This window comes from Microchirus variegatus, assembly GCF_963457635.1.
Source record: "Microchirus variegatus genome assembly, chromosome: 22".
Classification (NCBI taxonomy): domain Eukaryota; kingdom Metazoa; phylum Chordata; class Actinopteri; order Pleuronectiformes; family Soleidae; genus Microchirus; species Microchirus variegatus.
This window is the reverse complement of record NC_139823.1, coordinates 11,343,224-11,602,744: the sequence shown is the minus strand read 5'-3', so window position 1 is coordinate 11,602,744 and position 259,521 is coordinate 11,343,224. Positions and strand designations below refer to the sequence as shown.

Genomic DNA, 259,521 nt, shown 5'->3' with positions numbered 1-259,521 from the left:
AGTCACTTGTTTATGTGCAGGTTTCCCCCAATCACATTTCTGGGCAGGTGCATGGCTGCCCTCCACAAATTACGTCCAGGATAATTTCATATTGATTAATGCAGATGCGTTCCTCTTGGCTCTCATACCCTACCTGCAGTCTATTTGGTATAAATTACCGAAGCCATTTTGTTGCACAAAGCCAGCCCTCTCCAATAAGGTGCTGGCTCATGTGTCGACTGGGGCTCTCAAACTACCCCTCTGCCTGCAGGAACCACTAAAGCTTTTAATTGCCTTCTGTGCAAATGGTCCTTATGCACTTGATAAAGTATCTGGAAAGTCAGGCACGGGTTGCTACAGGCTTAGGGGAGTCTGTGCACTTGCAGTATGTGCAAATGAGACAGAAAATGTGAGAAATATAGCGAGAGAGAGAAAGATAAAGAGGAAGCGATAGCAGAATATAGATACAATCCTTATACTTGTATCATTCTCTTTTTTTTTCTCGACGAGAGCTGGTCGGCGAATCGTTGCCATAATATTACAGCCTTTATGAGCGTGGTGCTAAAAAAGTTAACCTTTATGAGCACAATCACTGCTCAGCAAAATACTTGAATAGCCCCGGCTAGTGGCCCACAGGATTATTTCCTTCTGTGTACATTTGCTACAGTAGAGTGGCTGATAACCCTGGGTAAAGCGATAAACAATCAAAGTGCAGCTTCAGTGGAAATGATTGCATTCTGTACCCTGCCCCAGAGATGGGGGCCATTATTAACGTGGGTCCTGTCCTGACAAAGCTATTTTCTGGAAGGTAATTGCAGATTCAGATCTCTGAGAGAGCCTGACTGAGAGTAAATGCCACCTCTTTAATTATGGTCTCCTCCACATCTCCTCTATTGAGCCGAGCAGATGTCTATCGCTCCATGGGATCCTGGGGAAAATGACTCTAATGGGAAATGACCAGTGTCTGGGAAGCAGACTCAGATTAGAAGTGACGTCTCTAATTGATGGCTAAAGAAATCCCTGGCCGGATGACTGGGAAAAGTCACTTTGGAGCAAATGTAATTGGAGTGATTGGAGTTGTAACAAGAATGTGTCGATAATCTCCCCTGATTTAAGTTTGTGCTAATGTACGCGGCAACAAACAGCATATTGTAGAAAGTCATTCTGACGCCTCCTTATGTTTCAAACAATGTGGGATCTAAGCGACACAAAAATAGAACGGTACGTTGTTTTCATTTTTCTATGCCAGGGGCTTAGGATTGAGGCAATTTAAAACTACAGTGGAAATTACACAAAACCTTACATGTCTTGGAAAATATTCCCAGATCTATTATTCACTATGACAGTCACTGAAATGTCTTATTCGTATTAAAACAGGGAGGTTGTGATTGCATGCAATCTTTTAAGAACTCATTTATCTGTGGATAAAGTCCTCATATGTGGCTTTAGCTTTCGTGCAAATGTACTTAGTCAACCTCAGAAGAGCAAAGCCCATTAAAGGCAGGGTAGTTGTTTGATTCCAGTAGCATTTTTTTTATATCCTTTTGACATTCCACTAGCAATAACCTCTAACAAGAAAAAGAAAAAGATCTGTCATCTGTTGAAGCTGTAAAAAAACAGCGCGCGTCCCATCATTGTATTTGCCCTGCAATCAGTCAATCTTTTACTGCACCTACACACTGTGCTCCTCTTCTCCCAGACTCTCACTTGCACGGCATCGTGCAGACGTGTGTTTTGAAGGCCTGGCTTTGGAGGGAGGTGTGAAGGAAAGAGCTCAGACTATTTTTGTTTTAAATTTCAAAATCAAGACCGTGTGTGCAATGACTCCGCCTTTACTGACTTCAGAGATAAATATAACTAGGTGCTCACTAGGGATATTAATCTTTGGGTGGCTCACGGTTCGTTTCGATTCTGATTCTTAGGGTCACGATTCGATTCAAAATCGATTCTCGATTCAACCGATTCGATTCATACGATTCTCGATTCACAAATTGATACAATGCATAGTGTGTTACTGCAAATTATGGCATCAAGACAATACAGTTTGTATAAGATAATGTGATAATGTGATCACACAGAGGCAAACTTTAAAAACAAAAGTTAACATTCATTAATTCAAAACAAAGAAAAACTTACTTACTGTAAAAAAAAAATAACTTTACACAAATGACACAAACTGGTGTTTTGTGTGGTTTTTCAAAATAGAAACGTAATTTTTTTTTTTTCTTTCAAAAAATCGATTTTTGAAGTTTATGAATCGATTCAGAATCGTGGATGATTATAATTGTGATTCTTATGTGAACCGATTTTTTCCCCCACCCCTAGTGCTTACTAACACGCATATAAGTAACATACAAGCCCTTTATTAGTAAATATTAAGCACATATTAACACGTTATGTAGGAAAAAATCTTAATTTATGTCGTAATAAAGGTAGAATAAGGTTATGTAGAATTAATATACATCACTACTTACTATACTAGTACTTATATGCATGTTAGTAAGCACCTAGTTAATGGTGAATATGTGTTCCCTACTCTAAAGTGTTACCTAAGACGGTTTGCCAGCTGTTGTTTAGTAGATGTTCACCTCTTGTATCCATCACTGCTCCCTGTCAGCGGTAACAAATTCGCTGCTCTCTTTTCCAACCGTCCGGTCGTTGGTTGACATTCCGGTGGCGGGACGGGATCACGGAGGTTCTCCAACTGGTGTGAAATGCTGAAATGACAAAGTAATAACAACATCTGTCTTGTGTCTCGCCGTATTGACGTAAAAATTACAGGTACCAAATTGTTTGTGTTGTGGAGTGTGTCTCGGAGATACCTCAAGTTTATGGCTCTTGAGGACTCCAGAAGTGTGTCAGGTTTCTCAGGATTCCAGGGGGTTGCTGGTTATCACAAAGAAGTAATGCATACTGGAATGGCAGGTGGTGTTGCAATATCTTACAGGCTTAGGGGGTAACCTTTGATGATTTCTTTGCTGTATTCACACAAAACAAAAGAAAAACTAATACTATTTTGAGACACTGGTGTATTTTAAGGTGCAAAAATCCAAAAAGGCTCAGAAACCACAACCCTAAACAACAGTAATCCCATCGTCTCTTTGCACACTTTAAGGATTACAAAGCACCGTGCAGGATTCTTGGAAGTCTGTGCAAAGTTGTGTGACTGTAATCAATAAAAACCCGCTCCTCAATCAAAAACCTTTTTTTTTCCCCCTCCTCCCAAACCTCAAACATGTGAGCTCTCCTTCTCACATATAGATTTTCGAAAATTATTCTCAATTCCACCTGCTCTCAAAGGTCAACATTCACATCTTATTCGACGAGTATTTACTGACCTTGTCACCTACTTTGTATTGTGTGCGGACACGTGAATTAAGATTCAAGGGCCCCGGTAATGGAAAAGTGTTTTAATTTCCCCCTGACATTAAGATGTTGTGCCTCATAGGCATTCGGTGGCACATTACTCGGCGCCCGCTCTCTGGCTCTGCCGTTGCCCCCCATGTTCCACTTAAACACTTCAATCACGGCGAAAGATCAAAGGAGCTGTTAAACTAATCAAGTGGAGACACAAGAGATGTAACTCCCCCTGTATTCAGTGTTTTTTCCTATTAGCACTCTCCCTCTCACACGCCTGCTCCTATAACCCTATTAACCAACACGGTGAATGTAAGGAGGAGGTTTGCCGGCACCTTATATATATATATATATATATATATGTGTGTGTATATATATATATATATATATATATACACATATATATATATATATGGTGCAAACAATGATCCTAAACAAACGCTTCTGCATGCTCTATGGGTTGTGTTATTGAGCAAAAAAGGGAGAATCATCTGGGGGTGTTCTACCTCTGCAGTCACCCTCCACTCTATAGACCAAGGCTATTCAACTTAAGGCCCGGGGGCCAGAACCAGCCCCTTCAAGCAATTTTGGACCAGCCCGCGGCCCATTAACCCCTAAATAATGAATGTATTATTAAAAAAAGCCTATTTCTGGCACTTTACAACACTTTGCGTCCCTTTTTGGCAAATACTAGTACATATGCTGGTATGTATGTACCAGAATATTTTGCACTAAGAGCCAAGTATAGCAATTGTACCTGCATATTATTGGTACTGTTATTTATATTTCTGCAAAAAAAATAGCCTATTGTGGCCATTGCACCTTAATGTTGTTTATATTGTTACCTGTAATTTTGGAAGAGCCAATTGTGACTGTTATACCCAAATGTGGGTGGTACTGTAACCTTTTTGCACTATATGCAAATTGTATTGTACTTGAATGTTGGTGGTTTTTTGTTACTTACCTTTTTTTGCACAAAACTAGTAGCCATTTCAATAAATAAGTGCTAAATAATTTATAACATTTTGTATCCGTTTACTGCACATGCAACACAAAATAGTAGTACAGGCCCTGCTGTAGACACGTAACATCGTACCTGTACAATATTGCACAGGATGAACCTTCCTTCAACCTTTAAATGAAACAATTATAGTCAAAGGCAATTATGTGAACAATAAAATCAATCTCATTTCTACCCTGCAGACAGCATGCTTATTAAAAAGTTCATTTACAAAATAGCCAAACATGACCAGAGACAAACTGAATCTGAAACGGCACTCATAATAGAAGACGTCTGAAGGTTGAAGGACAGTTTACAGCGGTCCTTAAGAGTCAAACTCCAGCTTAACCCTTTAAGGTACTAATCAACCATTTGGTCGACCACACTTTAAGTCACTGTATCTGTGCATCAAGCTGAACTCACTAACACTTAATGTAACCTGTTCTAAATGTTGTACTTTATGAATTATGCAAACCAGGTTTATTATGAACAGACGTCTCAACCGTTTGGTTGAGGCCTGTATCTGAAATACTGTAGGGTCTAATAAAAAAAAAATAAAAAATAAATATTGATTGTTGTTTTTGTTTTATAGCATAAAATAAAATCATAAAAAATGCAAATAAATAATTTTCCCTTTGCTTTTTCCTTGGTGCGTACCTTAAAGGGTTAATAACACACTGGTACAGATGCTGTGCCACTTTTCACTCGCTCTGATAAGGCCGCCACACTGGATAATAACTTGTTATCAAGCACCTGAAAAAGAGGCTTGTCTTTTCTTTTTTTTAAAGCAGGGTGAGGAGGTGAGTGTCTTTTGATTTTCTCTCTCAGGAAAACAATCTCATAGATCTAATACATCACATTTGCAGTGAATAAACCCCCCAAAAAACAACAACTTTGGAGTTTTTCAGAGTGTAGACGGTCGCTAAGAACAATAGAAATGTCTCTATTTCTAATGCAAAGTAGATTTGAATTCAATACCTCTCATACATCCCTGAGTGTTTAATAAGATTTGCCTTGTATCATATCATTTCTGTTGTAGGTCATTGCTGTTACTGATACTCCGATATTGCGCCAGTGAAGGAACTCATTTTTTTAGTTTAATGCAGAAATGTAATGTACTGGAAAACGAGGTTAATTTGACAGGTCTTTATGTTTCATTCGCTAATTAAGTGTTTCATTTGGGAGCCTATAAACAAAGCAAATAATAAATAAAATAAACATCTGCAGCAGAAATGAAGCAATTAATGGTGAAAGACAAAAACCCATTAGTTTAATGGAGAAATAAATAAAAACAGAATATTGCCTGGGGTGTTTACGCCATTGTCCGTTTGTCTGCTTTTGCTGATGATAAACGCATCTGCGTTAATAATTTTCTTAACTGTGTTATCATAATTGCATTATGTGTTCTATTATTGACTGGGATTAATTCCTTCATGAATTACCTTCATACCTTCCAACAACAGACATTAAATAACGCACGCGTTGCCGGTTGTCGTGGAGAGTTTTTCCGAGACGTCGTCTTTGTCCTAAAAAGGCCCTAAAAGAACGACTGCAATTACAAAAGTAATAGAAGAGAAAGAAGTTTCAATCTGATTATAGACGAGAGGAAAGTAGCTCCTGACAAGGCACATAAACTCTTTCAAGCTCTGCTTTGAGTCTCCTTCTGCCAGTCCTTTCACAAGGAAGTTAATGATGCTGGCAAGAAGATGAATCACCTCAGACAGCACACAGAGCAGCTCTGACAGGTGAGCACTGGCGAGTCTGACACCTGCAAGTAGCAGAAGAAAGACTAATAGTCATGTCAGCTGCTACCTGTAGGAGTTGAGCTATGTCTGTCTGCGTTGAAAGAAACTGTCGCTCTTATCGTAGGTGAAAAGCAGCCAGTGGTACATGGCTGGCTGGATTCAGACAAAGCACAAAGTCATATAGGCCAATGACAAGAAATGCTGGGTGACTTTTATAGCAGATTTCAAAAAGTGGTTTAGCGAAAAAAACGCTTGTGTAAAATCCATAAGACATTTCAATGTGTTTTCAGTCAATTAGCTCGGGAAGAAATAAACTGTGCCTATGTATTTAATGTCATATTGGTGCTGTTTTTAAAGATTTAAATGGGAAGGTGAAGAGAAGTTTAACAGAGAGCATGCCAGAGAGTATATTTTATTGTTTGAAATATATATATATATGTATATATGTGTGTATACATATACATATATATACATATATTTACATATACATATATATATACATATATTTACATATATATGTATATATGCATATATATACATATATATACACACATATATATATATGCTTATATATATATATATACACACATATATATACATGTATATATGCATATATACATATATATGTATATGCATATATACATATATACACACATATATATGCATATATATACACACACAAATATATATACATATATATGTATATATGCATACATATTATTTCATCAATTTCTAGTGACGATTCAGAAAAATAAGAATAGCAGAAATTCTTCTGATATCAAATCCTATATTTCATATATTTTGATTCAAATTCAACGGAAGACATCCGTATTGAAGAGGTTATCATAGTCATATTCTCAAAAATACTGATTCATACAGTTTTAAAAACACCAGGAAATCAGTAACGTGTGTTGTTTGTGCCACAGTAGTCCCACAGTGGGAGCTGTGCAGTGACGAAGGCTAAAACAGAGGATGTGACAACTGCGATAAAACAACTCGGGGTGAGGTGGGAAAAATACTGAATCATAAATCCTTTGCAATGTGTTGCTCTTACAAAGTCAACACTCTTGCTTTAAAGTCACGGCCCGACTGTCGTTGACATTTGTCAGGATATGCCTATACACTATTTCACAAGGCAGAAGAAGAAGAAGAAGAAGAATTCACACATTGATGATTTCCCTTTACATTACAGAAACAAAGTGACGGAGAACATCAGTGTGTGATGAGAAAAGAAACACGTTGTATATCAAACGGATATTTTATAGCCACAGGTTCCTGAATTACATTAGAAATGCCCCGTTATTTTACTATAAAGCATGCAAGTATAAATAGAGTTGACACACAATCACAAAATAGTAATAAATGATACAGCATTTGCTGTAACAGATTTGTCACAGTCTCTTTATTGTCACAGAGACTGTATATAAAACACATGAAGTGCTGATAAAAGTGTTTTACACTGATAGGTTAAAGGTTGTTTTTGTACATCTTTGAACACGTGCTTGTCTTTTTAGTATATGCTGCAACATCCTGTCACCTTATACAGTATTCAACATACAGCGGTATATATTTAACACACAGAGAACAAAGATACCAAAGGAGTCAGGAAGATGCCAAATTTTTATTTTATTTTATTTTATTTAGCTGTGCAGAACTTTGAAATGGGATGCAAAACAATATATTTTAATACTAAAGTGCACTAATATACAGGGGAAACAATTGAGCACATAAATCTATATATAATATAATATAATAGATACATCTATAAATATCTTCTATTAAGGCAGTGAAATATTTTTTCTTTCCGTTTTCAAAATTTAACAAAATCTCCTGCACGATCTCCTGCTAAATTGAGTAGCTCCTTGGGCGAAGCATAACCTTTTCAATATCAACAAAAGCGATGGAACTCATAGATTTTAACGGTATTTAGCTCCTGGTTCCACATAAAAGTGTAGGAATGGACGGATGAGTCATTGTTAATGCATTCATTCATGGCTCAGAGTGATGTCCTTGACCAGTTAAAAACCAAATCACTGCAAAAAAGTACATTTAAAATGATGTTTGAAATCAGGTCACTTTTGTGCGGCTCAGCAGCTCAAGTGGTCGAGCTTCCTCGTTTGATCCCCAGCTCCTCGGGAGAGTCTGTCAAAATGACTGAAGCTCTGGACTTCAGTTTGTGAGTGGATCAATGAAAAGTCCTACATCTTAAAACACTGTTTGAAGGACTGGAAACATGCTATATAAAAATGTCATTACAGCCGAAGCTCTAATTGTTCCCCTAACCGCTCACTCGCTCCCCCATTAACAGGTAACATCTGTCAGTGACGCCTTGTTCACACTGCAACTTGAGTTATATTATGGGATTATACTGTGATACAGTAAGTACAGGAAGTGGTGCCACATGAATATTAAACACTCAAATCACCTGGGGGCCAATGAGCATCTCCTCTGGTCAAGAAGGGGCCGGTCTAGAGGAAAAAAGTGGGAAAACATATAAAATTATGCATATTTCACAATAAAACATATTTTTGATGCAGAGAAATCAAATGATGACGAGCAATAATAACAACAAATATATATACTAATATACATATATATACACACACACACACATATATACACACACTTTGAATGTGTTTTATAATATAAATGACAAGGAATAATTACAACAAATGAATATATATGTATATATTTACACACATATATACACACATATATACACACATACATACACATATACATACACACACACACACACACACACACATACATGTATACATACATACATACATATACATATACATTCACACACACACATATATGTATGTATATACATATATATATATATTGCTAGCAAATATATTTATATAGTTATATTCTACATACATACATTTATACATACATACATATACATATATATATACATATAAACATACTTACATATACATACATATATACATATATGTATATATATGTATATATGTATGTATGCATGTATCGCCATGGTAACATTTCTGCTTTTCTGTGACCCACCTGCTGATACAACTATGGGCAAGGCAGCATCATCAAAGTGCATTTTATAATACAAATAATAATAATAATTATTATTATTATTGTAATATATTTTGTTAGAGTCAAACATTATTAACATTAGAACATATCATCAGGGCTAAAATCACAGCCACTTGTTAATGAGAATACCCGGCGTGTATCGTCTTTTTTTTTTTTCTTTTTTTTTTAAGGATCCATTATCAAAAGCGGTAAAACAAACGTGACAGCATCGAGAGACGTCCTTTCTCCCCAGCTTCTCATAAAGTCCCCACAGGGATGGTGTGATGAACGATTCAAGGCTAGCCGTGGCCCAGGGATGCTCCACTGAACCACTGCTTTGATCTATCATCCGGCCTTCCCATATTAATGATGAGGTCACGGCGTTGAGGGTCACGGCGTTGCTGATAAAAGCGCGAAGCTCCGCCATTTGTTATGAGCCCAACTTGACTGCTCGTAACTCTTGTGATGAAAGGCAACGTGATTTCACACACCCCCACGCGCTGTCACACCCGAGACATGACCGTCTTCCTCATAATATAATGTCATTTTGAGGATCACAGCGAATGAGCCTTATCGCACTCAGCGTAGGAACTAAATGAACTGGTTGTCATCACTCACAGGGCAATGATTACGGTCATCTGGGGACAGTTTGCTCCTCCGACCCTGCTGATGTGACACATGTACTTTGTGTATGTACTGTTAAAAAGTGGAGTCGAAATAAGCTGCTGTAGCTCGGAGACAAGAGAGTCTGACAGCAGCAGCTTTAAATCTGTATTAAAGACACAGTATGTGATTTCTGCAGCTTGGGGTCTCTGAGACAAAACAATAACAATGACATCATGAAACAGCGTGGGATCATGGGAATTGTTGTCTTGAGAGCTTCAGTGGCAGAATATTCTGTAGTCATGATTCATACACTGGCTAACTACGATATAAATATTTCCTTCTTCACTCAATTTATAGCAGAGACAATATAATGGATGACGTCATTAAAGGTGACCAAAATAAAAGTGTTACGGTGTTAAGGATTTTAAAGTGCTGAATGTTACATATTATATCTTTAATATGTGCAGATATTGTCTTAACATTTAAAGCTTTTTATAGTACACCTTGTAATGTTTAAATACAAGTGGGAGTTTATAGTGGGAGCAGTATATATATATAAAACAATAATAATACAACACAACGCAACACAATCCTTTATTTATCCCCGTTGTGCAATTATTGCATACAAAATTAAAAGTGCCACAGTTTTATGGTACAGTGAGTTGAGTAAGCAAATTTCGATGGGAATAAAAAAAGACTTAAAGCAACGGTTTATTCTTCAGGCAGGTGATGCAAAGTGTTGCCTAGAGATGGAAGCAGATTAAATAGTAAGACAGCATTATTGTAACAGCACATTTGAATGATATCAAAGCACCGGGTTATACTGAGCGAGTGATATCTGGTTAGTAATTTACATTAATTTAATGTACATTAACGAGTAATTGTCCTGGAATTCTTCATTGATCCAAAGATAAAGGTTGTCATGTGCTATTGAAATTGTGAATTGACTTGATCTCCCTTGTAATGATACATTTATGGAATTTCCCTTGTTTACACCTTTGAATCTGTAAATATAGTCTTTGATATTGAATTTTTTCACAATAAAATACACCAAAAAAAATAACAACTGTAGATATTTCAAAGCAAATATTGGTCATGAGCGTGCGTGTGTGTGTGTGTGTGTGTGTGTGTGTGTGTGTGTGTGTGTGTGTGTGTGTGTGTGTGTGTGTGTGTGTGTGTGTGTGTGTGTGTGTGTGACAGGCAGCTGTGTACCTTGAGTGCCTGCAGGTGGAGGCTCCCTGTGGTCGGCTGTCAATCACTGCTATGACTGTGTGTGTGTGTGTATGTGTGTGTGTGTGTGTGTGTGTGTGTGTGTGTGTGTTCGTGTGTTGACATAAGGCCTCATCCCCATGAAGTCAGCTCTCGTGTGCAGCTACAGCAGCTGAAATGAGAAAAGCAGCTTTGATTTTTGACATATTCAGTTTCCTGTACAAAAGAGGAAAAGGAAGATACATTAGGTGTCCATATTATGATCTGTTGTAATGTGGAACTGTATTTGAATTATAAAAAGGAGGTTATTAGGGAAACAAGAACATCTCTGTGTACATGAACAAAAACATGTTGCTGAACTCACTTTCGAGAGGACGCCGTTAAGTTACGCGATGACTCATCGTTGTTGCGTTGACTTCTAAGCTTCCTGCCCTTTGTTGATCGCACAGTAGGTCAAGTCATGTTTGAACGCTGGTGCCACTTTATTTCGCAATGGAAGGACACGAGGCAACGTCCGCTTCTAATGACTTCGCTGCGAATGTCACCCTGGACAATGAATTAAGCCGTGACACAGCGACCATGACACAAACAGCTATGTTTACAATCAAGAGAAGGGGAAGCTTTGGCTAAACTCATGATCAAACACTCTTGGAAGGTATTACTGTCTTCCGTGGTGGTGCTGATAGTTGTCAAAGTCCACTATCATCTTCACCTACACTACCGTTCAAAAGTATGGGCTCACTTAGAAATGTCCTTATTTTTGAAAGAAAAGCACTTTTTTTTCAATGAATATAACATGAAATTAATCAGAAATACACTCTGTACATTGTTAATGTGGTAAACGACTATTTTTTTTAATGGAATATGTACATAGGTGTATAGAGGCCCATTGCCAGTGTTCTAATGGTACATTGTGTTTGCTAATCATGTTAAAAGGCTATTGGATGATTAGAAAACCCTTGAAAACCTTTGTGCGATGATGTTAGTTAGAACAGTTTCGCTGGTTCTTTGACGATTTTCTATTCATTTTGCTACTCTTTTGATGAATAAAACCGTGACTTTTAATGGGAAACTTTTGAACAGTAGTGTATGTTTATGCATAGGTCGTAAATGCAGAAATCAGGTCTTGTGTTATCTCTTTTTTATGCCCTTGCCAGTATCTGAATCCATTTGTACCCGTCCTTTGTATTGATATTAAAGTTATTTTACAGTGCAGTAACTGGTAATAGTAATACCATCTTATTTCTGTAGTAATAGCTCAGTAATAATTATGGTGTGTTGGTCATAAAGGAGAATTAATTTTACCAATTCTGATTCCCATGGTTGTACCTGAATATTACCTGAATATTATGATATTAAATTGTCACATTATCGCTTTTACATTAGAAATAAGATGGTATGATAATTAATATATTACATGGTTAATATGATACTATCCTCTGGAAGTTGTTTCTTCATCTTCATAGCCTGTCCATCACCTCTCGCCCATAAACTGCAGCCTATTCTCCTCACCCTCAGGGATGTATCTGTATTCCGTGAATAAATCTCCAAAAAAAACACCAGTGCAATCACTATTTCAGAGTGGAGCTGCATTCCACTCACCATTTTGAGTCTAGTAGCCGTGGTTCCACTTCATTTGAGCCGACATCCAGCCTGAGAGTGATCTGAGGCAGCCAGAGGAGTCTTCCCAGCCATCCTGTGGGCGTCTGGATGTCCCGGGCTCCTCTGTATTCATTAGCAGGCTCGTCACAGCGGCGCGATGGAGCGTATCCTCTAAGCGGCCTGCAGGGACTGTCAGCAGAGTGACGGAGACAGATCGCAGGTGGACCGGCGTGGAGACCTACCATAGATTAACTCGTCTGCCAGCAGGGGGACTGGCGCGGTATCATTTGTTTTCAGCGCAACAGATAATTTTTCTAATTAACCTTTAAGTGCATATGCTCTATGTTGTGGAAAAACACACTTCCAAAACATCTGACTGACTTTTCTTTTATTCCTTTACAAAATGAGAAATGTCTTCTCAAGTTAAAAAAAAAAAAAAAAAAATGTTCCTTTAATTATCCTTTCTGTGTCAGCCACTGTAGGTCAGTGTGCATGAACTCACTGTATGTGCCCACTGCAAAATGTCATCTCGGCTTTTCCCTGCAAAAATAAATAATGTCGTATTGATTGTGGCGTATTGAGGAACCTCGATGTCATAAATCTAAAATGTCTGTGTTGTGCAAGCGTTGTAACATCCAACACCGTGCCAGTGTTTCTATCACCGACAGCACCAATCACAGCAGCTTCACACGTGTGATGGACACAGGTGCTGCAGAGCCTATACAGGCCCAACTACTGAGCCAACTACTGCTGGTGACCATCAGTTAGTTAGTCATGGACATTTGGGGATGTGGTGTATCAGCAGTGAAACATCTAAAGCTATCTATATAAGATCACAGTGTGCATTATTCATCTGTTTAATGACACAAAAACGAAGAAGATTCTTTAGCTGTATGAACCATCATACACCATGTGCAAATACAGACCCAGAGCCATCATTGCATTGAATAGTGCCAAAAACTAGATACTGATGACTACATAAAAGTGTGCATGTGTGTATGTATATATATATATATATACAGTTTATTTTTTTTAATCTTATTTCATTTATACTGTACTTGTTGTCTCTTGTATCTTTTTGAACTGATGTGAGGGTTTCTATACTCTTAGAAATAAGGGTTCCAAAAGGGTCCTTCTACAAGGGCTGAGGTTCTACCTGGAACCATTTGCTTCTGGGTTTTTCAAGGGTTCTTGGTAACACCCTTTCCTGAATAAAGGGTTTTAAAAGTGTTCTTGGTGGAACCTTTATAAAAAGTTTCTACCTGGAGCCACAAAGGGTTCTCCTATGAGGACAAGCCAAAGAACCTTATATGGTTCTACTTGGCATTTTTATTTCTAAGAGTGTACCTCAGTTCTGTTGTACTTTGCAACGACAATTAAATATATACTATTCTATTCTAAAGGGAAAATATTGCATTTCTTTCTTTATTTTCCTCACATTGGTTTTTGTACCACGTAAAAAAACAAGATAAAACAACTACAGAGCATTAGATAAACAGATTTTTAACAGACTCAGGCAAGTTGTTTCCCCTCTGTGCCATGTTAAACTAACAAAAGGAGCATTTTCTTGCAACTTATAATAAAACCAACAACTAATAAAATGCAACCATCTACAAAAATCATGTTAGACAATTCAGAATAAGCTGAAAACCAGGGATTGTTAAACCAGGAAGGCTAGTTTGTAGAAAGAGAGAACAGTGACATCACCTTCGGCTTAGTAGAAGAAGAATTATGTTGTTTAAACAAACAAGAGAGACAGGCCTCATTTAAGGCACGCTGAGAAAGTTGAGAAACGCGGTTCGACTTATCTCTCAAACTAAACCTAAAGTGGACTCGGGGCATTCAGAATCCAGCGTCACATTTACCACCAAATGTGGACCCCAGGGGCAAATAAATCCAATGTGGCTATCCCGAGAAGATTTCCCCAAGCCCAGAGAGGTTCATGCTTTAGATTAAAAAAAAAAAATTGTGTAATTCCATAGCCATCTGGCTCCAGCAAAAGAATTTAAGAGCTGCGAGGATGCCAGCCTGATGCCACTTCTTGGAATGGGCTATTGCTTTCCAAATAGCTCCAGGCTGTGTCCCCTTCCACGTATTTGTGCAACAACAACATCAGCTTGTTGTCCCGTCTGCCCTCGCTTCAGCCCAAAGTTTAAAAAAAGTAATCTTTTCTCAGCACATGGCTGGTTTTTTGATAAGGAATCTAAACTAGGCCAAGGACTCAGAGTGAAGTCATTGAGCAGTAATTAAAGCACCCGGCGATACTTACAGTTCAAACTGTCTCTTTGAGATAGAAATCCATTCAAGGATTTGGAGGAGGCCATTGTTTCACTTTCCTCATGAGAAAAATCATTTTCTCGCTTCTTTTTTTTTTTTTTTTTTTTTAATTTCTCTGGAAAGCTGAGCATGTAATTAAGTGAACTGTGTTATTATCAAGCCACAGAAGGAGCTGGAGAAAAGCTGCCTGGTCACCTTTAATGTGCTGTGTAGAGTCATTTAAACCATTGGTGGCGTTATGCTGCTTTGGGACAATGATCCTTACAAATGTTAAATTACATTTAGTGGTAATAACAATGCATTGTTGCAAGGATGTGATAAAAAATATATAATCTTGACATGATTAAAATACTTTAATCCTTGTGTCATGTGCTTATTATGTAACGTTAAGCACGGAATTCACGTTTTCTGCTTTGGTTATTTTCTCCATTGGTCCGTAAAATCTCAGAAAATGTTAAAAAAAAAATGTTGATCTGTGTTTGTCAAACCTGGAAATGATGTTCTTGAATGTCTCGTTTTGTCCACAAACCAAAATGATTCACTTCTAATGATTTCTTTGTTATGTGGAGCAAAGAAACAAAGAAAACATTCACATTTAAGAAGCTAAAACAGTCAGAAATCTTGTTTTAATCATGAAAAAACCTTCAAAAGTGATCAAAACAGTTGACGATTAATTCAGTAATCGATTAATTGTTTCAGCTCTAGTGATTTTAACCGCTGCCAAGTCAGAAAAAGGAGTAAAATAAACAGCCGTGGATTACACGAGGTGAACTAATATCCTCACCAATGGGACCACCATTGCCTTGTGACATTCATAATCCCTCTCTGTAAGACGATGATATTTGGCAGCCACTTCCATCTACTGTAACATCGCGCCTGTGGTCTCTTTGTTTCTTGAGAGAGAGCCTCTGGCAGAGCATTTGAAGTTTTTAATCTGCCGCTCCACAGACTAAGGTCACCTTTCACAACCTCCTTCACTCGCTCTCTCTTTTTATTTGCTCTTGCTTAGTTATGGCAACCCTGCTATTTCACACACTATTAAAGGGAAATGCTGCTAATACAAGCAGCGCGGTCCTTGGCTTGTGGAATGGAAAATGATGGTATTTTCTGAATCCTGTCCTCTCTCTCACAAAAAAAAAAAAAAGACCCAAGGCGTCTTGTGCAGGGTTTATGACCCTAAGATTAGTCACTTTTGGAGCTAGGATGTAGTGCCGTGGGCTATTTCTGCCAGAAACTGATTTTCATATTGATGTGCGATGTTGAGCCCTCTCCAGTCCACATATTGGCTCATGCATCACCTGGACTCTGTAGCTGTCAAGCCTCAGTGATAGCAAGTGAAGCAGACAATCCCTCTGTTAATAAATAAACAAGTGGGACACGGCTAGTACATGTTATCGCGTTACGGCTCGAGGCGTCGAGGGCTATTTCATTACCATTAACACCGCACGACGTCTCCTGATTTCCTTTGACAAAAAACGTAATTATGGCATTTTATGTGTGACCTGCATGTGATCAACAATGCTAATGAGTGATTTCATACAGCACGATACAACACTAACACATACTGAGCTGTCATTATTTTGCCAGTCACTATTGTATTTCGCTCCCCAGGGTGCATTTGTTTTTTGATCAGAAAATGCATAATCTGCAGCTTTGATGCCGTATTTGTAATTTCATAATTGCTTTTCACAACTTTGTGCAGTAAGTTTAAAAAAGAAACAACAACAAAAAAATATATAGTATAGTATAGTACTATAGTATACTTCATACTGGTCTTTTTTTTTACTATTCTCATGTACAAAAAAAAGAGCAGTTGGGGGAATTACATGGAGCAGAGCTTTGCATGTATTACAGAAGAGTGAGAGATTATCCAAGGCCAGATGTGTCCCTCCAAGGAAAAAAAAAAACACACGCCGTCCGCAAAGAGGCAGCCACATCCTGCTGCTGCTAAGCGTCAAAGCAGCAGGGCGTCGGCTGTCTGGAGCATCACCGGCTGCTGTCTCTGAACACGCCAGATTTCAAGGTTTAGCTCAAGCGTTCGCCTTTTAACTTGGCTCAAACTTCATCCGTCATACTTTAGACAAACATTTTTTTTACCAGAGTTGACTGATTGACAGTAATGCTGCATTAGCCTCTATTTGCTCAGAGGGTAAATGTCACGCCTGTTTATGCGTTTCTGCGAGAAAGGGGAGGGGGAAAAAAAGAAGTGTGGAGTTGATATTTTTCCAACCCGCGAACAGACCTGTGAAGCTATTTCCCAGCAACGAGGAATATATTACACAGAAATATGAGGCACGGTGACAAAAGTGCTCTCCTCAAGAACAAAACGGATATATCACTCTTTATTCCTAATGTCAACACGGCGACTTTTTTCCCCGGCTTAATTGTCAGGAGAAAACGTTCTGCGAGGAAACATCCCAAGGCAACGACACCTTGTAGTTCATGAGCTATGACTCCAGAGCAAAGAAACCAGTATACTCCTCTCGCTACAGATTGCGTTTTATTGAACCGGGGCTTGTCAGCATCTTTTTGGTGAGCTGGTAAAATATAATTGTGTCATCCTTTATAAAGCAGTGTTGAAATGACAGCACCCACAGAAGCTTCATTACTCTGCTTTTTATTGGGGTGTGAAGAGGGGACGTTCTCTCCCAGCGATGAATAATGTCTCTCTTGCGTGGAGTCAAGGTAAAAGACATCCACAGCGGTGGCGTGCGCTCCGCTGGACGTAACATGGATCATTTAAAATGAGATCAATTCGGCTGAAAAATTACAGCTCGTTGCCGTAATGGTTTTTATCTGACGTCCATCAATACCCGTATTGGCTTTCTGGTGGAATCGAAGCTCGCGAGAACTGAGGGGGGAAGATAAAATGCTGCACACGCACAAATATCGGTGACAAATGTAACAAGGTGTGGAGTGACATCTGTTAATCCATCATGATATTCTTTTACAGCGTGCCGTTTCAGATCCCTCAAACCTTAAAATGTTATTTTAAAAGGGGTGGGAATCTTTTACCACGTCACGATTCGATTACGATTTTTGGGGCTACGATTCGATTCAAAATCGTCTGGTTTGCGAGATTAACTTTAAAGGTGCATTACGTAATAAATCTAAAGCAACTGGCCGTAAAATCCTCCTAATATGTCACAGACTCAGGAATAATGTTCATATAACAAACTGAACTCACCAACAACAACAGAACAGACAAAATATTTGCATTAAAAAAAATATTTTGCAGACTGCAAATCATGTTTATGTTTTGAAATCATGTTTTGCCATGTGGCGCCACCTACCGCCATCTACCAATCATTGCAGTCAGTAGAGGCTCAGCTGCCGAGCAACCGCGGGTTGCCAGTTATGTCAGAAAATGAAACCTAAGACCTCTGTATTTTGAATTTGAATGTAGTAACCGTTTTTGGCCACATTCTTACATATGGCGCCTTTAAAGTGTCTTAATGTATTAAGTTCTAAAACGTTATCCATGCTGAGGTGGAATTGTTGTAACTGTTGCATAAAAGCAATGTCACATTATCGCATAAGTAACAAAAATAAAAGTGCCCCGTTGTAAATGAGAATCGCGATTCTTATGTATATTATTGGCACACCCCTACGTTATAATATCAGACACATGCATTAGATTATATTTTATTCTACTAATAGCGCAGGGTTTTAATCGAGAAAACGAACGCGTGCAGAACAAAAGAATGTTCTATCCACTCTGATTCTGCATAATGAGTTCGAAATGAAAGGAAACACCTCACACTGCACCTTTAAAGTCACTGAGCTACAGCCTCAGCATGACTCCTCGCTCCTAAATGAGATTTGCAGACACTCCTTCCGACACTGTGATGTTTCCGTGTAAAACAACTGTGTGTGTGTGTGTGTGTGTGTGTGTGTGTGTGTGTGTGTGTGTGTGTGTGTGTGTGTGTGTGTGTGTGTGTGTGTGTGTGTGTGTGTGTTCTGTTCTCACAAGGATTGTAAACATCCTTTTTTATGGAAAAACAGAACCATTTGTTAATTAAGCTGAAAATTTTTTTATTAGACTGGGAGAACCGCTACTGAGGAAAGAAAAAAGAAAAAAACACAATGTGAGGATGATCCAGGTCAGGAGTTATTAAAGTAGAGGGGTCGCTCTGGGGAGCGTGACTTTAAATAGAGCTCCAAAAAAACCTGGCAAATTCATTTCCTTTGCACAATCAAGCCCACGCCCATGGGGAGGGAGGATCTTTAAGAGACAATGAATTGATACGAGCCAGTAACTTGCATTTAATAAAACCATATAGGACATAGGAAGCTGATTAATGCGCTGAAGTAAAAGCCACAAAGCCACGGCCGATCCACGCGGACATGTGAGGTTGTTCTCAAGACAGGGATTAAGTACAAATATCCCACTGTCACGATCAGTTAGAGAGCGAGTCTCTGCATGTGTTCACAAAAGAGTAATCCTCACTAAAACAGGAGCAATAAAGTAAATAAATAATAATAAAAAACAAGATTATCAATCGCATGGTTCAACAGATTTATGTTCTTAAAAGTCTACTGGTAATGATGAAGGTTTTGTGTGTGTTTTAAAAAAAATATATATTTTGCATCAACACCTATAAACATCAACTTTATTTGCCGTCGAATGTGACGGTAGTTAAGTTATTGTAGAGTGAACAATTCTTCAAGGCAGACTGAGTCACATCAGTGCATGTAATAATGGGAAATGTCAATGTTCCCTTATACGGCATAAGCTATTTCTTTTTTATTTGTGCGTGTGTGTGTGTGTGTGTGCGTGTGTGTGTGTGTGCATGTTAAAACCCTTGAACACTGGAAGAACCTGGTTGTTGAGTGAGGGTTAACTAACGTCACTGTGAGTGTAATTAAGGAGGATTTCACCCTCAGGAATTCTGCTGGTTGACAAAGAGGAAACAAAAAAAACTGAGCTAAGTGACTTATTTTCATAAAATAAGGAAATATGGGCTTGAAAGAGCAGGGCTTAGAGTTAAAAGTTGTTTCTCAAAAAAAAAAAAAAATAGTTATCGCCGTTTGTCAGGCACATATACAACGTTCTCGTCTTATAAGTCTTATTTTCTTCCACTTCAACTTTTTCACAGTTGCTGCTGCACAGAAATGATACATCATTTATGAATTCACTAAATGTGAATATGTGTCATTGATTAAGATTTTGTAAGCAATAAAGGAGGTCAGTTCATGGCTGTTTTTTTGGGAAATAAATATGGTATCATATGAGACAACTTTGATAATTGGAATATAGAGGCTCTAACTAGATTACTATCACTAGATTAATGAGACAGACAAAGGTATCGATTACCAGATTAATCATCAACTATTTGATGACACAAACATGTGTAAGTTATCTATGTCTTTTCAACTGAATTAGGACCATTTTGCACCACTGAAAAAATGACATCCATGTTTCTCAATCAGGTCAGGTTTTTATGCTAATTTGATTTGAAAAATCTGATCTTCTGACTAAATTTATTACATTTAGCCCAAAGCTTTATCCTGGTCAACAAGTTGAATACCAACATAATTATGGTAAGAACGCTTTATGAAACTTTTGACTAGATTCCTGTTAAGAACAGTGGTGTATTCATGTAGCAGAATACGTCAGGCTTATTTTTGCAAGATCTTCTAGTCGAAGCCATTTAATTCACTTTTAAAGTATAAAAAAATCAATTAGTCATAAGTTGTCACATGCACAATCTTCAAAATTTGCTTATTGCAAGGAATTTAAAAGAATTTTGCATCATATGACGTGACAATACCTGTACAAATTTTGTTCAGAAAGTTGACCTGATTGAGCAAAACCAATGTGATTTTTGGATTCAGCACATCAAAATGATCCTAAATCAGCTTAAAAAAAATCTTAAACAATACATTTGCTGCTGACCAGGGTAATCCATTAATCGGTTGGAAGCTTTTTTCATGATTAAAACAAGATTTCTGATTGTTTTAGCTTTTTAAATGCAAATATTGTTTTCATTTCTTTGCTCCACATAACAAAGAAATCATTAAAAGTGAATAATTTTGCTTTGTGGATCAACGTTTTTTAACATTTTAAGAACAAATCAATTCATCGAGAGAATAATCGGCAGATTGATCGATTACGAAAATAATCGTAAGTTGCAGCTCTAGACTTAGAGCAAAGTCGCAGATTACAATTTGTGTTTCATCTCACATCATTTGACTGAGAAAAAAAGACCAGAAATCTGAAACTGGAGTGTCCGCTCTCTGTCTTGAGTTGAATTGATGTTAGACACAAATTATAAAACAGAAAACTAATTCCCAATCATCAATCAAATGGGCAACATTCATCCCGGACAATAGAGGACAGCTGCTATATAACAGCAGCCCTGCTAAACAGGACTAATCCTCCTGGATGAAATATATATCTACTCTGCTGAGGCCGACCGTTTACAGCACTGTGGTATCACAGCTATATTTCAAGGCCCCGCTGCTGCAGCCTCTGCCCATTAAAGAGTGTGTGATGTATTTTAGGGGCCAGTTTATGTCCTGCTCTCCACTCATAGAGGTCTAAACACTGACGGGGAAGCCTGACGGAAGACACCTTTGTCCTGACACTGGCTCAAGCTGTAGCAAAGGTGGCAGACAAATGCCAATTTCCAGAAAATGAGTGGATTTAGTAACCCAGATTAGGCGTAATTCCTCCTTGCTCTCCTAAATCCATCCATGCTGGTAATTTGAAAACATTTATTTAAAGACAGATGTTATTTTGCCTTTCGTATATATGAGGTGCAAAATGAGTGTTAACAAATGTAAAGAGGTGTTAGTGTTTTACTGCTATGTATAATACAGATATTAAACCTGACAGATATTTAATCTGCATTCATTCAGAGCATTAAAAGGCACTAAATATAGACATGCTGCTAGGATATTTGCCATCTGCTGCCCTAAAAAAAATGAAAAATCATTTAGAAATAAATAAAAAACGAAGAAAAATAATAATAATATTGACACTCATTGGCTGTTTCCTCATTCCATTAAAGATGAATGAAAGTTATCTAATGAAATCACCTGGAGGATTCTCACAAGTAATTCACATTTTTTTTCCATGAAAAAGCTTCAATATCTGAACTGCATCTTTTTTTCTTTTTTTTTTATATCCCATATACAATATGATGCTGATACCATTCATAAGGTCATGTAAATGTATATCAGACATATGCAGAGAGATGCATACACGGCTTCTCAGCTAACAAGAAGAAAGCCACTGGTGATAAGAAAAAGAAAAGAAAACCTCTAAGAGCGGGAACAATACGCAGCACGTCTACGTGTAATCAATCACCCGGAAAAACCCAGCGATCTGTTAGGATTCTATCACGTTTATCTCGCCGAGAACTTCTTCTTTGATAAACCACCAACTGGCATGTGATGTAAATAGTTCTTGATGAGCATTAGCCGCAAACGGCGTCTTGAGGTTGATTATCTCAGTGACTAATGCTCTGTCACCGTGTGGCTATGGGAGGGTCCCAGCGAGGACCCCGTGGTAATGGAGCCCGAGCAGGTGCTGAAAGTCTACTGACACCAGGGGAGGAGGTAGAGGGGGGGGGAGTGTGTGGGGGGGGGGCACTGACAGGAATTTCTGATGAATTTCAATTACTGACCTATTAAAGCTAATGAGCTAAATGAGCAGCCAGAATACATTTGCCTGATAGCTGGAGACAACACCTTGGTGGATTGAAATGAGTTTGTGTGTGCAGCCACAGCAGGAAACACCGTGTGTGTTACCGTGTGTGTAAATCCTGCAGCGTGTGAGTACACAACACAAAGTACAGCAGTCAAATGACTTCACATGAGTTATTGCCAAAGCAATGGACATGCTGGCTTTTTTTGGTTATGTTTAATAAAACTTCATGTTCTCACTTGTAACTTATTAAGGTGAGGTGGGTGTGCCCTCTGCTGGACATACAGGAGCAGAGCACAGATGGAGGCGATCCTGAATACTTGGATCTGTAGTGCCATCTGCTGGCTTAACGGTGAACAGCATCATAGGGAAGGGTTTGCAAATGACAATTTCTGGAGGTTTCAATAAGGAATTCAGATACTTATTCTTATGAGAGACCTCACATCATAAACTTAGACCACAATCTCAGGCAAATTGTGTAGAAACACAAGTTTGTCACTGAGCAGAGGTGGAAAGTGTACTCAGATATTCTACTCAAGAAAAAGTACCACTATTTTAGAAATATTTTTACTTCATCCTTTAAGGTACTACTCAGCCATATGGTCGACACTTAACACTTAATGTCACTTGTTCTGAACGTTGTACGCAAACCAGGTTTATTATGAACAGACGTCTCAACCGTTTGGTAGAGGCCTGTATCTGAAATACTGTAGGGTCTAATTAAAGAAAAGAAAATAATATATATATATATAGATATATATATTGTCGTTGTTATCATAAGTAATTAAAATAAAATCATAAAAATGCAAATAAATAATTTAAATAATTTAAAAATCATGTTTTGGCATATGGCGCCACCTACCACCATCTACCAATCATTGCAGTCAGTAGTGTCTCAGCTGCCGAGCAAACACAGGTTGCCAGTTGAGCTACAATTGCGGAGAAAACGAAACCTAAAGGACCTCGGTATTTTGAATTTGAGTGTCGTAACCCTTTGTGGCCACATTCTTACATATGGCGCCTTTAAGGACCCAAGCAGAAGAGCACTAATCACTTCCGCGTAATGATAACGTATGGATACGGAATGGAAACAACAGATTTTGTGGATTTGGTTAAGTATGACACACAGAAGACAGAAGAGAAGACAAAAAACACACAAAGATGAATGAGAAAAATAGCGAGAGAGAACATAGCGAGAGAAATGTATATTTATTTCCTGGAGAGATTTTGTGCACTTTGTTTCCAGGCAATTATTACATTTTCTTCTTATGATGACAATAAAGTAGTTATGGAATGGGTTATTCAGGTCATCTTGCATGCTTTTATTGGTCAGTAAATATTATTAAAATTCAAATTAATTTTGATTAACTTTGGCTGAAGAAACTGAAAACTGTAGGGGAAAAATCCTTCATTCCATGTCAGGGTGAAGTGATTCCACTCAGGCATGAACCAGTATGCAGCTCAGATCGCTGTTAAAGACCACTCTGCCATCTTTCTCCGCGCTGCACTTGTTCCTGAGAAGGTCTAAGATGCCAGCTCTGATCTCTTGTGTGAAGGACTGGTAGAAATCATCTGTGGCCGTCATGAAATTGCTGCTCGGATCAAAGCACTCGGTGATGTCAAAGGTGTTGTGAAGGATGTGCTCGTCGTACTTGAGACCGTGGCTCTTCAGACACGCAGTCACGTTATGTTTTGAAATCATGTTTTGGCATGTGGCGCCACCTACCGCCATCTACCAATCATTGCCGTCAGTAGAGTCTCAGATGCCGAGGAACCACAGACCTCTGTATTTTGAATTTGAATGTAGTAACTGTTTTTGGCCACATTCTTACATATGGCACCTTTAATAAATATGGTCAAATTAAGTGAAAATTCATTGTAGGGCTTTAACAGGTTGCGTTCACAAGTTATTTTACCACATGTTGCAGTAATCTGACAAACAACATAATTAAAGTGAATGAATATCCAGTTCTTTTTACCTTTTTCAATGATAATCATGAGTCTGCCATTGGTTTTCAGAACGCTGTGGTAGAACTTGATCGTTTCAACCATGTTTTCCACATAGCAGATCATCTGGTAAGGGGAGAAAAGGGATGGGGAACATTTATTTAAACATTTCAGACGGACCAATTCATACCAGCAAGTGCATTTATCGGGCTTTCACACCCATCATGACTGATTTCTGGTTCCTGAACTTGAAAAATTGGCGATAAACACAAATACTTGGGAGTTTGGTCTTTGGTTTAAAGTCTTTAAACCTTCTTGTGGTACCAAGAATATGGGAATGTCTGTTGTTATAATGGATCTACAGTATCTTCTGGAATTCCTAATGAGTATACGTGCAGATTTTATTTTATTACAATAACTGCCATGCCACTGTTTGACACGCTGCTTTTATACACATGCTGTTTTATGTTTCCTCAGTAATATAAAGCACAATACCTTTATTGTTTTCCTTGAAAAAGATTCTGCTTCTCTGTATTGTATATAACAGAGAGTCAAGTGAACGGCCTCATCATTTTCAGGGATTATTACAGGACAACACAAAGACGAAGTACAAGTACCTGTATCATGTGAATGAAGTCAAATCTCTTCACGTCAGCCTTGGCTTTCATCTGCTTTTCATAGTCCCCACTGTGCATGACATGCCAAGCGAATGGGATCTTCTGAAGATTTGCAGTCTTTGCTACCAGAGCTAAAATTGGAACATGAAATACATTTACGTTGGTTGAGTTGTAGGGAAAACAATAGTGTTTTACTTAGAGCCCAAATCAGATTTTTAAGCATATCCAGATTGTATATAGCAGCGGAAAAAAAACAAAAACACATGACATCACACAATTTTCCAAAGACGATTCAGGCCACAATCGGAGATGGTTTTGAATTAGATTCTGATCCATTTCAAATCTGAACGTCCCGGTCGCTCAGATAGGATTTCAAAGTGTCTTCGTAGGTATCCGTCACGTAGAGTCTCCATCGCCGCATCGGAAGTGATACGCGTTCAATTTAGTCTCTACACAGAACAGATCACTTGGTCAGAAAAGTAAGATTGTGATCGCAAATGCTTACAAATCCGATCCCATTCACGCAACAAGCCTGGTGGTCATATTGGCAAGTGTGGAGTGAAGTGACAAGGCCACATCAGCACATCTAGTGCGATCATATTTGTTCCTATCTACTTATATGTATGCATTTATATTGTGTTATGGAAATTTTTTTAACTAATTTGATAAAAACTGCACATTATATATTTTTTGATAAACTGAATATTACACTTTAAAAACTCTCATACCACAACCATACATCTAGTGAAAAGATTTCAGCAGAGGGTAAAAATCCCCTTTAGCATGTTTCAGCTTTCTTTTGTTGGTCTCTGAAACATTTTTTGCCAACTGGGTTTGAGCAATTCACCACGTTCTCTGTGACCTGCCAACTTCTCTCTCGAGCCCCCCCCCCCCCCCACCCCACCATCCCCAGTGTGAGGTTCTTTCACAGACCTTTTTGCTGCATTCAGCTGCACTCATTGTTCCCTTGAGTCTGTTTTCCTGTCGCTGTTGCTGAGAGGCCGAATGCTGCTGCCACTATGAACAGTCCTTGAGTTTTTGCAAAAGGATCTCAAACTGGCAAACTCCGATCCGGCGACTTCGAGGAGCTTTATTCTAGCCACTCTACACAAAGAAGTTATCGCAGTTATTTGTCATTTTAATCAGTTTTCTACCGTGCTCTACAGTTTTAAGTTTGGTTTTGTTTAATGGAAATAGAAATATGCTTTGTTTACTGGAAAGTGTGATGAGTGCAACGTAAAAAACAACACCAACCAGCAAACAATCAGCAGACCCAGTGCAGGACTGAGTCTCTACAATGACAATACTAAGCACACGAGTGAAGGCAAAAAAGCCACTTCAAAAGCCATCCAATAACGGACCACATGCTGAAGTCCGATTTGAAAAATTAGAAATGATGATGAGATTTTTGTGTCACTTTTTGTCACAAAATTGCAAAATTGCAGCCATGGCTTGGTGAGAAGAAGAGACGAGAGCACAGGACAAATGTGAAAGTGAGTAAGTGAAGACACAGGGCATAAAATACGAGGTAGTGGGTTATTGTGCACAGGTTTAACAGATCAGGGCAGAGCAGACGATTACAGAAACAGGGAAAGCCAACAAAGACAGGACGTAAACACGCAAGAAACACTCGGGGTTAAGTCCACACTGTAAAACAGGAATATGTTACTACAACAAATAAATGATGTTTTTGTTGCATTGTCGATGATACCTTTGAAGTTGTCTGTGAGCTGGGAGCTGCCGTCCACAATGTCAGCAGTGATGGGAACAGCAGGGAACACAGACTGCAGCAGAGAGAGCATCTGGACATCCACCTCCCCTGGAACGAACAGGAAAGCCTTCAAGTCTGAGATATTTTATCATTTCAAACGTTCAGCTTTTCTTCCTATTTATGCAGTAATAGTTCCCAGAATAGATGTGAATTCATGCCCCAGTACCACCTTGGCAAACTGCGCACAGTCAACCAGTGTCCTGATACATTCAAAGCAATAAAGTAAGCACGGACATCTATCTATAAAGAAAGTTGTGTCTGTGTGTCTGTGACGGGCATATCTCGCTGACCGTTAGTCAGATCGCCCTAAGATTTTGGATATGGGTGGAGCATGGCCTGACGGTGTGCATCCTTGATTTTCACGGATTTATCATGCTGCACTTTGGCTGGGCCCAACAACAGTTACCTTGACGAAGTGTAGTAAAGTGTAGTAAAAGCAAGAATCAGCAGCTCTGCCACTTTTTCACGGTGCAGATATGCAGCGCTGCCCCCTCCCACATTTTGCAGTTGCGTAACAGTTGGAAGATGAACTTTGCCAAGTGTAGCTGCTGCTGCTCTTTCTTTCCAGCTCTGACTGAATGACGTCATATATAAATAAGTTATAAAATATCAAAATAAACTTAAAATATTTCATATTTGAACAATAAGCCTACATTATATTATAAAACCAATTTTACCATCACACTAATGCCATAGAAACCTTTTCATGCAACTAAATATTATCTTCTTTTTTTTTTTACCCCTTGTGACATATCAAACTGCAAAGTCAGAGCCATTTCTTTTGCTAATTAAAGTATTCTCTTTGGTCAGGCAGAAGGTGACCCTGAAGTCATTACACTTCTTAATAAAGACACGAAGTCTAAAAAGCACTCCGGGCCGTCTGTGAATTTTCAAACGCCTCGTCTTTGCCCTTGAATATCAAAAGGTGAATTGCTACAAATTTCAATTTCGCCACGAAAAAAAACAACAAAGATCAAATTACGAGAGCGGTGTGAGACTCTGCTTCAATCTGGGGAAGAGGAATTTTACTTTAAGGTGACGGAGGGACACATCCAACGTAAGAGGACCCTTAAAGGACCCTGAAGTACACACTGCTGTGCCTTTAGATGTCCCCAAAGAGTGATGCGTCGAGAAATAACGTGATTTCTTACATTGCCATGGATACATGCTCTTGTCATTGGCTTTACTGAACTTCAAGAAGATGGTCTTATCTAATATCTAATGGCTGTCAGGAGAGGAGGAAGTGGAGAACAACATGAGAATGTTAAGTGTGCAAGAAGAGCAGGATTTAGCAGTTTACTGTCACTTTTCGAACAGCCTTTAACTGTAGGGTGCGAATGGCTCTCAGCTTTAGAACAGCCTTCAAATAACAATTCAATCGCCTGCTAAAGCTGGAGATAATCACACGTCATTATAGTAATTATCATTAATGAACTTAGGGACTCGACGTGCATCTTAATTTGGCCGTGAGCGATGCTCTGACTGCTCAATCTCTACCTTTTACATAAACAACCCTGCATTTTACAGTTCATTTACTAAATCTGTCCTCAAGATGGCGCCAACACTTCAGGAATAAATGTCCACGGCGACACCAAACACCTGCTGTGCAGTATTTAGAGTATAAACATACATGTGAGACATGAAAATACATTAGGTTTTTGGACTATAGTGAGTTTTAATTGTGTACAATTATCCATTATATCCATAAAATAGAGGATACAATTTTGAATAATCACTCAACTACCTCAATAATATAAATTTTTTGACTCTTATGGATCAATCACTATCGCTCCGAGGTTGTTGTTAAAAATAACTTTGCCGTCGGACTCCACGCTACAGTCCGGGTGTCGAAGCAGCTCCAGGACTCCGGCCCTCAGCTCAGGTGAAGCCGTCTTACTGAAGTCCAGCACCTCGGTGAGAAAATCCAGCAGCAGCTCTCCCTTCTCATCGCCTTCAGTGAAACACTCGCTGATGTCCATCTGAGACGGCAGCTCGTAGCTCTGGTATCTCACGCCCGCCGAGTCCAGGAAGCTCTTGATGTCGCCGGTGGTAACGCACTGACTGATTTCTGTGTTACAGAGCTGGTGCCTGTAGGTCCGCCACAGCTTTCCCCAACCGCTCTCTCCTGAAAACATGACCAATAAAACTGTGTGAGTGGAAAATTGACTTTAAATAGAGATCATTTTGTTTAAAAGAGGCTTGATGGGAAATAGGAAGTAAAAAAAAAAGTAACATCTGTGATGTATTTACAGGCCAGAATTCAGTGTCAGTGTATAGAAGGACTGCATTTCCAATAATACTTTGCAGCCGTAGAGCATTATATGCTGCGCTTAAAGGTGCCATATGTAAGACTGTGGCCAAAAACAGTTCAAAATACAGAGGTCTTTTAGGTTTCGTTTTCTGACATAACTGGCAACCCGTGGTTGCTCGGCAGCTGAGACTCTACTCACTGCAATGATTGGTAGACGGTGGTAGGTGGCGCCACATGAAGCCAAAACAAGATTTCAAAACATAAACATGATTTGCAGTCTGCAAAATATTTTTTTTAATGCAAATATTTTTGGCTGTACTGCTGTTGTTGGTGAGTTCAGTTTGTTATATGAACATTATTCCTGAGTCTCTGTGACATATTAGGAGGATTTTATGGCAAGTTGCTTTAGATTTATTACAAAATGCACCTTTAAGTGTTGTCATTTTTGTTTCTCAGACGTTAGCAGAGAAACTATCGTCCGTTCCCACACAGTTAAACCTCGCCTTTCCCTCAGTTAACCATTACTTCCTGTCTCGTTACTTCCTGTCTCATCATTTTTGGACAGAGTTGGATTAAAGTTGTCATCGTGCCATTAGAATGTGCAAGAATTGCTCATTTCCAATTATTGAAAATTGGTTTGCACCAGGCATTGGAGTCTGCACATTCTCCTCGTTCCTGTGTGTGTGTGTGTGCGCGTGGATTTTACTCCGGGTTCTCCGGCTTCCTGCCACAGTCCCAAAAACATGCAATCTGGGGATTAGGTAAATTGGACACTTTAAATTGGACCATAGGTGTGAGTGTGAGTGGGTGATTGCTTGTCATGTCAGCTGAGATTTGGCACAGCAGCCCCCGCTAGAGCGTCATGTGGAGGATAAAGGGGTAGAAGATGGATGGATGGTTGAACCATAAGTAAATTAAAGGGATCATCACAGTCAATAGTTTTTATTCTCTGTGCCAAATGTTATAGTTGACACATTTCAGTTTTGACCAACGTGGTCCAGCATGTAACGTATCACAGGCCACCATAGTTTCCTTGCATGTTGGAAACTAAGGGGTGAGCGTAGGCTTGTCAATTTGTCAAAAATCTGCAGTCTCACCATTAGAAAATTCTCTTTCAGTAGTTTTTTTTTTTTACTGCGATGCATACTATGAACTGCGTTTACTGGATAAGCCTTTGGGTCGTTCATCTCCTAAAATCTAACTTCCAGATTCATCCACTCACCAGACACTAAGATGATAAGAAGCTTCCCGTTCTTGTCAAGCAGACTCTGGAAGAAGCTGATGGTAGCTCCAGGATCCTTCACATAGTACAGCATCTGTTGATTTCACCACAGATAATGAGCCGGCGACGAGATTCACACAGTAACGTCGTTATAATGCCATGCTAGACAGATGTTTTAATGGGAGTAATTGCTCTGGAGAACCAGCAAATTAATAATATGACCCAGATGTGTCAAAAAAAAGAAAAGAAAATACAGAACCACTGCAATCGGGAGACACTGACCTGTATCATGTGGATGAAGTCGGCTCTCTTTGTCGACTTTTTCACTTTCCAGTGCTCCTCGAACTCAGTGGCAGTCATCTTGTTCCAGGTAAATTTAACGTAATCTAATTCTGGTTTCTGTGAGACTGTAACTGCAAGAAAGGCTGTAGCTGTGAGTGTTTCATACAAACAAACAAACAACAGCATTCAAATGTTTATTTCATGTTGTTTTGAAGTTAAATGAAACATAACGATCATTATGTAGAACTAAGTGAACGGCAGCGCTGAAATAAAGAAGAAGAAAACGAGATCTGAAGTATTCGTTTCGGGCCACAATTATCGCCAGTGACACATTCTGTCGGAGAGAAATTGCTTCATTTGCACCTCAGTCAACAAACCAGACAAGTGAATTGAGTTGCATCACACCTCATTAAAAGGCAGAGGACACCATGTGGCTGCAATACAAGAGAATATGTTATATTGTCTTTTATTAAACTTACTAATTTAAATAGAGATAAAATATGAACAGTGACAGTAATAACTGTGAATCTCTTCAAAAGCTGATTTTTCTTCATCTGTGTGTATATGACTGTGGATCTGCTGCAGATCAACTGCAGGCTTTCAAAGCCAGAGAGACTTTTAGAAAGGATGAATATTTGCTGTCAAAACTCCTCCTCCCTATGCACAAATAAGAGCATTACTTATGCATTAGCGCGAGAGCCGTGGGCTGCTTTTAAATAAACAAATAAAGCACACAGAAAGGTGGCTACCAAATTAAAAACTGACAGTTTTTTTTTTGCGGTGAGCTTTGTGAATATACATTTGTGGTTTGTGTGCAGCTGATAAAGGCCACACCTCTGTAGTTGTGCAGCTGCTGGCTGCTCGGCTCCACCACTTCGTTATCCACAGTCACTGCCGGGTGCTTCAGCCGCAGCACGGAGAGCATCTGAAGGTCAATGGTGCCTGCAAAAACACCACAACAAACAAGTATTGTGCACATTTTAGCCCGACATCCTACGGAGTCCCCAAAGTGACATGAGAAAAAAAAAAAAAAAAGATGAAAAAAAAATATATATATTGAAATCTCGAGTTTCAAAGTCGAGATCTTGAGTTTCCAAAAAATATGAAAAAAAAAATAATGTATTTTTTTTTTTTCTTGGAAAGTCGAGATCTCGGGTTTCCCCCCCCCCCCCCCCCCCCAAAAAAAAATTTAATTTTTTTTTTTCATAATTTTTTGGAAACTCGAGATCTCGACTTTGAAACTCAAGATTACAAAAAATCCAGCCAAAAATTAATAAAAAAAAAAAAGTCAATAGTAAATAGCACTTGGGCAGACTTGCAAATTTAATTACACTGCGATACCAAGGGAGCAAGTTATCACTCAGATATTAGCATTAATATCCTTAGCCATAGGCCTCACTGACAAGTTGCAAAAGTACCAAAGAGTCAATTTTGCGCCAAGAAGCTGATGTGGCCAGATGTTAACTCTTTCTGATTAGAATGAACGATGCCTTACAGGGGAGTTTGTAGTAATTCAAATAGATTTTACAGTCCATTAGAGAATCTGTAACATCATTCCATTATGACCCAGACGTGACAGCTCAGGTAAATTAAATTGGCTTTGACACACGGGAGGAGTAAAAAGCAACTCCGCGGGGCAAGAAGCGAGTTTAAATTAACCTGGCTGTATCATGAGCGCTGGAAACAACGGCGCAGTAAAACTTCAGACTGGTGAGGTCGCTTCGTCTGCTGCCGAGGTTAAAGATTAATGTCGCGGCCGGACAGATGCATGCAAACCCTTGACAGTGATAATAAGGGCAAAGGTTTTTGTTTTTTTTTACTGCTGCGGGCCATAAATGACAGTAGTGCTGCTGCTATAGAAGCAGTTACAGCAGGCGGATTCAACAACACGGCCTCCTCCACCTCACCTTAGCTGTCGAGCGCAGAGGACGACGCAGCTATTTACTGTGTCACATAAGCTGAGCAGTGAAAGCGTCCTCTTACCGGCTCCACTTCCTACTCCGATGACATTTAGATGGGACTTTCCGTCTCCGATACTGAAGAGAGAGCACAGAAGGAAGAAGAAGAAAAAAAGGATCACTTTAAGTTGGACAGAAGAGTCAAGTCATGAATTTCACATCTTGCAAATATGGGTCACGTTTTTTTTTTTTTAAAGGGAGGGCTTGTAACTGTCAGTTCTGCCTGACACTCGGGTTTGTGAGATGTCCCGATCTGCCGTCTGAAGCGTTTCCCAAATATCGACACTTTGATTGTTGCCACAGCATGTTCTGTCACGTACTGTGTGATTTTTTATAGCACTTTTACACGTTTTTTTTTTTTTTTTAATTCAGTGCGTCGTATCTCTGTAGACTTCTCTCCGTGCTTTGAAGACAGTCACCCAGAACAAAGGGTTTGGTTTGGTTCTCTCTGCAGCATGACGTAATGATGATAAAAAAGTCACTTACAGCCATTTACAGTCAAGGAGTCACAGCAGATGCTGTAAAATTGGGTTTAGTGCTAGAATTACTAAAACCACTGACTGTCGTCTGCAGTAATTGGATTAATATATTATCATTACTGTTATATACATTATATACACTCTCATGTCCACATTTTCAGGATCCTAGTTCCTACCCATTTTAAAAATGCCATACTTTTCCAGACTCAAATTTCCAAGACTTCTCTGAGGATTTTATTAAACATGTAAATACCAGTTTTTTTTTGCTTATTATGTAAATAAATGTTTTGTTTTTTTTAAATCCTTCACTCGTTCTTCATGAAGCCAGCCCTCCGAATACCACCGACAACAGGTGGCTGACTCGACGACACGTATGGAAAATAATAAATAAATGAGAATCGCAGTCAGTAACCATGGTAACTCGACATCATTCTACAGCCAGCTTGATTAGTTTCATATCATCTACACGTAGGTTATGTTGCGTTTGTAACTTGTTTTGATTTGTATTTATTAATATATTAAATTTTAGAGAGTGAGATAATTTTGACATACTTTTTTTTCCCTTTTTCCAGACTTTTCCAGACCTGGAAATGACCCAAATTAAATTCCATACTTTTCCATGCTGCGATTGAAACCTAATGTTACCAATGGCGATGGTAATATGAGCGCTGAATGTAAAGTAAGTTTTGTTTGACATTAAAATCAATGATTTTGTCCTGAGCTGCACCGCAAAGCAGTGAGTCCAAGCATGAAGAGACCTTTTTTTGTTGAAAACTAAGATGATTTTCCTCAACTCAACCTGTAAAAGACCACCAATAGTCAGGCATTCAGTCATGTATTCTATGGCCTCATGGACACAAAGTGACTCTTATATAGTAGAGAAGACTCAAATAAATGTTTTTGGTCCTTTTCTAGGCTTAGGCTTTACGTCTGTGAAATGGCTCAGTTGTTATTTTAAAATCTTAATTTTTTCAAAATGCATAATGTATAACGATCCAAGAGTTGAAATCCATGAAACTGAGTAGATCTTTTCACGTTCTGCAAGAACTTTCTCCTTTTTGGGAATGTTTTTGGACTTTGTTTGGACATGTTTTATAATCTGGCATCATCTGGTGTTCATGTTGAACTGTAGTGTTTTTAAATAAAATATTTTGTTTTTCTTCATTTTAAATTGTTAAACCAGTATTTTAACATGCAGTTAGTTGTATTTACTGCATGCGGTAAGTAACCGCCAGATATTTACAAATGATTCTGGATACATGAGCATTTATTTTCTGGACTGTTTTAAGATTAAAATAAGGAAAAAGGACATGTTGAGGCTTAGGTTTTAAAGGGTTAAGAGGTAAACTGCTGAAATTAAAATTGCTTTCATAAACATAACATAAACAACAGGCAAATCTAAGCATCTAAGTTGAATTGTGGGTTCTCTGGGTAAAATAAAACATACTTTTACAAAGTATTTCAGTTGGACAATCGTCAGAATTATCATCGGTTAGACAAACATTTGGATGGAATAACCATTTAAATCTTTATTTAGTTAGACAAAGCAGTATTTGAGGGGAATAAGCTGTACAATTGTGAACCTGAGGCCAAAAAAACTAAAAAAAATATTAAAGTTTGATAGTTGCCAGCTGAAGGCGAATGACATAAGAACTTTAACACATTCATACAAAGTTCATGTTGAAGAGTTCATTCAGTTTCTTGGCTTGAAGCTTTCTTGTTAATCAATAACAGTCTGAAGCTCCAGTTTGACCCTGACCACATTAATGAGGACAGTAAACAGTGTTCAAGACTTCTGCTAATCTCTTACTGATATCACAACAAGTATGCAATTATTTACACAATCAAAGGCGACAAGTAGAAAATGTGATAAAGACGACTTCAATTTGTCTTTCTATCTATTACTGTGACGCAGGAATTGAATACATAGAAAATATGAATTTGAAGCAATAAACTCTGACTATTTATAATGCTCCTGCAGCAGTTTCTGATTATGTCTCCATATTACTGGCTGCTATATTGGAAATATGAAGCCATTTAACTAATATGACACCAGCAAACAACTAAAGAATATTTTCCAGTCTTAATTCATCCAGATAAGAAACGCTGTGCGTCTTATATACAAAGGCATAATGATATCTATTTTATTAGGGAGTTCATTTTTCTTCAATCACAGACATTCAACTCAACAATTACATTTCTATGCCATCATTTCTCACTTCTCTTCAATATAGGACTTCCTGTTGCACTCGGATTATGTCCGAGGCCTTTGTCAACAGTGCGTTTGTACATGAATTCCCTCATTACCTGGCCATTATCTCTGGCAGCCGACTGCGGATGAAGTCCTGCATGCATTCGTGCTCAGACGAGCGCTCCAGAAAGAGCTGGAAGGATTTCTGGTACCTGTCATCGTCTTGAGCCAGACTGATCAGAGGAGACGCCATGGCACGCAAAAATCTGGCAAAAAAAGAGAGAATATATTGGTTATAACCACAGCTTATGTCGCAGGTGAGAGTTCTTCATTGTGTCGCTCAACAGCTAAATAATGTCAAATTATATGCACGACACAAACTAGAGCTCCAGAATATTGCGATGTCAACATGTGCAAATTGCAAAAAAGTATAAATATTCCCATGCACGCTGTTCCCCATGCTAGAATAGTTTATTTGAGAATTTTCTAGCACAATTTATGCTATTTAAATCCTCTTCACTGCAACTCCCTCACACCAAAACTCCTTACTTAGACAGAAACTGTCGTTATATTTACATTTATTAAAATAAATTCCTCACCACAGCTCATTTAAATCAGGCCTGAAAACATTACTTTTTATCATTTATCTTACCTTAGTTATTAATTAATTATTGTCTTTTAAATGATGATTAATCACACTTTTATCTCTCTATGATTTAAATGTAATTTCAATGTCTATCTTATATAAACGTGCCTTGCCTGTTGGGGGATGCCATCAGTGCCTGCAAAGGTTACTCACCCTAACCGTCTAAGTCCATTTATTTAGCAGTGAACCAAAACTGGAAAGACGTTAGCGTTTGTTTATTTGTCGCAAATCTTAATCGTAGCATTTAACATCATCTTACTGTGCTCTTCATCAGTGGCGTGCAGATGTACGCTCTGCAGCGGCTGCAAAGTAATAAAAGAAAATGCTACTTCTTTCTCTACTTTCTCGTGGTGCAGTGGCCTATAAGAGATGCCCTTGCAACTTCATTTCCTCGGGGGTGTCCTTCCAATCAAAAAGGGTGCTGTTGTGAAGTTCTCTTCAGCTGCCTTTGGCCCCGGTCGCACTTTGGACACGGCCGCCTTAAGCGAACTGGTGGCACCCGCATAAACACCAGGAGGTGGCCATTTCATTTTTGCTTTGCCCCTGCCCTTTCAAATATCTGTGCACACCACTGCTCTTCATGTGCATTGTGCAGCACGTGTTTATAGCCATATGCATGAGTGTTTAATATTCGCACAAGTGCACAGTATTAACATGAAGCACACATGACAGACACTTATATGCAAAATCAGACACGTGATCCTTACGATTGAACATAATAAATGAATAAAACACGCATATATTTCCTCTATTTTCTCTTTATATTATTAGTATAATTGCAGATTATGACGCAGGTCGTCTCTCCTACAGCAAAGCGAACTCTACGCGCTCTGTTTACATTCTGTGAATTACACCCGTCAGAGAAATATCAACAAAACCTCATTTAACTCCACAACATGACCCTAAATAACCCTCCCACTGTCGAGCCCCCCCTGATCCGCTGCAGCTGGCGCAAATCCTGCAAAAAAAAAAAAAGCGTCACTGCTGCTGCTGCTGCTGCTGCTGCGTCACTGTTTACATCAACAGACTCAGTATTTAACGCTGCATACGGTTATTCTAACACGCGACAGAGAGGAGAGAAAATAGAGAGAGAGAGAAGACGAAGCGACCGTTTTTCCACTTACATGTCAGGCAGCAGAGACTGGACTCGGATATGAGAGGAAAAAGCAGGCTGATGTATAAAACCCTCCCACTGCTGCAGGCACAGTCACACAGTCACACAGTCACAGCCTCCCTTTGTGAGGAAGTTCAAAGACAAATCTCTCCAGAGAAAACCTCTCAATCCAGGAACCAAACCAAGTGTCCTGCATGACCCGACACAACCTGCAGGGCTTGAAAAACAAGTTTGACAAACATCAGCATTAACCCTTAAAGGTACACACCAAGAAAAAAGCAAAGGAAAAATTCTTTTATTTAGCATTTCATTTTTTATAAACTTATGATAACAATCAATATTCTTTTTTTCTCTTTTTTTAAATTAGACCCTACAGTATTTCAGATACAGGCCTCTACCAAACGGTTGAGACGTCTGTTCATAATAAACCTGGTTTGCATCATTCATAAAGTACAACATTCAGAACAAGTGACATTAAGTGTGAGTGAATTTTCAATGAGTATTTGGTGATTTAAAGTGTGGTCGACCAAATGGTTGAGTAGTACCTTAAAGGGATAATAAAATACACTTTTAATACAATAAAAGTGTATTTTGTATAGACAAACACAGCATACATTATCTCAGGACACGTTTCATAGAAAGGATGACTGAGACCCTGAGGGGGGGAAACAAGAGAGTAGATTTGAACACTTTTTGTTGCAGGTTCATGGTAGAGCGCTTGACACAAACTACGATTTTATGTAGCAATGCATTCAATTTCTCATTCATTATTTGATGTCAAAGGCAAAGGAGCAGTGTTGTAACGCAAGCTGAACAAAATGTGCAAGCTTTTAAGAAAAAAAAACTGGATGAACAGTGTCAGTGGTGTGGATCCTCACATTTAGAACCAGAAAAGCACTCGGAGAGTGCAGACCTCCGCCAAGGCAGCTCAGAACCTCCCACATTTTTCGTGATTTTCGCTGTCTCACTTAATCCGACGCAGCTTTAAGCACATTTTTTACTCTTTAATCCAATACAAGTTAGATAATTCAAACAGTGCTATAGTCAAACTAGAAAAGCACTCAGAGAGCACAGACCTCCGCCAAGGCAGCACAGCACCCCACAAAATAGCAATAAAAATAGTGATAGTTATGTACGGATCACGCCCAAAATGTAATCACTTGTTCCTGGTCCCATTGCGGACATTTCCTGAAAATCCAAATCCGTCCGCCACTTTTCGAGTTATGTTGCTAACAGACAAACAAACTCAAGCGACTAAATATTAATTTCTTACTCGAATAAACTTCCTCACACACCTGTGCAAATTCACATGCAAGGTCAGGGAGAGTGTGGTTACACATGACATTACATTGATCACATGACTAATGTTATCCCCGATTGGGGAAAGTGATGCTTTTGCAACTATCCCTTTGTCAAGAAAACATGCATTTTAATAATACTATGACAATAATGATGACCAAACTACTACTAATAATAATAATAATAAAAGCATTGGAACTGGATGTGGGTCCTGCAGCCCTGGAGTCACACATACCTACCAGAGATTAATGAAAAAAGTATACAATTTACAATAAAAACCACATCATAATCATTTGTTGTATTTTTTGGTACTTCTCACACGTTTTTAACATTAAAGATTCATTATTGTCATACATTAAATAACTGCACACAAACCAAATGCAACTTCAAGAATAAAAAATATAGAAACAAATCAGACACGATATCTAAAGGGATTCATTTCGTAATTTTCTCAGCGAGTGGAGACCTGTGCCTTTTTTTTTTCTTTTTTTTTTTTAAATCGGAGAGACTTTAGCTATAATGGGTAGATAAGGTCAGCAGACGTGAGGCGAGGTGTGCAGCGGGACCTTTTGTAATTTCCCTCTTTAAAAACCCTACGCATAAAAGACGGACTGTAAAGTATTACACGGTAGTTTATATTTTCACATTGAAGAAGAAAATAAAAGTTAGAAAATGAGGGGAAATGCCACATATTCTACTGCGTCTGTGACATCAGACATCATTAGACAGACACTAACTGGGCCAAGAACTCAAATTAGACTGTAATTAGGTCACACCCATGTGCAAAGATAATCCAACCGCGACTCCTTTGGATTTCAGTCTGATAAAGTATTCTGATCTGATATGAATAAGTGGCCTACGGTTATTATTTAGTCAAAAGACAATGTTCATTTTCTTGATCTCAAGGAATCATAGAGGGAATATTTATGACCCAGACTGATTGTAGTTTGGGACTTTGGTCTTTTCTTAATCATCAAATTTCACACTATTTGTCAAATTTCCGTAGAACAAGTAAATCAGCATCTTAATTTGTGTGGTGCACTTGCCCTTGGCCTCTAAAACTGGCATCATTTCCCCCGCTTTGAGGGAAACTCTTTCTCCGTTGCTGACTGACTTGTTTTCAACATGAAACCAGCAGCTGGTTTCAAAGGCGGCTGCCAAAATATGAAGCAAACGCTGCCAACTTGACCTTATTCCAGCAAATCTGTCTCTCTTTCTCGCTCTCATTGACTCAAGAGTTCAAGGCAGGCAGGAACTTCCAAGTCCTTTTATTGATTTCATGAGCTTGCACTGTGTCTCATCTATACCCTCTCTCTCTCTCTCTCTCTCTGTGAGCCACCTCCACATTCTCACATACTGGGCTTTGGGATTCTTCTTCGTAGAAGTCGAAAAATAGAACAAGATGGAAAAAGTCAACGTGAGAAAGAGAATATTATGACTAACCTTCACATCTTCTCGTTTTTTGACAATATCATGGTCAGGAAGCCAGAGAGCCTGGAGGAAACCCACACAGACATGATGGAGAACATGCAAACAGTAATCAAACCCCAGCACCTTCTTCCTGTGAGGCAACAGTGCTTCCCCCACTACTAACCGCTACTCCACCGTGCCTGCTGCATTTAACCCATCCTCTTTTTACACACCAGTGAGTGTGAACACATACACAGTAGGAAGCAAATGGAGGTTGGGTTTCCTTGCTGAAGGGCTCCACAGCCCTCGACCTGTCCCGGGATTCGAACCAGTGACCATCCAGTCATGAGCTGCCATGTAAATGCCTGTGTAGAAGACGCTCCAGGAACCACTAAGGGATCAGAGAAGTTATTACAATTCTAAAGCAAGGTCAAAGGATTATCAAAGACATACACTGCCGTTCTAAAGTTTGGGGTCACTTAGAAATGTCCACAGGTGGAAAAAGTACTAAAATATTGTACTCAAGTAAAAGTACCAATACTAAAGTACCAGTACCAGTACATAGGTGTATAGAGGCCCATTTCCACTGTTCTAATGGTACACTGTGTTTGCTAATGGCGTTAGAAGGCTATTGGATCATTAGAAAACCATTATGTTAGCACAGCTGAAAACAGTTTTACTGGTTCTTTTACAAGGATAAAAATCACTTTTTCTAATCTTGTCAATGTCTTGACTGTATTTACTATTCATTTTGCACCCGTTTTGATGAATAAAAGTGTGACTTTTAATGGAAAACACACAAAAAATTGTATAGGTGAGCCCAAACTTTTGAACGGTAGGGTACATATGTTGGTAAAATGCTGTCAAACATCTTTTTCTTAGTGTCTACATTAAAACAAAGGCAACTGTTTGATATCTTATTCACCACAGCAGCTTTAAACCCCCCCGGTGTAATTAACTATGGAGCAGTGAGGTGAGGTCGAGAGGTCACCAGTGCTCCAACAACATGCAAACAGTGGTGACCTCTATTGAGCGGCTTCTTTCACCGTCCTCTCTGTTGCCACGTCTCCCTTAGATGTTTCTGCCGGCTGAGGTCTACAAGTCAAGAAAAACATTTCATCAAAAAAATTTAAAAACAGTGAGGAATATGTCGGTAAGATACATCTGCACGTTCATTTACCAAATATTTCGAGTGCCAGGCGATGAAATCTGTAAGAACGTTTCCGCTCTGATGGGACGCAAACAAGCACATCGATAATAATGAGTAACAGATGATAATAAACGCTCATTACTTCAAAAGGTTAAGCATCGTTCCAACAAAATATTCATTAACGTCTCACTCGGCTCTGACAACAGCCGTTTACTGGAAGGATCCATCTCGCTCTCGGAACACATGCGTCCCGATTAAAAAAAACGAGGCGCCGGGCCATTTGTGTCACGAGAGCATTTGAAAATGAGCCGAATCGAACGCGACAAGACGAGCGCGCAGCATCCACCGCGAGATCAGACGGCCGCGACACAAGCGTTTTGAATTCAAGCTTCTCTTAAACAAAAGTGACAGTCTTAAATAAATGAAATTAGATGAGAACAAAAGATTTAAGCACCGTTTCCGCTCACAACCTGTGAGCATCCTCGGAATGATCGGACTGGGAATCTGCCCGGGGGGGCAAGATGAATCTTATCAGACGCTCATCTGTTCCAGGCTCTGCCTCAGACCGTGTATCAGTAATTACAATTTATCAGGATTCGAGAGTCAGGAAACCGATGGAAATCACAGCGTCTCTCGCCAAGTCTGAACTATGAAGGTGCACAGAAGGAGAATATGCAGCGTTTTTATTCTCACATTGTTTCACAATTTATTTGCATTTTTGTCCAGGTCGATAGTAACACAAACAGCATGGTACTGTAAACAATGAATGAACATACTTTTGGATTTTCACGGGACAAAACCCAGATAACGGCATTTTTTTTTTTTTAGCTTGATGACGTCAATACGATCAAACAACTTCTTCTTAGTTCGTCGTGTTCGCTAAAAATTTAAACACGTCCAACTTCGGTTTTGTCCCTTTTGTTGGCCAAATATTAGACACTATCTTTAAAAAAAAAAAAAAAAAAAAAAAAAGGTTTTGGCAACTTGTAAAACCAAAAAAATCTCTGCAAGGCCACTTGGAGCACTGTGTGTCAAAAATGGATCAAGCATGCCTACATACAATCAGCTGTTGACGTACAGTTGTCGCACCAATGTAACAACCGTCATTTTGCACAACCATTGAGATTATAGAGTTTTCTGGTAAAATACATTCAGAAGGAGGTCGGATAACACGAGACCAAATCTTCAGTTTGTGGAGGCAGAAAGAAACGGAGCGGAAAAAAAAAACTCTGGTCCGAGCCAAGAGCACCAAGTATCAGGAACGTCGATTCTCCACCGACGCTCATTTTAACGTTTACATTCAGTCACTGACAACGGCGTTTACTGTGTTTGATTCCCTTATTTATGGTCCAAATGTTGAAATCTTGAGCCAGTTTGGAAATAATTTATCTTTTAAGTGTTGTGCTGTGCAATAGGTTAACGCGCGTGACGTCATGGAGTCCAGGCACCGTTTACAAGTTAGCTTTGTTAGCTCCTTTAGCGCCGTTAGCACGCCTACAGTCGAACTGGAGCGGTCTGTTTATTAAAGGAAAAGAGCAGCGCTACAAATAACCAGCGTACCTGTGGCTCTGTTTTTAAAGTTTAGCGTTACTTTAAAGACTCATTTTAACAAACCGGAGTCACGTAAACACGACGTTGCACGCTTCTTTTTTTCCTGTCAGCCGTCATTGAAACACAACAACAACAACAGTCTCCCTCTCTCGGACGCCATTGCTCACTGTAGCAAGAAGCACAACAACCTTGCGTAGCGACCCCTACTGATTGGGCGGGAAATTGTGAATATTTCCTTCATTTCTTTGCTCCACATAAATAAATTACTCAAACTGAATCACATCGTCAATTACCAGACATTTTACGGACCAAACTTTGAATCGAGAGAATAATGGACGGATTACTCGATTACGTTCTAATTGATTTCGATCATCAATGCACTTCTTTAAACCTGTGATGAGGGTGAAAAGCTGAGGTGGGATAATTATTATTATTATTTCTTTTTATTATCATGCTGAAAGTTGATCATTTGCATTCAAGGTGGCGTCAGCGACGACGTTGCTCTCTGATAACTCGAGATGGCATTTGTCACCAGAGCAGCAGTTTCTTTATCGTTCCTTAATTTAGTCCTTGGTGGCTGAATGTCTTACGAGCATCGGGGAGGAGAATTTACTGCATCGCTGCATCGTTTCACTCAAGGCAAGCCTGTTTTTTTTTTGGTCTCCACGTATACATAACATATGGCATCATCAAGAAAAACACAATCTGACGGCGACAACTTGCATTACAATTCAAACACTAGAAAAGTCATTTGAAAAGAAAAAAAAAAGGGAATCAGCACTAACATAGTGCATAAGGAATGTTGATTATTCTCAGAAATTAAAAAAAAAGACTTGCTTGTTTACCCAAAAGGCTTGACTTTTTTTTTCTTTACAAATCCAGCACTAATGATACGAAGTCAAATGTCAGTGTTCCATTATTGTGTTCATGTCTTGTGTTTTGTCTCCATCGTGACACAAACACGAGGCGCGGCCCCTCTGGACCGCCGACAGTGTAAGTCTTCATCTTCTGTGCTTCAATGTTGTATTCACTTTGCAAGCAATTAATAAAAGAAACTAGAAGTCTTTTTTATTTATTTCACATTTTCACTTTGGTTCCTCCATCGTAGAGCGTCGGCTGCAGTCAAACATGTGTCTGGTGCTGCTGTATATCAGCCCCTTCAACAGCGAATCATGACAGCTTGTCCATCTGCTCCCATGTCTGCATTTGCAGTTGATACAACAACAAAGACTTTACACACCCAGCTCAACCAGGCCAGTGATTGTGTGTGTGTGTGTGTGTGTGCTTGTGTGTGCTTGTGTGTGTGTGTGTGTGTGTGTGTGTGTGTGGGGGGGGGAATGTGTGTGATGGATGTGCTAACGACGTGAACACAGTCAGGAGTCTGGTCCACGGCTGAGCGTGTCCATGTGAGGTATAGATGCTTGGTTACATGTCCATGTCCCCGTCATAGGCCAAGGTTAAGGGCTTCTGTGGCGGAGCGGACGTCTTAGTGGTTTTGGACGGTTTACTGAAAACACGGAGGAAACAACACAACAAAGAATAGACAGAGTATATGCAGGAAGTTAATTTCAAGATCTTTTTAAGACTTTTTCCAAGACCTTCTCAAAATATTTTAAGACCTGGTCGCACACTTCAAGCTGTAATCAGTTTTAGTTTGCAATTAAATCTATAGAGCACAACCATAGAGTGTATTTTGTGCGATTTCGGATATTATTTCGTGCCAGGAGGAGGATGCACAACATCACATGTACACGCATGCCTGAGCATCGCTGTTTTTAACAAATGCGGGGAAGAAAATAAATACATTCACGTATACTTTTTGGGGTCAAACTCTATGGACCACATTTAATACCTCGTGTAATTGCGATGAAGACTTTTTAATACTTTTTAACGGCCTTCATTTACCCAAAATTGATTTATCATCGGACATCCTGCTAGAAGAAGAAAAAGAAGAAGAAAGCGCTGACAGGGTATCAAGTTAGAAACAATATGATGTCTTTAAGGCGTATTCTATTTAATGGTAGAAGAAGCTGGAAAAAAAAACCAGAGAAACCATCCTGTTTTTCGTCCATTTTTCATTTTCATTTGCATTATTTGAAGAGGAAAGTGACACAAACACGTAGTGAATGTTAAGACCTTCACAGTCACCAGATGTCAACCTAACTTAAAAAATATAGGAGACTTAAGACCAACATGACAACACACACTCTAGAGGGAATAGTTTTGGAAGAACGGTGTCCAGTCCTCTAGTTATGTTCAGAGATTTGTACAATCAGTGCCAAAGAAGACTGATATCACCCTAAAGAAGGTCCAACACATGCTTTTTTACTTCGATATAATCAACCATGTGTACTTTATAACTCTTCTCGATCCTTCTTTTTCAAGGAGAGCTGATGATCGGAATTTCGCTTCTCACTGTTCAGGTTATTCTGAGCAGCGTGTGGCGCCTAAAAGCGAGCTTTTGTTCTCTAAAACTGTACAAAGGGAGAATGTGTTAAGACAGTGATGTAGTACATACCAAACCAGGAATGATAACGTAATGATGAAGAGTATAAGGATGAATCCAACTGCAGTCACGGCGTAAACCCACAGCTTTACTCTTCCATCTGTGGAAGCAAAAAACACATATATATATCTTATATATAGACATTATAAGAAGACAAGGCTGCCATGTGTGGTTTCTACTTGAGATTAAAAGGAGGTTTTTTCTCTCTATGTGATCCTAGAACAACAAAGACGAGGTTCAAAGGCAGGAACGCTGTTGTGGACACTGATTGAGCTGTAAAAATTATTTCCATTTCACTACCTGGGCCAACAGGTCTTAAGGTCCACTCAGTGAAGAGGTCCTGGGCCGGAGACGGCCCCGGTTTTAATCTTCCAGAGTTGGTTTTCACATCAGCTTTCTTGTTGTTGTCCACCCCCGGGGTTCTGGTGCAATAGTCCAAGAAACCGTGCGTGGTCATCACTTCAGTGTAACCCTTCTCACACCCACACACTCCGCTCTGCAAGAAGAAGAAGACCATCATTTATAAATCGACACAAGGCAACTGTAATTGTTCCTTTTTTTTTATTTTTCCTGTTGCTGCCAAAACGGTGCTGACAAAACAGTCTGTGTGTGTAGTCATGTACGGGGGGATTCACTCTGGAGTCATCCCAACCCTGACATTAAACTGTGGTCTTCAGGGTTGGATTACGACAACACACGGCCAAATTTGGAGATTGATAAGAGTGATCTTTTCAACATTATGGGATGTACATGAAAGCACCGGTGCTGCCCTGTTTTGTGTTTTAAGTGCAATTACATGAAGGGTGCACTGAGGGGCAGTAAAACTTCAAGGTGGACTATAATTCCTCATTTTCACTTCATTTCTTCACCCCTGAATCCCCCTCCCCCTCCCCTCCAGCACAATGATCTTACCGGCGTGCAGTGTGAGAAGGGTTTAGTGCACGGAGGATGGCAGTGTCTGACCGTGGTTGGCCTTTTCTGTGGGAAACAACCCCCTGGAGGGAAAAACAACAGGTTTTAATTTCTGTTCCTTTGCCCATTGATCACTAAATTAATGTACTGCCACACCTGATTAATGGCCCCAGCTGCCTATCAGGGTCCCTGATCAATCTGTGAACATTTTAATTCCAACATGGAAAATTGCATGTCAAAATATCAAAGAGTAATGCCTTGGGCTCTTGCCTCCTCTGCAGAGGGAGGTTATTCCTTCTGGGCTCATATTTGTCAGAAACACTTCCTTACAGCGATAAGATCACATTCTCGCACTATTTACAGCACATCAAGCTCGCCTAAAGCTTTTCCGTTCGCAACAACACTATTACCTTTGTTCGCTTTCTCTACGCCTGCTTTACTTCCCACAAATACAAATGCATGATTATATTTATATGGATTGAAAGCCTCCAAGCTCAGAGTGTGGTTTATTGATTACTTATGTTAAGAGGGGAGAGGAGAAATCGATGGCGACTGCTCGAAGAATGGGCGGCTCAAATAAGGTGTTAATTTCCACTCGAACGCTACACTCAAATGACTCTTTGTTGATGAGTGTCTGTGCTTATTTTCACGCCCATGTACATGTAAATACATTCACGCTGTGTCACACTGAAGTCCTTGTGAGTCAACATTTAGGAGGGTTTATTGGCAGAAATTGAATATATCAACAATAAGTTTGTACGTTAAAATGAGAAAACAGATTGTTTTTCAGCCTAAAAATAACCCTTTTATTTATGTGTCATGTTTCTGCAGCAGTTTGAACCGACATGCGTTTTTGCATATGGAAGAAGAAGAAGCTTACAACCTAAATGAGGAAAAGAAACCAACAAAGAAGACAGAGGAAACGAGAATACTGAGTTGTGAAAGATTACATCCTTTCTGGTTTACAAAGGCCACCATACTTTTCTGGCGCACTTAAAAAAAGGGAGGGTTTACTCCACTGGACATAAGATCACTAATAGAATCACTTATTCTTACACTGGTCCATTAAAGGGGGAACAGTAACTAGGTTATTCTTCATATTATTGTAAAACAGACTAACAAGAGCAAATACGCTCGCAATTGTGTTTGTATGTTCTTCGCAAATATTTTCAATTATCTCTCGAATAAAAAAAAAGAGGAAAATCCATTCTAATTTTGTTGTTATGCCGCCTGCTACAAGCATCTATCTCTGCAAGAAAAGAAAAAAAAAAACAACCATGTAACAGCTTTTTCAGACGGATGAAAGGAGATTCACTTACTGTTGTGGAGACATTCACAACGTCGGTTTTGAACAATCAGATAATCTGATATTGAAGCACATTATTCACGAGATCCAGACTGAATAGAAAAACGAGACTGTGCAGTTTTTTTTTTTTTTTGCTTTTCACACTGATTCAGCTCAGTACTGGAGAACAAAGGAAGAACTGGGACACTTTCAGCTGCAGTCTGCACTAAGCCAGATTTATATATATATAAATATATATATATGGACAGATAAATATTCATATTTATATACTCATCTGTCTGTGTGTGTTCCCACCAATGTGGCAGCATGACCCAACTTTAAGAGGCCAGAAGACGCCGCTGCAACTCACCTGTGACATTGACGCCATCCGAGCGCTGACACCACACGACTCGCTCGTTGTTGCTCCATCCTCCTGTCCGCCACTGGTAACTGTGGCATTTTCCCTCTGTGGCAAACGGCAGACAGAGAGAGAGAGAGAGAGACAGAGAGGCGATGCTCATTAGCAGTTTGTGTAGGGCATCCAAGCTCCGCCATCATTCTCCCATGGACATTAACCACCGCTTCTTCTGCTGCCCTGCTACTTCATCTTGTAGGAAAAAAAGACGTATTATGTGTGTAGTGAAAGGAAAAGAGCACCTTCCCAACTCAAGCAGTGTGCTATATGACAAAGGCATCTCTGGAGGAAATGAGGCAGGAGTAATTGGACAGCTCTTATATTTCATTTTTTTTTTAAAAGAAGGGCTCTTATTTTCCTGGGGGGGGGAAACCTCAGGAGATGACTGGTGAAATACACAATTTACTTAAAAATCACACACATAATATACATGGGTGTGCTGCAGTCACAATAACGCCAAGTACCTGACACTGACTGCTTGACAAGCAAGTGATAAAATCATCTAATTAATGGGGGGGAAAGAGACGAGGAGTTGGTTCTGTGTGAGGGTTTTCTAGTTCAGCAGTCGAAAAAGTTCAACAATGGAGAAACTTCGAAACACATGACACACAAGAAAAAACAGTATATCTGTGGAATAGAGTCACTGATAAATATCCCCCTTTGTAGTGGCAAGGGAAACTGTGCAAAGCCTTTACAATTATCTGCTTGTCATGGCTATATCTTCACAGAGGAAACCAAAGAAAAGCAAGCAAGAGCAAGACAGACACTATATAACAGAACCGGGCCCGGAGCTAAGGTCAAATTGTTAGAAGCACCACAAATAGCAGCACACACCAACATAAAAGCCTGCAGTAAATCTGCAACACAATGACCTCAAACAAGGGAAATCCACTTTTTTTGAAGTGAGCCAGTTGAGGCCAAGCAGAGAATAAGCCAATAGAGATGCTTTGGTGTGACATTTAAAAAAAGAAAAAAAAAGAAGGATGTCCTGATAAAACCTCTGAGCTGAAACAAATAAAGTTTCCACCGAATTCCGAGGGTTCGCGAACTTTATCCACGAGTACAGTGACTTAACGCACACGCACAGCTAACACCTTCTGCTGGAGCTTTGCTAAGTTATGTATAATTGTAAAAAAAACAAAAGAGTCACTGTGTGCCGCTCCAGCACTGAGGGACACGACAACAAAGCTCTGCTAAACACAGAGAGCTGTGTGGAGTGGACAGGCTTATCCCTTCTGTTACCAATTTGGCATGATGCGTATACTTCTCATTACTGTAACTCTGAGACAGTTTGTGATATCTGCAAAAAAACCTCAACCCTCATGTGGAGGATAAAGCAGTAGAAGATGGATCGATGGATACTAGAAAGCAGATATAGATTGTGCCTATATACTTACACTGCAGAATGACCATCCAATCTAGAATCTTAATCGATTACTAAATGAATCTTCAACTATTTTGATAATCGATTTGAAGCTTTTTTCATGATTTAAACACAATTTCTGATGGTTTTAGCTTCTTAAATGTGAATATTTTCTTCGTTTCTTTGCTCCACATAACAAAGAAATCAGTAAAACTGAATCATTTTCAGTTCGTGGACAAAACAAGACATTCGAGAACATCGTCATTTCCAGGTTTGACAAACACTGATCAACTTTTTTTTTCACATATTCTGACATTTTATGGACCAAGCGATTAATCGAGAACGAAAATATTCAGTAGTTGCAGCTCTAATCCAATCACAGACAAGATTCACCAGCGCGTCATACGCTTCTCAGTACCCTATTCCTAAATAACAGTTGAATAACTGCCAGATATTGAAAGTAAAAAGTAAGAACTCACTCATTGAACATTTTTTGATAATTCTGCAGCCATAAAATCAAAATACATCCATAAAACCAGGGGGCCTGATTATTATGACAGTCATTAGAGAGTTAATCAGCATTGTGTGAACTCATTTGACAATGATTCGACTCTAGTTTATATTCACACTGCAGTTTTAAGCACATTTTGTTTGCACATCTGAAATTACATTTAAAGAATATATAATAATAAATAATAAAAAACGAGGTCAGTCCAAATACTTCAAACACTTGCCCTGCGAACGAACTGTATTACTTCTTTGCTGGTTAATAATCTGATCTTTCAATGACAAAATGTTTCATTTGTCATTTCAAAAGCACTATTCCTACTGGAATTTAGTTGCAGTGATCACTCTTAAATCAGTAACAACAAAAAAAATAACCTGCATCACTTACTGAACAGATAGCCATTTAGAAAGCACTTGAAATACCTCCCTACAGACAGGCTGCCCTTCAGCAGAACGCAGAAGAGGCCTTCAGTCCATAATGTCTACTATGAGCTCTGACAGTGGGTGTTTTGTAACGATGCAAACCTGACTTCTGCTGTTTGAAGGCAACAGTACTATTTTCTATTCCATCCAACAGAGACTTTTGTTCTAATATTTCCAATTCCTGCATATTTACCTGGATGCTTTCTGCTGAGTTGTTGATTAATGCGTGCAGTCTGAATTCAATAAACCTAATCATAAAAAGCTCAACACATGCAGTTTGACTGATGCTCATGAAGAAAACAAAGCTCACCTGGAGGCTCTCACCTTCCAGACACTTGATATTCACTTAATGGAAAGCTATTCTCCAATTTTTTATATCCATTCATAGAGAGAATAAAGGTCAGCATATCACACCTACTGTGGTTCTTTTCATTGCCTGCAGTGCTCATAAAACCTGCATTCTTTAAAAACCCTCCCTTTCTTCTTGTGGTCGGCTTAAGGGCAGTTTAAACAAGCTGTTAACACAACACAGAGATATATTATCACTGATAGCAAACAAAGAGTTTATTAATACATCCAGCAGTAATGGAGCAAATGAGTTAGCATTCATTTGGTGTCATGTTTCTGGCCACATGATGAATGTTAGTCCATTAGTCACTCTCCTCTTGGCTGTGTCTTTGGACTCCGCTACTTCCTGTGGGAAATATCTGGCTTTTTAGCTGCTCAACGCTCCACTCTGTCCTCTAGATAGGGACTAACTTTTGTCTTACCGCTTTTTATCTCTCTGCTGGAAACAACTGCAGATTTTGCAGGTTGTAAAACCAAAAGAATGAGTTGAATTGTGAGATGAAGACCTGCGGGAAGCTGAGGAACCTCAAAATGCGTGGTACTTAAAGGAGACATATTATACCCTATTTCTACAAGTGAATCTAGTTCTCCCTGGTGTCCTAATGAACATGTCCGTGACATGCTTTGGTCAAAATACCTTAAGGATGAAGCACCACAGCAGTTCAATCACCCTGTCAAAACAGCCCTGTTCAGAACGCTCTGTTTTGAGTGCCTGTCTTTAAATGCAAATGAGACACAGGAAACTACGTCAGCATCACTGAGGCTCTGGCAGCTAACAGCAGTTAGCATTTGGAAAAGCCATCATTTGCCGACTCTAGCCGGCACATTGCCGTCATATATAAAATGTATGCACTGGACAAGTAAATCCTCTGATGCTGGAAGTTTGTGTAGAACTCTGTGCTGCACTGTGCAGCCAAGAATAGAACACTTTAAAGACTTCCACTCTTACGGATACTATTGCCCTCACCTGCACGCTCACGTTTTTAGGGACAAAGCAGAGCTCCATGAGACAACAATTCCAGGATGTCTCATTGTGAAGTCACAATGAGTGCAGAAGTCAACATTACATGCTTTATCACCTGAGGCAGACCAGAAATCATGAGTGAGTCATCTTTTTTCACACTTTGCCTACTAATTGAGCCTCCAGAGTCCCAAATATAAAAATTAAAATGATAAAAAAAAAGAAGCATAATATGACCCCTTTAATACCCAGAGTGGCGTCATTACCTTTGCAGGGCTGTGTCTCAAAGACTTGATGCGGGCAGCTGCCCTGATTCTCCACGATCTGTATGATCACAGCTCTGGAGCGAGCTTGGCGACCCGTGGTCTCAAAGCTCCGACCCTCCAGGCAGGTCAGCTGGCAGGAGCTCCATGTGGACCACTCGGTCAAATGGCAGTCTCCTAAAAAAAACAAACAAACAAAAAACAAAACATAATAGTGAGACATCCATTTTAGATACTCGGCCATGGTTTATATTCAGCTTGCCAACAATGTTTCAGGGATCATTTTGATCATTTTATTGGCTCCCCCCCTTGGCTTCTGCAACATTTACAAGAGATCAAAAACAACTACAGCACACATCTGTGGCTGATAATGTACCAAAAGCAAAAAGAAAATTACTCAGGCAGCCCAGTGGGGATTCAGGAGTAATAGGCCAAACAGAGTTATAAATTATACAATACAAGTTGTAGCACAGAGCCCAACTGTAACATCAACACACAATACTGAAAAATGTCAGGGGAGAACTAAATTCATTAAGTATTGGAAATGTTTTCAGTGGACAGAGGCTGGCTCATGGACTCTGTCAGTGTGCAAATAACACGTAAACACTTGAAGGTCAAACATTAATATCCATTATATATAATCCTTGACAGGGTCATATTGTAGTGATAATATCACCTGCTGCCACAGCTCCTCAGCCAGAACAACCTTCTGATTCTCAGCCCTGAACGTCAATTAGTGGCTGTCTGTGGACTCCGCACATCTCATTATATTTCATCTCCGTACGGATCCACTCCATCAGCTTCCCCTCATGCTGCTACAGCTGCGGTAGCATGCTGCGGCGAAAGCGGCAAGTACACCTCGCGAAGCGGCGCGCGTACACACAACATCACATACGTGTCAACAACCCTTCCCCCGGTCCTTGCACTCCGCCAACACACACACACACACACGCACGCACACAGATGCTGTGGCCATCAAACAGGCCTGAGCCTGAGCCAAGGCTCACAGCAATGTGAGTGATGAATCAAGGCGAGGATCAGAGGCGTGAGAGAGACAGATGAGCAAAAGCAAGCACTGCAAGACGGTGCCTCCTCATAGTGAGCAACATGAACAGGCAACCCAAAGGAGATCTTACCAGTTTGATTAGTAAAATTCTGATATATTCGACAACGTCTTACTTGGATTGTACATAATGAGAATAAAGCCTCATAATATATTTCTTTGAAGTGGCGTTAGAAGCTTAAAAAAACAAATAGGATAGGATGTCAGTCAAATATGATCTGGTGGGTTCTTGCTGCCATGGTGATGATAATGATGTATATACTTTCATTATGCACGAATGCAATTAAAATAAAAAGCCTTTATTCTCTATAGTACGCCCCCTATATAAGTAGAAAAATTAATTAATAGCAGTGATGTAGCCGTGCATTAATAAAGTGTCTCAAATATGGGAGTGAAGTCTGAATTTGACAACCAAACTATCCACTGTCAAAAGTAAAACACCTCAAATAGTTACAGTATAACTTTGTTTTACTTTTCACTGCACAGCCATCTCCACTACTAAGATTCACAACAGTGCACCGGCAGTGCCAATCTGAGCCGGTATTTTTTCTTTCTTTTTTTCCCCTCGCTCCTCTTCTTCCTTCGCCAAGTTACAGCTGTGGGTAGAACTCTGCCAAAAACCGGTACTCTTTTATCATTATCCATCTCAGAAAACAGGGTGCATGTGGTTTTTATGTGTGCTACAAATTGGAAACAGTGAATGCAGGTACACACAGCAAAACAAGTTGATCAAGAATCGCTCCTGATTCACTTCGCCAGCCATGTCTGCAGCTGTGCAGCATCCGCACACGGGCACCTGCTTTTCCTTTTCACGCGGGGTTGTCCTTGTAATTTGTGTAGAAATTGGAATTTCAAGAATTTCCCAGTCTTGCAGCAAGAAGACCCGGGTTTTCTGCGACCCAGTTTGAATACGGGCTTTTCTGCATGGATTTTTACATGTTCTCCCCGTGTGTGTGTGGGTGTTCTCTGCATACTCCATTTCCTCCCACACTGCAAAAAACATGCAGAGGATAATTGGACTCTCTAAACTGACCGTAGGAGTAAGACTGAGCCCAATGTCAGCTGGGATTGGTGCCAGCTCCCCCCTGTGACCCTCATGTGGAGGACAAAGTGGTAGATAATGAATGAATGAACGAATGAATGAATGAATCCATCTAACAATCTGAATGACTTTTTGAAGCAATTGAGCAATATTTCAAATATATTATACTGATGTTATCATGAGGAATGTTGTTACAGACTGCTAAATAATTGGTGGTTTTTGCATGTTTACTAATCTAATCTTTAGTCTATAACACAATTTGTGTTTTTTCTTTGTTATCGGTGAGGTAAATAAACCTCTTCAGAAAAAATACAGAAATACAGATTTGGGTGGCACAGTGGGCAAACTTCCGTTTTCCAAGGTGACGGACTAAATTTCCGTTTAGATTTCAGTCCAAGAGCTTGGAGTAAATGTGATTTGTTTTTTTGTGTGGGCTGCTAAATGCCGACATAATGCTGTGGTGAACTGTGACGAGGTCCATGGCTCCAGGCTCCAGAGGGATAACTCATATGCAGCAGTGTTTTTTTTTATTGCTACTGAATACCTTCAGTTTATCATTGCAATGCAAACTGAGAAATAATAAAAAATAATTGTATTTTATTTTGTTATATTGGTTTCTTTTAAAAAAACATGTATTGGTTTTGGGAATAAGAAAAGTGTATCAAAAACGTGATCATAGGTGTTTTTGGTAACACTTTAGGGAACACATATTCACCGTTAAGTAGTGTTTTTTACCTAGAAATACTTACTGCTAGTGCTGTGAAATATAGCGAGTTTTCACATAAACATGCTTGTTTCCTATAAAGAATTTCTCTGCCGTTTCAGTTAATTATGAGGCTGTGATCACCAGATTGACTGCTGTCAGCCATTGTTCCAGAGGGGATTATTTTCCCAGGTTCATTATTCCTTGATATGTAATGTGCAAAAATTACAACCATAAAATGGGTTGGCAAGTCAACTGCAAAATCCTTTACTTACGGACATTCGAAAGCTTTTTGAAAACTGCACTTATCCAACTGGTCTTTTTTGTTGTTGTTACTGGATATATCACAATAGATAAAAGGGTCATGTGTTAATTTAACAAGTTTAGTTTATTAATGTCAACCAACTGGGAGAAAGGACAACGAAGCAGACGACTGCAAATGTGTTCCCGGATTAGTCATATAATATAAGGGAGCAAAGCCAGAAAACATATTGGTGTGATTAATTGAAATGGAATGGTTAATTCTGTGGTCGTGCAGCTCTTTCCATCAAAACAGCAAAGCGGTTTATTAAAGTGTATATTTCAGTGCCACATTACCTGGACAGGGAACAAAGCAGTGCTGCTCCATCTCCTGTTGAATGTGCTGCCTCTGTTTGTCTCCGCAGAGCTCGTCGTCGACTTGCTGAGGAGGAGATTCAGGCCAGTCGCCCCAGTGGACGACACATGACAGGTTCCTTCTCCGCAAGCCCTCGCCGCACTCGGCACCCTGCGCGCACACACACACACACAACACAGATATATGACCATGTTAAGATTCAACTACACGTGTCCCTTACTACACCCTGACAAGAGAAGAAGCTTTTATTCAACAACACAGGGGAGAGGACACCAGGATAGAGAATGCTGCACAGATGTAAACAATGCAATGCTTTTCCAATGTTTTATAAAGAAAGAAATGCACTTTATTGTAAATGTACATAAGGGATACACATAATGGCAGATATCATTATCATTTTAGATATTTTTATACTTGTCAAAAGCACCATATGATATGTTGAGCATAGTTCTGGGTAACGCATGTTAGCACACGACTACCCGGAAAAAGACGCTCGTGATGTCATGTTTACGTGACTCCCGATTGTTAAAATGAGTCTCTAAAGTAACGCTAATCATTAAAAACAAAGGCACGCATACGCAGTACACAGGTACGCTGGTTAATTGTAGCGCTCCTCTTTTTTGGGTTTAATAAACAGACTGCTAACAGTTCGACTGTAGGCGCGCTAACGGCACTAAAGGAGCTAACGCAGCTAACAGGTTAATAGTGCGTGGACTCCAGTGCCGCGGCACGTAAACATGGCGTCACACGCGTCTTTTTCCGGTCAGTCTTCATGGAAACGTACGCTGACGTTGATGCCGTTAACCGCCGTTAATGCGTTAGCGTATCCAGCATTAGCTGACGACAAGTTATACATAAGAATTATTATTTATAAGAATAATTAAGGGTGAACAATTCAATACCAATGCTTTAAAAAAGCATGATATAACAAGGAGGTAGAAGACTGGTCGTATACCTCTACAGTGCAGTGGGACCAGTCGCTCAGCAGCCACATATAGCAAGGCCTGACGGGACACGGTCTGGTCTGGGTGAGCTGGTTGGGACAGGGCCGACCCTCGTCATGAGCCTCCTGCAGGATTCTGCGCGTGCGTACACTAAAAGCTATAGAACATCAAGGCCAAGACACATGTTAATGAACAACAAAGCAAAGGGGACTCGATCTGTAGTTACTATTGAACCATAAGGACACCATATAGCAGGAGAGACTGAAGGCCAATAACACTGTTGCACACATACAAGCAAAAGACACATAAAGGCATCATTGTGGAAATAAAAGACACCGCAATATATCTGTTAATAAAACATGAGGCTGAGATGAATAATAATCATTTATAAAAAGGAAGGAAAAGAAAACATTTTCTTCACGTCAAAGGGAAAATTACCACATCAGCTATAATACATCTGTGTCACAATACCACTCCATGCTCAAATCTAACCGTTTGCTTCCGACGTGCTGCGTTCAAGTGAGCCATTAATAATGTGTGACAGGAAATGTTTGGTTAATGGCAACAGTATTAAAAAAAAAAAAAGGCTATATTGAGGTGGGTATGAAGAACAGCTTAGCAACTGGTTATTTCAGCAAATGGAAGTTTATAGTGGAAAAGTGCCATATGATACACTTGGTCTGCAAATATATATTTCAGGGTTAGGCATTTAGTTGAGATAGTGTGCCTATGTGATCACGTGACCGTAGCCGCTAATAGGGAGAAAACGCAGAGACGCCGATAGCGCCTTGTTCGAAAGCTGCACAATTCATCTTAGAGTAGAGCATCTGAATGTTTATCAAACGCATGCTTTTTAATTGAATGCTTGGTAACACTTTATAATAAGTACACACTATTAGCATTAGTTAAGCATTAATAAATACAGAATTCATCATATATAACACATGAATACTCATTGGGGTACTTATTATAAAGTGTTCCTGAATGCTTAAGTTTAAAGAATATAAGAGTTGTTTTCCTTAAACATTGTGTCTATTAATATCATCTGTAAGAACCAAAAATGAATGAGTTACAACTCATTACACTTAAAGACAATAACCTACCTCACAGCTATAGAAGGACATGCATTTGTGTGCGTTTGTTCTTGTGTATGTATTTAAGTGTGACGCCAAGGGAGACGCTGAACTCGTTGGACACTAGACGGGCACAACAACCAGGATGTTCAGTTCTTCCATTTCAAATTTTTTTTTTTTTTTTTTTATAAATTAAAAAAAGAGAAAAGAATCATCATCAATGCTGCTTTGGCGTCGAGACAAAACAAGATATCTACATTGTCTGCGACAGAGACAACGCAAATCCCTCATGACAGAAGTGTAGACAATGTGCGAGAACGAGCCGCGGAGGCAGAGCCACACTGACAGTGACATCGGCTGCGAGAGACACCGAGAGCGTATTGAGTTGAAATCCCTCTGGGTGAAAGCCAGTGTAAGTGCGAGCTTCCTTGAAAGAGGGGTTAACTGCAAAGACGGAGGCAGCCAACAACAAATTAAAATTGATGAACTTAAGACGGTAGTGCCGAGTCTCTCTAATTAACAAAAATAACCAGCTCTCTCCCTGGGGGTTTGGCACTGGGATGCTGGAGAAACAATGAATTCAAACAGGTTCACTCCACTAAACTTTTGTATATTGCATGAGGTTAAACCCTGAACTTTCTCAACGTGACGCTGGGTTTATTTCGACAGCTTGAAGTCATGCAGAGGAAGAGTATGTTTCAATTAGAAACAATGAATCATTAATGACATCTGCAAAGGTGAGCTGTATGGAAATGAGCTTGAAATGAAATTGCCTCTTATTAAGACTGAATATCATAAAGCAGAGTTTTAATTAAAACAGAAGCAGTTTCTTATAGAACGCTTATTTAGAAAAAGGACATCAACATCTGTTTACCTATGTAAAATGCTCTGGCGTACACAAAAAACCCGAAATATTTTAATACATTTAAATGTATTCATGCACACATTTTGGTGAGCGGACGAGATAATGAGGTGAGGCACACGTGCTTGGGTTTGACTGTTCGTCAGAGAGGCCAAAGTTGGCTTTGTTTGCTCGTAATGTTTACCTTGGCTACCGCAGGTGTGCGAGCATTCTGCCCACGGCGACCAATCAGAAAGTATACAGTTGACAGGACAGTGGACCACACACTGCTCTGAGAGACTCCACTTGTTGATCAGACCGAACTGCAGCGGAGAAGAGCAGAGCGAGAGCTGTGAGGAGGGCGAGCTAATTATTTTTTTTTCCCCACTAACAAGAAAGACAGAAAAGAGCACCCTCATTTCCATGTCTCAAATGAGCAGCAGTTCACGTCAGGACAATGGAAATGATGCAGTAATTAAAAAAAATAAAAATAAAATAACAACAAACGTGAAAGGTGCTCTCGAATGTTAGGAGAGAATTGTACGTTATATTCAGGCAAACATTACACAGAATAATAAAAACAGTGGTTGACAGCATCACAGCCTTCATCCCGATAAAGTCTCGCCTCGCTCTGAACAGGAAGTTACAGAACAAGAGTGATATCCGCTGTGGGACACAACAGTGGAAAAAAAAGGTGCGAATACTTTTTCTCTTACTGGATTTAGTTGTGTTTGCCTTGGTAGCCGACTGCTTCATGATGCACGACGGTGTTTAGATTTAACCTTTTAACAAGTCGAGGAACTTTCGGTAATGAATGAGTCAACGGGAACAGACGGGGAAGTAGAAGACTAAAGCTTCAACTAAAATAATTTACATCTTATCGTACAACGTTCTATTGTCCCTGCTTGTAAACATATGGCATGAGAAATATAAAACTATTATTACTCCAGTTAAAAACCATTTCATATTATTTTCTTACACCATGCATGTATTTACACTACTGTTCAAAAGTTTGGGGTCATTTAGATGTCCTTGTTTTTTAAGGAAAATAATTTTTTTTCCAATGAATATGACATTAAATGAATCAGAAATACACTCTATACATTGTTAATGTGGTAAACGACTATACTAGCTGCAAACGTCTGGTTTTTCATGGAATATGTACATAGGTGTATAGAGGCCCATCAAGCAACCATCTCTCCAGTGTTCTAATGGTACATTGTGTTTGTTAATGGCGTTAGAAGGCTATTGGATGATTTGAAAACCCTTGAAAACCCTTGTGCAGTGACGTTAGCACAGCTGAAAACAGTTTTGCTGGTTCTTTTCTAATCTTGTCAATGTCTTGACTTTATTTTCTATTCATTTTGCAACTCTTTGTATGAATAAAAGTGTGAGTTTTAATGGAATACGCACAAAAATTGTATAGGTGACCCCAAACTTTTGAACCGGTAGTGTAACAACTCCACCATGGTGGAAAACAAATATGACAATATGTACAAACTATATCAGGCTATGATGATTTTTAAACTGCAGAATCCCATTATGAATGAGGTCTTACTTCTCACTGATTACCTGCTCACACTTCTGCAGCTCCACGATCTTTCCGTCGCTGCGGACGCAGTCCAAGAGACGCGACCGCGAGCCCTGTCCACATATGGTGTTTTCGCTCAGCTGGCACGTACTCCATTCTGTGCACACACACACATCCAGCAACGTTATGGACATTAACAGCAAAAACCCAACCATTATGAGGAGTTTCTACTTCTTTGTTAAGCTTGAAACACACAAATCTCACGTGCGTTTATTTAAAAATGCTCCCACCTGAGACTTGGTACTGGTAGGTGAAGCAGGTACTGTTGAGGACGCAGGGCTCCGACTGGACCAGCTCTGGACAGGCAGAGATATCTGAAGCTGGGAGGCGAAGTGCTTCTCTACTCCTGTTCCTTACTGTCCCTTGGTCACATGGCTGTACAACAACAAAAACAATAAATTTTAAGTCCAAGAACTGAGGAGACTTTAAATCTCACTATTCACATAAAATTAATGACAAAATACATCCGTCATATTAGAGAAGATAGGATTTTAATATAACAAATCTGAGTCATTACGTTCGAAAATAGAGTTGAAAATGCTTTCTTTAATCCACAAACAGCAAATCACCTCTCAGACAAATTGCCTTCTGTTAGTGTCTGAAAAATAACCCACAATTGCACAGCATTACCGCGTCAATTCTATTTGTCTATGTAAGGAGAGCAAACGCACGCTTTCAGTATGAATTCTCAAGGACAAACAACACAAAAACATTCTCCAAAGCAGCCGAAAGTAAAGGACCGCTTTGTAAAGTGGATGATACTATGAAGGCAAAATGAAAAGGTAAACAAAACAACTCTCCCTGATAATGCGTGGCAGAAATTAGGAGGGACTTTTTTCTATTAGTGCAGAAACAAATGAGCAAAATAAACCGTTAATGGATATCAGTTGCAGCTCTTTGTTATTGTTCAACACGATTCATTATTGGCTCCTGACAAAACAGATTTAATAATTAAAAAAAATATATCAAACGATTCCACAAAAGGCAGAGTCCTTCTCTTCACTTTATTAGTGCATTATCCAACCACACGGCGTAGAGCACCTCGGCGACAACTTAGACTCGGCACAAAGCAGCACCAGGCACAATACAAATGTCATTGTTACTTTGTTATTTTCCCATCAAGAGGCCGTGTTGTTCGAATCGTTAATACACCTGCGCCCATCTGAGTGTGCGCTGCTTGTAAAATGAGGTGTGATTAGGTGTGTTGTTGGCACATTGCTCTCTTGAGATGGTGGAAAGCAATTGCACGTTTGACCGAAAATAACCCGCGGTGAAGTCAATTGTGTTTATTTTAGCGCCACGTTATCGAGACGGGGATTTGTTTCTGCAAAGGTGGCTGCAAAACATGCATATTTGTCTTTTTTTTTTTTTTTTTTTTTTTTTTAGGGAAGACACCTGGAATTACTGTACTATTATAATGCCACAGCTATAGGCCAATAACGATGAGTGTGACATATTTGGGAACATGAAACGCAATAGGAAATCGCGATTTTGCTCAAGCAAAGCCACAGGGTGCGGAAACTGTGAACAAACGAGCAAGAGATGTGTGAATATGACGAAACTCGAAGCTTAGCCGCACGAACTGTGCGCTGCCTCTCTGCTCTTGTTCAAAAATGCCGAAACACGTGAAGTCACAGTTAGGATTCTGTTTCACATTCTTGTTCACACTTTGATGGTCACACAAAGTTGGATAGAAGAGACTTTGTTCTTTCTATAATTGGAACAATGATGCAATCCTAATCTAAGTTTCGGTGAAAACAAGTGAACAATTTAAAACTCCAGGAATCCAACACAAAAGCCTCCATATCACCTTTAAAACCCCGGTAACCCTTGCTCCCTCCAGGCTCACACTGACCTCCTGTGCCTCTCACCCCCTCATCTGCCCGAAGCATTGAACTCTGGGAGTTACGTGGTTCTCTCTGCTCCCAAACTCTGGAATAAACTCTCCTGAAAAGCTGAGAAAACCTGCCTCACAACTCACCCTTTGATGTGCTTTTAACTAACAACTGTGCTGTTAATATCACTGTTTTTCATTTTGTACGGCAATCTATTTAAGTTAATTATTATTATATTATTTTGTAGCAGAAAGGCATAAATACAGCAGAATACTACCTTGATATTTAATACCACTGTAGTAAAGTATAGAGTAGAATAGAATAGAGCAGTGTAGTTTAGTGTAGATAGTATAGTATAGAATAGAATAGTACAGAACAGAATAGTATAGAATAGAATAGAGTGTACTGTAGAATGGAGTAGAGTAGTGTAGTATAGAACAGAATAGAGTAGTGTAGAATGGAGTAGTGTAGTATAGTATAGTATAGCATATATTATATTATAGTAGAATAGAGTAGTGTAGAATGGCGTAGAGTAGTATAGTATAGTATAGAACAGAATAGTGTAGTATAATATATAATAGAATATAGTAGTGTAGAATGGCGTAGTGTAGTATAGTATAGCATAGTATAGAATAGAAAACAATAGAATAGAGTTCAGTAGAGTAGTATAGAATAGTAAGGAGTAATGTAGTATAGAATAGTATAGCATAGCATAGTATTGTATAGTATAGAATACAATAGAATAGGATCAAGTAGTGTAATATAGTATAGCATAGTATAAAATAGAATATAGTAGAATTGAGTAGTATAGTGTAGAATGGAGTAGTGTCGTATAGCATAGTATAAAATAGTGTAGAATGGAGTAGTGTAGTATTGCATAGTATAGACTAGAATACAATAGAGTAGTGTAGTATAGTATAGTATAGTGTAGAATAGTATAGACTAGAATACAATAGAATAGAGTACAGCAGTGTAGTGTAGAATGGAGTAGAGCAGTATAGTATATAATAGTATGGAGTAGAGTAATGTAGTGTAGAATGGAGTTGAGTAGTGTAGTATAGTATGGTATACTATGGAATAGAATAGAGCAGTGTAGAGCAGAGAGGAAAAATAAAGACATTTTTAAATCACTTATGTAAACTTAAGTTGATGCTGTATGTAAAAAAGCATCAGTGTGTATTTTTGACACCACTTTTATGACAATGTTTTATACCAGATAGTTGAATCTCTACCTTCTCTTTTATCTGTTGGTACAGGTCACTTTCTTTTACACAGACACATAAATGAAATGAAATTGCAAGGACTTCAATAGCTTCTATCGTGGAACTATTAAGTCTCATCATAACCATTTTTAAGAAAATCACCATATCAAAGATCCAGGTTGTACTAGATAAATAAGCATCGTCTGTGTTTCTTCCAACATAATGTGTTTGTCCCTTCCAGTGCTACTTGGCAATCTCATCCAATTTAGTCACTTATATATTTCAAATATAAGTGAAGCTACTGATAACGATGCTCGCAAATGTTTAATTGGACAAAATTGTGTGCATGAAAATGACGGAGCAGGTCTTAATCTTAGCAGATAGAATGCAACATCCACCCACAGATGGCCACCTGGGAGTAAAACAGTACACAGTCTCATTTCAGTGAACCTCAAAAGAGTCAAAAACAGTGAGTGTAAAACAGTATTGCTGTGTAACTGTAAACATGAGCATGATGTAGAGCAAATACTGCCATTTATGTGCTCAGGTGTGATAACCACTCAAGGCTTTTTCCTTGATACTGTGATTCATGGCTATTGCACTGAGTCCTGAGGCTAAATACAATCTCCTCTTACTGCATTGTTATTGGAAAAGTTGGCTTTAACATAACTTAAACAACGGAACATCATTGCTGAGCTCACTGTTGTGGGACAACATCACACTGTTATCATCCAGGATGCCGCACTGCATCACTATTACACATTTTAGACAACTAACAACTTCTGGTTCTAATCAAATAACACTGCATAAGAGGCTCATTCTATCCAAGTCCTGGAATTGGCTGCAGGGCTGGAACAACATAGTTTACATTTAACACCTCTATTTCTTCTTAAAGTGTGTTGAGATTAGTTTTTTTTTCCTTCCGTATCTGTAGGAATTAATGCATACTTCTCAAGGTTTCTACGTGTGATTGGTATCTCACGGTCAGCCAGAAGTTAGGGCATTTGAGGGTGAGATACTTTTGTTGTTGAGTTGTGTGGTCTGGGCGGATAATGGAGTGGGATTTCCAACTGTGTGAAAACTGTTCACAACCCTCGATTCTCCTAATTATATTGTAGTTTTTTTAGTTAGTAGTTTATCATTGTGGTGGCTGCAGGATCAGATTAATGCATGACTAAAATTAAAATGCAGCAATGTATGCATTGTCAGTTTGTTAGTTATTATTCAAATATATGCAATAGGTAAATGTTAATGCAGGTCATAGTGATTATTATAGTTATTCCACACTAACTTTTTCTCTTAAATTATGATTAGTGGTAATAGATGTGTATGTGTATATATATATATATATATATGTACACATATACACATACGTACATATATACACACATACATATGTACTTATATATGTACACATATACGTACATATATACATATACGTACATATATACATATATGTACGTATATACATATATAAGTATACATGTACATATTCACGCATATATGTGTATATGTACATATGTACATATCTCTCTCTGTATATAAAGATATATATGTATATACAAATGCAAATACCACTATCTTCACTGAGCCAAGGATACATTTAATTGTAACATCACTTACGGCCACTACAGTGTTATAGGATCCCAAGTTTGGAGTTTCAGACGTTATTATATCACCACATGTATTAAATGGCTGATATGCGCTGACGGCGAGAGCGCTGCCAAAGCTGAATGAGTGAATAAAAACAAAAATGTGTCGATGAAGACTAATTAAAAAAATCCATCTATCACTTTGAACAAGTGGTTCTGCGACTCGGCTGTTGAAGTGTCAGATGAAGTGCGCTGCTTGGCAGGAAACCTATATATCTGTGCATGACCACTCGACCAGTCGGCCTGTGGCTGCAATCACTGGGGAGCATATTGTTCTAGCCTGAGGGTTAATATTCATACACTCCATTACTCCACCCCCCTGCAGTGCAATATATGATTTTAAACCACACAGTATTATAGAGCAACATGAAGGATGAACTCTATAGGGCTAGCTTTTAAAGTAAATCTCAACACTTAATTGAGCATTCAAACTCAAATGTGTTATCCATGTAGAACTACATCAACAAATGTAACATTGCGACATGACAAAAAGAGACATGACAAGGGCTATTTTGTATGAATTATAAGCCTCGAGAAAGACAGAAGATAAAGCCTCTGATGGATATACGTCATTATTGATGACTTAAGTACTCTTGACTAAAAGCTTTTCAAATAATGCATATTTAAAATGTTAGCTTTTGCAATTTGACATCAAACCCTGGTGGGTTTGTTACTGAGGACCTTGGAAAGTAGACCATAACTAATTTCGGAGGACTGGTTCTTAAAGGCCACATTATACTTCTACGACTGCGTAATGCGTTATCCAACTGCATAACCACCGACACCCCTCGAGCCCTCATACTTCTCCGTCATGGTGCCGGATACACACTGCAATTTCCAGCCCTATCAGTAGGGGTCACTACGCAAGGTTGTTGTGCTTGCAGCTACAGTGAGCAATGATGTCCGAGAGAGAAAGACTGTTGTTGTTGTTGCAGCTGACTAACATTGGAACACAGATACTTTTAATACAAAAATGGAGACGTGAAAGACTGACGTCTCCGGATGTACAGAGACTGATGGCAGGACAATTTAACAGTCTTATTGGACTGATGAGGGACATGGATACTTCAGGTACTTCCAAATGTTGGCTGGCAAATTTTATGAACTTCTACACCTTGTGCTACCTCATATTAATCATCAGGGCACCCCGCATCTCCGTTGATGCCGCCCAGAGACTGGGTGAGGACCAAACGTAGAGGGGTCTTCATAACAGAAGATAAATTGGGCTTAAGACCCCTTGCATCATCAGTGATTTTAGTTTTCATTAATCCCCTCAAACGTTTGTTTTTTATTCACAATTTCACACACAAAGTTAGCCACAAATAAACCTACGCCTACCTTAAACAAAAGCAACAACACATCTTTATTTTTCTCCACAGTCTATCAACTAACCAAGAAAACAGTCACTTAGTTTTTTTTCGCTTCTTACCAGGGAGCAGTTGCTCCAGGGTCCCCACGGAGTCACAACACAGTCACTGGGACAGGCCAGAAAGCAGACTTGGGCTCTGTGTGGCATTTCCTCCTGATCACACAGACCTTCCTCCACAGAGATGGCCTCCCCGCTCACTCCCTTCTTCACACACCTATAGCAAAACAGCCAGACACCACAGATGAGTCGAGTTTCTGGGCCACGGCAAACTGGGTCATTTTAGAATGTTCAAAAACAGTACAGTGTTCCTTACTTTCCGGGCATAAAAACAGGTTGCACCTTTTTCTTGTGTCAGATTGGGGTTTGAGTCATTTTTATACTGTCTTGGTGTACTTTCTGTCCTATCTGGTGTAATTCGTTAAAAAAGTTACACCCAAAAAACCCATTAACTTATACATTGCACATTTAACACTACATAAGTCATACATAAATTAATTCAGCTAATTTTGATACTGTAACATTCCCATGATATTTCCTGTTCTAGACTTTTGTCAAATACTAGAACATAGAGAACATCTGTATTTTTGCTCACAGAGAGAGTAGCTGAAGGTCGACTTCTGCCTTTTTCGGTAAGTTTGTGTCAAAGACAGAAGTCACAAAATAACATATTTGAACATACTTGATGGAGGCAGCAGTAGATTTACCACTTGATGTAAAATTGCAGAATTTCTCTATGGACTTGGAATTGTTTTTTGACTGAATAGGAAATCTAACAAAAAACATTCTTAAGATGGCTTAGACTGAAGCAGGAGCCTTTTGTAAATGCCTAAAATCTGTTGCCCCTGTTGGCAGCCATGCCACGAATCCAGGTGCATACAACCGCACCTTTAAAAAAAAAAAAATGAAACCATCCCTTTAACTGTTTGATTTACCCTGTTACTGTGAGTGTTGTCAGTACGAGTGCCAGCTACAGGCTCATTGCCAGTCTGCCCCTCTCATGGAGTGTCACAGTGCCAGCCGAGTTGTGTGCCAAGCAAGACTCCCCTTCACTGACCTGATCTTGCGGCTTTGGACTCCCTCCCCGCAGGCTGGCAGATCATCCAAAGTGTTGATGGTACAAATGGACCAGGGCTCAGTCCTCCACTCAAACTGGCTGCATTTAGTGTGGCATGGCACGGCCTGGTGTACCTGCATGCATGCAAACACACACTCATTAATTCACACACAAAAGCTGTTTGTAAGCTGCAGGGACATAAATATTCAGTTACACACACAAATCTATACACACATAGGTTTGCGCAGCTGCCCTTTTAATGGACATTGACTTCCATTCATCTGGACAGTCGAAACAGCGTTATCTCAAACCAGTTCATGACTAACCCTAAACTTAACAAAATCACAATTCAAATCTTAGTCCTAAACTTAACCAGTTCCTCTGAAATGGGGTTCTGCCTCATGAGGACCAGGTTTTGGTCTCCATGAGGACTACAGGTCATCGTTTATACCAGAAAAGATCCTAAAGGAGGTAACAAATACAAGTACACACATTCTAAGTGAAGACACTTATAGATATAATAATAATCTAAACACACAATTTAATGCCTGATCCCTGTCCTTAAACTAACCCAAAACCTCAATTCTAACTCTAACAAAAAACAAGCTCAAAAAACGATTCGAAGTTGTGAGGACCAGACTAATGTTCTCACAAAGTTTGAATAATAATAATAATAATAATAATAATAAAAAGTATTACCACAGTTTACCACACACACAGATGAGAGTAGTTGGTGCATACCCATGCATTGAGAATATTAGGGACACATCATTCCCCTTTCATTTTACAGTAATGAGGTTTCTCTGGGTTGAAACCGCTGTTCCTCAGGGGCTTTTATTTGGAAAATTTAAGAAGCAAAGAGGAAAAACTATACTTTTTTTGCTCTGATCTACACAGCCTATTTTTATACATCTCTAAACACTGTTCTATAAGAAACCACTCTAATTACTTGTCTTTTGTATGGCCACGCATCACAGTTCTCAGGCCACGTGCATACGAGTATACCTGCACGTCTCAGGTGACCCTAATGACTCTCTTTCACATCCTGATTAAGACGAATCCAACAACCTGAAACCAGGTCAGAGGGGTGAACGATCAGCATTGTTCAAATTAACAACTCTCTAGACAGGTTCTTCTATCTGTTTTTTTTTTGGTTCCATTTTAATAACCAGTTAGTCAGAAGTGAAGAAAGAACGTTCAGTTGCCTACAGCTAACTACAGATGATGACTATGACCTGGACGACAGAGAAACCTTCACAGAGATATATCCCATTAAAGCAAGAAGCATTTTAGTATTGGAATGGTGTCCAAAAGTTTGACAAAGGCTAGAAAACAACCTTCAAGACAGAAAGTTGAGGTCAATCTGAAGAAAATGAGAAGGGAATTTAGTACAGAGTGTATAGTAGAGTTTCGCATGATGTGGTGAGAACAATAATTGGGTTGAGAAAAGGAATAATGACGATGGCAATAGGCCCTTCAGCCTCGGATGAAATCAAGCCTACACACTTCAGCCGGTAGCTATGGCATGTCTGTATAACCAAGGAAGCAACCGGTGCAAAGCTTGTGTAAACACATGTTTACTCTCAATCTATGTAACAGTCTGCCTACCACACTAAAAGGTATACTCTAGAGGACAATTTGTGGAAACAGCAATGACAAGCTGTAATGGTTGCCTGTAAGTGTGTGTTTATGAGTGTGTGTGTGTGTGTGTGTGTGTGTGTGTGTGTGTGTGTGTGTGCAGAGAGGGAACGTGTGTTGTGTATTTCCTCCCCCACGGACCACACAGATGCCTATTAGACACCCTCATCATCTCCCATCTGTCCCTGCAGATGCCCCTACTGGGTAAACTGGCAACTGCTCTGCTGCCACTTTCTCCGACACCACAAACTTACCAGCTCATTTTTATCACCATAAAAAGTCACTCTCCAAAATATGTCCCCGTATGTATTGAGCACTTAACGTTTGTTCGGCGAGAGATTATGAGAACATAACACCTACTGTGTGGGCTACAGAGATGACAGAAAATGTGTCTGGCAGGTTTGAAGGCTGGTGTAAAAAAGACGGAGCGGAATAATACGAGTCACACACATTTTTCCTATGAGTTCTCATTACAGACGGAAACAGGGATATTTGATCTTAGTGAGAATCAACTGTGCTACAGATCAGTTCATTCGTTCGCTAAATGATAGATGAGCATTCTCCCATTTTTTTGTTCACTTCTGAAATTTCTTTAAAAATGCACTTTACCAACTATTGGAAATTAAGTGGGGTCCTCACATTTGAGAATATGGGTGAATTCCAATTCCTTGCTTAGCCCTCAATCTTAACCCTCAATCTCAAAAATGCACGCTCCAGCCAGTGCAAGTGCTGTCCCGATTGTCAGAAAAATTAAGTTGAGGGTCAAGTTTAAGGGCTGTATCGCCCTCAATATTGAGATTTTCCAAGACCACCCTTGGGAGCAAGGGCTACCCAGAATGCATTGCGTGTTTTCACATAAAGATGGAGCCGAAAGCAGCGAAACGAGTATGCTACAAATTTAGTATTTTCTTTGTTAATAGAGAAACAAAAAGGATGAAAACCATTGTATTATCTTAGTTTAGGCCCATATTATGGATTACTCACGTCATTGTTGCGTAACATTTATTTTTATTTTATGATGTTTTGTCAATAGCCGGCCGGTGCGGACAAGCGATCGTTTGCTATCGTTTACTTTTCAATAAGCCGTGGTGTGTGGTAACTGTCAGCTGAATATGTCTGTGGTTGTGGTATTTGTATGAGTATCATCGTATAACTAACTGACAATCTAATAACTTGACTGACAAACGGATCGGAATAAATAATCGTGACGTAAATGTGTTCTTCTTCTTCTTCTTTTTTGGAGTTGACAGACTGGACGCTTTTGTGTTATTCTGCCCCCCACAGTCTGAAGACGTATCTACATTTAAGGGGTGTCCCATTTCTAAGTGACAAAATAACCTGCAACACTCGGTTTTGAGGGCCAGTTAAGATTAAGGGTTGAGCTTGAGGGTTAAGATAGGAATTGGAATCAAGTCTGACTAACTTAATTCCCTTCACCTACGAAGCAGATGGAACAGTATCCCAAATGCTGCACATGAATTATTTCCACTTACTCAGAACTCTCTCTCTCTCTCTCCAATCAAGCTACTGCTCTTTTTCTCTCGACCAAAAGGGTCAAAGGAATATGTGACTCTAACAGATCTGGCATGCAATTTCTCTTCATTAGCGAAAGCAGAGTACATGTACAGAATGAACAGCACTGACCTGAGCCTGCGTGGATGTCCGTATTAGCAGTGCATGACAAGCCAGAAGTTGGGCAGGGAAGAGAAGAACAATGATATGATCATTAGTTTGGATTTTGCCTGCAGGCACAGGAATGTATAGATTCTGATCTTTAATAATTGACGGATTTAAATACAATACCACATTCTGGCTGGAGCCTCGTTAATGAGGATAAAGCAGAATTAAGTACTTCATCATTCATAGTTGTAAAATGCTGAAGTTGGATGCAACAGCTGTGCAACGTCCAACCCCGCAGCGAAAGGTAACTCGCAGGAACTAATTTGTCTGGAGATGGCGAGAGGGACGTCACCATGGATGAGCATATGCTCAGAGACGCTCGACTGTGTGTGCTCTGTGTCTGAACATGGCAACTAAAAGTAATTGTTATTGCGGTTTATGCTGTCCCGAGTCTTCACAACAAAACATTTCTTTTTAGCCTAAGCATTATGCAGCAACAAATGGTCAACACAAGAATATGTGTCCATGTATCCTGTTCTAATCTCCATCGTTTCTCATTAGTTCACGACACTGCAAATCAGCGTGGGATTAAAAGCTTTGGCTAGGAGCGAACTCATCTTCATTTCTGGTTACAAGGCAATAGTTAATGATCATAAAAGTCTGAGATTAATGGGAGGAAATGTGTGCGAGTTAAAGTTGCCTAATGCGTGACACGGAAAGCAAATGGAGCTGCCGTTTAATATATTTCATCCACTCCGAGTAATAATAGTCGTGGCTTTCATCCAAAAAAACATGATGAGGCTTAATGCACACGCATAAATACTTTATGTGCCGATGCGACGACGCATGTGCATTCACATAAAGACAAAGCAGACAGATGGACACGTGCACGCAAGCACGCATTCTTGCACAGCATTGTTTGTGTGGACACTGACATAATCCTTATAGCACCTTACCCTAACCTTAACCCTAAGCCCAGCCTAAACCTGGTATTTGGTAGTAATGGAAAACAAAGATAGTTAGAGGAAATGTAGTGGAGTAAAAGTAAAGTACATGTACGTGAATTTTGTACCTAAAGGTGCATTATGTAATAAATCTAAATCCTCATAATATGTCACAGAGACTCAGGAATAATGTTCATATAACAAACTGAACTCACCAACAACAACAACAGTACAGCCAAAATCTTTGCATTAAAAAAAAATCTGCAAATCATGTTTAAGTTTTGAAATCATGTTCTGGCATGTGGCGCCACCTACCGCCGTCTACCAATCATTGCAGTCAGTAGAGTCTCAGGTGTTGAGCAACCACGGGGTTGCCAGTTATGTCTGAGCTACAATGGCGGAGAAAATAATAAGAGCGTCGTAACCGTTTTGGCCACATTCTTACATATGGCTCCTTTAGGTACAGCAACAAATAGAGGTGAAACTAAATTAATGACATTTTATGGACCAAACGATTAATCGATAATGAAAATAATCGTTAGTTGCAGCTTTAGTAACAAAGTATTTGTACATCGTTACATAACAACACTGCATACACACACACGCAGCTTTACTGTCAACAAGAGTTAGACACAGTGGAATCGATTCCCATGTGATCATGACTTCCAAAACACACTAAAAACTGTGCAGACATACTGTATAATGCATCTTTACGACTGCCTTACACACATTGAAGTAAGACAACTGTATGCGCCTGAGGGGAAAAGGCATACAATACTGATAGAAAATGTCCCCGTCTGAAAACTGAAATCTATGCTGCTGTAAAGTATTCGATTGAGGAGAAGATAAGAGGGAAAACGCTGCCCCGAAGCCTGAAACGTTTAGCAGAAAAATGTCTGCTGACTGTGAAAACAAGCAGGAACCACAGGAAACCAGCCTTTAATCTAAAAAAAAATAAATAAAAAATAAAATAAGATATATAAATCAGAACAACATAAAAGGGACAAATCATTTGCAATTTCCAAGTAACTCTGAGTCAGCACTATAGAAACTCTGATCTACTCTTGAGCCCAACTGCCACAGTGACCCGCTCACTTTCCAATGATTTACACCGAGAGCACAGCATAGATTATTCCTGAGGGGAGCAAGACTGTCGGTAGAAACAATTAGAGCAAAGCACTCGTGAAATATGTTGTCATGTAGATGTGGATGCAACCAAAACACATAAATTAGACGCACAATAAAACAACAGGGAGTTTCACTCCTACCGCAAATTTACAACCACATATCCAATCATATCACGCATCTCGACCATAACGTTATAGCAGCTTTGCGATCGTTCCTTTTAGTGTTTGTAAATGTTTCACTTGGCTGGAAACACATTGTGTGTTCTCCATCCTATAGTCTCCGTCTCTCTATTTCAGCCCGACCGGTTATTACACAATCAACACCTCGCCCATGTCACACATGCACAGACCCCCAGATTCACCACCGATCTTGCAGATAACAAGCCGCATTATTTCCATTCGACGTTTTCCGCTGTATTTCCTGTTTGATTAGGAAATAAATTCACGTTTCTATTTGAACCAGAGCTGCGTTTCCCTCCTGTGTCGGCCTTGAGCTGGGTCGTGACAAGCCCGACTAAAACCACATCAACCTCGTATTTTGTGTTATATTTATTATTGTGGTTTTTTTTGGTGTTATACTGATGTACTGTTGATATAAATTCATTTTCTCTGTGTGCTGACCACTTAAATCTTGATTTATATTTATTATTCATGACTGATGTTATGCAGAGTTTTAAAATGTGCCCCACACTGATAGTTTTGGGGGGAATTTTATACAATTATTGAAGTCATCCACACTTATTTCTGTGATCCGAGCCATTGAGCTAGTTTACATTTTATAATATCGTCCTCTTCTCTCTCCGTCTACTCTAAGAAGATTGATATTCAACATCTTTGGACCAACTGCTGTGTTCTCTCTATGGCAGGGAAATGGCGCAGCGCTCCATAATTGCACAAATTATTCGGCCATCAGGTTCCATTCCAAATTCATTAAAAAAATAAATCTTCTTTTCTCATTTACTTTATAATCTATGAGGTCACATATCGCGTAACATATACATGTCATAGCTCAAATGAGTACTGTGTCGGTAGGATCAGTTTTTAATTCAATGTAAGATGAGAATAAACACATGCACCGTTTTCTTTCAGCTTAATTAGATTTGTATTCTATCCACATTTTATTATGGTCGGTTTAACGAGAAATCAGCTGTTGAATAATAATTGTTCCGTTTTAGAAGGAGGAGCTGTTCATTCCTCAATACACGACTGTTACATCTCAAAGTGAACTTACAACTGTAAATTAATGAATACTTTATTTGAGTAATGTTGAGCAAACACTCAGAAATCGATGATTGGATTCCAGGTTAGTGGGTCACAAGCTCACGGGCAACTCTGCGACAACCTTGAGTACAAAAACAGCCACGTTTTTTTTCAAATGATAAACGTGTATATAATATTCACCCAGCCATTCAGTACAAAATTTGTGTTTCTAATTAGCAGACAGAAGCTATGATTAACCTTTGTATCCTGAAGTAAACGCTGGGAACCATCTGGGTGGTCAGAGGCTCCAAATTGAAGCCTTTCTGGGTGACGGCACTTTCCACTTCCACTACAATATGCATGGTTTAAAAATGCAGAGAACCACCTCACATTTTGGGGCTGGGCCTGCAGGGGAAAAAAACATATGCCCAAGCACTGCTGTATGATAATTATACCTGATTGACCCAAGGTACTTTCATCAACAGTTGGCTCCTAAAGCCTTTTGTTTTAATGAAGCAGAAAGACCAGTTTGGCACCTGGGTGCAGTGAGGTAAAAGTCTTCTCTTCCTCCATCTCATCTCTTTCTGGTAGTCAGCCATTCTTTAGATTCTGTGACCATTCACCACCCAAAGCCACAGTTGCCCTAAATGAACAGCATAATTATCAGAAATAACCATTTTATGTTTCTGTAATGGAAACTCTTTAACCCCCAAATTATATTTTTAATGCAAAAAAATAATTATTATTCTTATCTATGAATTTCCAAATTAAATGTTTGACAAAAAACTATTTAAAAAAAGAAAAAAGTAAAGGACGTTATTATAACATCTTAATTAAGAGGTCAAATTATAGTTATTTAATTAGTTTTAGTGGTCGACTAAATTATACACTTCTCAGAGAAGCCCAGTGAGTTGGCTCACTGGGGAGGAAAAAGGTGAATTCTGTTTCGGAATATAGAATTAGAATTTGTTCTTTTTATTGCACACACACACACCAATCAGTGATAGTAAAATTTGACCTGCATTAAACCCTTTCTTTTTACACATTAGTAGGGAACATGCACAACTCAAGTTCTCAACTCAACTTCTGCACCCAGGGAGTAATAGTGGATTGGGTGGCGCCTCATCTTTGACCCATCCTGGTATTTGAACTGCTTACAACCGGCCATTGCCATTCTCTTTGTATTATAAGAGAAAAATAGGGTCGTTAAAATGTTATTCCCAATATTTTCCAGATTATACTCTTATGACAAAAGCCATCTCCTGCATTTTTATTTTGCTGTCAAAAAGAATGAATCGCTCTTAATTGACGGATGAAACTCGGCGACGTTTTAAAACACATTAGGCAGAGAAAGAGAGCAACACAGGTGAAACAGCGTTTGAACACAACTTGACCTGCGCGCTGTAAAAATCGAATTGCTCTCGAATAAGGCAATAAGCAAAGCAGCTCGTATCGCCGAACAGCAGCTGTGCCGCATACAATTAGCAGCAGATAATGATAATGCTTAGTGAGGTGGAGAACAGCACCAGATGTTGAAAGACAAGCTGTGAATGAAACTTGACAAAAAAAAGAAAGTTAAACGTAAAAACACCTGGACGCTATGGCTGTCTTAGCATCATCATTGTGGTCCACTGAGGGAGCCTCGGAATGCGAGGGAGGAAGGTGCGTCGCTTCTTTCACATACTCCAGCAGGAGCACATAAAAGTTTGGTCATCATTGCTGTGGGGAGACAGAAAAAGGCACCCTAGGACAAAACTAAGCTCCCTCATTAGTTTGTCTAGCATACTTTTTTTTTTTTTGTCCAAATGCCACTGCCCCAGTGGACCACATCGCAGGAGATAGTTAACGCTGCTTCAGAGCTAAGCAAGACATTTTCAGGATCCTTGAATTCTGCCTTAAGCCTTGTTTAAACTCATGGCGTGGACCTAGCAGCAGCCACAGAGAAATACACGTCAATATGCTTCAAAACTAGGTGACGCATAAAGAAACTGTCAGGATAAACTGAAAGGTAACCAGATGACAACTGCTCATGCATATATATATGTAAACACCTTTTTTTTGGGTAACCTAATCACACATTTGAGTTTCATTTCCATACCTCAAACAGCTGCATTAAAGCAGTAAAAGAGACGTGTGATAGATCGGTGTCTCACACGGTGTTTGATACAGCTCACATGTGACTTCTTTCCTGTGTTGCTTTGTTACCACGCTAACAAAATATCCTCTCCAAGACTCCAGAACCACCAGACTCTGTGGTTCATAGAGCTGCTTATTAAGATAAATGGCATTGCCAGTTTTCCCTCAGATGCATCCATTCTTAGAACATTTCAGGAGGTGCAAAATGCTGCCCTGCAACAACTTCTGGAGCCCTTATGCCCAATGTGAGATAAAGTAATTTCTGGTGCACAAATCCTTGTGTCGGATGTGCTGCATTGAGTGTAAAACAAGCAAGATACAGTGCAGAAAACCGAGGCTACCTAGTTCTCGAGGAAAACACTAAGCTATTTATGCACATTTGTGCTTAAACTACATGCATCTGCTTTGAGAACGGTGCAGCTGAATGTTGTGTAGTCATGCAATGCATCACACAAGCCGGAATAAAAAGGTTCTGTGTTTAGAGATCTACAAGGTGGGGGTCTATTCCTCAACAATAATACTGTATTATCTTTATCGAACTTAAGTAATACAAAATAAATCCATTTAACACAGCGCCTAATGCTACAAGACATCAGCGCAGCAGATGATTTATTAATTATAAAGCGTAGCATTACTCAAATTTCAAGATCAATACTCTGAGCTTGGGGCAGACAACATTCCTTTGATATCAACAAGAGCGGATAAAGAGCAAATAAGAGCGCTCACCACACAGGCTTAATTATTGATACGAGAACAGGAACGCACACACACACACAACTTGGTGCTTGTCAATGTATCTGCATTTTAATACAGAGCTGAATGTTTGCAAAAAAAAGTATATGTCATGTGTGCAGCAGATAAGGTTTGCCATTAAGCACAACATCTGTGCCATTTATGACTTGGAAATGCAAAGTGTTCAGAAGTAAATGCTTCATTTCCAGTGAATTAGTACAGCATCACTTCTGTGTCACTCATGTGTCTTTAGCACATACCTAAAGAATATCCTAAAAAACTTATTTGAGTAAAAGAAAAAAAAAGAAAAGAAAATGACAAAAAAAAAAAAGCAAAGAAAATGACCATATGTGCTGCAATGTTAGAGGAACTGGCACCTGATCTACAGCAACATTCCATGGATTCATGTGCAATGTGTTTTGTGTGATCCTGCAGATAAACACCAAACAACCTGACAAACACAGAACAACCTGCAGCTACTTAAACGATACACAGATCGCAGTGAGAGGCCGCGTCGAGGAACAGATGGCTGCATTCTCGACGAAAACAGCCTTTATTCTAATACTGAAATGTATTCTGTAGATTTAGGCGTATGGCCTTTCGCGACATTCACACAAAAGAAACTCGCAGCCTCGAGGCTGAAGAGCTTATTCCGCAAACAAGTTCCATGGACTTAACAACAACCTCAAGGCTCAACATCGCATAGAGTACTGAGTCAGTATATGCAGAATGACGCGATTCTACTGTAATGAGAGATTTGATGAAATGCCCAGTACAAATCGTGAAAGTTACAAGTCATTGCATTACTATTAGAGAGATAATTCTGGTCTCATGCAGTGATGCCAGATTAGGTGCTTTTCCGCAAGTTTTCCACAAGTTTTTGTAGTCCTCATACAGGTAATTTGTGATGTATATGATGACATTTATTAGGCCTACATGGCGTAAAAGTGCACCTTTTTACGTGCAGCTGGCATTATTACTAATCTGGGACTGGCGCTAGGATGCCAGAGGTTCATTTCACAATTTGTGTAGCCTATCATTGATTTACTAACTGCATGCTCTTGTTGGTGGCAATTTCCAAAAACCTATTTATCTATCATTTATGTGTGGTTATTTGATGCTCTGGATATGTTGTTTTCTATTGCATGTGTTGTGATTTTACGGGTTTACACAAATGTCTGGCAACTTCGTGGTTTGGGCGGGTCCTAAGATGTAATTCGGCTGGAAATCAATCAATCCGATCTGGCAACACTGGCCGCATGTTCATCCTGATAATCCGAGATTAATCTAATTATAATGGTTCATACCTCTTGCTCTGAGGTTTGAACGAAACACGTAGCAAACAAGAACAATCTCAGTAAAGACAAGTGAGGCAATAAAAACAGCTCAGTGTTAATGGCCGTAATGTGGTGAATATACAATATTTAACAATGTGGACATTTCCTCACACTCCGCTCACACCTCCTCCTCCCCCACACACACAAGAGTGTTGGAGATGGACAGGACGGATGTTTCTCAGTAGGACAGGGCTTGTGAGGATGGAGTGGATGCCCCAGGCTTTCACATAATGGAAAATAACTATCTGACTGGCACAGAAGCTAGCAGACAATTGTGTTGCCTTTATGGAAATAATTCATATACTCTTCTATATCTCAGCACTTTGGCAGCAAAAAAAAAAGAAAACGTGGGCGAAAATGATGAAATTCAAATGTCTCCTGTAATTATAGATCAAATTTGTGTGCTCTCCTTGGAACGGTGCTTTGACATGTGTGAGCGTCTCTGGACATCTCGGTGTCCAGAACGTGGACACTGTCAAGTACACGGTATAATTAGCCATATGGATATATGTGGGTATTTATTCAGTGATTTTTAAAGCTCTATGTACACACATTTCAGCGGGATTGTAAAATAAAGCTGTAGTTTTTTACAGCTTACAAAGTCTTATCAGCAGAAGAAAAGGTTAACTTAAATATTCTCACATCGAAGCAGAGCGGCATCATCTAAATGTGTCCCTATCATAACAATTTATTCATATAAGGCAGTGCATTCTGAGAGTTAAGATAACACATTTGAGGGAGACCACCAGTTTAGTTTAAATATGTTATATTCATGGAAATAGGATAAGTTTGATATTCCACAAAATGATAGATCTTGATTTAAGAGTTTGAAAAAAAGCAGGTTTTTATTTATTCTTTCTTCTTTTTTGCCTGTGTAAATAAAAACCCTTTAAGACTATTTTAGAACCTCAAACTCTATCTTCAGGAGTTAGTGGAGACTATAGACTGAGAGCTGAGACCGATAAACTGTTACATGCAGAATTGCTCTGCTTACATTTCGAGGATTAAGCCTAATTCTGTACATGACTGAAAAAAATAGCTTCACAATGGTTTATCATGGAAACATGGAGATAAAGAAAGAGCATCTGGCACTGCAGTGTGTCTAAACCCTAAGCTGCCGTATAAATTATTTCCAAGCTTTTTTTTTTTTTACTTTTTTACAAAGCATCACATCACTCTCAATACAAACAAAAATGACGGGAAACAAGTCTGTGAGTTGGAAAATAAATCCACCATGTTAGATTGTCAGTGGGGTGTAAATTATTAATCATTATTACAACTTAGCCTTGATCACGTTTTACCTCGATGAAAGTTTTGAAAGTGCTCCTCAACACATGTTAAAGCAGACCTAGACCGGAAGTACCAATTATTTTAAGTGTGTATCTGCGACATTACCTAGTTTATGGAGCCCTGGAGGTTCAAAACAAACAGTTCAGCCACTGCTGAGAACGCTGTGTTTTATTGTAATCTCGGGCTCAGCGAGATCTCTGAAAAAACCCGGTCCGGTTACGTAAACAGCATTTCTCCCGAACAGCGGATCCTCCAGGTCCGGGCACTAGTCCGGGCACATCCGGTTGCGTACATTGAACCGCAGAAGAAGAAGAACCGTTGTGGAGGTGTTTCACGAGCGACAGTGTCTTCTGACTCTGGGTCCGACTCCGGGTCAAAGTCATAAAAGGGACTGTGGCGGGGAGTCGTGTCAAAGCTATTTTTAAACACTGTCAAAAACAATGTTTTGATAATGAGTAGCTAGCAGTGCATCCACCGTTCCAGAAGGGGGAGCTGCGCTTCTGAGAGCTGGTGTGCTAATTACCTCACTTCCGGGTATTGGCCAATCATAAGAGAGTTGGGAAGGCTCTACGCTGGCTGGCCAATCACAACACAGTCTGTCTTCTGGGTGTGAGATTTCAGTCTGAAATATCGTGGCTGAGGAGAGTTTCAGTAAGGAGAGATTTCCATCAACTCATTTACAGCAACTAGGAGGTTTTTGACCATAAAAACAAGTTAATGTATGTAAGTAGACCTCCATCACTCACATATATGTGCGACAGGACCACGCTATGGGAGCTTTAAGTTTACTTTACAGTTCATTTCCTGTTCCACTCAACAACGTGGTCTGGTTTTTCCGTAGCCTGCCTCTCTCTCTCTCTCCGTCTCCGTCTCATGCTCACTCAACCATGTGAGGAGAGGATGAGTTGTGGTGCACTGTACATTTAATCTCTGTCAAGCCAGTCACTTCTGGTCGCAGCTTGAGGGCAAACATCTGCCGGTGGAAGTGAGGCCAGACTTTGGCTACAGAGAGTAGTTCAAAGTGGGTGATAAGAGAGCCAGCGTTTGTTGGACAGATGGCTCAGCCTTTAAGATACAGCGAGTCCTATAGTACATACCTAGAAGACACATCATGGATTACTGAGAAGAAAAAATGCAAATATGACAGCAGAGCAGAGCAAGATACACCGCCTTAAGACAAAAGCTGCTTTTACAGACCATGTCGATGAGTAACCTGACCTGCTATTGAAATACAGAAGAGGTCGTAGCATCTTTTACGCCCACAGATGTACTTCACTTTGAACGGCCAATACGATAATATTAATAATACACCTTATAGTCCACCCTCAGGATGAAGCCACAAAGGCAGAGAGAGCTCCAGTTTCACTGGCGAGGGATATTAGAGAGCATTACAACAGGGGCCATATAGAGCTTGTTAGTGGGCAGTTAACCATCTGTACACAAATGTCCACTCAAGCGCGGTGGACTACCTTTCACACAATCTCACCTCATCTCCATACTGACCTCTACTAACCAAAGTGTCCTTTCAAACCCATTCAAGCATACCCGACAGCATTCATAAAAAAAAGAGTCTCTTGAAATGATGACCCCACATCCAGGGGTAGAGGTAAATATATTCCAAAAGCAAACTCAAGACGAGGAAAAAGAATCATTAAGATGCATAAAACGTCTGCATGCATCTTACTAATAAGACAATTCTGTATGTCTGTGAGAGCACAGTGCAGAATGGACACGATTAACATTCAGCAAACTAATTCTCATTTCAGAAAGCGGCAAAACCGACTACATGTACTGAGCGGTAAACAGAATATAGATTGCGCTATTCTGCATTCTTGACTCGAGAACAACGGAGATAAATGATGAGCTAGGACATGAGTGCTGTATTTGCTCCTTTGTCTCGCTATAAAAATTGAAATATATTATTCTACTGTTTATAAACTGTATACAGGAAGTATTTCACTTTAAAACAAACTGATAAAGACTCTGAAAACAATTACCTTCCATTATTTGTTTCCCTCTTGAGCTGTAGAGGTGGTTGTTTATTTTTAAAAAAGCCACCGGTGTGGGCCTTACCTGGTTTTTCAGATCCAGCTTGGGGCATGGACGTCCACCATTAAAAGCTTTCTCTCTGAGCCACTTGGACCTGATTTTGAGCCCACTGTTACAGGACGCACTGCAGGCCGACCACGGTGACCAGTCGCTGAGCTTACAGTCTAGCGGGCAGGGAATGTGGCAAATCTCCACCACGTAGCCTGAAATTGGACATTGGACAGACAAGAAGGAGAGGTCTGATTTAAGACTCCATCAGCGCCTGCAGTTTGACTCGCATTAATAACGTCAGACAGACACGCCACTGGCCAACACTTCACCAGACCGCCGTCTCACTCACTGTGACACAGAGAGCTAATGATCTGACTAATGACCGTCTCGCTCCTACATGGTGCCAACATGGCTCGGTGAAAGAGTTTTCACACTGTATAATGCCTTTTGTTTCTTTGCCGTCTTGGATAACTTCATTATCACCGTATTTATCCAATTTCCTTTCTCAGTAGACGGAACTATAAAGACAATTAAGACGGTGGCAGCACATAACCACCAGCTGAAGAATTATCCTGCAACTGCTCCTCCATCAGTATGATGATGTACCAGTAAACATTGGTTAAGTTTCTTTAGCCTGAACAATAAAGCTGTTGCAAATTTGCTATATAAAAGGCATCTGTCTATTTGTTTAAGTGTTGTTCCTACATGTCACAATGCGATAAAAGAAGATGACAGTTTAGGCGACCAAAATTCAGCTTGGTCAACTGCATTTTTTTCTTTTTTTAATTCTGATTTTTTTTTTATGGTGAATTTCATTAGGAGGAAAGTACCAAGTGCTAATGGGGGTGTTTTACCTGTATTTCACAGGTAACAGCGTGTCTTCAGAGAACACCCCCCTTGTTTTCCACTATTTTAGTTTAGTCCAGCCCAGTGGTTTGTTGTCGCCGTGGCTAATGAGAGACAGACAGATTAGCCGCACACCGTAAAGCTCCCCCGATTAGTCGATTTTTAGTCGAAATTTCAGGGCCAAGAGTTTCTTTGGTTGATTACAGACCTAATTTTCTGTATGGGGTGGTTAAAGTTGGTCATGTGCTGATAACTGTCACAACGCTACCACTTAGGATCGGTTATCATACCAAAATATCATATATGGACATGTACATTTATGTATATGTCCGACCACTGTCAATCCCCCTTGATTTCTTAAAGCAAACCACATTTAAAAGAATCCATTTCACTATAAAATTGCCAAAGCATTAGCACATACATGTTTGGGGCAGAAAAGAAAGATGTCTGCAAATTCTACCTGAGTCTGTGCAGAGCGTAGGGTCGACCAGGTGTCCCTGCTGGCTAATGCAAGCCACGGCTCTGTAGCGCAGACCTTGGCCACACTCCTTTACCTCCCGCTGGCTCATCCAGCCTTGCATGAAGCCGGAGACAGACGGATCAGGGAGGACACAAGCAGACCAGTTGCCGTAGGGCTGGGACAAAAACTCATCACAAGGACAAGCCTCTGTTTCCTCCAGCGGATACAACCCCTCGTTCAAGCAATGCTCCCTCTTTTTGCTGCGACCTGAGACAGAAGAGGGACAAAGCATAAAGTTATTACGCATTCAGTGTGTGAAACTTTCCCCTCCCCCATGTTGCAGTGGACGCTGAGCTGCTGAATGCCAATACACTTTTATTGTTATGACGATAAGGAGCTCCAATCAAATATAAATAAAAGAGGACATTACACCGACTCATTTTGCGAATTTATTCATGATTATTCACATCCCGCAAGCGCCACGAGGTGAGAAAAGTTCATTAGCAGCTCTAAACTGCTTATAGCTTATTAGTGTCACATAATCCACATGCAACATCCTGGATTGTATTTGTTTGTTTAAGCATTGATTTCTCCACGTGAAACACGCATCAGCATCCCGAAATCACCATCTCGCTGTGGAAATGTTCCTCAAATGCTCACAAACACGACATCCAATAAAAAAACAGGATTTTTTTTCAGGATTCTTGGCTGGTAAGAACACTGTTGCAATTGCTTGCATAAATTATAGAAACGGTCTTGACCGTCAACAACTCGCGGCACTGCTCTGGTTTATAAACTAAAGGCTTGTTATTTCATCATTCATCCCCTCACATTCGAAGCCCCCCCGGTAACATACAGTGTAGAAATGAGGAAACGACTACAGCCCACAGTAAAAAATACTGTATCATACAATCACATGTTGATGAAACCTAATTGTACATTAATGAAGACATCAAATATGAGAGCAGAAGCACAAATGACACATCATCTCACTTCTAAGGCACGTGCGTCACATATAGTTGTTCCAAGACAATGAGGGAATAATAATGACTAAAAAAAATAACGTTAAAATAGCTTTACTTTATTTCTATGGTGACAAATAAACAGCCAATCAGTCAAAACTGCTCCATGAGCAGTGGCAATGAAACTATTTTCCTTGTGTAAAATGCACTCGAGAGGGAATGATTATGGCCAAATGTTATAGTAATATTAAAGTTTATATATTTATTGATTTTGGTGCACACTTAATGCCTGTGCTGTTCCCGCAAATCTAAGTAACTGAAGGTTACAACTGCCTTTTTGTTCTTCTACGCAACGTAGAGACATTTAATTATGTGTGTATCTCGTTATTATGCAACTCAATTTAATGTTTGTGTCCACATGCACTGTTTTTATGCGTACATTAATATACCGTGCAGCTCCCAATGAGGCGACAGAGAAACAAAGTTCTGTTTTATTTTGTCCCGGACTCCTCACCAGCAGACAGTGGCTGGAGTTTATTATTACCGATCAATGTGGAATAGACTGTCTTTGATTCAAGGGGCTGACAATCGTGGAGAAACGGGCAAACAACGTAAAGCTGTGTCGACTAACCTACCATTTGTCGCAGATGTTCATTTCAGGTCTTGTTTTGTTAATTTGTTTTTTTTTTCTTCGTACATCCAATTTCCTTCAGTCTACTTCATCTCATTTTATGTTACTTAATTCAATATATTTCCCAGGAAGCTTTTTGGGAAGCCATCGTCTCTGTGCTGCAACATATTATTTGGTTTAGACGACCTTAAAAATCACAACAGACACGTGAATTAAAGCAGATGTTGGCACTAAAAGGCTTATGAAAAATTTAAACATGATTCATATATGGAGTTCATTTATGTTTCATGTTTTTACCCTGTCAAATCTAGCTCCACATCTTCTGTCTAATGTGTTATTTCAAGCTATGAATTTATGTAAGCTCAATATATGTCACAATATGTATGAAATAATTAGTCGCACTACCGTGCTATATATTTGATAAATACTAATATTGTAGCATGAGCAGGAACACAACGTCGTGGCTCAAAGGCAGACACTATCACTTTTAATGAGTAACAGATGCAACCTGTCAAGCTGTCCATTTACTCTCTCTCTCTCGTGATTGACCGTCTTATTCATGAGACATGAGACAGATACGCTGGTCTGGTGTCAGCAGCTATAAACGCCCTGCTGTAATTGACGCAATAGCGTTACAGTCCATTATTTTGTGTCTTTTATTAGAGCGTCGTGCAGAAATCTAACTGACTGTAGATGAATATTTCATCACAATATAGTGATATTTTCTTGACACGATGGAAATGCCATTGAAACAGCATGAACACCTCGACTCGTCAGATTCATTAGGATCAAACAACGGGCGAGAGAGAAAATAGAGCATGAAGTATAATAACTTTGATGAACTCGATTATCATTAAAGTCAACGTCAACATTTCAACCTGCCGTGTGTTATTATTACAGCTATTTACAGTATTCACAGTTCGGTAATTAAAATCTACAGCTGGCAACAATGAAATGAAGTAAAGTGCTACAACAGCTAATCTTCTGAGTCTATACAGAACTCTGGCTGCAACCAAGGATTGTTTTCATTATCAATTATTGTCTCGATTAAACAGACAGTTCACTCAAAAAAATGTTGCTCCAGAATCCTAAAAATATCTCACTTAATGCACAAACCAGATAGTCATTCTATTGCCACAGAGGAGAGAAACCAGAACACGGTCAGGAACTGTGTGTGCGTGGGTTTTCTCGGTTTCCTCCCAAACATGCAGAGGTCAACTGGACACTCGAAATTCCCCGGTAGGGGTGAATGTGAGAGCGAGTGGTTGTTTATTCTCTATATTATGTTGGCAGTGCGATAGATTGGCGACCTCTGCAACCTGCTTCAAGATGAGGAACATGGACCGGTTTGTGAAGCTATATTTTGATTTGGGCTTTTCAAATAAAGGAAATACTTCATCTTTTGGCACTCAGCAACACATTATTGTCAGCGTTTCAAAACAGGACTTTGAAAAGATTGAGTCTGTTTTGAAGAAAGAATCTCACGGGCTTGGAGGAAATCATTTCTTTTGTGGAGGATGAAATTAGTTTATTCTTGTTCTCATTATTACTTTTTTAATATTATGATTTTATTCTCATAATATTGCAACTTTTTTCTCGTAATATTCTGATTTTTTTTAGTATTACGACTTTATTCTCATAATATCAAAACTTTTTTTCTTGTAATATTCAGATTTTTTAAACATTACAACTTCATTCTCATAATATTCCAACTTTTTTCTCTTAAAATTCTGACTTTCTTAATATTACAACTTTATTCTCAAAATATTACAACTTTATTCTCATAATTAGGGGCCTCGCACACAAATGTGGCGAGGAACCTTTTGAAATTGCTCATATATTATAACTTATATGCTTATATTACAACTTTTTTCTCGTAATATTCTGACTTTTTTAATATTACGACTTTATTCTCATAATATTACGACTTTATTCTGGAAATTTTAAATATTTTTTTCTATTCAGTTTGGCCCTAATACTCAGTCGCAGTAAATTAAAAAATCTTGTTTTGTCAATTCCTTGACCTGAGCAAGATGGAGAGCGATTCAAGCACACTCCTCTCACACACGCACTCCTCACACACACACAGGAAGCCTGGTGAGTGCATTCCTATACTCATGCACCCGTATTTGTTTCATGGATCCTGGGTGTCCTCATCCTCCTGTGTGCCAAGTGACAGCCCATCTGTTTCTGAAGTGGTGTCTGATTGCAAACATTTCTCACGAGTGTGAACTCACTGCTGTCACACTGCAATCCACAGACAATCTGTTCAATCTACACAACTGCTGGTGGTTGATTGAAGAGTGTGAAAGCAACATCACTAAACGCTGACAACTACATTACTTGCAATAGCACAACATTGGCACTCGGATACATGGAGGAATCTACATTTGGCTCTGTAATATGTGACCTGTTTTTCACACTAAAGTGTATTGGGTTTGTTGTGCTGATGCTCCATTAGCAGCCATGACACTGCACTATTCTTTGTCCCTTTAAAGCCCAGTGGTCTTTTTTTCTATCTGCATCTACACTGAGGTGCGTGGTCATAAGAGCACTGTTTGTGCAGATGATAGTGCTTACTTTTCAAGGGCTTAAAAACAACAAAAAAATAGATGCTGAGTTTGGAGAGAAGCTGTGTGAAGTGGTACACTTCACCCTGACCTCTACAGTTCCTGTTTTAAAACAATACAAAGTCAAGTTACAAACGTATAACTTGCGAGATGACAAGGCCATGGATGGATTTCCTTGAAAAAGATGCCAATAGCTGGAGAATTTTAACTCTCCAGAGAAATGTGAACATGAACCTTATTTTTTCCACTTGTCTAGATGATTGGCCACAGTCTGGAGTTCAGTCAATTTTACCGTAAAGAGGCGAGGAAACGACTGAGTGGGCGCGAAAATTGAACTCTATACGGCCAAATGAAAACGTTTTCAAGGCCAAATGAAAAACTTTTTCAAGGCCAACTGAAAAAGTGTCCAAACAATGACAAAGTTACATATTGTATTATCACAAACACATGGTACACAACAAGACTTTCATGTGTGCCAATGTGGTTGACGGGACAATTTGAAATACAATTAGACTCAATATCGATGCACACATTTTCTTATTTTGCAAGCTACGATATCTATATCTCACAATACACAGAAATCAATAAAACATTTTGGAATCATGTCATAAAAGAGCAAGTCTCGATTCTATTGCAGTCCAACTCTCCTATCGTATATTGCCTGATGTTAAATCCATGTACTGTGAAATGGGAGTATAATAAATCCTAAAGTATACTACTACCCACTCTCAGCTGGCTTTTTTCCCCTCCATCTTACTTTGAAGTTTGAGTGGATTTTTTGGAATGGATTTAAATCATTCATTATAAAATCAATGAATGAAGCATTGATGACATTAACCACAGAATTACATGATTACAATGGACTTCACAATTAAATATAAAAACATGGAATACAACTAAATTTGATTCTTGATTTCCCACCACTATCCTCGGGCTGGGTCGGGCCCTTGATCAAGCATTCGTGTTTTTTCTCCCTTGTCGTGTTCGTGTGGTATGTTATAGCACGTCGTATTGTGTGAAGGTGTAAAAACCTGCGGCCGTGAACGCATCATTTGAAAACCAGGAAGCGTATCATCATTAGCGACATATGAGATCATGGAAGCGGATCTCAGCGGCTCTGTTGTTGTTGTTGTAAATTAGACTGTGGCAGCAGGTACAACAAGCTCCCGCTGTGGGGAGGATGTGGACATACGTGTACATTTATGGCTCACGTATTAAAAAATTGTCAGGTTTAAATTGGGCTCTTAATTACAGTTAATGTGTTGGGCCGGTCCGGGCTCGGACACAACGTGCACAGGCTCGGGTCGGGCTTGATTTTTTTGGGTCTGATCAGACTTCAACCCATTCATGCAACAAGCCTCTGGCGGCCTCTGTTGGTCATGTTGGCAAGTGCAAGAGTGAAGTTGTGAATTAAGCTGCAGATAAGCTGACCATTAGAACTGCACTGTTTCTATAAACCAGGTTGAAATGACACACATGAGCTCGTTAAAAAAGCCTAATCCCCCTAATCCCTTTGTGAATAGCTCAGTAATAGCATTTAGTCATGTACCAAAAATATTTTTCCACAGTTAAGCTCTTACACACAAACACTGCCCTCTGAACTGTGACAGACGTCATCGACAGCACTCAGTGTGTAGATACTCATTCGACAAAAGTATTGATGCTATTCTTGCCAATAAACAAGAGAGTCAAATGTTTATCCTGCCACTTATTGAACATTTTTCTGCAGCCCAAGTCAGGTTTTTGGGGGGATGGATACGCACATGCTTGTTCGAGCACTGATAGCTGCAAGGGTATATTAGTGTATATTATATCTGTTTACTTCTTTATTTCACTCTTGGACAGCTTTTTCTAGCTGGATGCTGAAATATGTAAGCCACTGCTTCTCCTACACCAAAGTCCATAGCAACAAAAATGTCACTTAGGCAAATCCAACAAAAGATTTTTACAGTTTCCAGTTGGATAAAGCACATAACACATAATATTCTCAGTATTAACTGTTATCTGCATAATTACAGCAGAAGAATTAAAGCAGAAGACTGGCATCCTCAGCAGTGGTTCTCAAACTTTTTTTTTTTATACCAAGTACCACCTGAGAAAACATTGAGCTCTCCAAGTAAGACCATCATCGCCAGCGTTAAAATACCGTGGTGTAAATGGGTCGAGCAAAGTCAGCTATAGACTGATTTATTCCCAATAACGTTATTTGCTCTATCATCATCGTCCTCTTCCTCACATATAACTTCACAACAACATTTTCCTCCAAGTACCACCAGAGAACGCTCACGTACCCTCACTCGGGAGAACCATGGAGTTCGAGGTTATACTGTAGATTATATTTGAAAGTGTTTTTAAAGATGCAAACCACGTGCCAAGGACCACAATGACAGACAGTGAATGTCACTGGAGCTTGAACAAACTCGTATATACAGTTCACTTCACTGTAGAGGGGGAGCTCAGCTTTAGCACGAGTGATACAACAAAGCATCATGGGAAAAGCAACGTTCAACCTCTTACCGCTCCGTTACCAGGTTGTACCAATAAATATTGTGAACCTCATAAACAGTGCAGGGTGAAGAAGGGGTCAAATCTGGATCTGTTAGGAGAATAACTGGCAGTGTGTTTTTTATTATTGCTTATGGTCAGCTTGGAACATAGAGCATATAGCGACATATAAAGAAGGCTACAGTTTTTGTAGGGCACTGCAATATCATCAGAATCACTGGGTCACCTAATCTGCATATGTTTAGACTGTGGGAATTCCCTCCCATGTTGCCATAAGACTGAAAGTCACTTTTACTGTATGTTCTTGCTCATACATTAGACGCAGCAGCAGAACCAGAGAGAATAAATGTAAATTCAGGAGGTGAAGTCTGAGTATTACAGTTCAAATCCAATGATTTTGGTGAGTCGAGTGACTCATTCTGTGTGTGTGTAGTGGAGAGGAGAGGAGGAAGAGTGCCGAGGTGTGGCTGCTCATATTACACCTCTTACTCTTTTCATGCCCTCAATTTGCACACATCGTCATAATGGGGAGTAAGTGCATGATTGGGAGGCAGGTTGTTAAATTATGCCAACAGAAAAATTACATATCCAGGACTCGGCAAACATCTTTCATTGTGTAAACTAGGCAAATTATAGTCCCCGCGTTGTGTACGCTCACAGTCGCGGCACCTATTTCTGTGTATTTGCAACAGGGCTAATGTGGTGAGCAAACATTTACACTACTTAGCAGTGTGATCGTTTTTTTCCCTCTCCACATATAGAAAATCTTAGAGACATAGTCTACTATCAAACACTGTCCTGTGTAGCAACTCTTCGGGTCTTCAAGTGACTTAGATGTGTAATATTTCTCATGGATTATCTAAGCTGAGGCCTTGGTAAACTGCCAACTTGTTTAACCCCATGCTATTCGGATTAAAAATACCTAGGTGGGTCGGCATAAAAGAGTCAAAAATACTGACTTATCACGACCATTGGAACACAGTGAACACGTGCACAAATTGTTCATCCACCGCTGAGCAACGGCTGATTTCAAGATCTCAGATTCTAAAAGCATTATAGAAGGAGACAGGGTATGTTTACTACGACCCCTCTAGCATGAGTTCAAATATTCATGAAGACAGATAGCATCCAGCCTGGTCTGCAACCACAGCATGTAATTCAGATTTTGCCATCTGCGTTGAAATAACAGATTACACACATCCACAGAGCTCATTTAGACATAATATAACACTACGGGGACACTGCACAAGTTACAGTATCAGGGCTGGGGGGGGGGGGGAAGCTGGATTTTCTTTTAAGCTCAGGGACTTTTCAGCACATTAAGATGTAACGGCAACAATCCTGAGGATCCAATCAATGAGAGGATGTCAGGAGAGCTAATGGCGCTTTTCCACTAGCTCCGGGCTACACGGCACTGAGCGACACGACACGAAACGGCACGGTTTAGTTGTGTTTCCACTACAGAGAACGTACCTTCTCAACGTGGGCGTGGTTATCACAACACGGCTGCAACCCGGCTGCGCGAAACTGCTATGACGTCTTATACGCGAGACACACACGCACATAAACAATGACGGACGTGGACTCGTTCTGTTGCTCGGTCTGTGGCATTTGTTCACACACAGAAGAGAAGATCGCCAGAAAAAGCTACAGGCGGCAAGAAGAAATATTGTGGAGGAGTACAGAGAAGTTTGGGAAGTCATACATCATGAAACTGAAGATGAGATGTTACGAGACGACGAGTGAGGGTAAGCTAAATATAGTTGCTATCGCTAACTAGCTCATATACAGTACTGTGCAGAAACGATGTTGTTTTTTTGAGTATGTAATACTCACGCATGTCTTGAACCAGAAACATTAATTAAGGTTCCACTCGAGTATTAACAGAGTTGTGTTATTGTTCAAGTGTAAGGGTAGATCACACTAAATACTGGACACCTGTAGAGGATGTTTTTTTTAAAACAACAAAAAACTGCATACATATATTCTGATTGTGTTCCAGTAAAGTGAAATAGAAATAATGATTCCTCTATTGTCATTATAGCAACAATCTAATGGTGGCCTCAGACTTCTACATAGTACTGTACAATTGTACAGCGTAGTAATGACCGAAAGCAATCTCTATTTTTGGTATTCTGGTATTAATGTAAGCATGCTGCCTGTGTGTTTCAGATGGTTCTGTCACTCCTGAAAAGGAATGACTGTGGTGTCCAGCTGGTGAAATCCATGGTGGTGACCTGCTGTGCTCTGCATAACCTGTGTGAAAATCATGGTGAGACCTATGACACTGAATGAGATGCACACACAGCAGCTACAGTGGTTGAACCTGTGGTGGCAGTGGCACAGGGTGTAGAGGAGGGCAGAGATGTAGGTGAGGGCCTGATGTGTCACTTGTTGTGAATTTGTAAAATGCTTTATTATTGTACTGTTTTTCACTGAATTACAAATAAAAGTTTGTACTTTCTGCAGAGATGTCTCCTTTTGTCTGTATACGTTTTGTTTGTAAAGGCTGCCACAATTAAAAGAAAAGAAATACGCATGACGTAATCACATAAGTCACATTGTTGTTTATTCAAACAAAAAAACACAGCAAACCAAAGTTAAATTGCACAGCAAATCAAATAAACTGTACATAGGTGGTGGAGTCCTAGGACAGGAGGGAGGAAATAGGTCACATGCTCCTGCCACCTATTGCCTGGACAAGCTGCCCAATCACTCAAAGGAATGCGTGGTTGAACGCAGCACTCCCGTGGTGTGGCGGTTACGTTGTGTCCGGTTCCACTTCTGCTACTGAACATCTTCCACCTGAAGCTCTGCGAGGACAGCTGTGTGCTTCTTTTTCTCTTCCCTACATAACACTATAGAGAAGAGAAAAGGGGTTATTAATCAAACCATTAAGGAAATACACAAATGCTGTAAATCATGTTTATTATTTCTTACCAGTTGCACAGATCTGTGGTCTGTGGCGAAGTTGGTGCCCCCGATAACGAAGCAGCTGATGGCTCTGCTGGGGTGGATGAACACTCCTCACATATGGAATGGGATTCTTGAACAAAAGAAGTGTATACATACGCTGTAATTACACGCATAACAATATATATATATTCAGCCACAGACTGAAACACCCTAAATGAAGGAGCTTTATCATTATTATTATCCTTTATTCCTCCCTGCAGCTGTTAGCTCTCAGTAGACAACATATAACCAGGCTCCTCATCCCATGTGCAATATACTGTCTTTTTGCAAAAGTGTAATATAGACATATAATATCCGATGCTCATTCTCTGTCTATAATGTAAATATAGAACCCATACTGTATATTCTGGTCTAGTCTGTTTTAACACGCAAAGACAAAACGTTACACGGTAGTAAGTCTAATTCATGACTTGTACAAATCTGGTTTCTTTTACAGGTTTACGTAATGTTTTGTTGTAGGTTGAGCACCTAATAGCGACATTGCTAACTAGCTAGCCAACTACGTTGTCTCGTGTAAACAGACGGACAGAGATTACCGACACACATGATGTTACTTTTATAATGTCTTGTTTAAGCGAGTTTATTCTCAGCAGTAGTTAAACGTTGCTCTTAGGCTGAAAATAAAAAACTTACCGTTGGCGTGTGCAGAGTTATTGGAGTTGCTGTGTACGCCGTGAGCGGACATCGACTCCCGGCAAGACCTGCTCGTTACGGGCGGCTCCGTCCAGCTCTCTGTATTTTGTCGTCTCCGACTAAACACAGGACAGTCTGGACCTCGTCGTTGGACCATGGAGTGTTCTTATGCAGAGTCGCCATGTCCAAGTATTTGCGCGCTACTATTTTTTGAAAAATGGTGAAATAGACTCCTGCATCCTGTATTTTATGTCGCGCTCATGACGCACCCAGTGACGACACTTCTGGCCAATCAGTTACCGGCAGTTTTGACCAATCAGCGCATAGTACCTGCGCATAGTACCGGCACCACTGAATGGAACCTCACCACCGCAGGTACTAAAAATAGTGCCGAGTTCCAGGTACTACGCTAGTGGAAACACTCGCTAAACCGTGTCGTGTAGTGTAGTGCCGTTTAAAGTCGGGCCGGTGGAAAAGCGCCATAAGAGGACAGTCCAGAGGTGTACCCACTGCCTTCGAGTGATGTTTTTTATTATTATTATTATTATTATTATTAGGATTTTCAGGTCCATACAGACAGTATAGTGATATCTTACTTCACATTTAGCCAACTGCAGATATACAATTGTAGTGCACGGTCAAGTATCGACTCTATAAGCAGTGTAAAATCGCCCATTGGGTATTCACCCATCCAGTAAAATACACAAATAAATGTTTTTAAATATAGTAAAATAAGATCAAGAACTTAATAAACAAAACTGTCGGTCTAAACCTCAATGATGTGTAGAGCTCACTACCGAGGTAATATAAAGGACACAAAAATCCACTTTTCGACAAATGATGGCATTGGTGTGACATAGGTTATCCATCTTTCCCATCTTTTCAAAAAAGGTTCCCTGTTCTCAAAGCAAAGGTAATCCTTTCCATCTTAAAAATCTCATAGATTACGTCAATCCATTCCTCTACAGTAGGTTTTCCTGGTTTTTTGTAGCGTTTCCTGCTAGAAGCACTTAGGATCCGAAATAAGTGTTTGACACCCAAATATAAAGTCTCAGTGATGCACAGGAGCAGAATATGTGGAAATGGTTTGCTTTCGAGGCACCGACACGGTCTCCAGCATGCAGAAGAGCCTCGAGTGATGTTGTTTATATGAATAAAAGGTAGAGCCTTTACCTGTGAGCGAGCGCCTGCGACTCGCGGAAGCGCCACATCCTGTACAGCCGGAGAACTTGGACCATGTCGTTAGGGTGCAGTCATCCTTGCAAGACACCCGACATTCTCTAAACTGAGGGGGCAAGGGGCCAGCCCATCGCAGGCACTCTGTCATATTGGCTAACTCTCCGCCGCTCTCCTCGACACAGCTGAGTCCTGCAAACATAGAGGGAGATATGAATGTCACTCCACTTATACGAACCAAGCACCCGTGAAAAATCACACTGCACTGCAAGTTGACATTCTGTTGTTATTGTTGTCAAACATGTATTTTTAATGGCCTTTTCTCAGCACATTGCAATTCTATAATGCTGATGTAAGTATGAGGTCACTCTCGTATTCGGTTTAATGTCGGAGTGAAAGGCCTCAGAAATGCTTCTGCAGTCCAGTCATGTCATAAGTCATCGGTACAAAAGAAAAGCCCCGCTTTCATGTTATGATCTATTGAAATGCTAATTCAACCTTCAAACACAACACCTTTATCAAGCTTCTCAAGATAACTGTGATTTATTGAATGAAACAAGACATTCATAATAAAACAGATCAACATCAATGTGAATCGGGTCTGACAGAATGATGTATACACTGTGTAATCAACGAACAGGTATACGAGTAAAGGCATCGCAGCCCAGTGCCGACTGCCATGCATGACGATGTGTGCGAGAGTAATGGATGATGGGTTAACTGCTTTAATGTAGCACTCAATTACCCCCAGACTGACTTTCAGTGGAGCCGGGCTACTTTTGATAACTTTGCATATAGAAAAATATTCCTGTTCAAATTCTTTTTGCAATTTGTAATATCTCTGTAAGCGAAATGGAATCTGTCACAGGCAGGAGGAAGGCAGCGGCTCTTTGTCATGAAGGAAATACATCATTTTATTCGAGAGGAAAAGTTAAGAAAATTGTGGTGTCACTTGCATGTTGAGGTGTAAGGCAGTAGACACGCTGCAAATACTGAATATTCATAGTTACGTTAGGTTTTTTGGGGTCAAATTAAGACCAGAATCTTTGCTTCTGATTGAAGATTACTACATGAAAAAACTTCTTAAAGTAAATATAATAAAATGACCAAGTGGTGCAGCCAAGTATACACAGACACCAAAGTGGGCCGCAAACTTTGGTGTTTTGTGCCGTTGTGCCACCCCCACTGGTCCAACCAATTATAGAAGTCTGCAGCAGTGATGCATTAAAACATAAACAGCTGAAAGTTGAGAGGAATTTGAGGTCAGACACATCATGGTGTAGATTCTTTTCTTTTCTCCAGGACAGGGGAGCAAAACAGCCAAGATTAGCCAACGCTCTCCTTCTCCCTTTCCTTCATACAATTTGTTGGTGGATATTTAGGCCCCATCCCATTTCTTCCCCTTAAAATTTCCACTTGGTTTGGAGTGCCCTCAATGGTAAATTCCCCTCGTTGAAGGAAGTGGCTTCCCTAAGGAATTGGGACACCACTATATGCAAATTAGCACAACGAACGCGCTAACCTACGTTACATGAAATGTACATAACATCTTTATGGTCCTTTATTGTCACCTTGTCAGGTCCTCACATTATGTGGCAACTAATTTTTCCCCCCAATATCACCTTTAACCCTTTAAGGTACTACTCAACCATTTGGTCAACCACACTTTAAGTCACTAGATCTCATTGAATAATGCATCAAGCTGAACTCACCAACACTTAATGTGATTTGTTCTGAATGTTGTTATTAAATTATGCAAACCAGGTTTATTATGAACAGACGTCTCAACCGTTTGGTAGAGGCCTGTATCTGAAATACTGTAGGGTCTAATTTAATATATATTAATTGTCCTTATTGTTATCATAAGTAAATAAAATAAAATAATAAAATAATAAAACATGCAAAGAAATAATGTTTCCTTTGCTTTTTTCGTGGTGCGTACCTTAAAGGGTTAAACTTCATATATTGCATGCTATCATGGGATTATTAACACACACACCAGCAGTGCAAATAAAAGCTACTTCACAAAATCTGTCAAGAAAAACCTTGTGTAAGCACATAATACTAGTGTCAAAGTGACTTTCATTAGTATGCAAATGTATGCAGCAGGGTGCTCCAAAATCTAATAATTTACTCAGAGGGAACCTGTGGTGGGAAAAGACAATTTCTATTGTTACCATTCTCAAGATACAATTTTACATAACAACATTAATCACTTCTCGTATTTCATGCATCAGAGTAACAAGCTGAAAAGGAAAGAAATGGGACTATCATTTTGGCAGGATGTTAAAATTAACCAAAATGTGGCTCACATGAAACCACATTAATTAATAAAAATTAAAAGAAAAAGGTAGGAAACAAATAGCTTTTCGTATTTGATATTTAAGTCTGCACTGTACTTGGCTTGGCATGTCTGCAGGAATAATTCATCAGGAAGTGCTGCTTTTGCCCCGGCTTACACAGGAAGCAACTTTAATGAGGATCCACAGAAACAGTTATGAATACAGACTGACTGAAGCAAAGAAGTCAAATAAAAAGGGGAGGAGGGGAGGAAAAAAAAGCAGACAAATAGCAAAAATGTGGGGACACCGTTTCCCTGAGACATCGTCAGTTCAGTACCACACTCTTCACAGACAGAAACACAAACAGGACAACATGTTCCAACACATTGCTCTGCCCTGTTCGCACACGTTGGGATTTAAGGAACGCAACGTTACAGTGGGAGGAACTCGTCCTCCTTTCGCTCAACACCTCAACATCTTTGAGGATTCACCGATCAACAAACACGTCTCTAATCCATTTTATTGATTTCTATTTGACTTTGAAATTTTGACCCTGTGAAAGAAAAAAAAAACGGTTGCTGGGAACGCGTGGGAGTTTCATTTACATACAAGGCCTCCGCAAAGGCTTTTTTATTCATGCGACTTTATGTAACGTGTGCAGTCGAATCACAGTGAAATAAAAGCGTTAAGGTTAAACACTGACATCTGAAGGTGACTCTTAATTCTCCTTCATCATTAAGAGATACAGGATTTGTCCAATTAGTACAACAGTGGGAATAATCATACAGTGAACCTCTGTCTTGGCATTTCCAGTAGTTTTGTCCATTTACAATGAGTCGTATACTCTGTTTATTTTTACCTTCTTCACAAGTGACAACCCCATTCTGTCACTGCGTGTGAGCTCAGCACAGCAAGTCCTGCCATTCTGATTTTATAACTAAAAACCATCATGTTTTTAACAATAATTATTCCAGCCTCTGGTTGCTAAAGTTTATTTGTGTGGCCCTTCACATCGTCAAACTTTTTTATCACGCAATCTCACTGTCGTCTGTCAAAGATAATCTTTAATTGAAGAGCAACTTCCCCTCCGAGGAGCCGCCACCTTAACGTGGCGGAGGGGTTTGTGTGTCCCAATGATTCTAGGAGCTCAGTTGTCGAGGGCTATATGGCCCGAGTAGGGTCACACAAGGAAAACAGATCCTAGGTGAGGGACCTGACAGAGCGGTTCAAAGACCTCCAATGAAGAATAACATAAATGGACCACATTCTCAATCCCCTGGAAGGGGGTCACCGGGCCCCCCCTCTGGAGCCAGGCCTGGGGGAGGGGCACGATGGCGAGCGTCTGGTGGTCGGGCCTGCACCCATGGGGCACAGCCCGAAGAGGCAACATGGGTCCCCCTTCCCATGGGCTCACCACCTGTGAAAGGGGCCACGGAGGTCGGGTGCATTGTGAGTTGGGTGGTAGCCGAAAGCGAGGACCTTGGCGGTCCGATCCCCGGTTGCAGAAGCGTGGAACGTCACCTCTCTGACAGGTAAGGAGCCTGAGCTGGGTTTGCGAGGTTGAGAGGTTCCAACTAGATATAGTAGGGCTCACCTCGACACACAGCTTGCGCTCTGGAACCAGTCATCGAGAGAAGCCAGATGAGGTGGCTCGGGCACCTGGTTAGGATGCCTCCTAGACGCCTCCCCTAGTGAGGTGTTCCGGGCACGTCCCACAGGGAGGAGACCCAGGAAGACCCAGGACTCGCTGGAGAGACTCTGTCTCTCGGTTGGCCTGGGAACACCTCGGGATTCCCCCGAAAGAGCTGGATGAAGTGGCCGGGGAGAAGGAAGTCTGGGCTTGTCTGCTCTAGCTGCTACCCCCGCGACCCGACCTCGGATAAGCGGTAGAAGATGGATGGATGGATGGATGGAAAAGAGCAACTTAGAAAGGTGAACATCTTCGAGGCCCAGCTGAAAGGACAAGTTCTGAAGAGGCCCGACACTCTCTCCACTTTTTTTTTTTTGAAAATCTTGAAAAGTCTTAAGGGCATACACTAGACCGGATAAAATGACATTCTTTAAATATCATTATCTTTTATCAATCCAGCCCACAGCATTTCATATCTACCATTACCCATTACACTAGGGTTTTTTTATCGATATAAATCCTCCTCCCATCATGTATAATATTCCTGTTAAGTCTAACATATTACTGGTTTAATATTCTTCTGTGAATATGACGCCCAACGAAGAGTAATGTGGATTGCCTTTATCGTAACCATTAAGGCACATTTCATTTCTCCAGCGGCAAAAGATCATCAACATGACTCATTATCCAGTGGAATATCTTCTCGGTACAGTTCCAGTCCGATTCAGGGAGCGATATCACACGCCAAGATGGCTATCACTCGTGACAAGTGGGCTAAATAAAGACGTGTGGTGTGAAATCCATTAGCTCAAGTTATCAGCAACAGCTTCGTTTCCGCTATAACTTGGTCCATTTAGTGAAAATATCTCCCCATGCAGATGTGCAGTGTTGCATGTTTTTGTTCTCGCTCTTGAACAATTATGAATCGATGCAATGACAACAAAAAAATTGCCATCTGTATCTACTTTCCTCTGCTTGCATGCGTTGATGCCACCGAGTTGTCTCCGAGTTAAAAACACGTTAATTAAAGGACTTACTGAAGGACTAGCAGAGCGGTAAATATTGTTTAAATGGATTCATATCTTTCTATCATAATTAATTGGTAAACCTTGAGGAGAAACATCGCTCTCCACTGCAGCATCTCTTACTCATTTCAAGAGGACAACGCCGCATGGTCTCGAGTCACAGGTGCCCGTCTGGCCAGGAATTTCTTTTCAATTTAAAACGGAGTGGTAAATATTGTCCGACTCGCTCTCATTCTCTGTTTCAGTCAGCGCAGCTCTGTCTCAGCCAATATATTTATTTATTGTTGTCAATTGTTTTTTTATGAAGCTTAGATAGAAGAAAATACCAGTAGGATGCACAGCATTACTGCAAGATTTTACGGATCATTGCACCGTGTTTTCAGTTAATGGTGATGTATGGTTAATAGTTTTAAAATTGTTTTTGGATAATCATTTTAGAAATGAATATTTTCTCTATGATTTGTAATCAAATCAAAATTCATCTCTCGTAGCCACCCACACCCTATCCTTCAGAGGGTTAGGGTCAAATGGGTTGGGGGTAGATTTGTAGATGTTAGGTAGGTTACACCCTGGATAGACGAGTCTATCACAGGAGACCTGGCGTTAACGTCCATCTTCAGTAATCCAATCACATGTGGACAGCACACATTAGAGCCAACTTTATCAGGTGACCTCTGATCGACACCTGGTGGTTACAATCTTATTTCATATTACAGCAGCGTGAGTGGGGCTCTGGTTCACTCAGCTCCTTCCTACTCTCCTTGCCACTTCTGTACAGTCTGTCTTATTAAAAACTTCATTTTCCTTTTCATGATTAGACATGACATAAATATGTAAAGCCAGATCTGATCACAGGGGGTCACTCATCCAAAAAGGCCAGTTGTGAACAGTCGTATTTGGCATTATCCGCAAGTGATAATATGTCTGCCTGTTAAAGGAATACTTCACATATTTTGATTTAGCTTTGTATTACTAGAAAAGGGGTAGTATTTTTGAAAAAGAAATTACACTTGGTCGACACTTGGGGACGTAACCTCATTCCCATAATGTAAACAGTGTCCGCCATCTTTGTTACGCCAACAGGACCAAGTGTCACTGGTGGCCACGTAACAAAACAAAATTAATGAAGATATTTCTCAACTCATGGGAAACTTGGGAAGCACAATTTCACAAAAATACAACCCCTATACAAGTGATGCAAATCAGTGAAGTATTCACTTAATACCAGGTCTGAGTGGGGCCATAGAAAAACAATGATTGATGCTCACATTCACAAGTGAAGGCAATTTATTTTCCAACAAATCTAACCTGCATGAACCTTCAAGCAATTAGATGGCAGTACGGACCACTGCGTGACCACCCCTCTTCACAGAACCTCTCATTTAATTTCACTTATTAATGAGGCGCTGGCATGCAAGGTCAACGCATGTATATATATATATATATAATCCTTAGCATTCGTTCAACATGCAGCTTTTTGGAAATAAACATTACTCTGAGGAAAGGCATAACAGCTTTGTAAACCACAAACTCATTTGCGAGCTAGTTTGAGAACCTTGGCGATCATTTTAACCGTATGCTACAAGCCCGAGCATTGGGATCAGAATGCAGTCGACTAGTTGTGATCCCTTGTGCCGTTTGTACTATTCAGTAAGAGCTATTTCAACATTTCATCATCACAAGGTGTCTACCCATTTCCTGGAGTTACACATTTCGACTGAAACTCACAATTTTTAAAAGGAAAAGGAAACAAATATACAGCTTGCCTCAAGGGACATTAGGAACGCTTCTAAAGAGGACGTGAGCTTTAATATGCTGCTGTGTTATCATGCTGTCGCTCACGCTGAAAACAAGAAAATACTGGCATTCAGTGATATTTGAACGCAACAAAGTCAGTGCAAACAGGTAAACGGGCGAAGAAGATTCGTGCCAACTGGCAGAGACAAAAGTGAACCGACAATGTTACAATAACTTAGCTTATTTCAACTTCTAAAATCCGCCTCAAGTGTGACACATCGTTGCTGCTTATTACCACAGCAAAGGTCAGCAGCAGCAGGATGAGAAACACTTCCAGTGGCTGTTTGTGGCCACAGGACAGAAACACATAATTACATCCCCCCATAGTGCAGCGCAGAACTGCAGGACTGTGTCACCCACCGCGGTGTTGAGCGTTGACAGTTTATATAGGGCTGATAAAATATGGATTTTAATATACAGTTTCGTACTGACTGATGAACGTCTGACTTCATGAGGCAGCAGAAAAATCGATGGAATTGAATAGCGGTATAGAAACATTTGAAGTAGAAACCAGCCGACACATCCTTCCCACAGAGGGTAACTACGGCCCCCTGGAAACATAATGCAATATTGAACACTGGTGACAGTAAGTGGACTTTATGTTAAAGTGATAACAAAAAGACAGAAGAATGACTCTACAAGTGACTTAGAGAAAGACTATTATTCTGTTCTTATGTGTGCCCAATATATATATATATACATATAGACTGCATTAAACTTTGGGCTCTGCATGAGGGCTTTAGCATTGAAGAGCAGTGTCATTAAATTAAAATAATTGAGAAACCTATGCTATAACCTTTTGTCATTATTTCTTGATGTGCCCTTATTCAATGTTTCAGTGCTCTTTATATGGCCCTGTCCCAATTATTGTGTCCTAATTATACCCCAATTTGACATTTATGTGTCCTTTTCATTGAATTGGTGCAGCTGTGTGCTGAGCGAAACAAAACCCGGTAAAGTCAGGAGTTCAAAATTCTATATTTAAAAAAAAAAAAAAAAAAAAAAAAAAAAGTGTTCCTCTCCCAACTCCGGACTCATTCTTCAATTTGTGAAATGTCACAGGTATTTAACTTCATCATTTTCTAATCATATTCAAATAGAAACCTCTAAAAGGTCAGCGAGGGTTACTCTTAACCTGGGAACAATACAAACATTTCTCACCGAAAAAGCCACAGAAACTCAAGTGAGAAATGTCAGATATAAATATTCATCCGACTAAAATGTGAGCTAAAGTTCCTTGAAAGTTCTCAAGGCGCCTCAGTAAGCCACGATAAACGTCACATAGATGGCATCAGCAAATGGAACAGCTAGTTTCTGGGATTTATTGAGACATTTGCTCCCCTCTAAACGGGTCTGAAATTATCCAATTAACACTCTGGCTTTTTTTAATGATCTGAGCCAATGGCCTTTTTGTTTGGAGGAGGGAGAATGTGCTTGAAACTTCCTGTAGTTCTGTAATGTGGGACAGTACATGGGACAATTTTCACAGTTTAAAAACAGTTTCACACCCTCGCAGAGGTCAGGAAACATGCCACGCACAGTGGTTCCACTTGCTGTTTTATGGACAACTGACAAAACATTTAAAAATGTCCCACCATTTAATCGTCATGCAAGTCAAGGACTGTCACACTGGACAATAGATCTGCTGCAGTTAATAAGTACAAGAAATCACTGAAAGTGCCCTAAATTAACAGTATTGTAATCATTGGTAATTATTATCAATAATAACACAACAAAACATAAAAAAGTGTACTAAGCTCATTCGCTAAAACTGTAGTTTTAATTGTAAAATCTAATTGTTATTGCAAATGTACTGTTTTTCAAAAAGAAAAAAAAATAGTCAAGCAAATTATTACTTCTTGATTAAGATGTCAAAGTATAGTTATTTACTAGCATTCCTGAAGAGAAACATGTGTTTTAGTGGTTGAATGTTACGATTGATTCATTTCTGACTTCTCAGGTGGAAAAGGCGAATTCCGGTTGTTTTTTGCCAAATAAATAATAACATTTTGAAAAAAATATGTAGGCATATACAGTGCCAATATATTTGTACATATTTGTAAACATACTGTATATGTTCATTTTATCAAGAGAAAAACTTCCTTCTCTGGTCATTAATACCGTCGAAGTCAAATCTGAATATATTGTGGACATGTTTGTTGTGAGTATTTTCAGTCTTCATTTTGTAGACCGTAAATCTCACTACTCTTTCAGTGTCTGACTTCACAACCCTGGAATTCATTCAACCAAAAACTAAGTTTTTGGAAAGGTACTGATTGAAGAAAATGTATGCAGCTAATTTTAATGATTTAAATGGAAACGAAAATTCCAACCTACAAGACGACAACAGAACAGGAAAACTCATCTCATTACACAAAGTGCCTCCTGTTGTTTGTTAAAGGGACAGTTCTGCAGGGACCGTTAACTCTCATTACACACAGAAAAGCAACATGGTTGGAAAAGCGATGCATGGATTTGTGGGCGATGACAGCAAACCCTCTGGACATGTGGACAAAACACGTTAATTCAAGGATAACACACTTGCCTCTTGTTTCGAGACCCAACCCGCAGCCTTCTCCTGGTCCACTTAATCCACGTCGAACTGAGTCTGGAACCAGAGTGCAACTGTGCCACTTATGTGTCCTCCACCTGCATGGAAACACAAACGCACAAAGACTTGAAGAAGGCAGTCAGTGCATTAAGAAATAAATACATAACATACAGTTTCACTTATTTTTCTTTTCACACTTAGTGATCTGGAAATGTACTAGGAATAACGTTATTAAAACGTGACACAAACACTTCCATGGTGTGATTTACCCTTAGGCTGATTTTACACCATCTAATGTTTTTTTTTCCCACATTGATTAAGAAAAAATAAAGTAATTATATTAATTATAGCAAGTGATTTAGCTTAATTATGTCTGATCTGTTTCGAAGACTATTTTTGAACATAACTTGTTGAAAAACTTAAATGAAATAAAGGGAACACTTTAGATTAGGGAACACCTTCACCATTGACTAGGTGCTTCCTAACATACATAAGTTGCATATTAGCCCTTTATTAGTAAATATTTAGCGCGTATTAACACTTTATGTTGGAAAAATCTTAATTAATCTAATCTTATTTCATGTCTTAATAGAGTTAGAATAAGCTGTTAATACGTGCTTAATGATTACTAACAAAGGACTAGTATGTAACTTTTATATGTTAGGAAGCACCTAGCAAATGGTGAATATGTGTTCCATAATCTAAAGTGTTACCTTCAGTCAAAGCTCCACTCTCAAACATCATGTCTAAATCTGTGACAAAACTTTATCGACTAACAACATGTAAACACATAAGATAAAACGGGTAAAGAAATAAATGATGGACTAAGCTGTAAGATTAATGTTGTAAAACTATATTAACACTATAATTCAAACCCCTTAATCTAATTAAATGTATGCAACGTTTATATAGTGCATCGCATTTTCTAATTTTAAATGTACTCCTCTTCCTCTTTAAATCAACTTGCTAACCTATAAAAAAAACACAGTTATATTTACTATTAAATGTCTACACTGATAAATGGTAATTACTTGGCTCGGTAAGAGAAATGAATGGCGCTATTACCTATACGCCGGGCAGATTGGAAGTGATTCACACTCTCTCTCTTCGTGCAGCGTGTCAGGACACTCTTGACCTCCATTTGCAGACCTCTGAATGATGGTCCTGTATCGAGACTGTGTGGCAGCGGTTGTATTTTCTGTCGAAACACGAAACACAAGCTTTACAAAAGGCTGCTCCTGAAGTTAAATAAACGACTTCTAGAAGGAAAGAGGAAATAAAATGATATTCAGGCACCACTCGGTATCTGTATAATGCCTAGGACACCGAATAAATGGATATTCAATAACACCAGCGTGGTATAATACGTAGAAGAGCTGGCTTTAACAAGTAGTGTCACTGTGGATCTGATCCTGACTCGTGCCCTTGTGGCTGTGATGTCCTCCAACTTCACCGCAGTGAAGCGTCGGACACACCACAGCGTAATTGCTTCACTCGGCTCAAGATCCAAGGCTCATTGCACAACACTAATTACTAAACATTGAGAATGGTGCAATTAAGAAAGTGATTACATCATCAGTAGACCCAGCAGACTACAGAATATTTACAGAGACTCCGGCTCCAGCCTTTAAATAACAATTACAGACTTTGATGTCCGTGATATTTAGTGTACACATACTGGAACCTATTAAATATCCATTTCCCTCTTGATGTGTCAGCTTAATGTAATGGACACTTGACACCATCACTTTAGCTTTAATTGAATACACTAGAGTAATGAGGGGACAACAGATTTGTATTTGTGTGCGACGATCATTGACTCAATATAATAAGAAATAAGCATAAGAAAACGCTCAGTTTCCCAAAACACAAACTGGGATTGTAGACATTTTTGTCTCGAGTTTAAAACATTTGAAAAATGTTTAAGAGAATGACAACTTGCATGTAATATTAAGATTGTGCAGGATGGAACAGATAATCACTTTCATATTTTATTACAAAATGACCTATTAATTTGATTAGATAGAGTAATTGTTTCATATTTAACTTTTTAACACCTAAGCCTCAAAATGCCCTGTGAGTCAAGAGCTTTTGCCCATTTTTCGAGAATAACTGTCAATATCTGGCAGTTATTTACAAAATACTGCATGTTGAAATGGTGTATTAACTATTTAAAATGAAGAAAAAACACCAAAGTTGTACACAAACTAAATTTGAACACTATAATACATTTAAAATAACATTTGTTTGACTTTTTGTCTCAATGTCCAAAAACAGGCCGAAAAATGGAAACGATGTACAGGCGGTTTTTTTTCAACTCTCTCCTCTCTGGTGCAACTTCTCAGGTTACAGAAACTGCTGGAATTCTTCCGATAGCACAAACCGCTGCGTAATTGCGGTGATGCAAAGTGTGCTTGTGCAAATGTGTCAGTGTTAAAGGGTTAATACTGTGTACAGGTATGTACAGTATATACACTGCAAGCCTCTGTCCAATTAAAGCAGCTAAAGTTGGTTGAAGGACGCATAATAAACACATAACAAGTGATATACTGTATATCTTCTAGGTTTTTGATTCATTCCACTGCTTCACTTTATCAGTTTTCCTTTGTAGAGAACTTAATCAGGGAGCTGCGTGTACATGTCAGATGTCAAAAGTGTTTGTGCAGCTATTACAAGTTAACAGATGTATACGTGTACCTTGCATACAGGTTGACGGGCAGGCTGTCCATTCACTGAAGGGCGTCACAATGCAGTCTTTCTTGCAGGGAAGCAAACAGGGTCGAACGGTTTCTGGTCGAGATGAATCTGGACACCTAAACAAAGAGGAGGAAAACCGTGGTGTCTCTGACTCTCTTCATCTGCCACAAAGTTAATAATAAACATTCTAACTGTGCTTGGTAACAAGCACAGCGCAGAGAAACAACTGCCCTGTCCTTGACATCACATATCTCCCCACAGAAGATGTGATTGATTACGTGTCCTCCCGTCTGTGCGGTCAAGAAAAGACAAATTTAAAAATTCATAGTCCTCTCACACGTTCAGTTGCTTTCAGGGGAGCACATTGCTTTATGAAAATATACAATTCACCCACTATTCTCACACACTTAGTGGTTTTGTTTCAGGTTTCATATGAAATCGGTTTTAAAAATCAAAATTGTGAAAACCCTGTTATCTTAAACATGCACTCGATCAATACTTTTTATATCAGCAATAGATCAAATAAGAAGTGAGTCTCTCATAGTGAGAAAACCGCAGAGATCATCATCTGACTATGGAGCTCGAGACAAACCCATGAGGTGTGTGTACTTATTTTCATGCACTTCAGTCTTCTTTCATTTTGCACTGTGTTCCGCCAGAGAAACCGATTAATCAATCCACAGCATGGCCACTAATTAAACCCCAAAATGGTGGGAATATGCAAACTGCAACCAGTTTATCAATTTATTTTTTTTGGTGATTTTTGGTGTTTTCAGCTCAGGTTGGGGTTGCAGTGAGATCAGACTCTAGGTCCATATATGGCGACAATTACAGCTGTTCTGCTTTTCCTCCATCATCAGTCACGATCTGAAATGCATCGCTCTGTATGCAGCGCTGGAATACCACTGGTGTGTGAGCTGATAGGCTTGATCAGTAATGTGTGAACTTAACTGACAATAGGACACAGAGAGAGAAAGAGAGAGAGAGAGAGAGAGAGGGAGGGAGAGAGAGAGATTCCAATATCTTGACTGAGTGACATAATTTGCCCGACAACCAAATCCAGGACTCACAAGAGTCCCAGCTCTCCCGTCTACCAACTGCAAACAACCAGCTTGCACAGGAATGAGATCAAAGTATGTCAAAGTATAAGGAAGTAGGATACATAAAATCCATCCTTCTCGAGACGTTTTCCCTCCCCTTCTCTCTCTATGCAATGCTATACACCAGAGGACATGACAGTGAAAAGCAGCAGCTGGGGAAATGTTGTGCACTGAGAATGAGGAGACCAGACATGGTTCTCTAATACGGGCAAGTTTTAAGTGGAAAGAGAGGAAAACTTGAATATGCTCTGCCGTAGTGACTAGCGAACCAAGACTAGCAAAACTCTGCTCAGATCTGCTCACGTCACGTACGCGTTTACGTCACATACATGCGCCAGTACAGGGAAATAAACAAACATGTCGGAATATTTCCATGCGTCAGACCTTCAAGCTGGTCTGGCAGCTCTAATAAACTTACAAGAGTCTTTCCACGACATGTACAGGATATGTTTTGTTGTTTTCGTTGCGCAGATAAGAGACGAAGGAAGAGTCTACAGACAAGGCGGTGTTGTGTGAAAGTGTATCACAGCACCACCTAGCCGTCTGGCATGCATACCCAATCGACGAGCATATTTCTTCCCGAAAAACGCTCATCTAAACGCGGAATAAAGTGAAGACATTCTGTTCAGACCGTCATCATGTAAATGTAGCCTAAGTCTCAGACCTGGCACGCTGCTCGCCACAATCCTGCCTTAAACTGTTCAGATGTCAGACATCGTCTCAGGTCTCCTCAGATCTGAGCCGTCTTCAATAAGATCTTTCAACTTAACTCATCACTGACTCAATGAAAAACCTCTGTAACAGATGGATGAATGGAAATCCCCCCCTTTAAAATCATTGTTTTCTGGAAAACTCAGCAAAAAAACAGACCCACTAACCTCTGATTGAGCCCCTGCTCACTGTGGAGATTAGTGAAAAGCATGCGGCTTTAGATGTTTGCTGACTGACTGTTCTCTTCAATAGGAATGATTTATATTGGGGACATTGCTGTATTCCACTTAAGACTCAAGATACAAACTCTGAATTATCACGCCTTTTATTCCTTTTCAGTGTATGAACGATGCTCCTGCGGTCGCACGGTGCATACGCGTCGTCTGTGCATTCATCTTAAATACGAGACGCGAGAAGTTCCGCGACTCCGCTGGTTCAGTGCGGACATAATCGAATCCGGATGATGTCTTACACAGCTTTTGCACCGCAGACCCACTTGTGACTGACAGTCAGAAACAACGATGATGAAAAGCAACATGCGGGGCTGTGTGTGTTATGCGCTAAAGTGATTGAATTCACAGCACGCTGTGCAGGTGAGATCTGTTTGTGGAGCAGAAATGACAGTTTTCATTAAATCCTCCGTGGTGGAAGATAGAACGGGCACACACAAAAAAAAACACTCTCTCCATAATCCACTTTATGGCCCTGTCAATATTATATTGAGCTAAAGAAGGGCAAACTTTGTGAATTATTTATAAATGTATCTACCTGTGGTAGGCTATAACATCATTACGATGACAGCACAAAAGCCCTAAGCAGTGTTTAATATTGTATTGCTGGAAAAGGAGTAGATAATAGAGGCACATGAGCAAAATGAATCTCTGATACACACACACAAACAAAATCCTAAACAGGCAGAAAGCAACAAAAAAATAAGTGCTCTGGGGATAGAATTTTACAGTGCATCAAGTCATTTTGGGTCATTTGTCACTAAGTAAACATAATATAGTAGATATCTTTAAGAAGGACACTTTTAAAACAATGGATTGTGTTGTTAGTGATTTTTCTGTAAGTCACATATGATCCTTTCTCAACTCCACCCACAGATTTCTCTTAGTCTTAGTCCTGAGCCATAATTTACCATTCATTCGTCTAGGGCGTTGTTCTTTGATACGCAAAACTAAGGAAAAACAGTCGTGTCAGACGGAAACAGGAGAAGAAAATACAACTGTCAAAAACATAATTTGAGTCGACAGTTTAGTTAAGGCATTTGAAACTTTGAGACAAATATCAGAATCCAAAATTGACAAACTATTTACCACATTTACTTCATTTTATGGGGAAAGTGCAAAGAGGACAGACTTTTCAGAGTGAAAACTCATATGAATTATGCCGATACACCTGGGGAGATCTTGGTTAGGCGTAATGCAACCGGTATGTGTTATTAAGAGCTGAGCAACGACGAACAACCATCCACTCACGGTCAAGTTAGATTGTCCAATTTACCTAATCCTCATCTTGGGTGTTTTTAAACTGTGGGAGGAAGCCGGAGATCCCTGAGAAAACCCACGCAGAAAGGCTCGAACTCGGGTCTCAAAAAAAGGCAAGAGTGCTAACCACCACATGGCCGGAGCCATGCAAATATTAGAGCTGGGCACGTTAACGACGTCATTATGTCATGTTTACGTGCCGCGGGCACAGGAGTCCAGGCACCGTTTACCAATTAGCTAGCTGCGTTAGCTCCTTTAGCGCCTACAGTCAAACTGGAGTGGTTTGTTTATTAACGATCGGGAGTCACGTAAACATGACGTCATGCACAACTTTTTCCGGTCAGTCGTCATGTTGACGTGGACGCCGCTAACGTGGCCAGTACAAGAAAATATCAATCCAAATTCAACATTTATAGTTTTAAATGAACTTCGAGCCCCGGTTGGAACAAGGGCCTTTCTGCAAGGAGTTCTCCCTGTGTGTGGGGGGGTTTTCTCTGGGTTCTCTGGCTTCCTCCCATGCAGATTTGGGGATTAGATGAATTGGTCACTCTATGTCAGCTGAGATAGGCACAGCACCACCCACTACCCTCAAAATAATGGATGGATGGATGGATGGATAGTTTTAAATGCACTGTTTTACCTTTTACTTATGACAGGTCCAACATTCGTCTTCATACAGGTGACCTTCCGGATCTGGACGCCCACAGCACAGGTAGGGCTCCCATCCCAGAGGCCGGTTCCATTGAGATCCATGGAGGTATCTTCAATGCATGGACCCCAGGCTGAGGCGTCCCAGTAGAACACCACGCAAGGGTGGTCATTACAGACTCTCCACTCCTCCAAGGCCGACGCTGGTGGACAATCCTTTCCGTCTGATGTGCAAGAAAATACAACAGAGTCAAAGACTGCAGGAGTAAGCAAAAACATTATGTGAGAAGTAGTCATCCTCGTGTGAGGAACAGGTTTAAGTAACAGTACATCAAGCACATTCATTAAAGCTAAAAGTAACATTTGTCAAATAAAGTAATATTATTTAAAAAAAAAAGAATGTGTGATTTGCAGAAAAACTCACAAGCTGCTGTAAATCACTCCGAGTCAAAAAGCTAACATTCATCATTGACTGCTGGCAGCATAAGAAATCCTTTTTTTCCCCCTCCTTCAGCTTAGCTGAGCAGACACTTTACAAGTTTACAGGTAGAATTTGAACAACAAATGTAAAGTCACAGTCAGGTCACTGCGACACAATCCACGGGACAATTCAAACTGCTGTCTCTAACCACACACAATAACAACCCTGTCCAGTCTTTGTTCCCTGTGCTCTGGTTGTCTTATACTTGGTCACAGTCACAAAGCTCTATACTGTATTTGCAGTATAAATAACACATCAGCACATGTGTTTTCTTTAATATAATTATTCATATTTGCATGGGTGTTTGTTTTCTTTTATTTGTCATCTTCTCCTCTACTTCACAGTCACACGATGCCATTTCTACATCAGTTTCTGCACGTATTGTACATTATTTGTGTGTTGTGCAAACTTGCACATGCATACATGTCCGTGTGTGCTTTGAGTGGCACGCATACATCAATATATTAATGTGTGCTGAGAATTCTCTGGTCTGTGCAAGGAATGTAAAGAGAAGTAAATCAAAGAGGACTGTCAGTGTCATCTGCCCTGAAGTGAGAGTCCATAGTGAGGAACCCGGGAGTTTGTCACCATGACACAATTAAAGAAACACCTGCGCTTTCTGGTCTGTTTGGCATCCCCAACCCTTTTTTTTTTTAATACACAAACAAGCACATATAAGGACGCACAATCACAGTCACACACACACAAACAGACACATACAGTAGCAGCATCTCTGCCAGCACTGTGCGGAACCCATGGCTTAAGCTGTGAGAATCTTTCATGAGCCGTCAGTGCAGATATGCATGTGGTTACAGGGATTAACGGGGTAGTCGTTGGCTGTCCAGGCTCTGCGGTCCGACTTGTGAAAAGACAAACGTTAGATCTCAATAATCAATGGTCAACAAGAATTTCAAATTAAAAGATTAAACCAGAATAAAGCTGTGGTGATTTTTCTTTAGTTGCTTTTTTTTTTTTTAAGTTTCTTAGTTTTGATCGCCATTGACGTTATTTACACAAAATAATGTGTTTGCAAACATCATAGTGCAATTCTTTCCCTTCTTTATAGCACTACAGGAAAATAAAAACAAACACCGGAGACAGTTTTGTTGTCGTTCTTTTTCCTGTGGTGCTTGTATTAATATAGCTCTTTACTTTAATCACCTCTGCGGTCTGACTTATGGAATCACTTGGCAGAGAAAAACTGGCCAGACAGAGAGAGCTCTCAATAATCAATGGTCATCGCAAAATTTATTTGAGAAAAATTTTAATAAAGCTGCAGTGAAATATTTAATTGTTTTTTGTTATCTGCAATGTCATGGTGCATTTTGTTTGCCAGCACAGCAGCAGATTCTGTAAACATATGGAAAAAAAAAAGAGCATTCTGCCAATTCAGGATTAGTCTGCGAAAACATTGCCAGACTAAACAGAAATAACAGAAAAGTGTAAATTAATGCAGCAGAACTGAAGATATTGCTTTAGTCATTCTTTTCCTTGTCAAAACCTGGCGCTTTCGTTACTATATAGCTATATTTGCTTTTCATCCTCTTTTGCGCCTACATTTTTGTAGTTGCACAATATTTTAGAACGTTACAATATTAATCTCATCTGGAAAAAAAAGTCACATTTCTTCGGCAGGACATATAAATAAAAGAAAGAAAACACAAAAGGTGTGATAACTTGAAATAAAAATTGTTATGTGAAGTTCAGCTGAAAAACAATCATCAAAAAAAAGAGAACAATTCCTTTGCTTCAGAGTAAAAAAAAAAGCCTAAAAACGTATATGGAATACTGCGGTTACCTTTCCCTGGGATCGCCAACACGGTGCGAGTGCGGCTCTGTCGGCCCTCTGAGCTCTTGGTGGCGCAGCTGTGAGAGCAGGAGGACCAGGAGGACCAGGAGCTGACCACACAGTCTGCTGCGCAGGCCACCTCACAGGCCACTTCGGTGGGGGGTGGGTCACCTGCACAGTGGGCGACGGACACCTCTTCTCCTGAGGAAGACGAAGTTATACGATAAGAAAAAACTGAAAAGGCAGAGCGACAAAATGCAGAGCAGTTCAAACGTATCTCTGGGATCAGGAATCGAGCTCCGAAGACCTATTGCATTTCATGAAACACATATTGGGGACAGGATTAAAATCCAGTAAAGCATTACTATCTCACATGTAAGATGGTGAGATTACAGGATTACAAGACAGCATTCATCCAAATGATAAAATACAGATATATCTGCAGTTTTCTACTCCCAGGGTAACTGTAGTATTTATATAGTGCAACAAGTGTTTTCCTTGCACACACCGCATCCGAATGTGGAGCTGATTGGTTGTGATTGCTGTGGACCTCTGTGTTGACTCTGTTAATGCTCATTATTGACAAGTTTTAATGTAATCAGGGTAATTAATATTCAAGTTTGTAAACACGTGGTTATATAGGAGGCATTTAGCCTGCCTGTGTAGTAATTATAATTATGATTGTTACTATGATAAGGTTTATGGTTGTTTATTATTATTATTATTATTATTATAAATTACGATCTTTGAATTCATGTTGTATATAAGAGGCATAATGAGGCAAAATGCCAATCATTTTTGATCCTTGCAGAAAACAATTTCCTTCTCAGTGAAAGATTCACATTAGACAAACCCGTGACAAGAGGACTCTGGTTATGAAATTCAATCAAACACAAAAAGAATTTCATTGTATTTATCAGGGAAAAAAAAGAGAAAGAAGTAAGGCCTTCACATTGGTATTCAGGGCTCGTTTGAGAACTATCCCTCAGCCTTCAACGAGAAGCCGTGCCATTAAATATTTATCAAAGATTTCGGTTAACTCTTAAACTTCGTGATGTGAACGGCACAGAGAAGACAGATCGTGACGTGACGACAACTCTTATGTCGTGCGATAACGCAGTAAAGATATGGGATAAATAATCGAAGAAAAGTGATAATAAGCGAGTTATGTCTTCAGTCTAAAGATGAAGCAGAAAAAAGAAAACACATTTCTGGTCGTTTTTGTTGATCCATGCCCAAAGGTAGCAGAGTGGCACAAAGGTCCCTGTAAAAGAGGGAGATCAATTTCAGAAGCAGACATCCCATCCAGATGTCAAAACAATGCCAGGAGCCACCAAAGCATTTGTTTCTTTCCCAGATACACACACTCACACACAACACTATCATTATCTTAGCTGAACTCTGCCACTACATCACAGAATATGGTTTAACAATAACAACCCCAGGGCGGATTTGTCATCAATTTATCTTTTTTACTTCTCCGAGCTAATACCCTTGATACAGAGGAGGGCGGAGAGCAAACAGAGGTATCATCTCCTCCAATAGATGTGAAACACTCCCTTGGGTCGTTTGAAAATCTTTTGCCCTTAAAGTGAATGCATCAGAGATTTCCAGCCATCAAAGTAACAGTGTGTAAAAACGGAGACGTTAATCTGCTTGAAGTAATGGTAAAGTCCCACCGGAGAGAGTATGAGATGCAGCAGAACTTTCATTCGGAGGAGATGCAAATGGACTAAGATGGATGTTAATAAGCAAAGAAATGGATCTGCATAAAATTTAAAAGGGTATCCGACACCGGCACAGACATGCATACACTTTACCATCTATGGTTTTGTGCTCATGTATTTGAGACATGTTGTACTTGGAATGAGACAATCGATGATCGGACACTGCAACAGTGCATTTAAACCATTTGAAGCTCAGTTTCAATTGTTCTTCACGGGACAACACAGACTAGGTTATTTTCACTGCGGTGAGTTGGACAAATGCGGCACAAACATCACTTCCATGGAAGCTCGGCTTCTCTGGGGGTCAGTGGAGAAGTGGGCGGACTCTGGGCTTCTGCATGAGTTTTGATTGACAGCTTTAGTGAAACCAAGTACCTGGTAGGTGTGTGTAATCTGTTGAACTTGTTTCTGGACATGCGACACCTACTGCCCATCTGTCCTGGTGAAGTTAGGCTATAGAAATAAGATTTAACTGAATTATTTACTCCTCAATATAGCCCATTTTCATTGGTACACATACACTGTAAATAAAAACACTATTATAGCATTAAGCATTAATAGCATAAGATTTACATAATTATGGCGTTTCATTGTTTTACTTTTGCAGAATATATGTACATTTATGTATTAATAAGCCTGAATTGAGCTTCCCAGAATCCACCAATGAGCTGCAAGATAATGTTTTAAAACTGCAAATGCATTTATGGAAACCCAAATAACTAACCCAAATGATTAGTTATTTTTACAGGAATGGCAGGTGAAAACCAGAAACTAAACCATACACTACTTTATTCATATTCAGACTTTTTGTGCATTTGTTTATTACGGTATTATAAGCCACTGTGTTAAAAATGTGCAGGCTGAAAGTGGTAAATGTCTGTTGTCTTTAAATTAAAGGGCAAGTAAAGATGCCAATATTAACATCACACACATATAATTTCAATATTTTGGACTAAATTGTGAAGATTTTAACCTGGATCAGCACATAACATTACTAGATACCCATATACACTAGCCTCCACCTAACAAAAAGTGGTTTAGGTGTTTAGTTACACTTGTAATGTGTTACATATAAAAACAAAGAGAATAAGTGATTATTATAGGTTATATATAAGACTTCTCTTTCACCTACCAGAGACATTTTCTGACATTCTCTTGCTGCCTTGTGATAAGGTTATTAGCTGAATATATGACCAAGGCTATTTTGACACAAATACAATTACAACATGAGGTTTTACATCAAACAACAACAAAGTTAGACAGATCCAGGCTCTGTGACGCTGGAGGCACATTTAGAAAAAGAAAGAAAGAAAGAAAGAAAGAAAAAAAAGAAAGAGCTCAGTTGTAAGTCAAAACACTGACTTATCCCTTCATAAACAGAGCACAATCTTATTATTTCCCCTTTCTGTTGGAAAATCAAATCACACAGGACTAATGAATATGTTTGCAAACAACACTAACAACTAATCCACAAAGTTTTGCTTGGAAAGGCAGCCTAAAGAGAAAATGTATGATGACATGAATCCAAAGTCGTATCCTGTGTGTGTGTGTGTGTGTGAATTCATGTGTGAGACTACATGTTGAAGGGAGACTCTGCAAATAGATGGCTGCCCTAGGGGTCCTGTTGCATTATTAATATAGGGCTCTGTAGTTGGGGCTCTTACTCAGATATAATATCACTGCCTCCTGCATGCAATTTCAACATGATTTCTATTCTGCTCGCCCACATACCAATTAATCTTCTTCACTGGTATTATTCAGGTACATTTACAGGAACAGAAAAATGAAGCCCTGGCCTTTAAAATTAATAGTTTTCACTCACTCTTCATTGGCAGCTTTTAAGATAAAGTTATAGGGGGGAAAGCAACAAGGCAAATTGTACAAAATCACTGTGAAAACTTAAGTGGGCCTGGTCTCTAAAAACCACCATGGGTCACCAACTGATGTTTCTGCTGCATTTGTGTGAATGTAATAATATAGTTTAAGGTTGGTTTTCTGAGTTCACCATTAACAGAATAGTGTGGCCAGTCAGTAATAGTTATATACGTTTATAAGTGGTCATATCTGTCATAACAGCCATCAGCTCTGCACTTGGTATATGTGAGCCCGTGTTTCTCTATGGTTGGCAGCTAGTTTATAAAAAGATGCTGACTGCTCTGGTCACTGTGCAGTGAATGGGAGCTGCGTGAGCTGTCAAAAATAATTTTACAAAGCCTGAGGCAAACAGCCAGTGGACTAATACCTGAAGCTAACACAGCACTTTATATTGTGGCGTAGTTACCGCATGTGTCTGTTCGGCTGTCTTTGAGCCGCATAACTCAAGGTGTAAATTCGGTGACGGTAAAGGATGCAAAATTGGGGATATAAGTAGATGAGTGTCTTCTTTACTTTAGAGCAATATCGTGTGTTGCCGTTCTGAGGAATGTGCCGTATTTGCTTTTTGTTTAAAATACGGCAGCTCAAGGTTTACCTCCATCTAGACATACAAGCAGAGAAATAAAGAATAACTATGATTTGCTGTTATTTATATATAAAAAAGATAAGTAAGAAATGTGCAATTTTGATGTAAAACCAGGGAATTTTAGCAAAATAAACCTCTATCCCTCATGGTATTGAGCATGCATATATAAACTTTAATTGAGGGTCTTAACAGTCCTTAAATCCCATCATGCCAAAGGTGTCAGCTAATCAACGCTTCCAATTTTAAACATACAGCGAACAATGTATTTAACTTACAACAAAGAATTAAAGGGCTACGCCTGTTTTCAGCAGATGGGAAAAAAATGGATGGATGAAGACCAAGTAAAAAATACACTAATCCATCTTTTCTCGTGTTACATCCCTCTGCATCATCCTATTGGATGAGCCCCAGAACTTAGATGCTGGTAAAATGTTAAATGCTCTAAATGCTATTTGATTTCATCCATACCTTAGTGACTTGAAGAATGACTGTGTTTGCTTGTGAAATGAAAGGTGGTTTCCGCATAGGTGATAAAAAGCTGTTTCCTGACTGCTTCAGTAGCCACAGATTCCCTATCAGATGTAATATGGTGGAAAACATACACTCGACTGAATTTTTGCATGAAACCTTGGGCAAATGAATTCAAAAGATTTACCATCAACTTTGGGGTGGGCATCTGGGTTGAGGTCTGATGCTGTAAATGCTGTAAGAATGAACTGTGACTGTGGGTTGATGGTGAGAGCAGCTTTTTATTGAAAAAGAATGAAATTAGTCTTGAAATTAGGAGACTGCCGAAATAGAACGCAAACAAGAGACACTGATTGATTGACTGAGTGAGCTCCTCCAAATTAAGTCTTTGTACCAGGCCAGTGATGATGATGATGAGCTGGAACATGAGCAGAGCACGGAACATTTCCACTTCTCGTGTTATCCAGAAATCACCTTAAACTCTAGCTCGAGACGAGCTCCATAATTACAAAAATTAATAAACACAAACAAATATGTGCATTCGCACATATCGCAGAAAAACAAGAATTTAATCCATGTAAAAAATGTCTTGCATAGATTAAATTTGTCTTATTCTCCACAGACGGTCTAAACATGCCTTCCACAATAGCTCAGACTCCGATTGCTATTTCTGCAGAACTGTGCTTCTGTAAAATAGTCGTGGGACGTCCTCAAAGACAACGCACCACAGGAAGCTAAAGATGATGCACAGAAACACATTAACAATCCACACAGGAAAAGACGTTTCTCACTTTCTTATTACACTTCATCTCACGCTCTCTGGTGTTTCACGAGACTGAAGTTGTTGCTATACTACTATATATACACACACCCAATGTAAAGTTGATATTCGGTTCAAGGTTAAAATCTAATAACGCAGAATAAATTGTGAAACAACTAATTTATTGGTCAGATATGCAAACTGTAGGTAATGTTCATAGGCCAGATATATGTCGTGAAACTGTGAGGCGCCAATGTTTCCCCCTAGCTAGCATCATTAGCCAAGAGCGGTGCAAAACTGCCAACTTCCTGTCGTTTCTCGCACATGGGTGTTTCCCTCATCCTTATCACACTGCCTGTGAGTGAGAAACGGTGGCAAACGGGTGGTTTTGAGGCACTTTGGGGGTGACGATACTTATAAAGCTAAATGTGCTAGAGAGCCCGGCAGGTCCCAGGTCATCCTCCTCTGCAGGCAGTCTGAGGATCCAGGCGTTAATACTATGCTTTCAGTAAAAGGTTCGGATAGAGTTCACGCCAGTTATTAACCGCGCCAGAGTTCACTTGCAAGCGGTCCGAGACCACCTCTTCCAAGTGGACCAGAGTTCAGTTGTAACGGACCACCTTCACACTAAACGAAAACCGGAGCTCACGCATTGTGTGTGTGATTGTGTGTGATCTGTACTGTACTATTGCTGCACAACAAATTGCCTCATTGGGGGACAAATAAAGTACCTTGACTTGACTTCAGCACGAGACACAAGCATTTCACACGCTCACACATGACATTTCTCACGCTGAAAAGTGATAAAATGCACCACACATAAATCAGTCCATCTAATCTATCTAGGAGCGGATGATTTCTCTGCGTAGCCCATTCATACAGAGGTCTTGAATGACCAACCTGCCAATCAGCCAATCAGAAAATAGTATTTCTTGTTGCCGGGTAAAGTCTGAAAATAGGTTTCCGCTGCAAGCACGAATGCTGTGAATGCGTGCGCAGGTTTCAGACGGGATGGAAGTGAAACAGCATGGTCAGGTAATCACTTAAACTATAGTAAAACAATTTATTGGATTTAGTGGAATTTGTCTTTTATTAGATTATTATTTGGACTATATTATATTATTATTATTAGATTATATTTAGAATTTTTTTTAGATTAACATATTATCTTCAAATACTAACCAACATCCCAAGAAAAAAAAGATAGCGCCTGACCACACCTTATTATGGATGCAGTGATGAGCGCAAGTGCATTTGATACCTACATGACGTGAGTACCATGACTTGTTTATCCATACATCACACATTCATTTTTAAAGCAATTGCAGGAAAAAAAATAAACAGATGGTACATTTTAAATAAGCAGTCAATATAGAATGGTAGCAATATTAAATCCTCCACACCACGATGCCAAGAATATTTTTTTTAAAAGTCTGTCAAAGTCGAATTTCATCCGAATTATTCATGAAAAATAAAATGCATCACGTCCCTGGAAGTATTTTTTTGACATCCACTGATAGGACTCCCCTCATATAAAAATACAAGCTGATAAGTCGTCAGTGCAAATAGCTAATTATGAGCCAAATGTACGTTGTATTAACAAGTGACCTCCCACAGCTACGGTAGTTACGAGAAGAGTAAATGATACTCTAATGGAATAATGGATTTTATTGAACAGAGTGTGCTTTACAGGGAGGTTTAATGTGTGTCAATGTCTAACAGACATTGCTGAATGTATGAAAATAGTATGGATGTGTTTTTATTTTAGCTATTTTGAAATCATCTCAACCATAGACTGCCACATGTATTCACAAATATAATTAGACTGGAACTACAAGTAGCAGTTAAAATAATTGAGGCTGCAGAGCCATCAATTCTGCGGTCCAAACACAAAATACCATCGATTGCCTTCCTTGAGATGCATGAACTATCAGGTGTAATGTGATCCATTCTGCTCAGCATTATCATTATGTTGATAGGAACATAAGTGTTAACAGACCATGCATTATTCATGAGGGACCATCACCCAAGTATATGTGCACAGAAAACAATGGCCTGATTAAAAGTCAAAATAAATGCTTCATGCCAGTCATTAATTGGTAATTTCCATAGATTAAAAAGCTAATTTCAATCCTTTTTTTTTTAACCTGTGTTTTATTATCCTGTCAAAATGGATCACATGTAAGTTTATCAGAAGGCAGAGGAGGGTCCACATATATGAGCCAATAGGGGAGAAGAACACGGAATTATTTGCAGCCGACGATGATGTGAATACTGACAAGTTGTTTGCCGTTGCTTTCTTAATTGCCTTATTTGATTTCCCATTCAAGCATGTTGTGTTGCAAGAGGATGCAAGCTGTCATAAAGAGTGCTGTGTTTTCACAGAGTAGTCTGGAGTAGCAAAGATATGCTGCTAAATAAAAGTCTGACTGATGTTGGTATGAGTCGCCAATCTTCCAGCTACTATTGTGCATTTGGAAAGGAGTTAAAAGCATTGTTCGGTAATTATCTCCTTGGGGGAACACTGCTAAAATAAATAACTCAAATAAGTTTGAAAATTATCAAATCTATGACTAATAAGACTCCAATAAATTGCCACATTTTGTATATAAATATATGTGTATTCGACATCCAAAAAAAAAACCAATACAGTATGTTTCTTGTTTTAATCCTTAGATAAGACCCATAGGAGACATCAGTTGACATTGTTACCATAATGAACTGGTGGTTAAGGATGAAATGGTTTGATTAGGATTATGAAAAAAACAATACTTTATCTTTAAGGAAAATAATGAGCAGTTTCACACACAACTGGGTTGAATTTCCTGTGTTTTGCAAAACTTTCCATCCACTTAACACATTAACTGTCAAAGTAAAAAGTAATACGTTTGGAAATAACATTTTGTGAAACATGCTTCTGGTTATGTCAAATGTCAGGCTTTATTTTAAGGTCCCATATTATGCAAAATCAACTTTTTAATTATTTTAGCACCTGGGACTCTGGAGGTCCTATCAGTCACCAAAGTGTGAAAAAAGATGACTATCATGTTTTTGTGGTCCTACTCAGTCTAAGTACAGGAGATAAAACACGCGATGTTGACTTCTGCGTTCCTTGGGACGTCACAAGACGTCTGTCCGTAAAACACACGTGAGTGCTGACGAGGGCAACGGTATCCGAAAACCAAAAGTCAGCGAAAAGTTCTATGCTTGGTTCCACAGTGCAGCACAGAGTTCTACACAAACTTCCAGCCTCAGAGGATTTAATCGTCTAGTGGATACATGTTATATATGACGGCAATGTGCCTGCTAGAGCCTGCAAATGATCACTTTTCCAAATGCCAACGGCAGTTAGCTCCCAGTAGCCTCTGTGGCTGATGTCATTTCCTGTCCCTTAAGTTTCGTTTTACTACTAAACAGAGCGTTCTGAACAGGGCTGTTTTGGCAGGGGAATTGAACTGCTGTGGTGCTTCATTTTAAGGATAGGATATAGGATATAATATGGGACCTTTAACACAAATGTTAAGGAGAAATGTCAAAATATCACCCAGGCTTTTGACTGAAGTAACAAACTGAATGACCAAACAAACCTGAGTTAAGTGAATGACAGACACTGTTCCTATAAAATGCTGATCCATGACAGTACCTTCAGAGCTGACACAGGTCGCATTCTGGGCTGCAGCTCCAGGACCACAGGGCTGTTGACTGGGAATGCAGCTTCCCTCTTGCTGGACCTGCCACAGGTAGCAGGAGGGATCCTCGCATGGGATGGACTCGACCAGATGAGGACAGGGTTCTGCAAAAGTGCCGGACACCCACAGCAAGTCTCTCCTCCTCTGTCTGAAACCTGACAACAAACAAGTGAGGAGAGAAGAAGTCATATTCATATACCTGCACAAAACAATGAACAAATTATATAATGCAGCACTATGATGCATTTAAAAAAAAAATGGAATCCAGGGTTGAGTGTATATTCAATTCCCTATAGATATCCTGCTACAATACACTTAGACCTTAAATGAACATTATCTCTGTGATGAATTATTCAAGTCTCTCATTAACTGCACTACAGCGAGCCACAGCACTTCCCAGTAACATTTCTAAAAGTATATGGAAAGATTTACAATTATCATTTGCTTTTTGAGCTGGTGTTGGAAACAGGCAAGTCTTAATCAAGCTGGCGTTGTTATTCATCCAATAAAAGATCGAGTGTGTAATAGTTGGGATAATTTATTGGCAGAAATTACATATTTAACAATTTGAACATTGCTTGGTTGTTGTAGCCTTAGAATAAAACCTTTTAAATGTACTGTAGGTTAACGTTTGGCGTATCGAAGCGGAAACTTACTACGCAAATTAAGAACAGTCTCGCCCACATAAACCTGATGCATAAATTAATGAAGAAGAAACGGAGTGAGGGAGTGAGAAGAGATGAGAAGGAGAATTTAATCCTTTCTGCTGTGCGAAGGCCACTGCAGTTCCCCGTTGCGCTTGAGAAAGGGAGAGAGGAAAGTGTAGGAGTCTTGCATTTGTTGCACTCTGCGGTCTTACTATTACATGTCATTAATTCTATACACTAAACCTTTACCTTATTTTTCACAATTTGAAACTACGGCAACACAGGTAACATCAGTGGAAATAAAAGGTGGGAGAGTTTTGTGTGCTATAGAAAGCTAAAGGAATCAATCACAGCTGTTGTGATAAGGAGTTGTGTTTCTATTCATGTCAGGCTAAAATATAGGTAACAGCAAAAAAAATAAAAAATTTATAAATAAAATAAATCTTTGCTGAAACTTCCCCACCAATTGAGAGAGTTAGGAATAAATGCGAAACTGTAATGTGGAGTGTTGAACGTTGAGTGTTTAAGAATCCAATCCAATCTTATTTGGAAAGCACTTTAAAACAACCACAGCGGACCAAAAAGTGCTGCACGGAATAATAAATAAAACACAAAATAAATAAACAAGGCATAAAAGCTCAGACGTAAAATACATCTAAAAGACAACAAAATAAATGAAAAGACATAAAACATGGATAACGGACATACAATAAACCACAATAAAGCCAAAGGTAAAATAACGTCACCGACTTAAATAGTGTCAAAGGTGAATTAAATGAGAGGAGTTTTAAGAAGATATTTGAGAAGAGGCCTGTCTCATGTGCAGAGTCATATCATTCTGCTGTGTAGGGGCCACAACAACAAACGCACAGTCTCCTCTGAGCTTGAGTTTAGTTTTTGGCTGATCAGCTGATCTGAGTGAGAGGTTAGGTGTGCGAGGGTGGCGCCTTTATGTTGTCAAGACACCTAAGAAATGGTCGGATGGAATAAGCTTTTTTTTTCTTTAAAGAGGCACATAAAGCTGACAATCAAGTGGGAGAAGAGGGCCTAGAACAGAGCCCTGAGGAACCCCACACAGGAAAATAGCAAAGGAGGCTACAGAGTCACCAAGGTTACCACAGAAAGTTCAGTCTATCAAGTAGGACCTGAAGCACTCTAGTGCTACACCCTTAATGCCCACCCACTGCTCTAAGTGAGAGATAAAGATCTCATGGTCCGCTGTGTCAAAAGCAGCAGTTAGATCTAAAAGCACATGAATTACACAGTCACCAGAGTCAGAGGCCAAAAAGATATCATCGAAAAACTCTTGAGAGAGCTGATTCTGTGCTGTGCAGAGGTTTAAAACCGGATTGGAAAACCTTGAGAATAGTGTGCTATTCCAGAAAGGGCAAAAATTCTTCTACTTCTAGAGGATTTTAGAAAAATAAGACAGTTTGGAGACAGGTCTATAATTAGCAAAAACCATAGTGAGCTCGAGAGAGATCTGTATATTTAAATCAGAGGCTGTATGACTGCATGTTCAAAAAGAATATTTGCATATTCTTTTGAACTGAGAAAGTACCAGTGTAATGACTGTCTTTTACTGTGTTGCAGTATAGGTTATTTCCAGCCTTAATAAGTAATAGGTACCTCTGAATCCAGTGACTCTTTCAAAGTTAATCAGCCTTATAAGTGTTCGGATTGTACAGTTTCACCTGCAGGAGTTGCAGAGGGCAGGTGAAACATGTTCTGCAGCCACAGTGGGGATTAAGTTCTAATTCATGACAAGTGAAAATCAGTTATTCGAGCCGAAAGTGAAAATCTGTCAAACAGCCAAGAATTATGTCGGTCACAGATGAGGAGCTCAAAAAGACCTACGTCTAAAAAAAAAAAAAAAAAAGAGGGGGGGGGGGGGTAACTGTCAGAGAAAACAATTATGTGAGTGGAATAATAGCAAGAGAAGCCACGGCTCGCTACAGTAAGTCAGCCAGCTGACTGGGAAAATTGAGCTGCCTGCAGATGTCCGACCAAATAAAGACCTGGGAAGCAGCCAAACATTATTGTATTATCAAATGTGCTGTGGGGAGATGAGGAAATTGCAGCACCCCCCCCCCCCCCATCTAATCCAAGCCCCACAGGAATCAGGGGGAATCCCTGTAATAATAAGGTGCAGCAGCTATTTGTGTGATTTTATTACACAAATTTGCAAGTTTGCTTTTTCTGAATTTGTGTGCCATCATTACTATAGTTTGTTTGAATCACTCGTTTACTTAAACCCACACAAAATAAATATGAAAAAACCTTATTTAATTTCCCTGTTTAAGTGATGAACACATTGCTTTTCCATGCAAGCATATTGACTTATTTGTTATGTTATTTTTAATAGAATAAATGAACAATGGCAGTGAGATAACATTTTGACATAAACGTACGACCAAAAATCTTGCACGTAAGCACACCATGATTTGATTTATATTGTCCACTCTGAAACATTCAAAGTTGCATTTTCTTATACAATATTTATTCACGGTGTCGTACTTGAACTACTACTTTGTGAAATACAATCTTTATCAACTGCTGAGTTCTTCCAATTTCCTGACAACACACAAAAAGGTTGTGGTAGAATAAAAAATGCTTTGTAGGCTCAAGTGCTTCACCCACTAAATCCTATAACACTCTCGAAGTAGCAGCTTTTCTTTCGGAGCCGTATTCATTTCACCGCTGCACTGAAAACTTGGCAGAAAGGTCCCACATTCTTTCCTGAGCAGAGGTGGAACTGTCTAACCCCAGGACGCCAACTGGGCAAATTATATCCCCCCCCGACCATCTACTGAAGAAAGGCACCAGTTCAGGAGCCAGATACGAGCGCTGCTGCTCAAATGTGCACTGGAAGAGCAAAGACACTGTGGATCGATCGCAGTACTGCCCAGAGCACTTAGTGCTACTCGCACTCAGACCACAAAAATAACACAATTCGGTCCGGGCATGCCCCCATAGATATTAATACTTGAAAGTTTTCTTGGTCACAGTGGGTTTATACCAAGGAAATAAGGACTATCCAGTGATTTTCATCACAATTTTGTTCATAAAAATCCAATAGTCCAGCAGGGTGGCTTCTGGTGGAACCATAACAAAAACTGTATTTTTTTTTTCTCCTTCATAGCTGCAAAATGTGATCGTCTAAGATAACGCGGAAAAAAAAATGTAAAGCTCCCTCCGCTGCTATTTAAAATTGTAATTTTCCAGAGAGCAAAGCTCGCCTCTACCTGAGAAAGTGGGCTCCCGCGGGCCTTTCGATTAGGAGCGGATCAGTTTACGCCGCTGTTGTAAAACATGAAGTTTAAGTGCATGTTCGATAGGACCGAGAAATTCTCTGCAGCACGAGCAGCATGGCTGGATGACTTGGATCATAAGACTACTCTACTACTCAATAACAGTTCATTGCTTTCCAAGCAACAGAGCTCAAAGAGAGTGATTTTTTTTTTACGGTTTCATGCTCCTTTTTTCTTCTTTTTTTTGCTTCAGGCTCTAGGTCTTTATGAATGCCATCAAACGACAGTACGCCACAAGAGAGCCCTCTGCCAAACAGCAGATGCTCTGTTTTGCACTCCTTGAAATATATTAATGACACTGTCTGTGAGAGGGGGGCTGGCTCATCCCACAGAGATCCTGCGTTGAAGATTGCGGGCACTGACCTGAACAATGGACCCTAAAGTCGTTCCCCGGGTGCCGCTTTCATGCACATTTTACTCATGGCTGTGGGGATGAGGTCACGTTGCCCTTTTAGCACAGCACAAACACACCAAAGAGCCACAGCGCTGCCGCCGTCAACGCCCGACAGAAACGCCTTACACACTCCACTCCACATAGAACGTCTAACCTTTCTCAAGCAGTCAGAAAAGACACCGCGCTCACCTGTGCAAAAAAAAAAAAGACAAGAACATTCACACAGCACAAGTGTGCTGAATACTCGAGCACAACACACACACACCGACGCTCAGACAGGAGGTATATTTTCTGCTGATACTCCCATCACCCTCCCGGGGACTAAGAGCTGAACTACAGGTGTGCTCTCTTTCTGTCTTTCATCTGCTCTGGTTTGTATATGTACTGCCTTATTCCTTCCTCACAGCAAGCCACTTATCAACAAAGAATTTACCATTCAAACATACACTGCCTCTCTCTCCCTCTCTCCTGCGTTCTCGTTCTGACACCATCAGCCACAAATACGTCTCTCACTTTCAGGTTCAGTGATGGGAAAAAAACCACAAAAGCTTAGATTTTCAAAACATGGTGCAGTGCAAAAATTGAAAAATATGTACATGTGCAACAGCTTTCAGGTTCGTGTGACTGAATTAAAGATACTCAGCCGTTCGGAAAACAGTTTCTGAGAACAATTGAACCGTTTATCATCAATAAAAAAGGCCCATTTATTATTTTATCCTTGGTACCCTTAGAGAAAGGATCTTTCTCTCTTACGGAAAACAGCGCGAGCAATCTCAACCACTGTTGAGGCAATATTTACTTCATATTACTTTTTTTTGTTTTACCCTCTGTACCAGTGGTTCTCTACTTTTTGGCACGGCGAACCTCCAAACGCAGCCTGTGCTTGAAACACAGACTTTCATCTGTTTTTCCATAATGCAAGAGTAATGAGCGGGTCTCTGAAACACCTGCTACTCTTTAACATGAATGGATCTACCTGTTCTCTCAGAGGGGGGGTTTACAGTAACAGGGCTATTGTCTGCTGCTGTACGTCTATGTCCTCTTTATTTGCAGCAGTAACAATAAAGAGTGAAGCATCTCACACATGAGGGCTTACATTGTGCCACCTTAAGTGAACATAGCAGCACTTTGTTTTAAATCGCAGCCGCACTTCTGTGCCCACCTCACCCATAACCTCTTTTTTTTCCTTAACTGCAAAACTATTTTAATCAAGTTGCAGAGTTGACTTTCTCTTTTTCCCTGCATCGGTGAATGCTGTTGACTCAGTGGACAGGTGCAATGAAGCCGAGATGATTCTTAACTTTTTGATTTATTTGTTGTCAACTTCTGACTGTTATGTGAAGTTGTAAATCAGGAGAAACACGGCACATTCTGTGTGCTTCCCCCCCCCTTTCCTTGCTGTGCCGCCGAACAGCTGTTTAAGTGGAAGAAACAGGTTGTGAATTGACGATCGGTTTTGTGTCTGGTTCTGGCACGCCGCCTTGTATTTCCCATTTGAAATCAATTTGTATTTACGTTATGTACACGTGGAAAAGACACAGTGACCATGTAGTAATAATAACAATAATAACAGCAAAAGTCATATTCAGTCAGATATTTCCACTGTATGGTGAGCATGGTGCTCTGCTACTGTACTGGCATATTTTGTTTCAGCTGATGGAGCCCCTGTCAGGAGCGCATTCACCTTGAGACACGTGTTTGGATTCATGTTGGTCTTGAGGTTGAATATTTTTTTGGGGAAAAGCCATCGCTTTCTCTGAACTGCCATAACAAACTGGCTGCAAAAATTTATTTTGGTAGTTTCTCCAAGCACTAAAATACAGTTTAAAGGAAAAAAAACTATACAAAATCTTATTTGTATCGTCTTATTTTGAAATTCTACAACCCCAACAGGGGTCATGACCCAAGGTTGAGACAGACGGAAACAACTTATTTAGTCTCCCTCTTCATTTTTTGTATTTATCTTTGTGGATGTATATCTTTTCCCATCTATAGTGACAGTTCCAGTTTCAAGCCATCAGCATTCTTTGCACACTCTGAATCCACTAAGATCGAACAATACACACAGGACTAGCCAGAATGAAAACACTGGATGGACCCTTATGATGCCCTCGCAGTGCATTTGTTTCCAAGGCAAACACATACCTTTCTTCCCTTGCGGTTCTTTGCAGTTGTCATGTAAGCAGTCACTCCAGGGCGACCACTGGGTGAGCAGACAACGGTTCCTGCAGGGGACAGAGCAGCGTTGGACACCCGAGGGGGGCTCTTCACCAGCACACAGCCTGGCATTCACAGGTCTGGATACTGAACAGACGAGAAGAACACAGGCAAGAATAAAACATAGATTCCAGGTCAGTTGTTAACATCATGGTTAGGCTATTGTTCCTATGACGACGTGTGTGCAAACGCTCACATTTTTCTCCCTTATGGAGACAAATTTGGTTCCCTTAACGTAAATCATTTAACTTGATATTATTTCACATAAAGGGTAAGGGTTAGAAATTAAGTTCTTAACCCATGTTGATGTTCATTATTCATTTATTTCTGTATTTGAGTGGAGACATTGCACGTTAATGAAGAGTAAAGACTATGAAGAAACTGCCATTGGGCTAAAATGAAGAAAAGTAGCTCAAACATTAATAAAGGCTTCAGCTGCAAATTTTGTAGGCTGCATGTGCAGTAAAGCAGAGTAGATATAGCAGAGCGTTTTGTGGAGTCAAAAATAAAGGAGGAAATAGAAAGTACATCTCATGCCTGGCACGGGAGAATATTAAACCAAGGGAAGCCTGCGAGCTAAAGGAGTAAACAGCAGCTGAAAAGGGAAATATTAAGGCAAGTCACGGTCTAACCAATTCACTGCTAAGCATGGTTGGCATCATTTGTAGATCACAGACAGCTCCGCCACCTGTAATGTGCTCCGACATTAGTCTCTCACACAGAATAAGAGGGTATCTTTTTTATTCTGGGACAACATGGGAATTTATTCAATCTAATAATCCATTTCGATGCGCCTCCGCACATCACTGAAACGCAAATTTCCATTTAAATAAGAGCCCCGAGAGAAATTCCCTAAATGTCCATCGTGCATTTTTGTCTTCTTAGCAAAAGTAATTTACATGGTGTTTGATGTCCTTTGTAAGAATGAGATGTTTGCTTAAGCGCGCTGATAAAGTGCTCGGTACAGATGTTTCTTATTTGTTCCCTCAATTGTGATTTCACAAGTTTATCAATTGCATTACTCAAGAACACATCAAATCGGAACAGATTGTTTTGCACATTAGCATTACAAATAGCCCTTCATAATACACACACACACGCACAAGTCACATCTGTTTACATTAGCAAAAGCTGTGCGAGTCACGCCAAGGAAAGAATTACAGCTGACATATTGATCCCTGTCCTTCATGCTGGTTCAACGAACCGTCGTCATTGGTATTCTACCAACACGGTCACTGTTGGACACAACACATATCTACCTTTAAAAAAAAAATGTATTATGTAAATTGTTATGTTTATTAGGCAGGGAAAGGTGTCATTTGCAAAAGATCTTGAAAGCCATTAACAACCACCCACTGTGTCCAATTAGAAAGATTAATGAAATACTTGATATGCACATGCTCCCCGTTTTTTTCCTCTGTTGTGTATGGTGATTTTATAAACTCCAAGATTAATTGAATTGAAATTTGGTAAGTAAGTGAGTCAACTTTATTTATATAGCACCTTCCACAGACTAAAAAAAGATCCCTCAATACGTAAATTAAATAAAAGAATAGGAACATGAAATACCAAAGACAGAACTAATACTAGAATACATAAAACCCTGATTCTGTGTAAAAAGCATGGTCTTCAACTGCTTTTTTAAACGATTGTAAAACGATACTAATTTTTTAAGTAATGCTTTGTGGAGTTGATGTTTTTACCAAACGCAATTAAGTTTTGCTATGCATTACAACCTAAATTATGGGCCGTTAACACAGCTTACTCAGAGTTTAGAGCATATATCAGTGGTGCTAATCCCCCACACAGAGAGTGAGTGCAAACATTAGTGATTTAACTAAGTTCACGCTTTTTCTCCTTTATTCTATAGTGCTAAATAAGGTCTCTTCTTCCCATTTAGAATAATCTTTCCCTACACAGGAAGTGGTGGAAATCAAACACTATCTAAGATGTAATGAGAATGATACCCGTTTGGTCAAAATATCAGTCATATTCCCTTTAAAGTTGCATTATATTAAACATAGGAAATAAAAAAAAGAAAAGAAAATAGCACCAGTGCAGTTTGAAGCTGCAAACAAGCCATTTGTGTAATAATGGGATCACAACCAACTCCGATGATTTGGGTCAGGGAAATCCCCCTAAGTACATTACATCAAAACAATTAATTCCCCCAACAAATCTATGATAATCAGTGTATTAGTCTGCATACAAAGGCTGAATAATTACAGTTTACATGAAACTGAAACTAACGAGTATAACAAGTAAAATGGAATTAATATGTTTGTTGTGCGTGTGTTTTTGAATGCGCATGTATATCCACATAGAGTTTAAACCTCAGTAACTCTTAAACTAATTATCTACAATGACAACATCTGTTATGGAGTTGTTGACCACATTTTATCACAAAGTGTTACATAAACTGCATGTTATCAAGTGTTTGTCTCCCTCACTTCTTCTCACACTGTTGCTGTTCGTGTCTCTCACTTTCTTTCCATGTGCATGTGTCTACACAATCAGTTTCTCCCTGCTGCCAATTCACCTGCAGACGGCACTAGTGGTCATATTATCTCAAGCTCAGAAAGCTGTTTTACTTGTTTCCAGAAAGTACCCAGAATCAGCAGATTTCACACATGCTTCCGAAAATAATAATACAATCCTAGATGTTACTGTGCCCACCCCCACATTAAAGTGATTTCACTAGTTAGATTACAAAGGACGATTGAGATGCAAAACATGAAAGTAAATTGTCCTAAACCCTAACTGTAATTACTTTGTGTGCATTTTTAGATGATGAATGAACACAAGTGTGTCTCAGCCGACATCTTGAAATTGATTTATTCGATTTCTAAGCTTTCCATCAATGTCTAGCTTAAAATATTTGAATAAGATGTGGCCATTTGAATGTAGGCACTCTTCAAACTGCTTTAGGCACGTTTGCATTTTAAAACAACAATACTGAGCTAGCTAATAGCACATAACTAATGTAGCCACACGATGTTCTGAAGCACACAGTGGATTATTAAATATAAAGATAGCGTCTAGCATGAATAAACATTGTTTAATCCCTCTATGTGGCTTCGAATGAACAATAACATAACGTAGATTAACGACGTTAATGAAAACTCACCCCGTAAGAAGATTGAAGGTTAAAAAGAGGTTAGGTCAAAGTAAACTCCAAATGATAACACGTTAGCATAAAGTCCGCTAGCTTAAATGCTATAGCATAAAGTCCGCTAGCATAGCCCGAAGTGAGATCTGCGTTGGCAAGACCACAGGCCTCTATCTTCGTTAAGAAGTACAGCCAAATGTGTGTGCTGTAACTGCCACGATTTGGTTCTGCAGTGCATTTTTTCATGTCTTTCCATCTTCATTCAACCATGAACACATACAGCTTATCGATGAACAGTCACGTGAGGAGCTGCTGCATATTAAGTAGCCATGTGCTTCCTCTGTGGAGCAGCTGATTGGCCGATGAGACAACTCTAATTCAAATACAAAGTTTATGGTTTTAAGACCCTCACTACTGTGATTTGAAGCATGTAGTGGCTTCTTCGAAACTTGCATAATTTTGAAAATAAATAAAAATAATAACGAAAAACCCCTCATCTTAATATTGATCGGTTTGGGCCAACTTGTTGCTACTTTTTCTGTGGCGGGTCACATTATGTACAAGCTGAAACGATTTATTTTTTTTACAGTGAAAAAATACTGTTAATATTCAGGCACATTAATACATTAATGCATTAAACACACAAAAGCACTGACAACAAGGAACTGGGGATCCATTCAACCCTGTGATTATAATGGACAAACTGTTCTGTCTGCAGAGTCACAACTGAAAAAAAATAACAAATAATGGTTTTATTCTGTGTCTAAGAACAATCCCAGTTTTTTGGGGGGTTTTTTGTTCCACTTTTCAAACAGGGCAGAACAAACCCATTCACAATTCCCTGACACACGTCAAGGGTGCGGAGGTGGCTGTGCTCATTTTGACTAATTTGGATCTCAATGTCGTATAGATTTTTGGTCCTGCAAATGTTTAAAGCACAAAAGAAGAAACTCTTTCATTCGGAAGATCAAAGATTAAAACTAAAGTCAATGCAAAGATGCAATCTTCAGTCGGGCCCGGGCCCTTGTGAATCCTGCAGAGACAGGAAATCTGCTGTAAGTGCAGATTAAGGGAGTCAGACCGGGTAAAGAGGGAGCAGTCTTGCCAGAAAGAGAATGAGGAAGTTGGACTTTTGGAAAGAGACGCGTGTCTTGATTCAAGCTGTTGGTCACACTGATGGTTGGTTGGTTGGTTGCTGCTGGTTAGTTTCAGCATTAGCCCCAGGCGATAGTCACTGGTTGTGTCCTTGCCTTAATTGTGCGGGTAAACGCAAGGATTTAGTGACAAGAGAAGTGACATGGCTGAATTGCTTTACATTTGGTATTTAATGCACCTTTGCACAGCACTCTGTCTATGAAGACCGGGAATGTCCATCTAAAGCTGTTGGTGAAGCAAAGAGGATTTGGGAAGGCTCTATATCACTCCATCTCAAAAGCAGGGCTTTCTTTTATTAAGATAAGTCACCTCAGAGACTCTCTACACCTTTAAAAGTGCTATTTTTCTACGTCCATGTTGGTCTGTATACATGTGTATTTATCCTTTATTGACGGTAATCCAGCAGTAATCAACTTGACACTTTAACAGGTTTGCAGTCTATTAATTAATCCCTGTAGGGAAATTCCTTCTCTGTATTTAATCCATCCTAGAATTAGGAGCAGTAGTTCAGACACTGAGCAGCACTCAGGGAGCAATGGGAGTGGGTAACCCAGCCCTTTGACATGGTAGGGACTCCAACCGGCAGCCCTCCGGTTACAAGGCAACTTCCCTTTTCGCCCGAGCCATGGGCTGACCCCACTATTATCTTTGTATGAGTGGTGGGTCCCTGCTTCAGTGTACTGACGCGGTTTGAATGAGAAACTGATGTCGTAAACACTACGTTTCAGCGACAGTGATTTTACACAGAACAAACAGGGCTTTGCTGCTAACTTTCCCCTTAATAATTTATACCCCGCAGCATATATCAAAACACACTACTGAATTAATTTGGAATGTATTGCTTCTCCAGATCCCTGCATTAAGAAAGATTAACACGTTTTTTTTTGGCGGGGGGGGTTTTCTTCCCTTACCCTCTTTCCTGTGATGCGGTGCTGACTCATCAGGGACTTGAACACAGTAGGTCTTCCTCGTTTGGATTCCCTCTCCACACAGAATACTGATGTTAGCCAGCCGTCGGTCCTGCTGACTGAGTAAGGGGAGGATACGGCATTCATCCCAGTCGGTGGTCCTCCACACAAACCTGACAAAGGCGCAGAGACATGATTACACTGTTGACAACATGTCAGATTATGGATCTTAAAATTTAAACAAGCAAATACAGAGTGCTTAAATGCTTAAGTGCTTAGGATTCTGTTTTCAGAGAGAAATACAAATGAACTTAATAACATCAGCAAAGAACCTCTCTCTCTGTATGTTACAATGAAAATGACGTGATTATTTTCATTTCAAGACGTCTCACAGCTTTGGAACATGCCGTGGTGCAGAACGCAGTAATACTGGAGGAGTTTACCAGAACAACAGCCAGTAGTAATCTATCAAATGCTTAATTTCCTTAATGAGCTTTCCCTAATCATGTAAATCCTCCACCCTCCGGCACTCCACGTAGATTTAGAAAATTAAACAAAATCTGCGACGAGGGAACAAAAAAAAAAAAATCTCACTTGACTGCTTTCTTTTCAATAAGTCAAAGTCTATATTAATCCAAGTGACACTAAAACAATGCTGCTCTGTCAAATAGCGTTTGTCATCCACATCATGTCCACTGGGTCAGGAAGTCTCCACAATTATAGGAGGTGTCACAAGATAATTGCAGTTCTGCCATAAATATGCACAAAGTAATTTAATTGTGGAATCATGAATGTTTGCAGCCTCCAGGCATTCCATCATAATTATTCAGGTGAAAAGGCTCAGAGACACAAAATTAAAAATCATTATTTGGTTTTAAGAGTTTGTCATTTTCTGCATCAGGAGATTGGACATAAACGGTTAGGGAAAAAGAAATTGTATTTTGAGGATTAATGGTTAAAAGAACTAAACTTAGAATCATTATTATTGAGAACTACCTGGGGCAATTTGGAAGTAAATCTCCTATGATGTTGCAGGCTTCTTTTTCCTCAAGGGCAGGACATCGCTTTCCCTCCTCGCCAACAGGAACCTGCGTCATGATTCGTGACCGCAGACGGTATCCAGGAGACAGGTCAGTGGACCGGCAGGTTTTAGAGCACGGGCTCCACGAGGACCAAGCAGACACATGACAGTCTCTGGGCATCACACACGCCTGGTGGGTCAGCGGAGGGTTGTCCTTGATACAGAGACTGCAGATTGAGATGAGGGAAAATAAAAACACAACAATGCTTTAGATTTTTTAAAGGCGCTATATGTAAGAATATGGCAAAAACGGTTACTAAATGTCTTTTAGGTTTTGTTTTCTCCTCCATTGTAGCTCAGACGTAACTGGCAACCCGTGGTTGATTGATAGCTGAGACTCTTCTGACTGCAATGAGTTGTAGACGGCGGTAGGTGGCGCCACATGCCAGAACATGATTTCCAAACATAAACATGATTTGCAGTCTGCAAAAGATTTTTTTTTTAATGCGAATATTTTGTCTGTGCTGTTGTTGTTGGTGAGTTCAGTATGCAAATCATGTTTATGTTTTGAAATCATGTTTTGGCATGTGGCGCCACCTACTGCCGTCTACCAATCATTGCAGTCAGTAGAGTCCCAGCTGCAGAGCAACCACGGGTTGCCAGTTACGTCAGAAAACGAAACCTAAGAGACCTCTGTATTTTGAATTTGAGTGTAGTAACCGTTTTTGGCCACATTCTTACATTTGGCGCCCTTCAGCGTTTAGAACAGGATCTGCTCGGACAAAATGCTCAACAGATATCTTGATCCCCTGAAGAACAATTGACCTTTTAGACCATTACACCCCCCCAGACAGTGAAAGGTCTCAGACATAAATTCAACCTTTCACAAAATTGATATATACTGAAGAGCTGATGTACTGTACTCACTACAAAAATGAATCAAGTGCATTTGTCATGTAATTAGCGGATCCTTTGTTTAATTGGGATAATGTCGTTGGCTGGATTATTAAGAGTTCAACTTTGTAATTAGGATGTAATTAGAAAAGCAGAATAAGTCAGGTGGGAAATCCATATTTAAAAAGCTTAAATCCTGCTTTATAGTAAATACCATGGTGATCAGGCATTCTACAATGAACGGCCTCTCACACACTTGCCACAAAGCCTGTGAACCTGTCTGAAAGAGGATAATAACATGCAAATATCAAAGGCATAACAAGATACGGCGTCTTAAGCTCCTTCAGCTCGAGCAGCGTGAGACGACCAGAAGTCATCGTATGAAAAACCGTCATGACACTTAATTCAACGGCGTGCGCGAGTTCAAATCTGTGGCAATGCTTTGCGTCGATCTCGCTGAACTCAATCCCAATGAAAAGCTCGCGAAAGAATGAGAAAGATTTGTCAAACAATGAAAACGCATCACCCCGCAAACGCGGAAGTGAAAGGCTGTTTCTTATACGGCGCCCGATTCATTGTAACAGTCAGCTAATGGTGTCACTTTACACCAAACAGATGGTGTATAGTGGCATTTGGTCAATATAATATACATGCAACGATTTTCTCTCTGCTTGAACAGAAAGCACAGGATGAGATGTTGTTTATGAGCGTGTGTGTGCGCACACGTGTGAAAAAAAAAATCCATTCTTATCAAATTGAAATACCAGAGTTAGCTCAAACACAGACAGCAGGGGAGCAACACTTGACATTTAACACAGTAGTCGCTCACCATCCCTGCCAGTGTTCTCGTGAAACACGAGCCCTCACATAATTTAGTTATAATTGAATAAATAACCTCCATCGATGGGAAAAACCATTTTAGTTCAGTGGATTACAACCTCCGTATAAAGACAACAACATCCCGCTGAGACCACGAGCGCGGATGACCGCTGATCATTTTCCCGCTCGTTAAAAAAATACGAGATTGGATGAAACGCAAAAACAATTAACTCTGCCGGGGCTGTTTCACTAACACAGACACCCACACACCCACATTCAGCTGCAAACCCTGTTCCCTGCACCCCCTGCTACACCAGCGGATAAAGAGATTAATGTAAGATGAATCCATTTATCTGTACAGTGCTGTTCCCGAGTCAAACTTGCATAGCAACTCATCTCATTCATTATAATCTTGGACTTATCGTGGACCTTTAGCAATGCCCTACTTTTACACTTATTCTTTTGATTCCCATAATTTCATAAGATCTTTGTGTAAAAGACGCTTTTGCATTGCGTGTGAAAGGCTTACCTCAGCATCGCATTTTTGCCATCGCTCCTTGTGCAGCGGACTTGTCTCGTCCGGTATCCCACCTCTAGTTCCCAGGACATGTGGTATTTGTGATGTGAATGAGCATGGTGGTGGTGGTGATGGTTGTGATGGTGAGAGGTCAGTGTGTGCTGTGAGACAGTGTTGTTCTCCGTGTTGCTGGCGCTAAAGTCCACCGTGGTCCTCCCGCTTAACAGGGCGTCCTTGCGATGGGGTAGTCGGCACTCGCTCCAGGCTCCTACTCTAAGCGTGTACTGGTGCTCGCCCTCCCCGGCATGGCAGCTGACGGGGCCGGAGCAAGTCCTGATCTCAGTCAGGTTGGGGCAGTTTGCGCCGCCATACATCGGCGTGGCCAGGACGTGCCGAGTCCTGTGTTGCAGGCCGGAGCCGCAGGTTTTGCTGCAGCTCGACCACGGGGTGAAGTGTGACACCACACAGTCCTGGGGACAAGGGATGAGGCAAGCCTGTTCCACCAGTGGCTTTTGAGAAAAGAATTCACATATCCTCAAGGTGACCGCGGTGCGGTTGGACGTGCGCACGCAGTGGACTTGGCGCCTCTGGATGCCGTGCTGTGCCGTGATGCACTCGGCTGTCCTCAGCTTCAACTCGTTGGAAAAGAACGGGACAAGGACACAGCTGCCCCAGTCGGACACCTCCCACTCGAAGAGGTCCTGGTGCCAGTCGCAGACCTTAAAGCAAGGTCGCTGGCTCGCCGGCTTTTCCGCGCGCTGGCAGTGGGAATGGTGGGTCGTCCAGCCCTCCGTGTGGACGCACCACATCGTCCTCGTTTGAACCCCGCCAGACCCGCATACCTCCCCAGTACACTGGCTCCACTGACCTGCAAAAAAAACAAAAGGGTATTTTCATCACAATCACAAGTTTTAACCACAAAAAAAAAAAGACTCAAATTGTATTTTGCTGGTACCTTGCAATCAGCCAACATTCAGGCCATTAATAAAACCTTCATGATTGCTTTATTCATGAACTACAAAAGAAAAGAATGAAGAATAAATAAGTTATTTGGCACAGATGACTAAATTCACTTGTGCTCCTGAGCCCAACTGATAAATATCTTATGTTATGTCTTCGGCATGGTCAGCAGATAGGTCTGCTCTCAAAGTCTCTAACTCTGGCTTTTTTTGCTTCATTTTTGCTTTGGATTTTAATTTAAAAAAACGATTAACTTAAAGCCAGTGAAAGGACACTGTCTGCTTAGAGGAAACACTGCACATGGAAGGATTTTTATAGATTTCTTGAAACAAAGACTAATGATTTTCATTAAACATAATGTAGACCAACCGCATAGATAAAATGCATTTTGCTGTGGTCACACTTCTTATGGATTTGAATGAGTTATCTTAATGTGCAGCTAATTATGTTGACTGAAATAATGTATGAATACAATCAGGACTACTGTCTGTAAAGGTACATTGCCACCAGCCTTGTTTAGACCAGATGAACCTAACCATTTATGAGCATTTATGCCACGAGTGGCAGTTTGTTTGGGTCAGTGCGAATTATTCCAGTATCTCAAATGTGTACCAAGGAACTGGACTCTGGTCCATTTTGAAAGAAGTGGTGAACTTTACAGGTATAACCTCTGTGTGCAGGAACTGAAAACGACACCAACTCTTCCTCCACCGCACATTTAGTGAAGCATCATCATCACCCTGGATCTTCCATCAGGTGTAAGAACACCCTAAAGGTGTAAAGTATGATCATGCTGCCCTTAATGAGTCATTCATGATTTACAAGGCACAAACAAGCAACACAATTTTCTTTGTTTGTATTTGAAATGATTTAAAGTGCTCACAATATCACATATTGGGAAGTTGAAATGGCAAACGTATGCTTCATTACTGGTCATATCTCCCAAGGTGTAAATGAGTTAACAGTCAAGGTGATAGGTTAAAGTGTTGATTATCTTTTCTGTATAATTTCTGCTCCAGACTGTGGAGGGGAACTATAAAAAAAAACTTGCTTAATGCTTAATGTTACACAACTCCAAGTAAGAGCAAGCAGCCGAGTTAAGCTGCATTTACAATTGGTGCAAAATTCTCTTTTCACTCCCCATGAAAATACTGAGTCCAATCAATTTCACAGAGTTAAGTCCTGAAAGAAAAAGCAACATACATTTTTAGCAATTCACCTATTATACAAGAGTGAAGACGTGGCTCATACATTTTGCAGAATGAAACAGAATCCCACTTGACAACAACAAAGCATGTAAAGGCAAAAGCAGAACAGCAATCTGTAATTTTCCAGTTCTCCAAAAAAAAAATGGTAGAGGTACAGTCCGTGGTCACAAAGGCAACAGAACGGCTTATAATATCCCCCCAATTGTGGAAAAAAACATGTTTCTGCTTCAAAATGTGCCTTTATAACAGACAGCCTCCATGAATGCACGCTGACCACAGCCGCTTTTAGAATAGAAGTCCAAACTAGCCACACTCTGGCACTCAGAAAGGCAACTTTTGACATTTACAGAAATTTGGGTTCAAAATGTAGCCACGCTGAAAAGAAAATCTTTCACAGTACAAAACGTTTATATAGAGCTCCAGACGTCATGTGACTCACTTTGCGAGAATTTTGCATTTAATGGAACGCTCTCCAGACTGAGCTGAACATGTCTGACCTGATTTCACTTGGAGCCTTTTATTCTATCTTATTATGATTTAAAAAAAACAAAAAAAACATTAAACAGTGTCTGTGTTCTTAAATCATCACGGTGACCTCGACTCTTTCACTCTGTACCATTTTACCATGACAACAGGTCATCCTTGGAAAAAAGATTTTGATCTAAATGGATTTTTTTTTATCTGGTTTAATAAAGGTTAAATTAAATGAAATAAAATAAAAAGTGCCATGTTGCCTGGCAAAGCTGAAGTTGGCATCCGGATTCACAGCTCCCCAGTTGGCAGTTTAGGGTGAAAACCTACAGTATAGAAAACATGACTTACAACACTCTTCTTCTTTCAGCTTCTCCCTTTAGGGGTCGCCACAGCGGATCATTCTGCCTCCATCTCACCCTCTTCTTCTCCTTCACAACATCCATGAACCTTCTCTGTGCTCTTGCTCTGTTCCCTCCTGCCTGGCAGCTCCACCTTCAACACCCTTTGTCCAATAAATTCACGATCGATCACTAACTTTGTCAAATATAGGTTTTATTGATGTCATCGTGCGTCTCAAAAACACAGTTAGGGCTTTACATACACTCAACAAACTGTGGCATATTGACATGTGACAAAAGTCCACATTTTGGTGTGCCCTTTTATTGACCAGACCATAAGGAGTGTCTGTGTACTGGTCACGCACATTGACCACCACTCTTGCTCATGCTCCATGACTCTCGTGAGTTGAAATACTCAATCTGAGATTGTCATTATCATCGAGAACGTACCGTAAGTTATGTTTTCCCTTAAGTTTCCCCTTAACTGCCGACTGGTAAGCTGCAAATCAGGACGCAAACCTCCGAGTCGTGATTAGCGGCGGTACCCGTTATGAGGCGATCGCTCTACAAGAGGCATCCGTTGCCTGTGGGTTCTAATTCCTCCGTCTTCTGCGCTCGCTGTGAGTGTGTTTCATAAAGCAGTGATCCTCAGGATCTTTGGTTATCCAGTAAAATGCTTTCTCATTAGCCTGTCCTGACATAATTGCCAGGTATATATGCTGCCAACAGAGGCGCAGCTTGTGAACAGGCAAGGCAGGCAACTGCTTGGGGCCCCGAGCTGATAGGGGGCGCCCAACACTCGGAGCCTGAGGGCTGTTTTTACAGAAATGTGCAGTGACCAGCCGCATCCCTGTCCCCCTTAAAAAACAATGGGCGATTTGGACAATGACATCTCAGTAGGAAACCTCCCTAAAGAGGCCCCACCTCACTTTAACCTGTGTGAAGTTCTGCAAGTTGGAAAATGGTTTAGATGGTTTAGAAAGGGTTAGATACAGTGTAATGCATATCTTTTTTTTCAGTCATTTACAGTATTTTATTGTTCTATTATGTATATTGTTTTATAATGTGGGTTCTTTACAGTATAATGTATTTTTTTAAGAAGTTTATATAGTTTTTTAAAAGCTATTTACAGTATTTTATTGTTCTTTACATTAATTTTTTCACATACTTTTAAATTACAAGGTTTTTCCATGTTATTTCATTCATTTAAAAAAAAACTTTTTTGAACTGATACATTTTTTGTTGTTGTCAGATTATTTATAACATAATGGTGATGAACACTGGTTGGAAGGGCCCCCTGGGAATTTTTGCTGAGGGCCCCTACAGACTCTAGAATCGCCTCTTTATATACATCTATGGACATGAAGAGAGTAACTGCCTGTCACAATGGTGTTACCTTGGTTGCTTGACAACCCCCTGCTGCACCACTACTTTAATTGCTTTTTTCTAATTTTTGTCGCTTTGTTTATCAATTAACTTTGTAATTCAGAAAAAAAAATAGAAAAGGTTCACGTTGATGGAGTTGTTCAACTTTTCAACTAATTGACAAAATAAGCTGACATAAATCTAAAATAGAAAGAAAAAAAAAGGTAATCACTCGGCTGATGTCACGTTTGCTTATCATCCAGATACTTTGCCACATGCTATGAAAAGCATAATTTGATTTATTTCTTCTAATTGGAAGTAAATTGATGCAATAATGAGATCCCACTGGTTCATAAATTGCTTTCCAATGTCGAAAAAAAAAAAAAAAGTAATTTTTGTGCCAGAGAAGTCACTTGTTAACACTTTGCTCCCTGGCTGATTGTCATCACAACAATGCTGCTTTGAAGCAGTCGCTCTCCGCTTAAAGGGACATATTTCAAACTGCTGAATTCTTTCATAGTTCACCAGAGCACATAATTGAGTTTATTAGTCTTAGCTTTGCTGTGGTAATGGAGACTTCCAGGGTATAACTAAAATCATTATCATTCATTAATGAGATGTTCTTGTATCATGCACCGACTGTTCTGACGCAATGCAGCACGCTGCAAATGTTGACACTGATGACAAAGCTCAAAGGTAAAGAATTTGCATAATTTATTACTTTCAATTACAGAAGTGGTCTTGTTTGTTTTTTGGTTTTTTTTGCATTGTAAAGAAATGATTTGTCCACTAGGTCGGAACAGAAAGGAAACTGATCTCAAAGTACTGTGTTCATTTATCATCCCAGTGTCTTTTTTTTTTTGTTCACAATGCAGCTGAGGCAGTCGCAGAGCGGTCACCACAAGAATCAGGACTTTTTTTTTTTTTTACCGGTGAGTGGGTGCCTCGTTGAGAAAAAGAAATGATGGAGAAAGCAAGGGTGAAAGAGAAAGATATGACTGTGTTGTGGTGTTGTGTGCAGCCACAACACATCTGTTCACCTCTCCAGGTTTGAACATTCTGCAAACTGAGGAGTTACTGAGGCGGCCAGGCGATAAACTACCCTCTGACTCACTTTACATGAATAACACAGTGAGTTAAGAAAAAAAATAAAAAAAAGAAAAAAAATAACTTTTGCAAGCATCTGAGAGGCTCACAGAAATAAAGTTAAAATCCAGAAAAACCCAAAAAAAATTCTTCAACCCGCTGTGTATCAAGCAGGAGTGACTCAGCAGAGAAGGAGCCGAGCAGCAGAGTCAGTTCAGCGTAGACATCAGTCAAAGTCTGAGTTCATTTAGCAAGGGAGCTGTGTGAAACTTTCCATTCTGCTTTCATCAGAAATCATAATAAGTACGCGAAGCGCGCGAGTGAATACAAGTGGAACTTTGCAGAGAGAACAATTTGCATTTGTTTACTCTTTTACGATCCAGTTACGATTCCAGTTTTTCACATTCTGCATATTGGATAAGGAAGTTTATGTCAAGACTTGCTATTGTTACTTATCAATGTTTGGATTCTGTTGATTCTTGTATGCACATAGACACTGCATTTGTTGTTTGTTTGTTGTTTGTTGTAGCTGTGGACTATAATAAGAAATATGTCAAACGCATAATTAACAAATCATTGCAGTAAATTGAGGCTAAATTAAGTCAATTCATTTCTATCTCTCAACACATGAAGCAAAGGTTTATTTTCCATTCCATGGTTCCAAGTGTAACCTATTATGTTACAGGCAGAGGTGTAGTGTGGTCTACTGGAGTGGGTATACTATCAGCATGGGTTGCCAGACCAGCAGCACAATAACCTACAAAAAGTGTATGCACATGATTAATTTTGTTATTATATTTAGTGGTTTTAATGAAAACAACAGTCATCTTCATCTACATCATACTCTTTATCTGCAAAAACAAATTACATGAGTATATTTTCTGTCAAATAACAGTTGATACGTAAGAATGAAATAAAAGTGCTAAGTAGAACCATATAAGGTTCTTTGGCTTGTCCTCATTGGAGAACCCTTTTTGGTTCATTAGTGTTACCAAGAACCCTTTTAAAACCCTTTATTTAGGAAAGGGGTTTTAAAGGGTTCTCTGGATCAAAATGGTTCATACTGGAACCATTAGTGTAACCAAGAACCCTTAAAAAACCCTTTCTTCTGGAAAGGGTTTTTCAGAAGCAAATGGTTCCAGGTAGAACCTCAGCCCTTGTCGAAGGACCCTTTTGGAACCCTTATTTTTAAGAGTGTACTTAAATTCTGGCCTTTCTTTAGTGGGTATACGCCGTATACCTGCGTATCACGTCGACTACACCACTGGTTACAGGTGTGTATGTAAAATGTTCCCGGAATTAACATTAAAGACAGTTTTAACTTGACTGACGACACCACAGAATGATTTAGGATAGATTCGGGGCCCTACAGGTGGGTTTGTCGGTTTTAAGCCAAACACATGGGCTTTATTTCCTACTCTCTGTTCCGTTTTGGTCTTTTTCATTTTTGAATTATGCAGCGTTATTTGGAGGTCAAATCATTGGTGCCTGAAGTGAGCTCACATTAGCCTTCCCTAAACAAAAGGCCATCTGTAAATGAAGGCTCGTTGTTCTGTATGAGGGTCCTTGAAAGTGGCTGCATTAAAAATAAGGCCAAAGAAAAAAAGCACAAAGCAATTTGACAAAAGGTGGAACCAGCACCAGAAAGAGCGTGCGTTGAACAGCAAATGTGAAAATTGACATTCTCAGGGTAGCATGGGTCACTGATTCTTATATTTCCATTCATTAGTTTTTTATTTTTGAAAGCCTATTTTTGTATTTAGCTGAACTATTAAGGCTGCACGTCACTTTGAACTCCAGTTGAAAATGATGTGAAGTGTCAGGCTATTTGTTTACAACTTTCAGCTGATGCACTTTGAACAAGAGGCACATCACGTTCCTGTCAGAAGGAGAGAGGAGGCAGTGGCAGGTCGTCAACATCACGATGCCGTGACATCTGCAGATGGTAAACGATGTTCCGAAAGTGTAGTTATACTGCATGGCGATACGGCTCAAAGAGACCTCCTCAATGTATTCAAAGGTGAAAAGACCAAACAAATCTTATATGGGTTACACAACCTAAAACAGACATGAAAGCCCTTCACAAAAAGAAGATATTAGCAATTCACATTTGAGCTGAAAGACTTCCAGTGCCAACGCAGCACATGTCCTTCCTGCTCTCTCAGCCAAGTGTGCTGCACTCGCAGTCACTGATGGTACTCTTTCATGCAGCCACACTTTCAATGGTGGTGTTTTCCAACTGTGCCAGAATATGTGTGTGTGATTTATGGAGGTGTGATTGGGAGTGATTCTGCTGCCAGGGGAGCCAGCTAACACAAGCACTAGTTCATCTCCTAAGCTCTGAATAATCACTCTCTCGATCTGTCAGCATTAGCATCTGTCAGGGCCTCAGGAGGAACCAGTCGCCCACAGCTCCTTCATTCCTGTCGCACTTAGTCACCTTGCTTACACCTCCAGGGTACTGCAAAGCCTGTGGGGCCAAAACTATATTTACTATTCCATTTGCATCCCGTTACAAAAAAAAACACACACAGAAAGGGCAAAAGGGCTGAGCAAATTACACCACAATGTGGGGGAAAAAGAACCGAAATTAAACCCAGCCGGCGTTGCATGACTAAACACGCGTTCTCTTGTTCAGCACTGCTCAGCTAAATCTTTAAGTTGGACAAATGATGGCAAAGCTGCACAGCAACAACAATAACACAACAAAAGCAATCTCTACTATGCCCCCAAAACCAGAGCGACAGAGACAAAGCAGGAAGCAAACAACAGAGCAGTCAACTGTCTCCGAACCAGCAGCAAGCAACGCTCTGTCCAAAAAGAAGAAAAACAAAAGAAAAAATACTACTACCACCTCATCTTTCTCTTAGTTTAATTTTGGTTAATTCAGAGTCAATTTAGTTGTTTGTTTTTTTCCCAACGTCATGTGATTGTTTCGTATAAATTAATAAAATGCTATAAAATGCTGTTTCCTGTCATAATTCTTACTTCAATGTATTAATTTTTTATTTCTTTTTTTAAAAAAAGGGGACCTGAATATTTAATTTGGTAACACTTTAGATGAGGGGACACATATTCACCATTAAAGGCGCCATATGTAAGAATGTGGCCAAAAACGGTGACTACACTCAAATTCAAAATGCTGAGGTCTTTTAGGTTTCGTTTTGTCCGCCATTGTAGCTCAGACGTAACTGGCAACCCTGTGGTTGCTCGGCAGCTGAGGATCTACTGACTGCAATGATTGGCAGACGGCGGGTAGGTGGCGCCCATATGCCAAAACATGATTTTAAAACATAAACATGATTTGTGGTCCGCAAAATATTTTTTTATGCAAATATTTTGGCTGTACTGTTATACTGTTATATGAACATTATTCCTGAGCCTCTTTGACATAATTAGGAGGATTTTATGACCAGTTGCTTTAGATTTATTACATAATGCACCTTTAACAAGGTGCTTACTAACATATACAAGTAGCACACTAGCCCTTTATTAGTAATCATGAAGCACATATTAACACCTTATTCTACAAAATCTTATTCTACCTCTATTACGACATGAATTGAGATTTTTCCTACATAAGGTGTTAATACGTGCTTAATATTTACTGATAAAGTATGTTACTTATATGCTATATGTTAGTAAGCGCCTAGTTAATGGTGAATGTGTTCCCTAATCTGAAGTGTTACCCCTAATTCTAACAACAAGCTGTCAGTGGAAGACAGCAACAGCCCCACATTTTTAGTCTCATGTTTAACAACATGAGATTCCCTTGGTTTTACAGTGACACAAAAAGGAGTTAATTATGTTTTTCACTCCGTTTCAGCTTCTTTCTTTATTTTATGCCTGATAAGCATCTATACCGAGTTTACCCGCTCTCAATTTTCAACTTCCCTCCCTGATTCAGTCTGACTGTTTGGATACATACATCCTTTGTTAAACACTTTGTAATTAAATGATACCTATGCCACCGAGCCTCATTATGCACAAGAGCTGTCCCCCATGCCACGTTTCCATCAACAGTAATTTATGAGCAGCACGATGCATCCTCAATTACAACATTCATATATGCAGAAAATCAGATTATCATCAGGCAAGTCAATCCTCCTCGGGAAGACCAGAATCAGCACATTTCGACCGGCTTAACAGGTTTCAAAGAAAATTGTGAAATACGAGATCAAGAATTAAAAACTCCTCACGGGGGAATATCGATGAGCAAAAAGAAAAAGTGACAACATAGCCCTCAGGACCTGCAGGTAAATGTGAGGTTTGTTTATAATGATAAAAAAACGAGCAGCAAAATGGGAGAGGTCCGATCTCCTTATATGAATACAAATCATGCATTTCCATAAATTTTCAATAAAGGACTGCATTACAGCATTTGTGTTTTGGCTTAGGATACTTAGTTCAGCTTATATTATAGTGAGGCAAAGCCTCCAATGGAGCTTCAATTTCCACACTAATGAATTACTTATCATGGGGCTGCAAAACTATACACATGGCCCCAAAGGGCTTTGGTTACAATTAAGCATTCAGCCCTCCAGCGTCAGTGCCAGACCTACTTGAATGCTTAATCACAAACCGAGTGGCCAGCAGTATAAACAAGACAGGACCAACACTGCTGAGTGTAACACGGTAGTGATCCACATTCGAGCCAATCAGTATAAGCGCTGTAACGTCATGTACACCACTCTTTCTTAAGCAAGAGGAAATTATGTGGGACATACAGTCACACAAATAACTGACGAATATATAGTCTCTCGTCTCTATTTCCACTGGGTGTGTGTCGTTTCAGTTGTTGTTGTTGTTTTTTTTTCTAGAACAAGTTATTTCTGCACACAAACCAATTAGTGATTGTGAAGTCAACCCTGCCTTGTCACACACCAGTAGAGAACACACACAAGGGGGTTGCGCGCCTTGCCTTAGAGGTCTTGACCCATCCTGGGATTTTGAACCACACTCTTATAGTGTCTTAATAAAAGTGCTAAGAAGAACCAAATAAGATTCTTCGGCTTGTCCTCATAGGAGAACCCTTTTTGGCTCGAGGTAGAACCTTTTTTATAAAGGTTCCACCTGAAACCCTTTTGGAGGGTTCCACCAAGAGCCCTTTTAAAACCCTTTATTCAAGAAAGGGGTTTTAAAGGGTTCTCTGGATCAAAATGGTTTCGTACTGGAACCATTAGTGTTACCAAGAAACCTTGAAAAACCCTTTCAAGCAAATGGTTCCAGGTAGAACCTCAGCCCTTGTAGAAGGACCCGTTTGGAACCCTTTTTTTTATGAGTGTAGTGGGTGCCTTGCTTTGGAGGCACCCAAGGTCTTGACCCATCCTGGGATTTTGAACCACACTCTTAGAAATAAAAGTGCTAAGTAGAACCATATAAGGTTCTTTAGCTTGTCCTCATAGGAGAACCCTTTTTGGCCCCAGGTAGAACCTTTTTATAAAGGTTCCACCAAGAACCCTTTTAAAACCCTTTATTCAGGAAATAGGTTTTAAAGGGCTCTCTGGATCAAAATGGTTCTTTCTAGAACCATTATTGTTACTAAGAAACCTCGAAAAACCCTATCTTCGCTTTGTAGAAGAACACTTTTGGAACCCTTATTTCTAAGAGTGTAGTGACCCATCTGGTTACAAGCTCAATATCTTTCCCCTTGGGCTGCCATGAGAAAGAAGTCTTATCACACAGATGCAGCAGCCACAAGCTCAGATCAATACGACTGTAAATCATCAAAACGATCATTTTAAGACCTTCAGCCACTTATTCATATACGGTCATTTTAGCAGTTATCACACAGTTTCAGGGAGAAGGGCCCAATATGTACTCAGTAATTACAGTGTTTTCTATTTGTCTTTGTTTTGTTGACATTGACATTGCAACATTTACTGGGAAAGTGTCAGTTACAGGTAATTATTTAGTATCATACCATTATCAGCTTGTAAATAATAATGTACAGCATTTAACATGCTTTATTATTCTGTCTTTGTTTTCCGACACCCAAAGTAAAGTGGCACCAGATAAAGTGCCGTTATGGATCTCGTGTCAAACTAATAAGTCACCGGTCATCATTGTTACCAGTATCTAAGAGACTTTTATAACGACTTGATTGTCTTTGAAATGAGAATAAATCCAGTCCATTCACACACAAAAAAGCCCGTCTTCAGATTGGAGATCAGTTTGTACTCTCTCAATCCAACTTAATTTATGTATAAAGCACATTTTAAAAACAACAAAGTTGACCAAAGTGCTGTGCAGTAAAAAAAAATGCAAAGCATTAAAAAAAAACAAAAAACATGAAACATGAACAGAGCACATCTCACATTTAAATTGTAAAACTAAACACTAGACAAGACACACTCGGCAGCAACTCCCACTGTGTCAAAGGCCAAGGAGAATAAATGCTTATTTAAAAAAAAGAAAAAAAGATTTTAAGACTTTAAGATTTATTCAACTGCTGCTGCGTTCACTTGAACTTCACATTACAATCTTTAGATAGCAGATATTGGTACTGATTGATCAGTTTTCTGTGGGGTTGGACAGTTATGGCAACAAAAAAAAAACTTAGTCAATATAGATAATTATCACAATCTTGTATATATATTACAAGAGTACTCTGCAATTCAGATATAATTTGATCAGTAATAACACACTTTGTTACTCAACCCTATCTCTGACCAAGGTGCTGAAGTCAACTGAACATAAGATTTAAGGGGATTCTACCACAACTTTACAAATCAGTTCTTCTCAGGGGGGCCCCCTTCTCTGTTCAAGGCCCCCCAGGCGATCGCTTGCTTTCCCTCCTACCCTGTTGCAAAGCACTTGACTGAAGTATCATGAGTACTTTCAGGTGCTTTCAGAGCTGCATTAAACTCCGGAGATGCTCCTGCCAGCTTCAGAGTATAATCTCTGGTTAATGTCTGTGAGAACACAGCAGGAGGATATTCTGGAGGATCCACAGTGAAGGTGTGAACGGGCGAGTGTGAGGCACCAACCCCCCCCTCGTCTGGAAGACTGTGAAGGTGTTGACCCCCAGACAATCTCCCACTGTGCTTGTTGTACGCAGACCTTGGAATATTCCAACACATTATACCTTGGTTCCTTGTCCGTATCTGTAAGATTGAACCTCGGTCCTATCCTGGTCCTTAACCCTAGCTTCATATCCTGAGTTTTCTCTTACCGTGCTGCCTGTAGGTTTACATTGGAGCCCATTTAAAAAGCCTTTCATTCAGACACGGATTGGTACCTTGTGCGTCTGTCAGGCGACACTGAGGGACGTGACAGATTGGCGGGTGTGCAACGCTCTCGGGATGAGAGCGGCTTGGAAACGGCATCTGACTGCTGATGAGGTATTGATGGAGCCTGAGTTTGCATTTTTTGTTGTTTTTTTTACCAGCTGCTCCATCATGACTGATGAGTGTGTGTCATTAAGGCGATATTGTGGCTATGAGTATTTTGGCAAGTGGCTGTCTGTTTGGTTTTTGTCACATCCATAGCAGAGGCGTAGTTACGATGGAAATGAAAGCAGTGTTTAAAGGACATTACATGTGTGCTTATGGTTTGGACTGTTGACCTGGTGTTGATGGTGCGATCACATTGGTCTCTAGTTTTTTTGTTTTTTTCCCCCACTTCCTTCACATTTGTCACATTTGTCTTTGTGCTTCTGCTCTGTATATCTAACCTGCCCCTGCCCACAGCACAGGGCTGTCAGAGAGTTTCAAATGGATGCTGCTGAAAACACAGGGCCCTTTTTCTGTCAAGGCAGAGAAAAAAACAACAACAAACAAACAAGCAAAGCTCAAAGCTCAATGCTTGGTGGATAAATAATTTAAAAACAGCTGACATGAACATCATTTTCGACAACATTTCTTGTGCTCCCATGTCCTCATGATAAACATTCTGGCCTCAGAGTTTTAGCAAAAAAAAAAAAAAAAGGAAAGAAAGAAACAGAAAGAAATAGAGAGGCTTGTTTTTCCTGTTGCTTCTATACGTTGTGACATTGCTTTGAAATTACCAGTCAATATTTGAGAACATGGTGACATTTTTTATAAACTCTACTTTTCAAACAAGTTGTATAATTGCACTGGAAACCTATTTCAAAAAAGGTCAAAATATGCCTATCAATATTCACATACACACGCACACACACACTCTGTTACCAAACTCTGATGTAAATCAATTAACTCGTCATAACTCACAGATATAATAATGAACAGAGATGCTGTTTTTAGTGATGTGAAATTATTGTGTCCGCTAAATTCAGCAGGAAACTTCTTCTCTAAACTCAGATTCTGTGACAATCACACTGTGACAGGACATCATCCACTTGTCTGATATTTGAACCACATATAAATGCATATATTGCATTTCCTTTGCACCTTTTGCACATTAAGTATAAATATCTCATTATTTTAGTTCATTTCAAGACATAAGGAAGACGGTGGGTGCCCAGCCTGAGGTGTGGCTCTACCGCCGCGATGATCAGAATCTTTTTTTTGGTGTAATTGCTTGTCTCATGTGGTCTACTCAAGTCCCTGTACCAGCCTGTGTAGAGGTGACAAGTAATTGGATAGGATGTCATTCATTCCTCTGTCTCACTATCTACCACTGACCTGGGATTTCTCTCTCCGTAAGCACAGGAGCAGAACTAATGGCCATATCTACAGGCAGCAACCTGAGGAAAGACCCCAGTGTTTTGATAATGCAGGTGACCAGGGCCATGGCAGGACAGAGATAAAGTGACAATTGTGTCTCTGGCAATGCAGCGCAGTCTGTATTTGATATACTATCTGGAAGAGAACAAAACAAAAAAAAAACACACGTATATACAGTACAGACCAAAAGTTTGGACACACCTTTCCATTTACTTGAATGAGGAAGTGTGTCCAAACTTTTGGTCTGTACTGTATGTGTATTGTTAAATTCAACGGTGTGGGAATTGGGACAGTTACGATGTTTTTTTTTTGTCTAGTATAGTATGACGTTTTTGTAAAAATTTGGACGACATAGCATAGTGTGACATTTTTGTTAAATTATGGACCAAATTTTTTTTTTTTTTTAATTGTCAAATTTTGGATGACATAGTATAGTATGATGTTTTTGTCAAATGTTGGACCAAAACATTAAAAAAAAAAAAAAAAAAAAAGTAACATTTTGGACAACAGAGTATAGTATGACGTTTTTGTCAAATTTTTACAAAAAAATTTTTTAAAATATAAAATTATTGTTTGTGATTATTGCCATTCAAGGGGGTGTTTGGGTTCTTTTGTTTGTTAGAGTTAGAGAGCTATAGAGAGTTTTCTCAGATCAAGCAGTGAGTTCCTGAAGTGTTGTTCTATTTCAAGTGTGAGGTGAAACCACTTTGAATCAGGGCAGGCAGGTTTGAGCTATTGCAACACAAACAGCAAGCTGCAACCAATTAATGCTAACCCTAATCCTAACCCTAACCCAAACTAACTTTACCAATAACAGTATGAAACCTCCATGATACTTTTGCAAAAATTTAATTATATTAGCGCCACAGAACCTGTGACTCAGTGGCGGACAGAGAAACTTGAGACTTTATCACTGGACACATCACCACTATACAATGAAGTAGTGGAACAATAAAACACAACAGACATGCTTTGATAGGCCTATTCATCACAGCCTTGACAGGCCATAAAATCAAGCACTGAGTAATAGTGTGTTGGCAGTGTGAAATGAAATAACAACATCAGACATTTAACAGATGCTTCAGAAAATGCTCCTTTATGTGTTGTCATATAGTCCCATAGTTAAGGCATCTCTATTCGATATGAATATTCATCCAGATGTTGCTACATCCGGGAAAGAGCGTCAACAGCATCCTTAATTGCAACTTTAAAATCAGGTCACTAGGACAAGATTGCAAAAAAAATGAGGCCCCCCCCGCCCCATTCAAGAAGGTGCTCTACTACTCATGTGAACAGCTCATGTGGTATTTTTAGAAGTGAAGACACAAGGGCAAACAAACAGAGAAGCTCTTACACTCATCGTCTGCCGCTTTATTCTCCACGTGAGGGTCATGGAGGGAGCTGGAGCCAATCCCAGCTGACAAAGAGCGACAAAAGGTGGGGTTACACCCCCCGGACAGGTCGCCAGTCCATCGCAGGGTAAAACACAAAGAGACGAAACAAGCCATTCACTCTCACATTCACATTGATTTAGAAGTGTCCAATTAACCTCTGCGTGTTTTTTGGACTATGGGAGGAAACGCACGCAAACTCCACAGAGAGAAGACCTTGGTCTAACCGGTATTCAGACTGGTCACCTTCTCGCTGTGAAGCAACAGCGCCAGCCACTATTCTTTGCCGTGTCCCCCAGAGTGAACACATGAAGGAATAAATAAATACACTTGTGCTCGACTGCAGACTTCCACAAACTGAATAGCTCACTCCTCACTCTTCAAGGGAAACAAAAACCCTTTCTTAGTATCAGAATGATGAATAGAAACTAAATAATAAACACAAAACTGAATAATAATACACTCTTATAAATAAAAGTGCTAAGTAGAACCATATAAGGTTCTTCGGCTTGTCCTCATATGAGAACCCTTTTTGTAAAGGTTCCACCTGGAACCCTTAGTGTTACCAAGAACACTTTTTTAATCAGGAAAGGGCTTTTAAAGGGTTCTCTAGTTCAAAATGGTTCCTACTGAAACCATTAGTGTTACCAAGAACCAGGAAAGGGTTTTTCCAGAAGCAAATGGTTTCCAGGTAGAACCTCAGCCCTTGTAGAAGAACTTACACACAAGCTGTTGCTTCTCACGGTTTCCTCTTATGAAACATTTAAAGTTAAAGGAGGTATGATTTATGCTTTGGGCTCCACTGTCAAAAGTCATACTAATAAAGATGAATGTCTGGGAAATAACGAACAATTTGAACATTAAGGCATTTGCACCCACATAGACTAACTGCCAAGGGCAACTGTCTATTTGTTCAACATCTTACCAAAGCAACACTCCTGGTATTGACATATTTGTGCAATTAAAAAAAAAAAGCCTTCAGTTGAATAGTTTCTGCAATTAACTCCCCCAAAAAAGGTTTGGTATAAAACATTTCTTCCACCGTAATAATTCCTCAGAGCAGAAATGAGAATGAAAAGTATAATTAAGTAATACATCAGTGTTGGTCCTTTCAGTGAGAAGAAACGGCCGATTTCGCTGTCAGCGAGAGCACAGAACGATTGACAAACAAGAAGCTGCTTTTGTTCAACTGGGTTTCACGTCCCAGATTAATTTAATATTACAGTCTTAAATCAAAGCAATTTGATTTTTTACCTACAATCAGCCACAAAATGATAATTCTGTGTGTCACGAGTCACACGAGGGTGTTGCTGGTGGAAGTGATTACCCCAGGTTAGGAAGCCTGTAGAGTAGAACCTGCAGAAGCTAAATAGTTCATCTGCCCTCCATCAGTCATCTCTGCTCTCGTTGTCCCACAATTATTAATCAGATGGATGGCGCCTCATTTTCTGGTCATCAGAGGAAGGTCAAATAAATAATGTCTTAGCGTATGATTTAGTATTCACCTACGACGGAACCTTCTTTTTGTTTGAAAGCACGTCAACGAAATAATGTAGTAAGCTTTCAAAGGTGAAATTGAAAAATTGCTCAATACACTCTGTCAGGCTGCCACAAAAAAAAATCCCTTCAGACCAAAACACACAACACCGTCTCTGACCCTTCTTTATCAGGGATCAAAACAAAGCTGTCAGCCACTGTGCAGCCAAAGGTAGCCGTTATCGCTAAGTCCATTAGAGATGTGCAGAAAGCTCTAATCCCATTCCTCTGGAAGACTTATGGGAAAGGACAGAAAGCTATATAGTTTGAGTTTTCTGATAGAGTTGGCCATGTACCTTTCCTTCATTTCCTTCAGATAAAACGAAGGGCACAGCAGCCGCGGCATGCAAATAAGCCAATGCGTCGTAAAAAAAAAAAGAAAAGAAAAGAAAGAGCGACGAGAGAACTCTTTGAATGACAACTTTGATGTTAGTTTTCTTGTGTGTGGTCGCAAACACAGGATCTGTCACTTTGTTTGTAAAAAATCAGACCTTTTTTAACCCTATAACACTATCACTCAAATTCAAAACCATCACTAATGCCTGGTGATTTTTACCTGAGATAACAAATACACCCAATAAAAAGTACTTGTCATCAAAATATATCAAAACATGACAATACATGACAAGTTTGAGTCGTGTTCTTCTTCTGTCTAACAAAATGAAAGAAAAGCACCATGAGGGGACCATATAAAAATGATCCAAAATTACTGGAAAATAAGGAATTTGGGAACAAAAAAAAAAGAAGATGTAAATCAAATAAATGAAAACCACCCGGCAATGGTGTTCTAGGGTTGAAAAAAAAATCACACATTTAACCTTACTTCTGTCTCTGAATGAAATGAGTTTTAGACTCTGAATGGACCTTTTTTAATCCCTATTCTAAACAGACCTCCCAATGTGGTTTGTTCACATACAAGAACAGCAGATTTACTGTACAAGTGTGGATTAACATATGTGATCGTGACTGAATGTTGTGGTCAATAAAAATATTTTTTTTTACAGATGCATAAAGGTTAAGGCCGAATCCCAAATTCCACCCCTATGTGGCCCTGCGATGGACTGGCGAACTGTCCAGGGTGTACCTCGCCTACCGCCCCCTGGGTCAGCTGAGATAGGCACAGCACCCCCCCGCGTCCCTCTGGTGGAGGATAAAGCAGTAGATAATGGATGGGTGGATGGATGTGAGGGCTCGGCCTGTCTCGTTTCTCATTTGGGTAAATGGCTAGGGCCAAGCCGTAGGGCTACGTAGCCCTTGAAATGAAGCTTCCAAAAACCGTATTCCAAAAGGAGGGTTTTGAGGAATTTCCCTGCATCCCCCCGCGTCACCTGTCAGCGAAGTTTGAAAGCCGGCCGGTAAATCTTTTTGGAAGCGATGGCTCAAGCAAAGGACTTGCACAAATGTATATAGGTTTTAAGTGAAATTAGTGCGCAGTGAATTTGTTACTATTACGACTCCTTGGTTGATTATACGGGCGCACTGCTTTGATATCGCTTGCCGACTCGATTGTTGTAGGAGTCCGCAAGCGTCAAGTGAGGATGACGTGACGGTAAAGGAGGGGTGTCTCATTTCTTAGGGGAACGTTCTTACCCCTAGCACCCTCAACTCTGTATTGAGGGAATTGGGATTCAGCCTAAATGAAGGAGGAAAACAAAATGTTGTTCATTTGTATTAACAGAAGAAAATATACATAAATAACTGAGTTAATTTTCAAAAGAAAACATTTTTTGCCAGTGGATCATATGAGCCTCTGAATCATAACAGAATCAAAGTGTGAAGTACGTCAAGATTGCCACCCCTTGTTTAGAGTAAACTGTGTGAATTGTGTGAATTGTGTGAGTTGTGTGAGTTGTGTGAGTTTAGACGCAGGGGTGTCAAACTCATTAAAAGTCAGGGGCCACATACTGATCTGGAGTGGGCCGGACGAGTTAAATAACAGCATAATAACCCTATAAACAACAACAACTCCAAGGTTTTCCCTCTTGGTTTCAGATTTAATGAATCTTTTCACAAGGAGACCTGAAAATGTTATGCTTAAGTTTACCATGTATCTGGAACTAAAAATTCTAGTATTTCACATAATATGTGAAATACTAGAATTTTTAGTAATATTATGATTAGAACAGCAGAGGAGATATTATGACCTCCAGCACTGGAGCTGTGGCTGCTCCAGGTTAACACTCTTACTTCTACAGACAGGGGATGAAGTGACAGACACTCAGGTGATGTGGAAGAGCCTGAGCGTTTATTCCTCTCAACAGGCTTGGAACACAACACATATTTACCCCACTTCACAGAGACTAATGCTAACTCTTCTCTTTCTTCACACACACAGCGCTGCTCGCTTACTCAACAGCAGTTTGCACAAATTCATCTTGTGCCAAGATGTCGACATTGACAAGTTATTTCCACATTGACTAGTTTATTAAAAGAAGCATATCACAAAACTGAACTTTTAATTCAAACTATCAGTAGTAGATATAGCACATCCATATTTTTGCATATTCTCTGAATACACATGCGCGTGCATTGACCCGTCTGTATCTAGAGTGCAAGATTTCAAGATGTTCCTTGTTTTATCTGAACTGTAGCCACTGTTCCAGTCCAACGCGGTGCTTAATAATGATCCTAATCGAGTTAAACAACACTGAAACAGCAGGTAATGATTGTGATCTTCATTTCCGAGTAAGCAAAAACAAGGACAGGCAGTTTGGAGCGGATGAACATGGCCACACACGAGGGAGAAACCACGGTATATGTCGCAGCCCCACACTAAAGTGGCAAAAAACGATGCTGATTCTACCTGTAAACCAACTCAATATAATACCCCTGGCATATTTAATAGGTATAATAGATAAAATGATTTCCTCAGCACAGCTAGTGAGGTGTTAATTGCTCGCCACGTGTAGATTTGGATCCACAGTGTTGCTGAACTCTTCGACGACATTGTTACACGGTGTATTTTCTGCGTCCCCATTTTCCGACACGGTGTTAATTGTGTGATATGAAACATCCCAACACTCAGCTGAGGTAACACAGTGCACTGTTTGACTTATCCAATCTCAGCTCTCTGATTCAACATCTGGCTCAGGTCGTAGTACCAACAGCAGCAACCATTCACTTATCATCTACCCCACTGAAACAGCACATGTAAAAAAAAAAAAAAAAAAAAAAAAGTGTTGCCAAGACAGTTTCTGAGTACAGTACGTTGAAAACACAACGGAAAATACAGCACAACAGATGCACCGAGAGGGAAAATATGAAACCTTTTGTTCTTAACAATAATAAAAAAAATGAAGAGGCGGCACAAGCGTGCACTCAGTGCTGTTCCTCGCATCTGTATATTCATAGTTCCATCCGTCCATCTTCTACCACTTTATCCTCCACATGAGGGGGAGATGTGCCAATCTCAGCTGACATAGGGCGATAGGCGGAGTATACCGTGGACAGTTTGCCAGTCTTCACTCTCATATTCACACCTAATATTGTGGATACAGTTTAAAATATATATAAAAAATATACTTTAAAGGTGCCATATGCAAGAATGTGGCCAAAAACAGGTTACTACATTCAAATTCAAAATACTGAGGACTTTTAGGTTTCGTTTTCTGACATAACTGGCAACCCTCGGTTTCTCGGCAGCTGAGACTCTACTGACTGCAATGATTGGTAGATGGCGGTAGGTGGCGCCACATGCCAAAACATAATTTGCAGTCTGCAAAATTGTACTGTTGTACTGTTGTTGTTGGTGAGTTCAGTTTGTTATATGAACATTATTCCTGAGTCTCTGTGAAATATTAGCAGGATTTTATGGCCAGTTGCTTTGGATTTATTACATAATGCACCTTTAATCATTACTTGTGAATAAAATTCTAAATGTACATTATATGGACATTCAAATCTAAGAATTATAGATACCCCTTGACCAGTTTTGCTACACGCCACAAGGATTCACAGGAGTTTGGATCATGAAAAATCTTAAGTCAAATATCCCCTCCTGCAGCAGCTCTTCCCCAGAGAGTTTCTCTGTAAAGAACATGACATGTCGTTTTTTTTGTTTGTTCGTTTTTTTCAGATTTTTTTTTCCATTATACAGCTTCTCCATTTCCCACAAGAAATACTTGAAAAGTACAGTACAAGTATAATTATTCACCAGTTTCTGCAAACACAGCAAAGCAAAGAGACGACGCTCCTCAACCAAAGCCTGAAAAAAAAGAGTTTTACAAGCGCACACAACTCACAAGTGGAAAACGTCAAATCTTTAGAAAGAATAGACAGTAAAAGCTGTGTGTGCATGCACAGTATACAACAGACACATACATTAGTTTGGCTGCTTAATGGCATCAGATAGTTTTCACGGTCATCAAAGTGAAAAGGCATCGTCGCGTTAAGGGGATGAGCTGCCATGTTTCACACAGGACGACAAACAGAGGCCATTATAATACCTCTACAGTGGAGGTATAATAAAAGACCAAAGACCACTCTGCAGATCCTAATTAAAAGTTCACCTCTTCTTTCCTCATGATTAAGTGCCGGGCGTGTGGGCCGGGAAAATGATTTATGGCACATTTAGCTTCTATTAATTTTGCGCTTTTAGTGTATTTGACATCCTGCGAAACTTGAACTCCAACCACATTTTCCCCGTATCCCGCTTTTGCGACACCCAAATATGTTTGGGTCGTTTTTCTTCGCGAGGGATGGATGGAAGGGAAAACTGTTTCGGGAGGATGTTGAGCTGCTGCCTTCTTTTGCATATGATGATAAACGAAACACGTCTCCAGAGAGAGTACGAGGTGGATTGATATTTGTGTTGTGTGTTGCAGGGACGGGAGAGAACAGCTCCAAACCCTGGAAGTACCCTGAGAAACTGAAGCATTGTTTTGTTTTTTTCAAGGTGAGTGGAGTGAGGGAATGACTTCAGCATGGCATTTCTCTCCTTAGCATCAATGGTCAACTGATTACTAAAATGCCAATAGTTATGCGTTTGATAGCGTATTTTTAATTGTGACTACTGAGCAGAACTGTCTACTGACTTCTCTGAGCGTCTGCTAAACAGAAACGTAATTATAGCCGCGCTTTGATGTGGAACATGATGCATTGTTTCACTGTGTTTCTATTTTTATTCCAGTTCTCATTGTACCTAAAATTCCATTTTAAATATCGTAACTGGGTAGAGTTAAGTGTGTGTATATGTGTGTATTTATATGTATATATATATATATATATATGTATGTATATATACACAAACACACATATAAATATATATATATATACACATACATATACATATATACACATACATACATATATATAAACACACACACATATATATATATACACATACATATACATATATACATATATATACACACACATATACATATATATACACAAATATACATATACACACATATACATATATATATACACACACCTATACATATATATACACACATATACATATATATATATACACACATATACATATATATATACATACATATATATACATATATATATTCACACATATATATATATATACATACATATATATACATATATATATTCACACATATATATATATATATATATATACATACACACATATATATATATATATATATATATACATACACACATATATACATACACACATATATACATAACTACACACATATATACACACACACATATATATATATATATACACACATATATACATACACACACACTGGGTTTAAGCTCATTTAAAGCTGAAAAGAAATATGTTGGTTATTATTAATTTCGACTCAATAAAAAGCAAATATTGCGTCCACATATTTCTTTCTCATCACGATAAATAAGTAGTGGAGATGAAAAGCAGTGTCACACATCTCTCGTGTTAGTTATATTTCTATAACAGCTGTTGCTGATCAAGGAGATCATGACCTTCCAAGAATTTTCAGTTTAAGTATAGGCGCAATAGAAGAGTCTTCCTACGAGTGATTAAAAACGCACAACACTAGCCAAATAAATACTGATTTATACTATAAATATAGTGCATCTGTCTGTTTGTGATGTGTTGCATCTTTTAGATTTTTCAGACTTTGTCACCAGTCACTCGCTAAAGCCTCATGCTGCCAAATCAGCCAGTCTGAACGCACGATCCTTGATCAAGGAAAGGCCCCAAGCACTCCCACAGCAAAACCCACCAGCAGCCTTTTCCCCCCTCCATCACTACCGGTTTATCATTACACCAGTGTTCACTCTCCTCTTATTGAAATGCAAGTTTGCAAGCACCTCATTTATATCCCTGAACTGTAACCCCAACACATCGCGCCCCATGAGATTCACGCGAGAAGTTTAAAAACTAAATTCAGAGCGTTAAAACTTCAGCTTTATGAAATTCAATCACATAATAATAACTGCATCCAGGGTTTTGAAGGTTGTAGAGCAGTATTCCTGAGGTAAAGTCACTTTGCTGAGATGAATGACTATAAAACCATTTGTACTTACCCCCCCTGAAGACATTGAGAGTCTTCTAAAGATCTGCAAAGTGGTATAATTTCAACATAATTGCAAGTTCTGGAGTATTTTAGAACAAATCATATACTTTTACATAAACTCTCAAATGAAGAGACTCTGAAATGACTATAATGCAGTTACAAATGCTTATGCTTCGAGTGATTCCACATTATGTGTCAGTCTGTCAGAGTATGCTTGCACTCACCAAGGCCAGCTTCTAAACGTTACACTGACTGGATATGCAATGCTTTCAAAAGTGATGCAACGAGGTCCTGACAAAGAGTCTGGATGTGATAAGTTAGAGAATTGCTGTAAACAAACCCAAAGTGGGAGTTGTGAGCAAGCAGGCGTTAATATACAGTACATACAACAACATTAAAACCAATATCTGACAAACACGGCTGCAAAGGTCGTTCGTAGTCAACGTCTCAAAGATGTTGAATGAAGAGAAAAACACGTCTGTTTGATTTCTGTTCTGAATTATCTTTCAAGGACCTTGTGTAATTCTATGCTTCCATATTAATTAAAAGCCATTTACATTCATCCCCTCCATTTTGGCTGTAAAGTTGTTCCTTTCTAACATTGGTATGCACTATAAGAGACAGAGAATAACTACTGTTATATAGCCCATAGCTCTTTTTCCACCACAGGAACTTTTTTTCCTTTATCTGGGATTTTGAGAAACTTTGGTGCGTTTCCACCAAAATTACCCAGGGAAAAACTTTCCCTCGACCCCAAACTTTCCCCGAAAGAAGTACCTACTCAGACTTTTCAGATTACCAGGAACTCAAGAGGGAAGGGGCTGAAGAACACTGATTGGTGGAACACATTTTGCAGCCGTTTCGGTGTTGCTAAATTAGCGACTTTTGAAGGATCCAGACCCCTCTGGCGACTAGCGGGACTAGCGACAAATCTAGAAAGTCTTTCTGGTGCTATTCGACCATAAACGTTCCTCAAAAGAAGTACCTACTCGTGATTTTTCAGATTAACAGAAACTCTAAGAGGGGTGGGGCTGTGTGCTGAAGAACGCTGATTGGTGGAACACATTTTGCAGCCTTTTCGGTGTCACTAAATTAGCGACTTTTGAAGGATTCAGACCTCTCTGGCGACTAGCGGGACTTTTGACAAATCTAGCAAGTCTTTCTGGTGCTATTTGACCCCAAACTTTCTCCAGAAAGAAGTATTTACTCACGACTTTCCAGATTAGCAGAAACTCTAAGAGGGGCAGGGCTGTGTGCTGAAGAGCGCTGATTGGTGGAACACATTTTGCAGCCGTTTCGGTGTTGCTAAATTAGCAACTTTTGAAGGATTCAGACCCCTCTGGCGACTAGCGGGACTAGCGACAAATCTAGAAAGTCTTTCTGGTGCTATTCGACCATAAAAGTTCCTCAAAAGAAGTACCTACTCGCGATTTTTCAGATTACCAGGAACTCTAAGAGGAACTGGGCTGTGTGCTGAAGAACGCTGTTAGGTGGAACACATTTTGCAGCAGTTTCGGCGTTGCTAAATTAGCGACCCCTCTGGCGACTAGCGGGACTAGCGTCAAATAGCAAGTCTTTCTGGTTCTAGACCCTTAATAGAGACTTGACAACATGCATCATCATTCTAAAGGTCTTTGCACACCAGACGGGATGAAAGTGCGAATAATCTGGATGCAAATGACGCACACCCTTCCATGCACATGAATGCATTATGAGGTTGGGGGGCAAGAATTGCATCATGGTCTGTCTGCAACAAGAGCAGGTTTCACACACCCTCAGCTGCCGCTCTCAGCGCGAACGTCAGTGGAAACTATTTTTGAAGCTTGATTTCCACACACACCGTCCCACTGAAGCTCCATTGCAACCCTTCCTTCACAACACGTCGGTTTATAGTTTGTTTTTCTTGTTTATTAAACTGAAATGGGATTTGGGAAATGTTAAATGTTTTGGCTGCAAGTCATGAACAACACTGAGGAAGAACACAAGCCACAAAGATTACCAGGAATTATTTTCCCCCAGGTAAATAAGTTCCTAGTATTAAAAGTTCCTGGATATGTTGGTTGAAATAAAAAAGGGGCTCTCGTTTTCCTATAATAAAAAATTCTAATGTTTAGCCAAAGCTAATAAGAGGTTTCAGCAGCCTCCGTGAAATAGCCTATATGTACCAGTATTAATCTCATAAACAGCTTGTAAAAGAAAGCAATTACAATGTAAGTGCTAGTTTATTTTTGCCGGGAAATTACACATTTAGATTGCAGTAGCATGGGTGCCTTGTTTGTTTATTTATACATTCATTCATTTTGCGCCATTTAAAAAAAAAGGCTCCCTTTCAAGAAAAGCACAACATTGCAAACCGTGGAGTGCTGACTATAAATAAGCATTCACTCCTAAAAATGTTGTCAGTCTTTGCTTAAACAAAAACCTAGAAACTATGTATTAGCAGAATTAATTAAATTGGGTTTTCTTTGCCTGTTAATAGATCAATTCAGCTCTTCTCTCTAAAAGAAATCATTATTTAGCTGCTATGGTGAGGCAGAGCAGATGAAAACGGACAAATTAGTTAAACAAACAAGACAGACACTGTGTAAACACATGATGAAACAATATCAAAAGCCCGAGTATACTGCAAGCTGCTGAAAGAAGCCGACCCTATTTACTCTCATGTTTGTTTGTCATTGCATTTCATGATTTGAATCATGGAATGCTTGACTTTATTAATCTATTGTTCTTTTTAAAGAAACACTGCAGTTTCCTTCCTCAAAACCCTGGCTGTTGTAATCTGTTAATCTCACCGATATAATAAAAAAAATGACATTTTAAGTGTGTGGCTATTATTAGCCATGAGCATGAAATTCAGGGTCAGTCTCGATTGGTTGTTAGGGAGAGATTAGACCGCACAACAATTAAACATCATCTGAATATAATTCTCCTAAAAAAAAAAAGCTTCATCTGGCTCAGGAGACACTTATCAATATAATGAGATTAACATTCCTTCATAGGTTAGAGTCCAAGTTATTAAAAGTCCAGCACAACCGCGGAAAACACACAAAGGAGACTGAATTGTTCAGCACTGCGATTTCACAACCTGTTTGGTATCTGCCTTGATCTCACGTTTGCTCCGTTACAACCGTGGAACAAATTGTTTACGGACGTGGACACGCTGGATTTCTCTCTTATTTTGATTTCCAGTGGGAGCTGAGAAAAAGCCTGTTTATTTTTAAATCATACTTTGACCCTCTCGCTCTCTCTCTCACTCTCTCTCTCGCCAAGTTAAGAACAACTTGCCAAGAATATTCTTACGAGCGCTGTAATTTCCAAATGTTGAAAATGTTGCCCTTTGTACCATTCATAAGTCACACTGAGGTGCTCGTGGTGAATAAGAGATGTTCAAATAACAGGATTTTCAAAAATGGAGACACGAGTTCACATCACGATTCCTGTGTGTAGTTGCGATTTGCCAAGAAAAAGCTCTTTGGTAAAGGTTGAGTTGGCAAGATATATTTGGATTGCAATAATAATGTCTTGTGATAGCCTTTAAGAATATTTGTAATGCGATCTGAGAGAGAACTTGACTCCTGTACCTCCTCTGGGCTTCGTTTCTCGCCTGAGGGAAATCAGGAACCATGATTAGAGATGCTAATCAATTACAGTTTAGAGAGAAGGCGTTCCTATTGGCTGATTCACTAAGCAGCTTCCCCAGAAATGAATAAACAAATAATTCATAGCATAGGAATGTGTTAAGAAATGTAGTCAGGCAGTGAAATCTTACACCGAGTTACGGGCTAACCCTCTTATGACAATCAAGATAATGAGTCTGCCTGGATTTATATTGATTTTATGGCTGTAGTATTGTCAAAAAACATCCAATGAGTGAGTGCTTCTGGTCTGTTTCTGCGCCATTTTACAAGATATCTTTCACTTTTGATATCTACCACTTTACCCTCCATGTGAGGGTCACACGGTATGCTGTGCCAATCTCAGCTGACATAGGGCGAAAAGCGGGGTCAGACCCTGGACAGAAATCTCCGGTCCATATTTTTTTAGAATTTCCGAGATATCACAAAAGGTAAAGGAGTTACGGTAAAAAATAATCCTGTCGGCAAAGACAGGATGGTCACAGAAGTGTTAAGCAGTGGAGAGAGAGAGAGAAAGGCATTTATAAAAGGGGGAGGAGTCTCGAACAATGAGTGTTTGACCAGTCAGAACACTAATTTTTATCGATTCATATTCTTAGGGTCACTGTACAACAAAAATAACTTGCATAAATTAAAGCTTAGACTAGCTGACTTTTTCTCCCAGAAGTTACACAAATAAACTGTACACATATAACACAAGCTGGTGTTTTGTGTGGTTTTTCAAAATAGAAACTTTAAAAAAAAAACTTTAAATCGATTTTTGAAGTTTTGAATCGATACAGAATCGTGGATGATTAGAATCGCGATTCCTATGTGAATTGATTTTTTCCCCCACCCCTAATACACTGGTTTTCACTTGGGGAAAAAGTGGTTTAAGGGGTTTATTTATGCTTTTAATGGCCTGAGGATGAGCAAAAAACCTGCCTACTGCTGCTTTAAAATGTCTTTAACCGGATTCATGACCTGGTCGGAACAAGGGCCTTTTTTTTTTTACATGTTCTCCCTGTGTGTGCATGGGTTTTCTCTGGGTTCTCCAGTTTCCTCCCTCAAAAACATGCAGATTAAAGTATACGGCAAATTGGACACTCTAGTCTTAATTGACCGTAGGTGCATGGTTGTTTGTTTCTAAGTGGCTAGGATATGCCTCCGCATCCCTCATGTGGAGGATAAAGTGGTCGAAGATGAGATGAGAACAGACACGCTGTTTAATTTTGCTCTGATTGCTCTATAAAGATAAGAGAAGATAATGAAAACCAGTCAAATACTTTGACAGGGGACATTTTTTTTAAAAAATCAACACTTTGCAACTCACCAGAGACGTTGATTAACATTTAGCCATGATTTGAAATATTCCATCCAAAAGGAATTTGTTGTTGCAAATGTGTATATGAGGAGACATAATTGGCACATATAACTCCTTACACCCACTTCTTGGAACCTTGGCCATCAACCATTACAACTACAAGTCACGAGTGTAAAACTGGCAGATAATTCCACTGCAAGCCTTCTCTCGACTCATGTATATCAACATGTTTGAAAAAGCCCCGTTTCTGCACCGCAGTTCATCAAATTGTAAAATAAAAGAAGCAGTCGTGATAGACGCCGGCCCCGCAATCGTAAAATGCGTGAAACTGTTTCTTAGCTAACAATGAAATCCATTTGGTTTCATCTCACCATCTCTCCAATGTGTTCCCCCACTGGGTCAAACACACTGTAAACACAGAAGGCAATTTTAACAGGTCTCTGCAGACACTGGGATTCAAACACAGAGAACATTAACATGTTTTTCCTTTTTCCTCATGTGCATCAGCGAGGAGTTTGCATCCTCCACAATTCTGTGGAGACCTTTTAAGTGAGCACATCCACTACAGGTACAAGATATGTCATTAATTATCAACAAAGGAGGATATAGTGAGAGAAGCAGAGCGGAGCTTGTTGGAAGAAATAGGAAATCCTATCACTTGGCAACCCATTTACTTTCACCTCCGTCTCTGGATATGAGCACTCGACAAAAACGCAACACTTCAGCACGGCGGCAGGAAGCTTTTCAAAGAAGCTGCACCCTGAAGAAGATTAACACAAAAACAAAAATAAATTTAAAAAAAACGTTAAAGCTTTGGGTTTAAACCCCTATTTATTCTGCAGCTTCTCCCTGAATTCATACTCAGTCAGTTCAGGTTCACCTCATTAAAACCACTGTAATTCCAAAAGGTATATTGTGTGTATTGTGTGTGTTTCATTAAAGGGAATTACAACAGTGTTGCTTTATCTTCGGGATATTTATGGAGCATAATAAGAACTCTTATAATGTGCAGTAAAGCCACTTCCCTTTGTCCATACTGGATACCTGACCTTCACAAAAATACAAGACACAAAATACAAGGTCCTTTACTTCAAACTTTAAACTTAACGCTGCAATCGTACAGCAATGCTGCACAGAAAAGGACAGTCTGATTCTCATGTCAAGGCGGATTTCCGCAGGGCGTGTTAACAGCAGCAGAACGTCAGTGTCACGGTTTTGCCCTCGTCCTCTGCCCGGCGTCAATCCCCTTGGGAGCCAGCGGTATTCACGGAAGATCGCGCGATAATCCTGAACGGAAGCAAGTTCGCGAGTTGATTTTATTACGTTTCTCCACTTCAACAATCAGTCTCTCGTCGCACATTATGACTCTCCGAGACCCTCTGATCAATTGACTGTTGACCTGGTAGCACCGGTTACGTACGTAATGTTGATGTGAAGTTGCAACCGGCTATATGACCCGAGTATTGTGTTTTATTTTGAAAGGGGGGCGGAAGTGTTTTATTTTGATTCTGTGTCGGACTTGCTGTCTGGTGCGATCTGCTCTGTTGAGCTTGACTTGACTCAGCAAGGGCAATGGCAAAAATCGAACTGCCACCTATCGATAGCGCTAGTCCAGTGGAAATGCTCACATTGATTAGAATGGAAGCCGCCAGCGACGCGGTCCGCTACTGTAACGCGCCCGGTGGAAATCCAGAATCACTGGGTTTGTTTCATTGACATTGGAGGAGCTGCAGATTTTGAATAATTAAATTCTAGTATTGTAACCTTTTCTTGATTATGATTACTACTGTATACTTAAACAGTTGTATACATTAGTAATTCAGTTGATTTCTACTACACTTAACTGTAAACATGAAAGCTCTCCATAGAAGATCTACACAATTATGACTATTACCACACATGCAATTTCTCACTGTACAGCAAAGGAGTCGTGAACTTTTTTTTTCAGTTTTTGCGGTGAAGAATTTAGATTAAATTTGTCAAAATATGTTTCGGAAAAATTCATTTGAAAAGCGTTGTACATAAAAGGAATCACGTCTGCACACGCGGGGGCTTAATCAGACAAATCTCAGATGCCTTTGTATGTGTTTCAATACTGCCGTTAATTGAAGTTGCAGAACACATTCATTAATGAGGTGACCTTCTATCTTTGACTCCCATCAGTTACACAATGATACTCAAGGCGGAATATTGGAGGAACGCTTTGTAATTACACCCTTCCTCAGCTGCGAACTGGTCATGGCTGTGAAGCTTTTACATCTCCTCCCTTGAGTCCCCCAATGAAAAAAAAAAATTAAACTGTGGGAGATTTGTCCCGAAATAGGATGCTTTGTGTGAAGGCTCCATGCTGCTTGAAAGGGACTTCTGATGGGAATGGCACTCTGAAAGCCTTCTCTTATAATATTCTCATGGGATTAAGGATCTGACTGCTAAAAAATCTGCTGTCTTGCGGCTCTCGTGAGACTAACTGGCAGCTTTAATGACAACCTCGATCAATTTGATGCCAAGTTAGGGAGGAGATGCTCAAGTTCAGAATGAGATCTCAACTGCATAAGCAATGTGAAGAGCGTTTGAAGAGACGCATCAAATTTGGTCAAAGTGGCTTTGATAGCTGTAATTTGCACGACACCAATACGATGCATGCAAATAAGGATGCAAATTGAATTGAGACAACGCAACGTTCACGTTTGTTTTATTCTTTCCGTCAATAATGGGCCCAGGACAGTGGACTCTGATCATAATCAAGCAGATTCAGGGGGTAACAGTTGATATTATATGAGTAGAACAATGGCTGCACCTTGAAAGCATCACAGTGTTAAGCAAAAACAATTACACAGAGTACAAGTCACAGCGTATGGCCCGGTGAGATGAAACAAAAACTGAAACCCAATTGGATGAACCCCCCCAGAAGTTCTTGTGATGTTATTTGGGAAAATGAAGGTGAGTATCTGATGTTCATTAGCCTACTCATGAAAGAGAGAAACTGTCAAATCAACCCCGTTCTGAAGTTTGATCAAGGCTTTTTCCTGTTTTTGTTTTTTGACGCGCAGTCTTTGCAATAACCTCAACATGCTTGGAAACAAAGGGGGAGCATTTGAAACAGCAGCTGTTCTTATCTGTTGCTAATCCATCTGTCTTCTACCACATTATCCACCATATGAGGGGGATTGATGCTGTGCCAATCTCAGCTGACATAGGGCGATAGGCGGGAGAACACCCTGGACAGGTCGCTAGTCCATCACAGGGACACATATAGAGACAAAGACTACCCTCACACTCACATCTCTGGTCAATTTACCTAATCCCTAAATTGCATGTTTTTGGACTGTGGCAGTGTAGAACATGCAGAAAGACCCTGGTTCTGAACGAGTCCCAAACACAGGTCTTCATGCTGCAAAGGCAAGAGTGCTAACCACTACACCAGGGGTCTCAAACTCAATTTGCCTGGGGGCCGCATGAGTTAAAATCTGGGTGAGGCTGGGCCACATCACCCCCCCCCATATAATAAAAATAAAAAAAAGTTGTGGGGCATGCGGCGCTTTTGAAAATTCGAGGTAAAAAATAGGGCATTCTGAGGCTTTTTGAAAGACCATCATGGTGACCCATGAAGTAAGGGTAAGTAACTCAAACAGGGAAAAAACTAAATGAATTGTTATGCCAATTCTGTTTTGTACATTGTTTTTTAACTACAACTACAAGGGGGCTCTGCATATCCAATGCAGAATGGATAATTTCTCTATGCGCAGTTTTATCCACACAACCATATATGACACATAATGATCTTTATGATGAGGATCGAGTACAGTGATGAAATACCAGTGAAAACGCTATGGTCAGACAGCGAGTGTTGTAACCAGGGATGGCGTCTACGGATCATGCCCAAAATTAATCACTTGTTCCTCGTCCCATTGTGGACAAATCCTGAAAATGTCATCCAAATCCGTCTGTGACTTTTTAAGTTATGTTGCTAACAGACAGACAAACAAACAAACAAACAAACTCCTGCAGCCGACTCTGTGACATTTCTGTCTTATAATGGGTTAGGGTTAACTTTCAACCAATATCAATCTTTAGAGTTGAATTAAAGTTAATTTCATCTTTGCTTACGTTTTACTTTTAAGTGTTTGCTGTTGGCTGTCAGCTGCAGTTTTCCACCATGTGGGAATCAATGCATTTTCACCTGTTAAAAGGAGAAATCCCACACTGACATGGATGACACAGCTATTGTCAAACCATACTGTGAAGCCCATTTGCGGCGAATCACCTGGTGGCATCCATCACTGGAAATGATATGTACACATGAAATAAAACAGATTATGAAGATCTGACAAACTGCTGCCAACATGTCTCTGCATCTTTCCATCACAGTGTTAGCTGATGTAAGAGAAACGGCATGAATTTTGAATGACAAGCTTGTAAAACACAGAATTTACTCTAGGTTTCGAGCACCGACGCGCCGCCGTGTTTACTCCACATGCCACAAACTAATTGTTGGGGAATGAAGATGCCATGAATGACTGTCTAGTGTGTGTCTATAATTGCTCCTTGCTTGTCAGCCACAGTCACAGTAGATATGCTGTCTGGAAAAATCCAACGAGGTTGTCTCTGAGCTCTTCAGACGATTACGACAGCTATTTGCAATCCTGTAGACCTCCTTAACGCGTGTCGTTATTGCCTTTGTTACCGTAATGACATGATGTGCAATTCATGAATAGGTGTCTAATTATAGGTCAACACTGACAGTGGCTGCGTGTGCTCAACACGCCCTCACATCTGTGGATGAATTGGTATGTAGACTGCCAACAGTGTCTGTTCCCTGTGGTTCATGTATGTTGGGAGAGCAGGCCTGGTTTGGCCACAGTGGCAGCTCCACACATGGCCATGTTCGCCACACACTGCTGTTTTTGCCTACAGGCGTACTGTTTGGCTGACCGATTGCAATAGGCATAATCTGCTTTGCCTACAGGCGCACGACCTGTGTTGATGAATGATTGCGTTGCCTGCGGGCATGTGCTGTTTTGCTGACTGCACCCATTGCACCTAACAATGAACACCTAAGCCTCAAAATGTCCATCTGGAAAGGTTTTGTTTTTGCTTATTTTAACTGAAAATGTCCACGCCTATTCTTTCCAGAACAACTTTCAAAATCTGGCAGTTATTTACAATTTAGTGTTTGTTAAAATAGCATATTGACAATTTAAAATGTTTTATTAAAAAACATTGTTAAATTTGAACAGTATAAAACATTATTTAAAATAACATTTGTTTGAGTTTTTGTCTCAATGTCCAAAAACAGGCCAAAATGTTTTATTTAAAGGTGCATTATGTAATAAATCTAAAGCAACTGGTCATAAAATCCTCCTAATATTCATATAACATACTGAACTCACCAACAACAACAGTACAGCCAAAATATTCACATTAAAAAAATCTCTGTTTATGATTTGAAATCATGTTTTGGCATGTAGCGCCACCTACCGCCGTCTACCAATCATTGCAGTCAGTAGAGTCTCAGCTGCCGAGCAACCATGGGTTGCCAGTTACGTCTGAGCTACAGTGGCGGAGAAAACGAAACCTAAAAGACCTTGGTATTTTGAATTTGAGTGTAGTAACCGTTTTTGACCACATTCTTACGTATGGCACCTTTAATTATGCACAGGCATTTCTCTAACTCTCTCCTCTCTGGTGACAAAGACGCCGATTTGCTAGCTTCCTGCAAAGGCGCAAGTGAATCAGAATCAGAATCAGAATCAGAATACTTTATTAATCCCCGAGGGGAAATTGTTTTTGTTCCAGATGCTCTGTGCAAAGTAAGAAGAAGAAATACAGCATGCGGAAACAAGAGCTAGATATACAGATGTAAATAAAATAAATAAAATATGTAAATAAAATAAAATAAAATAAAATAAAATAAAATAAAATAAAATAAAATAAAATAAGATAAAATAAGACAGTGAAAATAGACAGTAAGCTAAATGAAATAAAATAAACAATACAATAAACAATGTAGACAATCTGGAAATATATACAATATACAGAGAATGTATGTATAAACAAATGAAAGAAGTTAGATGAGAATGGGTAATTATAGTTTGTCTGTTGTTTGTTTGTTTGTATATTTATTTATACAGAGTCTGATCATCAGAGGGAGGAGTTGTAAAGATTTATGGCCACAGGCAGAAATGACTTCCTGTGGCGCTCTGTGGTGCATTTAGGAGCAATCAGTCTCTGGCTGAAGGTGCTCCTCTGTTTGACCAGAGCGTTGTGGAGAGGGTGAGAGTCATGCTGTAGTATTGCCCTCACCTTTGACAGCATCCTTCTGTCTGACACTGCTGTCAAAGTGTCCAGCTCCATCCCCACAACGTCACTGGCCTTCCTGAGCAGCTTATTGAGTCTGTTGGCATCTGCTACTTTCAGTCTGCTGCCCCAGCACACAACAGCAAACAGAACAGCACTGGCCACCACAGACTCATAGAACATCCTCAGCATTGTCCGGCAGATGTTAAAGGAGCGGAGCCTCCTCAGAAAATAGAGGCGGCTCTGTCCCTTCTTGTAAAGGACTTCAGTGTTCTTAGTCCAGTCCAGTTTATTGTCAATGAACACTCCCAGGTATTTATAGTGTTCAACAGTGTCCACATTATGCCCCTGGATGGAAAGTGGGGTCACTGGTGTCCTCTTCCTCCTCAGATCCACCACCAGCTCTTTGGTTTTAGTTGTGTTGAGCTGCAGGTGGTTCAGCTCACACCATGAGACAAAGTTGTCCACCACAGCCCTGTACTCAGCCTCCTCACCCTTAGTGATACATCCAACCACAGCAGAGTCATCAGAAAACTTCTGAAGGTGACAAGACTCTGTCATGTAGCTGAAGTCCGTGGTGTAAAGGGTGAAGAGGAAAGGAGAGAGGACAGTCCCTTGTGGGGCCCCAGTGTTGCTGACCAATACATCTGACACACAGTGCCGCAAGCGCACGTACTGTGGTCTGCCAGTGAGGTAGTCAACAATCCAGGACACAAGGGGAGGGTCCACCAGCATCGTCGTCAGCTTGTCACCCAGTAGGGCAGGCCTGATGGTATTGAAAGCACTGGAGAAGTCAAAGAATGTGACCCTCACAGTGCTCCCCGGCCTGTCCAGGTGGGCGTAGGCACGATTCAGCAGGTAGATGAGGGCATCCTCAACTCCTATCCGGGGCTGATAGGCGAACTGGAGGGGATCCAGATGCGACCTGACCATAGGCCTGAGCTGCTCCAGCACGAGTCTCTCCAGAGTCTTCATGATATGTGACGTCAGTGCCACCGGTCGGTAGTCAGAGAAAGCAGTGGGCTGCTGCGTCTTTGGCACAGGAACGAGGCAGGACGTCTTCCATATCACAGGGACCTTCTGGAGACTCAGACTCATGTTGAAGACATGGTGAAGCACTCCACAGAGCTGTTCAGCGCAGGCTTTGAGGACACGTGGACTGACACCGTCAGGGCCTGCAGCCTTACCAGCGGGGAGTTTGCTCAGCTGTCTTCTTACATGAAGTGGTGTAAACAGTGGGCAGGCAGCATGGGAGCCAGAAGAGGTGTGAGAAGTGGGGGGTGGGTGTGAGGGGCTCAAAAAGTTAGATGAGGTGCTATCAGCAGGAGGAGGAGGAGGAGGGGGGGAGGTCATAAGTGTTGGTGGCTGCAGACAGTCAACAGGAGAAGCAGCAGGGGCTGGGGCAGCAGTGTCAAACCTGTTGAAGAATAGATTTAACTCATTGGCCATAGCCAAGCTGCCATCAGCTCCACTGCCAGCGGGTCTGAAACCAGTGATGGTCCTCATACCACTCCAGACCTCCCTTGTGTTGTTCAGCTGGAGTTTCCTCTCCAGCTTCCTTCTGTAACTGTCCTTAGCCACTTTGATCTTATCATTCAGGTCCCTCTGAATGTCTCTCAGCTCCTCCCTGTTCCCACCTCTGAAAGCCCTCTTCTTCTGATTAAGTATGGCTTTGATGTCTTTTGTTACCCAGGGCTTGTTGTTTGGGTAACAGTGCACAGTCCTTGCTGGGACAATGTTGTCCACACAGAAATTGATGTAGCCTGTAATGCACTCAGTAAGCCCATCTATGTCCTCTCCATGTGGCTCACAGAGTACATTCCAATCAGTCACCTCGAAACAGCCCTGCAGTGCCTCATAGCAGTCATCTGACCATGTCCTCACTGTCTTTGTGGTCACAGGCAACCTCTTCACTAGAGGCACATAGCAGGGGGTGAGAAGCACCAAGTTGTGATCTGATCTTCCCAGCGGGGGAAGAGACGTGGAGGTGTATGCGTCCTTTACATTAACATACAGCAGGTCCAGTGTCTTCTCCTCTCTGGTTTTACAGGTCACATACTGGGTGAATTTCGGGAGTGTTTTTTTAATGGAAACATGGTTGAAGTCACCCGAGATTATTATGAGAGCACTCGGGTGCGCAGTCTGTAGTCCAGCGACTGTAGTGTGGATGACGTCACATGCCGACGTCGGGTTAGCGGACGGGGGAATATACGCAGCAACTACAATGGCATGTGAGAATTCACGGGGTAGATAGTAAGGTCGGAGACCCACAGCTAACAGTTCAATATCCGGGCTGCAGATGCGGTCTTTTACGGTGATGTGACCAGGATTGCACCACCTGTTGTTCACGTACACAGCAAGCCCACCTCCTTTACGCTTACCGCTCGTAGCGCAGTCCCTGTCAGCCCGGACAGTGTGAAAACCCTCGGTGGAAACATTGTGGTCAGGAACATCCGCGTGTAGCCACGACTCTGAGAAAATCATCACGCTACATTACCATAATAACCACATACTGACTTTAACATAGTGCGCTTGTGCAAACTTGTCCCTGCTGTTTGTGTTTTGTATGCCGTTTTAGTGGAGAAAATAGAATGTGGTCAATGTTTTGCCATAATTACTTATGTATTCATTTAGAAAGCATGAGCTTTTTTTAGTAATCTCCAGGATGTTTGTTTGGTTTTTGGTAATTATTCTGTTTATTTTAGTGTAATTACGTGCCTTTTTTGCTAATGAAGATGTTTTGCCTTTAAGTTGCAAACACAATTATGGTGGACATTTGTATTGTAATTGCATGATTTTCACATGGCATAAATGTCCCTCCTGCTGATTAAGTTTGCTTCATTTGTATGGTTTATTTGGATTAGGAATTACTTTAATTTGACATCAATTAATGTTGTTTACCTGTTGTATTTTGTTTCCTTTTACTTCCTTGTTTCCCCCAGGAGCTGCGAGCCTAAGGTGGTTGAGGGAGGTGTGTTTGGATGGTTGTGTCTCCATCTTTTGTGCCGTGTTCTCCTGAGGACCCCTTAATCTTCATCCTTGCATGTGTGTGTTAATGTGTGTACACGTGCGGTGACTCCTCTGAGATCTCCTCCCTCCTTTAGTCACAGTCCCGACAGATTCCTTCCTCCCCATTTCAGCTGTTATGAGTCATTCTTCAGCATCTCCAGAGTGGCGTTGTCAGAGCTTTATCACTGAACGAAATTAGCAGATTATTCTTAAAAACCTATAAACCCTCGTCCCATGCGCCACATAATGCAACAATTAGTCCAATTATCATTCTGCAAACTCGCATTACATGCCGAGTATCCATGCAGTGTACAAAACTGGGTTCATTCAGGGATAAAGACATGTGTGTGACACTGTAAGCTTATTAGTAGTGATTTCGTAAAACAATGACAACAACTAATGCAGATAACAATGATTTTGCAGACACAGCTACAGAAATGCTGTATATAAATAGTTATAACTCAAGTTCTGAGTCATCCAGGTCAGAGTCATCTTCAGCAGTTGGTAGTCGGCAAACTGGACTTGCTATAGATGGTCATAGATGAGTGCAGTGAATCACTAAAAATAGTTTATAGGAGCAGGGTACTGAATATAAGATGGCTATTTCCCTGGATTAAGTTGGATGAACTCAGCTGGAACAGCTGGATAAAAGAGGAGAGGGGGGGGGGGTCTGTGTCAGCTAAACTGTGCAACAACAAACAGTTCTTCAAACTGGACTACGATGTTTCAGAGTTACTTCTACTACGTCAACTCCTGTTTCCAAGGCAGCAGGAAAATTTGAACAAGTGCACTCAGGGAGCGTTTCTCAGGTAAGTACCTTTTACAGCCAGATGGGACGTCCCATCTCAGGGACTGGAGCAGATGGTCAGGGCCTGATGACGTTGTCGATTCATTAGCGGTGTTTATGTTATACTCGGGGGCCGCAGGTGGTGCAAGACAGCAAAAAGATTTCTTATAACCATCAAAAAACGTTATTCTGTGCTATTGGCAGGCACTGTATATCTGTGCACTCCTCCTTTGTTTAAATCTTCACAATCTACTGAATGTAATACCTGCGTGACTGCTGTACAGTTCTAATCATTTTGTAGAACTGTGCATGTTGTATAAAACGAGGTGTCGCTCGTGCCCTTTGTCGCGTGAATATTGAAATTCAAAGGTCGTTTGAATCCAGTGGATTGTGTAGGTGGCGTGAAAGGTTAAATACTTTGCACACTGGCTGAGCTGTTAATATTGGGATCTGTGTTTCCATTAATAGAAATAATGGTTGAGATACTAGCTTTTGGGAGCCATCTTTGTTGTTGGGGCTTAATTATCATCATCAAAATGCTCTTTAAACTCAGGTGGCACAGTTTTTAATTCCTCGTTTTTTGGTTCGTATTGGCAAAGATTGTGTATATTTTTTTTGATCTTGTTATTTCCAGCTCAAGGATAAAATACACAGTGAACAAAGAAGTATTACACTCATGATCGGAATAGATAATTTTTTTATTACTCTTCACCAGATGGTGTCAGTTTTGGCCATATGGAGACGTGCTTAGTTTTTTTTGGGACATCAAAACCTGACAATTAAATGGTTAAATCTTTAAAAAATTTATTAGTATTTGATTTCAATAATAAGGTCGGATGTAGGAGAAATATATAATCTCAATGAAAATAAAAAATAATAATGTATAATGTTTTTTATAGCTTGCACGTGTTGTGGTACGTCACGGTTCTTAGGGTTAAATATACTGTATGTGGTACTGTTGACCCCAAAATCACTGATTTTTACCAGTTAATGTGCCAGACTGGAAGCAAATATCTCAGATTATATTACACAACCAGGCTGATTATTAACAATTACCAACCACCAGATATGTGTAATCTGGCTTGTTTCAAGTGCAACTCTCCCTCCAATAACACTTTAGATTAGGGAACACATATTCACCATTAACTAGGTGCATATTAACATGCATACAAGTAGCATTTAGCTTTAGCTTTATTAGTAAATATTAAGCACATATTAACACCGTATGTAGGCAAAATCTTAATTGAAGTCGTAATAGAGGTTATGTAGAAGAAGGTGTTAATACGTGCTTAATGATTACTAATAAAGGGCTAATATGTCACTTACACAATATATAAGTAGCTAACATAATATGCTAGTATGCTAGTTATATAATATATAAGTAACATACCAACATAATATGCTATTTATATAACATAAAAGTAGCATACTAACATAATATGCTAGTATGCTAGTTATATAATATATAAGTAGCATATTAACAAAGTATGCTAGTTATATAATATATAAGTAGCCTACTATGCTAATATGCTAGTTATGTAATATATAAGTACCATACTATCATAATAAGCTAGTATGCTAGTTATATGATATATAAGTAGCATATTAACATAGTATGCTAGTATGCTAGTTATATAATATATAAGTAGCATATTAACATAGTATGCTATTTATGTAATATATGTAGCATACTAGCATACTAGCATACTAACATATTATGTTAGTAAGCGTCTAGTATGTGTTCCCTAATCTAAAGTGTTATCCTCCCTTCATGACTGTCTGAAACATTATATTAAATCCCTTCACATTACAATGTTAGCCTAACATTTTAAGAGCCAAGTTTTAAAAACACTTCTGAAAATTATCTCATTGAGCATTAAAAAAAAAAAAAGTCAGTCAAATTGAACTCCAAAACAGCAAGGGAAATGGTGTGTTTAATAGGCTATTGTACTACACATGGTCTTTGTACCACACTTCCATGACAAAGCCCAGGATACAAAAAAACATGAAAGCACACATCACTGATAACTATATCAAGATTCTCTAGACCCCAAATCAGAACAAAGCGAGTCTATGAGATGAAACATAGGCGCTTTGTAAAAATTCACACACTGCTGATGCTCAACATAACGAAAAACTGTGCTCATTTTCTACGTGCCATCCTCAATCTAAATTCAACTTGTAATGCAATTAATCACATTAGACCCGTGCATGTAAACACATCCCCTGTCATTTGTCAGATACAGTAATACAGATAGTCGATCACCTCGCTGAAGTGTTTTTACGCGCTGCTGTTGTGATTTATTATGCAAGTTATTTTTCATTACTTGGTTCAAAGTCTCACTTTTCAACAAACACACATTGGCTGGCTGTGAGCATAACAACATATTCTCAATATGTCTCCTTTATGTGTTCGTCCATCTCGGCTTTCAGACCCTGAGCTGACCCCCTTAAAAAAAAATTTAATAAATAAAAATCAACCAGGTTGTTATGTTTATCTTTGCAGCGGAACAAAACAGGAGGAAAAATAGATACTCTCCAACTGGCTTCGAATGTATTTTTCAGTTGGAAAAAAAAGGTTCCCAGAAAATTCCTCAGTGCTATTCTATGAAATGCAAAATCCGAGCACACGCTCCTTTGAGCTCTCTGAAACAAAACAAGATCACTGCAGCAGTGATTTCTGATTTCAGCTTTTGATGGTGCAACAGGGTGATGACATTGCAAATACACTGTATACACAATCAGATGCTGAAATGCAATGTAATATTGCTTAGCTTCTATCTATCTATCTATCTATCTATCTATCTATCTATCTATCTATCTATCTATCTATCTATCTATCTATCTATCTATCTATCTATCTCTGCACCAAAAAAAAAAAGAAAAAAAAGTTGATTTTAAGTCACAGGGCCTCAGGGTAAGACCAGGTCCGTGGGGCTTCAGTCCTCTAAGCCCTTTGAATAATCCAGTATAGGAGCTGTGATCCCTCTCATTAAGGAAACCCTTTATTGATTTCTCAATCTTGCGAAAATCATTGCCTCTCAGCTGATTCACACAGCTGAAAATTCCCACATAATTTAGATGACGAGTCAATGGCTTGATTAGTCAGTTCTCCAGAGGACAGAATGGGAAACCCATACATTAAGGGAATATTTCTATAACTTCTATATATTTTTATATAGATAATAATGGTGCCCATTACAATAGATAGATCTTGTCAAATAGATGAATCATTTCAATGAACGGATTCTAGTGATTCAGTACACTCAAATGGACTGCCAATCCCATCACTAATAGCTGGTCATTGTGTGTTATTGGCTCACCAATATAGCCCATTTACATTTGTACATAAACGCTAAATAAAAACACTATTATAGCATTTCAGTTCTACATAATTATCACGTTTCCTTGTTCTAGTTGTTACTTTGCAGAATTTATGCAGGAATTTATGCATAAATAGCATGAAATGAGCGTTCCCCTGTTTCAAAGACCAGAGACCGCTACTGGATATGAACACATGAAAACCTGGATGAGAGGCTCTAATCTCCTCTGTCATGTTTCGATGCAGACGCCAGCATAAACACCACCAAATTCAGCATATACAAGTATCCTGAATTTACGATTCCAAGTACATCAAAAGACAAAGAAAATGAGAAAATGCTAAAGTAGGGATGAACGATTTAGCCAAAAAACGTTCAAATAAATGTTTTCAAATCAGCCCAATGATGATAATTACAAATGGAAGATAATTAGAGATTGTGTAAGAAAGCAGTTAAACTGCTTGTTAACAGAGGAAAAAACACTGTGAGCAATTATGTCTTGTGTCTCAAATTGTGAGAAATGATCAGTACATATTGATATTGCTATTGAAGGTAACTGAATTGCACTATGTATATTGTTATTGAGTTATTGACCAAATGTGGACTGAAATGACTAAAATTAACCCTTGGACGTGCATGTGTTAGCAGAGTTCACTTCTGACTGGTCCCATTGGCTCTCTTGTTTGTAATGCTGCCGACGATGATATGAGCATGCATGAGAGAGTACAGGAGTTTGAATTATTTGGAATAGAGCTGTGCGTGTATGGAACCAGGTTATTACGCAGACATTTTAGATGCATTATTTGTACACAGATCAGAAAATAAATGTGCTTCCAGACTGCATAATGTCTATTGTTGAGGTCTAGTGTGCAGATAAAATGTGTTTGTCATTATTAGGTTGTGAAGGAGGGCTGGCATAATAATATTTTGGGTTTTGTTTTGTTTATTTAAAAAAAGGTGTCAGTCCTCAGTGCATAAATGCAGTGAAAGTCAACAAACGCACAGAGCATTACAAATGACTCTGCGCTCGAGCCGCAGCCATTCATAACTCATATCAGCAACTCATCGTGTATTCTGATACTCTGCTCTCCAGTGTGATCTGAGTTAATGCTAAGTCTAAAAAAAGGCCAAGTAGAGCCATTTAAACAGAGATTGTCTTTGAATAGTCACTTTAAAAAGGAGTGAAATGATAGTCCCATTAAGCACAGCAGTACAGTGCTGCATTCTGCTCTCCAAGACATTGATGAAGGTCAGGCTTAAACGACTCCAGCTCTCCGTTTGGACCAGAGCCTCCCAGCTTAGCCACAGCTCTGGGAACTTGCTCACACAAAAGATTTACTCCACAGCGCTGCTGGCCTAGATAGACACACAATAGGTTGGCTGTGCATAATTTAGAGCACATCCTCCCCAACATTGACAAGTCGAAAATTGAAAGGGAGCTTGTCAGCCGAAATAAGTATTCAAACTTATCATGTCCACAGTGATTTAACTTTGGAAAGTTAAATCAATATTTGCCGACATGAACGTAATAGTCAAACTTGTGACATGAAGCCGCAGAAGCTGCAGTGGATGTGAGACAGAGACAGATGTGTTGCCTTCAGGAGCATTAGCTCATTTGCCACGGACGTCAACAACCGATTGTTCTTGATTGCGACTGCGACACTTTCCTCTCGAGTTTAACAGACACTTCAAGGACATAACGGCAAAGGCGCGTTCAGGTTGAGACGTCCTTTGGTATTTTCACAGTCATCTCCGCTAAGCTTTCTTAGCTATGAGAGGATGTCAAAATCCTCACACCTGGTGTCCCGGCGACATCCCCCCCCTTTGAACATACGTCCTTTCAAGTGAAATTAATCAATCTCTTTATCACTCGGGCAGTGTCGTTACCCAACCACAGAGTGAGAAATGAAAGTGCTAATCGCATAGCAAGTGGGCGCTTTTGTGTGGGGGAGGCCACGCTTCCCTTCGCCGTGTGCTGCCTTGGAAATTAATTTTCAATTGAATGAGTGATGCGAGCGAAGGCTGAATTGTGAGCTTACCTCAAATTACCTTTCCTCGTGATGGTGCTGCCTGTATATTTCAACAAAAACCTTCCAAAAAGGTCATTTATTTATTTACAAATACGGTGTTTGTATAAAACTACTACATGGAACTATACGGAGGGGGGGATTTGTAACAGAAAAATGTATTATTCACACAGGGACACGAGCGTTGCTCTTTACGTCCAGTTCAGAGAGTTGTTACTGGGAGTCACACAGTAGATCCGCAGTAGAGCATACCATAACACGGTTATTTACAGTGCAACAGTGTCTCATTACTGTTGCACATTACCACAGCACACACTCATTATAGTAAAAAAAAAACCTGCTTGTCACCACAGGGCTGAGAATGGACAGTCTGTCAGAGGGGAGAAGATTATTGTGCTAACAGCCATCATACTAGCTCTATGGCTTAAAGATGCCCAATAGCAGTGTTATGCCCCCAACAATGTGTCACTAAGAAGAAGATTAGGCGTCTCACGGCATTTGTCTATATGAAGCAGTAATGATTCCCTGTATTAAAATAAACGTGTGCTCACAGCCTCACACATGCATATCCACACGGCATTTATTAAACCAAAAACTCATCTCTGTTCCTCAAGATTATGTATTTCTTTCCCTTGCGAGTCCGTAATCTACAACTATATACGCAAATAATTCCCGCCTCTATCTCCGCCCCCCCCTCCCCGAGCTGCTCGCCTTCAGCGCTGACGCTGATTATCAAATACACACAAATCTCGGCTTGTTTTGTGTATATTGCGTGCTGTACGAGGGGGGGTAATAAAGGAGTAGATAGTGCATATACAGTATATGTGTAAAATGGAAAACCAAACAAAGATGAGTGAAGGCAAATTATGCAGAGCTACGGTCACATCTCTATATATGAGAATGGTAGATTAACACTCTCTAAATATTAGACATGTTCAAACACTGCATAGTGTGTTACTTATGTTAAATAAACCCTGTTCTGCTGACCGACTTGGATAAAAATCTATCCAGTGTTTGAACGTGTTACAATATTTAGAGAGTGTTAACAAAAAGAAAAAAAATGGGAGAAACCTCAGGACGAGCCACAGAGGAGGGATCCATCTCCCAGGGCAGACAGACAAGTGCAACCTTAGCTTATAAAATAATAATATTGAGCTGCACCTACTACTCCCTTCACTCACTCACTTACATCTACTGCTTTATCCTCCACATGAGGGTCATGGGGAGTCAATTTCAGCTGACATTGGTGCGGTTACAAAAAAGTTGATCTGTTAAAGCGACCTATGATGTTTCTATCTATAACCGGTCTAATCTATAACTTTACTTAAGCAGTATTTTGATAATAAGCTGCATGTGTGTTTGTGTTTGCAGTGATAACATGTACAAGGTTTTCTGAATGTTTATCCTACAGAAGTGATTATGATTTACGAGGGTCACTGAATGCATCTTGAAAGCATTAGCTGCTTGTCTTCACAGCTAACAGATCAACACACTGTGAACCCTGCATTACTGTCACTAGCTCGCATGCACTGGAGTTTGTCGTTTGTTTCGTTTGACATCAACAATTGCCCTCAGACAAAAATATGGCAGAAATAGGTGGGTTGGATCTTGAATATAGATCAAATAACATAATATTTAGTCACTACTACAATGATTTTGCAGCCGAGAGCAAAATCAAACCATTAAATGCGACTGTCAACCTGGACGGTGATGTTTCAATTTAATGGAAGCAAGAGAAATTTAGTTTTTACCTGCTTTCCATGAAAAATGATGATCCCTCGGAAACACAATGTCGGACTGGACCGGAGAAGAAAAGAGTGACAAGAGGAGGAGGAGGAAGCCAAGGTAGTTCCCAGCTCGTCGTGCCCAGGCAATGACCCCAAAGTCATCTTTTAGAATCATAGTCCAGCCCATTGCTTCCTCTCTTACTCCTGTGGGGAGAAGATTTTATTCATCAGTCACTCACTTACTCACAGAAAATGGTCTGCAGGAGCAAACTATGCTGTCCCAGTGAAACCTGCTGCCCAGAATCATGACAATCAGTGTCATATCACACATGAATAGTGTCATAGTGTGTCAGTCTTTTCTTTTTGTAATCCGGCATACAAGTGTGATATCATGCCGGCTTGTTCTCAGATAAACCAAAAAAATAATTAATCACAGAGACCTGAGCCTCTCAGGCTCATAAGGATGAGGTGAAAATACCTATTGAAGGAGAGGAAGACTTTAAGATTGGAGTAATATGGAGGTATTAGCACCTTTTTATTGCAGCACCTCTTTTATTCATATCTCCTCCTGCAGTGATTCATGTTCTAGGAGTGGAATGGATAAGTCCTGGATTCACCGAGCCTCTAATTGTGTTGCTCCAACAGCAGAATTAATGAACATGGAATTGTGTTTTAGGTTCTGCACTGATTCCAAAAAAAAAAAAAAAAAACTCAAACTAATTCTGCTGTGCTGCAGCACTTTGGGTACAGTGAGATGTATCACTGGCTTATTATCCCACAGAGAAATCCCCACAGTGTGTCATTCTGCAATCACGTTCCTCAATGCAATAAAACTTAATTTGGCATAACAATCGAGACATGAAACAATAAACACATAAAACCAGAGGAAAGAGCAGCTGAATGAGTGGGAAACATGAATACAAAATGGTGTAAGACACTCGCACGAGGGTTTCTTTTTGTAGTAACATATAGAAAAATTTAAAATTCACTGCAACATGGAGGTTTTTTTTTGTTTTTTTTTTACCACATTTTGTGTTGATAAATAAGCACCCGATCAGATGCTAGATTACCTTCTGAACAGGGCGTTTCAGATGCAAGATTATTTACACATGGTGGGTGCTGAATTAGTATTGCCTGATTTCATTCGGGGGGAAATTAGATTTTGACTTTGCTGCTTTGGCTGCATTTTGGTTGGGGCAAATTTAGTCTAATGAGAAAAATTTGCAGGGGTGGAAAATGGCTTGGTGCCCAGGAGTGTGTGCGCTGCCAGATGCCCAGTTTTTTGATGCACTGTTCAGTTTTTTTTTTCCCATTGGGTTTGATACCACGCGCTACCACATGATCCAAAAGCGTTACGGGTCTTCTTCAAACGTAAACAACAGCGTTAACGTTCGCTTTGTCTATTTTAAACACCTCTCTCACTTAGAATAGAATATCTGTCTCACATTTTTCGTTGGCCAGAGAATGCGTTCTGTTTGGATGAACGAGCAGAGTAGTCTGGCACATATGCAGCCATAAGCCAATTAGACACCTCTGGCTGCTGATTACTAGCCAACCTCCCGGCTGCACCGCTCTGAAAGCCATACCTGACTGCTCCCAGATTACATCCTCCCTCTAGCCAGTCTAATTTGACTATTCGCGGCACGGGGCGGCATTCTCCGCAGGGTCACAGAACATGTCACAACTGATTAAAAGGACAGTTTTAAACACAAACGGGTAATGAAGCTATAAGCATGAACCCGGGTGGCCATGTATTCTTTGTGTTGGAGACGTGTTTAGAAAATGGCATGAATGTCTCTATGTTTTAGTGACGACGGCTGTGGCTCACTGTGGAGGATGAATACAGGCTATCCTGACAATCTTTGAAAAAGGAAAAAAAAAAAAAAAAAGAAAAAAAGCTTAAGCTGTTAAATATCTGGGTCAAAGGAATCATGCCAGGCTCTCAGTGGCCACAGAAAACCTGGCGAACAGCAGCGCGGCTCAGATGCTGCTGTGCATCCTATTAGATCCTCCGTGATCTGATGTAACACAATCTGCCTTCTCCGTCTCCTATGGTCCTCGTCTTACGGCTCGCTCTCCACGTTCAGAGACTAAAAGACCCTGCAGCTATCGTGAGGGAACAGACGAGCAACACTTAACGTTTCTCCTTTTCACAGGTGGTCACAACAATTAATGTTTGATAAGATCTTTCCAAATGAATATCAAAAGCTAATTCCGTGTGCCAAGACTATAAAAAAAAATCTCTTTAAAAAACACACACCCCCAGTTCTGTCTGGAGAGGAAACAAAGGCCTTTGATCCTGGCCCGTTTAGCAGCGCTCCTTCACTGGATTCCCACACAATTATGGAGCAAAACAATGAAGTCGCTCCTCATGTTATCACATTAGATTTCTGCCAGCGTTCCTGTGCTCTTCATTCAGGTTACCACGGATCCGAGTGTTTTCACCACCACCAGTGTGGTACGTGTGGCTGTTTTTGATTGGCTTTGGTGATTATAAAAGCAAAAGTATCCTAACAAGCTGATGTTTTTACTGGCAAAGAATGACCTTGAGAGCTAAGACAGAATCAGTGAAGAGAAACACAATGCAACCTTTGATCAAACACTAGGGAGAAGCTGTTTTCGACTGTCACTATACAGTAGAGCTGGAACAATTCATCGATTATTAACCGATTACTAAATATTTTGACAATCGATTCATTGGTTTGAAGCTTTTTTCATGATTAAAACAAGTTTCGTGATTGTTTTAGCTTCTTAAATGTGAATATTTTCTTTGTTTCTTTTCTCCACATAAATAATTCATTCAAACTGAATCATTTTGGTTTGTAGACAAAACATTTGAGAACATCATAATTTCCAGGTTTGACAGTCCGTGTACCTTCCGTTCATTCATTTTTCTAAATAAAAACCGGAAATAAAAAAATGATGAATATTGTTTTCTCAATATAAATTAATAAAATCAAAATGAAAAAACGGACAACGACTCGTTTTTCCAATTTCCCATTTTGTGCTGAAATGAAAAATGGAAAAAAAAACTGTTAACAAGCATTGCCTGTTAAATCCAATTTTGATGAATGCAAGTATTCGCTCTGGGGTCCCAGGGCGGCGGACTGGTGGTGGTTGTTTTTCCTGCTCTGGAGCTCCAGGGTGTGGGGTGAGAGATGGTGGTAGTTGCCCTGGAGCCTCAGAGCAGGGTCAACAACCACCACCCCAGAACGGATACTACATTTTTTCTGACACGTTATGGACCAAACGATTAACCAAGAAAATGATCAACAGATTCATCGATTACGAAAATAATCTTTAGTTTCTGCTCTAATATACAGACTGAAATACATTTTCTGACCATCTTCATTTTATTCCTGAATCATTTGACACTTCCATTTATATCAAAGAGTTTCTCAATAAGCACCATCACTTTACTCTTGCACATTTTTGCACTGTGGTTACTGCATTTTAATACTTTTCTTTTACATTTTATTTTATAGGTTTTTAGGGCAGATGCAATACTCACTTTTAGGGCAGGTGCAATTTCCTTCTGTTTGTTTCTAGTCCCTAGTGTACGGTGTAGTGTTCTGCAGCTGAAGTAGCACTTTTGCCCCCCAAAAAACGTCCCTGTGGCACAGTGTAGCAACTCAGACTGTAATGGTGTGGAGTGTTTTTGTCGGGATTTGCAGTCAGGTTCGATTGATGCAGGAAATCAGTTTGCAGATGGCATCAACAACAGGTGTAACCAAAACCACAAGCATACATTTATATATTATTATTTCACGGTGTGATTTTCAATATACCTGAGGAAGATGACTGCCAGTCATCCCTTTGCGTGATCTGTTAGATGCAGTGGCAGACCCCTTTTCACCTTTTTCTTTCTTTCTTACTCCACAGAAGACAAGAGCAGGGGCAGAGGAGGCCTCCAAAGACTTTAAGTCTGACAGGGATGGTAAATCGGCTGCGCCAAGTCTTCTGCCTGAAGCATCGTGCAGTAGCTTAATCCTGTGTGAATCAAAGTGTAGAGGGGGAGGCTGGGGGTTGTGTCACACCTCCGGCTGCACTGACTGGTATTAACTCCCCCGTGCCGTCTCAGTCAAGTACCTGCCCACTGATGTTGCGTGTGGGGTTGGCACAGATTTCAGTCTGGGATACAGGGTCTAAGGGAGAAGAGGGAGAAGAAGAAGAAGAAAAACAGGCAGTGACATAACCATCTGATACTGCAGCAAGAGTAATCTGAATAAATGTAGTGACATTCTCAGGATCACATCACACGTGTGTGCCAGAGCTGCAGACATACATTAATCAATAAATGAACATAATATGCAGGGAGGCTTCATAAAGATGCATGACGCGAGGGCAGCGACCTTTTATTTTATATATACCACACGGTTAGAGATGTGTGACTTTGCCGTGATTTACAATCATCTGTTCTGTCATATTTATCATACTATTCATTTTTAGATTTCCATGAATACGAAAAAGGATTATTATAGTTCTCAAATTTAGACTCGGGTTATGAAAGAGGCACGGGCAATGTCACTTGGGTAATATATCAGCATAAGTCTTGGTTGTTCCTTGTGAATTTTACATAAATCTGCAAGTTCTCAGAGAGATTTTTTTTTCCCCCGTCACTGACCTGTGACTCGTTTTTTGACAGTGATACTAAAGACAAGGGTGCCGTCCAAGAATTGCAGCTTGGGACTTTGTTCTTTTATGACATTCAGTGATAACACACCAACCTGCCAGCCAAGTCTGTGCTGAGCCTTTCCAAAGACAACACTGAGTCTATTAACACCCCCCCCCCAACACTCCCACACTGACCTTGCTGGCACATGAAAACCACAGTGACTGGGACCTTATTTCCCAAGGCTTTTAAGTCCTTTGCCTTGCCGTGCCACTGTGGCTTCACTGAGCTCACTTTTGTGCTGCACTTCTCATCCCACAGCTGGCAAATATGTGAAAGCCAACAAATAGGATGAGAGGAAGGGTGAATGAAGTAAAAAAAAAAAAAAAATCACAATGCTGGACTCCAAAAGGGATAAATTGTGTATTTAATCCGTATTCAATCTCACACTTTAAGCCTGGATAACAGATAAAATGTGTGTGGTACCTCATACTGATTTCTCACTGCATTTGTTAACAGATTTTTTAAAAACGGTACCGTGTCTTCTGAGAGACTTTGCAGGTTTTTGTAGAAATGCCAAAAACTAATTATCTTTACAGGATAACACACAGAAGTGACATGCCTGCAATTTGACGAGGAATGAAAGCGTTTGTGAAGTTGGTGAATCAGTCGATCACTTTGTTCCGGGGTGATACATTCTATCTATTTAAGTCAGCTTCAATGTAGCTGCTGCTTCTCGTCTTCCTTCGGTAGCTGGATTAGTGTTTTGCTTCAGTCTTCAGTATGATCTGAGGATGTGACCTCTACACTGTGTACACTGGCAATGAATGAATGAACTTACAAAATAATTATATAACAGGAAACATATATTCACCAATGAGTCACGACAAAAACAGGTTTTAACCCTTAGCGTTTTGGCGTTCTGTTTTTTCCATTACTATGTTTAAAGGTGCCATATGTAAGTATGTTACTACATTCAAATTCAAAATACCGAGGTCTTTTAGGTTTCTTTTCTGAAGACGGGAAAAAAAACACATTTTGTAAAACCTGAATATGTGACCTATAAACACACACCCCCAGGATGTCCATATAAGGAGTTGAGTATTATTGTCCCATGATTCAATTTGATACCTATTCTTAGGGTCACGATTCGATTCAAAATCGATTCACAATTTAATTGTTTAAATTTTTTTTAAGGCAAATAATGGCATCAAAACAATAGAGTTTGTATAAAATAATGTGATTTTTCAATAAACTGATTCCAATGATGTAATCACACAAAGGCAAACTCAAGACAAAAGTTTACATTTATTCATTAACTTACTTACTGTACAAAAGAAATAAGCATTTAGCATTAGCATAAATAAAAGCTTAGGCTAGCTGCCTTTTCGCCCCAGAAGTTACAAAAAATAAACTGAACACAAATAACACAAACTGGTGTTTTGTGTGGTTTTTCAAACTCGATTTTCGAAAAATTTATTTTTGAAGTTTATGAATCGAATCAGAATTGTGAACGATTAGTTTAGAACCCTAGTTAACGGTGTCATTTATTGGTGTATATCATTTATCTAATATTATAAAAAGATAAAGTACAATCCTATAGTGTGTTGATGGTGAACTTTAATCTTGTTAAAAAACAGTTTTATCAAAAGCCTCTGTAGCATCTCTAGACTCCATTCTCCACAACACCAAACCTCTTTCTCTGTACTCAAGCAGACAAACATCAAACTCCGAGCATCAGTTAAAAACAGACCATATATTTTGCTTCCAGAAATTGGGGAAAGTAAGAAGTGGCTTTTACAGTATATCTGACAGAGAAATGCATCTCTCCTCTGCCTGCGACTCAAACGGACTGGCAGCCCATGCAGCTGGGGTCGTGAACTCAATCAGGTGCATGTTTATCGTGGTGGCTGCAAACATACAATGGCTCTTTCATCCCCGCGTCCATGTGCTGTAGGTGCAGTGGTGTGTGGCTCGTTAGGGAAAACTGTCAGGGTCACAGCAGCGATAGCAGAGAGAGATTTTCAAGTCCAAAGCAGCTGCACCACAACAGGATTAGTTAAACGACTCCATCCGTGTCGCCTGAATATCTCCCCTCACAAAATCTGGGAAATGACTGGCATTTTTTTTTTCCGCCATTTTGCCATGTCCGTTTCTGCTGTTGAATCAGCAGGCCGCCATGCAAACACAATTTTTTTTTTGTTTTTTTGTTTGGAAGACTGAATTACAGTGATTAATTGCAAAGCAAATGTGATCAGACAGGCTAAATTTGAAAAAAAAAGAAGTGTCACTGAGATGCTGCAGAGGATCTCTTAATCAGATTAGTTACATCAAATACCGTTATAGAGAAGTCTTTACTTCACTTAAGTGTATTTTTAAATTCCAGTCAAAATCAGCACGGTCCTGAATCATCATAATTATAGCATTGCTTGGTCAATAATAGCATTTGACACAAAGAGGTTGTTATTATTATATAAGCTGATGTTGTAAGCTGCTCAAAGTCGTCTGATCCGAAGTAAGAATCACTGCATCGTGAGATGGATTGCGACTCGGATTCATAGGTTTATAATGATAAAAAAAAAACAATGCCTCGTCAGTCAGAGACAGACATGCTTTCTCACAAATACACCGATGTGTTAATGAAACACCTTTAATAATCACCTTTAGTTATCATTTAGACATAATGTATAAAATTGTAATACATTATGTTATTTATGCAGCATTACCTGGCTCAAACTCTTCAGCCTTTAGAGAGAACTGATGTTAATTGATTTGATATCTAAAACAAAGATGGGTTACAGCATGCAATATATTTCTCATTAAATATTTCTTTTACGCCATAAATACTGTATTCAAAGACATGAAAAGGGATATCAGAGAGTGTCAAATTAGGCCACAACAATAGTAAAACTATAGCTGCAAAAAACGATGAAGCCTTTTTTCCTATTCATTGGCGTCTAATTCAAAACGTCTCAGGAGGAAAACAATAAGTGGAAATGGCTTAAAAAGTTGCTTAAGGTGAAAGAACATCTCTCATTCTCAGCTTTTAATTGGTTTTCGTTTGAATTTCCTCGTCAATCAAGAATAAAAGTGCTACGTCCCCTCGAGAAGCTGCAGCAGGATCGGCAAAAAAACAAAAAGCAGAAGAAGAAGAAGAAGAAGCAGACACAGACACCAAAGCTCGGAAATTATTCAACAAAAGACAGAATGAGAGCGATGGATATAGCTTGAGAGAGAAACAAACCATTTTGGGATAATCGGATTTGTTTGCTATGGCTGTTCCACCTGGCCTCCCAGCCCCTGCCTCCCCTTCATTAAAAAAAAAAAAGCTTATAATTAGCACAACACTGGCCGTAATCCTGGTCATTCCGTCTCCCTGTCTCCACTGATAAGAGGCTCTCTTGGGACACGAGTAAGCAGGTGACGATGTCTGACTTCTGAGGAGCCGGCGGGGTGAGTGGGCCATGAGTGTGGTGGTGGTGGTGGTGGCGGCACGATGCTGTCAGGATTAGTTCTGTGGGGATGCGGTTGCTGACGCAGGCTGATAACATGGGTCAGCAGTTCCAGAGACACCTGGACCCTGAAGTCACAAGTGTCCCAGTGGAAAAATAACAGCTAATGTACCCAAGAGCTGTGTGTGTATGTTTATTATCAGAGGGTGTTTTGTGTGGGTGGGCTAGTGGAGGGGGGGGGGGGGGTCGGGATCTGTGAAGAAAGTAGGAGATGACCAGAGATGGCTGAAACGTGAAAAAAGTCAATAATCCAGGGGGCATGTGGAGGAAAAGCGAACCATGGGTGAAATTAAAAGCCTGGTTCCTGCGATAAGTGGTGATGACGTTCGGCTCCTTGTTGAAAAAACGATTGTCAAAGTGTTCCCGGTCGTGTGGGGGGAAACATAGTTTTGTAGTTTGACATAAAACAGAAAAGTTAGTATATCTTCATTGTAAAAAAAAAAAAAAAAACGTCAGACGACAAATCATAGATCTATTCACGTTCACGTTGAGTGCTGCAAACTGACAGTAACCGCTGTAACAGGGAAAACTACGTTCTGTGACCCAATTCCGTATCAGTTCAAAGCAGGCTTTGCATAATAAATGTGTAAATTTGACTCTTTAAAGCAGAATTGCATATTTTAGATGAAGGCATGGTTAAAATATTGTTAAAAAGTAGAAAGTTTGTCAACAAAACCGCAGGAGGTCAAGAAGCACAAGTCAGTCTTGCTGTGTTGACAGTTAAAAAAAAGAAAAGAAAAGACACATAATCAGCGCCGCAGACGCATGCAAGAGTTCATGCATAAAGAAACTTGTATTTTTAGTGATAATTAACATTATCATCATCTTTCTCTGTCTCAGTTTTAAATGTCATGGACATTATGTTCACTTTGTTCACTGACCTTTCCAAACCCATCAACACTGTCACAAGTACTAATAACCCAGACATACATAGCTCGTGTCACACTGCGCTATCTACATATTTAAAACTACGAGCAAATAGCTTCGTGATTAAGCGTCGCGTTGATGTGTTTGACGTGACGTTATTGATTCGAAAGCTGCGGGGGGACGAGAAACGCTACCAGGCACCGGTGATTGCTTGTTATTAAACTGGAAGAAAAAAAAAAGATACATTTGCACCAGAAAACAATCAAACATTACGCAAAGTAATGCACAGCAATTGATAACCGATACACAAATAAAACATACTAACAGAAACATGCAAGAAGAATTTTACTTCTTGCCGTTTTTAAAGAAAAAAAATGTGCCGCAACAGAGCTCAAAGTTCACAGTTTGAGGGATGAGGCGAGACAAGCTGGCCCTTTGTGCTTTAAGAAGCCTCCGGTATTGTGCCGCGAGATAAGGGCTCAGGACAATGGAGAAAGGGGCCGTCTGAGAAACTGGATGCCGAGTCTGTGGCCGTGTGGATTATCAGTGTAGCCATGAGTGAAAAGGAGAGAGAAGCGAGGATGAGCTCCGAGCTGGACCAACATCTGTGACGGAGAATTATGGTTCCATGTAGAGAAAAGGCACTCAAAAGGGTGACTTCCTGTTATTGACTGATGGGTGTTCCAGGGATTAGACTTTAACCTCAACATTGATCCAGTTCACTTTGCGAGCATGGATCCAGACGAAATGCACTGGTCTTAAAAACAGCTGTGATACTTTCCCCCTCACTAGTTTCTTAATTTTGAGTGACTAGTGCAGTGCCCGTAGGAAGTATGTATTCCTACAGTGGGAGCTGAAGTAGATTTTTCAGTTATAGCGATGCATGATAAAGAACTTAAAGGCCAACATAATACAAACACTGTGCAACCTCATGAGGCAGCTACGCTAATGCTAATTGAAACCGAAAACATTTGCGTTGTGCCTATTGAGGTTATTTGTATTATGTTAGCCCTACGCTAATGCTAATCGTAGCCTCACTAGCTTACCTTTGGAAACAGGTTGGCCAAGTTAGCCGCAAAGTAGTAGCATGCTAATGCTAAATAAATATGTGCTCGCGTATTGGTGAATGGACACTGCCTTCGTGGTTTCAGTATAACACCATGATCTGCGGTGAACCGTGTGAAAATGTCTCACCCACCGTGAGTACAAGCCTCTTCACTCCCGCCTCCACGCACCAGACAGCGCAGCTACTGCTGATGAGCCGCTGCCTGCCTGGTGTAGCGTGATAAATCAGCGAAAATTAAAGGTGCATTATGTAATAAATCTAAAGCAACTGGCCATAAAATCCTCCTAATATGTCACAGAGACTCAGGAATAATGTTCATATAACAAACTGAACTCACCTACAACAACAGTACAGCCAAAATATTTCCATAAAAATAATTTTTTTGCAGACTGCAAATCATGTTTATGTTTTGAAATCATGTTCATGTTTTGAAATCATGTTTTGGCATGTGGCACCACCTACTGCCGTCTACCAATCATTGCAGTCAGTAGAGTCTCAGCTGCCGAGGAACCACGGGTTGCCAGTTACGTCAGAAAACGAAACCTAAAAGACCTCGGTATTTTGAATTTGAATGTAGTAACCGTTTTTTGCCACATTCTTACATATAGCACCTTTAAAATTCCTCCAAAAATGTTGAAAATCAAGGACGCACACCATCGGGCCATGCTCAACCCATATCCAAAGTGTTAGGGCGATCTGACTAACGGTCAGTGAGATATGCCCGTCACAGACGGACAGACACACAGACGCACCTTGCTTTATAGATAGATACATGATGCTGCAAAATGTCTTGCTTGTCTGCTGCAGATGAGCTGATCGACGGCAGGCTCAACATAATGAAGAAAAACTCACCGGGGAGCATACAGTGTATATAAAAAATGATTTGCTGGAATAAAGCGCCGCAAATAATACGTTTGATTTCCAAACAATGCCCGACTCATTTCCGACAGGCCGCAAATAAGGCGGCGCTGCCAATGAGATAACTGATGTCAGTCACCACACAAGTGTTGGCATAGTCTGATGAGCAGGAAATGGAGATGATAAAATGTAATTTGTCATTCACTCCATGGATGTTTCTGCAGAGTGTAGCATGAAAGGGAGCAAGTACCTACTCTTGTATCGAGCACACAGACAATGTTTTGGCAGCTGCAATTAGGCTCTTTATCGAGTCTGTGAGCGAGGCGAGCAGACTTTTCAAAGAATGTGTGAATATTATTCTGTGAATGGTGAGCAACACAATGATGACAGCAGTGGGCGGAGCTCTCAAATGGTGGCCACATAAACATTAAATCATTCATGACTCTCTGCGAGATTTACCGGCTCCACAGTTCCAGGCTCGCACTAAAGCACAAACTGCAGCTTGAGATGGAGTGGATTGTGATTTAGATCGTGGTTTTTCTGTCGCTAACTGACCCCCGCCAGAAGGTATATGTTTTAGCCAGAGTTTGTTTGTCTGTCTGTCTTTTAGCAACATGACTCTAAAAGTCATGGAGGGATTTGGATGAAATTTTCAGGAAATGTCTGCAATGGGACCAGGAACGAGTGTTTCAATTTTGGGCGTGATCCGTAGACACTGTATTTTGTAGCCACTTAGATGCCTTGGCGGAGGTCTGCACTCTCCAAGTGCTTTTCTAGTTCATACTTTATTTGTATGCATACGTTTCAATACTTTACGTACGTACTTTGTTATTTATAGCAACTTTTACTTTTACGCCACTACATTTCCTCTTTATTACTCGTTACTACAAAATAAAATCAGAAGAAGAAATCTTAAAATCTTTCATAATCATTCACATGCTGCAACCTGGGGTTAATTGTCTTGGTCAAGGACACTAGCAGAGCTTGGAATAGAACCTACAACCTTCCAGTTGAAAGACAATTCCAATACACAATACCACTGAGCTACCATGGCTTAATCATTACTGCTCAGTTTTTTAATACTTCTACTTCTAAACTTAAGTACATTTTATAACAGAAAATTACTTGATACTTAAGTACAGTAAATGTCATATACTTTAAGACTTTAACTGGAGTAATATTATTTTTAAAAAGTGACTTCAACTTCTACCAAAGTTGTTTTCTGGTAAGATACATGTACTTTTACTCAGGTACCCCTTTAAGGTACTTTGCACAAGGCATAAAAAGCCTTAAACCTGATGCTCTATGAAGGCAAAATGACACAAATCAACGTATAATTGATATTTTAAAAGAGCATTATTAAATTTGATCAGACACTGCAGACAAATCGAGACATCTAGAGCACATGGCAGCCAACGCCATGTGATACTTTGGAGATTAATGTAATCAGGCTAATAATGATGATGTAATTCAGATAATTCTCAATGACTCGTCCCCAGTGTTGTTTTTTCTTCCAAAAGGATTAGCAGCACAGAGGAGGATAAACGTGACATATTCCACAGATCATATGTTTAATTTCATGCATTCATTCATTCATTCATAGTCCACCGCTCGATCCTCTACATGAGGGTACGATGTTTAATTTATGATTAGACTTTAATCGTCTCATCAAAAGACAGGAAACTTGTGAGCAACTTGATTTCAAATAAATGCAGTTAAATTGCTTAAATACAATATGGACCAGTGAGCTTTTATATTAATATATATATAATCAACTTAATTATACATTCATTTCATGTAATGTGGCTCAACAAAGAGCAGTTTTCTTTTCAATATCAACTGTATTTTATAGTAGAGTGCATGCATAGCACATAGTGTATGCATTGAAGGCAACAGATTTCACTACGTCTAAATTCCAGTATAAAGCATGCAATTACGAGCTAAATAAAGACAACCAGATTGAGACGGAAGTTTTATATCACTAACCAAAGTAATTATGACTGAGCGGGGTAAAGGAAACCCAACCCCTTCAAGAGAGACAAATATTCAAATTAATTACGAGCACTTCAAACTGAAGATACTCGTAACAAGCACAAGGACAGCATATCGCTGTGCCTAATAAGGAGGTGTTCAGGTAATATATAATTATGGATATCTTACAAACGTTGTTATTTAAGTGGATGGAAAGAGCTGTTGCTCTGTATTTCAAACTTGTTCTTACACCATCTTGCACCAGTCCAAATGGACTTGGATTTGTTTTTTTTTTTCCAGACACCTGTCAGTGCTTGTATAGTCTGTTTTTTTAAACTTGGGGAACAGCTATGCTATGTTTATAACTCCAGGTTTGGGAGAGTCGTGGCATTAGAATCAGCTGCTAAAAATGAGAAATGTTATCTTAATGGCCACCTGAGACAAATGTCCTATAAGCACCTTTGTGTCAAGACCTTACAGCGTCACTTTGATGAAAATTGCATTAAAGAGTGAACAAGAACAATTTTCTACCAACTGTGATAGCCATCAAAGTCTATTATCATCAGCCTTCATTTCCATTTTATTTTTATTATTATTGTTATAATATAAACATTTTTTATTCATATAATACATATGAAGAATACTGGATTCATTTGTTTTCTTATATGGCAACGACTAATTGTGGCCGTAAGGAGAGCGTTAACATTAAACTGAATCAAAGATGTAGATGAAAATAGTGTTGACATTATACCCATCAAAGCAATTTTATTAGCTGCAATAAACGTAAACACAATAAACAGTGCGATTCTCTAATTGTGCAGTGTGTTAACATAGCAGAAACGTGATCTCATATAGGTTTTTTTTGTCATAATGAGTGATTTCATGTCTTGCGTTTGCTGAGGTATACAGAATATATTCCTTAGTACAGATAATAAAACGACACCAACGAAAGTGCGAACATTAAAATAAATGTGCCTTAAATTGTAGGAACGCCACAAATGTGAAGTGAGAGAGAACACTTCGCTGAAAAAGCCCCGGGATGCTGGAGGGAGTAATTGGTTCAAAAATTGTTATCAGCACGATGGCCACAGGCACCAAAACAGGCTGAAAAGTGCAAGCTGCTGAGGTGACGAATGTGTCTGACCCCGGAGGCTTGACCAAAAATGTCAAGAGAGAATTTCAAATCAGGTGTTAAGTGGATAAAATCACAGCCACTTTTTTTCCCCCTTAATTTGATCAATTATGTTGGGGACAATTGATTGGCAGGCAAAAAGCATCTAACTGCATCTATCTGCTACTTCCTACTTTTCCAAGGTAAGTGCTTCAAATTGTATTATTTGTGAACTCTGTAACCGCTTTGTTCGGGGTTCACCAACTCTGGTAAATAAAAATAAAAATCACATTGTAATAGCAGCTGTTGTCTTTGCAGCAAAAAGACCTGGGTTCACGGCCCAGTCTGAACAAAGGCCTTTCTGCATGGAGTTTGCATGTCCTCCCTGTGCACTCCCACAGTCCAAAAACATGCAATACAATAATATAATACAATGCTGAAAGAGAGCCATATTCAAAGCTAATTTTGATGTACTTTATTGGATTTTATTAGACTATTACTTTAATATGACCTTTTCATTTTACCCACGATTGATTTAACAAGTCATTGTAATGTTACGGAGTCGCAGACCTACATCATCGTCTGACTTCCTGGCTGCTTTCATTACACAGGGATTTTAATAATTGATTATGTATTAGTAACAGCTTAACCCTTATATAAGACACTCAGCATCTATGAGCCTCATCATCTTTAAATAAGATCCAAAAAGAACAGCGGCGCAGATTCTTCTACCGCAGGCGCAGCCTGTCACGGTGCCGCACGACTTCATCACAGCTCTGCACCAGCAAAATGATTCATACTTCATTTCAACAGAGATTATGGAAATATGTTTCGCGGCAAAGGATAGAAACAATGGATATCATTGAGAAAATGTGCAACGAATGAATATGGAACCTGTCAGTCAAAGTTAACCACATCTTAAAAGGTATTTGTTTGACAGAAATTGAACATAGAATAATTATACCACACCATAATAAATATATATCAGAAGCAGAGTCAGCTCTATATAGGCAGACTATGTTTGTTTGTTTTACAATACAGCCCACAATAAACAAAACAAAACATCTTTTGAGTTCCGATGCCAACTAATGGCCTCAGTTTTCAGGGATGCAAAGGGCACGGTGTTCATTCAGTACCTTCAGAAAGGCCAAACTATCAATGGCGAGCACTATGCCAACTTACTGAGGCAGCAGTGAAAGGCCATCAAGACAAAAAGGCCAGGGAAACTGACCAAGGGGATCTGGTTCCATCAGGACAATGCTCAAGAACACAAGTCTGTGGTCGCTATGGCTGCAGTGTGCGACTTTGGCACCGTCTAAATATCTTCTGCTCCCCGTCAAGAGAAAAAAAAAAAAAAAAACTTGGCTGGGAAGCAGCATCGGTCTAATTATGAGGTCATATCTACTGTTTTTTTACACCAAGGGCATCCAAGTGCTGCAGCTCTGATGGAAGAACATGTGTGGACCGCAGGGCAGAATATGCTGAAATAAAACCACAGTTTCAATTCGACCGTTGCATCACGGATCTCGTACATAATTTCTCCAACACATTCAACTTTCATGCATTTGTAACTGCCAGCCACATGCAAAAGGGCCATACTATCTCATGATGTATGGGGGGTTTCATTAATATGGCATTCTCAAATAAGAGTAACAAAAGACTTCTAGCTGAAGCAAAAGCACAACACTGTCTGACTCAAGCCTTCTACCACTACATAAAACTTTCCCAGCTCCTGCTTCACAGTACAAGGCAGGATTTAAAGGATCTTTCTTGGAAGTAACTGTTGAAAGTCTCTTCAAGCCACTGAGACACAAGACAGACACAAACAAAAAAAAAAGCTAAAGCTGACCCCAAAACTATTGCAGCAATAACTGAACCATGTTCGGTAACAACTTGCCTCTCCGATTTCAAGTCATTATTCCGGGGAATCTTATTGAACCCTCGAACATTAGAGGGAGCTCAAAGGAGGCTTATTCGTGTCGCTTCGAGGTGCGCGCACCATGATGAATGGGCTGGAGCTGCTCGACTTCAGAGCTGCAACACTCAGCACAAAGAGAAAGTTAACACAGGCGATTAAACTTGAAATTACAAAAGGACATCTGCGGAGAACGTAAATATATGGGAAAAAAGAAATATTTATAGTGTGTGGCGGGGGCTATTAACACTGGGAGGGGAAATCTGACATGGGCTTGTTGAATAGTTTGTCCCGGTTGGAACATTAGCACAACACAGACAGACTTCTAACCATCTGCATTTCCACATTAGGTATGAATTATGTTTGTGTATGTTAAAGCGTGATAAATCTAGTGCTGGGAACGTTACCGGAGTTAATTGAAACGCTCGTTAGCGCGTGACGTGTTTCCATGACGACTGACCAGAAAAAGACGCACATGGCGTTATGTTTACGTGACTCCCGATAGTTAAAATTAGTCTCTAAAGTGACGCTAAACTTTAAAAACGGAGGCAAACATACGCAGTACACAGGTACGCTGGTTATCATTATATTTCGGTTAATAAACAGGCCTCTCCAGTTTGGATCTGGGAGCGCTAACGGCACTACAGGAGCTAACGCAGCTAACAGAGCTAATGGAGCTAACTGGTAAACGGTGCCTGGACCCCGGTGCCCAGCACTAGATAAATCATATGCATCTTCTTCATGTTATTAGTTGGGTAAAAGTTCATTCATCAATACAATACTGAACACAAAACCAATTCAACCTCATCTAAACCTTATTTTTTAATAATTCCAATGTTGTTTCAGATCTGTCCTTGTGCAAAAGTGCGTTCCAAGCACAAATAACGTGATCGACTGAAGTTGCCTAACCTGGGATGGAAGATATAAAGTTGCCGGTCGTGTTGTGTATAGGTTGTGACAGTGGCTGTGCATCAGCGGAGCTCTCCGTCTGACCTTCCCTGCTGTTGAGCCCATTACGCTTCAATTAACAACGGTGGCCCTGCTGCGCCCAGAAGGAACAGCTGCCGGGCCCACATGGTGGTAATTCAATGAGAGGGGGGGACACAAACTCGATCCACCAATCACACACACCTATGCACGGGGGGATACACATTTATTCTGCTGAACTGGGTCTTAAGATGAAGGATGGAGAACCATGACCTGGGAGTATCACAGTATGTGAGAGGATGCTTGGAAATATTGCTGAGCACTGCCATATGGGTAATTTGATTTGAAATCTGATTAGCGCATATGCTCTCGCACAACGGATGCTCCAAGTTAATGTGAAAGTGCTGTTGCAATTCTTTCGTTTGAATTTCACGATTGGGGAGTGTGATCATTATCTTAACTTTACACTATGTTTTAACACGAGACGTCAGTGCTATTGTGGTACAGTTATATTAACGAGTGATTTTCCAGTTATGCCACCAGCAGCTGCTTATAACAAATAAAAACTGTTTAATCCCTAGTTAAGATAGTTAATTGTGCAGAATCATAACCACTAAAATAGTTAAAGTCTTTCTCCATGACCTAATGTTCAAAGATTGGTGCACAGAGCACAAAGCTTTGGACAAAACTGCTATTCTGCAAAGCCTATGCAGTAAATATATGCTGCTGGTTAGTGTTCCAAGATGCATCATGAGCTAAATCAAGATGTGAAAAATTACGGTTTTCAGTGAAGCTACAAAACATTAAGAACTTTGGCGAGGATGGCCACATTTTGGAGTCATAAACCATGACTGCACCCAATCTGTTGCCGTTTGGGTAGAATCCAGGGAGACGCAGAGTTTCTGAAGACCAATTTCTTCAAAAACGTTCACATGCGGGACCCGATTCTTTCAAATTTGGAACACCGTTTCAACCTAATTCCTCACAAATAAATTATTTGGACAGTTTTTAACTGCCTTTTCTGTACAACCTCATTTTCTTTTTTAAACAAGTAACCCAGACTTTTCTAAATTTGATAAATGAGTTGCAACATTCCGTGCATGTTAATCAATAGATTAACATAATACATTTTAAATGAAAAGGAGTATGTAATTTCTGCCACTAGGGGGTCTCTCAATTAAAAACAATAACAGAAAACTATAGTTTATGACTTTGTGAAACAATGTGGAATCATTGTTATTATAGTGTGGGGAGAGCTTCAGCAACAGAATGTACAGCAAAGAGTCGTTGTGATCTATTAGTGACAAAATACACTCAATAAAATGCAAAAACAACTTGTGTATCACGCTGATATTTCATAGCGGGGGTTTGCACTGGAAGTTATAGCTCTCATAAACGGTAATATGGTTCTGTATTTGCCATGTGCTTTATGGTATGCACAGAGGTAACCGGAGGTCACACAGATTGCGTTGTGTAATACACAGGACAAGGTAGGAGAATCCGGTGTAAGTACTGTGTACATGCTGTCGCCTGTTTTTGGCGCTCATTAAATGTAATCAAAGTTCTGCAAAGCCTCATTTCACAATAGTGGAGACGGGTAAAGTGAATTACATCATTAAAAGACAACCAAAATAAAACGGTTCATTACCTTGAATATAAAAATTGATTTCTATGGATGTAGAGAGTGTTGGGAACATTTCAGCTAATGTAAGTACACTACTAAAAAAAAAACATATTAATCCTTTTTAGACGGTAAAAGCAAATCTATTTGGCAACCTCCAAAATAAAGTCTCCAATGACCCATTTGCGGGTCCCGACCCAGTCTTGGTAAATAGCTGCTTAAGAGTGCGTACAATAGTGTGTGTAAAGTGCAAGGTGAGAAATAATTTCTTTTAAATAATCAAGGTAAAACACACCATTATGTCTCAACTTAATGTGCAAAGGGTCACCTTGAAACTCTGCTCACGATGCAAAGCTCTGCAATCCCTGACAATGCAATTAACATGAAAAATGTGGACAATATGTTTGTGTCGACACGCTACTCCCAAACTCGGCTAATAATGTCCACATCTTATCTGTAACTTCACCTGGAGTGTATGAGGAGTGTAATTACACTGGGACCTGCCAGCCTGGGACAGTGCTGTGGCCTGATTGGATCTCGCCTTGGCTTGACCTCTTTGACCCCGAGGCGACAGAAGCAGCTCCCGCCATCTCCACGAGGGACAAATGCCTTCTTTAAATCAATTGATAGAAACTCCAGATAAAAATGGTCTGGGATCCTATTAGAGGGGGACATAACTCTCCACGCTCTTTCCTCTCGTTAGGAATGGAGTGTGAGATCCGTTAAGGTCAGTTGGAGGTTTGGCCTCTTAATGAGCAAAAAAATTTGATCGCAAAGTCAGCAGGGGGGCTCTGTCATAAGACTGTGCGTAGGTATGACGGTAAAGTCGGCATACGTGTGAGAAAAAATATTCCGATTTTGAAAAAATCTATGCGCAGACACGTCACACGCCCGTTTCCCTTTATAAATCACGATTAACTCGTAATTCAGTTTTAGATAATACTCATAGTTACCCATTAAATCGAAAAACCTCCCAGATTAGTATCCGTTGATCGGGAGTGACTGGAAAGTCATGGCAACCACAGAGAGAAGAGGAGGCTCAAACAATGAGAAATGATTGCGAAAGTATTTGGTGGACACACCGTCGTCATCATTAAGGCCAAAAAAGCCATCAGTGGCAGAATATGGCAGATGTCGTCCACTCTTGCGCTCGAAAAAAAGGAAAATGCACTGTTTGTGTCAACGCCTCGACATTGTACAAGGGGTTGTTAGTGAAATTGGATTCATATGGACAGTTCTCACACCTAGAATCCCCTTTTACTGTGTTCAGTTTGACGCAGAAATCCAGCAGGACAGTGAGAAAAAAACGGCTCACACGATCCACACATCACGAATCAGCTCTGAGTCACCGTCATTCCTTTTTTATAAACCTCCTCGTATGATCGATCGTGAACAGCTTCAGTTGTGGCAATGACAGACTTGCTCTACGCAATGATGACATTATTATTATTAGTGATAATAATGTACAGTAATGCCGGAATGAAAAGAAACTTGAAAACATCATTAGAATGAGATTATTTGATGGAAAATGTACTCAGATCTTCTCAGGAAAACGTCATCCGCCTCGTTATCCTTGAGAGTCTCATGCCACAAAAGTATTTTAAGTAAAAGTATATATAGTATTAGTATTAGTCAAGCAGGTATTTATTTATGTTTAGAAGTTTTTTTTATATACTGTATATATAAATCCTTTGTATGGGAAGTGGCGTGCACTTTCTTGTCTATGTACACAAGCTTTATAAATGCAGCCCCAGAACTTACTCGGAGGGCAGATAGATCAATTCTGAGCAAACTCATTTGGACTCGCCGTTGAGTTACGAGTGCATATGGTTTGATTCTTTTTTTGTTGTTGTTGTCAACACCGGAAAAAACAAAGTTATTTAAAAATCACAGCGATCCTGAATGCTCCATGCAAATTCATTAAAAAAACAAGCTGAGCACTTTTCAAAGATACGGTGATGAAGCCATTAGAATATTTTTTGAGACAGTGACCAATGACATGTTCAAGGTGTACGAAATGTCACAACTTGTCATCGTGAATGTTTTGACACGAGTTATCTCTGATCGGCGTGAAGAACGAAGAAGGTTTGAAACAAACAATTTCTGGAAAACGGCGTCATTGTGTCAGAGGATGAGGCCTTGTTAGGAAGATAAAAGGTGATGGCGCGCACTTTATCAACACGACTCTTCTGTCGTTTCATTACAGGGAACGGGGACTGCATTCGTCTCTTTGAATCTTCTAATTTCCTCAGACCTTTCAGAAGTGTCGCCTTCACAACTGTCACATTTGCATGAACAAATCTGAAGAGACGAAATGGAGTCTCTCGGAACAACACAAACCCAGAACCTCCGTGCTGAATAATGCATTCCTCAAAAAAAAAAATGAGAGCGCTGTGAATTAAATGATAAATGAAAACTTAAATAATTGACAATACAGAAATTGTTGTGCGGCTGCATTGTTTCATGTATTTTAACCATGGGCAAAAATTAAGCAAAGGGGATTAATTGTGATTAACGCATCTTTTCTTCTCAACAATGAGGTGTTAAATATTTTACATTAATCACAAACTAGCAGTTTAAGGTGCATTATGTAATAAATCTAAAGCAACTGGCCATAAAATCATCTTAATATGTCACAGAGACTCAGGAATAATATTTATATAACAAACTGAACTCACAAACAACAGAACAGCCAAAATATTTGCATTCAAAAAAATCTTTTGCAGACTGCAAATCATGTTTATGTTTTGAAATCATGTTTTGGCATGTGGCGCAACCTACCGCCGTCTACCAATCATTGCAATCAGTAGAGTCTCATCTGCCAAGCAACCACGGGTTGCCAGTTACGTCAGAAAAGGAAACCTAAAAGACCTCTGTATTTTGAATTTGAATGTAGTAACTGTTTTTGGCCACATTCTTACATATGGCACCTTTAACCTTTTATTTAGAGCACATTTTCCAGCCATAGTAGTGTGTTACACATAACAATGGCGAGAGATCTAATGTCACAAAGGAAAGAAATGCAGCCAAATAAGTTGCACTTTTAAAAAAACATGTTTTAAATGAGGTTTGAATAAGGAATATTCTTCCTAATTTGATTAAATATAGAACCCCAAGTGTAGAATGCCTTTCCATGTTCTATTTACAGGACGACACAAGAGGCAGCAACGACGAGAGATCGGAAGAGTCTGTGCTACAAAAGGAAATGAAAGGTCAGTGAGTGCACAACCCTAACCCTACAATACCTCTTAAGTTATTCAAAGTTATTCTACAAATCACTTGAAACTGTAAAAAAGTTTTATGATGGGCATGAATGAAAATTTTTTATGCTTATATGATACATTCTTAATGTCAAAACTGTGACCTATAGCAGTTCCGAAGTCAGAAGTATCTGTGCCCATTTAAATAATAAACACATTGGCGTGGTTATAAATATAGATCTCATATTTAGTTTCCATGTGGCTGATTGTCATTTATAAAAAGGCAAATTAATATTCAAGAAACTCCACCAAATCTGGAATCCAACTGCGACACCTGTACCTCGATATGTATCGGCACCTTTAATAGGGACGAGATGTGAACCTCTAATTGCTCCAAAATCTATATTCTTACTACACTTCCATATCCTTGCGCCACATGTTCGGCCTCATTATATTTCTTTTTACAAGAACAGTAATGATGAATGATGAAAAGGAAAGGCTGTACTTGATTTTCTTACAGCATACTGAAATTAATAAACGTGCACTGGCAGAAGTAAAGCGTTTGGACCCTTTGAAAAAAAAAAATAAAAAAAAAATGGATGAACTAGAGATTAGAACAGCACTGGGTGATCCTGGTGTGACATTATGGAAATGATGGCGCTATATACATAAACATGCAATTAAACTGAGAGAAGGCTGACATTTATTAAACATGAGCTTCTCTGTGAATAAAAATGTGCTATGTGGTTCATGAGGCCTGTATCTGCTGTTTAGGTCTGTGTGAATGATCAACTTCTTTGTTAGGGTTTGAGTTCATCTGTAATTAAAGGACTCATATTATACCCTATTTTTCCAAAGTTCCCTGGTGTTCTAATGAACATGTCTGTGACATGCTTTGGTCAAAATACCTTAAGGATGAAGCACCACAGCAGTTCAATCACCCTGCCAAATCAGCCCTGTCCAGAACGCTCTGTTTTGAGTGCCTGTCTCTTTAAATGCAAATGAGACACAGGAAACTACGTCAGCGTCACTGAGGCTCCGGCAGCTAACAGCAGTTAGCATTTGGAAAAGCCATCATTTGCCGACTCTATATATAAAATGTATCCACTGGACACGTAAATCCTCTGAGGCTGGAAGTTTGTGTAGAACTCTGTGCTGCACTGTTCAGCAAAGAATAGAAAACTTTGCAGACTTCTGCTCTTACAGATACTGTTGCCCTCGTCTGCACTCTCGCATTTTTAGGGACAAAGCGGAGCTCCGCGAGACAACAATTCCAGGAATTTGCACAGTGTGACGTCAGATTGCGTGCGGAGGTCAACGTTGCGTGTTTTATCTCCTGTACTTAGACCGAGGAGGACCACAAACACATGAGTGTCATCTTTTTTCTCATCTCATAGGGCCTCCAGAGTGCCAAATATAAGTATTAAAATGATTAAAAAGTTGATTTTGTATCATATGTCCCCTTTAACTGATCTGAAACTAATACAGATAACTTCTCAAACTTCACAACCCCCAGAATTAGCCAACAATATTGGTGGCTGGACAATACTTAATTGAACTGCAACCTTGAGTATCCCAGGTCAGACCTGGCATGAGATTTGATTGTACCCAACGCCCACGTCCATGTTGATAAATGCCGATCTTCGCACGGAGATGAGTGTACGCCCACTTTTGTTGTTTACACACATTTGATAAATGAGGACCAACGTGCAAAGGATACTAGATCCTCATTGCACACGACCAAAGTAGGTAGGATTAATTGAGTATTAATAGATTACTAATCAGTTTTAAGCTTTTTTCATTATTAAAACCAGATTTCAGATTGTTTTAGATTCTTCGTTTCTTTGCTCCACATAACAAAGAAATGATTAAAACTGAATAATTTTGGTTTGTGGACAAAGACATTCGAGAACATCGTCATTTCCAAGTTTGACAAACACTGATGAATTTTTTTTTTTTAACATTTTATGGACCAATCGATTAATAGAGAAAATAATGGACAGATTAATCGATTACAAAAATAATCGTTAGTTTTTTCAAAATTTCAAATTATTATCAACCTATGATAGGAGAATCATCATAATAGAGCACATTGATGTGAAGAATATTCACCCTTTCACACACAGGAGGACTAATTGCTGCTTTTGCAACCTCTGAGTAGGAGGACATTGCATGACATATGGACTTGCTCTGCAAGTGCTCCATCTCCTTTGTTGGGCGAGGCACTTATCTGATTGTGTCTTTCAGAAGACGGAGGAAGGAGAAAGGGGACGCCGAAAGTGGGACTTTATTGAACAGTCCGTCTCTGTGGACAGCCCTGGGCTGGCTCACTTTGGGCAGGCAGAGACCTCACCATGGTAAAATCCAATCAAATGTTTTGAGGGATGACAGGGCCAATCAGTCAGTGACTGGTTCCTGCTCACCTCTCGGGTTCAGCTTAGAAGGTAAGCTCCTTGGATTAAGCCTCTCACAGATGCAGAGGCACAACATTGTTGGGGAACAGGACAGAAATGAAAAGACAATGATTCTCTTCCTCTATCAATTCTATTTTGGTGACGACATAAAAACGGAGCCGGTTCATCCTTCAAATTTCTCAGGACGCAATGTTTTTCAAAGAAGGGAGAATCATTTTTAGCAACTCACAAAAACTCATGGAGAAAAACTTCAATGCTGTTTCCAGACAATGCTAGGAACAATACCGTATGCCAGAACTGAGTTTAGACGTACAAAGGAAGTGAAACTCAAACAGTACAGATCTGGAGAACAGTTTTTTACAGGTCTCCAGGTCTGCTGCAGAGGTACCACTAAATCAAACTGGGATGGCAAAATATGAAAGCGTCTGTTTCTGCTCAAAAAACCTGAGATACAGGTCAACGCTGGTGAAAATGCTAGGAGAAGGCACTACAATATAAGGACCTCAGCAGTTTGTAACTTTGTTCAGTGCAACCCAACAATGACATTTTACACAACAAGCAGAGTGTAGAAACACTACATCATATCATTGCCATCATATATAAAATAGCTGGAAGTTTGTGTAGAACTCTGTGCTGCACTGTGTCATATTTTTTCACACTTTGCCGACTCATAGAGCCTCTAGAGTCCCAAATATAAGTATTAGAATTACTTGATTTTGCATAATATGTTTCCTTTGGATGTAGTAATGATTATGAAGAAACACAAAGCATCACACAAAGGCATGACAACGTGTGTAATACCAACACTGTCCTGGGTCCTCATGGTTCAGAAACAGTAGCTGGACATAAATAACACTCATGGCTATGGTTTATTCACCAGGTTGTTGTGCTGATACTCTGTTATGATGCCGATGCTCCATCTGTCCATTAGACTAACAAATCAATGTACAGACTAATATAAATTCACATACCATCTGTGACTTCAACGTGACTGTCTGAATCCCCCCCCTCCCCCCAGCCACGGACAGAGATAAAAACCAGCCGTTGCTCAGAGACAGCGGCACAAAGACCTCTAAAGATTTTCTGCTAAGCGTCATCCACCTCTGACTGCAGAGTCAAGACAAGAACTTAAAAGCTATGTCCTTAAAAACAAGTCAAAACTCGCATATTATGTAACCCGTCTGATCAATGGCGAGTCTGGCTTTTGTACAAATACTTTCAGACCTTTTGTACCATCGAACGGACACAGACACAAAACGGTGTAAAACAATTAGGTTGTGCACTGTAGCCTGGGACAAATTCCACTGAAAATTAGACTTTTCTTATATTACTTTTTAAGTAACACTTCTTTGTTTGCTTGCCTAATTACAAACTGTACAAGCAAAGGCTCTCAAGGAGTCTAAAAGCACATTAATTACAAACCAATGATGTCAGTCTTTCTTTAAAAATACAACAAATTAGCTATGCATCACATAAATAAGTATTTTCTTAGTGAATCTGTCGCAGAATATACAACATGAGGTCATCGGCGCTTCGTATTAAATGCCGTGTTGTGTATTATTATCTTTGATTCACTTGCAGCAGATGTGGTTTGTTTAAGAACAAGCACAAGTCAGGTGTTTGTTTTGGATGTTCAGCTTGGAGGAGGCGTTTCCCACCGAGGTTGCAACCTTGAGCTGAAGATATCTTCGCAGCTTTGCTGTGAATGCTGAACGTTTTTTTTTCAATCTGGTTTATTTCTTATAAAGGTGATGGCAAGGATGCAACAAAAATTATATTATATTATGTGTCAAATTATATCACAACTAAATGTGTAATGTACTGCAAAGAATGCCTTGTTAAGAATATTCTGGTTAAGGCCTATTATAAGAAATGTATCATTGTACAGCAATACAATAGAACAATACGAATAATGGGTCATGATATCTCTCTACTGTAGCTGAAGAATACTAAGGGCCAATTCCAATTCCTATCTTAACCCTCAATCTTAACCCTCAATCTTAACCCTCAAGCTCAACCCTTAATCTTAACTAGCCCTCAAAACCAAGTGTTGAGGGTTATTTTGTCACTTAGAAATGGGACACCCCTTAAATGCAGATACGTCTTCAGACTGTGGGGGGCAGAATAATGCGAAAGCTGCGTCCAGTCTGTCAACTCCAAAAAAGAAGAAGAAGAAGAAGAACACATTTACGTCACGATTATTTATTACGATCCGTTTGTCAGTCAAGTTATTAGGTTGTCAGTTAGTTATAAGATGATACTCATACAAATACCACAACCACGGACATATTCAGCTGACAGTTACCACACACCACGGCTTATTGAAAAGTAAACGATAGCAAACGATCGCTTGTCCGCACCGGCCGGCTATTGACAAAAGATCGTAAAACAAAAATAAATGTTACGCAACAATGACGTAAGTAATCCATAATATGGGCCTAAACTAAGATAATACAATGGTTTTCATAATTTTTATATCTCTATTAACAAAGAAAATACTTCATTTGTAGCATACTCGTTTCGCTGCTTTCGGTGCCATCTTTGTTATGTGAAAACACGCAATTCATTCTGGGTAGCCCTTGCCCCCAAGGGTGGTCTTGGAAAATCTCAATATTGAGGGCGATACAGCCCTTAAACTTGGCCCTCAACTTAATTTTTCTGAGAATCGGGACAGCACTTGCACTAGAGCGAGCGTGCATTTTTGAGATTGAGGGTTAAGATTGAGGGTAAAGCAAGGAATTGGAATTCACCCAAAATGCTCATACAGAAGCAAAGCGTCCATCATTATCCCACTGTCAACTTCTTCACCCAGTTAACTTTTGTTCTCATTAGCCTAATCCCCGTTTCAAGCGCCATCAAGAAGAATCATGAGGTCGTCAGCTGTAATGAGAAGAGGTTTTAGGGCCGAAGAATTTAGGACAAATGCCTAATTATATTCTGACAGATTGTGATAGATAGATAGATAGATAGATAGCTATAAAGTCACACTTCAGTTCAATATTCACCGTGTTACAGAGTTTTATAAGTGACGGAGCATTACCTCAAGTCACAGTGGTTGAGCTCAACATTGTAATGACTGTTAGCCATCAGTGAACCAATCACCCAACCCCAGACTGTCGACTATCTGATTAAAATCCTTATCTGTGACTTATATAGAACTTATTTTTGGCAGACACAAAGTAAGAAGACTTGCAAAACGTCCGGTTTGGCATTTCCAGTCAGCGGCCGGCTATCTTTACGCAGCAGGCACGACGACAGCATTGAAGGAACAAGGAAACGTGCTGTGGCCGAAATCCTTGAATTTGTGACCAAAGCATTCCTGTCCAAAATAAACCTACAGAAGGACAGCCAGTATCGCAGAGACTATGAAATAGCCAGTAAAACATCCAAGGCGACATCTTATGAGAACATTAAGCGCCGCAGGTAAAAACACAGCTAATTATGATTAAGTGCTGTTAGTGTCGCAAGCAGCAGTTGATACAACTATATTTTTATGAATTAATTACTCCACAGCCAAGTGACATCAGCACATATTACAAATATCCTCATACGTTATAATGCGGCTCCGTAATATTCCGTGGATGTGGAACTGACATACACTTTTAGTTTGTTATCGATGACAATAGTTTCAAGTGTTTCCACGACATAGTCAAGAAAATATCGGAATTGGCACACAAAAACAGGAAGTTGGACCCCTAGTTGCTGCCGCATTCAAAAATAAGGTGTATACAATCAAACTGCATATGGCAGTTTAGACAATTCAAAGACATCGTCCTAGTCTAAGGACTGAAAATCACATTAGTACCAGATACTGCAGCTGAACTGATGGGAAAATTCAATTACATTAATAATTTGAGGAGATTTGAATAAAACATTAAGCCTTCAGGTCATTAGAAAATGTCTTTGATGAGAGGGTAAGACCCGAGGTAATAGCTTTCAACTATCTGAGTATGTAAAATAATGTTAAAAGAAAAAAAAAGATTCATCTCACTGCCGATCATGCCGTTTATCGCCAGTGTAAGGAAATGTGAGCCCATGAACGTGGTCAGTTTTAGGGGCCAACTATTTCAAATGGTAACCAGGACAAAATCAATGAGTGGAAACATGTCACATTTACCTCTAACAGGTATTTGTCACACCAACTGTGTTCCATATTAAAAGTGTTAGTAGCGTAGCTTGCATGTTTGCTGAAACACTTTCGCAATTAAGGTATGAACTGGTCACTCAGGTCTCTGTGTAGTTATAATTACCAGAAACAGCACAGAGGGTTGCTTTTATTTCAAAATATCCGATTAAAAACTAAACGAGTTTATAAGCCTGTTAATAGCCTCGGGAGATAAAAACCTCTCTGAAAAAGAATCCCTACCAGGCACTACACCTCATTTCATAATTCATAAAGTACAACATTCAGAACAAGTCACATTAAGTGTTTGCGAGTTCAGCTTGATGCATTTTTCAATGAGATATAGTGACTTAAAGTGTGGTCAACCAAATGGTTGAGTAGTACCTTAAAGGGTTAAGGCTTTCACATGACTTTCTCTCACGTTGCCCAGTGACAGGAGCGCACAAGTGGAAGCGATCTGTTTAATGTCAAGACAGGCGGACGCAAAAGATTCATTTAGGTTGGAGCATGACTAAAAGTGCTCACAAAACGTATCAGAAGTGAATTAATTCAGCAGTTTGACGAGATAAAATGCTTCTTAGTCCCAACCACTAATGCTCTGCTGCTGTATGCACACAAACGCTCCCTCAATCAACCTTGACAGAGCCTGTTTTCAGAGGAAAGGCACGGCACACAAATGTTCACAAAGACCAAATAATACCCCTTATATTATAAGGGGCAGAATTATAACATAAATGACAAAAATCCCTTTATTTACTATAGATGTAACCAGCGCTAGCTTTGCAGTCAACCACTACCGCAGCCATTTCCTCCTCCAACAAAAAAACGAGATGACTTCCTCCAAGTCTGTGAGATCCTTTCTTCGAAATAAATCCAGCTTCTTGCACAATCTTTTCAGAAGTCCTGATGCTAATGATAATGTGGCGCTGATGTGGCAAAAGATGAAGTCTTTCCTTATTTTTGCGAAAGCACAAAACCAAAAATAGAACTTCACAAAAAAACGCTGTGCATTCCTCATCTTGATATAGGTTTTGCAGCTGATCTGAGATTCAGCTTGAATAATAATAATAATAATAATAATAATAATAGACTTTCTTCTCAAAAAGATGACGACTTAAGTATGACTTATTTTTAAAGATATAAAAAATAAATAAAAACTCCAACCAACAGAATCTGATATAGTTTTAGCTAGACAACAAACAAACTACACTCCAAATAGACTTGAAAGAGAGAGTCAACAGATACCACCCCAATCTAAAACTCATTCACAGGTCAGAGGTGACGTGAACAGCACCGTCTTTCCCTGGCACTCACAACTGTGCCAAATTTGTGCAAGGAATGATTTTTCCTTTTCTTTTTTTTTGTCCTTTTACTATTCCGAGCCTCTGGCAAATGGCCATGAGGCTCTCACAGCTCCAGTACATGACACTAGATAGTGTCAGTCATTATCCCATTGTTTGGAAGCACACAGCACTGTCCTAATTAGATGCAAAAAAAAAAAAAAAAAGGCAGAGTAACTGTATCGAGTGGAAGTGCAAACGAGGATGGAGAAGCGCATCAACACTTCCCTGCTGCTGCTGCTGCTGCACGCTATAGTGTAATGAAATAAGGAGCTACCATGCGATTTTTCTCCTGTGGAAAGCAAAGCACATCAACAGGAAGTCTTTTTGAAAACAGGCAACTGCTGTAGAGAGCAAAGGGCCATCAGGAAAAAAAAAAAAAAAAAAAACCTGCAACACTGATCCTTGCACCCTGGGTGTCAGACTGTGAGAGTGAAACTTGATCGATAAAAAAAAAGTGAACCTCACACGGAGCTCATCCACACACCCTCAAAAGAGAAAATAAAAGCACTGACATTCATGGATTCCTCGTAAGTCTTACAACATTTATTATCAACGTCTCACGCATGTCACAAAGAACGGGATCATCACTTCTATCACATGTGTCAAACTCAAGGCCCCGGGGGCCAGATGTGGCCCGCCACGTCATTTTATGTGGCCCGCGAGTGATTAATTGGTCTTAAAAATCGGTGTTAAAATAGGTCTATGCTGCTTTAAGGCGTGCATTGACCATAAACTAAATTTCCCACAATGCATGGCGATTATGTTACCCACAAAGTGACGGCACCGCCTGTAGATCGCAGCGTATCTCTGTATATGCATGATGCAATGAGTGAAATTGAATAAGACCTTGAGTGTCATTGAGTGTATTATCTATTATTATTTAGCAATATGTTACAGAGAAGTTACCTATATTTTACATTATATTTGATTACACTTAGTTCCATTTATTCTGTATGACATCTGGCCCTTTGAGGGTAACCATTATGCCGATGTGGCCCTCAGTGAAAATGAGGTCGACACCCCTGACTTATATCATGAACCCATTTTTATATTTTAAATCTGCCAGGATGTTTCCTTGCATTTCAAACATCGCAAACACGATGAGCGCAGCACGAAACTGTAACTAGGTTGTGTTTGTCACTTTCGGCTTGCCGTTTAGGCAGGTGGCTAAGGCATCAAAGAGTCCGTTTATTCTTTTATATATATTCTTTTTTTGTGCTGCTAAATTTTACTTGCAAGACAAACTCTACATCCTCTTGTCACTGTGGACGGATGATTAAAGCACGTTTCACGGCCTGGTTAAATGCACTTATACACTTTCATCTTTAAAGAGCAGCGAGTACATTTTTAAACGTGCGAGTCAGGCGGTGTGAAAAAGGAACTGGACTTGATATGAATAGTCAAACAAGACTCCCTCCAACAGTATATTGTAATGGCTGGTGTGTTGTTGTGTAATCAATGCTCTTCTGCTGCTGCTCATGCAAAAGGCTAGAGAGTCACACAGTGCAGTCGGCCTTGAGGTACCAAAATCATTACACTTCCTCTCACTCACTCACACATTTTAAATCTGTTACACATTGAAAAAAAAAGGTGAGATCTCATTGCCAAAGCAATCACGTTACATAAAATGCTCTTTCCAAAGTCGGTTTTAAGTGTACATCTGTGTGTGGGTGTGTTTGTCTGTTTATACCCAACACAGAGGCAGAAATGTGTATGCCAATTAACTGGAAAGTAAGAGTGATGAGGGCCACATAAAACAATATTTATAACTATTAATATACTCTCCGTTCTTTGAGTACCGCCTCACTCTGAAAATTCTGTAATTAAGAAAAAATAAAATAAAATCTGTGTACTTGGACGCTATTTTAAACTTGAATCATATGAATAAACTTGGGTTGGAGCCAGACGGACTAATGAATACTTGTTTTGAGTATTTTTTTTTATTGGATTTGTTTACAATAACGAAAATAGAGGGGAAAAAAACACCAGCCTAAATATAATCGTATTTAATTATCTTATATAATTATTCTTGTCATTAGGGCTGGGAGATAATTGTGGCCAAAAAGGTCATGGCGACATCGCTCAAAAATTTATTTTTTTCCTTATGTATGACAATAAATAAGTTCATTGTGGTTTGAAACTTCATAGCGACCAAAACAACGAGTTTGAGGCAAAACATTCCTCCCTTTTATCCATAGCCGTTATCTCAAAGTGTGTTTGCACAATACAAACATGATGAAAGATGTTTTCAGAGAGACAAGGGGGGGGGGGGGTATATTTTAAGACGGGAAACTACATTTAAAAATTTAAGTGTGCCAGGACAACTGTATGACAAGTATGTGTGTTTTCAATCTCAGGGGTTAAATCATGAACAGATGTATTAAAGCTGTAATGGAAATGGTGTTTAAAGCCATAGACATGTTCTTTTGTTTTGTGTATATATAAATATACGTACACATATATATATATATATAAATATACGTACACATATATATATATATATATATATATATATATATATATATATATATATATATATATACACGTAAATACACGTACATATATAAACACGTACATACATGTACATATATACACGTTCATACACGTACATACACACACGTACATACACGTACACATATATACGTACATACACGTACACATATATACGTACATACATGTACACATATATGTACATACATACATGTACACATATATGTACATACATACACACATATATGTACATACAATATACATGTATATATACATATGTATGTACTATACATACGTATATACGTACGTACATACATATACGTACATACACGTACATACATATACGTACATACACGTACATACATATACGTACATACACGTACACACATACGTACATACACGTACACATATATACGTACATACACGTACACATATATACGTACATACACGTACACATATATGTACATACATATATATATGTATATATATATATACATATGTATGTACTATACACACGTATATACGTACGTACATACATATACGTACATACATATACGTATATATATACAAATATATATGTACATATATAATATATACATACATACATATACACATATATACGTATACATATACATATATACATATATGTAATATGTACATACACATGTACACACATAAATATATACAAATATATGTGTATGTATATATATTCCCTATTGAAAGTATATATGCCATATGTCCTCAACCCATCTAATATCTCTAAATGTCTACACACGCTAGGCGATGCCAAGCTTTCCATAGAGAATCCTCTAAAACCGAGCAAGTGCGTGTACAAGATTCATATTTTACACGATGCCGCCTTATTTTCGTTTAATTTCCACAGCTACTTATCATGGGAAATCTGTCAAGATGCAACAGCTGCATTAAAACGATTCGAAGTGACTCAAAGGGACCTCACCTCTCCAATCGAAGTGCGCACTAAGTGGCGGGGGTTCGCATCTCACGCTTGCCAGTCATTACATGTGACAGCCACTCGTGTGAAATACCATCTCCGTCTCAATCTCCGCATCGGGAAAACATGTGTGAATGCAAATATCACAAGTTGCACCATGAGCTCATCTGACTTATACTGCTGCTGCTGCTGCATGCTGACATCACCGGGATGGAAAGAACAGCATGTTTTCAACAAAGGTCATGTGTTCTCTTCAGGTCAGCTGATCCTTTCCTTTCTCATTAGATGTAATTACTGGTGACACCTCAAAGACAGCAGGGAATAACAAAAAAAAAAAAGTCTGTACAGGAGGTGTGAGAGAAACGACAGCATCTAGCCATTATAGGCGTGTCGCTGCACTAATTCCATTACGTGCAAGGAAGATTTAGTGAATATAGCCAGTGATCCAAAGTTAATAGAGGTGATGGAAGTAGAAGATCCAAGCTAAAGGCCAATGGACCGTGAGGAGGCTGACTGGGTTTGGTGACAGCTTCCTTCAGCTGCCTGACAACTGCATAACACCCACAGAATAACCTGCGTGGCCAGATGGAAAGAGCAGCAGACAAATCAGTCCACTACTTGACAAAGACCCTTGAGATAAGACTTGCTCAAGCTCCTGCATTTGTATTCCAAGTGAGGTAAGGGGGGGGGGGGGGCAGAGGCTAATGTAATTGAAATCTGTTGAGGTGTTGGGGGTCAGTAAATTGAATAGACTGTGTTTGTATTCCGAGTCGTAATGTGAAGTAGCGACGGTGCAGTCGAGCATAGTGATTCTTCTTCTTCCCAAATAATAGCCTCCTGATACTAACTTCTATCTGCCCTGTAAAGAGGGACCGGAGCAGCAGAACATCATCATCAACAAGTATGTCAAGGGTTACATTCGCCATTCGAGGTTTCGTCTCAAAAGGATTTCTTATTTAGTGGATTAAGACATTTTTAAGCCGAGGCGAAAAGAAAGTGAGCTTTCTCATTCTGGGGAGAACTGCTACATCATGAGTTCTGACATATAAAACACACTCGACAAAAAAAATAAGAAGAATTCAAATGAATGAAATGTGCAGAACAGATTTTATTTACTTCTTAAATTGCATATATAAGTAAAGCTCAATCACCTTGAGTGGTTTGACCTTAAACTGACGTCGATATGAAGCTTTACTGACTGGTGTCAGTCGAGATAATGAGATCAAGGAATCCCTGGATGCTCCGAGCATGGATAATCACTTGACAGGCACATGCACCAACAACACACACACACACACACACACACACACACACGGCCACATGTGCACACAGTACAGCATCCTCATGAGGAATCAAGTCATCCGTACGGAAACAACTCCCACACAAACATTCGACTGTTATTCCGCGATCAAACTTTCACAGTTTGTGAACTCTCTCTTTCGTTGCCCGTTACTCTGCTTGAATGTGTTGCATATTTAATATGTGTGATGTGCTAATTATTCAACATGCTATGCATAATGTATATTTACACACAGATCCCCATGTGATATGATGGTGCGTTCTCCCTCTGGATTTTGAAACCTGCCTAAGCCTCGTTTACATGGGGCCGATGCCAGAATTCGTTTTTTTTCTTTCTTTTTTTCTTTGTGGACATTTCAGTCAATTAAGCTTCGCGTCTGCAAATGGAATCAAAAGCTGCATCAATTGGAGAGAAAGTCTCACACAAAAGAAAACCAATGCACAAGCTCAAAAGGACTCAGACAGAAGCAGTGCATTTATCAAAACTTGTTATTGCAATCTATTACAGCCGCCAGAGGCCGTGAAAAAAAATATAAAGTTTGTGTACATAATTTATTTTAAGAGAGAAAATAATGATTCTGTTTATATTGAATTCATATTTTCCTTAACTTTGTAGAGGTCATCACAGCGCGTTTCTTCAGTCTTTCAAATGCAAATGGCTGTTTCCCAGAGGTAGGATGTAGTTTTATAAAACTGACAAAATTACAAAAAATACAAGTGAAATAACTTTGATTGACCTGAAATAAATACCACATCTATATATATGTAAGAAAGTGTATGGCAGATTATTAGTGCCACACATGAAGAAAGGACATTCTGTCGAGATTAAACTCGAAATTACAAGAGTCATGTTGGAATATCATGTCAAGAGGTGACTGGAATGTGAACGCGGGTTTTTGACTTGCTATAACTCTCTCCTCGACAGGAAGCGGTAAAATATCAAGAACGTAAAAGTCAAGTCTCTCTCTTTAGTGTTAGCGACGTTAGCGACCACGGTCTGAGACCGACTGTACGGAGTCTGTGGAGCGGTTGCTCTCACTGACGGTCACGTCGAGACGAAAAGACGAGATTAAAGTCGACACGTCTACTTAAATGTCCAATTTATTCCAACTTTATGGTCGTCCCCCAGACTATGCAATAAGCTCCTCCCAAATTGGTATTTCCATGCTTTGATTTATGTTGCATGAATTTGTTTTTCCACCGTCTGTTGTTAATGCTGTGTCTGCAATGCTTTATTTTGGAAAGCACTTGTGGGTTTGCTCTAAAGGGCTATATTATGTTATACTATATGGCATATACTAAGTGGCAAGACGCGTGAACAGGTCAAATTTGTTAAAGATGGGGGATGCTAGATATCACAATTGGTCGAGCTGGCGCCCGATTTAAGGCCCTCCTGCAGTGAACTCCACCCATGGTCCTTTGCAGCATGCCCACTCAACCCCCCAATTCATACATCTCTGTCCCAATCTAATAAAGGCAAAAAAAAAAAAAAACTCAATGGATACACCCTGACAAATGACAAATACTGCATCACTGGGAAGCCCCAAGTGTCGACGATACGAGGCTACAACACTGGAGGCGACATGTCCACGGAAGCGTCCGCTGAAGAGGAGGGACATTTCCCCACAGATGGGTGGCATGCATTATTCTAGCCAGAAAACTTTCAAAGCCATCTCTTATGTCTACAGGGAGTAAGTAACTGATGTGAGAGAGACTTTAAGGGAACAAATTGTTTCCAACACCATCCTCAGGACCTGGTAAAAGTGTGCCCTGGATGATCACAGGTGTGCAGCTGTTTTCAAAAGCGAGTGCCGACTGTGACTAAGTATATTCCCCTGAATGAACCTCACGGCCTCAGAAATGGATAAGTGGCAGTCTGAGTGCGTCAGCAACCAATGCAAATAATGCTGTGATAAAAAATAAAAAAAATAACCTCACACCTGTGAGGTCCTCCTGTTGGTTACGTTATTAGTTTACTCTGGAGATAAAGAGGTTGTCATGGTTCAACCACAGTGAATCATCAAAGGAAAGACTTTAACCAGAATAATATACTATAATCCAAATCTGACAAACAAAAGAAAATAGAACAGAAATGTCTGATACATTTGAAAAGATACGGCGCCCCAGAAATGACACGGGAGGGGAAAAAAACTCTAATTTGTGGCCATGAAATACTAATTAATAATATTAATATCATTCCCATGAATTACCTTGAGAGCTGCGTCTGCAAAAAAAGCAAAAGAGGGCTGAAGCTGCATGATAGACAGAGATGGTGTGATTGAGTTTTATGTCAGGTTGGGAGTGAGTTTTTTTTACCGAATTAAAGTGGTTTGAGCTACAACCTCATTTTCATCAAAACAGCTGTCTTCCGTTCTGTAATGTCACAGTGTGACATACACGGTCCCTGCGCTCGCAAAGCTCAATGCAGTTTCTCCACCTATTATTTTAAATGAAAATGAGTTTGTAGCTTGTTGTCTACATCGCTATGATTTAAAATGTAACTTCGCATGCATGTTCTTCAAGCGAGTGTGCGCTCCATTTGAGTTAGTTTTAATTCATGTGCATGCTCAACTTATTTCATGGCTACAAATGGGTATATTGTGCGCACAAATTAATATTCCGTGGACACAAATGAATATTTCTGGCCACAAATCAGATTTTTTTTTTCTGGGGCTCCATAAAAAGATGGTATCAGATTTGAACTTGTATTTGGATCAGGGGCCAAAACAGCCGACTCGTCACTTCAGACAAAGAAACTGGTGAGCGTATTTTCAAAAGGGGCAAATTAAGTGTCACTGTTGACTTTGTGGCAAATGTTGAAATATCTATATTTCTATTTCTTGGCCCGATTCGATTCAATTCCCTACGTCTGGTGTCATTACGGAAAATGAGTAAATCAGCAAACGGAGCTCAGACTGCTCCAAAAATCTAGACACCAGACCTCTGGGTTTCAGCTGATGTGAATTTGCTCAGCAGTTAGAAATGGGGAAACCTACACTGTGTATCTTTCATTTGAATGTGAGTGACGATGATTAAGTTTGACTTGAAGTTGGGACAATATATTTAGTTATGCTAGTCTCTTTGGTCAACACTTGACTTCACCATAATCTGAGTAATGTAAACTGAATAAGGTCATACTCAGAGTAAGCGTATAATATCCACTCTGAATGGAGCGTTCTGTCTGTTCCTGCAGCGGTGGATTTAAATGTACATGCAAAAAAGAAATGTGAAATGTACTACAAGCAACTCAATATAAACACTATTATTATACTATTTGTACGTTAAGTGTAATGCGTAATGATTTATAGGAGAAAAAAAGGATAAATCAGTGGGACCTACGTGTCAAACAACAAGGCATGTTCTCCCCATGCGTGCGTGGGTTTTCTCCAGGTTCATACATTCCAAGAACATGTAATTAGACACTGTAAATTGACCGCGAGTGTGAGAGTGAATGGTTGTTTGTCTATGTGTGGCCCTGTGATGGACTGGCGATCTGTCCAGGGCGTATCCCCGCCTTTCGCCCCATGTCAGCGACCTTCCCGTGGAGGATAAAGCCCTAGAAGACGGATGGATTGCCACGGATCGCGCTCCATCATTTTTGACAGTTTTGTGATTCATCACGCGACTTTCACGTGTCGTTTGGGACGTCGCGGTTTTCACTCATTGTGTGTGTGTGTGTGTGTGTGTGTGTGTGTAACTGACGATAAAAAAAACTCTCAGGATCTTTACAGCAAACTATACCTGTGGCTGCCACCCTTCCTTCTTCCCTCCCCACTGTGCTGTGTTATCTCATTGGTTAGAAAAGTGAGATGATTTAAGATCATCCATGCACATTTCAGACAAATTATTTCACATGCCTATGTGAGCTCTGTATCCCTTTTTAAGAACTATTGCTGTGAAATATGTACATAGATCACTAAATATAGTCTGTTTGAGTGCTTCGCAGATGCATCTAATCCTATTAGCACAAGGATGTCATTGACAAATAGCCTCCTACTTGCTCTGCCCTTTCATTGCATCATATGAGGACACAGATGTACTGTATAGAACACCAAGTGTGCTAAATGTGTGTGAAATACACCATTTTGTCACCAGTTATTTTGCTTTAGAATAAGAAAATATCATATAAAAAGCAGACAGCTGTGTAATGTTTTTTTGCGTTAAAAAAAGTGTTTTTCTATTAAAGCTCACATAGAGTGGTCCTGTTGCACATATGTTAGTTATGGAGGTCTACTTACATACATTAACTTGTTTTTATGGTCAAAAACCTCCTAGTTGCTGTAAATGAGCCGACAGAAATCTCTCCTTACTGACGCTGTCCTCAGCCGCAGTGTTTCAGACTGAAATCTCACCCCCAGAAGACAGAGTGTGTTGTGATTGGCCAGCCAGCGTAGAGCCTTCCCAACTGACTTGTGATTGGCCAATACTCGGAAGTGACATAACTAGCACACCAGCTATCAGAAGCACAGCTCCCCCCTCTGGAATAGTGCATGCACTGCTACTCATTATCAAAACATTGTTTTAACAATGTTTAAAAATAGCTTCTTCACAACTCCCCGCCACAGTCCCTTTTATGACTTTGACCCAGAGTCAGACCCAGAGTCAGAAGACACTCGTGAAACACCTCCACAATGGACGTTATTCTTCTTCTGCTGTACAATGTACGCAACCGGATGTGCCCGGACCAGGAGGATCTGCTGTTCAGGAGAAATGATGGTTACGTAACCAGAAGGTTTTTTTTTTTTAGAGATCTTGCTGATCTCGAGATTACAATACATCAAAGCGTTCTCAGCAATGGCTGAACTGTTTGTTTCGAACCTTCAGGGCTTCATAAACGAGGTAATGTTGCAGATACACACCAAAAAAAAAAACAGCGTTAATTGGAATTTCTGGTCTAGGTCCGCTTTAAATGCAAATGCAATCTCCTTCTCTTAAAGATTGTGGCTACTCTTCAGGGTCCAGTTTAAGAGAATTAGCGACATCTAATGGTATGACCGCAAAGTGCAACAGGCGGGGGACTTTTCTCCACTCCCCTCCCTTTTCCCAAACATGTCAGAGAACGACAGTGCCCTTTGCACAGCAGAAAGGATGTTGTCAACAAGCATGTCGAGTTATCCATCAGGTGCCAATAGACGTACAATACGGTGATCCAAAGTCGGTTTGTGTGGGCAGAGCTGCTTCTGGTTTGCATCATAAGCTCCAACCTACTTGAATTTAAATGTCTGGTTTGTTCTTTCAGGTTAGATGTCAGACTTCTTGCCTAAAGTACATTTGAAAAGCTTTTTCTTCAGCTACAAGAATTGAACTTTTAATTTAAAGTGATTACATGCTTCTGAGAATCCGGTTTCTTTGAGTTCTGCCAACACGCCGGACCGTTTAAGTCAATTGCAAGAGAATGACTATTGTGCTTATAAACTTTTAAAGAAATATCACAATGTCCTATATAATCAGGTATACAAATCACTTCCATTCAATGACATTTGAAACACCATTAGGCTGTTTAAAGATTATACACCTACTCAACAGGGAATGTACTTTAGCACATTGCAGCCACTTACAATGAAATGGCTGTGATTGATTTAATAATACGGTGCGTGGTTCAGAACAACACAAGAGGTCCTGTTTCTCAGGAAATGGTAGGGAAGTATGTGTTTAAAAAGTTTTGGTTTTTAGTTCTTTAGGCTAACTTTATGTTTGAGCAGTATCTATCATCTATCAAAATGAATTAGCACACATGTATGGTTACCATTTGTCCAATATGTTAGCTTAAGCTTTAATTAGCTGATTGCTTAGTCGTTATTAGCAAATATTATCATTCTAATGACTGCATTTTATAAAGTGCTTTCTCTTCTTCCAACAATATATCTATAATGCTCTCCAGTTCTACCACTGCCAGCACAGGATTGGGGCAACCAGGGATCAAACCTTCTCATTAATGGACAACGATTTTTTCTAGGAAAAAAAACAAACTAAAAAACTGTGTTTTCAAATAAACAATACGAGTCGTACATCATGTGACAATTCAAATACACTGCCAGAAGATGATTCTGTCCTCTTGTGGTTACTTGCTACTAAAAAAGGGAAACAACTATGATGAAAAGTACAAGAGTTTCTTTTATCAGACCGATGATGCATCATTCACAGGCTGGATATTCAGCATAGACCATTTATAAGGCATGGATTTTTTAAAATGGACATAGTCTTGCAGTTTCCTCCCTGAAGCAATGCAAGAAAATGAAGAGTTACAAGATCAAATTCGGTTAAATGAAATTACTCATTCCTTCGCACTTCTGTGCGCTCGGACCGTAAATATTAAAATGCTCATTAAAGCAGCCAGTGGATGTGGTTGCTTCTAGGGTTGAGCCGTTGAGCGACTTGGTTTTAAAATCACAGGGTGCCAGAGAGGACAAAACACACAGCGTCTCGGAGAGTTCATCCCTCTATTGGCTCCTCTCTGGGCTGCCAGACGACGTCTGTTTGACGATGTCTGAGATGCTGCGCTCTACTGTACAAACTGTTATGCAATAACTTGGCGTTGAGTCCTGGTTATGTGCCATGATAGGCTAATAAAAGATTAATTAAAACAGAAAGTATTATATTAGTAAGAATGGAGGAATAAAAATCCACACAGTTCATGAAGAAGTCGTGCTTTTTACTCAGAATATAATGCACTTTTTGCAATTCAAACCATCAGTAGCATGTAGTTCACGTTGCCTGTGTCTCGCCTCCAAAACCTCCAGAATACCAATCTACCACCTTCACTTTTCAATTCGGTGGGACGCAATTAGCAACTTGGACGGATCGTGTGAGTCACATGACGGATCAGTCACACACACACACACACACACATCGGCGGCGGCACGCTCATTGGCGTGATTCACAGCCCAACAGTTTGTCCCCCCGCTCAGCCTGAAAACCATGCCGTCGATCTTCTTTATATGAAGCATTCAAGGTTGGAAATATGCATCTGTCAAACATCCTCCATTACTTCGGCTGCCTGTCACACCTGGGGCAGCTCACAACCAACCAGAAAGAAAGACAGAGTGGAGCTGTCAGCAAAGAACCCTCGGTGGACTGAAAAGGCACCGGCTTCGTCCCATTTCTCCGACTCTAATTTCCTCAAAAACGCAGATATTTTTCTGTGTCACCGGCTGAGTGCCGAGGTTAATGACAGGGGGCTGAGTTAAGCAAGTGGCTGAGGCAGCATCCTTCTTTTTCCTTCAGATAACATGAAAATGTTTCATATTGAGATATGGAGGGGGGGGGAACCGGTTCCTCTCTACATGACGCAAGGCACAGTTGCATTATAACGCTAGGCTGGTGACTGTTGTCAAAAGACAAAAGCCCACATCATGGATGTTTTTGCAATACTGGGAAGTGTGCACCACCGGATAGAAACCGCACATTTAAAATGATCCACTGCCTAAAAAGAACTAGACAATTTAAGCAAACCACTGTATTACTTAGAAGATCGAACGCAACTTTGCCCTGAGCCGTTTTTTAGATTTTGTTTGAATTTTTTCAGCTTCATGAATATTCCTATATACAAAAAGACACTTTTCTAAAAAGGTGAACTTCAGAGATTACTTATGACACTCACCACTTTCCTGGTAACCAATAATTTCACCATCAATCACTGGAGTTAACACTTCTTACAAGACCTCTCCGCGTAATTGCACAGCACTGCGAGCGGCCACCAAGCCTACAATGAGACATTATTGAAGTGACAGTAATGTGCTTCCCTGCTGAATTACAGCTACCATGGCATTGTCATATTGTTTATTTAAACTTCAGAGGATGAGCAGTGCTTATGGCCAATTTAAAAAAAAAATCACACTAAATGATTGATACGAGAACAGAGGGCTGTTATGTATAAATCCGCATATTCCTTTTCAAAGGGAACCACTTTCAACAGGGTTATAAATATCAATGAACAACACTAAACAACCTCCACTATAACCTAACCCTTTCCTGTAACACACGGTAGGAGTGAATCTAATTATCCTCTTCCTCGCAGTTTCCAGCACATGAGATTTAATGATTCCACGCACACGGGATTTATAGTTTGTGGAAGGCAGAAAATACAGCCACACATGATCAGATACACAGAGGGGGAGTGGGGATGGGAGAGCGGTGTCCTGCCCAGTACACACACACACAGATGCTCTCCCGCAGGTTCTCTTTGCTGTGTATGAAGTCCCATCTGAGCACTCCATAAATATACTCCCTTTCCCCCCCCCCAACAGCTTCTCGAGATGTATCCACAGCTGAGCTCAGATGTGTCCACCGTGAACCACAAAACGCCCCCCCCGACCCTCACAACTTACTCTTCCAACCACCTGCTTTGATCAGCAAAAGCCAATTCCATTCTTGATCTGTTGCACGATTCTCCTCATTACCACCACCACCACCACCACAGCAGCCTCTCTGGATGCTTTTCTCTCCGTTTCTGCACGACGTGAAAAAACACACAGTGCTATATCTGCACCACTCAGGTACACTCAATCTTCTGACTCAAGCTTTAAGTTGTCAGTGCCACAGCAGACAAAAAAAAAGTGCCACGCAAAATAAAAACCTTTCAAGATTCATCACAGCGCAAGGAGAAACTTGAAACAGGAGAGAAATCAATTGCCCGTTGTAGAGAGCGAGCAGTGAGGGTTTCTGCTTACACCATTAGAGCTCCACAGTGCAAAGTGAATAAATCATCACCATAATAATAATAATAATAATATTAATAATAATAATAAAATAAAAGGTCTTACCTGGGGCTCTTGGTGAAGCTGCGGCTGTTTGTAACAGATCCTATCTCTGCTCATGGGACAGAGTCGGAGAGAGGAAAGGAAAAGAAGAAGAAGAGGAGGAGGAGAAGAAGGAAAAGAGATGGGAGCGCAAGGAGAGGGAGTGCAGACGAGGAGGGGAAAGAGAAAGAGAGATCCAAGGAAGGTGAGAAAGAGAGAGAGTGTGTGTGTGAGAGGAGGAGAGGAGAGAGAGAGCGCAGTGATAGTAGTGCTCTCACACAGCGCTGCTGCCTTACACTGAGGGGGATATTGCTGGCTCTGGGAGGTGGTACAGCTCAGTCAAATGACATCTGCCTCTCGCTTAAAAACCATTGGCTAAGAGAGATCATTTCCTAATAAGCCTCCGCTGCTGTCTCCAAGAGAACACACCCCCACTGCACATGCATGAGGAGATGAATGCACCCTCACCTATGCACGCATGAGCATATATTCCTTTTTTTTTTTTTCCCCGTGCAGCCCAAGGATTTTCTTTGTCACCCCCCCCTTTTGTCTTCCCTCTTCTCTGCCTTTACTCTCTTACCCAGCACTTTCATGTCCCTTTATTCTCTCTCCTCCGAGTGCATTGTCATTTTATCTCAATGTTGCAGGAAGTGTTTTTTTTTTTTTTTTATCTTGCATTTTTCAAAATAGCTCCAGCTTTCCCATTGTCCCCCACTCTTGTCTTGGAGTCAGTTCCCTCGCCTTTATGAAATGCTTTCAAAACTTTAGAATGCTTCCAGACTCTCACATTGTGCTGCATATAGACACTGTGCAGACGCCGTAAAGTGTGTCAATTTCAAGATTACAGGGACATATTCACTCTCACCCAGGTATTGAACATGATAGTAAAAGGTACTGGTGGTTCTCATTTCCAATTAGCAGAGAGCAGAGTATATCTTATATCTCTGCAATTACGAGCACTATGTGAATATAAATACAGATAACACTTGTGAGATTCCATGCAAGTTTCTCTGTGTCAGAGTAAATGTAGATTTATATATGAAATATTGCATTTTAAAGTAAATATCACCAGGTGATGCCTCTCGTCGTGCTTTAGTTTGGCACCATCTGTGCCATTTGAGATTTCTTAGGTAGCAAAGTTAATTATTAAACCCATTTTATTGTATTTACTAAAAAATACTAAAGGGCAGATAAGTGATACTGTGTCCACTGTTTTTCTTCTTTGCTTTATTAAGTTTGCACACAAGGACATAAGGTCAAGAATTATTCACAATGCACTAGACTAGCTCTGCTCTATAATTATATTCCATCATGTTTTTCCTAATACTATTTGGAATCTACAAATCAGTCTTTTAGTTTAAAATGGATATACATACTGTACATATACATATTCTAAAACACTAGAGATAATTTGTGGTGAATAAAACTCCTCCTCGTACTCCTGTTTGTATTCATAAATTCTTTAAATCAGGAATAGGAAATTATAATTAAAGGTGCCATATGTAAGAATGTGGCCAAAAACAGTTACGACATTCAAATTCAAAATACCGAGGTCTTCTAGGTTTCGTTTTCTGACGTAACTGGCAACCCGTGGTTACTCGGCAGCTGAGACTCTACTGACTGCAATGATTGGTAGATGGCGGTAGGTGGGGCCACATGCCAAAACATGATTTCAAAACATAAACATGATTTGGAGTCTGCAAAAAAAAAAAAAATGCAAATATTTTGGCTGTACTGTTGTTAGTGAGTTCAGTTTGTTATGTGAACATTATTCCTGAGTCTCTGTGACATATTAGGAGGATTTTATGGCAAGTTGCTTTAGATTTATTACATAATGCACCTTTAAAAGGATTATTTATGTTTTAAACTATAAAGGTGAATATTAAATACAGATGTGTGGGGAAAAGAAAATTTGATATGTAAAATAATAAACAGCTTATATGGGAATTGAAAGTCTAGTACTATAATTGTAAGTCATGTGATGTAAAAATCTCGCTTTATGTTTAGTTTTTATATGAATGTAAGCGAAATAATCGATTAATTCGTCTATATCACTAATTTAAATGTGTGGGACAACAAAGTTAATGGTACGCTATGAGTGTCAACACATCATATACACTGTAATTGACTTTGAAGAGTAATTACAGAGAGCTGTGATTATTGTTGTAGGTAAATGTGGGGGGGGAAGTGTTCATTAAAAGCATTTCAAATTAGTCAAATACATTGAAAACACTTCAATAACAATTTCCACTGTTTTCTTGTACCCAACGTGAATAAATATAGCTCAAATTCAGAATAAATATATCATCTCTTTATAAGGAGAGAGAGTAGTCATGGAGGAATGAACAGCAAATGGAAAAAAAAGTGCATGGGCCAACACTTAAAAGCATTCTTTCCTCAGATTTGCCACCTTACAAATGACCTCAGAGCCGACAAACCTGGTCAAATAAGAACAACAAAGCAAAGGCAACACGGTCTCATGAGTAATCGCTCACCCGCATTCTCTCCATCTGCATTTCAAAAGGATGCCTGTAAACCAAAATATCCACTGCGGAATCAACCTTGTGTGGGGGTTTCGTAATGTTGTGGTCAGTCATTAACGGTCGGCCGCGGTAATTGCAGCGTTTTTTGCCATTGTATCAAAGCAGCGCGAAACAAAATCCAGACTGCAATCACCACATCTTAACAACACTGGACATTTTCAAGCCCACAGAATACTTCCGAGTAGATTCCTACTGTAAATAGAAAGGTGCACTGAAAAGTAAATGCTGTGGGAAGCGAAGATTGATTTGATTGTTTTAACAAAGTTATAGAGGAAAATTACAATATTAATTGAATGTTTTTGTTATCGACAGCCTCTGTGACCTAAATCCTAACCCTTTTTTCGCTGTGCTTGTACTACTCCAGTCTTGTTTCCCACTGGATATGTCACAAATGCAATATCAGTGTCAATGTCAGCCCTTTAACACCGAGCATATCGCGGACGACACATTTGCATTACTGTAATTACGTGACGGTTTGTGCCATCAGAAAAACTCCAGCGGTTTCTGAAAGCTGAGAAGTTGCAAGTCAAAGTCAACATGTCGTTATTACGGTCATTTCACCCATGCCACTGCAGGAAGATGGCAAATCAGCGCCTTTGTCACATAATTAGCTTCTTTTTTTTTTTACCTGTTTTTTGGACATTGAGACAACATTTCAAACAAATTTTATTGACCTCCGCCAAGGAGGTATATGTTTTCACCAGAGTTTGTTTGTTTGTCGGTCTGTTAGCAACATAACTCGAAAAGTCACAGACTGATTTGGATGAAATTTTCAGGAAATGGAAAAAAAAACCTAACCCTAACCCACAATGGGACCAGGAATATGTGATTAAAATTTGGCCTTGATCCGTAGACGCTATCACCATTTAATCGCTACTTTGTAGGCAATGAGCTGCCTTGGTGGAGGTCTGCGCTCTCCGAGTGCTTTTCTAGATTTATATTGCGTTATACTGTTCAAATTTCAAACTCAACACACAAAACCTAGAAGCACTTTTTCTAACCCTTTTATGGATATAAAAAAAAAAAAAAAGCCAGGTGGACATTTTGAGACTTGTTAAAGGTTTAAATTAAAATTATACATTCACAGGCTAATGCTGTTCGATGTTTTTCCTGAGTTAATTTATTCGTGTTGTTTATTTCTCACTGCTAATCCTCATTTCAAATGTTGTGATTCATTATGCTTATTAATCACGGGCCGAGTCCTCGTTACTGTTGTCTAGAATGCCTTAGTACGGGGACACAAGTCTGTCTGTCGGCGGTTTTATATGCTTCTATTATTTTATTTTTGACGGACTCCTTTTGTTTGACCCACACTTTTCTCTCTGACCCACTGTGGGATAATTGGCTTTGCTCGTGATAACCCCCTTGAGTTCCTGTCATTCTGCTCTGACATCCCTTTGCCGCACCATACTTTCATACAAAGAAAAATATATAACCAAGGATAATTGGGATTTTTCTCTTTTCCTCAATATCCGTCACCTTGCTTTCCTCGCTTTTCAGAAACACACACACACAAAAAAACTGCTGCTTGACAGGAGTCGCAAAACAGCTGACCCATCACACGTGTGCGAGCACTGCCCCATATCTATCAGCGTGGTTAAAAACGGGATAATGCTAATTAATTTGACAGCAAATGAGCCGTTCCTCTCCTCAGGTGTCGATGGCCAAAAGATTTCTTTTATCATTTCCTGAAAGAGCAAGTTTGCTCATTTATGACGTGAAAAGAATATTCAGATGAGCCTTTCATCCTCGAGCCATGAATAAAGAATCAGAGCAGACTTCCAGTGTTGTCTTTTCTCATTACTTCACTTTAAGGGTCACGTGTGACTTGGCTATATTCTCATGGTGTGAGTGCAAGGCATCAGTTAACCTAGTTCCCTGGTGTCATAATGAACATGTCTGTGACATGCTTTGGTCAAAATACCACAGCAGTTCAATCACCCTGCCAAAACAGCCCTGTTCAGAACGCTCTGTTTAGAAGTATCTCTTTAAAAGAAAAAAAAAAGTAATACAAAAAACTTAAGGGACAGGAAATGACATCAGCCCAGAGGCTACTGGGAGCTAACAGCAGTTAGCATTTGGAATAGTGATCATTTGCAGGCTCTAGCAGGCACATTGCCGTCATATATAACATGTATCCACTGGACAGATAAATCCTCTGAGGCTGGACGTTTGTGTAGAACTCTGTGCTGCACTGTAGAGCCAAGAATAGAACTTTTCGCGGACTTCCGGTTTTCGGATACCGTTGACCTCGCCAGCACTCTCGCGTGTTTTACGGCCAAAGCGGAGCTCCGCGATACAACAATTCCAGGAATTTAGCGTCTTGTGATGTCCCAAGGAGCGCGGAAGTCAACATTGTGTGTTTTATGTCCTGCACTTAGACTGAGGAGGACCACAAAAACATGAGTGAGTCATCTTTTTTCACACCTTGCCGACAGATAGGACCTCCAGAGTCCCAAATATAAGTAGTAAAATGATTAAAAAGTTGATTTTGCATAATATGGGACCTTTAAAGATATTTTGAGTCACAAACTGAAAAGGCAAAAATCACAATCAGTGGATGGCATTAATCCCAACAGCAAATTACAAATCCCTGTATGCTGCTGACACGGATAACCGTCTCTCTCCACCTCAGCCTCCGTATACTGTGGAATCGCAAAGTTACTATGGCTGGCTGGCTGCGGTGTGTTATCAGATTATGCATTTTATTTAAAAAACATTCTTTAGAAGTACTTATCAGGTTTTCCCATCAGGTTACCAGTCAGTCTGCCGTTGAAGCATATAAAACCTCATGTAACAGTGTCAGTGCAGAGACAAGCGCTCACCTGGAGCCTTTTCCTCTAGTTAAAATACATTAATTATCATATAAAAAGGTGCTTTTGGATCTAACTGCTTTCCGCTCTTAAATAAATGGAACATCCCATCAATTATTTCCAACCTTCCAAAGCAAATCCCCCGACATCCACACGGGTATGTAAACACAACATGTGTTTTATAGAAGTTTTATAGAAACATTTGTGGCATGAAATGCAAAAGAAAATTCGGTAACACTTTAGATTAGGGAACACATATTCACTATTAAAAAGGTGCTTACTAACATAAGTAAGATACTAGCCCTTTATTAGTAATCATTAAGCACATATCAACACCTATTTCTACATAACCTTATTCTACCTCTTTTATGACATGAATTACTGCATAAGGTGTTAAAACATGCTTAAAATTTACTAATAAAGGGCTAGTATGCTACTTATATGCATGTTAGTAAGCACCTAGTTGATGGTGAATGTGTTCCCTAATCTAAAGTGTTCGAATTTAACCAATAACTTTTTTTAAAAAGGACGTAGTGGCGTGCCAAAAATGAAATTTAAAATGGTTTGGCACTGGCAGCCAAAATTATGGTGACATATTTGACAGTAGAGTCTTTTAAAATAATCTTTAATAAGAATGGGCTGAAATGTAAATTGTGAGGAAAAATTGTCGAATAGCTGTCAAAAGCACAGCGTTCTAGACAATCATAGTTAATGAAGCCATTTAACGGAGTAAAAGAAGATTTGTGATTTCTATGCTGCTTTCAAAATGGATCAGATTTTTGAGGAAAAAAAACTGTCTCTAAAAGAAAAGTTTCTATTTAACTCGTCTTTTTTTTTGATTGTGTGCCCAATTTATGTATTTGGCATGTCAAAAATTTAATAATTAATGTGTCACAGACAATGCATTTTGTTTACAGCTAAACTTTTCAATCTTGAATATTGATGACACTTTGTTGTAAGTACAGTATTATGAGGCTCTTGGTCTGGTTTCATACAGAGAAATATTTACAGTGCAGGGCCGAACCAAGCTTTTACAGGGCCCTAAGGTGAATCTGATTGGGGGGGGGGGGCGCTCCTTGATTTAGAGCGCAGTAAAATCACAAAAATTGGCTTTACTTGTACAAGTGAACCAGTTGAGAACAAATAAATAAGCAATACTTTAAGCTCAAAACTACTTAGATGTCTGAATATAGTTTAATAATCTTCCCCAAATGGTGCATCATGGTATATCAAAGAAAATGTTAAAATATAAAAACATAGCTTACAAAATAAAGGAATGTGGGGTCTACTGTGTAGTCTGTTGTGTTCTTACTAGTTTTCACATGAACTGAATATTTGAGACAATAAAAAATGGATTACTGGGAACAATTTATGGTTTATTTTAGGTTTGTTTTCATGTACATCCTGTATTTGTTTAACCCGGTGAAGCCACATTGAGATAATACCACACACACTTGTCCCAAAAGCGAGGTGCAAAGGAAACGCTGACGTGATTGATGGGCTGAGTGCATAGCCTTCATTGCTCCTTTGACCCGTGTGTAATGGGATGTGGACAGTAAGTAAGGGCCGCAACATGTGCGCTGTCATTGTGGTGTGATTTGTCCGTGATTGAGCAACGCCGCCGACATGCTTCAGCGCTTTCGACAACAAACAGCAGTTGAAGATCTCGGTCTCGGTGACAAAGTGACAGTTGATAACCAAGCCGCGGTTGCAATGAATGCATCCGGTCCTTCAACGAGACAGTTATGGTGAAGGAAATGATTCATTCTTTCGTGGCTGCGTGTAAAAGTGAACCAATGGCAGCCGCAGCGGTCAAATGTGGTCGTGGTGGGGTTTTGTTGCTTGTTCTTTTGAGTTGCATTGCATGAAAGGTGCTACATAAATATCTGATTGATTGATTCTTCAGAGGACATGAAAAGAATATTATCTAAAGAAGGTGCTTTGGGTTTGAAGACTCGTTACCTCAAGCTAAGATGTTTAGGTCCTTAAGATCTCAATAGAAGTGGGTCAAACTCTCCAAAAAAGCCCTCGACTGACGTGCAAGAGTTGCATCATTCTCCGCCAACATGCACTGTCTGGAACAAAGGCAGTGGACACAGTAACAGAAAGTAAGAAAGAGTAAAACCCTCTTGCAGCCAACCTTATAGTACTAGACCACGCACATTTCCGTCCTCCATACGGATGATATTTCAGATCCATTCATACATTGTCCTCCAAATCACGCCAATCCCAGCTGACACAGGGCGAAAGGCTGGGTTCACCCCTGGTCGCCAGTCCATCACAGGGCCATTCACTGTCTCATGTACACCTTCAGAGTGTTCACTTCACCTCTTCTGTGGGAGGAAACCACAGGACCCAGAGAAAACCCATGCACACACTGTGAAGAAGATGCAAAACTAGTACAAACAAAGTGCAGAATGGCCCTTGGGCTCTTTTTGCTGCAAGGCAACAGCGCTATCTACTCCACTAGACCGCTCAAAAACAATCAAGAAGCCTTAACAAACCAACAAAAAGCTTATGATGAAGTTGTGATGAGTACATTTCAAACATTTTGAGCTGTCGAGGAAAACAGTGCGCGATCCGATCTTTGTCACCTGAAGGTGACGATATGCTTTGCACATTGATTTCTCACTCTCTCATCTGACAATCTGACAAAAACACCTCTGTGTCTCAATCATCTGTGCTGTATTCTTCCTCTACATCACCGTCTGTACAATCGCCCTTTGCTGGTTCTGTGGCTGACCCTAACGCTATATGACTTAGGCTTCACATTTCTGTTGAAGCCTTAGTCATGATCTGTTGTGTATGTCTTGGCTGATTTTTCTATGTCTCTATAGGTCATATTTTATGTAGCTGGCAAATTCTCTGTACAGGGAAGAGAAAACGTACTCTGTAAACCTCTGTAACGTAGCCTTCCAGAGAGCGAGTGGTGGAGCAAGTCGTCTTTCAACTCGAAGGTTTAATTACTGGCATCGCTAGTCTACATGTCGACGTGTCCTTGGGCAAGACACTGAAGCCCACGTTGCTCCAGAGGGCTGTGATGGCAGCGTGTGAATGGGTTTGAAGAATGAGTGACAGAAAATGCGCTCTATAAGGCGTTTTTTCCACCATATAGTACCGCATCGCTTCACCTCGGCTCAACTCTACATGGATTTCCATTACTATAGTACGTCCTCGACAAACTGCCATGACTTTGTTTGACACGCGACACACAAACTAGTGACTGGTGGCTTGTAAAGCAGTTGTTTTCAAGGGAAATAATTACAATCAGTTAAAGGTGCATTATGTAATAAACTGTACAGCCAAAATATTTGCATTTCAAAAAAAAAATCTTTTGCAGACTGCAAATCGTGCTTATGTTTTGAAATCATGTTTTGGCATGTGGCGCCACCTACCACCATCTACCAATCATTGCAGTCAGTAGAGTCTCGGCTGCCGAGCAACCACGGGTTGCCACGTCTGAGCTACAATGGCGGAGAAAACCAAACTTAAAGACCTCGGTATTTTGAATTTGATTGTAGTAACCACATTCTTACATATGGCGCCTTTAATTAAAAAGATTTGTTGAGTACTTCCTCCGTGACCAGACTCCTCTGTTAAATATTGAGATTTTCGACATTATCTTGCTTAAATGTTGGGTGATTAAGCCACGTTTTCAGAATTAAGTCTTTTTAACTGATCTACAGTTTGGCATTGTTCAGTTAGATTCTCTGCAGTCTGACGACATCACGCATAGTATCACCTCAGCTTGCTTCCAACCTCGCCTAAGAAAGGTACTAAAAAAAAAAATACTATCTCTAATAGAAAAGTTGTCACGCTAGTGGAAACACACTAATAGATGAGGTTATGAATTGCAAAACTGTTGTGTAAAGCAGCTTTGAGTGGTCATCAAGATTCCTAAAATAAAACGCACAAATAGGATAACTTCAGATAGTTATGGGTTTGGGCAGCGTTTTAGATTTTTTTTTGTTATTGTGTTTGCAAGTTGTGCAAATTGCCGTTTGGTGCCAGATGGATTTAATCCTTATATGTCGCCCATATAACAAGAGACACTAAAGACCATTCATGCACACAATTACCACAGGAGACGGGGAGCTGCATCCCCTGTACAAAAGGGAATTTTGATGCCCCCTTAGATCGTTTTCCTTTAACACAGGGCTATACTTTTCTGTATTCAATTAGTACAATCAGTCCTGTGGAGGTAGCGTTCATTGTACACCTAACTCGGACGATAATACATCAAAAAAGAAGCCAAAGAAGACTGAAAGAGAACCGAGTACTAACACTCAAACACGAGTGCAAAGCCTTTTGTACTTTTTGTAATAAATTAGCAGCAACATAACAGCATTCAATGTGATAATTGTTTTTAAACCAACCGTTCTGATAAACTACAAAGTGCTCAGACAACACATTCCTCCACCAGCTCCAGTGTGCAACTTACATCAGCAAAACACACCGCTAGTGCCGCCTCCCCCCTTGGCCTCATGTGGGCCTGCAGAGCCTGAAATTGAAGGATATTCTCTTTTAACATCCGTTCCCGAGTCACTAGCTCGCACATGATTCAGAGAACTCGGGTCAACTCCTTAACCTAAAGTTCTCTTTCACCTCGAAATCGTGTTTCAGAGTCGGTTATAAAAGGAAAACTCGAGACAAACGCAAGAGAGTCGCATGGAGCTGATAATCAGCAGTCAATAGTGTTTCTACTGGAAAGTTACACACTGCAGCTTTAAAACGCCACATTTCACAGATGTAAATTATGATCCAACTTAATGGAAATCTCTTCAGCAGACAGACTCACATGCACGCCACTGAAAACATTAGTTTAGTCGACTTTAAGCAAGCGTGGGACGCGTATGCTTTTTGTGCTTCGCTGCGGAGCAAAGGTGCAGTAGCGCCGCGTGCGGCACATTTTCCGATTCTCTCTCCCTACGTGTCCTTATTGTTCATGCACATTCAAGTCAGCCAGGCTTTTACTGCCATTACTCCTCCTCCTCTTCCTCCTCCTCCTCACATCTTTTATGCACAAATTCAAACAGAGTCTGTCACTTATGTGTGCCAGCTGGACATGGCAACACTTTAGAAGTCTGTAAGATTTTACAGGACAAAGCAGGTACTGTATATACCTCCAGGAAATACACAGATATATATAGTGATGGTGCTGCAATAATGAAAGTGGGCATAGTAATGAGTCATAATTTCATATACTGAAGGGCACTTATTTAATAATGTATTGCAACATAATTTCCTACTATATATATCCACCCAATGCAAGGTTTATTCCACTGCTGCCCTAAATGAACAGCATTGGTAATTATCAAAATCATTAGGGTTAGGGTTATACACCTGTACGTAGAAGCAGTTTAACTGAAATAATGATATTTTGAATGGTAAAATGTAATTATTTTTGTTGTCCATGGATTTTCAAATTCACTGTTTTACAAAAACAAATATGCCGTTATTTACTTGCATTCCTGAACAGAAAAAATGTGTTTTGTTGGTGGTTGAATGTTACGCTTGATTAATTTCTCACTTCTCAGAGAAGAAGCTCAGTGAACCCGACTCAAATTTGGCTATGAAAAGGTCAAACTCAGTTTGTTATTTGCCCAATAAATAATAACTTCTTTTTTTTTTAGTTTTAAACACATTTGTGAAGGATTTCTAAAAACATTTATTTCTTGTTTTTATGACAGGTGTTCTAATAAAATGTGTCAAAACATGCTATTAGAAAACTTTGTTTTGGCAATATCAGCGAGCCCTGCCATCATAAAAAATAAGGAAAAAATGTAAAAAGAGGGGACGCTCTCTTTTTACATCGTCTACCCAACAATTACTGACCATTTAAATGTGACACAACTGCATACACGGTTTTAAAAATGCATAGCCTCCCCAAGCAACTTGGATTTCCACTGTTCCGTACATGTAATATGCTTTCAAATTGTGAGGAGAGCACACCTCGAATGAGTTATAAAGCAGCCACGAGAAGCCTTTTTTTCCCCTGTATCCGACCAATTTAACGTTTAACATCCTTAAAAGTGGACAAACTGAATTATGTAGATGCATTTTTCATGCTCACCTCTCCAACGCGATGGTCAGACGTCAACGACCACCTTTCCAAGACAGTGCCGTATCCCCTAATCGCACATTTAAAGTTGCAATCTGCGGTTGGCATTCGGTGTCTCACACATGGCAGCCCTGAGAGGAAATGTATGGAAATGTTTTTTTTTGTTAATATCTCATGTCACATAGGTAGCTGTAGCTCAGACACACTTCACCCAATACAAACTGACCCTGAAGCGGTTGTATAGTCTCGGCAGCTCCACGGAAGCCTTCACTGATTCTTCCTTCTCTGAATAAGGCTTCACTCACCACACACACACACACACACACACACACACACACACACAGCTGATTTGCATGAAGCCAATTGTGTGCAAACACCAAAGAGCATTAACAATTCAAGAGCGTTCACTCCTCCAGTTTAGGTGCATGTTTCCATTCGAAGTGTCAGTTCACAGTCTCCCTTTTTTGTCACTGGTATAGTTTCCGTCAAAATCGAGGCACTCACTTGTACTTGTGCCTCATCAACAACAAAAATAATGATAGATTTCCGTTCCTCTTGTGAAGCGCAATTAATCCAGCGTCTTGATTTTTTTTTTCTCGTCGTCAGGAGCTGTGAAGAAAAAACACAGGTGTAAATAATCTCATTAATGGCAGCTGAGTTCAGTGTGGCTTCCTGAGTTTCAGGGTGACTGACAGTGAGCCAGTCCTGACTTATGTGAAGTGAACACCATCATTGTTCATGCTTTTACTGCTGAAGTATGTCTGCTGTGAATAAAGGCCCATAAAGAAACCTGGGTGGAGACAAAGAGAAGCACTGCTTTGCAGATGCAAATTTTAGGGGGTAAAGTTGAAAGCGATAACATAACTTACACTTGCAGTGCTGAAAGATGGACTGTGATGATGGACTAGCGAACTGTCCAGGGTGTACCCCGCCTATCGCCCAATGTCTGCTGAGATAGGCACAGCACCCCCCCCCGATCCCTCTGGTGGAGGAAAAAGCAGTAGATAATGGATGGATGGATGGATAGTTTTGATGTGCTGAATCAAAAAATCACATTGGTTTTGCTTAATCAGGTTAACTTTCTGAACAAAGCTACATATTTTTTTTTTTTTAAGTTTTTGTTTACATGTATGGGTATTTTCACATCATATGATGCAATTTTTTTTATATTTCTTGCAATAAACACATTCTGACGATTTTGCATGTGCCAACTTATGACTATTGTATATCTATATATATATATAGATATATAGATATATACATATATATATACATACATATACATACATATATATAGATACATATATATATATATATATACATATACATATATATATACATATATATATACATACATATATATATACATATACATATACATATATATATACATATATATATACATACATATATATATACATATACATATACATATATATATACATACATATATATATACATATACATATATATACACATATACATATATATATACATACATACATATATATACACATATACATATATATATACATACATACATACATATACACATATACATATATATATACATACATACATACATATATATATATATATATATACATAGCAATAATTTCCCTCGGGATAAATAAAGCATCTTGAATCTTGAATATATACATACATACATACATACATACATATATATATACATACATATATATATATATACATACATATATATACATATATATATACATATATTATACAATTGAATGAAATGGCTTCGACTAGAAGATCTTGCAAAAATAAGCCTGATGTATTCTGCTACATCTGTGGTGAATACACCATTGTTCCTAACAGGAAATTGTTAGAAAACATTTTTTGGATGAGAAATATTAATGAAAATCAACTGATAATGTCACAAGAATGTAATCAGTTTAGTCAGAAGATCAAAATCAAATTAGCATAAAAGAAAATGTTATGTTTTTTGTAACCCAGTGTAATAATTCACCTTTTCGCACATCTATACCACATTGGATAGCATCAACTCATTTTGTGAAGTAGTTTATCAAATTATTGATAATTTAACATTTTTAAGCCAATATAAGACCCACTAGAAGTGTGTTTTGACCAGAGGTGTGCTGTGCTGTTTGAAATCCTACAATAGTGAAGATACAAGCAGTGTTTGGATGATTCAAATGACCCTATGAAATTCAGCCACAGCAAGCTATAGCTGTCTCCTTTAACAACTCTGTCCTATTTCCACTCCTCAAGTTACACACACACACACACACACTCGAGAGAAGCGTCGACTTTTCCTCGCAGAGACTTTGACATGTCTCAGCAGAGGGAGCATGTGTAAATGATAAAATTGAATTTAGCTCCTCCGGTTTCAGGGTCCTGGCACAGAACCCTTTTCATGGCAGACATTTTGATTTGTCATAGCAGGAGAGGCACAGGTGAGACAAATTTCTATTAATGATGGCTCAGGTTCAGCCACTGTTACACCATGGCAGTGAGCCAGCGTGCACAACACAACACAACAACACAACTCTGGAAGTGCATCCTCCCTAAATGTCATTCTAATTTTATCATCTGCCAGGTGGTGCGCTCGGTTTCTGCTCTTGCAATGCGGTGTTTTGATTTTGCGCAATGCTTTGTCTTCTTAACAACTCATTCACTCGCTCATCTTCTGCAAATTTCCGCTGATATGGGGAGAAAAGGTGGGGTAGACCCTGCCGGACTGGTCGCCAGTCCATCACAGAGCCAAAGTTATAATAGATTTCGATTTTTCATTAGTTTAATTCAGTTTTGACTTAGTGTTTTTACTAAGGCTCACCTCTACACCTCCGCCAACAGACTAAATAAACACAACACACATGAATTCAACATAAATAATAATAAATAACCCTCATGAGAAACACATCACATTGCTTGTGAGTCTCAGGGAGCTCAATCTCAACAATAAACCCAATAAAGGACTGAATAACGAATGTTATGTTTAACTTACATAACCTTATGTAAAGAAAAACAAATTGAAAACATTTCATTATGAATGAAAATACCTTTTCAAAATTGACCGGCAGATAAAAAAATAAATACACTTCATATGGACCCAAAAAGGATTATGTATGAAATTCATCTACAAAGACGAAAAATAAGCAAATTTTTGCTACAATTTTAGTTAAATGTGCATTATGTAATAAATGTAACCAACGGTATCACCAACAACAACAGTACAGCCAAAATATTTGCATTAAAAAAAATCTTTTGCAGACTGCAAATCATATTTTGAAAACATGTTTTGGCATGTGGCGCCACCTACCGCCGTCTACCAATCATTGTAGTCAGTAGAGTCTCAGCTGCCGAGCAACCACGGGTTTCGAGTTACGTCAGAAAACAAAACCTTAAAGACCTCTGTATTTTGAATTTGGATGTAGTAACCGTCGTTGGCCACATTCTTACATATGGCACCTTTAAGGTTTCATAAATACACAATTCAGTTTCAGTTAATTATCAGGGTTTTGTTTGTACTTTTTTTAAAATTTTTAGTTTTCATTTACTATAATAACCTTGACAAAACAACCATTCACTATCACACTCACACCTACGGTCAATTTAGAGTGTCCAATATTTGACTCAGCCTCAAATCTGCATGTTTTTTGGAAAACACAGTGTTGTTGTCATTTCTGCTATTAGCGACACTGAGAGTCAAGCTGTGACTCTAAAACCACCGCGACTGACTGAAGGCAAATTGCCAATAGAAGTTGACAAATAAATAATAAAGTTGGTGCGAGTGCCGACTAATACTAAATAAACTAAATATTTAAGCTTAACTGACTGGATTAGTTATGGTTTATACACATTTTAATTCCTTCCCATTTGTTAATATGGAATAAATAAAAAATATTTTTTTTATTACATTATTTTTAATTGTTTCGTTGCAATTTCAAAAGACATCAGCCACTGAGGATGAATATGATCCTTCTTCATCAAAACATCAACTTGAATGGTGTTCATTTTATTTTTCTTTAGGGTTTCCTCCTAAAGGGTATAATGAAAACACTGCCACAGAGAGAGACAGTGAGTAATTGCTGGCTCTGCACTGTTATCCATTACAGCTGTGAGTCCTGGGACTCAGAAAATGCGGTTCCTATTTACATTTAGACAAGCCTCTTTTTGGTGTCTCAACCCATTCCCTCACGAGAGGGTTAACAGTCTTTTAATCTGTTGTCGACACTGGAAGTCACATTACTGATAAACAAAAGGCTAAGGGCAGGTCTTCAGTGACTGGGCGTTCATCACACAATATTTATTAAATATGAATTCCTGCAAAAATGTATAGGCTTTCCTTTACATGTTAAAAGGATGGTGCATGCTCGGCCGATGAACGCAATCCATCATTATATATTTTTTTTTCCCAAGAATTATGTATAAGGTTATTCATGGGTTCTTACATGCAAAAGAAATCCATTGTTCCAGATATTGAACAGTGTTGCATTCTTTCAGCGGCATATTTTATCCCTTTGTTCTTGCACTTTTATAAGTCAACTTCTCTCTGTGTGCAAGTACGTAAAGCTTTATTAATATTGCGCGTGTTAAAACCACCAGTAACAAACTGCTGCACTATAATTTACAAAGACGACATTAGACAGATTTAAACCATGGGGCTAGTTTGTAAAAAACTGTTTTACAAATGTAGTGGTTTGACATTTAGGTTCAAAATGTACTTCTCATAATTTCAAGATTGTAAAATAGCTTTATTAAGATTTTTTAAAAAGGATGGAGATGGCTTCAGGTCGTAGCAAATGTCAGAACTCGGTCACACGTTCAACATCTTTGCAAATTGGGTTCTAGGTTTCCGTTAAAGGGCATTCAAATCACATAAATAATACATTCACAATGTTAATAGTGGCATTTAATTAGACTTGAATTTATGCTAAAATATGTCAGTTTCGTTTTTTTCACGAGCAAAACGCACCAGAATATCAGCGTTTGATAGTGTAAACCCTGTGTCCATGTTTCACAGCAAATAACAAAGAACACAATGATCACAGTCTTTGTATACCTCTCCATCTGGAGCCAATTTAGGAGCACACTTATATGAAACAGACTGGGCATGCAAAATGCATTAAGTTCAACAACAACAAAGAAATGTTGCGCTATCAGCCTCCATTACATCGAACATAATTAGCCTTGTAGATGCAGCCTTGATCAGAACCAATATACAGCAGTGTAGTATGCTTTGTTCCTGTAGGAAGGTAAATTGAGTCGACAGGAAACAATCAGACATACAATGATACGAATGTAGCCTGTTTTGGAGAGAAAAAAAACAAGCAGCTTCTGAAAACTGTCAAAACCTTTTTTTCCCCCGCTGTTAAACAAACCCTGACATAAAGTAAGTGAATCACAAAGCAACATATACTCTAACCACAATCACCACTGACTCAGTATTTCTGCCTTAGTGTGTGATGTTCTGCACACCACATTTATCTATTACTGTGTTTACATTCATTACACACAATCAAGCACAACGTTTTTAAGTCAATTTCCCTATGTTTATTTGAGGTTGTTCACTAATAAATTAAAAGGTATGTCAGGGTTGACTTACTAGGTTGTTTCTGTTATCTTCCTGTGGTCAAAATGAGTATTTTAAGCATAATTTTTCTTTTTGATGACATTTTTATTAATTCCCTATTTATGTTTTAGCTTGAAGCTTAAAGGCGCCATATGTAAGAATGTGGCCAAACTACACTCAAATTCAAAATACCGAGGTCTTCTAAGTTCCGTTTTCTCTGCCATTGTAGCTCAGACGTACTGTAACTGGCAACCCGTGGTTGCTCGGCAGCTGAGACTCTACTGACTGCAATGATTGGTAGACGGCAGTAGGTGGCGCCACATGCCAAAACATGATTTCAAAACATAAACATGATTTGCAGTCTGCAAAAGATATTTTTTATGCAAATATTTTGGCTGTAGTGTTGTTGTTGGTGAGTTCAGTTTGTTATATGAACATTATTCCTGAGTCTCTGTGACCCATTAGGAGGATTTTACGAGTTGCTTTAGATTTATTACATAATGCACTTTTAAGTTAGGGTCTATAGCTTCACATCAGCATGAATAAAACAACTAGCAATGATCGTAAAAAGTGGTCCGGAGCATAAAGAGACATGACGATTACTCGTATAAATCACATGGTCACTATGGCCATTGCAAGTAGAAATACCCAGAATATGTTTGGGTTTGCATATAATATTTATTAGAATAAAGAAGAGAGTCTGGATCCAATAGTTGCATAGGATTAATGTAATAATTTAATATAAAAACAGTCAAAATGACCCTTGAAGTTCTAGCGTTGCAACAAAGGGAAATATTATGAGGCTTGGTGCTGCCTGCATACCAAAGTCAAACATGCAGTCATACGTCATATTCAAGAAAGACACCGAGTAAGATTTTAAACCTCTGAGTCTGTTCGACTTTGAGGTGAAGGCTGGTGCTGGTGGTTGCAAAGCTCTGCCAGCAGAAGCAGCAGCAGCAGTAGTGTGAGGAAGCATTGGTGATGCAAGATGTGACTGAGTGAGGAGAGCTATTTAAATGGACTTCCTTGGTGTAAAAAATGGCTGTGATGTGAGAATGTCAGCTCCTACCCTAACCCATTACAAAGACTACCGTGTCCAATGCAAAGCTTAATTTAGTCAGTGCTGTTAAAAGGACAGGTGCTAAAAAAACACACACACACACATCTAGTGTCAGGCTTGGCTAAGGTTGTGGATCTTAAAAATATCAAGGAACCATCCACACAAACATCTGCGCAAAGATCTTTTTTAATTGGCGAGCTGTCAATCAGAGAAATTCCTCCAGACTTGAAGAAGTTTCAGAAGGACAGAGGCTATGACTGCATTTTATCTGCCTTGGATCTGTCGTGTCAAAACAGATAGACGCAAGGCACATCATGGGATTCTTTGTGCGCGCATGCATGGAGGAAATACTTTTTTTTTTGCTGCGATAGTAACGCGTCACGTCCAAGGCGTCAGGTTTGACAGCTGCAGTGTGAGGAGAGAGCAATAACGGATACTTTCAATTTCCACTTCCATCCTCCCATAATGATGCATTTACACAGACTTGCACAGTTAGCACATGCATAACATTTCTGCACCCTGTGATATGTATCCTGGGTGATGCGGCGTCACTAAGCAGTGCAGATCCAGATTAAGACTTGAGAGCTTACATCCTTTCAGCCTCACACCTCAAGCAGTTGGTCATTTGAACATAGCCGTGTTCCAACTGGGTGTCAATGAGCTGTAATTTGTAAAACACCGACTTCCATTTCCTCGGTGAGCACAATTACAAATGTGTTTACAGAGGAAGTAACTGTAGCCATTCCAATTAATCCAGTGTACCAGAAAATAAGTTCTAGTAAATATCTACTCTGCCTAACTTGGATGGGTGCCTCTGAATCAAAAATCCGTTTTTGTTTTGTTCTGTGGAGGTTTTGTCTTCCTTTGGGAGACATACTATAAGAGACTTGGTGAAGTGTGGGGGATGAGTCCCTCAGAGGCCGCGAGTGTGATGATTAAAGTGCTTCATCTTGGAGGCATCATGTGCAGAAAAATAAAAGCACACGGAAAAGCCTGTATGGTGTTTCGTATCTGTGGAGCATTACTAAAAAATTAGACGTATTGAAAAATATATGGAAGTGCATAATAATAACTCAATACATTCTCTCAGAAAGATAGTTATTTTTGCATAATAACACGAAATGTGTTTATGATGAAGGGTTGGCTACATCCAGCATCAACACTGAGATTTTTAAGCCACTGGAAACACAATTAAAAAAAAATGTTTTTAAATATGCAGGAACATGGCTAAATGAAATGGCACATGAACACATTTGCTCTCCCCACCATCGCTGACACCGTTTCATCGACATCAAGAAGTCAGCCACAAAAACATTACATTAACCAAATATGTAATACTGAAAAACATCCTCAGAACAAGCAGACTGTTTTTTAAAAAATGCAGCAGGGGATAACAGACGGCCAGAGGAAGCAGAAAACACAGTCAGGAAAACATGGTTTGAAGAAATTATCCACTTTGGGTAAAGCATATGGATCAATACTCATAAATATACATATGTTACATTTCTAAATGGTTGCTCCTCCACTTAAAAGGGCTCATATTTTTGTCATTTATATATTTTTTCCTTTGGCTCTTTAGAGAAAGTTACTGAACTTTGTTTTGGGCTGTACATATAGCGCGTAAGGGACATTGTATAGAGATAAAGTAGGGTTATTTTTTGGTAGTGCGGCCACAATGTTGTTATAGCTTTTATCATTATGGAGTGCTTTTTTTGTAGCAAATAAAGGCACAGCGGTTGTCAAAGAGTATTGGTGTCACGCAATGTAATATTGTGGGATGAGTTGCAAAACAAAAACGCAGGAGAAACACCATACAAATCGCAATCACCGCACTAAATGACTATTCTGTTCACCTGCATGAGGGGTATTTTGAGTGAAACCATCAAAACGCCACCTGTACATTCAAGGTGATGTCTCCCTGCGTCACACTGTAATCCAGAAAATGTGGAATAGAGTCACTGGATTGCTGCTGTAGCAGGATTACGCAGCCCCCTTTCCTCGTACGGTGCTCAGTGAGAACAGACCATCACACAGAGGGGTGAAATTTGTTTGAAATTATTCAGCTCCTCTAATTTACACTCTGTGTGGGTGGCCGCCTGCGGTATTTGCAATGTCAAGCTCGCATCAACAGTTAAAAACACACAAATAATGGGGGGAGAGAACACATGCGGTGTGAAAGTCAAGAGTAATTTGTACATTTTCCTCAAAAACTAAACTGGACTCTCTCTTTAAAACCCTCCACATACCCACAAAAACTATTGTGTACAGTTTAATTCACTGCTTCCGAGATACTCCATGAAAAATAGATTTTAATCAGCATCCTAAAATAAATTTAGTCATATCAGCAGATTCAGCTGCTCCTCATTCCACTTGACATTTTCTGGGCAACAGTTTGTCCCATTATTTCTCCTTGGATGCCTCCTCCCATGTCAGGTGGATGCACAACAAAATTCACATTGTATCACATTTGTCACGACGCTGCACAGAGCGAACCCGGGGACTGGTTCGTCGACGCTTGTGACGGTGATCGTGAGAGACTGACAGGTGAAAACGGAAATTAATGTGAGGTCACGATGTGTTGTTATGGGACGACGCAGAGCGTGAGCAACAAACAATAAGTAACAAGTCTGGCCATCGTCAATTTTAAAAGGCCCAATGAGGAACATTTAGCAGAGTTTATTGGCAAAAATCGAATGCACCTTAAGTATGTATATAATCTTTTTGAAATGAAATTGATTTGTGGCTGTGACGGCGGCATACACAGCCACACAGTTACAGTTAGCTTTACTTTGCAGTCACACAAGTTAACAAGTACAACTACAGTCTTTTTGTTTCAGAAAATGTCTACATTTGACACTACGGGCCAATTCCAATTCCTATCTTAACCCTCACTCTTAACCCTCAATCTCAAAAATGCTAGTGCAATTGCTGTCCTGATTCTCAGAAAAATTAAGTTGACGGGCAAGTTTAAGGGCTGTATTGCCCTCAATATTGAGATTTAGGCTGAATCCCAATACCACCCCTTAGCCCTCCCCCTTCCCCCTACCCCTTTGTCAGAGTTCCCCTTGGCCCTCAAAACAGAGTTGAGGGAGCGAGGGGTACGAACGTTCCCCTAAGAAATGAGACACACCTCCATTACGTCATCACGTCGTCCGGACTTGACGCTCACGGACTGCTACATCAACAAGCCGATGCGATGCTTGTTGATGTAACAATCCAAAAATGCCGTCCTCACAAGTAATGTCTGTTGCCTGGGCTATTTTTCTGTTTTTACGACTATCAGCTGCTAACAAAGACATCGGCGGCGACGCTGTGAGGAGTGTTCACACACACAGTTACAGCGACTGCAGACCCGCTGCATTACCATAGCCACACACACACACACACACACACACGGTGCCGAGGGAGAAAGCTGCTCGCAGACAGAGCGGAGGAGAGCGGGGACAGAATCTCCTGTTCTGTCCTGAAGACGTAACTGTGCACTCCGGCACAATTTGTTAATGTTAAAAAAAAATAGCGATAGCAGCTAGCTAACCACTTACGAAAGGAACGCCGGGATAGCATCGGCTACGACTAGCTAGTAATTCAAAACAAACTTGACTAGTGATTCAGAAACACCGTTGACAATTGAAGAAGACCACAATACAATCATTACACATGACTGTCGTGATTAAAATACTGAAAATACATTTGTGCGAGTCTTTAACGGCCAGCTTTCAAACTTCGCTGACAGGTGACGCGGCGGAAGCTGCGAAATTCCTCGAAGCCCTCCGTTTCAAGTGTGGTCCTGAGGAAGCTTCGTTTCGAGGGCTACGTAGCCCTACGGCTTGGCCCTACCCCTTAACCCTTATGAGAAATGAGACAGGCCTACCCCTCACATGAACGCGCAAAAACAAGGGGTAGGGGGAAGGGGGAGGGCTAAGGGGTGGTATTGGGATTCAGCCTTAGTGTCTTGCCCAAGGACACATCGGCTTGTAGACTAGCGGAGCCAGGAATCGAACCCACAACCTTCAAGTTGAAAGACGTCGTATGTATGTAAATAATCTCTTAGAAATGAAATTGATTTGTGGCTGTGATGGCGGAATACATAGCCACACAGTTACAGTTAGCTTTACCTTGCAGTCACACTCGTTAACAAGTAAAACTACAGTTTTTTTGTTTCAGAAAAAGTCTACATTTGACACTACACCATACTCTAAATGAAGTACACACATTTAGTTGACTGTATTAGTCGTTTCTTTATGTTAATTAATTTGACTTAGTTTGACTTACCGGTCCAGTTCTGCTTCCTGGTTGTGGCAGAGAGTGTAGCACTGGCCCGTCCATAGGGGGCGCGAGGGCGCCGGTCCACCACTCTCACACGAAGAAGAAGAAAGGCATCATCTAAAATAATAATAAATAAATAAAAAACATGGAAATTTAAATGAATGTGCTACACGTTGTGCAGTCCGTAATCTGCATTCAAATGTAGTTTAAAAAACGTTAACTTCTCTCACTCGTTTGCAGCGCGTGCCTGTCAGGTGACGTATTTCCGGTTCTCCGGGCGCTCACGTCTGTCTCGTAAACTTTTGCTCATCGTTAATGAGACTCGCACATCGCACTGCAAACGATAAGAAAACTCTCGGGCGCTGAATCTCTCACCGACTGAAGTCCTCCCACGGCCGAGCAGACATGGACCCATGTAGCAACGGCTGCGGCGTGCGGGACACCTTCTCACCCGACCTGAAGACGGCGGAAACGGAAATGCCTCCGCTCGCTTCTGTGTAAGTTATACTAACTTTACCAGCGCCTAATTGCCGGTTTCCTTATGGAAAAATAAGCACCAAACAGCATTTTCATAGAAGAAAGGCTTCAGCTTATAGAATGTAAAGAACTTTTAGAATGGTGCTTTGTCGTATAGCAGGGTATTCGGCGTGCAAGTACACCACCTTTAGGATAGTTATTTCATTAAGTACTATGGGCAAGGGTCTTGCTTTATAAAGGCGACCATCTTGCACCGCTGTGTTTCGACAGCAGCCTTGTCACAGCGTGCATTTCACATGTTGAATGGAAGCGGAATACTAAGCAAACAAAGATAAACAGCATTCTCTCTCTGGTATACAAAGGACAATGTATTTCTCAGACACGTGTCGGGCAGAGGTGGAAAGTAACGAAACACATTTACTCAAGTTACTGTATTGAATACTTCTTTTGTGTATTTTGTACTTATTTAAGTACAATTTAAAATCAGGATTTTGTATTTTACTTGAGTTCGTATTGACTCAAGTATTGTACTTAGTTACTTTATAAATCCTATCAGTTACTGAGTAAAAATAAAAATTCAGTATAATGAAGACCTACAGGGGGAAAATATACACCAGAACCAGACGAATGATGATGCACCAGCACTAGCGCGTGAACATAGAGGGCGCGCGCCAAAAGTGACGTAATATCCTGTGTCACGCCAGGCGTGTGTGCTCCAAAATAGTTTTGGATTTCTGACCCCTTGTCATATTTCTACTACCCTCACCCCCCACGCAGGGTAACTCAGTAACTTTTACTTAAAGTACATTTCAAACTAACTACTTTTTACTTCTACTTGAGTACATTTTCCTATGACTACTTTTACTTCTACTTGAGTAACATTTCATCAAAGTATTGGTACTTTTACTTGAGTACAATATTTTAGTACTTTTTCCACCTCTGGTATGGGGAAAGAGCGGATGAAGCCTCCATTTGGTACAATTTGCAGTGTCACCGTTCAATGTCACTAATTCTCATTTAGTGGACATTTAAATTCATGTGGAAATAAAAAAATAAATGAATAGAAAAGCTTGTACATGGAGTCATATAGGACAGCCCCAAGCACATTTCATCTGTGAAGGACAGAGGAAATGCCACAGATGGGTGTTTTTACAGCCTGTTATCACCATGTGGCGTATGAAAAGCACCCAATATCACATGTGAATATATTTCATGTCATGTGTGTAGACATGATGTGGAAAAACATCCCTAAAAATGGTGGTGGTGTGCCGTTTAAGCACAATTACATGATATATATTTTTATTACCTCGTCACAGCTCCTACAGCTACTGTACGGCGCTCATAAATACACACATTAACATACAGTCTCCTATCATGAAATTAGCAAATGCAAACGTTGCTCTGTCCCACTCTAACCCCCATAACAGATGGTGTTTTATAACGTGTGTGTGTGTGCCTGTGTGTGTGAGTGACATCGCCTGTTCCGCCGCTGACATTATTCATTATTAACACCTAGGCCTACAGATCTAAGTGGAAATAGTCTCATTCACAGCTGTAGTCGACAACCGCAGCAAAGGTGACACAGGGCTGGAATTAAGACGATGACATGCAATTCTGGAAATGTCCGTTTATAAATTGTAGACTGACTTAAATTTAGAAAATGCCCACTCCCAGTGCATCTTCATTCACCCTGCCAAGGCAATTTCCCCACAGAAAATGTTGGTAGTAAATATAGTTAATGTGCTGAAGCAGCAAAGTTACACCAACAAGCCGTTAAAAACAAGACATGAGATACTGTGAGTGATTCTTCCCACAATTGGGATGTGAAATCCTGAGTCGTAAATTAGGCTTGAATGAGGATTAAACAAGGAAGGACCACCAAGATGGGAAAGCAGCAGATAGTCCCCATCACAGAATTATGTCAAATATTCAAAGTAAGGACGAGACTGAATGCATGACATGCTGTCCTTGGCAACAGTTTCGGTGTCTCTTTACAGTGAAAACAATCAGGGAAACTGATATAAACTCAAAATCACATACAGAGCAGCGAGGTAATCGATGTAGAGTGCTGCTTTGTGTGAAAGAAGAGCCGATAGCTTTTTAGCTCTCAGTCTTCGGTTTGAATTGGAATTTTAATTGGGTAATTCATGTCATTTTTTTATTTTATTTTTCCGCCTCTGTAAATTATGCTTTCAAGATTTTTTTGTTGTTGTTCATTGAGGCTTTAACATGCCATTTAATGATGTGGTACTAAACAGTGATCATTGAACAATTATTGTTAATCATGGAACTTTTTTTTATTGCATTATTATGCAAATGTGTTGTTATTTTTTTCTTTGATCATCATAACTACTTACAATGTGTGTGAAATTGAACCCAGTAGCTCCAAGTCAAAGACAAATGGCCAGTCTTTTGACGCAGATAATCTTTACTTTAATAAGTCTCTGCATTCACAGGCATAATTCCAACCATAAATGTCTCCGGAGAGAACTGCATGGTTACTGCCCTCTGTCAAAGCCTGGCAGCTGCACAGAGGTAGGAAGCCAGGATCAGAAAAGTACCTGTAGCACACATCATCATCATCATCATCATAATTAGCAGCAGAAAGGTAATCGCATAACAGCGTGTCGCAGTGAAACAAGCGCAGAAACACAAACATCCAGTTAGAACCAATATTGAGGCTAAAAGCCTCTTGACAGCCATCAAATGTCGTCTAATTTGTGCCTCCTCGACAACTTTTACTCTCAACAAGCCATTGTCACTGAATTATTTCTCAGACTTGATTTCCTTTTCCACTTTAATTGTCCCGATTCGGTCTCATTTCCTGATTACAGGGGACATTCACAGTTTGCGAGCAAGAAATTGGGGAAAAAACACAGGGTAGATTCTTGTTTTGTTTTTCAGCAGATGCCTTCTAAGAATATCTCAGAAATCATTTGTCGACTACCAGGTTGTCAGCAGTGGTTATTTAGAGCCCCGCTCGGGTCGCTGCGTTAATATCGATGAAGGAGCCAAACTTTCGACCACCAACACGCTGTCACCATCTTCAAAGGACAACTTTGGCCTCCCCTCCCTGTTGCAGCCACATTTGTTTTCACAGTGACTGACTGTAACATAACACAAAGCCCTCTAACTACAATAACCTTCAGCTGTCTGAAAACTGCACAAGACTAAGGCCCCCTGCTGTTCTTTAAACCCTCCCAACCAGACTCCTCGCTCGTCTCCCTCTGATGTAGAAGTGGTAAGTCCAGCTGTTTCCATCAGCTCCATTTGAAAAGAGAGCATGTTATCAATTGTTTAACTTCTGCTGTATTCCAAATTCTCTGGTACATTCCCTCATTCCAGCTTGTTAATATCTGCATTTTCAGGTTGGCCTGTCACATCACAGCGTCTTTTTTGTTTCTCCATTAGCTATTTAACTGTATCAGAAGTGGCACCGTTGAGAACTGTTCCCAAAAGACAAAGACAATATTTAAACAAAAAATAATCTCTGGGTCCAGAAAATTAAGCTGAGGCCTAAGTGCATTAAACCTGTATTATCTTGAATTGCCATCAATGGCTCTACTTCTCACTCAATTTAGGTCAGTTTATGTCCTTTAAATACTAATTTCAGGCCTTCTTTCATACTGCATGATATCTATTTAGGTCCAATTTAGAATATAAAATGATAAAACAGGGTATGCTACAGTGGTAGCATTCACACCAGCCCTTCTTAAAGCAGACCTAGACTGGAAATTCCAATTAATGCTGTTTTTTAGTGTGTATCTGCGTCATTACCTCGTTTACGAAGCCATAGTCCAAGCCATAAAAGGGGCTGCGGCGGGGAGTTGTGACAAAACTATTTTAAAACACTGTTAAAACAATGTTTTGATATTGAGTAGCAGTGCATCCACCGTTCCAGAGGGGGTGCCGATTATGTCACTTCCGGGTATTGGCCAATCACAAGACAGTTGGAAAGACTCTACGCTGCCTGGCCAATCACAACACACTCTGTCTTCTGGGTGTGAGATTTCAGTCTGAAATACCACGGCTAAGGAGAGCGTCAGTAAGGAGAGATTTCTATCGGTTCGTTTACAGCAACTAGGAGGTTTTTGACCATAAATACAAGCTAATGTATGTAAGTAGACCTCCATAACTAACATATATGTGCAACATGACCACTCTATGTGAGCTTTAATTGAACCCTAGTTTGCTTGCTCAGATTGTGGGTCCAAGGCAGGGTATTGTGGGTAGTCACAACCAAAACATACGCACGTGTAGAAATGGCCGAGCCCATTGTTGCAGGCGTATATGTGTCGTAGTTCTCACAAGACAAATTGAAAAAAAAAAAAAAACGGATTTGATGCAGCTCCGTGTTTGGCCCTGATATAGCGGAAACAGAAATGTGGCCTGCATTAAACAAGAAATGAGTGAGTTTTCTTGTTCATTGTTTGCCTTTTCACCTCAGGCGACGAGGAGAATATTTTATTCAAAAGGTTTGCTTCGTTTCACTAAAGTACAGTATGAAAGCAAACTCAAACTGGCTGAATTCTGCAAACCCGAGTCCCCAATCATACTGAGTCTGGCGGACTATAAGGTGCGTGCAAACGACAATAAAGTGTCCTCTACGCTCTTGTTTCCCGGCACCACTGTCTCATCCAAATAGGTCTCTTCTGATTTCAAGATGACACCGGCCAAATACTACTACTACTGCTAGTTTAAAAACCATAGTAGAGCAAGGTAACGCTAAAAATTGATATAAGCATAACATAAAAAGTTTATCTAAAGGTTTTTAGTTAAATCTGTTGCTTCCGAATGCCGAGTACAAATCGAGCAAAACGTCTTTGTATCATAGTTGCAAAGTAGTTTCCAGTTCCTCAATTAGGATTTTGTATTAAAATTAAATGGTCATATTTCAATTCAAAAGAGTGAAAAAGATAGCTCATTGGGCGAATTGTTGATGGACATTCAGCAAACGAGAGCGTATGAGAGACGAGCAGAGGACACACTTCAGGGATGCAGAGGATTGATTCACTCCATCTCTCTTGACCAAATGTTACTAATAAGCTCTGAGGTCTCAACACACTCCATTTAAAGGGGAAAAAAACAGATGGACATTGGTTTTATTGAATGTGGTTTGCTTTTCTATCAACCTTTGGAATTGGTTGTTTTGCTTTCTCCTCAACAACAGTTAGTGGAAGAAGAAGCATATAGACAAAGTTAATGAGTTTCCCACGTGTTATGCTTTATTTTGAGAACTGGCTGGGCGACTGCACTAAAAGAAAAAGGAAAAAAAAAAAAAGAAGAAAAAGAAGATGTTTCCTGCTACTGCTTTGACTGATTTGGACTTGGCTGATGGCGGTTACACGTTCCTCCTGCCAAATACCCCATGTGCACCTGTTACTCATCTGTTCATTAACCGCTCACCTGAAAGCACCAGCTCCTCGACGCAGATCTTGTCCGGTCACGTGATGTGGTAACACCACTCAGCCAAGTCTCAGTGGTGTTATCTTCTTAAACATTCAGTCATTCAGAGTGCGAGATGATTTTTGTCTGCCTTGGTTATAGTGAAGTCATTCTGTTCCTCCAGTCACGTCTTGTCTTTCTCTCATCTGACCTTTAGTACCCTACACATCAGACATCTCACCTATGGATTCTGGACTTTGGAGCAGACCCACCAAGGGAATTTTTGCACGGCGAATACATGACAGACTTGCTTTTTAATGCCAATATCTGATCAAGATGAAAAAATCCCTGTGTTTTCTGTCTGATCACGAATGCATTTATAGACTACCTTTGACTACCTTTCTCTACCTTGATCCATGCTCCCTGTTATTGCCTCTGGGTTCTTGGGCATGTCTTGCATTTGCCTTTCAGTTGCAGTCACTGATTGTTCCTGTGGACCAAGTTTGTAATAGTGGTTTTGCACTTTGGTCTGTTTTCTGTTGGTTTTCTTTGAGGTTTGCTGGTGCTTCTCTTCTTAATTTACTTCCTGTCACGGTCTTGTTTCCCTCTTCTGTGATTGTCTGCCTGGCCTGATGGGTTTCACCTGTGTTCAATTACCCCTGCCTCCCTAGTGCACTTGAATGTGTGCTCCCCAGTCTCCTGTGTTGAACTGTCTGTTTTGTTTTCCCGGAGAGTTATTTCGTCCCATTAGTGTGTATGTGGCCAAAAACGGTTACTACATTCAAATTCAAAATGGCAAGGTCTTTTAGGTTTCGTTTTCTGACGTAACTGGCAACTCGGCAGCTGAGACTCTACTGACTGCAATGATTGGTAGACGGCAGTAGGTGGCGCCACATGCCAAAACATGATTTCAAAACATAAACATGATTTGCAGTCTGCAAAATATTTTTTTTAATGCAAATATTTTGTCTGTGCTGTTGTTGTTGGTGAGTTCAGTTTGTTATATGAATGTTATTACTGAGTCTCTGTGACATAATGGAGGATTTTATGGCCAGTTGCTTTAGATTTATTACATAATGCACCTTTAATGTTTATATATATATATATATATATATGCATCCACCAACAATTATGTGTTCATAGTGATCGAACCTCAAAGATCCACTCGTGATCAGTTCAGCCGAGTCGAGCGTTGATGTTGATGATCAGGTCTATACAGGGCTTTTCTCACCTGCTCCTCCCCTGATTGTTAGCAGCTTTAGCCGGGGCAGGTCCCCTTAAACTTAAGAGTGGAGCAAAATAAATCACTTGCACAATGTTGCATAGCCATCTCCTTCCACAGTGTCTGGTCGGATGAGTTTTCTGAGTATTATGCATCATTGTGACAGGAGACAGATGGTATCTGACATAAGGGTCACCCATGCTGCCCAGTCATGAGTCTTCTCCATCTGTGGCAGTCCTCAACTTGTCAAACGCGATTCATTATTTATACACAAGTCAGTGGGAAGAATTCTAATTGGCACAAATTAGCCTTTACTCAAACTTAAATATGGTGCAGTTTAAATGTTGAGACATTGCTTTAATGACTCGTCAAACAAAGGGAGAACAAATTGGTGTACGGCAAATGTATTTTCAGAAAGGCCATTATTCTAGTGTCACTTCACTCAATTTCGTCATTAAAAGGCACAGTTCATTTTGAAACAATTTCTCCCAAATAGGAGGAAATGGGTGCAATTTGAAGACAATGCAAGACACATTTCACAGTATTTTGTTGGAATATATCCAATATCTTTCAGTAAAAATTCTTCTGCATATACTGACCATAAAAATAATGTAACCAGTGGGAAACCAGTTGGGGAAAAATGGCTTTCTGCCTTTTCTTTTCTTTTTTAGAAACAAGATTTGGTGCGTCAAAAGAGAGACAGCAATAGTAATATTCACGATGTGTCACAGTGAGGAAAGCGGTAGACACAAGGGGGAGCTGTGTAGAGGACAAAGAGCAGTCCCACAGTCCAAAAACATGCAGATTTGGGGATTAGGCAAATTGGACACTCTAAATTCACTGTAGGTGTGAGAGTGAATGGTTGTTTGTCTCTATGTGTGGCCCTGTGATGGACTGGCAACCTGTCCAGGGTGTACCCCACACTTTGCCCTATATGTCAAGCTGGGCTTGGCACTATAGCCGACCTTCATGTGGAGGATAAAGCGGTAGAAGATAGATGATGGATGGATTTGCAAAATTCCGCTTTACAAAGACGACAATATGTATATGTATTTTTTTTCTTTTACATTTTCAGAAAAGCAATCGCGTAAAGGGCTGAAACGACGATGACTAGTTCTCTGTTTGGCAGACAGCTGATGCTTATGAAAAGCACAGATTGAAGGGTCTGCCCTCAGTTTAGTGGTGCAGAACGAATTTACAGATTATGGAGACACTAAAATAACGCAATAATCAAAACTCACTTTCAGTTTTGATAGGATTTCATAGCTCCGTTTCCATTTGGGATGCAATATTGTCAGGCGCAAGGAGCTATAATACCTCTCGCTCTCAACGCGGGGACCCACCTTCAATTATGCTTTTATATGGCCACTACTCGTCTGTTCAAATGAGGTGGAAACAATGAGCATTTCCTTAATTTCACCGCAACCTTGGCACCTCCGAGCATTACCAGTCATTTATGATTGTACCTGGTAAGCATTTCAGCACTAATGTTGCTCATGTTTTTGCAATAAAGGGAAATGAAAACAGCTGAATCTGCTCACATTAACCCAATAGGATGAGGATATAATACACCCAGTGAATGGTTCTTTTGAAGACCCATACAATGGCTAAACCTCTCAATTGCAGCTTAGCAGGAAGGTGCTTTTGTGGTGCTTGTAATAGTCGGAGGGGGCAAGACAGGATGGTGGTGCTGAAGTGGGTGGCATGTAGCAGACGAGGAAAGGGCGACAAGTGACCCCTAAACAGATGCTGTGTAGCGAGCAAGGTGATAAATAATGATGACTGCAGAAACAGTGACCATCACAAGGTGTGTGATAGTACAGTTTCTCAGTGTATAAAGCCTGATATACAATTTTTGGCAAAAGATGAAACAATCACTGCAGTTTTCTTTGATTGTGATTATTGTACTGTGAGAGAGGTTTTACAAAGGCTGTTGTTATGGGTCTTGTGTCCAAAGACGGCTTCTGAACATGTTTTTTTCGAGTCGAGAAATATTGGATGACCAATGAAGATGCAACATGAAATGACGTATTCATCAGCACAATATAACAGAGGCGAAATGTAAATGGAGTGACAGTATGTGGGATACATTTCCTCCCCGCACATAAACAGAACAATTGCCAGAGCACCATTCATCTTCTCCTGCTGTTTCCCACTGAGACATTCCACTGATGTTGGCAACGTGCGTTTGCAGCTGATGACTAGTATACGAGTCAGTGGGTGTCAGCATCATACAGTCTACATGCATCATACTTGATGTCTTCGCCACGTTTATTAGATCCATGGAGCACATTGTGATTTATAATGATCTTATAAGATTCCTGAAATGTCAGTCTGTAGGAGGCATTAGACGGGGACTTCAGGAAACAGGCCGACGCTCACATTCTCTGCTAACGCTGACAAAGCACCGAGCATAAAACCAGGTGACTTAGGCCCTGGCGCTGCAAGACAAAGAACATGATCCCGGTTGAAGCTCTTTGTGAGTCCCGTATGACTGTCAAACACCGGGTTTGTCAGGCATTTTTTCTGGTAAATGGTGAAAAAAACAATAAGCCTTTCTTCAATTTCATAGCAACCTTGACTCATCCAAGCATGAGCACTCATTTATGGCCGTCCCTTGTAACCATTTCAGCACTAAAATTGGTCATGTTTTTGTAATAAAAGGGAAATTAAAACGGCTAAATCTGGATCTAATGGCCTGCCTGTGACACCGTGGCCTTTTATTGATTCACCTAATTTTGTGATTAGATGTTTGCAATGCTGCGTATTGAGTTGCATGCACATGTTTGTGTCTCGAGCCGGTTGAGTCCTGATTCATTTGGATCTTTCACCCGTGTCTTTAAATTAACCCATGAGTCGCGAGTCTCTAGCACCATTAACCCGGATCAGTTGAATCGTACTACAATTTAATTTAAATCTGTTTCTACAGATCTGTCTGTAGCCGAATCAGCCGGCTACGTTGTCATGAGTGGATCTGTAGAACTTCCTGCAGAGCCGGAAACAGCGATGAGTTGCGACTCGCGCGAATCAGCCGGCTACGTTGTCACGAGTGGATCTGTTTCCTAGCAGACGAGAGCAAGTTGGCTATTTCTCCACGAGTCAGTTTGAACAGCAAATCCACAACAAAAGCCATACTTTCACTTCTGAAATAGCATGCTTATAGGTTAGGATATAGGCCTAGGTTTGGTGTATAGAATGTAGCATTTAAAAAGTTGTAGCCTAATAATAATAATAGGCTAATAATGTATTTACTGTGGGCAGTTCTCCGTTCCTGTTTCTATGTCTACATTGAAAGCCTATACATTGCTTATGCTACACTGTTAATACAATAAATTAACAATTACTGAGTGTTCTTAGCAATACTGACTCAAGTGACTCACATAACCCGGATCAGTTGAGTGAGTGACTCAGAATAACCCGAATCCTTAAAAAGAATGGAGTTTGCCAGGTCCTACAGTAGTTGTGTCACATGTGGGGAGAACTGTTGGGGGTGAATAGAACAACAAGACCAGCTACAACTTTCAGCAAGATATAATGGCAAGCCTTGTGTTGCTAACCTTCAAAGCAGTAAGAGCTCCATTCTCTCCTCGTGTCAGGGCAATCCACTCCATCACCAGCAAAGAAAAGTGCAAGCCTCACAGATAGCGATGACGAGACGGAGAAAATGTGATGCAGAAACACCAATAGTTCCCCCAGGACCGACAGGGACCTGGTTTATTGTTTATTGTCGGATGAACCAGTGGTTTGACAAAGCCTTGCATCAATAATAATATTATGTTTTCATTTGAAAATGGCCTTTTCAAATAAAAACGATCGGTGTCCAGATCATAAAGCTATGTCACACTGTTTCTGCACATCCAGACTAAAATGTAACCCCATAGTTTTCAAACAAAAGCAGCATTTTCTGTTTTCATGGCTCAAAAAAATGCTTGAATAGTGTGGACAGCAGGCTTAGCCAGAATAGGATTTATGAATTTTTAGGCAAGCAGAAGTATAGCAAGCCTCAAGGTATCAAAATGAATAATTATACTTTTATGAGAATATAAATGCTGAGGCATATGGGCAAAAGAAAGCCACAGGAGTAGTCACAGGGGTAAACAGGATTCATGAATAATATGCAGTAGTAAAATCTCATTCTCAACCAGTTATGAAGCCCAGGACAAGAACCCATGTCAGCAAATAGCAGACAGTGCATTAACACATAACCCAGAATGCCGCATAAAATTTTTACAGCCAAGACATCTTCCATTTATCAGGTGGTCACCGCAGGTTTAAGGCCTGGCAGAACCGAGGTGCTCCTCACAACTGAAACTCAAAGTTATTGATGAAGTGAGCCGGTCTTCTGAGGAAACATGGGCAATCGATTATTTTGAAATGAATTCCCATACATTCATCATCAGACAAAATATTCACATATTTGATTTAAAAAAAAAAAAAACACTGACTTGTTTTTCTATATATTTTTTTCTTTTTTTATGGCCTTAGTGTGCGCACACACACATTTTTATAACATGTATACTCTTATACATTTATGACCAGCTCAACTGTACTGGGACCTGTTTGAGAAAGCAGGTTTAATGAAAACTCTGAGTTAGTTAATCCTGAGATGAGGGAAACTGAGTCAGTTACCATGGCAACATACTCTGTGAACCTAACTCTGAGTCAGTTACCATGACTTGACTCAACTTTTCTCCCTCAAAGTAGCCCAAAATACATCATATTGGGCTACTTTTCTCCTCAAAAGTAGCACAAAACACACAGGAAAAACCCATTAAAAAGGCTCTTCACACGCAAACCTTTCCTTTAACTGTGACGTCCCACACCTCTTAAAGAAAAACACAGGGCACTTGTGAAATGAATTGAAATGTTTATTTTATTTATAATATGCTTCCTGGCAACATATGTACACACAGCACATAAACACCACACTAGGGCTTAATAAATAGAAAGTTTAACATATTATTCTGTGATATATGATTAAAAATGCAAGAAAAAAAGGTCTCGGTAAGGTTAGGGTTAGGTTGTAAACCATTATCAGTAATCTTGATTACCATGAGCCCTTTGCACAGAAGCCATTTTGACAATAACGCCAAAAACAAAGGCAACTGGACTCCCACACCAGAACTGAAGCCTTTTATATGAGGGGTAAAACATCTACAAGAACCTAATAGAAGTCCAGTTTCCTTTGTTTTAGCGCGTAAAAGACTACCATGACCTGGATGACTGACAACCTTCACAGGCAAGTGTGAGTAATCAAATGAACGATGAGTTTCAAGGAAGCAATGCTGGTTCACCGTCACATTATTGTTGATCACTAACACCTGTGCTTTTCCTGCTGAATCACATCATAATGGCTTTCATGTCTCTCACAGGAAAGACTGCACCTGGAAACCTTTGTCACCTGTTATCGACACCATGGATGGAAACCAAACCACCAAACTAGGGTGAGTTTCTTAACCCTTGAGATCTTTGTTGCCATGATATTGCACGCTAAGTGGGTTATCGTTATCGGTTGTCTCTGCTGTTTATCTGTGCCTCGTGCTGCCTGTTCATTTTTACTCCTTCTTTCCGTCCATTTTGTATTCCAGTTTATTCTGTACATGGATAAAGCCCCAACTCGCGTTGACCCCTGGATGTATTTCAGGGCAAACGCAGAGAGACTATATCATATCATATAACATTCACAGAAAATTAAGATTTGCCAGAGTTGTTGCTTACTTGCTCATCAGAAATGATGACAAAAAGACCATCGCCACCATCTAAATTGGGCTAACACCTCTGTTAGCGAGTCCAGAGACTTTAACAATCAATGCCTTGGCACATTGAGTCTGTTCTGGCAGCGTATGTTGGCCCAACATCTTACCAAGTCATCCAGTGTTTTTTCCATTTGGTTTGTCAGCCTGCTGTTTCAATTGTTACTCATTGTTATTCAGTGCATTAGCCCGTCGTTTCGTTATCATTTGCCACCAACAGTCAAATGGAGCATTAACCATTACAAATGTCCGGTGTTTTCCAAATCGTGTACAAGATAATAAAATTGACTCGGTATCATTTACACGATC

General features: G+C 39.8%; 2 protein-coding genes and 1 long non-coding RNA gene across 3 annotated transcripts; all 3 read right to left on the bottom strand.

Annotated features, from left to right (window-relative positions):
* Window positions 1-28,584: 28,584 nt before the first annotated feature.
* On the bottom strand, window positions 28,585-35,451 carry hnmt (histamine N-methyltransferase; the record flags this gene model as incomplete). The annotated part of the gene is made up of 6 exons (XM_083908991.1): window positions 28,585-28,940; window positions 30,289-30,382; window positions 30,571-30,701; window positions 31,405-31,512; window positions 32,554-32,606; window positions 35,315-35,451. 6 exons carry the CDS (start codon window positions 35,449-35,451, stop codon window positions 28,585-28,587), a joined length of 879 nt encoding a protein of 292 aa, XP_083765117.1.
* An 8,342-nt stretch (window positions 35,452-43,793) lies between these two features.
* On the bottom strand, window positions 43,794-181,240 carry thsd7ba (thrombospondin, type I, domain containing 7Ba; the record flags this gene model as incomplete). The annotated part of the gene is made up of 27 exons (XM_083908877.1): window positions 43,794-43,875; window positions 44,887-44,974; window positions 45,175-45,370; window positions 45,787-45,869; window positions 47,442-47,537; window positions 51,355-51,528; window positions 54,757-54,925; window positions 55,731-55,876; window positions 57,839-57,956; window positions 59,206-59,321; window positions 59,455-59,599; window positions 65,343-65,496; window positions 66,337-66,470; window positions 80,434-80,612; window positions 81,707-81,973; window positions 93,157-93,344; window positions 102,435-102,542; window positions 103,510-103,642; window positions 105,142-105,257; window positions 109,083-109,314; window positions 111,370-111,561; window positions 120,420-120,620; window positions 126,963-127,121; window positions 132,210-132,379; window positions 133,203-133,454; window positions 135,470-136,325; window positions 181,078-181,240. The coding sequence occupies 27 exons, from the start codon at window positions 181,238-181,240 to the stop codon at window positions 43,794-43,796; spliced, it is 4,917 nt and encodes a 1,638-aa protein (XP_083765003.1).
* Window positions 90,936-92,197, bottom strand: LOC310943332. The gene is made up of 3 exons (XR_014593115.1): window positions 91,984-92,197; window positions 91,315-91,420; window positions 90,936-91,232 (listed from the first exon to the last, which is right to left on the bottom strand). It is a non-coding gene; the product is annotated as an uncharacterized lncRNA (long non-coding RNA).
* Window positions 181,241-259,521: the final 78,281 nt, after the last annotated feature.